The 216,465-nt window shown below is 42.8% G+C and overlaps 10 protein-coding genes across 17 annotated transcripts; 4 read left to right on the top strand and 6 right to left on the bottom strand.

The window, feature by feature from the left end:
- Positions 1–20,621: 20,621 nt before the first annotated feature.
- Positions 20,622–36,182, bottom strand: ppm1aa (protein phosphatase, Mg2+/Mn2+ dependent, 1Aa). 5 transcript variants are annotated; one of them, XM_080480122.1, is made up of 6 exons: positions 35,813–36,182; positions 33,681–34,534; positions 33,466–33,583; positions 33,005–33,116; positions 32,852–32,909; positions 20,622–21,459 (listed from the first exon to the last, which is right to left on the bottom strand). In XM_080480122.1, the coding sequence occupies exons 2-6, from the start codon at positions 34,515–34,517 to the stop codon at positions 21,112–21,114; spliced, it is 1,473 nt and encodes a 490-aa protein (XP_080336248.1). In that variant the 5' UTR covers positions 34,518–34,534; positions 35,813–36,182; the 3' UTR covers positions 20,622–21,111. The 5 variants fall into 5 exon arrangements, with proteins under 5 accessions (XP_080336248.1, XP_080336247.1, XP_080336250.1 ...); XM_080480121.1 differs by having other exon boundaries at positions 20,626–21,459; positions 33,681–34,558; XM_080480124.1 differs by lacking the exon at positions 20,622–21,459 and adding an exon at positions 27,264–29,384 and having other exon boundaries at positions 33,681–34,558.
- Positions 36,183–41,085: 4,903 nt separating this feature from the next.
- dhrs7 (dehydrogenase/reductase (SDR family) member 7) lies at positions 41,086–54,242 on the top strand. The gene is made up of 7 exons (XM_080480127.1): positions 41,086–41,333; positions 43,999–44,151; positions 46,905–47,011; positions 47,158–47,397; positions 48,979–49,101; positions 49,184–49,399; positions 53,872–54,242. The coding sequence occupies exons 1-7, from the start codon at positions 41,204–41,206 to the stop codon at positions 53,911–53,913; spliced, it is 1,011 nt and encodes a 336-aa protein (XP_080336253.1). The 5' UTR covers positions 41,086–41,203; the 3' UTR covers positions 53,914–54,242.
- Positions 54,187–63,458, bottom strand: pcnx4 (pecanex 4). Its single transcript, XM_080480114.1, has 11 exons — positions 63,294–63,458; positions 61,054–61,833; positions 60,792–60,971; positions 59,725–60,263; positions 59,529–59,629; positions 59,119–59,241; positions 58,633–58,993; positions 57,254–57,357; positions 56,073–57,178; positions 55,107–55,293; positions 54,187–55,030 (listed from the first exon to the last, which is right to left on the bottom strand). The coding sequence occupies exons 2-11, from the start codon at positions 61,749–61,751 to the stop codon at positions 54,779–54,781; spliced, it is 3,651 nt and encodes a 1,216-aa protein (XP_080336240.1). The 5' UTR covers positions 61,752–61,833; positions 63,294–63,458; the 3' UTR covers positions 54,187–54,778.
- Positions 63,459–67,248: 3,790 nt separating this feature from the next.
- On the bottom strand, positions 67,249–86,974 carry lrrc9 (leucine rich repeat containing 9; the record flags this gene model as incomplete). Its single annotated transcript, XM_080479878.1, has 33 exons — positions 67,249–67,500; positions 68,166–68,319; positions 68,455–68,635; positions 69,815–69,940; positions 70,819–70,887; positions 72,011–72,228; positions 72,703–72,839; positions 74,061–74,200; positions 74,730–74,838; positions 74,929–75,059; positions 75,147–75,266; positions 75,358–75,578; positions 75,659–75,836; positions 75,935–76,075; positions 77,026–77,151; positions 77,253–77,444; positions 77,582–77,701; positions 77,792–77,971; positions 79,420–79,535; positions 79,611–79,742; positions 79,850–79,985; positions 80,832–80,946; positions 81,029–81,217; positions 81,292–81,423; positions 82,002–82,219; positions 82,341–82,496; positions 82,662–82,844; positions 84,063–84,133; positions 84,239–84,302; positions 84,530–84,670; positions 85,338–85,556; positions 86,452–86,512; positions 86,955–86,974. 33 exons carry the CDS (start codon positions 86,972–86,974, stop codon positions 67,467–67,469), a joined length of 4,530 nt encoding a protein of 1,509 aa, XP_080336004.1. The 3' UTR covers positions 67,249–67,466.
- A 12,382-nt stretch (positions 86,975–99,356) lies between these two features.
- On the top strand, positions 99,357–123,578 carry rtn1a (reticulon 1a). 4 transcript variants are annotated; one of them, XM_080480116.1, is made up of 9 exons: positions 99,357–100,093; positions 109,942–110,655; positions 111,248–111,934; positions 120,565–120,772; positions 120,850–120,988; positions 121,061–121,130; positions 121,415–121,461; positions 121,538–121,596; positions 122,282–123,578. In XM_080480116.1, exons 1-9 carry the CDS (start codon positions 99,871–99,873, stop codon positions 122,322–122,324), a joined length of 2,190 nt encoding a protein of 729 aa, XP_080336242.1. In that variant the 5' UTR covers positions 99,357–99,870; the 3' UTR covers positions 122,325–123,578. The 4 variants fall into 4 exon arrangements, with proteins under 4 accessions (XP_080336242.1, XP_080336243.1, XP_080336244.1 ...); XM_080480117.1 differs by lacking the exon at positions 99,357–100,093 and adding an exon at positions 107,166–107,328; XM_080480118.1 differs by lacking the exons at positions 99,357–100,093; positions 109,942–110,655; positions 111,248–111,934 and adding an exon at positions 114,785–115,231.
- A 124-nt stretch (positions 123,579–123,702) lies between these two features.
- On the bottom strand, positions 123,703–149,232 carry tdrd9 (tudor domain containing 9; the record flags this gene model as incomplete). The annotated part of the gene is made up of 37 exons (XM_080479877.1): positions 123,703–123,801; positions 123,900–123,972; positions 124,058–124,176; positions 124,861–124,999; positions 127,538–127,634; positions 127,776–127,885; positions 127,960–128,111; positions 128,730–128,897; positions 129,333–129,584; positions 129,694–129,783; positions 129,962–130,174; positions 130,276–130,387; positions 133,586–133,756; positions 133,843–133,943; positions 134,150–134,257; positions 134,337–134,453; positions 135,622–135,675; positions 135,972–136,016; positions 136,113–136,176; positions 136,752–136,815; positions 137,037–137,199; positions 137,496–137,627; positions 137,744–137,841; positions 137,919–138,023; positions 140,031–140,088; positions 140,163–140,247; positions 140,376–140,501; positions 140,565–140,668; positions 140,746–140,910; positions 141,005–141,085; positions 141,266–141,388; positions 142,303–142,524; positions 143,132–143,202; positions 143,355–143,437; positions 145,703–145,855; positions 146,783–146,994; positions 149,095–149,232. 37 exons carry the CDS (start codon positions 149,230–149,232, stop codon positions 123,703–123,705), a joined length of 4,467 nt encoding a protein of 1,488 aa, XP_080336003.1.
- Positions 144,294–147,800, top strand: rd3l (RD3 like). The gene is made up of 3 exons (XM_080480128.1): positions 144,294–144,823; positions 145,449–145,790; positions 146,791–147,800. Exons 2-3 carry the CDS (start codon positions 145,477–145,479, stop codon positions 147,152–147,154), a joined length of 678 nt encoding a protein of 225 aa, XP_080336254.1. The 5' UTR covers positions 144,294–144,823; positions 145,449–145,476; the 3' UTR covers positions 147,155–147,800.
- Positions 149,233–150,295: 1,063 nt separating the features above from the next.
- kif15 (kinesin family member 15) lies at positions 150,296–162,654 on the bottom strand. The gene is made up of 35 exons (XM_080480111.1): positions 162,523–162,654; positions 162,285–162,315; positions 161,540–161,726; positions 160,787–160,863; positions 160,627–160,664; positions 160,448–160,545; positions 160,183–160,362; positions 159,869–160,078; positions 159,652–159,777; positions 159,433–159,555; positions 159,168–159,315; positions 158,992–159,080; positions 158,694–158,903; positions 157,884–158,061; positions 157,678–157,813; positions 157,402–157,543; positions 157,129–157,296; positions 156,917–157,045; positions 156,725–156,830; positions 156,476–156,641; positions 156,048–156,198; positions 155,862–155,947; positions 155,711–155,789; positions 155,533–155,619; positions 155,347–155,451; positions 155,104–155,226; positions 154,848–154,994; positions 154,650–154,745; positions 152,886–153,047; positions 152,623–152,726; positions 152,434–152,500; positions 151,362–151,399; positions 151,135–151,267; positions 150,862–150,993; positions 150,296–150,763 (listed from the first exon to the last, which is right to left on the bottom strand). Exons 1-35 carry the CDS (start codon positions 162,539–162,541, stop codon positions 150,692–150,694), a joined length of 4,143 nt encoding a protein of 1,380 aa, XP_080336237.1. The 5' UTR covers positions 162,542–162,654; the 3' UTR covers positions 150,296–150,691.
- Positions 162,655–163,156: 502 nt separating this feature from the next.
- tacc3 (transforming, acidic coiled-coil containing protein 3) lies at positions 163,157–170,257 on the top strand. Its single transcript, XM_080480115.1, has 17 exons — positions 163,157–163,281; positions 164,714–164,885; positions 165,766–165,893; positions 165,988–166,025; positions 166,114–167,203; positions 167,297–167,348; positions 167,431–167,587; positions 167,739–167,797; positions 167,877–168,007; positions 168,107–168,170; positions 168,266–168,391; positions 169,096–169,163; positions 169,262–169,305; positions 169,394–169,554; positions 169,639–169,745; positions 169,830–169,950; positions 170,026–170,257. Exons 2-17 carry the CDS (start codon positions 164,715–164,717, stop codon positions 170,089–170,091), a joined length of 2,583 nt encoding a protein of 860 aa, XP_080336241.1. The 5' UTR covers positions 163,157–163,281; position 164,714; the 3' UTR covers positions 170,092–170,257.
- Positions 170,258–171,293: 1,036 nt separating this feature from the next.
- On the bottom strand, positions 171,294–210,133 carry LOC308119864 (fibroblast growth factor receptor-like 1). The gene is made up of 7 exons (XM_080480120.1): positions 209,866–210,133; positions 208,725–208,820; positions 185,326–185,598; positions 177,890–177,964; positions 176,737–177,021; positions 175,763–176,116; positions 171,294–173,334 (listed from the first exon to the last, which is right to left on the bottom strand). The coding sequence occupies exons 2-7, from the start codon at positions 208,807–208,809 to the stop codon at positions 172,898–172,900; spliced, it is 1,509 nt and encodes a 502-aa protein (XP_080336246.1). The 5' UTR covers positions 208,810–208,820; positions 209,866–210,133; the 3' UTR covers positions 171,294–172,897.
- Between the last annotated feature and the right edge of the window lie 6,332 nt (positions 210,134–216,465).

Below are 216,465 nucleotides of genomic sequence, written 5' to 3'. Positions count from 1 at the left end.
TGCTCGCCCTGAGTTGTGAAGCGCTGAGAAGGTTAGCATTCTTGCTCCTACTTCAGTAAAACAGACCATTAGCGGGAGCATCGGGCTCGCACCCAAAAGAGTGCTTCAATGGACACATTCACATCCAGTGATTATTTGCACTTTTTAGCCCCCAATTTCCTGTTTTATTAAATGTGTGTTTTTTCACATTCATCTGGCTTCCCCCTTTTCTCTGCTCGCGGCTCTCCCGTGGCAAAGGTGAAGCGTATTCAGGTGAATGTCTGGGCCTGAAGTAGAGAACATTTAAAACATTCTTTCTGCTTTAATTGTTGCGTTATGAGTCTGCCCTGTGTGATACTCCCTGTCCTGTGAAAGAGAAAAAGCTTTCTATTGCCTTTCTTGGATCATATTTATGTTTCATCATGTTATATATGATTTATGTCAGCCGCTGATGCGTCTTTGAATTCCTCAAGGTTTCCATTCAGCCCTCATATGGACATCTATTCACTGGTTTAATTGGTTTAAGTTGAGGTCCTATTTTCAGTTGTCCCCAGGAAATCCCGTCATAAAGCATGACTCTACTCAGAGGTCACAGGTACGCGGAAACACAGCTGACCTCTGCTCACTGATATTCAGGCGGAAGCTGTGGGTTTCTATTCGCGAGGCCTCGCTGGATGAAGGTTGACTTGTGTGTCCCTGATGGTAACGGTGAACACGAGGCATTCATGGTCCTGACTCGTGTTATTAAATCTCTCAGCATTTATAGAATTTATAGGATTACATATTTATCTTTCAGCATCATTTTCACCTTCCTTTCACTGCCGGTTGGAGGATCTTTGTATATTTGAACTATGATATGGTTCAAACCTTCAGCCACTGTATTGTACAATTTCTCATCCAACACTTGGTCGCCCGTTTAGTTTAAAACCAAAGTAATCTCATTTAGCAACACTGAAATTGGTTCTTGGGTGAAAATCTTTTTTTTTTTTTTTTTTACAGCCACTTTATGGTTAATTTACAGTCTGTTGAGCATTTTTCATTTGTCTATATTAGACCTGAATCTGTGTTCACTAATAGTCAAAAGATTACATTTAATTTCCACAAAAAAAAATCTAAATGTTTTCAGACATTTCAAATTGATTTACAAGAAAAAACATTTATCTTTGTTGTTTCAGCATTAAAATGTTACATAAAAATCAGTAAGAGTTGTGTGGGGTATCTGGTGTATATGAGACATGACGTATGCCTGCTGTCATGAACTTGGGAGAGAGAGCATGAGGGGGAAAAAAGAAGAATTCACATGTTAATCATCTTACATATTTATGGAAAGGGCTAAAACGCTAGTGAGGTGGCTGAGGAGCATCTATATGTGCCATCGCTCATATTTACATTGTAAATCTGACAGAGAATTAAAACAGCGTGTAGAATTTTTAGAAGCTTTTCAAAATGACCATAAAGGAAATGATGGACTTCATCCAGGCGGCTTATTGTGTTACGGTTCAGTATTGTGATCAACATTCACATGAAATATCAGCAAAGGAGAAAGTCCCTTTTCACCTAATGCAGTGAATTAAATAGTTGACAAGTACTTCATGTGAAAATCCTGTAAGTGTACTATTGCTATGAAGCAGTGCTTCTCAGTGACGTGCAGCGTTACCTGGAATGACTTCATGTCACCAAAGATTACTGCAGAAATCTGTTTAACATCGCAGCTTCAGTCACTGACTCACCCAACAAGTGCAAACATACTCTGATCACTTTGATTATTGGAATACTTCAGGTCAGTGTCAATAATTCTGTCCCGATTGTGAAGACTGGCTCTGTTGTGAATCATTTGGCTGAACAACCTTGAGCTGCTGGCGGCCGTTCAGGTTAAAACAATCTGTTGAGATGTGTTGAGATGTGTTGGTGCTGTCCGCCACTCTTGGAAGCAAACTGGTAAATAAATGAATGGAACATCAAGTGATGATAAAAAATAAATTACACATATCACCATGGTGTGATGGATGAGACCCTGTGGTCTTCATATCCCCACCTTCTGCTGAATACACGAGGGTTTAAATTCATCTCAGCTCACAGTGATTAAAGCTACTTCACCTGTAGACCAAACGAGCATATGAAATAAACGTAGTTTAACCATTTAACATATTGATTAAACATCCCACAGAGCTAAATTAGTTTTTAATTCAGGGCTATGCTTAAAAAGTACGTTCAAAGCAGGAGTGTTAAACATCTGGCCCGAGGGCCAGAAAATGGACAACAGGGATGATGATGCAAAATTATAAACGCGATTAATATTTTATTGGTAGGAAGCAGCATGAGCACACCGTGAGGGTGAATTGTTAAACTTGCTGAAGGCTGCAGAAATCCAGTCTCCTCTCAATGTTAACTTTAATATAAATAATGTTTCAAAGAGGATTTCTCAGCTTTGTGCGGCTTAGGATGGCAAATAAAACACAAAGTCCGGACAGTCGTGCAATAAAATTGCAAGAGGACACGACAAATTGATCCTATTTCTTTTGTTGAAATAACATTCGTTTTTCTTTGTAAATTCAAATATTTTCAGGTTTTGTAAAAATAGACTGAATTAAATGTTCATAAACACACTGATGTATTTTACTGGTTGAGCTCCATTTGAGATTAAACTGTGGTGTTTGTGGCTCCTGAAGTGAAACGAGTTTGGGTCCAAATGTCTCGGCTTTTTAAAGAACCAGGATCTGCTTTGAAGAGTCCCCGTCGGGTAGAAGAAGAATCAAGGTCTGCTTTTAAAAACTTTATCAGTCTGTATCCTTATTAAAACGTTTGAGGGGTTTAAAGGATCCAGGATGATTTCAAAACTTCATGTGAGTTAAATTCCTGATTTTTTTTTGTATTTTTGAAATATAATATATTGTTGTAAAAGGCAGCTCTATGAGGAATAAATGAATATTCCTTGATAATTGCTATAAAGCTCTGCATCTGATGCATCTGACGTATTTATTTTATTTTGTCTGCATTATGATATTGGTTGTAATTACGTTGGATGGATTAAAATCTCTATTCCTCCTCCGTTTTATCATCCAGCTGCAGTCCAGAGTAACAGAAGAGGAACTGCCAGCCTGTGATGAGATACATTTCCTCCTCAAAAGTTTGAGGATAATGTGGAGCTCCTGTGTGGAGGGGCCGGCAGGTGAATGGTGTGAGGGGGTCAGATGGGCCTGGGTTGAGTGGAGGGTCGGCTCTCCTGATGAACACCAACAACTTCCAGCACCGCGCTTCATTTCTGATTGTTTTCCGCAATGTCAACAAGTGAGCGCGTCTATGAGCAAGTCCCGGATGATAAGGACTCACACTTTGACCCCAATTAAAGAGATTATGTCTCAGGTTGAGGGGAGAAACTCTGGTGGTGCTTCACCGCAGTGATCGCCTGTGACAGGGGTCACGGCCACCCTGACCTCCACACGGTGATCTGCTTTTAGGGGCCGTGAAGACGTGACGAGTTGGTAGACAGGAGCAGTCAGGGCTCAGTCTGATGAACGTTTAGCCTCAGAAACAATCAAATCCGTGAAAAAAGGATCAAATTAGCCAACAATGATTTAGAAAGAAAAGCTTCTGAGACTTAAAACAGTTCAAATGAGATGATCAGTTCAGTTTAGAATAGAAACAATTTGTTTACACCTCTTTATATCAGTCTGCCTTTATTATTTATCATGAAGTTTATTATCAATGTTAATGTATGTGTAATTTTGGATGCATGTTATTTCAGTGAAATATTTGTATTACTCAGATTATGTTATTTATTCAAAAAAATTTGAATAAACTTCCATTCCAGTGAAATTAAACAAATTTAAAAAAAAGTTTTTTTATTTAAATTAATCAAGTTAAGCTATATTGTTTAATTTACTTTTTTTATTTTCTGTGATTTTACTTTGTCGCATTTAATAGTTATTATTATTATTATTATTATTATTATTATTATTATTATTATTATTATTATTATTATTATTATTATTATCCTTTATATTGCGTGAAACTTACACACTGCAACTTTTTAACAGATTCATTTAAACGAAATATGAACGCAAATGCAAGGAAACTTTTTAATACTAACAAAATATTTTAATAAATAATAAATCGACCACTATTGTATTTTCTACAGATAATTGTACTTTACAGCATTTTGTTAAATCCATAAATAAGTGTAAAGTTATGTCAGTTTTGCTATTCTGTTTATTCTTCAGTGCGTCACGAAAACTCCCATAGTTATCGAATTTAATAAAACTTGTCATTAGGCTGAGAGAAGCTGGTTTCATGTTAATAGTTTGATGCGTTCCTACCTGGATGTGGAGGACAGGTTCATCTCAGTTTTGTGCCAACAGGAGGAAAGTGCGGCCTCCTCCTCTTCCTCCTCCTCTTCCTCCTCCTCCTCCTGTTTTCCTTATTCATCCCTCTGTTGTTGTGTGTTTTCATGTTAATTGGCAGCAGTTGAACTGTGAGCCGTAAATCAAGAAGTGCAGAGTGTATTAATGAGTCGGACCACCCAGGAAAACTAATTTCTCCGCACTTTCTTAGCGCACAATGTGAGGATACTCGAGTGCGCCATGCTCTGAAAAGCCTGAATGGACCTTCACAAGAGCAGTGCTCCCCTGCTGCCACGTTTCCAGCAGGCTAATGGCTGCCAGAAGTACTGATTAGAGCATCGCACAAAAAGGTGAAGTATTCCGGACAAAAACAGATCAGTTTGTGTGGATGAAGTTGGGCTGAGGCGCGGGGGGAAACTTCCAAATGCGTAAAAATGAAAACACAATTAACCCATTAATAGCCACTGACCTTGAGATTAATAGGAATCCATCACGCTTGAAAAACAATGTCTGAATTTATGCTTTTAAAGACAATCAAGGGATTTACTACATTTACTGATCATCTGAGCAACATTCCCCTTTTATTCATAAAAATGAAGACTTCTCTGGGTTTTTGCAAAAAACAAACAAACGGAAAAGGCCTTATGTTTTTTTTTTTAAGAAAAGCAAACAACAATGAATAAATAAATAACTGTATCTTTGCAGGTCCTTTTTATCCACTCCCCAAAAAATCTAGCTATAAATAAATGTTGTTTTTTCTCTCTCCATAAGAGCAGATCCTCAGCACTGAAAGTAGAGCTATAATTGTCTTCCATTATGAAACCGCACAAAGCTAGACCATTGGCTACTAAAATACCAAGGTTAATCTTGATTAAATGTCTTTCCAGGGCACAAAAAGCATGTTTTACATAAAACATCCTTCAAGGGGATTAAAGCATGATGTTGGCAAAATATATAAAGTATTTCTGATGGCAAGGCCAAGCATCCCAACTCCCAAATGAAAGGTATCAAAGAGATTAAAGAAAAACCATTACAAATCAACATACCGCTAATATGCCTGCTTCTGCCTTATTATCTTCCTCCCCAATTCAAGTCACACCAGCAAGCAGGAGCCGCGACTTTAATCTTTCCTTAAAGTACATTTTAAGATTTTGCATGAATGCTTATCAGTGCTTACGCAGTACTTTAACATTTTCTGCTTTTGTAATACGCTGTATATTGTAAAAACCAAGTTTTGCCATCACTTAGAAGCAGCTTACAAGAGGTTAAGTGCTGTTTGGAAAAAGTCAGAGCAGAATTACATTATCCTGCAGCTTACATTAAAAAAAAAAATGCCTGTAGATGTGAATATAAGTTCATTTAAATTCATCCCGCTCCGACAATGTAAGCCTCTGGCGACTGATCACTGTCAGATGTTAATATTTATTAAAGCAAAGATGTGCAGTTGAATTCAGACTTGTGAATGTTTGTGCACTGTCAGCTGTACCAAGGCTGAATGCCCCTCACTGGACACTTTTGTTCTCCCACACACTCCAAAAGTAGCATCCCTCTGCCCAGAGTGGAAGAAATGTTTCCTCCCACACCTGTTGATGAATTGTGTGTGTGTTTGAGGCTCGGCCTGGGTGATAACACACTCTTTATACAGCCACACAGGCCCAAAATAGTAGTTTCCTCACACGGATGCTTGTGAATAGGGAAACCCTTTTCACAAAAACAGCAAAGAGGTTTGAGGCCAAATTAGAGTAATGGTCATTGACAAACAGAAAACAATTCCCAGTAAGGGCAGGAAAGTCATAAGATGGCTTAATGACTGCTGAGGGGGGAAAAAGAGGCTGTTTGTGCTTTGTGGCTGGTGGCTGAATGGTGCCCAATCCCCTGCCAGCACAGGCTGAACCCTCAACCATGAACCCATGCAGTTTTATTAGAGTCACAATGTAGAGGAGCCGCACAGAAAAGCAGGTTCTGCCCAGTTAACTCTGCTATTTTATACCTGCGTCCAAATTTTATAGTATTAGAGGAGGCGGAGCCAACGTGAGGACACACACACACACACACACACACACACACACACACACACACACACACACACACACACACACACACACACACACACACACACACACACACACACACACACACACACACACACACACACACACACCACTTAGGTTATAGAAATATGTGCAACATTAACTTTTCCCCTGAACAAAAGTCAAGGAAATCTTAGAAGATGGAGAAAAAAAATGATTTAATGTTTTTTTTAAACTGCCCTTTTTTCCTACACTATCAAACGCTGCCTTTGTGTACAAAGGACATAACATCTAAGGATGATACGTGGACGGAAGAAAGGAGAGCAGAAACGAGGAGGTAGGTTTTGTGGTGAATGAATATCGGCTATGAAATCCGTCTCTTCGTGATGCTGTCTGCACTTCCAATTACATATAATTGTCATCGTAAGGCTGAAAAGCACTACGGCATGAAACTACAAGTACACTGTGACCTTACTCTTCACAATGAAACCATACTGATACGCACACAGTCATCTGATAAAGAAAATTATGTAAACTGAGGCCCCATTTACACGATAACGTTTCACTTGACAACACCTAATTTGTTTACACTCCAGCAGCAGACAAATGGTGTAGTTAGCATGCCAGGCCACGGGAGGGCGCAGTTTCTTGTTTTTGTAATGAAACCACACGTTTGTGCAGAGAACAATACGCTATAAACGTGAAGGAAATGGAGAGAACCCGACGGAGATATGTGCATGCGCAGTAAGAGCGCTCCATAGCCTCCGGCAGTCGCTGCAGGAGGGAATAGCGACCGTGAAAGAATCTTTCCACCTTTGGGAGCCGGGATAAAAACTTTGCAGATACCGTGCATCCGCACACTAGTGTCGTGTAAACGGACCCACCAAAAGTGAAGAAAGTTTTGCGGATACACTCGTATTCCTTGTCATATAAACGGGGCCTAAGAACATGCTGAACAATCCAGAACTATTTCAGTTTATAGAATTTTCTTTTCTCAAAACAAGCAACAGCCCCCTCCTGTGGCCCGGCATACTAACTACATCATCATTGTGTCCGCTGCTGGAGTGTAAATGCCCCACTTTTTTTTTTTTAAAGGATTAGGTGTTGTCACGTGAAACGTTGTCGTGTAAACCGGGCCTTAGCTCTTGTTCTAACACTATCAACTGAGCAATAATGGTCCAAATCACATCTTTAGGAAATCATTTCCATTCCTCCAGAAGACGTCTTCAGGGAAGCCAGAATGAAGGTTTTTTGTACATCTTTCTTGGACATTACATGGAGGTCCTGTCTGGACCTCATATGAACGTCCAGACAGGACCTCTGGATGACTTGACGCAATGAAAAAATAAATAAAATCCTCTTTCATGACAGTTAGGACTTCTAGCCACTAGACCAACAGCACACTCCTAATCATAATAATTATTATTAATCATAATAATTCTCACAATAGCATGTCACTTATATATAACAAGCTTAAAAAAGTATTGTGACTAGACCAGCAGTGTTCCCTAGATAATGTTGATTCAAACCGAGCAGGGTTGCTATTTCAACAACACATCATCAGGAGGGTAAAACTAACCTGTCTCACGACGGTCTAAACCCAACTCACGTTCCATATTAGTGGGTGAACAATCCAACGCTTGGGGAGTTCTGCTTCACAATGATAGGAAGAGCCGACAACAAAGCTCAGCAAATAAACAGGATCTTTGTTTTTGTTTTTTTATTTCTTTGTGTAACAAATCTCAACTGGAGCTTGATGAGAGAATTAAGGACTTTTCTTAAGAATCAAATAGAAAGGGAAGGTGTCAAAAGATGTATTAGAGAGTGAGAGTGATGTACAGAGAGTGAGAGTGATGTACAGAGAGTGAGGTCTCTGTAAAGGGGGAGAGGGGACTGCTGCCCTGTCTCCAAAGTCTCTACCCCGAATCGGTGTGGCACTTCCTACCATATTGGTGCCTTGAAATTGAGTGAAGGATCCACGTGGTTCCCAAGAAGACCGTGTGGTCAGTGGTTGTGGGAAACGCAAAGATCTGGAGATTAAGATTAGGATTCTTCATTACTTCATTTAATGTGTTTCTTTCATTTCTTTTAAAGCTTTAATGTATTTCTTTTATTAATGTGTTACTTTTATTACTTTGTAAAGCTTTTCTGTATTTCTTTAATTTCTTTAATTTCTTTGTAAAGCACTTTGAATTGCCCTGTGTTTGAATGGTGCTCTATAAATAAATTTGCCTTGCCTTGCCTAGAAAATGCAATAAACCAGAGCGATCTTGAGAGGACATTGTGGGTTTGAGTCAGGAGCGTCTAGGTGGAGTTTGCATGACCTTCCTGTGTTTGCGTGCAGGTTTAATCTGCCTTCACCTCAACTGGGTGAGCCAGTGTGAAAGAAGCAGAGATGGAATAAAGCAGGGTGTTTTCCAACATGAGTTTCCAATCCAAAATACTGTCATCCAGATTTGTGAAAGCTTGAGAAAGGCACAGTTTTGGTCTTCTTAGTGATTATCACAGGAGAAAGGCTGGAGGAGCATGGGGAGGATGGGTGGATTATTACTACAGCCTTGATGCAATATTCAGTTGTGGCACATTCAGATCACTGAGCACACCAAAGCACCAGAAACTCTGAAAATGCTGTAGTTTGCATGTCAGGCCACTAGTTGATGCTGTCTTTTTTTTGTGTGATCCATCCACCATACAGAGAAGAGTATGATGTAAATATTCAGGCTCCGTTAAACTGTTTTTCTCATTCATTTCATCCTGGGCCGCTCAGTATCTCCACATATGTAGATGACGATGATGTAAATGTTGGAGGACCGCTGTTAGATATTGTTAAAAATATTCTGAATAAACAGAACAGAAAAGACAGAAGATCTATTTTCTGGTTGCAGCTCACAGAGTTTCAGAAACGTTGCATTTCCCGTGTTTACACAGAGACGCAGAGCAGAACTTTTTGAAAACGTTGCACTCTGGAAGCCGTTTTCAAAAAGTTAAAATTTCAGCGACTCCAAACACGGTTGTCATGGAAACAAACAGACAACAACATGATTCCACCTTCATTTGAAACCGTTCCGTGTCCAAGCTGCAGAGTGTGAAGTGGTTCACGCGCTAGACTCACGTCGAAGGGCTTCCTGGTTGGAGAACAGGCTTGTTGGAACTTCTGCGACGGGTTTGCATGTTGATTGTTGACTTGAAATTGCCTGTGTGTAAATGCGTGTGAGTGTCTCTCTGTTTGTCCTGTGATAGGACTGCTCACCTGACCAGGTGGAACCGGCCTTTCGCTCCTCGTTCTCTGGGTTCAGCGCCAGACGAGAAACAATTGGATATGAAATGTCAAAACTCTCAATGAAAAGAAAAATGATAAGCAGGATGAGTTTCTTCAGGCTGACATTTCAGGTCACAGTCTAACGAACTGTTCCTATTGAAAGCTTGTGACTGAAGATGATGAGACGTGTTGTAGCCACAGAGCACAGCTCCCGACCTTTTCCTTTTGCCCACTTTAGTCTCGGCAACATGAGAATAGTTGCACTTTTGCGAGGTCAGTGGAGATAAAAACAGAGACAAAGGGACTTAAGGCACTTCACCACTTTCATGTCACATAATATAACCGACTATAATTCCATGCTGACCTACAACGTGCAGCGACGAGTGCTTTTATTGACCTTCACAAGATAGAACACGGACTGGAGTGACAGCTTGGGCTTTTATTCATGGACACAAATTTACACACAGACGCAGATACTACAGTTGTTCCTCCTTCGGGGCGAGAACGTGGCCTGAAGGTGTACAGTACAGTTCAGTGTTAACTTTTTCTTTTTTTTTTTTTTACATCAGCGCTCCTCCGTGGGGCTGTGCTGGTTAAACAATCTGTGGTCGTGCGAGAACGGCGAGGCCGCAACATGCGAGCCGTCCTCATTTGGTGGAAGATTCAGCATTTAAACCAGCGACTCAGCTCAGCACTGTCGTTCTCCACAGACAAGTCATGTAGTGAAGTTTGGACATCGGGAAACAACAGAAATGTGTTACTGACCAGAAAAACAGAGGAAGACTTACAGAGGCGGGCACTCAGGTTTCAGTGGTTTCGTCATATAATTATTGTCTTCACATTATAATGAATTACAGGGAGTAAATCTCATTAAGCTCAAAGATTTTTATGTCAATGTGGGATGAAGAGAAGAAGTGAACAGTTTCCTCATTCGTTAATCAAGAGTTTGTGTCTCTATTATAGAATCCAGGTTTGGTTTTAAGATACGAGGTGTGATTTATAGAATTAATTCTATGTATTTTGAAGCAGTGAACCTCCAGCCATGGTTCTGGAGGCTGAGGGCACCTTATTATCTCCCTGCTGTAACACACATTATTGGACATTCTCATGAGTTTGCCATCGGGCTGAGAAATTCCTGAAACGTGCAGCACACCGAGCCTCCAAGACCAGGGCAGGAATCGACTACGTCCAAGAGTCCAGAATGAAGTAACTTTTACTGTTTTTTAAGCAGTATGGGTGTGTAAAGTCAAGTTTGCATAATCCTGGGTGAGTTTAAACTCTCTAAGTCAAGTTCAAAGTCTATTTTAATCTGTTTTAAAGATGATAAATGTCCAGGTCTTGCTTTAAGAATTAATTTCTTATTTGAAAAGATTCTCGCTCTGATTTATTGTGGATTAGTGTTCGACTGTGGTTTAGGAATAAATACTTTCTCTGAGAGGATGTAAACTGGTTTGCTGCTATTTAACAATGAAATTAACAGTGATCAGAGGTATTATTACACCGTGCTTAAAGGTCATGTTGTACTGAAGCTGTGATAAGTAATAGAGGATAATTACAGTAGTGATGATATCCAGTTCAATATCACAACACTCACACACAATGCCATTGATTATGGTGTTTATCAGCAATAAAAGTAAAAACTATGATTTACTTCTTTAGATGTGTCTTTCTCCCTCTAAACCACATTTTCTGCACATCTTTTCATTAGTGTATTTCTACATCACTGCAGGTTGAATAAATAAATCACATACTTTTATTTGTTCGTCTATATTCCCTTATGCCTTAGAATAAAAAATGTGTCTCAGTGCTGTTTTGCTGAATATCAGCTCTCATGAAAAGTCTATTCAGTTAGATTCTTCTGTTTATATCGACTGTTGTATAAATGAATATGCAGTATATGCTGTGTAAAATAACGTAATTCAGTTTCAAACAACGGCACAAAGACTTGAAGTCCTTGGAGACTTGTTGCAGTTGGTCCTTTTCTTGTTTTCCTGGTTCTCTCAGGTCCGAGTACCTGATGGCTGAGTTAACTTGTTAACCTTTTAAAAAGCTCTATACTCATTAAAACACATTACATTGAAACGGGAACATTAAACAACAAAAAAAAACTTTATGGCCTTTAACCCTTTTGCCTAAATACTATTATATGAATACTATGAAATACTATATTTCATGATGTAGCGTTTAAAAATTAGGACACACTACAACATCATGTGTTATTTTTGACAACGATTACAAACAGGCCCCCAATGTGTGTGTTTTATAGCTGCTATGATTGAATATGGCGTCTCACTTTTAATACTTAAAAGCATCAATCACGTGACTTTGTGCAAAAAGAAATAGACTAAACACATCAGTGTTTATGTGAAAATGTGAGAATTTCATAGCAGAACAAATGCAGTCACTTGCCCTGTAACTAGTTAAAGTCAAGGGGAAAAAATAAATGTAACTTCATCAAATTCACATATATTTCATGTCTTTTTTCATGAAAATGTGTCGTTGAAGATCTGTGAAAGATTATATTTTCCTATTTAACATGTGACCTATTAATGAGAGCAGCTGTGGTTCAATAATATGGATCGACTGCAGTAAATACAAACACGTAAATGGTTTGTTGACTTTGTCATTTTTCATTGATTGTCGTGCTTCTCACCTATGCCACGAGGCCAGCAGGTAGGAAATAATTAGGGCTGTTTAATGGACTAAAATGCTTTAATTAATTAATCCCACATTTTTTTGTGTGAATTTATCACAATTTTATAAAAAAAAATTGTCGTACATATTTAATATGAAATCAAAAATGTTTAATTTGCAGAGCATGAATGCATATTGCATGGAAATATGATTCATTGCAGTTTGGTCAGTCTATTGCTAAATTTATATTGTACATGTTTATCGTGCAATAACAATACATTTGTGATTTATTGTGCACCATCGTTTGCAATAGTTTTAAGTGCACATGGCATCCAGTAAGAGATCACATCACTCCAATATCAGCTTCTCTTTATTGGCTTCCTGTTAAATCTAAAATACAATTTAAAAACCTTCTTTTAACCTATAGAGCTCTTAACAAACAGGCTCCATCCTATCTTAAAGAGTGTTAGTCCCATATCTCCCCAGAAGAACACTTGGTTCTCAGAGTACTGCTCACTGGAGGTTCCTCAGTTTTCTAAAAGCAGAATGGAGGCGGAGCTTTCAGCTCTCAGGCTCCTCTCATGTGGAACCAGATCCCAGTTTCAGTTCGGGAGACTGACACAGTCTCTACTTTAAAGTTAGGATGAAGACTTTTCTATTTAATAAAGCTCACAGTTCGAGCTGGACCGGGCCACCATGGACCTTGTTCTAGTGAAGCTGCTGTAGGTTTAGACTGCTGGGAGACCTACACTGAGATTCTTTCCTGAATCTGGTTCTGCAGGTTTCTTCCTGTTAAAAAAGAGTTTTTCCTTTCCAACGCTTTCTCTCACTTCTCATGTGGAATTTTTAGGGGTTTTTTTCTGTTAAAGTGCTTTGAAATGACTACTGTATTTGGCGCTATTGAAATTAAATTGGATTAAATTAAATCCAAATGAGAGGGGCAAAAAAAACTAAGTTGTTTGTGTCATTATGAGAAATGTGAAGCTGAATGTTAACTAATTTTGGAAATCCTGCCCAAGATATACGCATCTTAATAGCACAATTTTAATGAGCTTAGCATATGAAGCTACCAGATGTGGCAACATGTCCAGTAAAGGGTTAACCTCCCATGAAGTCATGTACTGTTGTTCAGTTCTTCTCTCCACACTGGAGCCAAACACACTGCTCAGTGATGATGATACTTTCATTAAAACCACTAAAACATGCAGAAGAGTTCCCCCGGAGGAGTGTCCACCTCTGCTTCACAAACTAAACACAAAGCCTGTTAACATTTCACATCAATCATACGGTTCCTTTCATTCTGATATCTAATACACAGTTTCTGTTTTTTTCAGCAGTGGTCCAGAGAAAGAAATGTAGCTGCAATAGTTAGGAGGAGTGAAATAAAACCATTACATCCACATCTACCCGCTTGATTCTTTAGGTGCAATTTACTGCTTCTAGAGAATGGTGTAAAGAGAAAAGCAGAGGGGGATGGGGGGGGGGGGGGGGGGGGGGTGTTCTTCCTGACTATATCCTGCAAAAACATCATTTGTAAAATGGCTTTTGGCTGCAGGCAGATCCACAGCTGCAGGTAGAGACACTGTGGAGCTCTGGTGATGGATGGAGTGAGAGGTGGTTTTTGAGTCATGATAGAGTCAAATGTGAGCCTGCAAATTATTTATTACTGTGAAAATCCCACCTGTGCTTCCCCATAAACTGAAAATGCATTTACACAAATATGATGAATCCTCTCAGGATTATTTTACGTGTGTTTAATGGCAGAAATGGCACTTCACTTAACTGCTGCACAGATAGAAAACGAAAGAAGATACAATTAAGCCACCGTGGGTGTTGTTCCCCTTGTTCGAGCTGATGCTGTCTTCTGTAATTTCCTCCAAACCCGTGAAATTGATTTCACAAGTTCCTACTGCTGGACTGTGCCTGTGTGAGCCTGAGGCCTCTGCACTGTCCTCACTTCTCTCTGCACAGGCATCTAACGACGCAACCTGTCACGGCTCTAATTTCAGCTCCGGAGGAAACGTCCCTAATGTTTCTGCATCGGGACGAAGAGGAGAAGTCAGTGAGTTAAAGCAGGAGATGGAATCAAGATAGAAACTCAAAATAATATAAATTCTCTCCATGTATATTATATAGTGGCCTGCTGAAGCAACAGTTTGTCTCTAGGTATTTTCTTTTTATTGTGATCGCTGTCGTTTAAAAGGAAATAAAAAGCACCACTCTTCTTGGGCAAAGTGGTGCTTTTTAAATGGAAATATCTGATATGTCTTTATAGATATCCTGCTGATGTGTTGTACTGAAGCTTTTGTCAGATTCCATTACACTTACATAATTTCTGTTCTACAAAATGCATATTTTCATTCAGAATCTGAGAGAAATAATCATGTTGGGAAAAGTAACGCCCTATAACCCTCCCCAGTGAAGGCCTTTGATTGAAAACCGCTGCTCGAGACCAGAGGTGTCAAGTAAAAATGTAGCTTAGTAATCTTTAAATACACAATTTTGAAAAATTCAAATGTTTTCTTTGTTTCAGATCAAGGTGCAAATTTTAACCCAAAAATATGTGCAATTTATATTTTACAGTGCAAATCGAATTGTTCTTTATTGTTTAGAATTTTGTGGCACTCAGCATGCACATTTATAAAATTAATCCCCACAATGCAGCTTTAGCTTTATTCTAAAAAATCTGTTACATTATTTTTGTTTTGCAATTTGTTTTGTTTTTGTTTTGATTTTTACTTTACAAAGTTATTTATCCTGTGGGCAGGACTGGACCCTGTGACTGGCCGGTTTTTGCCCGCAGTCCTTATGTTTGACACCTTTGCTCTCAACACTTTGACAACACAGTGTTTTTAATTGCTTTAATTAGTTATTACATATTATTCATTTCAGTGTTTGGAATGATGAGATGTCTGAGACACGTGTGGGTGAGTTGAGTGTGTGAGTCGTGTCTGTGGATGGAAACCACGTTCAGGTCCAAAAAGGTTGGGACGATGAGACTACAAAAACATTTACTAAGTTGCTAAATCTCACTAGACATGTTTAATTCATAATCAAACATGGCAGATGTAGAAAGTGAGAGATTCTATTCCTGTATTTTCTTTTAAAATATTGTATTTGCTAATTTTAGATTTGATGGCATCAACCAATGAAAAAGTCTCATTTTCGGGTTTGATGTTTATGTTCTATGAGGAATAGAAAGTGGAATTGATAGAATTCAGAATCATCTTTGTCTGTATTTCACACATCGTTCCAACCTTTGATAATGTCATTCATTTCATAAATGATGGAGTGAGAGTGATTCCTTGGTTACGGTGGCAGAAATGCTCGGGTGACCCTCCTGATTAATTCTTGTTTTAGCTGAAACCACGGAAGAAGAGGAATGCTGGATCCTGAGAGGAGGAGGAGGAGGAGGAGGAGGAGGAGGAGGAGGAGGAGGAGGAGAAGAGCAGGATGAAGATGAGCTTAAGTTTGAGGTGAAGTGACGGCATGCATGATGAGTGATTCAATCACAGTCTGACTGCATGCTCCCAGAGGTCAGGCGCCATGCAGACAGGATGAAAAGGATCGGTTAGGGGGTGAAAAAAGAAAACCTTGCCACATTATGATTTTTTTTTTTTTTTTTTTTTTCAAGCCATTATTGTTGAAGGCCCACTGAGGCGGCACGGTGACCAGACCCCTACGGTCAGCCAATTCAATCCCGGCGCGGCCCAGTGTCTGACAAGAAAGCATGTTGCAAAGGAGAAAGAGCTGCACAGGTACAAAAAGAAAACAATTTGCTACGAGTCACAGCGATATATTTTCGCAGTAAAGACCATTAGTTGGTCGTAGATGAGTGGAGTAATGAAGAAAATTACTAGGGTGGATCGACTGAAAACAGCAATGAATGTATAGAAGAAAAGAAATACTGTACGCCTTTGGCTGTGTCTAAGCATTCACAAATAATACCTAAGAAATCTTTATAATTGGGTATTTAACCTGTGTCATAATGGAACTCCCTCTGTTTTTTATGTCTACAGACGAGCATCGAATTCTGCGACGGCTTCTCAAGACATCAATAATCATTTTTAAGACTTTGTGGTAAATACAGCATAAAGAGTTCCAGTCATGTGTTGAGATCTGCTTCTGCCCATTTTTCTTCCGTTCCACCACACTTACCTTTTCTTTTCAGATGCGACCGTGCATTTTAAGACCTCCACTTTGCCACGGAACATAATTTCACCGCATTTATATCCAACGAAGCTGCAATTTAGGCATAATTCACAATCAAGTAAGCAGCAACGCATGGAAATGGAGATTTGGCGGCTCTGAGGGAAACGTGGCTCACAATGATTTTCTTGTTTCACTAGTTGGATTTAAAGTGGAAACAGACGATGACCTGTGTGCTCATGCACCGTCTTACTGGTGGTATTAATGCTGGTTAAGAAGGATTTAAAACTGAATGTGACCCGATATGAAAATATAATTAACTGGAATGTCCAATAAAAAATTTGCGATTTCAATATAACATTTTTGGGAAGTTTTGTCTTTAGGTGACATGAATGACAGTGTTGGGAATTGCATGTTCTAACTAACTAAAAGCACTGCTCCAGTCACTGATGAACTTGTTTCCTCTGTTACATGGAATCCGCTGTGGAGCTGCCGTCTGTCTGTCCTGCTACCTGTTAGCATTAGCCGAAGCGTTTAAAACCTCCCGTTCATTGATTTCATGAACGATGAAGTAACTCGTCGACGGTATCATTTCCACTGCTCACAGAAAGTTTGGGATGTTTGGGCTTTCAGGTAGAATTTGAATGAACCTAAAATCCACTGCGACCTTCACAGATAAACTTAATGTGACCTTCTCTAATCCTTTGAATGGTTTTGCCCAACTGTTCAATGTTTCAGTACTTTTTATAAGACTTGCTGTTCTGTAACAAGGAGCTTAATGGAAACACTCACAACAGGTGTTTGATCCACAAATGGACAAATAAATGTCCTGGTTCAATTAGAACTTGTATTTAAACACTTGTCATCATGCTCTTCACATTTTGACAAGATGAGAAAGATCACATCCAATCAACAATTGTTCAACAGTGGCTCGACATTAGAGGAAGTTCTCAGATGAAGTGTCCACAGAGCTCAGAGTGTCTCAGAGCGTCGTCAGCAGGTTGGACAGAGATACAGACATACTGAAGTGGACTTTGTCCTTTGTCCACATACCACAACGAGGACGCTTCATAGTGGAACCGGTTAATGAATCAACTCTGACACATTGAAGGAAGGTGAGAGGCTCCAAGCATCACGTCAGACCATTGGAAACCATTTCCATCATCGTGACCTGCGTGTCAGTCCACCTGCCAGGTACCTGAACACACCAGCAGACACAGGCCTCATGGTCTTCATGGACCAAGGAGCATTGACGCTGAACGAGGGCCCACTGGGCCTCAGTGCTGTTCTCTGATGAAACTCCATTCACGTTGAGCAGAAATGATGTTGGAGACGTCAAGGAGACGCTCTGCATCAGCCACTGTCGAACTGTCCTACACTTTATGAATAGTACAGTGAGAAGCCCAGACTACCTGGAGAACATTATGAATCCATTCATTGAGGCCCTGCATGAACAACACAGGCCTCATTTCATCTTCATAGACGACAACGCTCCGGCAGCAAGGAGGTGGTATCATCAGTGAAAGGCTGCTGGAGATTGTTGGACCTCAGACAGAGTGTCCGGCACTTCCTCCAGATCTGAGTCCATAGGAAACCTCTGGGTTCACATGATCACGTGACAAGTTATTGAGACATTAACATTCTGTTGTGGATTAAACTCCACTGCTGTTGGCTTTGGTTTCAATAAATTGATTGAAATTTATTGATTTTTACGTTTTTCATAAAATACTCCCAAAAGCCAAATATTCTGAACTTTTTGTGTTTGATAGAGAGAATCCACAGCAGCTGTGATCGATTTGTCGCCCTCAGTAAAGTTAACTTACCTCTCTACGTCCTGCCTGCTGTCGACCTGTCGGTCGTCTCTTTGATTCGTTGCTGCTTCTTCTCGTTGTCATCCCTTCATAAACTGTTGCCAACAAGAACATCCTCCTCATTGTGTTACCTTCAGTTGAAGTTTATCTCTTTAATAATGACATACTGATTCAAACAGACCGAAAATGAAGTTTGTGTGCCACCGTTTAATTTTAATGTGTCACAACAACTTCCCATTAATCAACACGTGGGCATGTGTTGAAAAGGTTGTAGTTTGCGTGCCACGCCACTTGTTGGTGCTTCTTTTAATGCGACCACTCAAACAGACATAAGCATTCAAGCTCCTTTTATCTGTCCTTCATCAATAGACCCACTCAGTATCGTCTGTATGTAAGAACTGTGCCTCCATGTATGCGGAGGATGGTGTGGTAAATGGTAGTAAATGTACACTTTGTTATAGAGGCGATTTTAAAGTCAGAAGAGTGAGCAGAACAAGCGTTACTCTGGAATTTGTTGTTAAATCCAGTGGATATTAAAACAAGAGAGATAAGAAGATAAAACTGAAATAAACAGTCTCCCTTTAGTCATCTGTGGTGAGCTAACCACGAGTGACTCTGCATCAGTCAACACAAAAAAGAGCAGTTACCACTGGTCACATATCATAAATCTGCTGGTTCGGAGTGTGAGCGTCAGCATGTGTGTTATCTTCAGAGGTTTCTGGAGCCTGTAGGAGCTCTGAAGTTGAGCGCTGGCTGTCAGTTAGCAGGATTGTAGCTCATGCCGTTAGTTCTGTTGAACACTCTGGACTGTTAAATCCACTTTGAGCAAAGTAAAGAGCCACTGTAGCGTCAAAAGCAATTAAGTCGTATATAAACATTAAAAGGTGGATACACGAACCCACTACCCTGAGATTGTGAGTCTCATGCTCTACCAGCTGAGCTAGCTGGGGGACTGACTCTTTGACTTGTAGATCAGATTTTAAAGCTTGACCAGTCCCAACATGGTTTACACGATCACTTTCATCCGTTCACACATTAATGGCGACAGCTGCCGTGCACAGCACCAACTTGTGGTTCAGCGTTTTATTTACTCTGCCATGAAGCTTCAGTCCCATTTGATCTGAATAGAGAAACACCACAAACATAGAGGCTAAAACATAAATAACTAAATTCTTCCCAGTTTTATGAATAAATCAGAGTAAATTTACTGAACTTTTTGAAAAAGTACAATCTGAAATCGTCTTTTCCAAAGAGTTTCAAAGTGTATGCAATGGACAGTTCAGTCACAACTCAGTTTTGTGTTACTTCTGATGATCTCACTAAGACGGTGTGACCAGGACTGATAAAATTACTGTGTTTGTTTTTGTATATTATATAAACGACGGTTCATGTCAGCTGTGTAAGTTTTAGATTTGCACGATCAGCCAGCACAGTGACTCCCAGCCTGGGGGGGTGCCAAAGATTCATGGGCGAGTCGTGAAGCCTTCTGGATTTTAAGGGGTATAATATATTTTATGTTTTAAAAATAGGTGAGTCTGAATTTAATTCATTTACAAACAAAAAGCCACAACACAACAACAAAGAGTGGCAACACAACAACAAAAGCCACAACACAACAACAAAATGCCACAACGGAAGGACGCAGCAGTCGGAGAGCTTTTAAGAACTTATGTTGTTCTGTTGCGGCTCTTTGTTGTTGTGTTGCGAGTGTAAAAAAAAGAAGAGTGTATCAAGAGAGTTGCAAAGAATATGGTGTTATTGAAGCAATGGACAACAAAAGCCACAACACAACAACAAAGAGTCGCAACACAACAACATAAGTTCTTAAAAGCTCTCCGACTGCTGCGTCCTTCCGTTGTGTTGCGGCTTTTGTTGTTGTGTTGTGGCTTTTGTTGTTGTGTTGCGAGTATAAAAAAAAAAAGAGTGTATCAAGAGAGTTACAAAGAATATGGTGTTATTGAAGCAATGGACAAAATTAGACCTGAATGGATCTTTTATGATGAAAAACTGGTGAATGAAAGTTTGAAACTTCAAGCTGAAGAGGCTCCATTCTACCAAACACCCCGAGACGGAGCGTAAACCTAAAGAGTTTATCCTCTGAGAAAAGGAAGATCATTACAGAATAAAACAGAGAAACTGTATTTCACGTACAGCGTGTTATGACTTTGCTTCATCTTTGTTTGTGGTACACACGGTGTGGTGGAGGGGGTCATTGAGGTTTACGAGGGTAGAGGTTAGGTTCCATCACTGATCTAGCCACTTGGATTTGATCGTGTGGTGGGTGACCTCTGAACAAAGAAACAAAACTCTGTTTTCTGTCATTCTTGTTCATCAATACACACTTTCTTGTTGAAGTGCTCTCTCAAGGGAGAGCAGGAACTCATCCATGAAGCAAAACATCACTCCAGAGCCTAAACGGTGGTCGTAGTAGTTCAGTGTCTCTTTATTACAGGTCTGTCTACAATCACTCTACAAGTCCCTCCATAACAACATCATCTTAAAAATGAAGACAAACTGTAGGGACCTGAAACAACAGAGGTGCAAATTAAATTTTTAACAAAATTCTCAGAAATAATCCCAGAAGAAGCCCGAAGCATTATGAAAGTGGATTTAAGGGAGATACAATTCAAGATACAATAAAAAAAAATAAAAAAGTGCCAATAAATCAAGTTAAAAAGTTGTAAAGTTAATAAAAACAGCTCTCAGCGGACTATGATGTTGTATTGAAAGGCGTCGCACTTGTTTTGTCAGTCCCCTGTAGCTGTGACAAACAGCTCGTCAGCCACTTGCCAGACTGGAGTTATTCTGAGACGGCGGCCTCCTTTCCACACAATGAAATATGGATAAGAGTGGCGGGGATAGTGGGCAGCTGTCAACAAACTCCGCAGCTTCCCGCCACCACTGATCAATCAGTCCCATATCTGAACCACAACGGCGCCGGCCCGCCGGCGGGGAGTGACATTAATCCTAAAGCTTGCAGTCAGTGCGGAGGAATGACAGCAAACACTGATACAGGCTCTAACAAGGAAAGGTGCTGATGCTAATGAGAGTATCTGTGGCTCCTTAACGAGCCTGCATCGCTTCATGTCCTCGTGTGAGATGAGCTGTGTCTCAGGGGTGCAGGATAATGAGCTGGACCGGGATTCCCAGGGCAGAGGCTTGTGTAACCGCACACTCTCTGGGTGAGAGACGGAGAGAGGGAGACAGGGACGGACGGGGAAGAACAGGGAGGAACAGGGACAGACAGGGAGCGCATACTGCCAGTGTGCAGGAGAGGGGAGGAGGATGGAGGACACGGGAGGGAGGGAGGGAGGGAGGGGAGGTGGGGACATGTCATCCCTGCTTGATATGATTGTTTGTACACACCAATCATTGAATCGCTGCGTCCAAGTGAGAAAAGCTTGTGTTCTCTGTGACAAACTGACCTCGGGCAACAAGAGCACTCATAGAAAGAGGAAATGGAGAAGGAAAGCAATGCGGGTGGGGGGAGGAAGACCAGAGGACAAACGCTTAATGTTGGATTCAATCCTCTTTTCATTTTTTTTTAAAGAAGCTGCATCCATGCAAAACTCATCTAACCCAATATTGCGAATGCTTTTTATTTGTGTGTGTTTGACTCAAGATCAAAAATCCCCTCTTTATTTTTTTCACAATTCCAAAGCGAGCAACCCTGAAAAAGCAGATCCTGCTGAAACAAATTAATAACTGTGGAGCTCGGTGTGACCTCAGCGTGGGGAGCACCCCCACCTCTCACGGCTGCGTCTGCATGGCCGCATTAGTGAAGCTCAAATGGGTTTTTTTCCGCCATGAGAAGCAGAGCATGACATGCGCCCAACAATGGCAGGCAGATGACGAGCCAGCTCCATTTGATGATGGCCTCTGCCGACGCGGCCTCTTTTTTCATGCGGAGAAATAGGAGGGCAAGCATGATTCATTATGGGTGCACAGGTGGCCCGAGATCTAATGAGTCACATTTAGTGCAGCTCTAATGTGCAAATGGCTCTGAGAGAGATGCACATGCCTGGAAACAGGGTTGTTTTTTGTTTTTTTTTCTTCTTTAATATGACTTGTGATTCTCTCTTCCGCTCTTTGTACCTGGAATCAAATGGTCGCTCGGAAAAATGTTCCTAAACCACTACAACATGAGCACCACGCTGGGTTACACTCCACCGTGAACCGTGGGTCGTAACTGCACCACAGTTCTGCTGCAGAATTTCATCTGTGCAAAACACTTTGTGATATCTACGACTTTGAATGTGGGACATAAAAAGCACCCGAATCAACAGATTCTGGTTGTTTTCACTGGTGAACTTCAAGCAAAGTGTCAGTGAGAAAGCTTCTGTTGGTGTTTTAACCACTGTCAGCTATTAACAGTGCCCCCCTCTGGCTGCCCGCCTGCCTGATTAGAAATGTGTTTTCGGCATTGATCAGCTAGAAATTGAGTGCAGAGACAAATCCATAAAATTTGGTCTGACCAATAACAGGTTCTCCATTTTGGGGAAAAAAAAAAAAAAAAGTAATTATAGCAACAAAACATCATTCCTCAGTGTCTTTACATCGCACTGAAAGTCCAAGATTGCATTTATTATGTGTGATTATTCCTCCAATGTGTGTCACAGTGGCTTGTTTCAGTTTGCTCATCAATTCATCGCAGACACCACAACAATCCAAATCATACCTGATCTATTAACTGCTGGCCACTGAGCACCATTTGAACGTTTGACCTTCCAGCACAACTCATGACATTATGTTGACATTTAAAGTAATCCCTCCCACGGTTCTTAATCCCTGTAGCCGTAGACTGCCCTGACCCATCCTCTGAGACACACACACACACACACACACACACACACACACACACACACACACACACACACACACACACACACACACACACACACACACACACACACACACACACACACACACACACACACACACACTACTCAGATCAGTCAACAGCACACTTGTGTTTTTAAAGAGCCAGTTTGGCTCCAAACATGCAGCGATGAAAGGACTTGTTAATTATCATCCACAAACTGAAGCATTAATTTATCCACTGAGACTAAATATGCAAAATAAGGCTGAATAATCACCAGAGCTCCGAATCGACTTTGACTGAAGGATGAAAATCAGCCTGTACAGGAGCGCAGTACACCGACAGCAGGATGGAAATGTTCATGAATTCACTATATTTTAAGATTCATGACACATAAACAACAATATTTCAAGCCCTCTCTTGTTTTATTAATAATTTCAGTTTATATTAGGAACATTTAAAGTATAGTATCTCAAAATATAAGAATATTCCAGAAGATAGTTGTATTTTTGTTAACCCAATGACAATAAAAAAGTAAAAACTTTGACTTTTGTTATTCATGGAAAAGAAGATGAGTCCCTTTCCTCAGGTCGCCTACATTTTAAACAAATTTAATTCAAAGCTGAATTAGTACTATTTCAAATACAAAACATTCAGCTCCTTACTATAGATATTTTTAGATATTTATAAAATAAAAAGTGAAGAGAAATGAGAATATGTCTGTAAACACATTTATATATAATTGTTTGGCTGTTTGTTTTTTTTAAACAGACCTTTACAGCTTTTCTATAATCCTTTAGATATATTTTAATCAGGGTTTAATATGTGGCCGCTTCCTTCTTACCAGGTGACATCAGCATGTCATTACAACTCGCACTGTAGTTTCTTTCACTTGCATTTAAAGTTTTTAAATTTTTTTAAAGTTATATTTACTTGAAAATGGAAAAAAAGTCAAGAATTGGAAGGAAAAAAAAAAAAAGCTAATGCAGGTATATAATGTTTCTGTGTCTGGATCATTCTACTTCACATAAATGGACAAATCTATTACTTTCTCCAGTCTCTTTCATTCTTAAACCTTTTAAATCTAGTTTTTGCATCCCCCCCCGTATCATTTATCAATGCCTTTACGGTTTCTGATATTAACTGTTGTTTCAGTCAGGAGACATCCTCCATGATAATATAGCTTTCTCTGTGCAGCTGTCTTTTACCCGTCACAGAGTGTTACACTTGGACAAACGGCAGATTAAAAGTGATGAAATGAGAGGTACAAGATGACAACCCATTTATTTAGTAATACATTCTGCAAACTAGAAATTTTATTCAAACTTCAAAGGCTAAAAAATGAAAGAAAGGAGGTAAAGAAGGGGAGAAAATTTAAGGAGCAGGGAGAAAAATGCATCTATTCACAAGCAAGGAATGCAATTTGTTCAATCGACAACACAAATAGTACAATTTAGTTCAGGGAACAAAGCTTTTTTTTTTAAACATTTCTCTTTTTTTTCTCTGCCATTCCTTTGGAGCTCAAACATAATACAAAATATACAGTTATTGAACTTTGTAAAATCACTCACAGAGGCCTCTGAGAAGCATTTGAATCAACATTGACAATACTTAACTACAGCACTCTAAAGCTATTGTTGAATGTAATCATAAATAGAGCAGACATTAATGTATGTATGCACATTTTGAATGCTTACGAGGTTACCATGTTAGAAACACTTGCATTTGTTAAAAGTATGACATCTTCTGCAGCGGAAATCAAATAAGCTTTCAAGACCCAGATTTGATACGGTAACATGGAGGAAAAAGACACAAACGAACCAGCGATGGCTGAAAAGTTGTACCTTGTGACAACAACCTGGACAAAGTCGCTTAGTTGATAGCTTAAGTACCTTTAGAATCGAGGTTATTTTTTACTGGTGAAGTGTGTAAAATTGGCAGCATTGCTCCTCCTCATAGTGTTTAGTTGGACAAGTGTTTTAGGGGGCAACAAGAGATCGGGTAAGGCAAATCGGTGAGCTTATTTATGAGCTGAAAAAGGGTCAGCGTAGTGAGGCTCCGGTCGCCCTGTAAGGGGGACAAACAAACCGCCACTGCTCAGGGTCACACAGAAAACGCCACAGCTGAGGTACATGGATACGTACAAGAGGGCGCGAGCGTTTCAGACCTCCTGCCAGGTAGACCTCCGTACAACAACAAACAGGATGCATTCCAGGCAACCAAAGGTAACTATGTAAATAGCTTTATAATCTGTTTTTTTTTTCCCCCTCGACTATAACAATTTTCTGAAAAAGGAAAAAAAAAAAAAATTATACAGATGATCAGTGCATATGACTATTGTCCATTAGTCACACTTGTTTTTTTTGTTTGTTTTTTTTTTCACACATCTCACATTTCTAAAACCCTGAACTCTCAATACAATTATAGATTCAAGCTAAGTGTGCATCACACAGGTGGACACGTGGGTGAAATCACACAGGTGAGTGTTGGAGGTGAGGCTGGGTGGTGGTGGTGGTTGGGTTGGGGGGGGGGGGGGGGGCAGCTTACGGGACAAGGCCAATAGTGTTCCTAGTTACAATAGCTTCTCGGAGCGTTACTATCAGCACAACACTGTACATGTCACACAGGTCAGTGTTGAAATAACTGGTTTGAGGGGAAAAGACCCAAAGAAAAGAACTCCTGCAGGTACACTGCTAAACACAAACACTTCCTATGAAGGTTATGAGGTATTTCAGGTGGTAAAACAATGAAAACATGATTCATACTAGCTTGTTTTGGGGGGGAACTTGACATGATTTCAACAAAATATGAACATGTGAACAAATTATAATCAAGCCACTGTCAGTATCTTCTAACATTCCAGCTACAGTGATTATAAACATTAAAAAATAAAAAAAAATTATAATTTCTACATCTGAAAGCCTCCTTTAAAGGGTCACACAACGCCAAATGTAAATGTGTACAAAGAAAATAATGTTTGGGGCGTGAGGCCGTCACCCACCTCAACGTACAAGCAGACATGTTAGTTGCTCATTAAGCTTGAAGAGTCACATGAAATGAAGCTTTCAGAGAGATTAATACCTACCCAGGGTGCAACAAGCAGCTCGAACTGGCAGACGTTAGACAAGAGAGACATTAGTGCACTTACTCAACAGATACAAGCAGAGCCGAGAAAAATGAATAGCTTACAGATCAAATATGGACTAATTAACTCCGTATGAAATTAATTGACTTGACAGGATGCGAGTACAGTACTTATACAAATATTCAGGTAAAGAGCACAATATCAATGTCAAAGCAAGAACGATGTGATTTAAAAGGTAGTTTAAGTCCTCAGCTGTTTGGTTTTTGTGAGGAAATATTCCGTAAAAAGCATATTTTCTACTGCAACGTGTTTAGAGTTCGCCACCGTGCGGCTGGTTTCCATGTTTGTGTGATTACTTAAAGGTACTCGACGGAGCCGGCGCTCTGAATCCACGGTGAGGTTACATTCAACATTTCTTTAAGGCCTGTCAAACTTCCCCGTAACACATGAAACGTTTATCGGCTCATTGGAAGCCAAGATGTTGCACCTCTGCCGCTCCCTCAGTAGTTCAATGGTTCTTTGGCACTCTTATTAGCAGGACGCCACCTGTTGATATTCACATCACTGCCCCCTGCGCTCTGTGCCGCCCCCCCCCTCCCTCCATGCATTTGTCCTGCAGGCTCGTCTTTGTGAGCGTGTGCTGGCAGAGCAAGGACTCGCTCATCAAAAACTATTTGTCCACACCACTGCCGCCGCTCAAAAACTCCACAGAGTACCTTTAAAAGCCAACTACAAACATCTAAAAGGAAGTTACTCTCTAATAGCTCCACATTTTTTCCATCTTTCGCTGGGTTACAGCTGGTTAACTGGCTTCTTGTGATACAGACTTTGCAAAATCCCAAGCGTCTTTGGCATTTCTCGCCTCGAAAGCATGTTAGAAAGCAGCTAATTTAGGATAAAAGTCAGTGTGTGTTGTTAGAGATTTAATAATTACCTACCCACCACAACCCAGGAGTGAAATACTTAGGATTGTCACTTTGATCAGTTAAAAAATTAGATTTTTAGTACACGATTACAGTTTAAATACCAACGCGATTAGAGGAAAATATCTCTCTGTGCCTAAACACCAATGTTCATCTATTCATCTCAAAGCAGAATCACATGTAGTTTGTGGCAAAAAGGAGGAAAAAAAAAAAAAAAAAAAACTAGCTCAAGCCATATGATTTATTCCTTGAAAATTTGATGTCGAAAATATATACATACATTAATTTCCAACAATGCAAGACAAAAATGGCAGAAAATAAATCTGAAATAAAACCATTTCTCTTCAAGAAATAAATCTACTGCGTGTTAAATACAGATTTAGTAAGTGACTGTTGGGTTTTTTTTTTGGGGGGGGGGGGGGGGGGTTTGACAAAAAAAAAAAAAAAAAAACTTTACCCACAGTTCAGACACTAGAGCAGCAAACTGGATTGTGCTGTGGCTTGTAGTGCCGTGGGGAAGTCCACAAACTCTGATGGGAATGGAAAGGTGCAATTCAACCATGAAAACTAACTGCAGTTAGCGCATTTGTTCTTAGTTCAAACATCCAAAGAATAAAATAAAAATTTAAAAAAATTTAAAAAAGCTTGGCAAATTTTTCGAGCCGCCACTTTCTAACATTTTCTGTCTGTTAATGTGATGTTGTCTAAAATATTCAGTGCTTTAACTGTTCACATCAAAATTATCAGATGCTCAATGCAGAAGCTGAAAATATTTGTACCACAAATATGAAAACTGAATCTCATGAAAAGAAGAAGAAAAAAAAAAAAAACTTGGCATAGGCTGTCATAAAGCTGAAGAGAGTGATCATAAATTATATGGCACCTGCAGTGATCACCAATATCCATGTTTGATTACAAACTGATATTTCAGTACGACACCATCGCCGTGTCAACCCGACGAGCTGCTGCAGACCACGTGTCAAACAAAAAACTCGTGTATGGAGCTCCAAGTTGTTCAGATGAAACGCAGCATGTAAACTCTGCCATTCAATTACAAGTAGTGAAAGCCAGTGAGCGTGTGTGTGTGTGTGTGTGTGTGTGGAAACACTGGTTGCAAAAAAATAAACAAAAAGAGAGCAAAAGACGGGCAATTCCCTTAAACCCACGCTGGTTTATCGTCCCAACCACCCGAGAAAACTTGCACATGACTGATTTCCACACACACACACACACACACACACACACACACACACACACACACACACACACACACACACACACACACACACACACACACACACACACACACACACACACACACACACACACACACACACACACACACACACACACACACACACACACACACACACACACACACACACACACACACACACACACACACACACACACACACACACACACACACACACACACACACACACACACACACACACACACACACACACACACACACACACACCTCGCAGAAATGAAAAAAATATACATAATTTTTCCCACTTCATACGTTGAAAATGATTGAGAAACACCTTGCCAATATTATTTGTACAGAAAACCACTTACAAAAAAAAAAAATACAATAAAAAAAAAGCACAGGGGAAAAAATTAGGATTTAAATGGTTTGATATAGAGAGCTTACTGTGCTGTCAACTATACATTTTACCCGTTTCTTAAGGAGCATAGACTAACTGAAAGAAAAAAAACAAAAGCGCAGAGACATTGTGCCTGGAGGACAAGCGGTAATATTCACTGAATAGACATTTGTTAGAATTCCAGAAGAGCAGGAAAAGGCAGATAGTGCATAAAAGATTCTCTTTTTCCATTTCTTTCATTTTTTAACTTAAAATCAAGCTGCATTAAATACAGGCTGTTTGTACAGGACAATTGCACTTCACAAAAACAGAAATATACAAACACACACAAGGAAATGTGAATCAAATTAATTACAGCAAAAAATCTTTACTACTTAAGCTGATTATTTAACAAAAGAAAAGAAAGAAAACCTTGTGGACTCACTTTTTATGAATTACTTTAGAGGAGAATATTAAGGTGGGTGAACATAAAGGGGAGACAAGACGGTGGGGATCCTGAACTCCAGAGTGGACTGGTGCTGCACTACTCCAGGTTTGTGTGCATGCAACTCCTCCTCCTCCTCCTCCTCCTCTTCCTCCTCCCATGAAATTCCCTTCTTAGAAACCAAAAGCTCAGAGTGACGGAGAGACAGACTGCTGAGCTGAGCTGCTGTGGGTCTTGAGAGGATGGTGGTTTGTAAACTCTATGCTGTGTTAGTGGTAGGAGGTTGTGTTACCACATGTCGTCTGTGGACGCAGAGTCCTTGACAAGAGAGGGAAGGAAGGAAGGAGAAACCCTTCAGAGTCTGGCTCTACACCCACATGATCTCCATTAGAAGCTGCACAGGTTCAAACATGTATCACACAGACGGTTAAATCAGAGTCACAATACATTTATACAGTAAGCCTGTTCATATGAAACACCGTTGGAACAAAATACAGTGAGAACCTAATAAATCCACTCAAATGTCACGGTGGCCTTCAGGTTTTTGTAGCGTCATGCTGGTTGGTTGCCAGTTTTTTCTGTTTATTTTGTGCCTCACATCAATAGCTTCAAGTTTATCTAACACATTTTTAAAACTATCAAGCTTTCATCTAGTTTATGAGTGGAAATATAGCAAGACAAGAGCAGAATTGTTTTACGGGTTGTAGTTTCCACTCTGAGGCTGAATCTTTTAAATAAACATACATGTTCCACAGAGAGAGTTTTGCAGCATTTGGATCAAGTAGAATGGAATCAAAACTACCTTTAAAATGTAGTCATTCGCTTTGTTTAGATGTCTTGTTAAGCAGAAGAAAACATTCTCATTGTTTAAGTTCTTCCTTAGTGAGATATTTTATGGTCAGTCACCAGAGTGAATTTTCTATTACTAACACTTGAACTTTGTGTTTATCCTCAGTATGACAAAGAAAAATGTTTCGTCTGAATGAAAGCACATGGCCAAGTTTCAGATTATTTGACAAGACGTCCAAAGAGCTTTGTTAGAAGAGAATTCAGGATGGAAATATGATAAGACAAGGTTATGTTTCCATTTGAAAAACTTAATAGGTTGACCGCACAAATGCTAAAGTCTGACTGTGTCGCTGCTCGACCATTATTGTCCACAAGAAAACAAACAAAACAGCCCAGCCGAATACAAGGAAATATAATTGACAACTGATGCTGAATGTGATCATTCCTGGTTCCGAGGAAGTCATTAAGCTCACAAAGGGAAAATAAAATGCATACCACCGAGTCACCAAGGTTAGTCACTGATTATACACAAAGCAGGCGCAGAAGCATTCAGCTGCGTTGGCCCGTTGCCACGTAAAACTGGATGCCGACGACGTGATAATACCTGCCGTCCTTTCTTATGGACTTTAGACGCCCAGTGTGTATTTACACAAGGCTACCACAGAGCTGCAGTAAACAAGCCCCTCTGATTGAACTAAATAATGCGATCAATTACTTTACCTTAACATCATCTAGAACCTCCTTGAAAGGAGGAAAAGAAAAGGAAAAAGAAACCTCCACAGAAACAGGGCCGTCTATCCAAACGGAGAAACCAGGCAAGACGAACAGGTTGGACCGAGTCCACAAGGACGACTCAGACAAAACAAAGCAGCAGAGCTGGAACCACATATGTGACTAGAGCACCAGAGGAACCGGAGAAAAGAAGAAGGGTGGCATTTCAGAGGAAGAAAAGTGAAAAGTAGCAGCACCAGGCTAAAACACACATCTGTTGCCTGATGAGACAGCTCCTCAGAGGTTCTACATGAGCAGCACCAGAAACACTGGGGGCCAAATAAAGGCTATTTCTCAAACATGTTTTTTTGTTTTGTTTTGTCGTTTTCAACAGAAAAGCCACACTGGAAACTATTCTGAAGACTGCAGATCAACTGTGAGAGGGGGTCACCCCAATATTAGAGCTTAACGGGGTATTTCTTGATGAACTTCATCTGAAAAGCAGATTTCCTGTAGCTGGTTCCTCTTGGGATCAGACCTCTTTTGGTGAGCAGCGGCTGCTTCCTACACTGTTTCAATGTGCCTCTGTCTTATAATGAAGAATTGTGACGCCGTCTCACCTGAATGATGGAGAAGTCTGAGGGAAAGGTGGTTGCGGATTAGAAAAATAAATTGTGGTAAAAGATTGGAGAAGGGCCACATGCAGGCAAATGAGTCTGATTTGAGCCACTTGTTCCTGCAGTGTGAATGCAGTCACACACTCTTAGATAGTCAGACGTCTTTACTCAGTGTCGGCTTAAGGACGTGCGCCTTACAGACTTTAACTGTCATTTGTCAGGTGAATATGAGAAAGAGAGGGATCTGAAGTTATATGAATTTACATAACATCGTACAACCCTCGTTTAAATGTTGTGGCTGATAAAACTAATGTGAATAAACTAACACCAAGCATAAGGGCAACACACCCATCAGACTCTGGATTCAATGGGACACAAATTTACAGCGAAGCAGTTAAAATTACACCAGACGTAGAGCCAGTTATACTTGATATAGGAGATTTCATTTTTTTTGGCTCCATCTTTAAGACACTGACGTTTAAAAAAGCAACACTGTGTACGAGCGTGGATGACAGGAACGGGCCTACTATGTCAACAAAGACTGCAGAACGTCTCAATGAATCCCTTTCAATACATTTGAAAAATATTCAAAGAAGCTAAGTTGATTTCCGACAGAGGATTTGTGCGAACTCTGTTCAGCCCAGGCTCCATTCAAACTGATCAAAGTCAAAGGTCCTGCTGAGTTTCTGAGCGTACAACTCAACCTGTGAAGGTGATTTTAAAAACATCACTTCTAATACTAATGTGAAATACTGAAACAAAATGACAAGTTTTTACTGTCAAGGACAAAATGAGAGAAACAAGTAAAGCGTAGCTGACCCGGTGAGCTTATCTGATTAAATTTTCAAAGAGCACTGACTCAGTGGACTTTATTGTCTGTAAGTGTTTAAAGGACTAATGAGGAGCGTCTTTTAAATCAATTTGTAGGACAATGCAGTATTTATTCCACACACGGTTTTGTGCATTAATCTTCTCCAGTTTTTATTTGAAGAGCCACCAATCAGTGTCATTAGCTCACGCGATACATAACTGAGGCTTTTTGGAACAAAACCTGCCAGGGAGTTGTGGTTGACTGTGAAAAAAAATTCTATTTAGGTGTGAAATTTTAAAAGGACAGGTTACGTCAAACAAATCGAGCAATTTTCTGCTTTCACACGTAAAGAGACCACAAGGACAGATCATGATTTTATTACCTATGGTGACCTTTTGACACAAATCTGAACGAAACAGAAGGTGGATTCTCGTGTGAGGGGCAGCACCCGGGTTACTAACAACCAGGAGTGAACGAATTAATGGCTGGAAACCTTTTAAACAGTTCTTAGACGGTCATTACAAGAAAATGAAATTGATTATAATCCCTAAATATGGAGCTTAATGAGATCAAATCGCATATCTTAAAGAGGCCCTTTTCCTGAACTTTTAACTGGTTTTGACTGAATGAACTTCTCTCCAATATGACAAGTTGAGAGGAAAATGCAACAACAACCCAACCTATACTTTTTGGATTATTTTTACTAATAGTATTTTTCAATCACAAGGCCACGAACCCATGTCTTCCTGAATTATTCTAACTGACATGCAGAACATTAGTAAAACCTTGCTGATCACATTCCAGAACCACGCATGCTCCAAATAACACAACGAAGTAAAGATCATGTGGATACTTACTGTGTCATCACTCCGGTAGGGGTTGAGTTTGTTGTACACCGCTTCAATTACACTTCGTCTAAAAGGAAAACAAAAACATGTCAACGGTCAAAAAGCTCCTTAAAGTCAACAATCAGAGGCAGTCGCTGTCACACTGAGGTTCGGTCGTCTTACTTGCTTGCCAGCTCGCCGCCAGGAGGGAGATTCGGGATGCTCTCCGATGCTAACGTCCGCATGACGTGGACCAAATCAGGGACGCCTTCATCCCCCTGCTTCTTGATGATCTCTGGTGGAAAACAAAAGGAGTCAGCTGCATTAATAACTTGTGAGAAACACTTCTTCACCCACTGCTTTTTTCGACTCTTCTCTGTTGATGTAAAAAAGAGAAATGACGAGAACTCATTCGGTTACTATGAACAATTTACGAATATGTTACAAATAGCTTTATTTTCTTTTTTTGGACCAGCAATGAGATAAATACTTGTACTATTACAGCCGCACCTGGCTCATGTTGCATCATCTATTCAGGTCTCACGGACCAAGTCAGTCATAATTAAATGCTTAAACCATTTTTCCTACTGAAACAGCGCAATTTCTAAGCCACGGAGTTCTTTGATTGTGTTCTCCTTTCATACCTTCTACTCTTGCCTCCAGATATTTGTCCAGCTCAGCCTCCTGTTTTACTGCCTCTGGAGAAACCTTTGGTGCCCCAGGAAAGCAAATTAACACCACACTCATATTATCCCGGCTTCCCTGTTGCAAGAAAAACAAAAGACAAGCAGAGAATTACATAAATCAACCAAGACACTTCATACCATCAATAGTGTGTAGGTTTGGTAGGCTGACGTACCTTGTACAAGCAGGTGTCGACAATTTCATTGCTGACTTTTTCCAGATCCTCTGTGACCTCTAGCCTTGACCTCACAAAGTCACACAATTCCTCGTTGGCCATGACATCCCAGATGCCATCACAAGCTAATATAATGAACTCATCTTCCCCTTCACATCTCTCGATTGCATAAACTTCCGGCTCTGGAGAAACCAGCTGCTCTGTCGGGCCTTTTCCATGTACACACTTGTAGTCGAAGTCTCCCAGAGCCCGAGACACAGCCAGGGACCCATTAACCCGCTGGATCATGACTGAGCCACCGGCATTCTGAATTCTTTCCTTCTCTAGTGGATTGCTGGGTTTGTGATCCTGTGTGAAGAAGTGAACTGCCCCGCCTCTGCTCAGGAGGCCCCGTGAGTCGCCACAGTTGATAAAATAGATATGGCTTGGAGAAATCATGACCCCGACTGCGGTGGAGCCGCTGCGGTCCACGCCGTGCTTCTTCTCTGAGATGGTCCGCATGTGTTCATCAATCTGCAAGAATCCCGTACGGATCCCAATCTTCACGCTGTCCACGGAGGGATCCTCCTGCAGAGCACTCTGGAAGTCTGGGTTGCTGGTGATGTGCTCCAGCAGGTGCTCACAGCAGTACTTGGCCACCTGAGAGCCGGCATGCCCGTCGTAAACGGCGAAGAACGACCAGAGGTCGAGACCATGGGACAGACCAATTACTGCCGTGTGTGCATCCTCCATTTCAACCCGCCAACCCTGCATGCTGCTCAGCCCATACCTCAGGTTATTACCTGCACCATTGGAATTGTACTTTTCCATCTTTGGTTTGTCAAGAAATGCACCCATTGTGTCCCTCAAACAGCCTGTAACGCAAATGAGAGACAGACCTGTTGAAAAACATACAGAAATGTATTACTTCTATAAAAACTAGCAACAAAAACTACATCAGTCATCCAAAAAAGGCTTTTGTTCTGTAGGTAGCACTCCTCTCTGTTACTTAAGAGCATCATGTGTATTTTTTTGTTTGTATGTTGCTGTCACTGCTCAAGGAGCTCAGATTTGCAAACAATCTTCCACTAAATAGTTTAAACATGTCCCTACACCTTATTTAGACATCGTATTAACATAAAAACATGTGTTTAGGTGGATTATATCACAAGAGTTTAACTACAGCAGACTCAGAAAGATAATGCTGGTAATGACTGACATGAACAGGCTCTAAACATCAGGACTGCACGAGGAAAACCTAGATGGCCTCAATTTAAAAGATATTTTGTACATGAGCATTTATTTGGTGGGCAAAGGCCTGAGACAGAACTCTACTTTTAACATTTTCCCCTATTCTGCTTTATTTATGTGATGTATACATCTATTATGTTTCGAAATTGACATTCTTTGACCTAAAGAAGTACAACAATTTATAAATATATTTCAAAATTGTGCAAACAAACTCATTTTCTCTCAAATTATTAGGACTTGCATGGACATGTCTGATAAATAGTTTCACATAAAATGTTTCAAATGATAGACGGTCGATATTATTATAACAAATAGATCGTCCTCCATCCATTTGTGGCCAAAGATTATAATCTCTGAGCTGAGCACAAGCCCTGCTCTAATCTATAAATAGTAGACATGGGAACACATTTTGGCTACATATTAGGAACGCTGCTGGTGTGGATCAAATGAAACGCCCTCGAATCACTCGCTGCTGCTATTCTATGTAACTGAGAGACGCGGGGCTGTAAATCGCGTTGGAGAAACACAATTTAAAGAGTCTGACCTTCGCAGCGCAGCTACTCGGGGTAACGCGAGTAGCTGCCTTCGTTACATGCCTATAAGCTAACGTTAGCTCAGCCACTGACCAGTTAACACGATAACCAGCACGGACCGTCAAAACTATCAGAGCCAGCGGAGTAAAATCACGAAACACCATGAATCCGGTGAGTGAGTGTCCCTGGCGTTGCTGCTCTCTGTGCAGGAGATTCTCGGCAGAAGTGAAATAAACACACCGCCGAGCCTCGCTGGGCCTTGACCCTTGTCCCTCACTTTGACAGGCCTCCTTCCACCAGGCTACATATGCTAAGGTGGCTAACTTCCCAACCGTCCTGTAGCAACACAGCTGAAATGTTGAGACTTACCAAATCACCAAGATACCAGTTGACGGCGGGCGAAGCTGCGACGGAGACAAGAACCGGGTGGCCGAGGTTCTTACCGGAGCGGCGACACCGACGGAACGCGGAGGTTTGAGGCGGTTCAGCTAGGCTAGGCTAGCCAGCGAGCTAGCGACGAGCGATCGTCACTCAAGACTCAAAAAGTGCCGCGGTCCCTCTTTTCCTACACCCGTGGCGCATTACATTCTCTCAGCCGGCGAGCTAAAGGATACTCTCGCAGGTGTTGTGATGATTTCGAAGAGGCCGGAGCTGAGTGCGGCCAAGCTGAAACGTCTTCCCAGCCGCTCCACTTGACAGCTTGACAGCTTGCTAGCTAGCGTTAGCCTCCGAGCAGCACGGAGCCACACGGACAGGACCCGGATGTTACAGGTTGCGTATTTGAAAACATGACATCATCGCCGAGGAGCTGAGGTCTGCACATAGAGGAGCTGCGCACAGAAAGCATGCACACAGAGGGACGTGCATACAGAGGGGTTGAGGCTGCACACAGAGCAGAGGCGCTATGGCTGCACGCAAATGAGCGCAGAAAGCATTGCACATAGTGGAGCACCCACACTGAGGAGCACAGAAAACATACACACAACATATCCCCAACCGAGACACACTCCACGCATCAGGCCGGGATTGTAAGCAGCCTCTCGCAAAAGTGCATCTTTTTTTGTATGGATACAGCAATACATGCCTCTGCCTTATCAATTAATGACTGTAGTGTGGTTGTGCAGTTTGCAGGATGGACAGGTCTCTGTGTTCTCCCACTGGTGCCTCCTGGGCTGGAGGTGTGGCCCTCCCTGTGGTGGTTTGCTGGGGCCTTCTCAGGTCTAGATGGGGTTAGATCTCTGGCCTGGTCTGGAAGTGGCTCTCGGTCTCCCCAGAAGAGCTAGTGGAAGTTGCAGGGGACAGAAACAGAGATGTCTGGCTTTCTTTGCTATCTGTATTGCCACTGCAACTCCATACGGATTAAGCGGTTAACAAAATGGATAGATGGATCGATGTTCAAGCACCCCAGCCCCCTCAAAGCGCTCCCACCCAGATCGTGTCCCGCAACCATGGCAGTCTCTAATAAAGGCAGGAACAGGAGGAGATTCCATATCTCTTCCTGTTGCAGGAGCAAAAACTGTTCTTACATTGAAAAGCTCTTAATCACATAATATTGTTGGCCGTATATGTGTATTTTATATTTATATATATAAATATATATATATCCTGACATGTTGTCTCACGTCTTCTTTCTCTCTCTTGCTTTATTTGACCTTTTTCCATCACTTTTGGATTCCTTCTTCCAGGTGTGTCAGTGAGCTTTTCTCTGCTCTGTCCAACATGCCTTTCTTTATCTCAACGGTTGCTGGACCCTTTATTTCAAAAAAAACAATTCCATCTGGGATTAATAAAGTATTTCTATTCTATCTTTTTGTAACTGCACTGGCTCAGATATTAACATGAAAATAAACACTGGTCCGTGAATAATTATGTTTTCTTTTTCTTGTTGAAATGCTTGAATTGAAGTGCATGAAACCCGTTTGTACTGAAGCAGCTTGTGGGTGGAATTTAACCTGCCACCTGGTTAATATTCACTTTTCAGTCTGAGAGGAAAAATAACATTATCCTCAGTCAAACACACGTCTTTTCTGCTTGAGGCACTTTTATGGCCTTTGTCACTAATCAGCATGTGAATTGTGAATGGCTGCAGACCTCTTTCAACAACAAACACCACCCTCAGCAAACCTGTGTGTCCTTGATGTAACAAATCACCCATCAACCGAGGGCAACTGTGATGCAGCCTTTGTTTTACAAATTTATTGTTTAAATTCATATGAATAAACAATGTTCTGACTGCTGGGTTTTTCCCTCCGGCTTTTCCGTTGGTTTGACAGTGTTGGTGCTCACTTTGAACTGCTGCACAGTTTTCCATGGCGAAAGAGATTAAATCTCACATTTTACAACCTCTGTTTATCTTTGAGGAGGTTAAAGGTTATAATCTTTTTTTTTGTTTTTTAGATATCTGTTGATGATTGAAAAACTTCCAGAGAGTAGAAGGTAAAGAGGAAGAACCAGCATCTATTATTGGCAAAAAAAAAAGTGAATTCAGATGTGATACCCCAATGTGATTAATATCATCTAAAATGAATGGAGTGAGAAGTGAGACACCTTTTCCCAAAGCCTATGACTTTAATGGGGTTGTTTACAAATTATATGTTAATTTTACATACAATTTTCTCTATTATATAGACAGAAAAACACATTATGAAAATCTGTAAACATACAAAGACGCCCAAAACTATGAAGTGCTTTAATAAATTGTGTGAAAATCCAGTTTTAGTTTGACACAGACTGTAAGAATCTGCACATGCACTTCATGAACCTCACAAGTGCACACTTATTCTGCTTCTTGTTCTTTTTTTTTTTTATCAGTTCAGAGTCTGCATTACTTCTTTTTATTTCTATCCATTCATCCTTTATACCACTTTATCCTGACCAGGGTCGCCGGAGGAGATCCCAGCTTACTATGGTTGAGTTCAGGATGCACCTGGACGCGTCATCAGTCCATCACATGACAAACATAGAGACAGACAACCACATGCACACAGGGAGGAAACTGGAGTACCTGGAACAAACTCTCTGACACACAGGGGGAGAACATGCAAACACCACACAAAAAGACCTGGCTGGTATTTGATCCTGTCACTGTGAGGCGAGAACACTAACCACTGCTCCACCGTGCAGCCCCTCTGTAAATCATGTGACACTGCTAATATGTGTTGAAAGTCATCGAACAGACCCAGGGAACACATATTTTACTAAAACTAGCTCAGACAAACTATTTAAATCAGTTAAATTAGCCACTTTATTGCTATAAAAATGTGTGTACACACTAATGAGCGCATTGATATCTGTTCTAAATTTAACATAGATAATAAAAGACAATACAATAATGTTATAAAAGAAACCCCTCAGTCTATTAATATGTTGTCTTATCTTTAGAAATGATGTAAACCCATCTCTTCCCCCACTCTTGATCAATGATCAAATATCAACTCTAATTAAAACTGCTGAAATGCACAATAAGACAAATTTTCATGAAAGAACTAAATCCATTTTCATTTAACAGTCTCAATTTTGCAATACTTCAGTAAAAAAGAAAATAAATTATTCAAATGTTTCAAGTTTACTGTGGCTCCAACAGCAAAAGAGGTTCACTTTGAAATGCTTAATGATATAAATCCTTCTGATGAAAGTTTGAATACAACAGTTGTTCTTTCTGTGACAAAGACATTGAAACGACTGAGCATCTATCTTTTTTTTTTTTTACTGTAAATTTAGTAATGCATTTTCGGTAGATTTGACAAAACATGTCTTTTTTTTTTTGTTCTGATCTTAAAAGAGAGCATGTTTTATTTGGTATATCAGTTAAAAACTCCACCCATGATTTGACCTTTAACACAACTTTAACAAGAGCAGTCAGAGGTTTCTGACTTCTGCCAAAGGTTGATGACCTGGAGTCAGAAAAAAAAAAAGTTTCCTGACCAACTTCAAAATTTAATAGATGATTTTATTATGCCCTTGGAGACAGAAATACTGGAAAATTCTATATACATAAAAATGGATATAGAAAAACTCAACTTTTCATAAAGAACGTAGCCGTTTGATTCATCACTGAAACGTCTGAAGAAAAAGAAAGCTGTATAACTTTGCATGCAGCAGAGGATTTTACACTTTACAGAGAAAGTTTTTTTCACTTAATCATGTATCTGTTGATTCTAGCCTTTTAGTTGTTCTATATATATTATCTTGTTTTTTGTGACACCTGTATATTGTCTTGCAGAATAAATTTTGTAAACCACTATTTCACTCAATTAAAATAAATAAACAAAATTACAAACACATTAATAATAATAATAATAATAATAATAATAATAATAATAATAATAATAATAATAATAATAATAATAATAGGCACACTGTGGTACCATATACACAAGTTTATATATGAACATATTAGAAAATGGTCTTGTTCACGTCAGGCCCGCAGAGCAGCACTGAAGGATGGCCACTCTTGTCTGTTCCTGATCCGGCTTCTGAATGGTTCTCCAGGTGTGTTTGAGGTGTTTTGAGTTCTCCTTCCACAGCCTGACACCAGGTGTTCTTGGATCGTACCCGTTTTCATTTCCCTTCTGTTTTCCAATGTAGAGCTGTGCTGGTGATGCTGCTCTGCTCTTTATTTTTTATGACATGTCCAATCCATTTCCCCGCGCCTTCGCATGATGATGGGATTCATGTTCTCTTGGTTACGTCAGGTGAGAAGTTGTTGGTTGGAGATGATCTTGGGCCAGAAAATGTGCAGGATCCTTCTGAGGATTTTTTCTATAGAAGGTGGACAATGTGTTTAGGCCATATTGGGTCATCCTCCAACATTCTGAGCCATGCGGCAGGGTGGAGAGCACACAGCTCTAGAATAGTTTTAGCTTGATCTCAGTGCTGCACTGGGGGGGACTTCCAAACATTGCTCATCATTCTGATGGTATTTCTGGCCTTGCTGAGGTGATTCTTGATGTCACTGAATGCTCCATCATCATGTCTCACTGTGCTGCCAAGGGGAGTGAACTCCTCAGTTGCTCGGTGATGCACAGGTACAGGGGTCTGCAACCTGAATGATCAAATCAAATGTAACTGGTGCCACAAAAATGTTTAACCTTTGAAATGTGGCTGATACAGCTTATAAAGTTTCATATATAGTTTTAACATATAAAAATAGGATGTGTCTTATATTTATGAAGTTTCAATTACAATTTAGGATGGTACATATTTCATTAAATGGTAAAGCATTTTTTTTACTTTTGACAATATAGAAATGTTAGCTGGTTTAAACATTTTTGGTTCTTTCGTAAATGCGTCTTATGGGGTTTTCCCACAATTCATTTTTAAGCCTTTTCTTTTCTTTTAGAAATCCTAGTCATTTTCGGGTTTAAAAAACAAAACAAAACTTTTTTCACCCCATTTCTTGTGGTTTTAGCCCTTTTCCCCCATTTTAGTCATGCTATTTTTAAAGTCCTTTTGAAAATTACTTTGCGTGCCAACAGTTGCAGACCCCAACACACACACACACACACACACACACACACACACACACACACACACACACACACACACACACACACACACACACACACACACACACACACACACACACACACACACACACACAGAAAGCATCAGGAAGAAAGGGGGCTTTATTTTTGAAAATCTTGCAGGAAGTGACGTTTTGAAGGCGACGCTCTAATCGGTGCAGCTTTGTTTGGATCTGAGTTGTTTCTTGTTGTCCTCGGGTTTGTGTGTGTTTTGGAGGTCGGCGCGGATCCTCAGATGGACTGCTGGGTTTATTCCGTTCTGTTCTGGTCTCTTCCGGTCTGTTTCCTGCTTCACTGCCTCTACTTTATCTTCGCGGACGCAGACTTCACGTTACTGTGGTCGAGTGTGCTGGGAGGGCGACCAGGTGAGTTAAAGGGGAAGATACCTGGAGAACAAACCCTTCTTCTTTATCCGTTTCATGGTAAAGAGGGTCTTGTTTAAAACACACATGTTGTCTACGGTGGCCCCGAAGGTCACCGCAACGCAAATACAACAGCCAAACATTCAATCCAAAAATCCGCGTTCACACTTTTGGAAATACGACCTTCGGGGCCACCGTAGTTACAAACAATATTTTCGTGAAATAATGATTTGGGAACAGATCGCTTATTCAGTGACCAAGGAGTTTTACATAATATCATGTATCTCGACCAGGATGGTCAAACATAAGGGCCGAGGACCCAAATGTTGTGATTGTAGTACTTTTTTTTTCAGTTGTAATTGTTTTGTTTTGGGGGAAAATAGACATTTTCCTCACGTACAGGGGAGACCGGATATGGTTGCAACACTTTTTGCTTCAGCACTTGTAACTCACTGAATTTTTTAGCTGGACTTCTCAAACTTTCATACAAAGTACCCACATTTGTTTACTACAAATGGCATCAATTCAAACCTTTGCAAGAATGTCATAGACAGCGTGAGTTGATGTCAAATACATGGTGTTCCTGTGTTACAACTTCCCCCACTACCGGGGTAGGTTGTAACACATGCTGGGGTAAGTTGTAACACATGCTGGGGTAAGTTGTAACAATTAGACATAATAAGCAAAAACAGAAGACAGGCCATGTAATATGCTTAAGGAGTTTTTTTGAAATACAAGAACAATCTAGAACAGTACTGAACCAGTCAGGCCCTGCCATCTGCTTCTCATCTCATGTTGGTGGGTGTTTTATGTTATATATTAAAATGCAAACTTTCTGACCTAAAAGAAAGTGCAACAGAAAACCTGAGTACAAAGACACAAACACTTTTTCAATTTATCTTGCACCTACGATAGTATTCAATTCTTCTGTGGTCTAACCTGTCATATTACAGACTAGCCTGGCATATGCTTAGTCCATAATCCATAAATCCATATTAAAGGTCTGCTGCCTGAGTCAAATAGTCAGCCAACATTTCCTCCTGCTCCTCAGAGAAAACTTTGTTGCTTCTCCAGTAACCTACACTGTGAAGATCACTGGAGCCCTGGTCTCTCAGCTTCTGCAGGGTTTTGCAGTACCTGCTCAGTGTTCCATGGCAGATCCCATGTGCCTTCGCCACTGATCTGCCTGACTTGCTCTTCTCTGTGACCTCATCAGATGCTTTTTTAAAAACATTTGCAGGCACACCTTGGTCAGTCTTTCTTTTCCACTGCCTAGGCATTCTGTAAAAGTATTAAAATCAAGAAAGTGGTATTAATTCTATGTAAGAGGACGGTTGTAACACTTTATAAAGATGTGTTTCACCCCACCCCACCCCTGTCTGCCATTGTTTAGCTCGCTGTATTAGCATAGTGGTTTGAAATCTGCAGGGGAAACATGCATCACATTTTGCCTGAGAAACTACAATTTAATCTAATGTAAGACATATAGTTTTATGTACAATAATATAAGTACTAAACAAAATATAGTCTTGGTCAAAAAAAATTACTTTCATACCTCAAAATTCATTTTTTTCTCTGCAGAATCTACATACGCCTGTGCCCAGCCTTGATAATCAGTATGTGGGATCAGGGAGGAAGTGGGTAAACACTGATATCATCATATGAGTCCTATCTTATCCCTAATTGGTGGAAGTGGTGGTGTTATAACTCTCCCCCACGTTACAACCATACTCCGGTCTCCCCTACTCTGTGCCACAGCAAAGAAAGTTTAAATTTAAATGTTTTTATGGAACTATTTACCCATTCAAGATGAAATTGTGCTGTATGTGGTCCCTGAACTAAAATCTTTTACAACCCTGAACTTTCTGCATCCCTTCTAGTGTACGGATGCTTTTTAAATGCCAAAACAGACTTGATGTTCACAAAGTAACCTGTGTCGTCCCCACAGAAACACTTACAGGGGAATTCCGTCCATCAATCCATCTCCAAATAAAAATAAATCTGTTAGAGCCATGGTCCAAAAAGAGCTTTCCACTTCCTTCGTGTTGATTCAAATTGGAATAAAGATGTAGATGATTTACATGGAAAAAGGGTTGGCTCCTCCCTATTTGATAAAAGTTAAGGAAACCTCTTTTGAACTTCTCCGTAGATTCTATCTTGCTGAAAGCTAAATAAAAGACAGATCTAAGAAATAATTGATGTAAATGTAGGTTTTGTAATGAATGCCCCGAAACAATTCTTCATTTGAATTATTATTCAAATTATTCATTTGAAAAAAAAATGTCATTCATATGAATATTGAAAATCATTTGAGCGTTTATTGAGTGTCTTCTTTGGACTATCTGGTGACTGTATGTTAAAAAACAATTCTACTGACCTGATAAATCTTCTATTCCTGATGTCATGGTAGTGCAGTCACTGTTAAAAATACTCTGCAACAAGTTGTTATTGCTTTACATCATGTTCTCATTTGAACAGTCAGAGAAATATTATACTCATAGAAAGACCTGGCAGTAAATGATAATAGTTTCCAATGTTATGATTGTGATCTGTATTTTAAATCCGTTCAAAGATTAATTTCACTGCAGTGTTAAAGTGGGATTAATAAAAATCTTATTTAGATTTAGAGCGCTCATTTTAAGGAACATCACATATCTGTGTTAACCAGAGAAGAAGCTGAGAGGCCTGGTGGTCTGGGTCACCGGAGCGTCCAGCGGGATTGGAGAGGAGTTGGCCTACCAGCTGGCGGCGTGCGGCTCCCGTCTCATCTTGTCGGCTCGCCGCGAGGACGAGCTGAAGAGAGTCAAACACAGCTGCTTGGGTAAAAAAGCCTTTGTTGTGGTTGTAGCTTTTTTTCACAACAGGTTGGTTCGCTGAAACGGGAGGGTTGGGTTCAACCCAAACCTGCACAAACAGTACAACTCACGATCGCACTTGGCAACAGAAATATACTTAAAACACACTCAAAATTTACTTCAAAATGATTTCCTAACAGTAATACGTGTCCCCATAGTCTGTGTATGAAGAAAGTCTGTCGTCTCCCTCACTTCTTTGCTCCAATCTTTAGTGAATGTGTTGTCATACAATCGATTCAGAGTATTTCTCTTCATGATGTCATATGGGGAAATAACCACTCCCTCTGATGGTGGATATTCACTTTGACTGTCCCACAATAGATGAGGTCTGCCCTTGAAAATTATGAGCAGTTGTCATTTCTTCCTCCTCATGAACGCTTCCTGAAAAAAGACAAAGTAGGCGTGGACAGACACAGCTCATTAGCATTTAAAGGTACAGACACAGAAACAGCCTGTTCTTACTTGAGCACATTAGAGGGACTTTTAGACTGGTTGGAATTCAAGACAAAGGCAAGTTGGGGAAATATTCTTTGAAGACAATGTTATTGGACCTCTGACACCGACAGATTGTGAAATTCTTGGAAAACGTGTATAATATGGGTCCTTTAAACAAGATGCCTCGCTGGGCGCTTGTTGTGGACTGAGGTTAACTTCATACAGTTCATGCAGTTGTTAAGACGATCTGTTTAGCAACAATAACTTTGATTACATGATGATCACAAACTGCTCTCTTACTGTCAGTGAATGAATGAACTAGCTTAGCGGTGTCTGTCCCGTGCAATGAAATCACGTTCTCACGAGATATACAAGTTCAATTACATGTCAAATACATATTTGTTTTCCATCAATCAACTGAATTGTCATTTCTTCTACTTAAACAAACAAATGATTACATTGATTTATTAAAATTGAACATTTGAACACTTGGATATGTAACAGTGGTTTTAAAGCAGTGCTTCTCTGGTTTGGTCTGGCTTCAGGATCAACAATCACGTCTTAATGACAAAACTACGACCCAAATCAGAACAAAATTATAATTTTAATAGAGTTCAGTTCAAAACCTGAAAAAGTCGAATACAATATTACATTATGATAGCAAGTTTTAACAACCACATGAACAGCAAGTCAGGATGTAGAGAGGAAAATATTCTGGAATATTTCAGTTAAATCAAAACTCCTCACCTCAGTAAGTTCGGCTTTTTTAACAGACTCAGATCTGTTTAATGGGAAACAAAGTAGATCAGTGGTGAAATGTGCTTTCAACGTGTCGGCGCACATAACACGTTGGTTTTGAAGGTTTATGTATTCTTCCTTGTACCCGTGTTTGATCAGGAAGCATGTGGAGAGAAACTATTATGAGTTTGAAAAAACCCTTACTTATTGATTAAATTTTATCTCATATCTTCTTCTCATTGCCGCCCCTCAACTGTCACAATATGGTTCAATGCCAAGTCATAGTTTTACTTCAGTGGCAGAATTATTGATTTATTTCACATTGTAAGATGATATTAAGTGTAACTCTTCTAGTGCTAGCTTGATGCTTCAAATACAGAGAGAAATGGCAGGTTTTTATAAATAGTCTGAAACTGGCATCTTTTGCACTTGTTTTTACATTTTCAGTTCTAAAACTGTAGTTAAAAAACAAAAAAAAGGGTTTTTGTTTTTTTCAATTGGCTTTAACATGGTTACATGTCAGAAACCAAAAAATAGAAGCCTGCTAAGCCTGTTTTTTCTTTTTTCTTTTTTTTTTGTCTTTTTGGCATTTTGCCCTCCTGAAGCTGTTAAAGGCCTCATGTTGAGCCCCTCCCACACTTTGAACTACTGAGTAAATAAGCCGAACCTACAATTAATCAACACTTTTACCCACTGAGATAACAAACTGACTTAAAACAGAATAATAACTAGATACTCGGTAGAGCGCATACGTTCGCCAACAAAACCTTGCAATGTTAAATGATGATCTTCTGTTGGTTCCCATTATTGTGTGTTACTTGAACACATGGTTGGAGCGAGTTGGCCTGTGATTGGCTGAGAGTGGAAAAGTGGGGCGGGGAGTGTAGTGAGCAGTGTAGTGAGCAGACGGCTAACGGCAGACGCAGTCCTCCAGTGCATCTCCATGGCAACAGACGCTGATCTCCTTCGTTCTCCTCCATGAGGTGCCTCTCATAGGACAGTGTTTGGGACATTGTTTTTTTTTTGCAGTGTTTAGAGATTTATTTGTAAATGGTTGGCCTTTAATGTTACAAAGTGTAATGGATTGGTCTTTTAGATAATGACAAATCATCTCTGAAGATTCCATGCAATTCAGGTTCATAGTTTTGAGGAAAATATGGTTAAATACATACATACGTACATACAAACCAATAAGATGATACACGAAGATAAAAACATAACCTTCCCCCCAACTTTTGTTGGCAAAGGTAATAAATGATGGTTCAATCAAAAATGATCCACAGGCGGGTAAATTCTCCTTTTAGTTTTTGTGCTGATGGCACAGTTATAGTGTAGCAGAAGCATTAGCAGGCTAAATTTGTGAAAAGAAAAAAGTATATATATATATAGAAAGGGAATATGTGCCATAAGTAGAGAACATGACTTAAACATTAGAGTTGTGATTATATTAAAATTGATGACTGTGCTTTCATTTTACTGTACAAGTTTGAGACTCGAGACCTCAGTTCGAGAGGACTTAGTGTTTTTTCCTCTGTCCTTCCTGAAGAGCGCTCTGACCTCCAGGATGAGGATGTTCTTGTTCTTCCACTCGATCTGCTGGAGAGGACGTCTCATGAGGGAAAAACCAAGACTGCACTTCAGCACTTTGGACGTGTGAGTCCACCACAGTCCGTTAGTCTCACTAACTCAGTTCCCCCTTCCCCAGTCGTACAGATAAAACACAAGGTCCCCTCTTTGAGTTGTCTTTGAGTTGAAGGTGAAACAGTGTTAATACGACTCGTCTCCCTGTGCCCGATCAGATCGACGTCCTGATAAACAATGGGGGCAGGAGTCAGCGCTCTCTGTGCCTGGAGACCCGAGTGGACGTGTTCCAGGCGCTGATGGAGCTGAACTTCCTGGGCACGGTCTCCATGACCAAGTGTGTGCTGCCACACATGACGCAGCGAGGCTCCGGGAGCGTCGTGACCGTCAGCAGCGTGGTCGGCCTCGCCGGAGCGCCGCTGGCGACAGGATACGCCGCCAGCAAACACGCTCTGCAGGTGAGGAGCTCTTATACTCCTGCTGGCGACTTCCTGCTTTTCACTCATCTCCTTTTAGTTTGTTTTATTCAGCAGTTTTAGACATACATTAACCCAAATGTACATGTACATGGTTATCTTCATGTGGTAGATGTGTCCAATCAGCCATAACATTATGACCATTGTTCAATTTTGCAGAAAAGATTCAACCAGGCAGGAAGTTCCCACCAAAAGAAAGCAGACTGAATCCGTTATTGTCAAAGTAAAACCCAATTGAGCGCTTGAATTTCACTTCATTGATTCAGAATTACGCCATTCTTAGTAGTCAGAGGCCGAGAAGTCAGAATTATGACAACATAGCAAATAAACGGATGGTGTGATCGATTAGGCAGTAAGTGAACATTTTGTCCCCCAAGTTTAGTTAGAAGCTTAAAAATTGGGCGAGCGGAGGGGTTTTGTTGAGTTTGACACAGGAGATCTTGTCAGTGTCTCTGACTGCAGCTCTTCCGGGTTTCTGGTCTTCAGTTGTCAGAATCTATTGAAAGCCGTCCAAAGAAGCAAAAGCTGGAGACATGTGACAAGGTCTTTGTGCCGAGGCTGACTGATGTGAGGCTGATGTGACTATGTTCACACTGTAGGTCTTGATGCTCAATTTAAATTTTTTGCTGCTGTCCAATTATTTTTGCCTGATCATTCATGTTGTATTCTAAACACAACCTCTATCAGACTGCCTTGTGAACGTGATCGGACTCAGCGTTTTCCGGCACCAGAGTGCATACGCAGAAGACGCTGTTGGCGGAAGTAAATATTGATAGCACATCAGTCAGCAGAAGGGTTGCCAGATGTGACTCACTGTTTCCAGCCCAAACAACATAAAACCCACACACCGCAGTAAACCAGCTCAAATCTCAGCCTGTGCAGAAATCCAGCTAAAACCGTAAAACTATTAAATGTGTATTAAATGACACGTCATAAACACACAAATGACCAAAATAAACAAAGTTAAAAGGTACGAGAATTTGGCTCCCCAACTGGGGGATACACACCATATCTGGCAACACAGGTCAGTGCGTATAAATCCATTTTCAAGTGGTTGTTAAATACTAACCGACAAAATGAGGAGGGAAAAGAGAGCACAGCTTTTAACATTTTGGTGGAGCCGCTTCCTCCAGCGCTTATCTGTGACGTCAGTCACACGTCAGAGAAGAGGCAGTTACATGTTGAAATGTATCTGAATTGGTACCTCGTGTGATCTAGGTCTGGGTCTGGTGTGAAAAAATCGGAATTGGAGCTTTCACAGGGTCACTAAACCGCTCTGATAGGGGTCAATTATGAGCAGAAAAATCTGAATTGGGTCGCATTTTCCCTGCAGTGTGAACGTGCCCATAAAGGCTCTACTTTACAAGTTCCAGAAGATAAAAGATCTGCTGCTAAAATCCTGACGGATACCAAAGCAGGGATCTCCTGTCGTCCACGCCTCAGTGGACCAGCACAGTGTTAGGTAGGTGGTCATAATGGTATGGCTGATCCGTGATCCCACTAAGAAGCCCATCAGATGACTTCGGCTGCAATACAAATGAAGCTCGATTGTGTTGTGCACAGGGTTTCTTTAACTCCCTCCGACCTGAGCTGGCCGACTACCCAAACATCCTCGTCAGCACGGTGTGTCCCGGCCCGGTGCAGTCGCACATCGTCAACAACGCCTTCACAGAGGAGCTGAACAAGGTGGGACGTGCTGCTCAATCATCTCCTACCAGTCATCGGGCATCATGGAGTATTTTTAGTAAGTGTTCTTTTACTACTACAGAGTGTGGACACGGTCGGCAACCAGGAGCACAAGATGCCAACGAGCCGCTGTGTGCGATTGATGCTGGTGGGAATGGCAAACGGCGTGAAGGAAATGTGGATCGCGCAGCAACCCTTCCTCCTCTTCTACTACGTGTGGCAGTACGCGCCCACGTTCGCCTGGTTCTTCACCAACCTGCTGGGAAGAAAGAGGGTGCAGAACTTCAAAGCTGGTCTTGTGAGTGCAAAACCTGTATCCACGCCACTTTGAAACCTGGGGAGAACATGCAAACTCCACGCCGATAGGCCTGGACTCAAACCCCCAACCTTTGCAATGTGAGAGTGTTAATCACTACACAACTGTGGGTGATTCTTAAACAGAAATAAAATGCGTGAGTTGTAGCTTGTTTACTTTCAGCTTTAACTCGAGACGTAAAAAACTGATTTACCACTGTTGTCTTCAAGTACATTCTGGGTAGAATACCTGCTGCACCTCAAGAAAGTGGAAAAGTTTCTTTTTGATGACTCTGGAAAGTTGCATTTTGATTTAACTAGGGATAAATTCAAATATATCAAGCCTTTTTGTCAATTTAATTTGAATAATTTTCCACAGAAATCATGAAAAGTCTCAGAATGTTATAAAGATCAGAGGCCATATTTATCACAATCATTTTATCTTTTTGCTCAACCTTTGGTAGTTTATATGCATCAGTTTAAAAAGTTATGTAAATTGGTAATCACTGATTAGTGTTGAAATGATATATAGGTAAATCCACAACATGCGGACACAGACTCTTATTCTGTCATCGGGTTTGTTTATCTAGATATGTGGACTGGAATTAACAGAACCAAATGTAACATTTTTATTTTCTTTTTAATGTCAAAACGCAACAAACTACAGTTTTGATGCACAGTTAATAGCAGTGTTTCTCATGTTTGGGAGTCGGACAAAAAAGTTATTTGATTATCAAGGTTGCAGATTTACGAGGCTCACGTCGGTTGGAGATGGTGTCACTTCTTTTATTTCTATTTGTTTGTCCCCAGTTTATTCAGACGAGAGTTGATCACCACTCTGCTCCAAGCAATCATCACCTTTTAATCTATTCAAAGGTTGAATATTCTAAAGAGGTAAAGAAGTGTAACGGTAGTTTTATTTGAATGCGGTTTCCACCTCTGGTCAAAGTGGCCCCGATTCAAACCTGGTTCTTCTAGATGTGTGCCGACAGGCTGAACCCTCTGACCCTGTTTGGTCCAAACGTCTGGGATTTACCTCCAAACTAAAGACGAGCCTTTTCGCAGCCTTACTCCAGTCTTTAGGACTAAATGTATGTAATGTTAATGTAGAAGCTTTACTCTTTCCCCTGCGACATCGCTCTCTGGATCCTTTGTGAGGTTGACCTTGCTGGATACACCCCAGGACGGGGGGATTCTCTCTGTGATGGGACTTAAAGTGCTTGAATAAAGAGGAGCGTGGCAGACAGTGAGCAGAGCTCGGGGGGGGGTCGGCTGTTACTGACCTTGCTTGAGTCTAAGAAGAGGAGTATGGCGGTGGTGAGGGGATGACCGTGGGTAGAAGTGTTTCCCCGCAGTGCTGGCCGGCTGACCAGTGGGTCTGCTGGCCTCTGCTGGACAGTCACAGCTGAGGGCCATGCAGAAAGGTCACAGTCCCACCACACAGCCATTGTTTTGTCACATCTGTGTGCATCACAACCGTCTGTGACAACATTTATTTATTTTTTTTAAATGGAAGCAGTGGACCGCAACAGTGAAATCTCTAGTTTGCTTCTTCGCAACGTTGCACTCATAAATAAACTTGCAGGAAATGAATCAAGCTGTCATCAGAGAAACAAGAAAACTCCACAAAAAGGCTCGACGAAGGCCCCGTTTCCACGACAACGACTCAGGTGAAATATCGTTTTGTGTTTACGTTTCAAAAAATGTAGACGGCAACGATCTGAAAACAATGTCCGTTTACATGGAAACGGCAGAAACGCTGAAAACAATGTTGTTTTCATGTTGGGCCACCAGAGGCCTGGACTACAAAACTGGATTTTCTCTTATCCAGATAACTTCAAGGATTAACCCTGGGTTTTCTGTATTACGACGCTCGCTCACTTCTCACCAGGAGAAATCGCCTGGCGCTGAAAGTCTAACCTGCTCCGGAGTAGGTTATGTTCTCGATAAGCGGCCAGAGCTCCGCCTCCTGACCAATCAGATTTCTTGGAAAATGACCCACCCATTATTAATTGATGGTGATTGGTTCAGCGCTGAGCTGCAGCAGAGAGGAGAAATAAGATGTAAAATTAAAGCGATCTTTCTGACATAATAAAATAAATCCTGGTCACTGAGGCTTTGAAGGATGTTTTTGTTCTTGACTTGTTCCAAGTCTGTTTCGCTCCACGAGGGTTGATCTGGAATAATGAGGTTGATGATCACACCTGACAGAACGGCAGAAACATGAATTTATGGAGCGCAGAACTACTGGTGCTGTCACGGTGATGAATTAATGTTCCAACACAAATCACTCACACAAGAGAAACTGAGTGATCAGCGAGCTGTCCGTTACAATTGCCGATGAATTAATATGGTATAATCCAGTGGCAGTCCGTGCATTTCAGACCTCGGCCTTTACTAGTGCTGGTCTGACTCAATCCACCCCTCAATAACTTTTTATGGCTACAAAAACCATGTCATCATGCAGAAATGCAGTATAAAGAGCCATTGCATTACAGATAGATACTCGTGTTGCCAGAATAAATACCTTTATGACCAGTGGCAGACCTGGCTGGTTTTCCGTCCCGGGGCGAAGACTGTTTATGACGATGAAGAAAATCCCAGTTCAAGTCTCTCCATCTACTGCAGCTGCATAAAGAAGCGGCTGCTCGTCTCAAATCTTTTGGGGGTTGAGGACGGTGACAAACGTCAGCTTTTCACAGTCTTGGGAATAATATAATGGCAAATAACAGAATCCTGAATCCTGCCAAGGAAGTTGTAGTGAGCACAAGTAAATTGTGCCTGTCCTCCTTGAGCTTGGAGTGCTGCGGTGCGTTCAATGACTTCTTGGAAAAGTCCCTCTTGAAAATGGTTTTGACATTAAATCTGCAGCCAAATCTCTTTATCTTCTCCTTTCGCCATTGTAGGTTGATAAAACCACTATTAAACAAACACAACTATATTTTGGTTCATGCAGCTCGCTAGTGATGCAGTCAGCTGGTGCTGGAGAGTGAACTCTCTGACGATCCAATCAGAGGGCTTGAATACACTGAGGTCACCCGAGGCCTTAGAAGGCCCTGAGTCGCCAATATCAAAATCTGATTGGTTGAAGCAGCAGCGTCACCGACACTTATTTTACACTGCAGACGCCTGCAGAATTGAATCTGAAGGCCTCAGGCAGATTTCTTTACCCTGGCAACAGATGATGGCTGAAATGTGATTGGTTAAAACCTTTAATATGGAAGTACGGGTCTGGAAGCAGCACAGATGGGGGGGAAGCTATGAGAGGAAGTGGACAGACAGTTTGGAATTATTCAAGCAGTATTCATAGACAAAATATAATCAGCATCAGACTGTGATTCTGATATTTTTCTTAGGCCTGCAGAGAAGGCCTTGCAGGGCCTGATATCCTGCCACTGGTATAATCTCACCAAGTCACGCAGTATTGCCTTTAGCCTGTTGGATGTGTTTTCAATTCTATATATTATCAGAGAATAATTTCTCCTTCAGTAATCTGCTCTGCAGGGTTTCTCCGTGTCTGTGATTGGTCAGACGCTGCAAACTCCGCCCCTTTCATGTGACCGTGCACATGGAGGTCTGGGTTGAACTATAGTGAGTTGATAACCTGCTTCGTAGTAACGGTTATCAGGATCACGCGTGTCTGGTTAAGTCAACCCAGGAAACGGAGAGAGATCCTGGCTATGTTGATCACGGGTTGTAGTTCAGGCCTCAGTTGGTTTGTTTTTGTAATGAAACAACCCACACACACACACACACGTGCACATGCATGCATGCAGAGAACAATACGCTATCAACAGTACAGACATTCTAGTGGACAGACGAGCAAGTTAGATTGTGATTACAGTGACTGTCAACTATAAAACTACCAAGTCCCAGGAGAAGATGGACTGGGAGTCATGACATGCTGGAGGAAACATTGTTCTTATTGTCCAGCTACTGAGCATGTGCAGAACTACTACCGTATTTTCCGAACTATATGTGGCACTTTTTTTCATTGTTTGGCTGGTCCTGCGACTTAAAACACAGCTGGTATCATGGTGAGCACCTGTCCTGTTCTGTCAGGGATGCACAGCGCCTTAATGTCTTTTTCCACCAAGACGATTAAGTATGAAACCAACTTCATCAGTCAGCCATTAGCATAGCAATCGACATCATTCGTGACGCGTTTTTTGACTGGAGCGAGTTATAGTCTGGAAAATAAGGGAGTTACTCCGGCCGTGATGTCAGTGTGCAGTAGCAGCATTTCAGAAAAGTTGTGTTTTCTGTTTCCATGGAGACAGTCGGAGCCACAGAAAAAAGCACCTTTTTGAAAAAAACCCTCCAAGCACTGTTGTCTTGTAAACGGATTCTCAAAACACAACAAATGTTTAGCGTTTTCCATCGAAGACACTGTCGTGTAAACCGGAGCTCAGACTTAAAGCTGCTGTGATGTTTGGATGCAACAATCTGTGCTGATTCTGACCTTTTGCTTCACAGGATGCAGACTCTGCGTATTTCACCAAACAGAAGACGTCCTGAATGTCCCGGAGAGGAAACGCTTCACTTGCACGTCCATTGTCTGTGCTGCTAATTTCTATTTTAATCCTAGAGATTTAAGGACGTGATGCCTTTGAAAACTCACTGCACTCCATCACTGATGTAAATAATTAAAACGGTAATAAATGATCAACTCTTGGTACATTGTGTTCATTACTGGATAACACAAGGATTAATCTGCATGTAACAAAGATTGCACATTCGTGCTGAGCTTTGAAAAGCATGTTTCAATCAAACAGTACAAAAAGTGCTTTTGCCAGCCAGTTTTATTAGAAGTATATACAGTAACACATATAAAAATGAATATGTACAAGAAACAATTTCATTTTACGTCTTCAATCTAAAATTGTAAACAAGTGAATTGTAAACAAAACGGCACAAAACACCATACACATACAGCAAGACATACCCAAGGCACATCCTCAATATCTTTTACAAAACATTAAAATTATTTTCCCTTATCTGTGGACACGGAGGGGTGATTGCATGAAAATGTAGAAGATAAGATGAAGCAGAGGTATTGAGCCAGTGTGATCCACTTCCTGCTCAACCACAAAGAAAGGCCAGATTCTTGTGCGTTGGTGGAAACTGTCAGTGAATCAGGATCCAGTCATGTTTTTAATGTGCTGTTGTCTGCGATCCACCACATCGTCCAGATTGTAAATTCCAAATGGTCTTTACCTCAACCTCTGACTTTCAGCATGAAAATGATCTGATATGAAAACCAATGTAGAAGTTGATCTACACAACATGTGAGTCTGGAGTTTAGTTTCCATCCTCTCTCCTCAAGAATAATTGTCCTCTGCAGCAGATGTAAAAAAAAAAAAAAGGCAGGAAGGAGCACATGTCAGAGGCAGGGGAAGTGGAGGGGGGCAGAGGAGTATATGGGGTATCCCAGAGGAGGGTCTGCTGCCTGGACCGTTAAGTTTCTGAGCATGAAGGGGTGCGCCTGGATGCTGTACCGCTCCTCGTCGTCATTGGTGGCGTACAGGAGCTCCCAGGAGAGGTTGGCCCACTGGCCTCGCACCCCTTCTCCGTTCAGACGGCCCACCTGCACCAGCTGCTCCTGCAGGGACAGGACCCGGCCCGTGTAGGTACCCTGAGAACAGAGACGGCAGCGTGTTACTCTCAACCGAGGACGATTGGGTCCAGACACGGCGTGTGCGGATCATTACCATGGTCAGGTCATGTCCCAGCGAGAAGAGGAACGGTTTCTCTTGCAGGACGCTGTCGTGCCAGCCTTTCTCAGACACCAGGCCGATGTACCAGTCCCGGTCATACTCCTCCAAAGTGCTGAACAGCTCCTCGGGGGACTCCATTGGCCCCAGGCTCGCCTGATCAAACAGCAGCTTGAAACTGAACCTGCAGGCAGACGACAGCGTTAGCAACCGTCAGGGAAGTTCTGGGAATTACCAACTTGAAATGACGTGAGGTTGTAACGTTCCAGTTTATGAGAAGATTGCAGAATAGAAATATTGGCACACATCATTTACGGGGACAGATAGAGCTGCATGTGCACATAACTAAAGCTTTATAGGGCAATCGATAAAATGTCTAATATCTTTTAATATAATTCTACAGTCGGTATAAAGATGGACCATTACATTCCAACATTACCATGAAAAGATTTACCCTTGTGGTGTAAAACTAGGCAAAAATCACACATTTCACCATTGTTAGTAAAAAAAAAAAAGATTCTCCACCTTTAAAGATTGACAGTAAATTATCGGGTACGACTGTCCCACAATATAAATATTATTTAGAGGAGTGAGACTCACTCGGCTCATCATGTATGAACAGATACTATTACTTTCAAGTGAGCAGTAAATATTCAACACATCAGTTGTTATGAATGAAATGGGAAATAAGGGTGTACGATAATAGTTAGAAGTGCATTAACATTGCATATTGTGATACAACTTACTGTAAATACTTATAAACTATTTTCTTCATTTTGTTGCTTTTCATACATTTTTGTGCTGTTGCAGTTTTGATGTAATTAGAGAAGCTATAACACAATATAGAGCAGTGGGGCTCCATCTGATTGGACAAATACTTTCACATCCAAACTCTGAATGCATAACGAAAGGCTGATTTAAAATCAGCAGGTCTTCACTGCTTTTTTAGTGAGTTTATTTTACCTGAATGCCTGAAGAGTGAGCTGGTAAAGCTCTTTACTGGAGGACAGCCAGTCGAGTCCTTCTGTCCACGGAACGTCTCCACAGTAGAGCCTGTAGACATAACTGGGACTGGTGAAGGCGGACTCCGCCCCCAGGGAGACGAGACATGAGAGAGCAACTTGCACGTGTAGCTCTTTCAAGACGTCGTCCTCCTTCAGGGCTTTGGTCATGTCCTCCGAGGTCTCGCTCTGCACAGCGGGCCCAAACCGGCCCAGGCTGAAGCGAAACCACTCCTCTGGAAACAGAGGCCTGAGCCCCAGCAGGCGGGACGGGAGTAACGGAGCTGTCCTCCAAACGGTCGGCAGGTTGAAAGCCTCCGACTGCGGGCAGCTGAAGTTCAGAGGGGGGAGGGAGCCGGGGCTCTCTCTAAACACGTCTGAGTTCCGGCCTTTGTCCACGGCCGGCATGCCGATGCCCAATCCCAGAGGCTGCAGCGGCTGCAGCGCCGAGAGAGCCATGTTTTCAAACAGGCTGTCCATCTCCACAGAGCCGGGCAGCGAGGCCCCCGTCTGCAGCGCTGTGTGTCCGGACTGGGCCTCCACGGTCACTAAAGCTACCGTCCGTCTGGCCGGCTGAGGCCCGAATAGGTCGTCCTCATCTGACCAATCCCCGAAGGACGTCAGGCTGGAGCTGTCCTGCCTGAACCTGAGGGAGGACACGTTGGATTCCACCACCACGGCCTCTGGCGGCAGGTTGCAGGTAGTCTGGGGTAACTGTGAAGACTGAGACTTCATGCCGCCGATCCCCGAGCCTTCGTCGCCGCTCCACAGAAACCCTTTGTGCTTCTGCACACAGTACCGCATCAGCAACCAAATCAGGGCCTTCATGAAGTCGTCCTGAAGCTTCCTCAGGTTGTCATGAGAGTCTATAATACCAGAGAGCACGTTCCGGGCGTCGGAGTAGACTCGCACAGCGAGCGCGGCGCAGGGAGTGAGGGCGTTGCCCCAGTGCAGGTTGAAGCCCTGCGTGAAGCCGAGCCGCTCGGGGCGTTCGAACGCAGCCTCAAAGACCTCGTCCACCCGGCGCGCCTCCACCGTGTGGCACGACGTCTCCTGCAGCTCCAGGCCCTGTAAAGAACCACGCCGCAGCCGGTCATCACGCCGTCTATTCAGACTCTTCACCGACATGAAAAAATTAAATACCTTAATGTTGACTGTACAGTAGCCGTATCCTCTCTCCAGGATCATAATCCAAACCATGCGGTCCTGAAAGCGGCCCAGAAAATGCGAGCCTGGGGCTAAAGATCCTACAAAGGAAGAGAAACCCACGTGAGGAGGTGCAATGTCTATATTAATGTAAAGAAAGAGAAGTACACTATACTCCATGTGACATAGATTAGGGACTCTTGCTACACACCTCTTTCATTTTGCATCAGCTGTGCATCCTGTTGCCGACTGTGGATAACGTGGCTGTTGTGTGAGTCGCTTTAGAGATGCACACTATGACAATACTACAGGAAGGTCACAGCACTGTTTTAACTGGCTGACTGCACAGAGATCTAAATATTGAATCCCTCCTCTTCCTCCATTAGTCCTCCAAACTTAACTGCTTTTATACAATGAGGGCCTTTTTTCATTTTGAAGACAGAAGATGAACAGCGGCAGCAAAGTGGAGGGGGGGGGGGGGGGGGGGGGGGGGGGGGGGGGCTCATGTTTTAAGTTGACTCGTGCTTGCACGGCTCAAGGATAATGTCATGTCCCATAACGACATCTTAGAATGGCCCCAGCCGCTACCTCGTGATGTGAAGTGACACGATGGGCAGATTCCTTTGCTGCTCGCCGCTCCACGCACCCCCATCGTGAGCAAGGCAGTAGAACACATGACCAAGTGCCATCGTTTGACTGTGAGTGTCAACCTAACAAGCCACTGGTCTGAATTATACATTGTTTGATTACGTCACTTCATTTTTATTCAGCTTTGAATCATCAATCCATAAATAACAAGTCTCCACGAGCATGTTGTTTATTTCTCCCATGGAGCGGAGAATTAAATCCAAGCAGCAGCTCGGATTAGCATCGAAGTATTACAGTTAATGTTGTGGAAACATTTGAATGTAATGAATACAGAAGTGAGCTTTTTTTGTTTTACTGGGGTCACTTCACAGGAAGCTGAACTGGAATCACGTAACCTGCAAGTATTCAAGAAAGTGCAGCTCACAACTGAATCTACATCTCTTTGTATTTAACCACAGGAGGCGACGCTTCAGTGCTCTTTGACCTGCAGACAGTTTCTACTTGACCCATGAAAAAAGTTCAGTGGTTGTAATTAGAGCTCGAGTCAAAACAGTGTTGTGCATAAATTAAATCTTCTTTGGATGTTGGGTGAGCTTTGCTCACTGGTGTTTGGGCTGGTAGCTAATCCGAGGAAAACTTGATATGTTTTTATTGTAGCTGAATGCAAAAACTTGAAGCCATATAGAATTTCAAATAAGGTGCCTGATGAGTGAGTTTCCATACTTCAGACATAGAGATGCACCAGAATGACAATATGATTGAAAAGATGTCAAGGATGAAAAACTAACCCAGTGATCCTCTTGCGAAGGCCGTCCTCAGAGCCGAGGCCAGACTGCCGCTCATTTGCTGGTAGAAGATTGAGTCTGGGCAGGGGCAGGCGGTGCCGACGGGCCCGGGCCAGCTCCGCTGAGGCCGGGGGAACCCCACCAGGAAGATGGGTAGAGTGAAGAGGGGCAGCAGAGGGGCAGAGAGCAGAGCGGAGAGCGTGACCACAGCCAGCAGCAGCGGGCACAGCGAGGCGTTCAGAGCCAGCAGAGTTCCAGCAGACTGACGCCGCTGCTTCTTCTCCGTCCACGATGTGACCAACACCGTGAGAGTGAACTTCAGCTTGGCCATGAACTGGGTGAGTCGGTCGATCAGGAGGCCGACCTGGACCACAAACCAAGAGCAGTGATGTCATGGAATTTTAATTGGGCCAGGAATTGTGTAGTTCCATCAAGTTGTTGAGAAAGGTAAGACATGAACTGGATTATACTAATATTTTCTGTCCTCACCAGAAGAAGCTGGACTCCAGTCCCCAGGCCATCCCAGCCAGGCAGCGTGTAGCTTCCAGCAGCAAGCCGCACCAGGATCACCAGCACCATCTGGAGCAGAGCGTCCTCCGAGCTCTGCCACACCTGCACAGCAAACACAAAGCAGCCACTCTGCTGAGCATGACAGCCACAAAAATGAGCGGAGAGCACTCAGAGACTGATTTGAATACATTTTGAAGAAGATATGTCAAGAGGATTTGTTTTTCAATGTCAAACTTTTAAGGGTTGTTTTTTTTTTTTAAACAAACATCTGTGGCTTGCGAAGGTAATACTGAGAATTCATCTGAACTTAACGAGTGGTGTTACTTGAATAAACATGTTCAACAGTGTATGTTAATGCTGCGGTGGAGACTGAGAGAAAGCAAATGTACCACTCTGAAAGCTCGAGTGAATCCCACACTGAGGGAAACCGTGTGGAGCAGCTCCAGAGATTTGTCCATAGACAGGAAAGCGATCATTGCAAATGGAGACACTGCAAAGTAAAACACACAGAGCACGTGCAGGCCAGATTAGATCATATACAGCATGCCTACTAGAAGAATTTATGCAGAATTGCATATTGCTCACCGAGATAAAGAAGAACTCTTCTGATTGCAGCAGAAATGTACAATCCTTTGTTTCTTTGCTGGAAAGTCTGAACACTGGACATGCCTTTGGGGTACAGGGGATTGAGGAACACACCTCCAAAAACATAGGCCCCCTGGATCTCTCTAAGAGCCCAGCAGAGGCCGAAGATTACGAGGAGGAGGTAGCTGACAGGAGCCTGAGGTCCTAACACCAAACTCTGGTACTGAGCTGAACCCAGGAAGTGATGCAACAGCCCCGCCTCCACTATCGCCACCAGTAACAGGCTCAAATATAGCAGCAGCTCCCTGCAGCCCAGACTCCAGCCAAAGGAACTGAGAAGAGGAGGTGGTGACCCCCCCCTGCGCAGCCCTCGCTCCCTGAAGGCGGCCCCGGATCCTCCGCAGAGCGTGCCAACCTGGCTAAGGTCCAGGCTGAGCAGAAATCCCGTCGAGATGGAAAAGAGGACCACACCCAGTGTCGATGGGATGAAGTAATTACACACGGCGATGCTGGCAGACACACCAAACATCAACAGCAGCCTGTGGGACGGCACACAAACAGGAAAAAAAAAATCAGGACTGATGATACACAGGCTGATGTCACACTTGTCAGTTTAGTGCAACTAATAAAATCTGATGAAAACAGCCTTCTTACTGAAGATATGCTGCATGTGAGCAGACTAAAATGTGTTCTGTTTACATTTTTTACATAAAAACTATGAAGCTAAGGACTCAACATGAGTGGATTATTAAGACAGGGCATCTAGTAAAGTTGAATTTGAAGGTGAAATGAGCTGACCATTATATGTTAATCGTGTAAAGTATAAGAAAGTGATTCTCGACAATCAGCCTGCCAATCATTTTCCTGAAACAGGACTCTCATAGAAATTGGAAGCAGCACAGACACATAGAAAACTGGATATACTAAAAGCCAAATTCAACATCATCTTCATTATCAACAGAAATATATGATGGCATCCTCGGCAAATATAGATGCAACTTAGAATTTAAAACATATTGTTCATCAGTGAAGAGTTGCTGATAACAGCTTTATGCTTGACTGTGTACCTGAGGTTGCTAGACATGGGTGAACCTCCTAAGCCGAACACAAGAGCCTGCTCCATGCCCCAGAGGAGCAGAGCGTCCAGGGGGGGCAGGATCCCGAAGGCCCACAGCAGAGGTAGGAACAGGAACAGCACATGCAGAACTTGGCTGGCTAAATGGAGCTCAGGGACCGGATCGGAGAACCTGCACCACAGCAAGAGTGGAACGTTATTTACCGTAAAATCATTTGATCATTCACACAGACAAATGCTGCAAGACAGCTCACCGTTCACCCAAGTCCACCGCGATGAAAATGAAGATGTAGAGAGGCCGAGTGAGCGGGGTGATCTCATAAGTGTCCTGTGCCTGAAAAGTGGCCGTCTCTGTGGCGGTATTAACAATGAGGGAGTACTCAGCGATACACAGAGTCACCCAGCTCAGAACAAAGACGACCAGGGACACTCCGATGCTGCCATAGAGAGCAGTCAGCCTGCCAAGGAACACGTACCACGTCCCGAAGCCACAGAGCACTCCGGCCAGCACCGTGTGCAGCAGCACGTTCAGCCCAAACCGCTTCCCGGGAGCGATGAACCGGACTGTCTCCGGACTGACGCAGTGGGTGAATTCCACCTCCTCTTCATCAACCAGGATGTTGGGTGCGCCAAGCCTCTCCACGACGCCATTCCTGCGAGCGGCATACAGCGCCAGAGCCTGCACGCTGGCCGCGGCCCCGAACATCAGCATCCCGGAGAGCACGGCGGCGTGGAGCTCCTGAAGAAGCTGCAGCTGGCAGAGCAGAGTGCCAACGCCCCCAAAAAGCCATGGTGTCAAGAACAGGACGGCCTGGTTGACGTACACATACGGCGGAGCACAGTAGCCCAACTTGAAGCGTGGGCCCCCCAACACGGTTTGAGGGAAACGCTTCCAGAAGAACTCCTGCTTGTATTCATTAAGAAGGGGCACATCTGGCCCCATTCTGACCATTCCCGACGGGGTGGCAGGTCATCTCCACGCAGCCGAAGGAGGGTTTCCATTCATCGTCCCAGACACAGTGAGGCGCTCTGCACTGAAGCACACGTACAGAAATAATTCATATGAAAAAGTAAAAAGGCACTTTAAAAATTATTTTCATGTAACAGCAGCTCCAGTCAATGCATCTCATGTATGGTGCAGATGAGAATAACTGGTGGGTTTTAACTATTTCAGAATATCTTCACGAAAATCTTACTTGTGCTTTTAGAATCCACAAGACTTGAATTAATCCAAAAGGGAAAAGCTTTACATTCTAAAATGGAGCTGACGTTTTAAGCTTCTTCTGTTTGACTTCATCTGGAATGCTAGTATCTAAAAATGCAACTCTTCTAACCTCAAATGTGTTTCTGAAATGCCCAAATATTCCATTTAAAAATAAGTTCCACAGTCATAAAACTGTCAAGATCCACCCTAAACATGAGTCTGTGAAGGTTTGTGTAGATTGAGTGTAATGCAGCACGCAGAAGATTTACAGAGGAGTCGTAATAATCTGGATAGTAGTTTTAATTCTGCACTAAACACTAAACCAAATCGAGTTCAATGGGCTACAGCCATAAATCAGTCTCTCTGGGAAAATGGTTTACAAACACGTTAAACTAGTAAAACTTGTATATCTCAGGTGACCAAAATGCTTCACATAAAGGTTATGAATCTCCTTTTACGGTAAATGTGATGGTGGTTTAGTCACACTGTGGGGATCAAAAACAATGATATAACCTGAATATTAATTTGAAGGTATTGGACCATTGTACACAACATCAACCTGACAAACACATTGAGCAGGCTGATGGCTGAAAAAGATAAACTGAACTTATTTAAACCATAAAATACAATAAATTATGACCTAAATCCAACTGAAACCGTTTAAAGGGACCTGGAATCAACAACTTTGCAATAGCATGGACAAAAAACAAGTGGAAGAAACTACTTGTAACAAATATGCCGTCATTGCTGCCAAATGCGCTGCAATTCAATAGGAAAGAGTATCACCAATTATGTTCAGGCCATGCAATTTTACTCATCAGGAACATAGAAATGACTACTTTTATTCTTCTGTCATTCAGTATTGCATATTTTGTTAGTTGCACAGCGCTGGGAGACCTACAGGTGGCTCAGAAAACCAAAATAAATATGCTTACATGTATTTATTTACACGGGCACAGGATTGGATTGTTCTTCTTGACACGTTATGGGTTTAATTCAAGTTATATGAACAGAACCAGCCTGGTTTGTAATAGGTGGCACATCTTAATGTGGATGCGCTAACCTGTGTGAGACAGACATCTTTTAAGTCTCGATTCCGTGAATGTAACCGGGAAATTAGTAAGAAGTGAACTGTTTCGAGCTCAACATTTTCAGCCTTTTTTTTTTTTTTTTAAACCCTCCGTTAGCTTTATTATTGTTAGCTACCATTCTGCAGCCTGACAACCCGTTAGCCTGCTATTACTCATAGGTAAACAACAGCGTGTTGACACCCGTGCGTGGAAAACTCACCGTCCGCGGCAGAGTAGCCAGATGGAGACGCTCTTTATGTGGTGCTGGGTGGTGTAGTTTGTCAACTATTATTCATAGATGGACGGAAATCAGCGGCTTTAACGTTAGCTGCTAGCTAACGGCAAGAAAACCAGGCAACATCGGCATGAGACTCAGTTAGCGTGTAACCAATCAGCCTGGAGAGACGACAGAAGCGAGCCCTCTGATTGGTTCATTAACCATATTCCCCGCCTATCATACAACTTAACCCCGCCCACTCTGAAACCAAACACTGGATGAAAAATGTTGATAAAATCCTCTTTATGGAGTTCTTTGAGTAATAACTGTAATATTTATCAAATAAATAATAAGAGAAGGAGGTCCTGTCACCTTCAAACACATCAAATGTTCTTTCTTTAAAACACAAAAGCCATTTACTTGTTTTCCACTGAAAAATACTATTACACCAAATATACATCTCATGGCTTGATCTTTTTTATTTTGACTTTTCTTTTTTTTTTACTTTACACTCATCACCATCTTTAAATTCGAAAACTAATGTGCTTAGTTGAACCTCAAAACTGACGTAGGATTAGGAGTATTAATATTACTCTGTAAGTCCTTGTCATCCTTGTCATCCTGTTGTTACTACAAAAAGAGCAGGTTTTTCTTTTTTTTATAATTTTGATATAATGAAATAGGTTGTGTTCAAGTGTTTTCCTCTCTCAAATGCTGATTTACCTCAAAAAATGGCGGACAGAAAGAAGGATCATGAAGTGATGACTGAAATGGCTACAGTATCAACACAAAGAGAGATGAAAATCTGGGGCAAAGCAGATTAAATTGTTGTTGTTATTTATTGGGGCTGAGGGGATCAGAGAGGGCACGAGGTTATGCTTCCTTGGCATCTTGAAAAAGCAATTTCTGCTCTGTGTAGGACACTACTAAACCATAACAGATAGGCAACATGTATTTCACCCTGTAATCCTCCTATAGCGGCACTTTTTAAAAACATTGTTCTTGTCACAGCCTCAATTAACACTTAAGTCATCCACGAAGATGCACAATGCAAATCTCATGAAACAGAAAAGGGTGATACTACAGTAAATTGCCCCTGAAGCGGGCCATCTGACACAGCTCTGAAAATTGAGTTCAGTTAAATTTACAATAAAATTGGGTATTTGTCTGTTGTGTGCTTGTTCTGTTAACTTGTTTTTGCCATTTCAACCAAGCAATCTGCTTTGTGTGATTGAAATAATGTGATGAATGGCGCACAAGTTCAATAATGCGATAAATGACACACAAGTTGAGAAATGAAAAGCAGTTAAGATTTAATGCGTCTGTGAGACGTGCTGCCACCCAAAATGTCGACACAAAATAAAAGCATTTTCCTTTCCAGTCTAATTGTCACTCTCACTTCATTCGCTCTTTATTCTGCAGGAAACAAATTACAGGAAAATGACAAATGACAGCAATAACTCAATGACAGATTTCAAGAGAGGCAATATGGCAAGATAGAGGATCTATTTGTGGGGGAAAATGAACTTGGGACATAATATGCACCTTCTGAAAACAAAGTAATTTATATTTTGCTGATTACTTGCAGTAGGCTTTCATCAGCAGCTAAACAGTTCATTTCTCAAACAGCAATTTCAACTCAAGTGATGATGTTGATAAAATTGTGGCCTCTATCAAAGCACTTCTCGAGTTAAAACAAGCTGGTGAATGTGTGATGCATGCACAGTGTGATGTTGTTCATCCATTACACACACAGCACATGATGCTTCGACGAGCATTGCACAATATGCAATGTTAACTTCTGCATCAAACATCAATCAATGTCGTCACCCCTGTAACTCCCCCTCCTGACACTGGAACCTGAGTAGATAGCAGTGAAAACATGGTCCGTTCAGCAATTATTCACAGAGTCTTGGACTAATGGTGCTCTGAATGCACAGACACAGCAAATGTAGGGGGTAAGTGGACCAGCAGTAATAGCCCCATACAGAGCATGTGTTTTTCTATGAGTGTGTGTGTGTGGTGGGGGAGAGGGGCATCATCTATAACTGATTCACGAGAAGCACAAACATGTCTAATTATGAATCCAAATTACAACAGCAGAGGCCAACTCTCCATCCCCTCTGCTTCTCTCTGTGCCTCTCCTCCTCCCACCCGAGTCGGGCTCCATATCAGGCAGATGAAAACATAACCTGTCACATTCCATCCCATTAAACCAGCAACAAACCATGTGGTCCACTCACATGGAGGGGCAAGGAGAGGAGGAGAGATAGACAGAGCCAGCAGTGCATCTGGGTTCACTCAGAAGTGATAAATTATTCACCATTTTTATGCTAATGTCATTTTAATGTTAAAAATACGGACAGATATGCAGATATGAGACATACTGTGTGAAGTGCTGTGTTGGCTGTGGGCTCAGTCCACACAGGGCAGAATTGAAAATAGTCATATTTATAACATACATACTGCACATACTGTACACAAATGTGAAATGTGTAATTATCCCCAGCAATACCTAATGCATTAGAGTACTCATACTGAGCCCTCAAATCTCTGCTTTTATTTTTTTCCCCTCAATGTGAATCCATCAGCTGCCATTTGATGTCAGGCAGAGGAAGGTAATGACAGTGCACTCACTTGCGCAGTCATTAGCCCCGCTTAATGCTGGGAATTAACACAAATTAAGTCAAGTTAAGTACATGCATTAGAGGAGCTTGTTTGGGGAGAGCTTTTCACTTTTACTGTGCAGAGTTGGCTTGTGCCTCAGATGTTCACCAAAAGCAGGAGGAGAAAAAACAAAAACAACAAGCTGAGGCACACATAACCCCCTTCAACTGATAGATGACTACCAGCAGGCCTGAAGGGAAACTCTGTCAGGACTGATTGGCAGTGGTAATGGAGCTCTAAGGACACCTAGTGGTCATGTCAACACCACCGGTGTACGAATTGAATTTGTTGGTGAAAAATTGATGCCTTTGCTGTTTGCTTGGCATATTTTTCCTGAAACCGGCTTTTTGTTCAGTTGTGTCGCATGTGAGTATTAACTGCTGTTTTAAATTCACAATGATTTGCACAGACAGATATAAATCTTTGCTGCTGCTGCATGGTTGTGTAGTGGTTATAGTACTTGTGTCTCAAAGACACTCTGTGGGGAGTTTGTAATGTTCTACCTGAGCATGTGTGGGTTTCCTTCCATGTGAAGTTTGAATCTCTGAATTGCCTGTAGATGTGAATGTGTGTGAGTGTGGTTGAGATCAACTCGGAGACCCCGTAACTCTAAATTGGATAAAGTAGCATAAACATGGATATATATTTAAAATTAAAGTTAACTATCGGGTCAGATGTGTCACAAAGGTTTTGCACCAAGTGATATGAGCCTCATCCTCCATATTCAGCCTGTTGATTTTGTTTACTTCGTCACAACAAGAAGCCAAAACAACAGGAAGTCTGGCAGGATTACACTCAGCAGAACCAACATCATAAATATCAACTGGAGTAGGTTCATTACAACACACGAGATTTGCCTGTTTAGAGAGCAAACTGCGGTGGGCTTTTCGAAAAGAGGCTAACATGATGAAACCGACAATCTCTGAAATCCATTTGGACCTTATTCAAGATTACATCTTTATCTGAGCGACTGCAGATTATTGTCCGCAGAGAGGTGTGCTAAAGCTGGATTATCCACTTGTTGGGGATGCGTTTGACCCAATGGACTGGGCATGCCAGACTCACACGCCCTTACATCTGTGGGTGTTTTTTTTCCCACTTGTTTGGGGCAAAGGATAGCATCGCAGATGAAATGACACCAAAACCTCTCATCCTCAGATTACCACGGATAGTGATCCACATATGTGAAGAGAAAATGAAGTCAGTCATTTTGAATGCGTTTGAAAGCAGCTTGGGTGAATGACATACTGCATTCAAGCGCCCTCATTCAATTCATCAAAGACAGTTTTTTCAAATATTTTATTGAAGCTGAGGATGAAGTGTACTGTGTTGTTGAAGAGAATATCTGGCATGCAGATACTTGCAAACCCATCAAACTTCTAAAATACTTGATAGTGGCCTACGTGCCATTTACTGTAAGCGGGTGAAAATACTGTGAACGTGACCGACATTCACAGCCGACGTGTGGGTTCAGCTCTGGATTGTCAACTTGTGAACATCGTGGAGCTGCTACCTGCGTGGAGGTGTACCGCCACTGAAGAATCTGGAAAAAAAAATAGCATTGTTTTTCCAGTGAATCCTTTATGTTTTAAATGAAAGTAAAAATTCTTAATTCAAGGAATCACTACAAAATAGGTTATAGTGATTGTGTCAATTACTGGGATACGTGTAATTTTTGTAGTATTTCTTCTTACAGCTTATGCTTTTACAAGTTGGTTCATTCAATTGATATAAAAAATGTGAAAACACAGAAATCTCCTGCAAGTGACATTTAAAAGATACACTCAGAAGTTCTAATTAGTCATATTTAGTCCAATGTATGTGTAAATAGCACATTGCATTGATGGGCTGTAGTGTAAAGTCAACTCCATTGGTGTGTGAATGAGTGAATGGGATTAACAATGTGAAGTGCTTTAGGGACTGATTACACAGTGGAAAAGCGCTATATAGGTGAAATCCAAGTACTATTTATAAGAAGAATCTCATCACTAGAAACAGTAAAATGTTGTCTGATTTTGATCTGTTTTGCACCACTTTCTAAGAGATTTGCCTGGATTGGCTGTAATGATTTATCTTTATGATGATTTAAAAGTTTAAAAATATAGACATTAAAAAAAAACCGTTGAAGTTAAAAATCCTCACTTCACCCTCACGGTACCTTATTAAGGGTTAAAGGAAACAATCCAAGTCATCACGATGAATCTTTACCTGCTGCCTGACTCCTGTTTGTAAGTGCGTGTGACTCTGTTTCCACCAGACAGGAGACTCGTGGTTGGCAGATTGCTTCCTGCTCTCCGGCCGTGTCGCAAGTCCATGTCTTTTTCGCCGCTTTGATCAACAGTGCTGTACTTGTCGTTCTTGTCTGCTTTGGGAATGAAATGGTCAGTCATAGCAGAAATTTGACTTTGTACTGAAACACGAAGAACGTGACTTTCCCCCTCAAGGCTATGCACGCTGATCTGAAGCGCTGCAACAAAACAAGGGCTACTACACTCACGTTTGTTCATGTAATGGTCCTCATACACATTGCCTGGCAGGACGTTGCTGCTGTGCATGAAGCTCTGCAGTCCTCTTACACTCATCCCGCTCACTGTGGTGTTATGAGGCATGAGGGGGAGCAGTCCAGGGAGGTTTATCTCAGCGATCGACAAAGATGCTCCCGGGGGCTGAGGACACGGCTTCAAGACAGAACATAGAGCATTACAAAGTTAAGATGTAAATCTCCACAACAGTATAAGTTCACATGATATGCAAAGATGATGTCTTAAGTGCCTCCAGGGTCAAGTGACTCTCTTTGACCTCAATGGCGCATGCATCGCGACTCTGTTTATTTCTGTCTATATTTTCTGTAGTCTGTGAGATGTGCTCACTCCACCCACACACTCGGCATGGGATTGGTGATTAGATTGCCTGTTTTTCCACATATATAAGCATCTTAGAGGAGCAGCAGCAATTACTACTCATCAATAACAATGCTCAAATTTAAGCAAAAAGCAGATACAGGCCTAGATTGAGAGTGACAAGTGAGAGTCAATTGGGGGTTCTGTGTTTGTGTTTTTAATGAGAAAACCCTGCGCCTCAGCTCTGTCATTTCCATATCCATGATTAACAAGCAGAGGGGGTCATGTTGACCTGGCTAATAGGGGGTAAATCCACTGGTGCATTATCGGCCGGGCACATTTCAACTAATCAGCAGGATGATGGTAGTAGGCTTAGACTGCTTTTAATTCAGAGCTGCAGGAGAATTACTGCCCCTCTCTTCCATTACATGAACATTATATCAGTTGGAGTGAAAGAGATTGACTGAAGCTGGCCTCTTTTTGGTGGCTGGACATTTTGCTCCTTTTAGGTGGTCTTCTTCTCAGATGATAAGGTCTTATGTTGAGTATGCAAAATAGGAGATTTACATTTATTTCTAATTTCGTTATAAGTGACGAGTGAGAGAAGGTCAGAGTGAGAGAGTACCAACTCTACAACAGTAGTCCTCAGCCTCTCTGAAGCTTTCACAAATCCATATGTAAATAAAAAACTGTTTGTTTTATTTAGCGAAAATGCGCCACATTAGTTTATAGAATTTAATCCAATGTAAAATCTCCCTTATTTTTCATGTTTGCAACTGTTCTGCAGCCACAAAACAACTTCTTTCATTACTTTAACACAAGCTTTAGAAGAATGCTAAAGGGAAATCTACTTAAATCTTTATTTTTTGGTATTATTGTGAAACGTGCCTTGTCCTGAATACAGGAATAATCTTTACAAGGGTTTACTTTTTTTAAGCTGAAAATAGGTCGACATACGTAGCAGTGACATTGTGTGTGTTTCTTATGAAGTGTGCATGCGCTGTGTACAGTTCTCACAGATTGGTCGATGCAGGGGAGCTCTGCTCTGGTCCTCTCCTCCAGAGTGATGGTCACGCCATCCAGGACCTGCAGCTGGGTCAGTCGGAGCGCCACCACTGGTCTGTGCAAAGACTTTCGGGCCACCTGAGAAAGAAAATAATATATATATTTGCTTGTTTGTAAAAGACACTTCCTTAAGCTAAACTCCAGAAATGAGAGTGTGAGTGAAGTTGGGCCTGAGACATCTGGGATAAATATGATGATATGTGGATCCCAGCGTAGTTATCCAGTTCCCAGCAGCTATTCCAGTGACCCAGCTGACAGCAGCACATAGGCCCCTCCACAGCTGAGGGCAGGCTGTAAAGCCAGGCTGTCCGGTCACAGAGCCACATATTCCTGCAGGACACTGCTGCTGTGGTTCAGTCGTGGGTGCATGCCAATAGATGTTCTACCAATGAAGAGGAGGGGACAGACTCCGGCCAGGGAACACGGGTGAAGGAGCTATCTCATGTGGTCAACAGCAGGAGGTATTGTCTCCAGGGTGGCTGTTGGCCTCTACCCCCTGGCAGGATTAAACCCCCCTTATGGGAAGGTATGGGGGATGGGATTGAGCAGTAAAGAGGCTACCACAGCTGAGCATTACCCTATGGACGGGAGAGAGGTCCTGGGCTGCAGGCTCTTCTCAGGCCTGATCCATCAGCTCCAGATGGGTGAGGTAACAGAGCCAATAGCAATCTGCCATTTGGTCAACGAACTTGCCTTTGATGCCAGCCAGTTTGTGTGCGGCAGACGGCTCATCATGTAATCACTTAATTTGGAAAGAGTCGGACTGGGTCTGTTTTCTGGATTGTGTAAGCGAGAAAGTGAGCGTGGAAGGATGCTTGTTGTCATCTGTCCGTAATAAAATGAGTTCAAAATGTGCTGAAACTCAGTTTGGACTGACATTAACATTGCAACTTAGAATACGACCTGAGCGGGTTCAGCCACTGAACAGACTGTCCAGAAAACCCTGTGATACTCACCGGATTGCCAACCACAGACAGCTCCGTCAGTGAAGGAAGAACCTCTAATTTATCCAACTCCGCAATGTCCTGCAAAGATTCGAGAAACACATCAACTTATTTTCCAATAATTACAGCCTCATTCAATTCGCTCGTTCCCAGCCTGGGATCAAGAATCCACTTGTGGGGTTTGTCGAGGTCACGGGTGGAGAAAAACATAAGACACTTTCTAGAATCTAGATCAGACCTGGTAAACTGCCCATTGCCTTAATTTCAAAGGCTTCTTCTTTGTTTGTGAGCGTAAATGTCAATTAATTGTTTATGTGAATTGGGGTGAGAGAGGGAGTCGCCTGCCTTTAAAAAAAAAAAAAAAAGGTTTTCTGGGGGCTTCATAAAGAAAAAGGGAACCGCTGACTGAACTGGCCTTTCGCGCTGGTCGTAGCCTGCTTTGTGTGAATAATGGAAACATATGCATCGGGGCTGAAGGTTTCATAGTTTTGGTGTATGGAGGATGGAAGCAGCTGATGGGAAGGATTACATGTATGAGCTCTCATTAATCTCATGAGAGAGTTTGGGCACGCAACAGAGCATGGGGGTGTTTTCGACCACTCGTAGCTTTGCGCCCGGCCTTGGCGACGATTCAAAGACGCCCCCACCATGAGAACTGATGCTCCGGGATGATTGCTGTATTTCATGTCTTAATTGAAAGCGTGGCAATATTAAGGAAGTGGACTGAAGGAGGAACAGCCAACTAAAGTGCAAATCACTCGCCTTGGGCGAGGAGATGCAGACTGAGAAGCTGATTACACGTTGTCCTGATTGCTCTCCTCTTTCTTCACACGCACGACCCTGACCTTCAATCAAACTTGATTCTCCCTAATGCTACCCCTTGCATGCCACAGTGGGTGGTAATGACTCATGATTACTATACTTCATGTCTTACTTTGCAAATGCAGAGAAAAGTAATACTGCTGCACGCTGAATGAAATGCATTCTCAAACATCTAACACATGTGAACCAATCAGTAAAAGTTGGTGGTAAATCAAAAACTGCTCAAAAGATGGCTGTGACCTCGGCAATGACCTCAGAAAATCACTGTGCTGTGAGTCTTTCAGGCAGTTTAATTGAAACTGCAGTTTCATAAATAAATCTGAATATAAGCATTAAATAAAATCCAGCATACGAGGAGACGACTGCGGCCGGGGGAGAATACCTGCAGCTTGTTCGCGTCGAGGAAGAGCTTGCGGAGCTCAGTCAGAGAATCCAGGTGGTTCAGTTCACGGATCCGGTTCTCGGTCAGATGCAGCTCTACGAGGACGCTCTGGGCTGTGAAGGAGCTCTTGGACAGGACCTTGACGCGGTTTTTGTCTAACACCAACTCTCTGAGCTGGTGAAGCCCCTCCAAGCCCTCCACCTGGCTGATGTCATTCCCTACGGAGAAAACACACATCATAAAAACAAGGAAAAGACATTTCAAACAAAAGCTTGATATTATTACAAAAGAAAACACAAGGGTAGGCTGCACCACCAAAATAATATAACAAGCAACATTTTAGGGTTATTTTAACAGTTGTGGGGTGTTTATTGTTTGCCCCTGGTGTAAAAAGCACCAAAAATTATAGACACAGTTTCCAAAGGGTTTTTTTTGATTGAGAAGGAAGATAAAGGAAAAGGGAAGTAAGATGGGCTTTGTTGGGCAAACCACCCCAACAAAGCAAAACTCAATCAAAAGCCATCAAAAGCAGTTGAAAAGGAAATCTGCGGTTCTTTTCTTCGAGTCTCATCACAGACCTGGCCTGAGGTCTATGGGAGACTCTGGTGTTGCTGCTTGTCTTTTTACAGGCTCCACACACTGCACTTTTAAGTGTCTGGGAGAGGGAGGGGTGGGACGTGAACTATACATACCTTGAAGGAAGAGTGCTTTAAGATTGGTGAGCCTGCTGAGCTGCAGATTGGCCATATTGGAGATGCCATTGTGACTCAAATGAAGAACCTCCAGGCTTCCCATCAGTGGCTCCATGCTGCCACTGGGCCCAGTTTCCCTTAAACACAGAGACAAAATAGCAGTTTGCAACCTGTGCAGTTAAACGTACGTCCGATTCTCCCCCCTGCTGCCTCATTTACTAGGTCAAGTCTTACTGGTGCAGGCTTCCTGAAGCTCCACAAACAGCACTGTGCCTGTCGCAGCATTATATAAAAAGTATTGGTTTCTATACAGTAAACATGTGACTGAAGGTCAATGCACTGACTCAATAAATTGCTTGAATATATTTTTCTTTCAAGTGTCTGAAAAAATGATAAATGTGTGTCTTAAATAACAACATTATTTGTGTTAATAAATGATAGTTAATAAAGGTTTATAACAGTGTTAATCTGCAGCTCAGTCATTAGCTGGGCAGTGCTGCCCCCTAATGGTTATAGCTCACAATGCATCAGGGCAAAATATAAACCTAAGAGTTTAGAACTTTTCTTACGCAATGAAATGAAAGTGTTTCACCGATGCACCTGAAGGTATGTATTCCTGATAATTTAGTTCATTTATTTAAGATTTTATTTATATTTCACACAACATAAATGTATTTATTTCAAGCATTTTGTTTTTCTTTACTCTTCATTTTAGCCTATAAATCATTAAAGTGAAACACATATGTTCTCTCAAGATAAGTAGTTTTTTCCCACAGGTTTGTAATCTGAGGGCATAATTTACACAAAAGTTCTTTAATTTGTCTCAAACATAATCAAACATACACTTCCATAATCTACATTTAAGTAGATTAGGAAAGAAAACAAAAACATAACAGTCTATTGTGGGATTTCTTTCACACATTATTTGTTCGAGAAGAGACAGGATTAAGCAAGGCAGCTTATTTTGTCCTGTCTAGGTCTTTCAACAAGGATATTTTTTTTAGACAACAAGGAACAAAAAGTGTTGTTGACTTTTCTTATCTGAATTCAAAAAACCATATCTCAATAGAGCTCCGACTGACAATAAGAACACTTTTTTGTATTAAAACTATTAGTATGTATTCATTAATGTCTGTCTAGTGTGCTTTATATATGTTTATATTGCTGCCCTCGATCAGAGTATCATCAATCCTACTCCACAAAATCTAAATGTTTTTCCTGTATGTTTTCAATCATTTTTGTTTAATGCTTTATAAAGAGTATGAGTTGTTTTTTCATATGTATTTGCTCGGACGTCAACACAATAAGAAAGATATGAAAGGTGTGGAATGTTATTTGTGGAATATTAACTTGGTTACCTGCTGGTTTTGAAGGAGCTATGTTGGCCATAGCCACTGGAGTGAACTCTGTTGTGCAGGATCTGTCTCTTGGTGAGCTGAGATTGTGTCTTCTGTCTGGGCAGAATGGACTCGATGTGGTTGTAGTTCAAACATAAAGCCTGTAAAAAAGACAAGTGCAAAAACATGTATGTGTCAATGGCTCAAGTTGATCAAATTTCAGGGTGTCAAACATTTGATCTGAACCATAGGAAGACATGATAGTGTTGAACTGCTAGTGTTTTATCCATTACTCTTACTAAAACAGTCTGAGACCCAAGCCAAGAATAGAAATGTAGGTTTGACAATTTATTGCTAGTGAAGTACCATCAGTATATCAGTAAATGCAAAAAAAGAAAAAGAGAGAGCCATAAATAAAGGACAAGATTTTTGCAGCAGAGTGTATCAATAAAATCAAACTATTGTTAAAAATGCAATTCATGTTCAGGTTTTTGTAGAAATCAATTGAATAAATGTAGATTGTTTTTCAGGATGTATCACACCTCCAACTAAGCTAATTGAGTTTGTATTGTTGGTATTTCTATGTTACTGTGCTACTTTGTGGCTGGTCCAGCAGACTATCTGCCCCGGAACTGAAATGAGTTCTACACATCTGATATAAAGCAAACCGAGTCTGAGATCAATGTTTACCTTTATGTTGGGCAGGTAGATTAGGCCGGAGAAGGAAGTGAGGTTGTTGTGGTCCAAGTTGACACTGTACAGCTTGCGGAAGAGGTCTGCTGGAGACAGATCGACCGTCCTTTTAAGAGGAAAACAGATCAGAGTAAATACAAAGAATTGTCATGCTTCTCTGTAAAAGTGTTGCACATGTCTGTTTCCAGGAGCAGACCTGATGGAGCTGGATTGCAGGGATAAGTCTGTGATTCCTGAGTAGTTTGAGTGGCCCAGTTTCTCTGTTATTGTGTCGGTTGTTAGTCTTCCTTTGAACATATACTGTGCACTCTCACTCTCACTCGTTTCCTTGAGAAAACAACAGGGAAAATAAAGAATCAGTATATTACAATAATATACTATGTGTCCAGTTGCTTTCAGTTTTCTGGCACATACCACTGCAGCTCCATCCAGAGCTTTGAGGGAGGAGAGATGAAACAAGACATATATTCGATAATGCTCTACTTTCTCCAAAGGATTCCCACTGAGATCTAAAATGATGAGCCTTGTCAAACCCTGAGAAGACATAACCATAAAAACACCATAAATGTGCTGAGTTGATATTTCATTGTGTTGTTTGTCATTTTTACTGACGGAGGCCTCTCACCTTCAGGTAGAAGATTTCTCTTGATACGGAAATCTGGTTCCTGCCAATGTAGAGTTCAAGGAGAGACCGAAGTCTATGGAGGCCACGCAGGGAAGTGATGCAGTTGTTGTCCACTGAAAGAAAGGACAGACTGGACAGCTGGTCTAAAGCTGAGGTTTCCAGACTGGACAACTGATTGCCATCCATGGTCAGCTTATTGAGACGGTGGAGCCTCGAGAGCCCTGAGGAGAAATCAGGTGAAAACAGTCAGCCACACCAAGGCCTCACGCTGTGGTTCCTCACTGTTTAGTGAATGACTGACCACTGAGGGTGCTGATACTGTTGTTGTTCAGGGAAAGCTCTTCCAGCTTCACACAGCTGTCCAGACCCTCCACTTTAGAGATCTCGTTGTCATTAAAGGAGGCCCAGCGCAGGTTGACCAGGTCACTCAGACCTGCCATCTTAATAATCCTCTGATTGTCGAGGTTCAGGGTGGTAATCTGACCAACATTTAAAAAAAAAAAAACAACAACAGAAAGAGCTTGTAATAACTGATATTGTTTGCATACATTTTTAAATCGTCTCTGTCGTATCTCACCTTTGCCATCCAGCCTGCGTCCAGCTGTGGCCTCAGACTGCAGGCTGCTGGACTCAGACGACACAGAAGCTGTGCGGTGGACAGCAGACTGAGGCTACGAGGACGCTCGTGGTCAGTGTGACAGTGCGCCGCCAAAGAGGCCTGTGAACAGAAAACACCCCACCCATTTACAATAAAGCACACAGCTGCCATCCCAGTAAATCAGCCTTACATTTAATTATTTCAAAACTACTTTTACACAGATGAGCCACAGGAAATAAACTATAAACCGTCTGTGTGTTGAATAGATTTTACAACTTACATCAAAAGTTTGAATAACATTCAGTCTGCAAGCCAACCATCTCAGGCGCTTTTTAGAGATTATCTGATTTTATTTATACGCGATTCATATACGTATTAAACACAAAGACAAGACTTTTCTCAGTTACTCTTTTTAAAGTTCATTAATTCCATCAAACCAACATAAACTATAGTTTTGGCACAATGCCTATAAAAATGGTTTGTATTCATGTTGATGGTCGAATAGGTTTTGCAGCACCAGAGAAGTTACATTTGATTGGTTGAGGGCAAAAATGTCTTTCTTGGTTGTAAATGTTGTGGACTCTGGGTATAAAGTGAATCCAATATTTTACCTCTAATAACACGTGTTGTGCTTTCAGAGGTCATTCTGTTTTCAATTGGTAAAAAATTGTTTTTTGCAGATTTAGTAGCAGAGATAAAGTAAGTGAGCTTTTTACAGTTTTAAACTCATTGACTTTCATTAATAGAAAACCATTTTATTCCTTACAGTTTAGTAAAAGTTGTGTTCTTTCTCTACGATATTTATTTGTCCATTTCAATCATTCATATGCATGAAACACACAGAGACAAAGACATTCACACACACTCAGATTCACATGGTTAATTGCAATCGACCCATTTTGGTGATTTTGGACTGTGGACAAAGTACACAAACAAAACTCACACATCCTCAGGGAAAACATGCAAACTACACCCAAAAAAAAAAAAAACAAAGCGCATGAGTAGTTGGCACTGTGAGGCTACAGTGCCAACCACTACACCAGTAAAAGAAATCTTTGTACAATGTTGACCTGGTTAATTTTGAAGCCTGCAGCCATCTGGAGAGCTTCAGCAGCCTCCTCCTCGGACACCAGCTCTCCATCCATGTGTGTGAGGGTCGTGAGTCGGCCTAGTACGGTCATTCTGACTGCCTCTGGCTGGAAACAGGAAAACATGGTCACTCCTGCAGCATCGACTCTAAATTTAAAACTAAACTTAAATTAGGACAGTGGAGGTTCAATTTGGTAACAGCACCCACCCTGGTCCAGGGATTGTATCGTGTGTCCAGTCTGAGCAGAGCTGGGGTGTGCTTCTTCAGCACGGCTGTGTCCTCTCTGGCCCTGGTCAACTTGTTCCAGCTCACATCCAGATGTTTGAGCTGAGCCAATCCTTGCAGTCCTTCAAGAGTCTCCAGCTTGTTAAAACTAGCATCTAAAACCTCCAGGTGGGGCTGCAGTTTGAGGACCGAGACAGTGGATGTTAAACATTATCACATAGTAAAGAGGCAAGTTTGTCATAACTCGTTTCTTTTTCTAACTTGAAAATGAGCTGTTAAATGAAAGTGTAGTGTTTCATCGTCACTTTTACCATGTGAGAAATGCCATCCAGCCGCGCCAACCTATTGAAGCTGACTGTAAGATGCCGCAGAGCTGTAAGCCTGGAAATTTCCTTTATCTTGCTCAGACTGTTGTTGTGAAGGTTAAGTACCTGCAGATTCAACGAGTCAATGATGAACCACAGAAAGGATGTTGAATGGTTTCAAAACCAGAATAGCATTTAAAAAGGCAGTGCACATACAGTGATCTGACTGAGAACGTTGGCTCTGGCCACGGTGAGGAGGATTTTGTCGTCCAGGCTCAACAGTTTGGGCTGCGGCTTCAGCACCTCCACCACGTTGATGGTTTCTATGTTCTGGATGGCGCCCGTGGAAGTTTGTCCGCCTGTAGCACTGCTCAACAAGGACGGTTGAGCTTTATCCTGCCAGAAGCAGAACAAAACATCACACTGTGTCAGCAATGTTGTGCAAGCTACTGAAATGTCGCACTGGATTAAAGTTACGTCTTCATTCTTAACTTGTCGACTTTCAGTCACTCTGCCTCCTAAGAGAACTTTTTATCATCTAAAGAAGGTTTCCAGAGAGCAACTGTTTTTTCTAAAGCCGACACAGAGACACTTTTACTACATGTAGGGTCGATTATTGTGATACTGCACTCACTAGTCAGCTGATTGTGTGCTGTCAAGCAGTTTCAGCAATGGCTACCTGCCAGTTTCAAGACTGATTATAAAGTCTTTAATAATATATAAATCCCTCATTAATTTTGGTCCTACATATTGCTCATGCTGTTTTTATCATATGGGGCCCTCAGTTCTTCAGGTAGAATTTTCCCCAAAGTAAGAACCAAGCCCAACAAAGTGAGGCATATTTTTTTATTACTACAAAGCAAAATATTATTATAGTTAAAGGCAAACTTAAGATTCAACTTTTAAACAATTCTTGATTTTTCAATTATTAATTTATTACCCACTCATCGAATTCAATGTTCATACCTTTTACCAAGTTTATAGATATTAATATTATTATGTTTGTAATATTTATTCTTTCATTCCTTTTAATATTTATTTATAATAAAATAATACTGTCATGTTTGACTATCTTATTTATTATTTTATATTGTCATTTTTATTTTATTTTTTTAATTCCTTACTCTGGCTCTTGTTCATTCTGTCTTTCTCCATTTCATTATTTTTAGTCTTTTCTGCTCGTGCCTTTGCTCACTGGATTGTTTCTTTAGTGGACTCTTGAGCCTTAGTTTGTCATGCATGTGGGTAACTTAGCTGTCACAAGTGTTCACACTGTACAATGCATTATGACAGGCGCGTCAAACATGAAACCTATGGGCCAAAACCAGCTTGCAAGAGGCTTGAATCCGGCCCAGGAAACAATCAAAGTAAATAATTAAGAATTGCAAAGAAGCTATTTACTTTTTCCACATAGATTTCTTAATAGTAGTGGACACAACACAACACTGAGAACAGAGCTGAGATGTTGATGCTGCTGCTATGAAAGACCTTGTTGCTATCAAATTATCATTAACATCAAAATTAAAATTCAATGGCTGTTGGAGATTTCAGGACATTTCACTGTATTTTGCACCAGAAGGCGTCATTAAAATGGTCTTCACGTTGAAATTGGAGAAATTGTATATTGCTTTCCGAGACGTTATTTTTTAACTTATACTCTGCGCCACAAAAAAGAAAAAGGCTTCGGTTTAAGTTTAAAGGTTATTATGGCACTATTTTACTGGTCCAGCCCCCTGAAAATGAAACTGTGCTACATATGGCCCCTGAACTAAAAATTTGTTTGGCAGCCCTGATGAATCAAGTTTTTTTGTCAAAGAATGTCAGTAAAATGTGGAGTGAATTACCTCAGTGATGTATTCAAAATCGATGATGTACTCAGGCAGGACAAGCTTGTGGTCGAACATGAACCACTGCCTCCAGCGGGGGGCGGACTCATGGGTTTTGGTGGAGTGGGGTTTCTCTGATGGATAATACATAGAGAGAGGTAAAACGACTGAACAGCTCAAACAGGGAATGATTGTCGCCTTGCAGGTACCTTCGCTCATCCTGTGCTTAGTGTCCACATTCCTATAGACGGAGAAGACTTTGGAGTTGCTGCTCCTGTCCAGCGGCTCTCCTTTAAGCGGAGTACTGTTACCCACAAACACTTTGGAAACAATTACCCGACCTTCAGGCAGAAAAAATGGATTTTGGCATTAATAAAAAACAAACAAAAAAAAACAAAACACACAATACAGCCTTGTTTGATTAAAATAACAACACAAATAAACCCACCATGCCTGAAGGGGAGAGTTTCTATGCTTTCCTTAGAGTCTTCTTGGCTGGCCTGACAAAGTGAATATTCAATTCTCTGCTGCTCAGCCACACTTAAGCTGTTTGATAAGGGAATAGCGCCGTCTTTCCCCAAGGCCTAATACACAGGGTCGGAATGGTAAACGTCTACATTAATGAACACGTACATGGAAATAGAACGAGGACCTTCGGTATGGAGGTAAAAGTCGCAACACGACGTGTGTATGCGTGTTCGCAGTTGTTCACAGTACATGCATGCTGAATACGATTGTTGTGCGCCGAGATGTGTGTGTGCCTACGAAGACCTGTAAATGTTCTCGAAGTCACCTCGGGTGTGTCTTTTAGTCAGGTGCATTTCGACAAGTGGATCTTATCTGTCTGGCATCACAGAGATGTTTCCAAAATGCTTTGCTTTCTATTCCCTCACTTTAGACTTGCCGGCTCATCCTTGTCCAGATGAGTCCTTCATGTAATGTCATGTTTTGATCGCTGAGCACTACAATTCTACTTTGAGGTATAAATGCTTCATTCAGAACAGAGGCTAAACAAACAAATCCAACTGACTTGGAGATGAAGAACACGACATTTACAGGTCCTTGAATGTACACACACGTCTCAGAATACACACACACACATTTCGTTACGCACCTACACGTTTAGACAAACACACTTTTTTGATCAAACTTAAGTCGACACTCACAAATGTCATTACAGAAACACGCACACACACACACATGCACACACAGCAGTTGTGTTGAGATCTCAGTGCACACACACAAATCACATCACACCAGATGGGTTTTTGCTCTTTGAATTACTTTCTCAGTGATAAATAGTGACGGTTTGTTGGAATTCGTTTCTGCGCATATTCATCGCATTGTGTGCGAGTACACAGGTATGCAGAGATGAATTAGCTGGAATAACAGTTTGAATTATTCTCCCAGAGTCTGAGTGGTACACGCACCTTTAGTTGCTCTGCTGTTTTGAAGCCTTCTTCTACAATACATAAAATTTCTTCCTTTTCACATTTTTCAGGGTCAGGTGTGTGGAATAAGTAATCCAGGTGACGTCTGTAATTTCTGCATTAAAAAATATTTTTTTTATTGTGACAGCACTACTTTCAACCTATCTAAGGAAAGCACACTGTATGTTGAAACTTACAGTGAATAGATGGAGTCTTCATTGGCTATCAGGCTGTGCAGCTTATCCTGAAAGCGAAGCCGCAGAGCACTGTTGTGGATGCGGATCACTGTATTGATCTTAATGTCAACAATGCCATGGCTCTTGTAGTCTGAAGCAACAAACCGGGAACGCAGGAGGTCGTAACAGTTGCTAAAGGAGAAATCACAGCTATTGTTTGTGTCCCCACTGAAATGGGAGTCACATGATGGTTGTAGGCATGATGAATAGTATGATATCAATACCGAAGGTCTTTGGGGTTGCCCTCCTTCAAACGAATGTTTCCAACACTCTCCAGCTCCATCAGCAGAAACTGCACCATGTATTCCATCCTGTTCGTGGCTCGGGCCAAATCCTGCTCGTAGCAGGCTTCAATCCTGGAAAGAATTAGAGGAACATTATTATTTGCTCCAACCCCCCCTTTTGACCCTGAACAGGATAAAGCGGTATAGAAGATGGATGGATGGCTATTGTTTTTGCACAGTGGAGCTCGCATGCAGCATTGCAGAGTATGAGCTTGTGAATAAACAAGAATAAAAATTTGATCTGTATGGAAACATCTTGTATACCCACAAAAATATGCATTAAGAAAAAATCGGAAATGAACAGCTCCAGACAGTGTGTGCTTCTACAGAAACAAACATGTTTGATCGCTGAGTTTAATCCAGTTTTATCTTGTTAGAGTGAAAATCAGAGAATTCCTTGTGTGGTTAACTAATACTAATGACTAACTAGCACAGGGACCTCCAGACTGTACAGTTATTCAGACTATAGACTACACTACATGCTCCCTGATGATAAACCTGAAAGGCGTTAATGTGTCCACACGAGAGAAAATAACACAATTATCAGAAAATACTGAATCCTGCTACATTCGCATGACAAAAATCTATTTTCTAAAGTTTTGAAAACTGAAGTCGTCAAGAGAAAATGTTATCCAAACATGCACACTAACTCATGCAGCCTTGTGGTCCACACTCGGAGTCGTTCCTCCAAGGCCTCGATTTTCCGGAGTATTTTGTTCTCTCTGTCTGGATCATGACTGATATCCAAAGTGGAGTCGCTGGTTTCGATTGAACCTCCCTCCCGGTGGGGCGGATCGCCTGGATCATCCTCCAGCATGTGGGTGGACTTCTTACAGCTGACCGGCACCATGGAAAGCTCACGTTTAAGCTATGAATGCAACCAAACAGAAACAGTTGTCTTATACAGTTCAGGCACATAGAACAAATCTTGCACAGTTCCTAAGAACGCGCTGAGTTATTCCCCCAGCGTTGGAACAGACTGCACATACACTTTTGAGGGCCTTGGTGAGGGTCTTGATGCAATCTCTCGGTACTTGCTGGAGACTTTCCTTCTGCTTCATCAGGCTGGATTGGGTCTCTGCCAGGTTCCTCTCTGCAATACGCACACGCATGTTGTAGTACATCGTTTTCTTCAAGACCGCAGCCTACAAAGAAAAGACTTCAGTATATTAAAACAGTAAATGTAAAGATTAAAGTACTATACAAGATTAAAGACAGGTAGTCCTCCCGCTGAGCCCAATCATGAGGATGTCGCTCCCTAATAAGAGCTGGAAAGACATTAAGATCAAGCCTGCATGTCTTCTCAATACCTCAGCTGCTTCCTTGACCACCTCGTTGGAGACGTCATAGACGTCGAGTCTCTGCAGGTCCGGCAAATGGTAAAGCACGTGTATGCTGTAGTTACACAGCAGACACACTGGGTTTGGGGTCGATGTGCGTTCCTGCAGTGCCAATATTCTCAGATTGGGGAGATGGGCGAGGAAAGTCAGCTCCTGTAACAGAAAAGGAAGTTAAGCAGGCGTGTCCTTAAAGTACAGTCCTCAAGAGAAAATAGAGCTTTTGATTTTAGTCTCCTGTAACCAGAGAGTCTTATAAAACACTAGAAACACTGGATTATTTCGAGTAACCACATAAACGATCCAACGATCCAACTCTCATGAGCAGTTAATGAGAGCATCCTCTGCATTGTTTATTCTCATTGGTTTATGAAGTGTAGGACAAAGAGCAACTCCCAGAGCTTGAACTGTTTGTTTCACACTAAATCCGAGATTTTTCATTTGAATGTTGGACTTTCAGAGAAAATTCACATTAATAGATATATTTTTATACCGCTGTTGGGACTTCACGCTATTTTGATTCCATTACCTTAAAATACTTAAGTCTGTATCTATATAGTCCTATAGCAGCTCTGCTTCATGTGTTTAAGTCTAAAGCTCCTGAATCCTCTGTGATGAAGTTCAGGGTTTGTGACCCTCCTTCACAGTCAGCTCAGATCAGAAGATGGACGGTTTACAAAGTACACAATGAACAATGAACTGTTTGTAACCCCCGCCTTGCTGGCTGCACAGAATAAAGTGTGGATATGTTCAACCAACAGCGTAATAAGAAAACAATCCTTTGAAACTTCTTTTTATTTGTACAGTGGCTAAAAAGAAATGTCACACTGTGAATGCCAAGGAAGGAAGAGACTTTTTTTTTTTATCCTGTTGGTACTACAATCTACAGTGATATGTGCCGTGAATGACAATATTTGAATTCTTTGAGCTGCTTTCAGAGAAGGAGGACTGCAGGAAGCAGATCCAAGATGACATTTTAATCAAAGCCAAAGCCTCTCCGCGTTTCCTCAAAATGTCCCTGAACCAAACAATAAAACACTCTGAATGACTTCACCCAATCATATACAGTATACGTCTAAAATCTGCCACCAGCAAAACCTGCTTATAAAACACTTAAACCAAATGAACGCAATGGATGCATATCATTGAATCTGGAATTACAAATGTCTAATATGCTGGCCAATACATTGATGAAGGTCCTGTTCTACAAGCATGTTGTTGAAATCACTGAAAATCTGAAAGGGCCTGACTTTTTCTAAAACAAATTTAGAATCCGTCTTTTGTCAAACCAAGGATTTCAATAAGATTTTTCTTGTAAAAATCCAACAACTTTTTGGAAGAATGTCTTCAGCATACTTCTGTTTTTAATCTTACCTTAAAGGAGCTGATGTTGTTGCCGGACAGATTGAGATGGTGAAGGCTCACGTTGGGATCAAGGCTGTGCCCTGAGGAGTTGCCGAGAAAATATTTAGTCATCAGCGTTACTAAACAGCTCATCGAATCGTCATCTGCCTCACAAAGGAAAACATGCAGGACTGTTAAAAACCTACCAATTCTTTCAATGTTGTTGTCAGACAAGTCTAGTTCCTGGAGCTTTCCAAGTGTGCGCAAACCCTGCAGGGAAAGAAAAACACCACAGGAGGCATCAACAGATCAGAAAGCAAGCGTTTGACGAATCATAGATAGATAGATAGATAGATAGATAGATAGATAGATAGATAGATAGATAGATAGATAGATAGATAGATAGATAGATAGATAGATAGATAGATAGATAGATAGATAGATCGATAGATAGATAGATAGATAGATAGATAGATCGATAGATATTCAGTTCAAACCTGTATCTGTGATATGCAGTTATTATTGAGCCACAGAACTTCTAAGTTGACCAGCAATTCAACATTCCGTATGTCCTTGATCTCATTATCATAAAGATAAAGTTTCTCAAGTTGCAGACAGTCCTGTAGTCCAGATATCTCCTGCGATGAAGACAAGAGAGCACACGATGTTACTCACAATATGTGAGGAGAGAAACAGCTTTAATTCAACATTAGCTTGAAATCACAAATGCTGGTTCATGTGTTTCACATTTGATTCGATTAGTTGTAACGGTGAGGAAGAACAGGGGCTTCTGAGGCAGACTGTCGAACATATGGCCCACAGGCCGAAACCGGCACACCAGAGGGCTCTTTAAGGCTTTTGAGCAACATTTGAAAAGCGTAAAACTGAAAAAAGCTAACATTAAAATGAACTTTTCCATAGAGGTAACTGCTGTTACTTTAGCAATGGCGTCAACGACACACTGCTTGTGTGAATTTGTGAATAGATGCTGAAGGCTGCAGGAACCTTGTACCCTGACAAACAGCAGGTTTCTAACCAACACTGTGGCACACAGGATTTCAGGTCTTTCAGCAGATTTCTTAAATGGGTTCAACAACATTTGATTAAAAAAAATATTAGCTGCAATTGTGGAAGTGGTGTAATGTTGAAAATATATAGTTCTCCCAGTCTAGGTTTAATAATTATTATATCAGCAAGCTCTTAAAATAAAAAGCCAAAAGGCGAGTTACCATCATTGCACAAATGATCTTGTCTGTAAAAATACAAATGTTCACGTCTATCTTTAGAGACCGAAATCAAACTTACTGTGAGGTGACACTGAATGATCCAGAGCTCCTGGAGCAGGGGACAACACTCCAGGCCTTCGATGTGCTTTATGTTCTGGTCCACGATGGTGAGCTGGCAGAGCCTCGTGAAGAACGAGAGCCCAACCATGCAAGGGAAACCCGAGAAGAAGATTTCCAAAGACGTCATGTTGCTCCCTTCTTGTGCAAGTTTGTCGTAGGACACTCCATTGACCGCGCACTGTCGAGAAGAATAATGACTGCATTACTAAACATCCCTAAGTGCTTTTACTACTATGACCAACACGTGGCTCATTTGGAGTTTGCATGTTCTCTCTGTGGGCGCACTGCCACTCCAGTGTCCTCCCGCAGTCAACAAATATGTATTTAAGGTTCATTGTTGACTCTAAACTGTGAGGAGGTGTTAATGCGTTGCCTTCCCTCACAGCCAGCTGGGCTCGGTTCCTGCGCCGCACAACAATAAGCTGGATGAAATGTTATAGAAGAAGGGTGGGTGCTTTTTAACAATCACGCTGAGAACCACTGGCTGCAATCCCTTTTGATTTGGTTCTCTTTAGTCAGTCTGCCTGGAGTTGAATGACCTGCAGATGAAACAGACCTGGCCTGCAGCCTAATTTTTTTCCATTCTTACACATACTGATTGTCTAATGAAACTTTATGAGCAAAATCTACAAGCACATGCAAGTATAAGTGGCTCAAGTTAGAGAAGTGACATTGGGAATGGAAGTTTGCTGGTTTGAACCCCACTGCTGACATGTCACCACTGTGGGTCCCTGAGTAAGACCCTTGACCCCACCGGCTCGTCATGTGGCAGCTCAGCTCTCCTATGTACAGTTGAGCTTAATGATTAGGACGGGATAAACGCCTGTCTATTAAATAGGCATTGATCTATTTCATTTGAGTAGACCTATGACTTACCTCTTTGTCTGACGTACTTATAAGTACTTGTTCCATTAAGATGAAAAGTATCTTATATTTATCATTTATATTTTGCTTCCATTACAATACTAACAAGAACACAATACAATATAATTCAGTTGTTGAATAAATGTTCTTAAAGAGGCCGAAGGACCATTTTCCCAGTACTTGACTAAATGTCCAAGTTTCATTCTTACCAGCTTTTTAATCACTTGTTCGTCACTGTGGATCTTTTGTTTCTCACTGTTCATCTTGGCTCTGCAACAGACAGGGAAATACTGGTTTTAATCTTCTCAGAATCTACTGTATACAGAAACAGAGCCAGACAGAGGCTGGCTAAACGGAACTGTAACTTAGTAAAACCTACCTACCTGGTTAAAGTAAAACTTATCGACCTGGATAAACTTAACTGTAATTAGTTTAAACCAACCTTTAACTTAGTTGAATTTAACAGTAATTAGTTTAAACCTACCTGTAACCTAGTTAAAATTAGCAGTAATTAGTATAAACCTAACTGGTAACCTGGTGAAACTTAACTGTAATTTAGCTTAATACACCTGTAACTTAGTAAAACCTGCATGAAGCTGTGAGGCTATAAATAGAACCGGGAACAAGTCAAGAACAAGAACAGACTTACTTCAAAGCCTCACTGACGAGGATTTATTTAAATACGTGAGAAAGATCGCTCGAATCACCTTACCGTTTAAATTCCTCACGCATGCGCACACGGTAACATCCGGGGCCTGTGGAGGTACCAGATCTGTCCGTGCCATAGACATAAACACTAGACGCCGCGCAGCCTGTGTCCGCCCACCGCTCCGAAACGTCAGAGCGGCCGCCATCTTGTGAGTGGCAAGTCTGACCCGTCAGCCTAAACAAGTCCATGTGACAGCGACGTGTTTTCTGAAGAAAACCACGCAAATATACATTTACATGACTGTGAAGAATCATTGCTTTCATTTTTAATTTATTAAATTAAAAATTATTTCATTTATATATTTATTTATTTAATGTAGCATACTTATAGAAAGTATTGAAAGGAAATGGAAGAAGTTTGCAAATGGGACATTGGGACTGCTGTACTGTCCTTTTAGAGCAGCAACATGACGGAGCCCATGACAAAAATATGCAAAAGCGTTTATTTACACACAATGTGACATTTATGTACATTGAACATGTACATTAGGGCACAAGTTACAACTTTTTTGTGTAACAAATTTAGATTCTTTTTTAACATATTTACACACAATAACATATTTACCTATTATACTTTCATTCATTTTTACATAGTTATCTTTAATATTACATAGAAAATAATTGTTACATATTTACCTATTACATATTTGTTTATTGTTACACATTTATCTGTTATTACATATTATATGACATATTCTCTTTCAGCGCTTCATTTATTAGATTTTTAACTCTCAGTTCCTCCAGAAGACCACAAACTGTGCTCTTTGCCCTCCGTTCTCCATCTTTGGCATTCCTCTTCTCTCTTCTCAGACTCTCCACCTCGGCCATGGCTTCACTGAGTCTGGCTTTCAAAGCATCAGGACATGTGGGCAGTGCATAGGAGTGGTCCTAGTGAAAAAAAAAAAAAGATTTACATGTTCAGAGTCCCGTGTTATCACATTAATTCATTGCTTGTGCAACATGCAATCAATTGATCTGCTATCCTAATCAATACATATAATGATAATGTTTATGTACATGTCAGTATGTCTAAAAGGAGTGACGTGTGACATGTTGCTCACAGCTGTTTGAGCACAGCCAGACAGTACTTCCTACTGGGATCAGGCTGAGGTTCTCCTGCTGTAACAGGCGGGGAACAGTACACTGACTGGTTCTGAGCAACTCATTTCTTTTGAAATGTAATATTCTACACACTGCAACTAAAATAGCCTCCATTAGATGAACCGAATAGATGTTGATATTGTTGTTGTTGTTGTTTGGGGGTGGTGAAGAAGGAGCTAAGCCAAAAGGCGAGGCTCTCGATTTACCAGTCGATCTTCGTTCCTACCCTCACCTATGGTCATGAGCTTTGGGTCATGACCGAAAGAACGAGATCCTGGATACAAGCGGCTGAAATGAGTTTCCCCCGTAGGGTGGCTGGGTGCTCACCCTTAGAGATAGGGTGAGGAGCTCAGTCACCAGGGAGGAGCTCGGAGTAGAGCCGCTGCTCCTCCGCATCGAGAGGAGCCAGCTGAGGTGGCTCGGGCATCTGTTTCGGATGCCCCCCGGACGCCTCCCTCGGGAGGTGTTCCGGGCATGTCCCTCCGGTAGGAGGCCTCGGGGCAGACCTAGGACACACTGGAGAGACTATGTCTTTCGGCTGGCCTGGGAACGCCTTGGGGTCCCACCGGAAGAGCTGGAGGAAGTGTCTGGGGCGAGGGAAGTCTGGGCTTCCTTGCTTAGACTGCTGCCCCCGCGACCCGGCCCCGGATAAGCGGAAGAAAATGGATGGATGGATGGATGGATGGATGGATGGATGGATGTTTGAGGGCGAGCTTAAGCTAGGGAATAGAGAGCATTTCCCACGGCTCCAGCTCATCTATGTCCCAAGTTAATGTTATATTGGCTAAACACAACGACAACGACAACAACAAAAAATATGTTTTTCCTGCCTGTGGAAGGTAATCCCACGCAGTCGATTGTCCTTATTTTGTCTGTTTGTACAACCAAAAGCAGAACAGTGATGCGGTATCGTTGCTGAAGTCCTGACAAATGCCCCTCACAAGATGGCAGACGCACTGATGTATGTTCCTGCCAGTCCGTAAGGGGTCTAGTGTATATGTCTATGGATCTGGTAGCCTGACTGCATGCGCAAGCCCCGCCCCGGACAGATCTGGTCGCCTGGTCGCCCGGACAGATCTGGTACCTACAACGGGACAAGGATGACCGCTCATGATGAGAAACCCGACTCCTTCAACTGACTCTGGGGTTTTTAGCCCCGTTTCCACAGTGCCCCTTGGTACCGGTGCGGGTTGACTATTCGTAACCAGACCCGTATCAGTGCCGCGTTTCCAATACACGGGGAACGATTTGAAATGTAGGCGGGGTTATGAACGGCTGCGTAATCACGCAGGATGTGACGCCATCACGCAGCGGTCAACGCGGGAGAACTCGAGGAACAAACATGGCGGACTATGAGATCGTCGTGTTCTTTCTTCTGGCCTACTGCTTCCTTGCAAAACAGAGACAGGCTGTTTTGCAGAGAAGGCTCCAGGCATTAGACGAGGAGAGCGCCGAGGAGGACAGCCGTGAGCAGGAGAGACGGGAAGAGGAGAGCTGGGAAGGGGAGAGACGACTGCAGGAGAAACGCGAGGAGGAGGAGGAGAGACGCGAGGAGGAGAGATGGGAAGGGGAGAGACGACTGCAGGAGAGAAGAAGAAAGAGGCGACGCAACCGGGTAACTGTACTTTACTTCAGTGAAAATATAGAGCATACTTTTACTTTCACCTCGTTACATTTGGCCGCGATTATCTGAACTTTTTACTCCATTACATGTTTTAAAATGCACCTCATGATTAATCAGCCATTAAAATGTCACCTTTATAAAAATGTTATGTTTTTTCAATAGTTACTACTAGTAGTTGTTTTACCGCTGCAGAAGCTATTTGTACTTTAGTTTATTGTGAAGAGATAAATTTCACCTGTAATTCATAATTCTTCAGAATAAGTGTTTCCCATTTTCTTAGTGTAATTTCCCACTGGCTTTTAATTAAGATAGGATAAGATGTCCTTTATTTATCTCACATGTGGAGAAATTTGCAGTGGTACAACAGGATAGTAAAAAAGAAAGAAGCACACATAGCAGAAACTAAAAAAAAAAAAACAGATAAAAATACAATATAATAACATAGAAATAGATTGATGTTTAAATCAATCTGTTTAAATGTTCTGTTATATCTCCCAGGTCATCCAGGCAGCGCTGCGACAACACCGCCGCAGGCTGACAAGTTGGGCTTTCACCTGAAGCAACGACTGGTGGGAGAAGATAGTGCCTTGCTTCACAAGCACACAGTGGGTGCAGAACGTCCGGATGTCTGAACAGACCTTTCACTACCGGTGTGGGAGAGTGTGTCCGGCTGTGGAGAGGCGGGACACAAGCTTCCGTGTGTGTCCCTCTAACCAAAAGAGTTGCCATAGCTGTGTGGGAACTTGCAACTAATGCTGACTATCGCAGCATCGGCCATCTATTTGGTGTCAGCAAGACCACTGTGTGTCGGTGTGTGCAGAAACAAACATGTTTGATCGCTGAGTTTAATCCAGTTTTATCTTGTTAGAGTGAAAATCAGAGAATTACTTGTGTGGTTAACTAATACTAATGACTAACTAGCACAGGGACCTCCAGACTGTACAGTTATTCAGACTATAGACTACACTACATGCTCCCTGATGATAAACCTGAAAGGCGTTAATGTGTCCACACGAGAGAAAATAACACAATTATCAGAAAATACTGAATCCTGCTACATTCGCATGACAAAAATCTATTTTCTAAAGTTTTGAAAACTGAAGTCGTCAAGAGAAAATGTTATCCAAACATGCACACTAACTCATGCAGCCTTGTGGTCCACACTCGGAGTCGTTCCTCCAAGGCCTCGATTTTCCGGAGTATTTTGTTCTCTCTGTCTGGATCATGACTGATATCCAAAGTGGAGTCGCTGGTTTCGATTGAACCTCCCTCCCGGTGGGGCGGATCGCCTGGATCATCCTCCAGCATGTGGGTGGACTTCTTACAGCTGACCGGCACCATGGAAAGCTCACGTTTAAGCTATGAATGCAACCAAACAGAAACAGTTGTCTTATACAGTTCAGGCACATAGAACAAATCTTGCACAGTTCCTAAGAACGCGCTGAGTTATTCCCCCAGCGTTGGAACAGACTGCACATACACTTTTGAGGGCCTTGGTGAGGGTCTTGATGCAATCTCTCGGTACTTGCTGGAGACTTTCCTTCTGCTTCATCAGGCTGGATTGGGTCTCTGCCAGGTTCCTCTCTGCAATACGCACACGCATGTTGTAGTACATCGTTTTCTTCAAGACCGCAGCCTACAAAGAAAAGACTTCTGTATATTAAAACAGTAAATGTAAAGATTAAAGTACTATACAAGATTAAAGACAGGTAGTCCTCCCGCTGAGCCCAATCATGAGGATGTCGCTCCCTAATAAGAGCTGGAAAGACATTAAGATCAAGCCTGCATGTCTTCTCAATACCTCAGCTGCTTCCTTGACCACCTCGTTGGAGACGTCATAGACGTCGAGTCTCTGCAGGTCCGGCAAATGGTAAAGCACGTGTATGCTGTAGTTACACAGCAGACACACTGGGTTTGGGGTCGATGTGCGTTCCTGCAGTGCCAATATTCTCAGATTGGGGAGATGGGCGAGGAAAGTCAGCTCCTGTAACAGAAAAGAAGTTAAGCAGGCGTGTCCTTAAAGTACAGTCCTCAAGAGAAAATAGAGCTTTTGATTTTAGTCTCCTGTAACCAGAGAGTCTTATAAAACACTAGAAACACTGGATTATTTCGAGTAACCACATAAACGATCCAACGATCCAACTCTCATGAGCAGTTAATGAGAGCATCCTCTGCATTGTTTATTCTCATTGGTTTATGAAGTGTAGGACAAAGAGCAACTCCCAGAGCTTGAACTGTTTGTTTCACACTAAATCCGAGATTTTTCCTTTGAATGTTGGACTTTCAGAGAAAATTCACATTAATAGATATATATTTTCTATTACACACGCCCCGTGCCAATCACATACAAATATGACAATCAATAAAGAAAACAAAAAAAAGGAAAACAATAACATTATTGCATTTTGCAACCTTAAGACAAAAACAAATACATTGAGAGCACACGGTTAACACCCCCACTTGCTCTCACATTGTTGACATACAGTATGTCATATTATTTTCCAAAAATAAATTCATCAAACTTCATTAACTTACACTTGGTTGCAGGCTTTGTTAACACATCTGCTACCATCTCATTAGTGGGACAATACACTAATATAACTGTGCCATTATTTACAGAAGACCTAATAAAATGGTATTTGATGTCTACATGTTTGCATCTTTGCCTGCTCACAGGATTTTTTGATAAAGCTATTGTACCTTGGTTGTCTTCATATACCTTAGGTGGTGTGTCCTGACATTTATCAAGGTTTTCCAGTAGCTGTTTAAGATAGAGACACTCCTGTATGGTTGTGGCGAGGGCTATATACTCTGCCTCACAGGTGGACAGTGCCACAGTTGGCCGTTTCTTGGTCTTCCATGAAATCAAAGCACCACAGTCGGTTAGACCTACACAATACCCAGAGGTACTACGTCTGTCATTACTAGCCGCCCAGTCTGCATCACTGTATGCTCTTATTCCCAATGTGTCATATTTTCTGTAACACAGCTCTTTGTCAATTGTTCCTTTAAGATACCTCAGTACATGTTTAACTGTGGCCCATTGCTCAACAGTTGGCTCTGTGAAATATTGTGACAGTTTGCTTACAACAAAACTTATATCTGGTCTAGTACAAATTGTCAAATATAGGAGGCTTCCCACCGCCTCTCTATATTTTTTCACATCAATCATCTTTTCGGCATCATTAGTATAGTCCAGTTTTTGTTCACATGGCGTCAATCTAGGTTTGCAATCCTGCATGTTAAACCTTTGTAATATTTTTGACACATATTCTGTTTGGGACATTTTCACACAGTTGTCACTCTGGTTAAAATCAATACCTAAGAAATGCCTTAGTTTGCCCAAGTCCTTCATTTTGAATCTTTCGGCAAGCATGTCCTTCACATGTTTGAGAACATTTGCATCACTTGCCGCAATTAACAAATCATCAACCCATATTACAATGATCACTTTCTCATTGGGTGTTTCCCATGTATAAACACAGTGGTCAGCTTGATTCTGCTCAAAATGGTTTTTGGTCAAGTACTCATGCAGTACTTTGTTCCAGTTTCTGCCAGATTGTTTTAAACCATACAATGACCTTTCCAATTTACAAACTACATTTTCATTTGTGTCAGATTTTACTTCATAGCCCTCTGGCTGTTCCATGTAAATTTCGTGATCTATTGGTGCATTTAGGTAGGCAGTTTTTACATCCATTTGATGCAGAATCAAATTTTCTTGTGCTGCTTTTTGTATTATCACTCGGATACTTGTTAAATTAGCTGTAGGGGAAAACGTCTCTTCATAATCTACCCCTCTCTTCTGCCTGTATCCTTTGGCTACATAACGTGCTTTGCACTTTTCAGATCCATCTATATTGTTTTTAATCGCATAAACCCATCTACCCCCCCACTGCTTTCTTACCCTCAGGCAAGCTACTTAGGGTAAATGTGTGGTTTTCTCTAAGTGACTGCATTTCCTCATCCATTGCAGTGACCCACTCTTTTGATCTGTCTGAGGTTACAGCTTCTTTGAAAGTTACAGGTATATTACATGTCACTCTATAACAGTAATCTATGTTAATCTGCACCTGATCGGTTTCCTCATCAGATGCTTGTTGAGAAACATAGTCATGCAGATAGTCTGGCCTCTTCCTCACTCTAGAAGGATACCTTGTAGCTTCAACTGTTTGGGTCTGAGGACTACTACTCAGTTCATCCTCTTTTACTTGAACCTGCTCACTTGCTGGACTTACATTTACATCCTGCCCAGTTATTTTGACCCTCTGCTCCAGAACATCATCATCCTCAACAATGCCAGTCTGAGTCTGTCGCTCAACACTGGTTTTAGACATAAACTTGACTAATCTGTGTTTTTGTATTTTCCTGCTGTCAGGGAAATAGACAATGTATGCCGGACTGCTTTTATCATAACCAATAAAAACACCCTCTTCACATCTTGGATCTAGCTTTGTTTTCTTTTGTTTATAAGCAAAACACTGAACCAAACTTTTGCATCCTGGATAAATTGGGCCGTCTCCCTGTTAACATCTGAACTGGTGTCTGTTTGGTGCGTGTGTTAACACACCTGTTCCTAACTATGGCTGCTGTCTGCACTGCATAAGGCCACAAACATTTAGGTAACTTACTCTCTATTAACATGCACCGTGCCATGTCAAAAAGAGTACGCCAATTTCGCTCTGCGGTGCCATTTTGGCGGGGAGAATACGGCGCAGAGGTCTCATGTCTAATACCATTCTTAACCAACAGAGTTTTGTAATTATTTGCAGTAAACTCGGTGCCATTGTCAGATCTAAGACGCTGAATTTTACCATATGGGGCCGTATCGGCAAGAAACCTCTCTGTTGCTTGTAATGTGTCACTTTTACATTTAAGGCTATACACAAACACGGCGCTGGAAACATCATCAGTGAATGACAAAACATATTTGTATCCCTCTCTGGACTCTGGGTGGATTGGACCGGCCAAATCTGTGTGCACTAACTCTAGAGGCCTTTTAGCTCTCACATCAGGCTTTCGGTTTCGACTTTGCGTAAACTTGCCCTTGGTGCACACTTCACACGTTTGAGGTTTGTTTATTGGACTTTGAATTTTCATGCCATCAACAACACCTTCTAACCTTTGCACATCATCAAAATTACAGTGCCCCAGTATCTCATGCCATGTCTTTAAATCATAACATCCCTTCAATTGGTCATCACACCCATTAGGTACTGTATGCAAATAATATAGTCTATCATGTACATAAATTGGAAATTTTGTACCGTTTCTATGCACCAGAATGTCCTCGCCTTTCTTGAATGTCACGCTTGCTCCGCTGGAAGCCGCTGCTTGCACAGAGAAGATGTCCTGTGGGAAGGAGGGAATGTACAGCGCACGTCTCAGCGTTGTTTTGAGGTGACGTCCGTGACTGTCCATCAAACGGACCTCAGCATCACCTCTGCGCTCTGCTACTCCCTTGCATCTTGTGCCGTCAGCCAGCTCCATGCAATGATCCCCGGCCTGGAACTCGTCATCGAACCTCTTGAACTTAGCGATGTCGGTGACTATATGCGAGGTTGCCCCGCAGTCAACCATCAGGCCCCTCACGTCGACACCCGGGCCGCTTGGTTGGCATCCTGCCTCTCCATCTGTCACCCGGAACACGTACTCGTCGGTCCCGTCCTCGGTGCCGCTCGCCCTCCACGTTGCGTCCTGGCGCCGTCGTCTCCTGCAGTTTGCGGCGCAATGAGTGTTGCTCTTGCATTTGCTGCACCATAGTTTGCGCTGGCAAGTGCGGGCCATGTGTCCCTTCAGGCCGCATCTGTAGCACACCACGTCCGCTGCAGTTCTGTCAACTCCACGTTCAGATGAGCCTGAGCTGGCGGGTCTCAGCCTCGGTCTTGTGCGCACAGCCATTATATTATCTTCTGCGGCTGGAGCACGCATCTTTTCAATGTCCTCGTAGCTTCGAAGCTTGGTTTTGAATTCTGCAAACCTTATCCTGTCTTCGGCTTGCGTTATATGGATGGCAAACTGTTTAAAAGTCTCAGGAAGTCCTTTTAGAACCATAGCCACCAACATCCCGTCACTCAAAACCTCTCCAGCATTTCGTCATGCAGTGATGGCAGTTTCTGCACGAATGACATATTCACTCACACTCTCACTGCTTGATTTTTGTAACGAAGTCAGCTCAGTATACAGACTTATTATTCGAGGCTTTCCTTTGCCTGCATAATAGTCTCTCAAAATCTTTAAAGCTGCGCGTCCATCGTCAGCTGCGTCTCGCATCACAAGCGACAAACTCTTGTCGTCCAAGAATTGGATTAATTCAGCATATGCCTCAGCATTTGATGCTGCTTCTCCTGGTGTCTCCACACCCTCGGGCTCCGTGGTAATAATCACTTTCAAGCCTTGCAGCCGGAGGTGTCCCAAAAACTTAACCTCCCAAAGTTCGTAATTCTTCTCATCTCCATCAAACAAAAGGTGCGACCAGCGACCGCCAGGTTCTGTTCTTCTCAGCCCACTCATTGTGCTATAAATCAAAGAAACACTGAGCCCATAACCTGTTCACAGAGTAGACGCAACGACGTGACTCACTTGCTACACACAGCCATAGAGCCAGCTGTGCTCACTCAACGTGATTTTATTGAACACACCCACAATACACGCCCCACAATACACGCCCCGTGCCAATCACATACAAATATGACAATCAATAAAGAAAACAAAAAAAAGGAAAACAATAACATTATTGCATTTTGCAACCTTAAGACAAAAACGAATACATTGAGAGCACACGGTTAACAATACTTAAGTCTGTATCTATATAGTCCTATAACAGCTCTGCTTCATGTGTTTAAGTCTAAAGCTCCTGAATCCTCTGTGATGAAGTTCAGGGTTTGTGACCCTTCATCCACAGTCAGCTCAGATCAGAAGATGGACGGTTTACAAAGTACACAATGAACAATGAACTGTTTGTAACCCCCGCCTTGCTGGCTGCACAGAATAAAGTGTGGATATGTTCAACCAACAGCGTAATAAGAAAACCATCCTTTGAAACTTCTTTTTATTTGTACAGTGGCTAAAAAGAAATGTCACACTGTGAATGCCAAGGAAGGAAAAGACTTTTTTTTTTATCCTGTTGGTACTACAATCTACAGTGATATGTGCTGTGAATGACAATATTTGAATTCTTTGAGCTGCTTTCAGAGAAGGAGGACTGCAGGAAGCAGATCCGAGATGACATTTTAATCAAAGCCAAAGCCTCTCCGCGTTTCCTCAAAATGTCCCTGAACCAAACAATAAAACACTCTGAATGACTTCACCCAATCATATACAGTATACGTCTAAAATCTGCCACCAGCAAAACCTGCTTATAAAACACTTAAACCAAATGAACGCAATGGATGCATATCATTGAATCTGGAATTACAAATGTCTAATATGCTGGCCAATACATCGATGAAGGTCCTGTTCTACAAGCATGTTGTTGAAATCACTGAAAATCTGAAAGGGCCCGACTTTTTCTAAAACAAATTTAGAATCCGTCTTTTGTCAAACCAAGGATTTTAATAAGATTTTTCTTGTAAAAATCCAACAACTTTTTGGAAGAATGTCTTCAGCATACTTCTGTTTTTAATCTTACCTTAAAGGAGCTGATGTTGTTGCCGGACAGATTGAGATGGTGAAGGCTCACGTTGGGATCAAGGCTGTGCCCTGAGGAGATGCCGAGAAAATATTTAGTCATCAGCGTTACTAAACAGCTCATCGAATCGTCATCTGCCTCACAAAGGAAAACATGCAGGACTGTTAAAAACCTACCAATTCTTTCAATGTTGTTGTCAGACAAGTCTAGTTCCTGGAGCTTTCCAAGTGTGTGCAAACCCTGCAGGGAAAGAAAAACACCACAGGAGGCATCAACAGATCAGAAAGCAAGCGTTTGACGAATCATAGATAGATAGATAGATAGATAGATAGATAGATAGATAGATAGATAGATAGATAGATAGATAGATAGATATTCAGTTCAAACCTGTATCTATGAGGCTGACTCCGGGGTTTTTGAGTCGTTCATCCAAGTGATCCGGGTGTCTGAATCATGAGTCATTTGCGCATGCGCACCATTTCCACCCTCTCCCGGACCTGGACATATGAAGCACGGGGAGCAATCATGTGCCAATAGGAAGATGTTGAAACACTTGTGAGAAATAAACAATAAGAAAACAAAAGTTTTTAGTGGCATTGGTCTATTTATTCTACATTATTTGTGTTGTTTTTGAAGTTTAGTTGAACCAGGAACTAAGTAAAATAAATAATTGAACATAAAGTAAATACCCCCCCCCCCCCATATTGGGTTCTCATGGCTAAATAGAAAATAAACTAATGTATATATAAAAATTGTTTGTCTTTTCTGTGAAGGCTTGCATCAGTAATCTGCATGATAATTTCATAATTTGTTAAACTTATATTTTTACAATATAATGTTGCATTTCAAAATTAAATTAATTTGACACTAACAATTTGACGAGTTGTCTTAATGACTTAGTCGACCATCCCAGGATACCATCGAGTTAATATTAGAAAATTCTGATGAGTCATTTCAAGATAAAATCCCTTTGAAAATTAGAATATAAACAAATACTCTCCCTGGTTTCATGTTGATTCTAATCCAAAATTCCTAGTTGTTATGGGGTAATTCTACATAACAGTGATAGTAGACCATCCAAGGATACCACTCAGTTAATAGGAAATTCTCGTGTCATTTCAAAATAAAATGCATTTGAAAATTAGAATGTGACCAAATAAGACACAAAGGGACCTGTATTAAAGCTGGATTAATTCCAAAACTCCTAGTTGTTATGATGTCTTTCCACATCACAGTGATAGTAGACCATCCCAGGATACCACTAAATTGATATTAAGACATTCTGATGTGTCATTTCAAAATAAAACAACTTCAAAGATTAAAGAGTTCAACATTTTGGAAATTCTTTTAATTTGAAATGGCACATCAGAATTCCCCACTATAAAACTGAGTGATATCCTGGGATGGTCTACTATCACTGTGATGTGGAATTACTTTATGATGACAAGGACTTTTAGAGTAAAATCAACATGAAATCTGCAGAGTTCATGTTGTGTTTGGTCAATTTTCAACTTTTAAAGTGACCTCATAACAACTAGGAATTATGGAGTTATTCCAACTTGAAATCAAGGGAAATCATGTAGTGTTTGGTTGTATTCGTTTTCAAATGCGTATTATTTTTGAAATGACACATCCGAATTCCTTCATATTAACCGAGTGGCATCCTAGGATGGTTGACTAAAAATCAATCAGACAACTCATCAAATTCTTAGCTTCAAATGGATTATATTTTGAATTACAACATTATATTGTAAAAATATAGGTTTGACTTAATATCATATTGAAAATAATATTCCATATACTCCATCCATAAATTATTTGAATTAACTTTTAATAAGTAGGTTTTAGCTTGAATTACTAATTCTTTATAAGAGTTCTAATAGATTCAAGGCGACGTGAACGGAGACTTTATTTTGAAATCAGTTAGCGGACATAGTACATTGCACATTTGATTTTTGACAGCACCCGTGCTGGCTCACTTAACTTAGTGCGCCACTGCTGGTCAATACCTTGAGCTGCCACACGAGGGCGTCACGCAGCAAGATATCTTCTCCCACAATAACCCTGAAATATCAAAACAATATACCCATTTTATGCAAGAGTTAACATGGACTTTCTATTACTTCTCGAACATCTTATACTAACATTTTTCTTTTTAAGTTGAGAAAATTGCGCATCTTTTTTGCGCACTTGCGCGAGGCCGCTGGGGCCATTTTCACCACGTTATAGCGCCGCTTGACGCCGATGTGCTTGTTTGGGAGGAATAAACAAAGTGGAAACACCTCGCGACGTGTCCCGAATAACAGCCTGACGTCACCGTAGGAGCAAGTCCAACCATCACACCTCCTCCTGCTCCTCATCCGTGCACCGAGCCCCGGCTCAGCCCAGCTCACACACAGGGAACCGCACTGTTGAGTGTGTGTGTGCGCGTGAGAGCGAGAGTGTGTGTCTCAGTCACGGTGCTCATTTCCAGCGCTGCACCGGCACAGAAGAGGAGGAGGAGGCAGACGAAGAAGAGCCCGGGCAGCGTTTTGGTCCATCTCCTGTCCGACATCAGCCAACAGCATGTCCGCACAGCCCGGCGAGGAGCTCGAGGAGCACGGCTCGGAGGCGGGGAAGTGGTTCGGGGATGACTACGAGAGGAACGGCCTGTTCGGAAGTACTCCGACCCGCTTCGACGAGCTGAAGCCGAGAGGCGGCGACGCGCCGGGCGACCTGGATCAACACATCCATCCTTTCCAGGACGACGGGAAAAGGCCTCCGGTTGCTATGGAAACTGCTTCCACAGGTAAAAGTCACACTCATCTAATCCCCGATGTGCACTTTGCAACAACATCTGGTTCAATTCTCATTATTATGAGCATATGAACACAGCGTGTCTGTTTATCAGATTTACGGTTACGACAGACAGTCTGTCTGTCTGTCTCTCTGTCTGCCTGCCTGTCTGTCTCTCTATCTGTCTGCCTGTCTCTGTTTGTCTCTCTCTCTGTCTGCCTGTCTCTCTGTCTGTGTTGTGTAAACTTGTCTGCTTCAAAAGACAAAGCTGTAAGCGAGAAACTTCCTCAGGAGGATGATGCTTCATCACAAACTGCTCTGTGCAATAACAGATTCATTCTGCTCACATGGCTGGAAATCACAACGGAGGGGGGCGGGGGCCTGGAAAATCACAACATTCAATATCTAATCGGATTAAACTAGTCATAATTAAGTAATAAATCGTCATTTTAAGAAGAACTGGCTCAGAAACCGCTTCCCAAAGTCTGGATACGAGTGCGAAATATGAAGGAAATAGTGAGAAAATGGAATATTGCAAATGTATCATCATGACATCAGTTGTCTGTCTGCCGATGCACTGTGCATTAATGTCAACATAAGGGGTCAATCAGATGGAGGACTAATGCTGTAGGCTGTGCTGACCGTGGATCCTCTTACACTTTATTATTTCAACATTACATCACAACGGGTGGCAACAGGCCGGAACTCAGAGGAGAAAGCACGGCGGCACAAAACACATGGAGAAATGACTAAAAGTGAACAATGTGCTCCACTTCTGAAACACTAGGATCCAAAAAACAAAACAAAAGACAAGGTCCAATTCAGAAAGAGAAAAAGAGCTGTTATTAGGAATAAAAATCACAACAGGAAAAATATCGTGTCTATTTATTGCAAAAGAAATTACGGCTTATCACATGCTTAAGAAAGAGCACTTCATTCTTTTATACTCACAATGACAATAGAATGGAAAATCATGACTATTTACAATAATGCACAACAGACAGCAGCAACACCAACCCCTAAACGCAGCAGCAGTACGTCACAGGTGGAGCCGTCCGTGACTGGGTGTTGTGCTTCCAGGCACAATGTTAACATTCAGTGTTTAGTGTTTGGATGGTGGAGCAGCTCAGGACACTGAAAACTATAAAAGTAGATAGATCGAGCTGTACAAACTCATCAATCGCGTCTTTGAGAGCTTTAATAGTCGTCTATTAATGGACTCTGCAGACGTGGCAGTTGATAAATGTTTGTGTTTATCGTGCGTTGTAACAATGACTTGGAATTTCCCGGTAAACATTCACTTGTGAGACGTCGTATCGGACCAGCTGCTTCCCTCGTTCAGTTGTTGGCTGACCCAGAATTTCATTTACAGGAAGGGTTGAGATATGATGGAGAGGGCATCAACGAATAGCCTGTTGAACTTTAAACGACCCGAAACATCCACCGATTTAGAGGCTTTACTGGCTCCCACACATACCACCATATCTGGAATTAAAAAAGCTGCTTCATGACACAATGGGAGTGAAAGGATGATAAAACAGATTAAGGGCATAAAGCTCTCCCGGCCATTATTTCCAGTGGTTTAATATCTTTTCTTGTTGTTGTGGTAAGATAATGCAGACCTTATAGTTCTGAGCCCGTCACTTTCTTACAGCACAGCTCTGCTCATGCTGCTATTTTTAATCCACCAGAAACAGGACTCACTATTCGCTTGGTGAGCAAAACTAGAGCCCTGCACTTTATTCACCAATTCACTGAAAAATTCATGAGATTAAGCTTTAAAAAAAAAAAAAAAAAAAAAAGAAGAAGCAGCAGCAGCAGCAGCAGCAGCTGCCCGGTTCCCTCACTGTGCTGCTCGGGCCTGTGGTTGCTGGTTCCCTGATATCACAACGCCAGATTTTAAACTTTTAAAACCTCCACGGCTCACTCACACACTCAAGACGCTCGTCACCGTCGTCAGACTGAAGCCACAAACACACAACCTGCAACTGTGAACAGGAAGTCAGAGTTGAGCGTCACGTTGTGGAGAAAGTAAACAAAAGCACACGCTCTACGTTCCACAGCGCCAGACACGCTCGGGGGTGTGTGTGGGTGCACGCGCACAAACAGACTTTGTTTTGCTTCTCTGAAAAAGGGAAAAAACAAAACAAAAATAGCTTTCTGTTCGCGCCGCGCCTCCCACAGCGCTGAGCCCACGCCAGTGAAATAATCCACTGTGTCACTTGTGTTCTTGGTGGGAACAGAGCCGATCTCGTCACTTGGAGCAGGGCAGGGTGGACGTTTCCCTCTTCACCAGACTTGAGCCAGTCTGTTCTGATCGGTGTCAAACGCGTTGGGCGCCGTCACGCTTGGCTCGCGCTTTCCCTCTCTGTTCGGCCTGCGCCGTGTTTCATCGTCACAATATCAACATTTGCAATTTATTTATGGCAGAAGATGAGCTGCAATAACTGATCTCTATGTTTCCATGAACCGGGTCCAGGACCAGGAAGAGAAAAAGTTCTGTTTTATAGGGATGGGAATCGACGAGACATTTACGATTCCATTCTTGATTCTGCTTCATGATTCGGTTCTTTATCGATTCTCATTTCAAATGGAACCGGCAGCATTAACAGCAGAGGACCTGCTAACGTCGCTGCTGCTGGGCTGAGATTCGCTCCGGAGAGGATCAAGAATGCGACATTCATTCAACGTTATCGCCGCCGTGTGAGCAAATGTTTCTTGATATTGGTCGTATTTCCTCCACATTCAATTTTCAAGTATTACAAGTTGCAAATGTTGTCATCCTTTCTCGTGGAATGGAACCAAACTTTCCAGCGTTTGTGCCGCTTGGGCGCCATGTTTCCATCTATCGTTTGCAAATTCGGCAAATGATCCCAGGGAACTGAAACACCGGCGAACCGCATCTCAACAAGAACCGCTTTTTAATTCTCATCCCTTAGAAAAACAGTACTAAAGTACTAAAACTCAAAGACAACAACAACATTACTGCCAGTTTCTTGAAGGTTGTATCATGATTACACACCAATGCACACGATGAAAGCTTTCTGGGTATCTGGATGGAAGTCTATTTTTTTCTAACCCAGGCTTGAGAAATGTTTGGTGTTCGTCCGAGTGAAGCGTGAAACTGTATCTCTTCAAGATGTCTAGAATTGCCTCTGTAGGTAATCGATCCGTGCCGGTTCTAAATCTTGTTCACGACACTGATCTGCCCTCGGGGCCCCAATAATGCTGATATCAGCCGTATTGAATTACCACAGGACTGAACTTTATCTTGAGATCTCAGGACAGGATCGCTTCTCTCGTCCTCAGAAGTTTCCCATCCTGTGAAAGTTTAAAGTGGCTGGAGAGAGAGAGAGAGAGAGAGAGAGAGAGAGAGAGAGAGAGAGAGAGAGAGAGAGAGAGAGAGAGAGAGAGAGAGAGAGAGAGAGAGAGAGAGAGAGAGAGAGAGAGAGAGAGAGAGAGAGAGAGAGGAGCGGTGGAGATCCACCGAGGAGTCTGTCTTCAGCAGATGGTGTGTAATCGCTCTCCTCCTGCTCCCTGGTAAAGAGGAAAACAACTTAGTGTGTATTGCACACAATCAGGATCCTTCTTAAAGCTCTGGTTGCTGCGTTACGCTGGTTCCTCCATCGTGTCCTGACAACTTGAATCATCATGAGGAACCTTCCCGCACAATCTACTGGCTAATGGCGGGATTAGAGTCGACTCCTTCTCGCTCTCAGTTCATCATCAGTGACAGGGATGAGGCAGCATATGTCTGGCTGGGCCGGTTCCATAACCTTCAGATAGAGAGAGCACTTAGAGGACTCCACCGGAGTACGTACGCCAGCGCAGTGCATTTGTGCCTTTAGCTGGCGAGAGCCGTGTTCCTGCCCCCCCACCCCCCACACCCCCGGGGGGGGGGGGCCAAACAGAGCGAGGTCCTTTCAGACTGGATGATAAAGATGTGAGATAATTCAGGGGGAGGAAGAAGGGGAAGAGGAGGAGGAGGGGGGAGCTTAATGGAGAGCGAGTCGAGGCTGTGATGAGAAGGCCGATAGTTCAAATGGCCAAACTGTCAGAGAAAAAACCTGGAGCGGCAACCAACTGCACTTTGTCAGAGATGTAATTTAGTATTTTCCTCTGACGAAAGCAGCCGGCGGTCAGCGGCTTCCTGCCGTGTGCCAACGTCCGCATGTCAAACAAGCTTATGTATTAGGTACGGTGCTTTGTGACAGGTTTATAATCTCCTTCATCTTCATCACCAATTATCTAATGCTCCGGCGTACCGCTCAGAAAAACATGACGGACAGAGACCGGGCTGCGTGGGACAATACCGAAAACATCTCTGCTGCCCTCACAGCCATAAATCCTCCTTCCTAATGTGTTTGGATCTCGTGTCTGCTCGCCCAGGAAACAATTAGAAGCCAGCAGGTGAAACATGATGCCATGTTTGCCGTCCCGCCGCCTCATTCCAGCTCTGCACTTTGCATGCACACAATCATCTCTGAGCCGAACACGACGGACTCCCCGAGGGAACCGAGCAGCAGCATCAAACACGTAACCGGAACATGAGGAGGCCCGGTAAGGCCGGAGAACTGCAAAGCCGACCAATCACACACATTAAACATTACGTTTAGTTTGTTTTTAATAAAGTAACTTTGGTTGCACAGTAATCTGGATACATGCGATGGGGATGCAGATCTATTGCGACGAGGATATGACAAATGAAAATAGAAACTGATACTTGAATTTATCTTGTTCAGATCTTTCTTCCTTGGATTGATACTCAGAAATAACTGTCTCTTTCCATGAGCCACGAGTTTCTCTTCTTCTACATTATGATTGATCGTTTCTTCCCAAGATGTTCACTTTACTCCCCCCCTACACACTCTGTGACCTCAGACTCTTACATCGCAATAAGATGTGACTAATTGTTCTGAAGACATCGGGGCTGCATGAAATACTGCAATTTTCACATACAAAGACTTTCTGAAGTTTTCCTGCCGTGTAAATCGAATATAATAGACGATTAATTAAAAAATATGATTAATCAGAATAACTGTACACAATTTTGTGTGATTGTAGCTGTAATGATTGAATACCTGCTGCAGAAGCATAATAATCCATGAAAAATGTCAATAGCGTGCTCCACTTCTGCAAAGACAAGCAGGTTCCTCAGCGGCTGTACGCAGACTTCTTTGAATTGAAACAATGGAGAGTGTACAGTTAGAGCCGATGAGACGTGGGTTCTGACGCCTCTGGATCAGAGGAGAGCCACGCGTACGCTGGTGAGCTTTTCATTCTGCAGCGTGGGTGTGTGAGTCACCTGCCCGCCTCATACACACTGTCTGATGCCACATTTGGTCGTCACAGTATCGGTGAACTGCCCGTTCAAAGTCACATCAAAGTGACAGCTTGGGCCCGAAGCGGTCAGCTTGCAGACACTCAGTCTGGATCCTCCTACATCCTGTCCATTCATCCATAAAGCTTCCCGGGGCAGGAGAAGATACGATCAATACAGTGGCAGTCAGGTACTGTACGTAGCAGCGCTTCTGTCTCTGAATGGGGACAGATCGGCTTTTATTCAAACTGTCTGGATGGGTTTGTATTTCCAGCACTCCTGGAACAATAACATTTGTCCCATGTGGCCTTCAGTGAGTTTTTTTTTTTTTTTAAAGAATGGGAGATTCTCCAACATTTCTTTTGATAGTGTGTCGTCGTTGTCGTCGTAGTCGTCGTCTCGGATCAATGCAGCAAAGCACTTGAATCCTCCAGCTGTTCTGCTATCCACCCACTCTCCGTGTTCTGATGTACCCCATCATGCTTTAGTACCCGTCTTTGTGCTTTCCATTGTCTCCGCCTCTACTTACATTCAATAGAAAGCGACTTGCATTGATGCATTTGTTCTCTGTACTCAATATGTTAGGAGCATAAGGGTCGTAACCCGAGCTTTGAAGGCCAGAAGCCGAAGCATCAGATAAATTCTGACCCGTCATCCACATCAATCATAAACACAGATATTCCTTCATGAAATCTAATTAGTCTGTTACTTTGTCTCAGTTTGAGTCTTTGCTCTTCACAATGAAAGAAGTACCCCATTGGTTTCTGGTAAACAGGCCAATTTTATATCTGAAGTAGCCACTGAAGCATTTCTTGACTTTAAATGTGCAGATGGCTTTGAAAGAAGAGCTCCACAAAGTCCTGCAGTGTAAGAGCGCTCCTGAAAGGTAACACCGCCGGTGAGGGGTCACGGACAGAGTAATGGATTCATTTCAGAGCAGCAGACTCACAGATGCTCCGAGGGAAAAAGCCTAATGACGGTGTGCGATGGACAGACTGTTCCTGGTGATGTTCCCGAGACTCAAAACGCGCGGTTTGCGAGGGAAATGTAGAATTTCTCTCTGCATCTCCTCAACCAGTTTGAGTCTCTTTGTATTATTCACGGTAGTTTCCAGACTTTATTCCATATCGAGTAACAGCAGCGGGACAGTTTCTTCAAGGAGAAAAGCCCTGCTGTGCCAGTTGCTCAGAAAACCTTTTCTCCAATAGTAATATATTCATTTTGCTACTCTGGCCATTTTGATGTGATCTGTGCTCACATGTTTTTGTCCGTTGCCTGATAATTAGGAGCCTTGGCCTTGGCATGGCACAGATTGTCAGGCTGCATTAGTCTCAGAGCTGCACTGGCTGCAGAGGACAGCAAAAGGACTGCCCCTTCACAACACATCCACCAGGACCTATTTATTTAACTGCGCCGTCCTTTCACTGACATCATTATGTTATGTGGCTGCAGTGTGAGCTGAGAATTCGTCTGTTGTCATATCCAATCCCATCGGACTGCAGCGCCGCATTCGTTTCGGCCTCGTGGGTTTTTCCAGCGTCTGGGCGCTGCGCTTAAATCGGCAGATTCACAAATTGCCCTCAATCTCCCCCAAGTTAGCCCAGCAGCTGCCCGGGGAGCTCTTGCCCCCCCCCCCACCCCCCCCGTGCCAGAGGAAGACGAGCATCCAACCTTCTTGACTGTTGCAGATGCCTTATGCAACCGCTGGTGCGTTCCTGCGTGCCGTTACGTAGGGAGGAGCGGCGAGGGGAGGAGCAAAGTCAACAGGATTACGAGCGGTTCGCAGCTCCACAGATCACCTCTCTTCACAGTTTGTGGTGGCTGTGAGTGCTTCCCACGGCACAGTATTTATGTGTACAGTGAATCAGTGAGTGTCAGATTACGATGGCGTTGCCAGGGTGATGGCGGCTGATGGGACCTATACCATGGTAACGCACTAAGAGGATTATACATTCACTTTAGCAGCACATCAGGGGCATTTGTGTCACCGAGCGGAGGCCCGGCAGCCGTCTCTCACACATATTCAGGTCAGTTCAGATATCGATCAACGGTGGAGGGGCCACACTGTGACTCTCAAAAACAACATGTAACCCTTGGCTCGGCCTTTACACACTACAAGTTTATTCAAAGTCCTCCTCTTTATGGACCATAAAATCAGTTACATAACAAAATATCATCTCTTCATCACCAAAAATACATTCAGCTTCTCAGAAGTGACTGAACATGCTTTATTATGCAGAAAATAATCTCGCTCACAAAAATCACTTTTAAAACTCTGGAATTAAATATTAATAGAACTATTGAAATGCTAAATAATCACTCTCCTCACTGTTTCAGCAGACCCATAGTGCTTCATGTGCTCCCATGGAAGGAGCTCCATCCATCCATATAAGCTGTTTAGGGTTCGGTGTCTTGCTCAAGGACACTTTCACATATGGACAGATGGGGGATTGAACCTACAACTTTGTAAGGCAACCGGTCTCACTGATTGAACCAAAGCTGCTCCAATTCATTAATCTGCCAACTCAGTAAGAAATATGAAGTCATGTTCAGAGCTTTTTTTTAGGGGGGGGGGGGGGGGTACGTAAAACTGGTGGTTCACTATGAAAAAATATCTACACTTTAATCATCAGAAGATTATAAAACAGCTCTTACACTTCAGGATGTTGTGGGCAGATTAGACAGAATGTGGCTCTGATGTTTCTAGATAGTGTATATTATATCATAACACAATATGTACCTTTGACAATGAAAGTTGGGGTGAAGGTGATGTTTTTGTGTCCGTGTATTTATTTGTATTTTACCAGCTTTTCACAAAAACTGTAAACCTGAATTGCATGGGATCTTCAAGGATGATTTGTCATCATCCACGGACCAATTGATTATATTTTGGAATGTTAACAGTTAACCGTTTCCTAATTAATCCCCAAAAACTGCAAAAAAAAAAAATGTCCCATACAAAGTGGATGGAGAAGATCGAAGATCAGCCTCTGTTGCCATGGAGACGCTCCCTGCTCAGTGTTTCACACAGTGACGTCACTACCTCACAGGCTAGTTCGCATCGATATGAGCTAACGGCTAACATGGCAGCGATGCTAACTTGGTTGCGCAAACAAATGCGTTGTTGGCGAAGGTCTGCGCTCTGCTGAGTGACCTTTCCAGTAGTGAGTGTAATAAAGTTGCCCATAAAGATGGATGGATGGATTTCCATTTACCAAATTTGAAATAATATTGTAAACAAGTCTTGTTGTTTAAGATCCAGCCTCAACAAAATATTTCTTAAACTTACTTTCTAAGAACAATAATAATAAAACAGCAGCCTCACAAAGACATTAATTTGACAGGGGGAAGACTTTAAGCTGAGCGTATTACAGCCTGTCACAAAGCAGCGATCACGTCGTACATAACAGTAACATAGTATTCTGTACAAAGCACCAGCCAGTTTAAATACGGGTCTTCAGAAAAACAATGAAAACGGGACTTTCCATGACTTTATAAAACCCGTCTTGATATCCTGTCTCTCTAATCCACAGGACATTCCAGGTTATTTATTAAAAAATAAACATTATCTCCTGAATGTCTTGGTCTGCTTTGCTTTTGTTCTATGTCACGTCACCACGCCCTTTCTCGGCATGGGTGTGGAGCATTCTTGTCACCGTACTGCGGTATGATGTATTGTTAATGACCGGCTGAAGGGAAGGGTGGCAAGGCTTTTCAGAGGAAGTGATGGGTGGGACGGGACGTCCTGACCTGTCGGGTCTTCTGTCTGTCAGTCAGTCTGCATCGTCCAGAGCGAACCCTCAGGCTGCTGTTTGAAATCTTCCCCCTTCATCCAGCCCAGCAGCTGGACCCTATTTATAGCAGCACCGCTGCCCGGAGAACAGCAGGGCTGGAGAGCAGCAGGGCTGGAGAGCAGCAGGAGGAGGAGCTCATGTCGTACACATACAAACTCAGACTCGTACACAGCACAACAGGAAATAGCACTATTCTCATGTAGTGTGATGATCTCCCTTTATTTATGTTTATTTATGAACATAAGGCATGTTCATGGTGAAGCAACCTAACTATAACATCAACAACCATAAATACTTCACTTGACCTTGACTACTTTGGGGTTCTGTATCCAGCTGTCAGCACGCACGCACCCTCTGATAACCACAATTGCAAGGTTGCACGTATCAACCCTGCCTGGTGTGAGAGTTGTGTAGGTTTTATTTGGGAAGATACAGGATTAGTGATGCATGATGGAAGTGCAGGCGGCTCCCTGCTTGCATGATTGAGAACAGAGTTTGGTTGTAGCTCTGCGATGTTTTGTGGGTCTGAACAATCCCCCTTTGTCTCCCTTTGGATACAAGTACCCTCTGTTACTGCATCCCCGCTGATTCACACAGCCGGGCGCCCAGTCTCACAGAGCCTCGGCCCCTCACTGGCAGTACCGGCTGACTGGAAGCCTTTAACTGGATGTTTTCACTTCTCATGTGACTGACAAGAGTGCTGCCATGATTTATTTTCCACCATCTGACGTGTTTCTTTTCTTGTAGATGATCCCGTATCGGGCATGTTCAGGAAGCCTCTGAATGACGACGGTGATGTCTACACCTCCCTGCTGTCCAACCAGAGCTTCACCTCCGGCCGGGAATCCTCGTACCTGTCAGAAGACCTGAAGCCCTCACACTACTCCTCCGGCTCCTCCGGCCTGGATCACTTCTCCAGCGACACGTACAGCTTCAGCTCCAATACCAAGATGACTTCTAGCTTCGCTGACGACATGCCAAAGTCTCTGCTGGGCTCAGACAAGACAGAATCCTACAACTACATGGATATCAGCCACGGGGATGAGAAGCAGGGGCCTCTACACAGCCTGCTGGACCAAAGCTCAGCCGGCCACGATGCACTGGGCAGCTACATGGATAAGACCCGAGGTAGAGATGACGATGAGGCGGAGGAAGAGGATGAAGAAAACCTTGGGCCCGCACTTGGTTCCCACTCATTCCCGTACGTGGAAGAGCCGTCTGACGAAGAGCTGACAGACTACCGCTCCTACCGAAACCTGGGCGGCACCCCGCAGACAGCCAGCCCGGTGAAGATCACTCTGACCGAGTCGAAGCCGCCGCTGCCGGTTCAGACCGAGCCCCCAGTCGCCGTTTCAGAGCGCGAAAACGTCCTGAGCGTGGGCCTGCAGGGCGTCCCCACTGTGACGCTATCGGAGCCGGAGGACGACAGCCCAGCGTCCACGCCCAACGCTTCACCGACACGTACGAAACACATTTTTTCTGCTGATGTCCCTCATTCATCCATCAAGCCATCATCTGTATGTCCATCTATCCATCCATCCATCCATCAATCCATCTATCCACCCACCTGTCCGTCATCCATCTGTCAATAATAATAATAATATTTTTCTTTATAAAGCACTTTAAAGAACAATTGATTCACAAGTTGCTTCACAGTAAAAACACACAAACATAAAAAAAAGTCAATCCATCCTTCCATCAATCCACCATCTATCCATCCCCCCTCCATTCATCGATAAACAGTATAACATAATTATTGTGATTTGGGAAATTTCAGAACATTTTCCAGAAAAGAATTACGTTTTCATTCTTCAAATTGTTTGTTTTTTTTTTCCTCTAAAAATGAATGTTCAGTAAGAAATAACTTGAGTGTTCTCACTCACTATGAGCATGTGTTACAATGAGGATTGTAGGTGAAATGCTAAATGTTACTTGAAGCTTCAGCTGTTCATTTGTAATATATCTGAGTGGGACTTCTTTGTCCTTCTAATATAATCTGTGAGTTATTTGAGTTATCAGCCACTCATGCCCGTTTTTCCTTTTCTTTGTGCAGGAAAAGATTTCCCTTCTCACGACATGTTCAGGGCTGAGCCGGTGCAGACTGCAGCTTCCAAAAGCAGCTCGGGCACAAAGGCCGGCAGCAGGGAGCAGGACGGCAGCAGCGCGGAGTCCGGAGACTCGGAGATCGAGCTGCTGTCTGAGGAGCCTTCGAAGGCCAGCAGCAACCCATTTGCCCCGCCGCCTAAAAACAAGGGCACTATCAGCCAGCCCAGCAACCCCTTTGACAACCCCCCAGTGGCAAAGGGTGCTTTGGGCCTTGCTGGCAGCCATGCTCCGCCCACAGCCTACAGCATACTGAGAGAGGAGAGAGAGGCCGAGCTCGACAGTGACCTCTTCATTGAGTCTGCGTCTGAAGAAAGCCCCAAGAGAGAGCAGGGCTTCGGCGGCCCCAAACAGGGAGTCAGCTCTCCATCCCCTCTGGTTCCCAGCGCCGTTCCTCCCCGAAACATCCCTGAGATGGCGCCAGTCCAGCCCCTGATCACAGAGAAGGCCAAGGACCCGGTGAAAACAGAGGAGGATCGCCCCAGCAAGCCCAAGCCCCCGACCGCTGCCGTCCCTCCTGAAGTGCGATCAGAAAAAAACCCACAGGACGACGTGCACAAGTTCACCAATGATGGCAAGCAAGACCTGGGAAAAGCCCCCGTGTCGAAGTTTCTGGAGGGATTTGATAAGCAAAAAGGTTGGTCTGAAAATTATTTCTTGGATTTGTTTTCTTGATTGCTGGTCATACAAGACATAATTTAACATTGACAAGCAAAAGGATTGCCAGAAAAGATTTATTGTTTGTGTTGTTTCTTATAGTTTAAATATTTTTTTGTACAAGCAGTGTTCAAGTTTTGCATTTGATTGATTGATTATTATCTCTTTGAAAAGCAGTGAGATCACCGACTAGTTATTGTAAATACAAAGTAACTGACACAACACTTTTGATTGTTTTCCTTAATCAGGATGTTTTATCAATGGTCACCTCGCTGTGTGGGTCAGTCTATTGTCTGATTCAATAACTTCCGCTGAGGTTCCATCAGTTTGTTTGAAGAGTCGTGTAAGTGTTACTCCGATCTGTTTGAGTCAATCAGACATCATTACAATACTCCATATAATGACAGGATCCACTTTTTGATAACGGAACTTGGCATAACACAAATCCACCACAGCTACTGTAGATACAAGCTGAAGCCAATGTTATGTTCAGTGAGACTTAAATGTGGGGTAAAAAAGGTAACGTTGAAAATAAGGCTTTGGCTCATGCCGACAGTCTGCACATGGAGCAGGGTGGAGAGACAGCAGCACTGCAACAGCTTTCACTATGACAGAAGGAATGGGGAAGCTGAAACTTATAAATATTCAATATTCTAATAATTATAACCACATAAGTGCCTTTTCAAAACACTCAAATCATCTCACAAAAGTTCATAAATTTTAAGTTTATATTAAAGTAATTGCTGAAAATAACCCAAAGTAGTGACTTTACAGTACTCTAGAGTAATGGTTTGAAACTATCATACATGTACCGTCAATGGTACGTGAGCTTCCTTTAAGTGGTACTCATAATTGAATGTCTACAATTATGAAAAAATTTACCAAATTTAGAGTGAAATGAAATTCACATTTGAAACAAGTATCATCTTTCCCCTTTTTTTCTCTTGTGTCGATGGATGAACTGGTAAACCGCCATCAATGTACTTTCACTTTGGTCATTGCATCTTCTCAGGTGGTGCACACTGTAGAAAGTCTACGAAACACAGCTTTGTCAAGTCAAGTCTGATGGCGCTCTTTCAAATCCAAGTGAAAAGACAAACAGTGGTGAATCTGCACAAGGCTAATTGATTATCAACAGTCTGGAAATAATGTGCAGCTTGTTTGGGATGCGAGTGTTTACCTCCTGTCAGCCGCCTTGCATGCTGTGTTCCGCACGGCTTTGTTGACAAGGCCAGGAACCAAAAAAAGCATTGCTGAGGAAGAAGGGATGTTCCTGTGCTGGAGGAGTGGGTGGGAAGAGTTTGTGTTGTGCTCGGCTCAGATCTACTTCCCCCTGGTGGCGTGTTTGAGGACAAAAACAGCAGAGATGTTCTGATTCACATTTACAGCATGTCTGCCTGCTCTGTAAGGTCTGACCTGCTGACGCGAGTATCTGGACACAAATGATTGAAAATACTGAGGATCTTCACAGCATCCTGCTTCTTGTCTCCACATTTTGCCATTAGATCGGTCATAAATAACCACCACAGTGTGGAGTTAATACCGTTTAAGCTGCACATTTGATGCCGCCATACATATTTTGACTGTTCTCTCTCTTGCTCTGTTTACATAATCCTATGCTGCCAGAAGTGGGGCACACTGCTACTTCAGAGCTTTTAAGGCTTTGTCATGAAGGACAATCTCTCCTAAATATATATTTTTATATGCTCCTTTGTGGTTCTCACACATTTCTCAAAGCTAGTTGTATAACACTGACACTCAGGCTGAGCCGGGCGTGTAGGTACACACTGAAATGTAAACTGACATCACTGTAGGCCTTGTTTTGTTTACACAGACTGGGAGAAGGTTCTCGAAATGCTAGGGAAGAAAAAAAAACAAAAAAAAAAACAGGTCACATGCAGTTTTCTCTCCACCACTAGAGGGCGCAGTGCACCTGCTCTGCTGAAGAGGAGCTCATATTGTTTTCATCACTCAGTGCACTTCTACACCAGTTACCATAGCAACAGTGATGGGGGAGCGTGTTCAGCCTGGTTCAGAGGGAGTGTTTTCCTCCCCGTTTTATCTGGCGTTGGCGGGGGAGGCAGAAGATGTGAGGTGTGGCTGGTGTCTGGGGGGTGGGGGGGGACAAGAGGACAGGAGGGGGCTCAGCTCTGAAAAATGTCCCGAGCTCAGACTGTTGCGGGTGCTGACATGATGGTGACTGTGCTTTTTCCTCAGTGCTCATAGGCCCGCTCTGCTTCCCTGTAGCGCCGTCTGCACCACAAATGTGTTGAGAGGAGGAAATCATAACGCACAAATACGGAGCGTGTGTGCCGTCTCTCCCCATGAATTATTGACAAGCACTTTGCCTGTTCAATCACCAGCGAGTCGCAGCGGAAGCGGCCGCTTCAGTCTCGGGCCACAACGCTAAACGGTTTTACCTGCAAGTCCGGAAGCAGAGAGCCGAGAGCCGTCTTCTGCCGACATTAAACTGAGCAGCATGACATCAGACTATAAATCGAACTGCTTGTGGTTACGCTCATATTTATAGCACATCACAATACTATAAAAAAAAAAAACAGACAACAGCCAATAAGAGAGGTGAGTGTGACTTGCTGGAAACCACATGACGGTGCATCCATCTTCAGATGAGGGATAAACCCTCCTAACACTCGGACCCCGACTATTCCTGTTTGGGCTCTCACTGTGAAAACAAGCAAACCTTCTTTCAGGATTGTAGATTGCCAACTACCCTCTGAACCCCCCCAGGGCTCTTAATTACTGCATGGTTGGTTTGCTGCAGCAGAAACTGTGATGTGTTTTCAAATGCCCCCCCCCCCCCCCCCCAACACACACACACACACACACACACACACACACACACACACACACACACACACACACACACACACACACACACATTCCCCCCTCCCCCAGCACGCAGACATACACATACGCACTTTCCCCGGTGTTCCAGCCAGTGTCGCTCCACAGCATCAGTCTTTGTGCTCCGCGCACCGGCAGCACCTTGGAAACCTTTTCCTCCCTCCCTCCCTCCCTCTCCTCCCCCTCCGTCATCGCAGTCTCTCTCCCGCATCTTTTTCTTCGACCATTCATGCCGTTCTGGGATGAGTGAGTGAGTCTGTGCTACAGAAGAGGCAGACAAAAGAAGCGAACGGAGCGAGCACAGAGGGAGAAAGAGAGAGAGAAAGAACAGGGACATAACTGATCACCAGCATGCAGGCCACTGCAGACGTGACCAAGAAGGAGAGCTCCTGGACCAGCTGGAAGGGCCAGGGTACCGATGCCTTTACTGTCATCTCCTCGTCCATCCTGTGTGTGTGTGTGTGTGCGTGCGTGGTGGGTGTGAGCGATGTTCTTGCTGCATGCGGCTGAAATATTCATGACAGTGTCGGCGTTCGGTCCGGAGTGTGTAGATGTGTGCTTTGCATGTGCATATTTTGTTTTCTGATAGTATTTCTGCTCGTGTGTGTCCTTTCACATGGACACACCCTTACCACCGGGGCTCGCTGCTTCGTGTGTGTGTGTGTGTGTGTGTGTGTGTGTGTGTGTGTGTGTGTGTGTATATATAAGAGGAGAAAAAAAAACCCGGGGAGGAGGAATGAGAGACGCTGGTGGGTGTTTTGGAAAATGAGCGTGTCCACACCAGCATGCTGGGCGCCATCTGTTTGGGTGCATGATAATATGGACGGCGGTGTTATGGACTAAGGCGTGTCATTGTTATCGCATCCCCACCCTCCCTTCCTACACACACACATTTTGGATATGTGCAGGGGAGCTGCTTTTAAATGGCGTATGCTGTTTTTTGTGTGTAAAGAGGCGGTTGGTCATCATCCGGATGGCACTGACAGACCGTCTCCATGGTAACCAGGGCACACCCATCCCCATTACATCAGCTCCATCTCTTCGGCTGCCATGGCACCTTGCAGAGGCTGGGCCGGAGATAAGCACCTTCCGGCTCTCCGTTTCCATAGCACGGTGGGCTCGGGGACGGGGCCGGCGGAGAAAATGGCGCCCCTTCCTCAAGTCGGGTCTACCATCATGTTAGGATCAGGCCATGCAGGAAGACAGACAGAATCGTCTATTCTCTGCATCACAACAGACACCAGAGCAGCAGCGGATGCTGTGCACATTGATGACCAAATGTCCTGTTCGTCAGGATTCTGCTGAGTCACGATTGATTTAATTCGACCTGTGAGGACGTTTGAGACCAAATGATGGATCAGTTCTTAGTGACGGGAGCAAACAAAATAAAGCCGATGCAGTCAGAAACTCAGCTGCTGAATTTTCTACTGCCGAGTTCCTGAAACTGGAGGCAGTTTTGTTTAGTCATTGTCTTTGCATTTCTGACTCACTGTCACTAAACTAACTACACTGGAAATATGATGCACACTTGAGTCACAATTGCATAACTCATTTAAAATGAACTCACAGGATGACACACTAGTGACTTTGTTTTTCTTCCTTAAACTGCAAGGAGAAAACTTTTTCTACTGAGGTCACAGCAAAATCAATTAATCAGGCCATTATTGGCGCCGATGGGAGTGAGGCTCCACTTAAAAAAGAAACCAGACGACAAAAAGCAGAGACAGAAATTTTTGGCCTCGCCATCATCAGAACAGTAGCTGCGTATCCAGACACCCTGTGTGCAAACTAAACTCCAGATGAGCAGCACATCTGTGTGCAATGCCCTGTGGTGATGGTGCTCGGCCTCGGGGGAGCTCGCGGTTCATTCGGGAATCCAGCAGGAAGCCGCAAACACAACCGTATCTGATGACTGCGGTCGAGCAGCCCTTCATAGTCCCAATAATCCACTTTGTTGCTCAGTGAGCGTACAACATGAGGGAGGACACAGGCCGTCCATGATGGAATCAACAAACCACGTTTGTCTCAATATAGCGTTTATCACAACATATTTATGTTTAATTGCTTGATAAACTTGTCACATTTAACGCTGTGACGTGTACGATCCAAACATTTCCTATACACTCCAATAAACCGAAGTCTGACTGAGACCAGCTCTGCAGCTCCGGTCACTGTAACCTGCACTGAAAACACTTGTGTCAACATGGATGGGCGCTTCTCCAGTGTACACAAAACACACCGTCCACACAGATAGTCCAACATATATCAAACGGAACAACATGAACATAAATACATTATAGTAAAGATTTCAGGGCTTGAACCTGGAAATCTTGGAGTCTTTATAGAGAATCCGTGAATGTCGTGACTGTTCAGGTTGTCTGTTACACGAGCAACACATCTGGTTCATCTGCTCATAACATCATTATTTTACTACCTACATTTGTTTTCTTCCAAATCAGAAGAAAAAAACACTGGAAACATCTCCAAACCCAGAGATCTCCAACACACACCAGTCTTTGAAGTTAAGCCAACATCACGTAAAAAAAACATGTTTCAGATTAACGAGTGTTTGACTAAAATCAAGATTTAAGGATGTCAAAGAGTTGATATCCTCACTGATAACTGTCCATGATTCCCTCAGGCCATTTTAGTTAAGATATATTTGCTGTAGTGGTTAGCACTCCATTTCTGGGTTCCGGGGTCTCTCAGTGCAGAGATTGCATGTTTATCCTTAGGATACGTTTTCCTACTGTCCGTCTGGGTTTAGTTTAGTCCTACTGAAGATCACCACTCAACACATAGCAGCTACTATTGAAGATTAAAACCTCTTACCTCTCCTTCCGATGGCACATTGTTTTAACGTCAGACCCAGATATGAAGTTTACGTCCTAAACTTTGAGAGTTGGACTCTGCCAGCTGAATGTGTCCAGACTGTTGGCAGCACGAGGCTCTTTGCATGTTTCCTCAGTCTGGCTCTTGCCTGGTTTCAGGCCACAAGGATGTCTTCAGTGATTTAATGAGGTCAGGCTAAACTAGTTCCACTACTGAAAAGGGGGATGGGGAATCATATTATTGTCGCTCGTGTTAATCGTTTGCTCTTTTTCTCTCTCGAACTGTTGGTGTGCTGAATAGCGGAGAAGAGAGTTGCTCTTTCACGTCTTCTGCACTGATTCATCGTTCAGCCTTCAGATTTGACTCCTGCAGGCTGAAAAAAGACCTCGTCTGTGTTCTTGACTTTTTGTGTTGTCAACACTTGCTGTGTGTACAGTCTTGAATATGAATACTTGGCTGGATGGAGGATTACGTAATGAGGAGAATTGAAATGCCCCTCAACCAATCAGAAACAAGCTGTGAAATCAGTTTTATTTTCTCCAGATACATTTCAGACTTTGCTTCTAACGTGAATGCTAACTGACTGTAAGGGCATTTCTTTCTTTTGGGTACAGATTTGAGGTCTTGCAGGCCTCGTGTTAAACCCTCTGTTGTCCCTTTGTGCTCCACAATAAAGGGAGTGGCCGTCTCCATGTGTCGGGGTCCAGACACACATTATGTGCTGCCGATTCCCCAGATTGAAATGAATCTCTGTGTTCCCAGAGGAGCAGTCTGTCGCCTCCCTCCCGGCAACTCCCATCCTCTCTACCATCTCTCAGTGAGCGGCGGGGAGAAAATGGAGCACAGTAACTATGGTAACTGCATCAGGCAGGTGCTCAGCAGATCTCTGCCACCAAAGCGTTTTAATCGAGCCGTCCACACGGTTTGGTAGCTGCTGATAGTGGGCAGTGTTTGTGAGGTATTCTCGAAGTCAGAGCACGTAATCTTTAGATGTTAAATGCAGTCCCCCCCCTTGATGCATTGACTTATGTTTTTTGGCTCACGTGGCTGTTTCTTAAAGCTGGAGGATAACAGAGCTGAGACAGAGGGAGAGTGTTCATGTGTGTTACAGTGTGTGTGCACTGGATTGCAATGTGGCTCTTTGGCAACCGCACCCGTACACGTCCCCCCCCCCTCCCCTCATCCAGTGCTGATTTGTTGGTTGAGGCTGAAGTCCCTCCCCTCCCGTACAAAGGAGGGGGGGGGGGGCTCCCCCTTCAGTGCTCTCCTTTTGTCCGTGGATAAAGCAGCTGCCTCTTTCCCTGTTCAGCCATGGGAGCCGCAGGTCAGTACACGCTTCTACTGCAGCTAAAGCTTTTCAGTCTGCGTGCCGTCTGCGCAGCACATCACGAGGCACGCTCGCTGTCGCCCGTCAACACCTGTGTCCCAACCAGGGCTGTCTGCTGTTCATGCGTCTGTGTGCTCTTCCAGCTGCTGTCTGTCTGTGCTACCTGTACCTCTCTATGCGTGTGTGTGTGTGTGTGTGTGTGTGTGTCTGTCATTCAAATGTGCAGCCACATGCAGAGTTTGTCAGTGTTTCCAGCAACAATGGCTTCTATGGGGAGTGGTGCATGCACAGCAGCTGTTTCACATGGATCCTGCTCACACACTGAGGCTTTGATTTGACACTGGCAGGAAGATGGTTGCTGTCAGTCACTATCAATGGCTGAGAAACGCAAACAGATGACACACGTGGTGATTTACAGTGTGAGGTCACTCAGAGTCTAGGACAGTCACTTTGTCACAATGACCGTTCAGTTGCCATCCAGGTTCAACCTGCTCTTATGGCATCTATGAATGCCTTTTAGTGGAGAGTAAAGATGGCCGTCATCACTATGCTGCTCACAACTCCCCGGCTAAAATTAGAGCGGGCGGGCGGACAAATCAGAGAAAGACACCCGGGAGACCTCAGCAGCAGTCCTTCACTGGAACAAAACTTTACATTACCACGCCATGCAGCTCGCCTCTCTACGCGACTCCCTGGCATTGGCGCAAACAGACGCACAGCGGACTCTTGCTGTGGCGGCTGGTTCAGCCGAGGTGAAGCAGAGCTGCCAGAACACTTGCGGTGGAAACAGGCCACGAGTTTCCAGCCGAGGAGGCCCGTGTCGGCCACGGCAGCTGCAATGGTACACTGATCTAATCCTCAGTTATCACGTCTTCTTAGTCAGTGGCTTTAAATTACAGGCTCTACCACCCAAAGAAGTCTCAAGAATGTGAGGAAGCTGGGATAACAGAGCAGCAGGATGTATGGCGGCCCCGCCGTGTTACTGAGAATGTGGTGCATCGTCATCCTTCCTCACTGACCGGGGTGGTCTTTCTGGCGGGGTCACATTGAACCACTATCTGAAAAGTGCTGATAGTGCTTCTCTTTCTGCTGCTGCTTCTTTCACACAGCTTTAAGTCAATCATTAATCCTGCACTGGGAGCCAGCGGTGCAGGTGTACATCCGAAGTCATGTACCTGTTTGTATGTATGTTTGTATACGTGTGAGAACAGACCAGGTGGGCCCCGATAAGGAAACGCGCAGCCCTCCGTCCTGGAGTTAAAGTCGGCCATTATCTTCCGCAAAGGTCACACTACATAGGAGGGAAAGAAAGTGAGTCTTCCAGGTCATCAGCTCCCTCTAACCTAATGAAAAGCTGGGTTAGGAAGCTGGGTTAAAACAGGATCACGTGACAGCAGGAGCTCTCCGAGGACGCCCAGTTGTGAACAGCTTCCAGTAATTTGACCCAAATGTGTGGTGTGTGGAGCACAGCAGCATGATCTAGTTTGAATAGGATACGGCCACGGATGACCAGGCCAGCTCGATACGGAGCGACCCCTGGTTGTGGCGGTCGCAGGTCCTAACCCACTCTGTTCTCTCCCCCGCAGCAATTGACCTGCTCTACTGGAGGAATGTGAAGCAGTCGGGAGCTGTGTTCAGCAGCGTGCTCCTGCTCCTCTTCTCTCTGACCCAGTTCAGCGTGGTCAGCGTCGGAGCCTACTTGGCCCTGGCAGCCCTCTCCGCCACCATCAGCTTCAGGATCTATAAGTCTGTGCTGCAGGCTGTGCAGAAGACCGATGAAGGCCATCCCTTCAAGTGAGGGAGACGATACCTGGCAGATTTCATTAAAATGTCTACCACTGTCACTCAACGGTGTGCACTTCTGTTCCCAGGTCCTACTTGGAGGTGGAAATCGCGCTATCGCAGGACCAGATTAGTAAATATGCCGACAAAATCCTGCTCTACTCCAATACCTGTATGAAGGAGCTCCGCAGGCTGTTCCTCGTACAAGATCTGGTCGACTCTTTGAAGGTTTGTCTCTTTGTATAAGCCCTATGTTTTCCTTTGAGCGCTGCCTTCACACTTCAGCCTTCTGTGTTGCAGTTTGCTGTTCTGATGTGGCTACTGACCTACGTGGGCGCCCTCTTCAATGGCCTGACACTGCTCATCCTAGGTGAGGTCACTCTGACTCCCCACACCTCTGACCGGACAAACACGATGCTGAATCACACTCTCGTCCACTGTTTACCTCCTTCCAGTCAATAACCTGCAAGAAGAAGCATTGCACACGTGCCAGAGCTTCATTAAATCACATGTGGGCTTAACCACACGAACTGCACGTCCTAAAAAGATTTCACTGTTCACTATGCCACTGTACAGTAACGGTTTACTTTTCCAGTTTACCCAAGATAAGAGCAGTGCTCCTGTTTGAACTGGCTTTTCATCTTTCCTCTCCAGCTGTGGTCTCCATGTTCACCATGCCCGTGGTCTACGAGAAACATCAGGTAGGGCTGAGCTTGATAACTCGGCGCTCGCAAATGGTCTCCAGCTTCTAAAGTGTCTCCTATCTTGTGTTTTCAGGCACAGATTGATCAGTATGTGGGACTAATACGGACCCAGGTCAACTCGGTGGTGGGGAAGTGAGTGATTCAATCTTTTAGTTGACACTTATACATGGAGGCGTCGTTATTCCGCAGGTTTTTCATGTTTGTTCAGTAAAAGCATCTGAAAATGGTGAGAGGCACACAGGCACCTTTTATGGAGCTGTTCACTGATCTGTAGATAAGAGTGCACCTGTACGGGGGCTGCTTTCAGGTACTTGAGTGCAGTGGTGAGCATTAACAGGAAGGAAATTCAACGATAATTTGAAAGCAGATCTAAAGAAGAAAAGTCTCCAGATGTTAGCCCGTACAAGGAAAAGTCAAAATGAAAAAGACATGGAGACAGGCCAATCTAGACGTACTTAAGCAACAGATCTTTGCTTTGACTTGTAACCATGACAACTGCAGCATGCCCGCCTCTCTTGCTCTCCAATTATGGAAAAATGGTCAAAAATACTCTCATATGAAAGGAGTTTAATTGACTGATGCTAACTCTACATTCATTACTCAGTCGTAACCCAGAAAACTCAGGAGCAGTTTGCTCATGTTGCGTTTTTATCCAGCCGATACTACGAGACGCCTTAAATCCCTGCGAGTTTGCCAATTTTAGAAAAAGCGTCTGAGGAGAGCCATAAAAAGACACGATCGCTGAATGTCGTCAAGCAAAACTAAATGCAGAGTGAATCTCTTGACGGTGGTATTACCGTGTGTTGTCTCTGTCCAGGATCCAGGCGAAGATCCCCGGGGCCAAGAGGAAGGAGGAGTAGAGCCGCACGTCTCCCTGCGAAGCGGACAGTCCAGTCCAGCTGGAGTCGGGCTCGCTGTGCGGGAGCCTGGCGGTCATCTGTGGGCCGTAGTGCTACGTCATCTTGGTGTTCTCTAAAAGCATCCACTGGAGAAACCTTCACCTTGTCTATAGCAGTCTAAACACTAACACACACAGTCACACGTGCGTACATAATCCCGTTTCTAGGTAGACAAGTTCACAACTCCAAGACAAAAAAAGAAAGACTTTTTTTGTGTTGCTTATTAAAAAGTGCATGAAGTCGAGCCTTGGGTAAATGATATTTGATCTTTTTGTGCAGTTTTGAAAAATCATGCTATGTTTTTTGCTTTGCAGTGCTTACCAACACAAACTGTACGGTTTGGCACAAAAAGGCGAAATGCCCACAGACTTGCTCTGCTGCCAATGTTAAATACCGCTTCATGTTTCTGAGTTAGCAGATGGGGCGTCTCTCGGTATATGTCAATATATATAAATATCCAAAATGATTTCTTTTGGTGTTTTCAAGCACAAAATAATTTAACAATATGCGTCTTAGATGTGGTAATCGTACGGTTTTTGCTTTTGTATAACCATAAGGAACAATACACACGCTCTTGTTTTAGGTACTGTTGTACAACTACTATGACGACAAGGAGTATCTGGTGATATTTAGCTTGTTTGAATAACTGTCCAACTTTGTACTATGTTCAACTATACTCTGTAGTTCTCTAGACCCTGGACTCTTTAACTATTTGCACTTACAGTATGTATTTAATTACAAGGATAAGAAAAATAAATGTACCTTGATGTAAAACACTTTCTTCATGAGTTCACTTTGATAAGACGAGCTTCTGGACGCCGCCGCGGCTAAGTCCGAGGTGATAACACCTTGGATGGGACACTTGGAATGGGGAGCTATAAATATGAGCCAATGTGTTTTAACACACACACACACACACACACACACACACACACACACACACACACACACACACACACACACACACACACACACACACACACACACACACACACACACACACACACACACACACACACACACACACACACACACACACACACACACACACACACACACGGTAACAAATTTAACTTGACTCCTGGGTCACAATGAGACGGTGAAGAAGACAGATGAGCCTCATCTGTTGCACACTATTTTTAATGAACGACTCACCCACACAATAAACTTCCATGAACTTTAACCTGTTTTCCAAACTGCTCCTGAATAAAATATTAAGCAACTTCTGTGTAACTTAATGTGCTGGAAGTTTACCTTCCTATTCAAAGAAGAACCAAACTAAACACTCCCCTGCACACAAACGGGCGAGTTCAAAGAAGCAGCTCATCGTTGAGTCTGTTCAGCTGTTGAGCAGTGTGACGGCGTGGAGCTGGAAGGGAGCTCCTTTGCTGCGTCTGTCTCCAGCCTCTGCGACGTCCACCCTCAGAGAGGGATCCACCTGCAGGTTCAGGCCACACATCAACACCAACAGCCTAAATGTGCTTCAACAAAGTCAAGGATCAGACGAAAAGGCCCAGAAATGTCTGTGCACCAGACCTGATTCCACTGCTCCATGTTCTCATAGTACAGCGGAGCGACCGCTTCCCTGGGAGGAGACTTGGTGAACAATCTGCACGATGAAGCCCATGAGAACGGTTGTTTAGCTCTAGGTTTGAAAGAACGATCTTCAATGTGGATTAGTGTGTGCGTGTGACCTGAGGAGGCGGTCCTGGCAGTCGTTCTGCAGGACTCTGGTCCTGTCGCGGTGCAGATGAAGACTGCCTCTGGGCCCTTCACACATCAGGCCGTTCATAGCCATCCGCAGGGTGTTTATCTGGAAGGAGGGAACACGCGCAGGAGGCAGAGCTCTGTCGGTATTTCACATCATTTCTATAGACTTCATTACTGGCTGGTGTAATTACACTGCAGTTTCGTCTTCTCAGCCACTTCATTAATTCACTTGTACAATCCGATACCGGCTGTGCCTTTACAAAACTTTTAATAATGTTTACAATTGCAGTGCTTGAGCCGACTCGGTTATACTGACAGATATTTTTAAGATTCTGCCATTCTCGTGTAGGTCAATGCAGAGAGCAAATTATGGGAAACTACAGTTGCAGAACACCGACTGAACGACAACAAATGCGTCCATGCAGTCTGTGGCCAATCTGTCGGAGCCCTACTGACCTAGACTATGTCCAAAACGAATCACGCAAATGAACAGAAATCTTGGAAAAACGACCAAAAACAAGTCAAATCGTGACGGAGGTTTAACTATTATCGTGCAGCTCTATTAGAAATACTCTTAAGATCCGTCCTGCGTTTTCTAACCTTTCTACCAGACCGGATCTATCAAGTGTAAACACAAGCGTTTGTGAGATGTTGAGATACTTTTTGAAAAAACAAGATGAAGAAACTATCAGCTTATTAAAAAATATATCTGCGTTTCAGGGACTGTGGCTCAGTAAAGGAAAAAGAAGGAGTTGCCATTTGTTTCTACGTCCCTAAAATGTATTACCTCTGTGATGTCCTCCACATCGATGTTGACATCAAAGGTCAGCTCGATGTCGCGCTCCGGGAGAACCGCCTCCTGGGTGTCACTCCTCCAGCCGAGGCCACAGAGCGCGCCGGTGTAGCTCGTCCTCTCGTAATTGGTGCTACATAATGGAAAATAGACGCGATGATCAGTCCGAAGCATCGAGGCTGGGAAGATGTGACAAAGACAACCTGCTGAAGCGGAGCCTCAGTGTGAGGAAGAAAAGAAAACACACAACCAGACACAACACACCGACACTGCGCTCAGGAAGCAGGGTGTTATTAGCAGGAAGGTCTCCCCTTTCTCTCTCTGTGAGCAGTAGATCAATTATTTGTTATCACAGGGAGATAAAAATCCATCTCCCTCCCAGCCAGTCTGGGCTTTAATACCAGTTGGTACAGATCAGATTTTTTTTATATTGCTTCACATTCCATAAACTGAAACAAGACCGGTGTGAAAGCTGCTCCACCAGCAGGCAAAACACAACATCCAAATAAACCATTTTAACATAATGAATTAAAGTCACATTAATAACTCTTAAGATCTTTTTAAAGATTTCATTTTTTAATGGATATCCTGAAGAAGCAGTTTGGATTAATAGGCAACAAATCAAGAGACTTTCCCTCTGAAAGGAGTGAGGTTGGCAGGTCCTGACACACACAGGAACTTCTCAGATCTTATATTTTAGGTTGATTATAGCTCAATATTACTTACTTCATAATTCAATTTTGTCTTCATCTAATTTCAAATCCACCAAAAAGTGTACAGTTGAGGTCAAAATCTTTATTCCCCCTAGGAAATAATAAAAAAAAATTCTTCAAAAAATTCCCTAGTGCTGTTAAACAGATCAATGAATTTTTAACACAGCTGTTCCAAACATTCTACCTTTATTTTGGATTCTTACAATAGTTTATTGCACACAGAAACAATATTATTTCTCAAAAACTACCAGGGTCAAAATTATTAGTCCCCTTAAGAACTGACCTTTCTATTGAGACAAAGCACAAACCACTGTTGAGCAACCATGTGCTTTACGTTTGTGATGCTCACAACTTGTAACCAATCAAGTTAAATCTGAGGGTTGTCCTACACTTTACACACAGTACATGAACCTTATGGAGGCTTTGAGATGTCACCTGAGAAAGCATCATGCCAAAAACAAAAGAAGTCACTTTAGACTTGAGAAGAACAATTGTTGACGCTTCCTATGGTGTGTGAATGTGTGTGTGAATGTGATGAACGTGTAGAGCGCTTTGGGGAGGCTCACGCAGCTGAAAGGCGCAATACAAGTGAAGTCCATTTACCATTCACAAAGCAAAAGGATATACAAAGTTATCGGAGCGTTTCCAAGTGTCAACAAGTGGAGCCAGAAGTGTCATAAAGATATTCAAAGAGAGTCTGGCAGAGGCAGGGAGACGAAGATTTGAAAGACTGTGGAAAGAAGACAGATGAGAGACGTGTCTAAAGACCCTAGAACAAGTGGCAAAACACTAGTTAATTTAACCAAGTCAGGAATTGGAATTGTAGTGTCAAATAAGACAGTCACTGAAGCCCTGCACAAAAATGAGCTGTTAAGATGCAGGTTAAGAAAAACTCAACTTCTACAGTCGAAGCACCTTGAAGCTCAGCCTGTGGGCTGAACTGGAGACCAGGGACCATGCCAGAAGAACATCAAATCTGGAGGAGCTTGAATGTAATAGGGAGGTAATAATTTGACCTCAACTGTACATTAATACAACTATTTGTGTGAAACTCAATTTATTTCTTTTTAATGAAGATTACCTGTAAAAACAAACCAACATGGAAATAGAACCCAGGACAGTATTTTAATGAAACCTGAGATTTTAAGCAGAGAATCTACAAAAGGAAGTTCAACTGAACTGTGAGTCAGTTGAACTGTTGCTTCTTTGCAGATTATTGCTGCTGACTAAGGACGTACCGATATTACTTTTTTAAAGGACAAGTACAAGTACGACGTTTAGCTACTTGTCGACACTGAATACCAATGTAATAAGGCAGAATTCATACTCCTCACACAAACGATATGTGAAGGCGATGCGTTGCTGTGACCCACCTCCAACAGCCTTTGTGTCGACGCTATGCACACTTCCAACAGTCTTCCAGCTTGCAGTACGCATGGCTGAGTGTGGCGCGTCTGTGCATACTGGAGACTGTAGACGAGCTTGCTGTTAATGAGTATCAGTCACACTTTCATCGTGTGCAGCATCTCTTATGTGTGACCCTCAGAACTCTTTAGCAAAAGTTACGTGCTGAGCAGTTCCAAATGTCTCTGGTGAAAAAGTTGCTGATGTTGTACAAACTATCTTTAACCTCTGGATATTTTAGCAGAACATAATCTACAGTCCGTCTTACGTTAATATTAAAGAATATCAAAACCGGATGTTGCCGACGCATGACGCAAGTTGTATCGGGGATCTTTTATGTGCAGTATCGGACCCGATGCCGGTATCGGTGCATCCCTACTACTGAGCATGTTTATCCCTTTACAAGCAGTTTGATCACTACTTCCGGCAGGTTAACACACCAAGTCACAAAGCTCCAACCCTGTCATGCTGGACAGTTTCATCACTGTTGAATGCGGGTGACATATTCCTGAAGGGGAACCTGATGGTGAATCGGTACATTATCTCTCTCTTACCGCAGCTCCATGGCGGGAGTGAAGAGCATGGAAACGAGTGCAGGCAGTCCGGGGACGTGTGGCATGATGGTGGTATCTCGCAGCAGAATGCTTGAACCTGAAACACAAGCACACAGTGTGAGGGGGTGAAGTGGAAAAACACAAATGTCTGCGATATAAACTGCTGCCATAAAACTTAAAGACCTCATTTATGTCAGTACACTTTGCAGAAGTTTGACAATGTTTGTGTATTCTCTACCTGAACCACTGACTGACACACGTCCAGCCACCAGCATCCTCTGGTGTTTGTAATGAGGGTTTTCATTCAGGGCCAACGAGTTGACGCTGGCATTTTCCACAAGCACATTCCTGCAGGAGGAGAGCTCTGCATAGGTAAAGGGCGGCTGAGAGTTCAACGTACTCTTGATAAGTGTCGGGCTTACTTGTAATGTGTCTTGTGGCTCAAGCTGTAGAAAGCTGTCTTGTAAGGACTGGATGGTCCGTGCAGACGAACCTGTAGTGTTGGAGAGAAGCCGGTGATCAGACATGAGCTTTTACTGATTGTTGTGGCTCTTGAACTGAAAGGGGCGGGCCTCTGGATGAAGACCAACATATGGAGGGAGCAGCACAGAAGGCTCCATCTAGTGGGCAGATTCACCACAAGACACTTAAATAGAATACCAAAGAAAAGTTAACTGCTGAGTCAGTTATTTCTATTCTCACAAAGCACAAAAAAACAAACTCATCCCAGGAAATATTCCAATGATCTTAGATACTCCATTTTAGTGGCCTTTAAGTTTTTATCAGGCACACAATATACACAAATCTTTTTAACCTAAAAATGTTTTGAAATGAAAGAACTGTCTCATTGGAAATGTGTTAGTGGATAAACTACTGAGTGCAGGAATCCTCAAATAAAAAAGGCCTGAAAAAAAACAAAAACTAATATTTTTTCACCTGTTTGTTTCTGTATTATAAATAGATATTATTTTTCATCAGATCATAATATTTTAAGAACTACAACCCATAATATTGATGAAAAAGGAAAATCTTCAGAATATTTTAGTTCGCTAGTACTGAATTTAAATCCTATTTTAAATATTTAATCCCAGGCATTCAGACAGTACAACAATGCTATTTTGTTAAATCTCTGCTTACATTATGATTGTTTATTATCCTATACTCCATTTAATTCTTTCTCGGTGAGTGTGACCTTTGTCCGGGGCAAGCTGCTGCTGCTCTTTGAGAATTGGGCGAGCAGACTGTCAATGGCTTCCTTGTCGTCGTCAATGCGGTCCATCACGGAGCTGCTGGCTGAGTTGGGAACATATGTACCAGACTCCAAGTCCTTGTAGAGAGTCATCAGCGTCTCATGGTTATTCTGTCAGAACACACAAGATGCGGTATATAAACTGAGAGGAACTCACCCAGGCAGTGCATCTCTTTGACTCAACATATCAGGAGTTTCCTGCAACACAAGCTGGAGCCTTCAACTTCCGTCTTCATAGAGACCAAAGTGTTCAACAACATCAAAGAAATCATGGAATCTTCAAGAGGAAAAACATCATAGTACTGCAAGGACCATAAAACCTACTTGCTTATAAAGACTTTTCACTGCAGAGAAAGCGAATCAGTGCAGTTTGAAAAGCTTCTGTATAAGTTTGAGTTCTGAAATTCAGTTTTAACAGAAAAGGTTTATACCTCTGGATAGTTGTCTCAGAACTAAGCAGGGGCCGTAAGTGGTGCTGACAGGATATATTTAATAATTGAAGCCATGTCATGTGGGACAGCTTCAGCTCCCTGTCGTCTCTCTCACCATGGAGTCGAAGCTCTCGTCCGTCTTCACAGCATGTCCCTCCTCGATCAGTATGTCCACCACGTTGATGTGTTTTGTGTTGATGAACACCTCCACACGCATGACCCCGAAGAGGATGGAGTACAGAGACACGAGGACCGACTTGCCCTTCACCAGGATGATGAAGCGGTGTCGGGCGTGGCTGCTCCAAGGGTTCCCCTGGACGATGGACTGGACGGAAGGACACATTCCCATAATCTGGAACTCCTGAGCCTGAAACCACGAGCAGCACCTCCGTTAGTGTCTGACAACAGGCTCACAGGTGGGACAGCGAAGCAGGCAGGGGTGCGTACACACTACTGACCACTAAAATGGTTGTTACCTGGAAAGGGTGTGACAGCAGGTCATCCGGGAGCTCTCTGAGGCTGCTGCAGGAAACCACCACTGTGTTTCCAAAGTCCAAAAAGAAGACCTGGAGGGGGACGGGGGGGAAAGCTTTTCTGAAGAAATGATTTCTAAAAAAGTCCATCAAAGCTCAAAGAAACTTGTGTTTCTTGGTCAGCAATCAAATCAAACTTTATAGGCAGTACTAAAACTTTCTTAAAAAATACTAAAGAACTGTTACTGTGCAGAGTGTGAGCAATATTCACCTCCACTGTGTTGCCACGCACATGCAGGATCTTGGCACGGTTATACACGATCTGCTCATTTTCGGAGTAGGGAGCCAGGCACAGCAGGTTGGGGTAGAGCGCCACGGCCACAGGACGCAGTGTGCACCCGTTAATCTGTGTTGTCAGATGGCGCTGCTTTTTCAAGCTGGCGTCATCGGCTTGATAACCCCAGAAATGACCCACCTCAATCACCTGAAGCGACGATAGATACACACTTTAAATACTTGAATACGTTCTGTGCTGTTCCTTTAAAGTGTCCATCTGTCAGACAAGGTTTAACATGAAGGACTGACCTCCATGACATTCACCACAAAGAAGCGCTTAGACGGGATCTTGTTGGGGCAAACAGATCCGCCCACAATTCCCACCGGGCTGACAGACTGGCGCTCAAAGTCCACGTTCACCCTGTACAGAAACATCACATAGAAAAGTGCTTCAGGTGTCCTATCTAAACCAGTCATTTTACTGTGAAAAAGCTTCCATGGTTCACTAGCCATCCTAAATGAAATATTAAAACTCGCTGTGGCCTTTGAAAGTCATTTCTACATTATTAAGTTGAGGAGCCGTCACAGCTTGAGTAAAATGATAAATGGACTTCGCTTGTATGCACATCTTTACTACTTCAGCAGGTTCAAAGCGCTTCCTGCACATGAAATCAGCCTAAAAAGCCCAAAACTACTGCAAATCAGTGTAGGCCCAGTGTAAACTTAAAGAAAGCACTGTCGAACCACAGTCTAAACTACAAAAAAAAACTGTCTACAGCAGGGTTTTCACATAGGCACAATGCGTTATGAATAAATAATACCATCATTAGTGGTGCATTTTGTAACATTTGTAATCTGACCACGCATCTGAATAGGGTCTGTAACAGGGCGTGTCGGTTCTTGACATTATTGATATTCGTGGAGCATGTTTTCGACTGCCAGAAAATCCTCCACGAATATCAAGAATTGCCTCGATTCGTGAAATTCGCAAGTGAGCGTGTCGATTAGTTGTGATGCGTGGTGATGTGTGATAGAGTGGGACAGCATTCATTGTGTATTCTTGATGGTTCTTGGAGCACATACCGTCAAGCATCGACATGAAAACTGTCAAGAATTGACAGGAATAGCCATGCGCTTTCATGTGGTGAGGCTTGTCATGATAACAAATTTTGCTGGATGATAAATTGTCCCAGAAATTATTGTGATAAATGATAATATTGCCGTTTTGATACCATTTTTCCACTAATATATAAATAATAATGCAAGTATACCCTTTTAAAGATAAACTTTTATTTCCTAAGAATATTTAAAATTAGAATTGTATTATGAAAAAAGACATTGTAAATATCCAAAATAAATAATCAAAACAACCTCTCTCTCTCTCCCCTCATCTCTCCCTCTACTCCTCATGGGCCCTCATGCTGCACTCAGGTGTGCCAGGTGCCCCGCCTCCCCAGAGTGATTGACAGGCAGTGTTGGGAAAGTTCAGTTTCTACATGAACTAGTTCAGTTCATAGTTCTAAATTCACAATTCCAAAAATGAACAAGTTCATAATTATTTGTTTTCAATATGTTGCTGCGAGCTTTGGAGTTACGTGATGCACCTGAACGCATCACCCACGTATCAGCAGCATGAAGCTCGTTAACCCTTAAAAAGCAGAGTCGTCCGCCGCAGGGTTCAAAGCATGTAAAAAAAAAAAAAAAAGTAGCGGCTTGTCGTCCGGAAAGTACGGTAACCATACGAAGATGAAGTATTAATGGTGGAGACGGCGTCTGAGGTAGCGCTGCTGTCTTCTACTTGTTTTTGTCGTGATGCTTCGCATTTTGATGACGTATGCGGCGGTGCGACGCTGATGGCTGCTGTTGCCAGATTGGCTGATTTTCCCCCTACATGATAAGTTCCGTTTACAGTGTGCCATACCCGGGTTTTCCACTGGAAGGCTCAGAAATCTGGCAACTCCCTAAAACAGCAAACTGTGAGAGCGCAGTTCACTAACACCAGAATGAGCGCCGCTCACAGTGACGTCTTTGGTAAATGAAAAATTATCGAGCCGGGCAAACTTATCGAGCTCGTTTTTAATTATCGTGCAATTATTTGATGTACTGATTATCGAGACAGGCCTACATGCGGCATCACATTTCACTGCATGCCACTGCGAATCACTGTCTTCTCCCACACACACAATGATTATGATGTTCCTCAGAATTCTCCTGCAGTGGTTCTTCCTCCTGCTGTTGTTCTGCATGGCGAGGCTGAGCCAGAGGACAGTAGTGACGAGCGGCCAGCCATCTCTCCTCCTCCTGCTGTCCAAATTCTCCCGATTTGAAACATTAGTGACAGAAAATCGCAAAGCGCAATGGCACCAATATTGGTGCCCATGCGTAATGATTCACCACCGTTTCATGCAATTAAATGTAACGCATGGTAACATGTCGCGACAGTTCGTGGCGGAGTGTAACGGCTCTGCCCTGGATCCTAATTTACCATATTTTCCAGACTATAAGTCGCTATTGAGTATACTTAACACCAGTCAAAAAATGCATCATGAAGAAGACAAAAACATGAGTCGCACTGGACTATAAGTCGCATTTATTTGGAAATTGAGTTCACAAAATATTAGACCAGAAACAGACTTAATCTGGAAAGTTATTCAGTGTTTAGTCATGGTTTTCTGTGTGAAAATGACCATCGGTGGCAAGTTTGGCCGATCTCCACAACATGCCGGCACCACTGTGAAGTGTGACTTCTCATGACCAGTTGTCACTATATTCACACTTTTCTGCCCTTTCTCTGCAACACTTTGACCCGTTTGGATGTCGAACGTGAGGTTGCTAAGCTAATCAACTGATCGATATCTATGCCTGGCTTGAGCGGCGTGGGTTTATTGAAATGTCGGCGTGCGGCATTGCAGTCTTTTATTGAGGTGCAGACACTCCCCTCAGTAACAGGAGAGGAAGAGATTCAGCAGGAGCTGGACGCTGCTGTTTACAATGAGAAAGTTTGTGCTGTGTCACGGAGAACGACTTGGACAGCCGCGGAGTTGTGGCTGGGTGAAGCCGGCCGCCGCTCGCTGCTTCCACGTTCTTTGCTCGACGGGTCCCTGTGTCGTGCGCAACCCCGCCTACATTGTAACCGTACTTTCTGTCGTGGGACTGCGCCACAGAGTTGGGCCTACGTGCGCTACGTACTATACCCTCCCGCTCCGCCCCGGCACGTCGGTGGAACTGCGGCTTTATAGTCCGGAAAATACAGAAGGTCAAATTTGTGATACTCGCTCACAAAGTGACATTTGTGATTTGTCGTAGTTATGTGTAATCGCAGTGGAAAATACAAATCAAATTAAAAATGGAACTCCAGTCCAAGACTACAGCAAATCAGTCCAGTACACTCTAGTCCAGAAAAACAGACAAACAAGGTGTAAACTGCAGCAAACCTTCAGGAAGGGCAGGATTGAAAAATGACGATAAAACATTCCACTCAACTAACTGAATTGTGAGCTATACCGACGATGACCTCTTGTCGGGATCAAATTAAATCTGAAGAGTCTTGCAGATTGCATGATGTTGGAAAGCCCTGAAGTTGCTGAAGCTGCAGCTCGGAAGCGTTGCTGAGTGTTACCGTGAGTATTTCAGGTGAGTTATTCGTTTGTTCCCAGCGCAGATTTCAATCTGTTCAGTGGGGAAGACAGAAAGCTCCAGTGGGACCCTCTGACGGAGCTGAAGGAGGGAAAGAGACACTTCGGGCAGCACCGTAGAGTCCTGGGTTGTCCTGAAGAACTCCACATACGCTCTGAGGACACAGACAGAACTGAAATGAGAAACTCTTAAGAGCAAAGGAAGCATGTCGGCATGTTGTTCTGCTGTACGTTCTGGTACCTTGAACTCTCAAAGGAAATGGATTTGACTTGTCCATACAGGCGAAACAGTGACTGCAGCTGCTTGTAGTACAGGAAGCTGTATGGAGGGAGGTTCCTTAGCTGGAAAATAACACAACACTCTTAGGAAATCTAAGCATAAAACACAAACTTATCACATTAAAAAGCTGTAACACTGAAACATCCTTATGCGTGAACATCAACTTTACCATCCAGGAGACGATAAAACATCCACGTGCCTGAATAAGATTACCGTCTTATTCCTACATTACTATTCTTCTAATAATCAATTGACACTGTGGGGATACCATCACTGTTGTTCGGGGGTCGAAGCCACTCAACTCCTTGGAAGCAAAACTGTCATTAATGTCGCTCTGGAGAAAGTAGTTTGGGTAGTAGGCACCAGCCATGACCACCTAGAACATGGAAGGACAAGGCGATGAGACGAAGTACACTTCACCGACAGTTTAAGGGAATGACGTCCTCCAGTGTCACCTGAAGGATGAACTTCTGCCTGTGAGTAGTGGTGTAGCTGGAGGACTCCCTGCCGTCCTGGACCTTCATGTTAAATAGCGACACGCGCTTCTTCAGGTCCTCGTACAGCTCTGCGACCTGGACAGATTCACACTCAAGACCGTGGGACAGGCACAGACACCAGGCTTCTTTGTGACACTACGCAGTATTTGTGTCGCTCGGTTTACATTTGAAACTCACAATTTAACATATGCTTCAGTTGACATAACTGTGCAGAGGCATCAAGAATTGTACTCAATGTTTTCACCCTCCAAGCTGTTTAGACAGTAATATACAATACAAACAACTATTGGACGTGTCATTTTAGATTACTATGAGTAATTAATTTTCATAACTTGGGAAGGAATAGAACTCACAATTAATACGTCTAACTGGCAGTAAATCACAATGACACAATTAGAAATATCTTGTGAAAAGATAGTTGGATGTTATTAAAATATTTAAACATGTTTAGGTGATTTGAGTATCATAATGAACAAAAATAATATATTTTTGTTTTTGCTCCCATTTGTCAGGAGCTAAACTTAAAATATCTAAGACTATTTATGCACACAAAAGGCCTATTTCTCTCAGATATTGTTTGTAAATGTGTCTATATCTAAGATAGTGAGCACTTCTCCTTTGCTGAGATAATCCCTCCACATCACAGGTGGCAGATTAAGATGTTGATTAAACAGCAAGATTATTGTACGTGTGTGTGTTAGGCTGGCCACAATACAAGGAAGGACACTCTAAAATGTATTTTTGTTTACTGTATGGTTACAGTGAGAGCTAAAACTTTAAATGTGTATAAAAAGAGAAGGGCATGGATTTAATAAGTTGGACTTTTTTTTTCAATTCTTATTTTGTTCATTTTTGAAATATATCTTTTGTTTGATGAGTAATTAGTTACTTAATTGTTTGAATGTTTGGAATAAAATATAACAATCAAACTGTGAACTGAGGAGAAAAATATTAATAATTAATAATTATTAATAATAATAATTAATAATATATAAAAGTCTAGTTTACGTGAACTATTCAGGTAAATCACTAAAGGAAGCAGCAGAAAGATCGATCATAAAAGTATAATGTTCAATTTAAGAGAGAAGTTAAACAAAAAAAACTACGGTCATAAACATAACACTTCAGGTTGAAATAAAAGTGGATTTTGTTTTTATTACAGTAGTTGGACTTAAATTATACTCCAGTCCTGTGAAATGTGTTCAAGGGAGTGTTGACGAAGCTCCCAGTAGCATCTTTGTACCTCCTTGATCCTTTTGATTTGAATGAAGTTCTCTTTCCCCCAGATATTCTCATCCTGAAGTGGAAAACAAACAAGAAACTCTGCATTTTCTGGGAAAACGAACAATTATGAGATAATTCTTGTTTTTATTGTCTATCATGATCACACAGGAAACAATTTTGAGGTGACAATTTCAGGTTTAAACACCACAAAATGTGGTATGAAATCATTCTTTAGGTAGGTAAAGGAATCATTTGATTCAACAGCACAGGGTTTATCTCAGTATGGGCTATAGTGAGCCTTTCAAACCGTTAATGCAAAACTGACTGAGGGAAGATTTTGAGTGGGCTGACGCCCCCTTGTGGTTTTACCTTGGGATGTCTCAGCTGTCCTTTCTGCTTGGCTGATTGCCATGACTAACGATGGAGAAACAACAATATGAAGGCTTTAATCAAACAACCAGGCATGTAAAAACCAAAAGGTGCCACAGATTGTTATTGATGATGCTCTACCTGGAAGGCATTGATGACGGCGATTGAATCACTCGGTGTGCCTTGAGCATAGGACAGCTTGCTCCTGGAAAGACAAAGAGCCGTTCAAAACACAGGACATCACACAGGAGCCAGCAAGTGATCCAATCTGAGAAGTGGCTCACAGAGGGATCTAAACCTGCAGAATAAAAGATATGAAAAGATTAAAAGTTCACAAATTTAAAAAAGATTTGAGAAGAATACAGCACATGACGTACAAGTCTTTTGACTTGCCGTTCATTGATGTATCCACAACTCAATGAATAGAATGTATGCCAAAGAAACAAAATCATGGTGTCCAGACAAAAAGCATTAATCAGAGGTGTCAAAACATATGGCATGTGGGACAAAACCAGCCCACCAGAGGGGCTGATCGGGTCCTCGGATCGCTCAGTGGCTACAAAATTTAAAGAGGAAATATTCATTGCAAATGAAACACATGGTCGATTGATAAAATTAGGATTAGGATTTTTTTTTTCCCAGGTGTTCTGAAAATATATTTCACTACATTTTCAACGTCTTTAGAATAAATTAATTGAGAAACTTTTAGAGTTGTGGTTGGTTATTGATTCTTATGCAGCTCCTGAAATAAAGATTGTGCGACCGCTTGCTGAGACTCACCTGTGGCCAGCAAGCTGCTGCATGAATGGTATGGCAAAGAAACACTTGAGAGAGCGTGCAGCAGCTGAGACAGAAACGGAGACAGAGACAGAGACAGAGACAGAGACAGAGACAGAGACAGAGACAGAGACAGAGAGAGAGAGAGAGAGAGAGAGAGAGAGAGAGAGAGAGAGAGAGAGAGAGAGAGAGAGAGAGAGAGAGAGAGATGCTGTTGTCAAGCACTCAGAATAACAGGATTTGTTGTGTCCCACACTATGTTTCCATTCAGGTAGTGTGCAAACAGACCTATGATGAGACACTCATGCAGGCATCCAAAGACGTGACCCAGGACTATCAACTTTCCCAGGTACAGGTCCAGAGGTAGGTGGGCCAGCACGCGGCCCAGGAAGGTGAGCTGGCCATCTGTGTTTCCATCTCGTCCACCACTCTTCACAGCCAATGCTCCCATCTGCAGAGTGAAGAGCGAATGCGAGCCTTTATTATCAAGAAAACATTAAAATACATTGGTTTTGGAGGCTGACACAATCACACGCATGGTTTCTTTTTCCTTCCCACTCGAAAACTCACACGACAACACCACCACCCTCACTTACAAGCCTGACAACACAAACACGAGCTGATACAGAGAGATTAAGGTCTAATGCTGAGTGACAGAGCTGAGTGGTCAGCTGTCCGCCTAAAAACATCATCATCATCATCATGACAGGCACACTGGACTCCACATTAAAAATTCTTCTTCCTGACCTCTTTGAGCTGGAGCACACTTTTCACGATGTCACAGTAGTTGGGTGGAGAGAGTGCTGCGGAGAGAAGGGACTGGGGGTCGCCCATGTCCAGCAGCTTCACCTTCAACACGATGCTCGCCAAGGGAGCGAGCTGATGGAGGGAGGAAATCAGACCACAGAAACAAACTGTTACAGGTCAAATCTAAATGTCAACTAAGAAAAAAGCACCCAAAGAGAAATGCCGCCACGCGTGTTTGATGTCCTCACCAATATCTCAGGAATCATGTAGTCTGGAACCTCATTCTGCCAGAAGTCTCTGGTGACAAGACGATAACAGTAGCCCTTGGACACTCGTCCTGCCCTCCCTGACAGGGAAGAGATGTGAAGTGTGAGGCGCATGCTCACACTTTACAGTGACACTTCAGGACTGTAGTCACCGTACCTCTGCGCTGGTTGCAGCTGGTTTTGGAAGCCCAGGTGAGACACAGCGATTGGTAGTTTGTCTCCTGGTCCCACACCAAGTGACGCATGAGGCAGAAGTCGATCACTATGAGGGGATAATTTGTCAACAATAACACAAAGTAACAGCTGTGTGGCACACGCAAATCTTTAACTCAAACATCATATATCTTGTATTTTTATTCTAAAAGGTAGAATGTGCAATAATTCCACATATTAGCAACGACAACACCAACAAACGTGTTGGTACACACAACAGCAGTATTTCCAACTTAACTCAAAGAACTTATTTTTGGTAGCAAATGTCCAGAATATTAATCGGCCTCCAGTTTGTTGTTGGCTTGTCATGCTCCTCCCTGCACTGATCATGTTAGCATCAACTAGGATGCCTGACCAACGGAGACCTCAAACAAAGAGAAACTATGAGGCCAACTTTGAAACCAACGCAGCAAATACAATTTTTATATAACAAAAAGTAACTGGATACTTACTTCAGAATTAATTATGGTCGTATACTTGCATTATAGTACCTCAGCTGTCGGTCTAAAGTCTGATTTACTCATTAAGTTCAGCGGAAGTTACATCAGTTATGTCAAATGTTGATGGTAGCATGTTAATTTGGTGTGTTTGAGTGAGTCAAACATTCAAATCTGAATTTATTTTTAGCTGTAGGTGGTTTCTGTGAGGACGATGTGATTTTCAGCAGTCATAGGCAGGACATTTACCAAAATAACTGAGCTTCAGGAGCATGGAGAGCAAGTAGAGATGCCCCGATTCACATTTTTCCACTTCTGATTGGATTCTGATACCTGAATTTGGATCTCTGCCGATACCGATATAATTCCAATACCAGAGCTCAGTTTGCTTTAATATTGTCATTATTGTAGATTTTATATGAGGCTGTAATAAGCTCCTCTCTACAGGCAAGTATGAAATGTACAAATGTATCCATGTATTCTCTCAAACTACAACTTGAGGTTAGTATTAGAAGAGAAAAGGAAGCAGTACAAACTATTTTTGTTAAATTTGGACAATGTGGGGGTCTGCTGGACGTCATCATCTCATAATAAACTAGTTATATCTTTAAAACACTTTATTAATTCCTGGGAAGATTCTTTAGCAACGCAGCACAAACAGTAATTGTTACATGTACTAACACAGCACAAGCAATTGGGACTATTTTCAGAGTTTTGCGTGGAGTAGGATGCAGCTTCACGGAGGTGTGAATCACCTGTTCACAGCATGGAGGAGCTGCTTTTCATTGTTTTGCTGCCGCGGTCAGTGTTGTTCTCCTCGGCGAGCTGGCGTTTTAAAACAGTGACGCTTGGCTGCAGAGAGGCCGCCTTTCTGTACAACGGCTTTGCAAACATTGCTCATTGCCGTGTTGCTTTGTGGTGTTTTGAGGATAAAATACGTCCAAACAGCGACATGTTGTCATGAAAGGTTGGACAGCCACAGCGCTACTTCCCTAGCCTGCTCGCTGGCTGCAAACTGTGGAATGGATTTCCTGACTCATTACTCTGCGTCTCATTGAGACCCGCCTCCCTTCAGGAAATTCATTCCACATTTTTCAGCCAGCGAGCAGAGCGACGGCAGGGAAACGTCCCTGGTGGAGTCATTTCAGCAACAGTAAAGCGCAGACGAGGCTCGTAGATCGTAAATTACCCGAACACGTGTCACTCGTTGACTCTCCCGTGCGAGCTTTGCAATCAACCGTAGTCAGAACGCAACTGGACACTATATGGCGGCGTAGAACTGCTTTGTATTAGTAGTTAAAATGAGGCTCGACACTCGGTGTGTGTTCTGTATGAGGAAAGCTGGTTCAGGAGTCCACAGTCTGTGTTGTATTTCTACCTTCTATCTAAGACTCACAGTACTAGTTATAACTTCACATCACAATGGTTATAATTAACCTTTTAAGAGGATTAAAATAAAAATGCAACAGTTCTTCAATTTGTAGTTCAACTGCTCTGCAGCAATTTTAGGCCCAATGCTCTCATTTGTTGTAACGTGGCTTCCCGAGCCCCCTTGTGTTCATTGGTTGTGTCTGTATGTATAGTCACAGCCAATGAGCCTGAACAAAAATAAAACTCACCATATTTGACGTCTGGGACGGTCACTGAACTTTCTGCAATGTTGGTGGAAAGTATAACCTGTGAAAGCAAGAAAATCATCAGTCCAACATGTAGAGTCGACACATGGCGGCGTCAGATCGGTGGCTTCGTACCTTCCTGTATCCAGGGACAGACGGCTGGAACACAAAGTTCTGTTCCTCCAGAGTCACCGTGGAGTGCAGAGGATAAACCTGTAGCCTGCAAGGCAGCAACACATCGGTGTGAATTCAACTTCAAACATGAGGCAAGATTCATTTAACATCTGTAGTGTAACCGCTGGCTTTCAGGATTTGCTCTCACAATGAAGAAACATTCAACAGACCCACCTTTTGTGGACCAGCTTGGCCAAAGCATCCTGCATGTAGAATATTTCAAGTAAACCAGGAAGGAAAACCAGAACACTGCCTCTCTCTGATGAAGTATTGCCACCCTCTTTGGCTCCAGAACTACTTCTGGAAAAAACAACAAGTAAATGACAAACCTGTGTTTACACCTATGAGTCATGACATCCTCACCTGGTGTCTTTGCCCTCCATCTCATCAAAGCTCTGGATCAGACTGATGGCTAGGTTGTACATCTCGTCTGAGATGCATGGTTCATCTAGTCGAGTACCCTCAATCTGCCAAAGACAAACAACTTGGCTTCAGCAAAGAAAACGTGAGCAACACCGACCCATTTTCACCGTTCTCATTTTACCCTGTGAGGGAACACTTTGAGGAGGTCGTCCAGGTAAAACTGCTCAATGGTGAAGGGCGCCCCCTCCAGTTCAAACACGTGCGCTGGTTTCATTCCGCCTGGAAACGGTGCGGCAAAGTACTCGGCAAACTGTTTGCAGTTAATGGTGGCTGACATGAGGATTATCTGAGTAAAAAACAAAACAGGGTCTTGGGTATAAGTGAACATGGGATACATGAGGACTGAAAATGGAAACCATTTCCTTCAACTCAACACTTACTTTGACGTTATGAGAGTTGAAATGAAGGAGCTTTCTCAAAACCAGCAGGAGGAAGTCCATCTCCTCTGTTCGCTCATGAACCTTGATAGTCATTCATTAAACCACAGAATCACGTGAAAATGCAATTTTACGGCAGCAAACAAATCTAGAACGACCAACTACTACAACGCAGACGACAACTGCAAGAGTATCTACAAGTAATTTACAATCACATAAAACTTGATTTTTGTGTAACCACCACCATAAAAACAGTTTTTTCACCTCATCTAAGAAAATGTGAGAGTACTCTGTCAGGCATTTGGCTGAAACCACTTTTTGGAGCAGCACCCCAGTCGTCATGTAGATCAGCCGTGTGTGCTCAGTCGCCGTCTTTTCCAGGCCAACCTAAAATACATGAAGGTTTGAGTTAAATTTAGTTGTTCTTGAGGTATTGTCCTGTTATCTTCATTTTGAAGGTTCAATTTTTTTAGTGGCTCCACCAGAGCTTCATTTGGTGGAAAATGAGGAAGAACAGTTGTAAAGGTTGCAAACCTCTGTACACCTGTTTGTTTGTTTTTACCACAAAACAGCTTAATTCTTTGTCAGTTCCGTTCATTTCTTTCCTGACAGCACTTGCAGTGTATGAAAATGTCATGCAGGATGACATTCTTGTGTACGGATAGAAGTCGTAGCGGCTGTCATGTCTGATTGGATGGCAGTTGACATCACGCAGTCAAACTGTCATTTCCAAGTTGCAGTGTTGCGTAGAAGTCTTCAGAAACTGCTGTCTACAATGCAAACGTGACCATATGTGGCTGACACGGGTATGAGCGAAGACCTTGTAAATCACCGACTGCGCAGCTTTCACAGGAAACAACAAACATGTTCAAAATGTCTGCAGAAAGGCCTCCTATCAAGTGGTGGAAACCAGAACATAAAGCTTGTGTTACATAACCCAAGAATTATTACTTCTACCAATATTTACTGTTTATTATTGCTCCCACGGTCAGTGACATCATGCTTAACTGCAAAGGTCTGCACCGAGCGGAGGAGACAACGGTTATTATTAGACACACAGTTACAGAGCTCTACATAACACAGGCAGTTATCCTAGCAACAAAGCACACCGGAGCTTTTTAACACATCAACACAAACACTTGTTTCAAGTTGTGAAAGAAATGCAGTCATTGTTATTTGATGGAATGAGGGCAGTTGCTAATTACTTCCTTGTGACCTTTGCACAGTCTTTTGATGCGAGTATACGCTCACATGTGCTAATCCAGGTGTCTGCACTGCAAAGACTGAAGTGTTGCACCCACCTGATAGCCCACCAGACTACCCAGCGTACACTTCCGCTGCGTCGCAACCCAGCGAGCAATACTGCTGGCTCCAATCTTGCGTGGTTGGGTGACTGCAATCTTGCATGGAGCATTGTTCTCATTGTAATGGTCCAGAATGTACTGTGGCAGCTGAGTGGTCTTGCCACTGCCTGTGGCTCCTCGAACGATCACTACAGAGTTGTCCTCGATCAGGGAAATCAGCTGGAAGCACACGTACGAACGCACAGTTAAAAGAGAGGCAGTTAACAGAAGAAGCATTCATGTGCTGCATCGTATCACTGAAATAATAAAGTCAGACGGACGTGCTAAGGTGATGTAGTCCAGGTAACTGTGACTTTATAATCTGCATTTTGAATCTACAGCTTGCGCGCGCGCGTTCACCCACACCCACACCCTAACACACCCTAACACACACACACACACACACACACACACACACACACACACACACACACACACACACACACACACACACACACACACACACACACACACACACACACACACACACACACACACACACACACACACACACACACACACACACACACACGTCCTGCTTTAGCATTTCCTGTTGACAAATACAGATTGGTTTATTTCAAGTTAGACACTGTCCTGCAGCATCAAATAACTTTGTACTCATCTTGAAGAAACAGTAAAAGCTTAAGTGCTCTCGTCTCCTGAGGACATAATGACAATTTCAGTAAAAAAAAACAAAAGGGCCCAAAGAAACAAAAACACAGGAGAATGAGGGAGGATTATCAGACCACCAGACATCGTGGCTGATTGAACGGACTCTGTGTCGTACCTTCTGTCTGTTTTTAGTTATGGGCAAGGTTGGGTACGTGTAGCTGCCCAGTGGAGGAGGAGGAGGAGGACCTAGAAATGCAAAATTGGAAAGGACAAGAAACTGTTTTTCCAACCCCAAAAAAAGCTAAAAACTATTTTGTATATCCGAGTAGGCAACCGTGGTTGACATAAATGTAAAAAAGAAAAGGAAAAAAAAAAGCAGCTCATACGCCAACGCTCACGTTCTGCTGGCTTTGGTTTCCGGGCTCTTCCTCCATCTGGGGTCACAGTTTCCAGGTTGTCCTCGTCGAAGACCTTCACCAAACTGAAACAGAAGTATTACAGATTTTTTAGATATACAAAAGCACTGCCAACTGCAATCTTACAATGGATCGTACACTGGTTAACAAAAAATAATACATTTCTTCTTTGCAATGCATGTAGAAAAACGTGGATGCTTGTGAGACGTCTGAAAAAGGCCATCTAACAACATTGCATTGCAAACAAAACGTATGCGACATGGAATCAAAAGCTTTCACCGGTGCAGAGGTAAAAACAAGTCCATGTGAACGCGAGTCGACTGGGGTTATGTAGGTCTGTTATGTAACTTTTTGACCCGCGGTCAAAGCTGGACTGGAGGATTCAGAAGAAATGCTGCTCTCAGACGTCCTGATCAGACTGACTTTGTTTAACTTTCTAAATAAATACAACAAGCTAATAAATAATTCTAAACACTATTATTAAGGGATTGATCCACTGACTGAATGGATTGTTACTGGTGCCTTAATATGATCACTTTATTCAGCTTTTATGTAAATGAGTGAATTTGAGCTTTCAACAGTAAAGAATTCCCATTTAATATATCAACACATCCAATGAGAATGAAGAAGTCATAGAGGACTAGTTCATTATTGTATCCGTCAAGGTCGCTGCTGGATGCTGCAGGATTTCCTCCATATGCATACCAGACGGTCTAAAAGCACGGCGATGTCGGTCCATTGTGGTCTTATAATTACATGAAAATGCCTTCAAATCCCAGCATCTCTGTCCAATTCATTGCTCAATGCCAAGTTGTAACTGGACTCAGTCAGTGGCTCCTCTTGACTTTAGCCCCGGTCGGCTGGAGCGGGCCCACAGCTCTGTCGCCTCAGGAGCCTTCCCAGCTGTGTGTGTGCACTCTTGGTGAAGGCAGGATTTCATCACAACAACAGACACAAACCCTGACAGTGGGAAGAGGAGCTCCAACACAACACACCCACGGCTTGAGCGCACACATGCACTCTCGTCCTCTCTCTTTCTCTCCAATGCACACATTTCGCGCGAGCCACGAAGCAGCTGACCTTACAACAAAGCTGCACGCTGCGCAGGGGAGAGTGGGGGGTGAAGGGAGAAGAGAGGTGACAGCTCTTAGTTAGCACTCTGTGATTAACTCTCCTGGAAGAACTAAAGTCTGCGTGACAGGAGCAGTGGGAAGACGAAGACAGTCAGCACAAGACCGAAAGAGAAAGGCTTCCTACAACCGGGAAAAGGAGGACTGCAGCCGACATCTGGCATTTGACACAGAAGGACGTGGTCAAACAGAAATCGCTGGAGTCAAGTTTACACAGACTCATCCATGGAGACGAGAGGCTGGGGGCTGCGCTCTGTGAAAAGCTCATCACCCCTTTTCTAAACTGCTAAGAAAACAGTCAGCGGTGCAGTTTTCACAGCTGTAAGTACTGATCTCTTCTCTTACCGAGCCCGACGCCAGTGTAATAACTCATTTTAAGTTTAGTCATTAAGCTGAAAAGCAGTTTTACAACATTTCGATATGTGAAGACACTTGTACAGTTTGTTTGTTGAGGCTGACCTCGGAACCTGCATTGTGTTTAATTGTGGAAACTGTGCTGGATCCATCAGCAAGAAAGCTTCAGCTAGTTTCACTGAAGTCATTACAATGAGGAAGGGACCAGCGTATTGAACTTATCTCTTATTGTCAAAGGTTGAAATGCATTGAGGAGCCACAACAATGCAGATAATCAAATCTGCATTTCCCTTCATTCAGAAAGTTTATCACAATAAACAGTTAATCAGTAAAAACATGTGATTCTTCCCACATATATGTTGGAATGATGATGTAATCAGCAACAACAATTTATGTGATATTCTTTGCATTATTACACTGAAGATGTATAGTTTTTGTATTTTTGATCAGCCTAGATTCTGCAGTGGCCGTAACTACTGAAGCAGTCAGTCAGTCCAGTGAATCCAAATGCATTGAAGCAAAGCTGCTGTGGTTGTGGACGTAATATGTGTACGCAACGACGTAGACAAACATGCAGTTGCTGTTCCTTCAGTCTTTAGGGAGCGCGTGCTGCGAGGACCATGCCTCTGTTCAGCTGGATGAAATGGCCCCATGAGACACGGAGACAAGCTCAGGATGAGGCGCCGTCTCTGAAGAGCTCGGGGGTTGTTCCCAGCCGCATGTTGATCGCAGAGCTTCTCTGGCATGTGGAGGAACGAGAACGGCTGGCTAGAGAAGTGGAGCGGGAGCACCGGCTGGCCCACACTGCCCCGAGCCTCCACTGGTTCCAGAAGTACCCCCGGTTACGGACACTCATCCCCTCGTCCGAGCTGCACCAGCTGGAGTTCCTGTGCGCCCAGATCCCCCCGATCCACGCAGCCGCCGTCCTCTCCAGGTGTGTGGTGGCTGCGATATGTGGCTCGGGCCTCACATGAGTACACTGTCAACAGTAGCGAGCTGCTACAGCGTCAACACGAGGCCTGACAGGAGGCACTGTGGAGAAGACGAAAGGCAAAAGGAGGCAGGGGCGAGCTGCCGAGAAAGCCATCATGTGTTACCATCACAGACACGGACTATGTAGGGTGCTAACATGTGAAGGGCACGCTGGAAGGCTGAGCGAGGCCCGTTTAGACTCAACATCTGTTAGTCAGGACGGAAGAAAGGTGAATACGTTGTTAGACATGGTTGAGCACCGTGACCTACTTAATCATTTCCCATAAAAATCACTCCCCCGTGTGTTTATATAACCAGACAACTGAAGAACATACATGATATTCATGACACTTTGTTTGCCATTTATGAAAGATCTCCATTCAGGATCAAATATTCATGATCGGGGTACGTTTTGAGAGGGCTGTGAGGGATAAATCCCACTCTCGGACCAGGTCTCCCTGAACAGAATTCTCCTCCGCTCCACAGTGATCAACGTTATGCAACTAGAGAGTCAGACCAAACACCTAAAATAACTATTTTTAAATCTAAGTGAAGCAGAGCAGAAGTAAAAGCCACACTGGTGACAGTGGCGTTATGTTTCTGTTGCAGGTGGCACATCAATAGGACCTCAGGCAGAAACAAACTAAGTCTAAACCAAACTTGCGTCCCTAATCATTATAGTAAGAATCATTTATTAAACCAAGAAGTTGCTTTATGTTTGAATTATTTTTCTATAAGTCACATTATTTATCGCTCTTTCATCTGATGTCATCTGACCCACCACCAGGTCACTTTAATAATACTACTTTTATCACAAACTGCACCTTATTCATAACACACAATTTAAAACCGTCAGTGTCAGAATTTTGAGTCCATCTAATATTGAAACATGACGACTGCAGTCTACAAACGTGGCGATCCGACATTATGCTGATAGAAATCTTTGGTGCACACCTCCACAGGTTCCGTGAGGTGCTCGCCTCCAACAACATTCGGCCCTGGGAGCTGTCGTCCGTCTTCAAGCAGGTGCTGAGAGACTTCCTGAGCCAGAAGGAGCATCTGGACCAGGACGAGCTGCCGGTGCAGCCCGCGAGCTTTGCACCCATGCAGACCTGGACGAGTCGGTACAAAATGAAGCAGGGCTTCGTCACCCCCACCGTCCCACACTGTGGAGACCACCCGAGGGAAGAGATCCCAACGGTCTCTGGATACGTGGACCGGGCCATGAGGAACTCCAGTTCATTCGCAGCGCACAAAGACTGGGACCTTCCATACTATTACCCAATGCCTCTCCGGGCCAAAGAGACATACAGCACCACGCTGTGACCCACTCGCTCCCGATCACGTTTGTTTCCACATTCACAGTATTCACACAGAAATCACTGACAGTATTCATTTGTGTGTTTTATAGATGTGGCAGTACTTATGCTCGTATTTTCTTCAGATTAAATTAAATATACAGTATGCTTTAGTTTTGAACTATTAGTGTAACCAATTATGTATTTTTACTGCTGCTTCTATTAATGTAATTGCTTTTCATTGTTTAAATGCAACATGAAAAGGTTTGTTTATGTGTGTGAGTGTGTGTGGTGTTAATTGGAAAAAGAAACCTAAAGGCAATATATTTTGGACATAAAATTGCATAAGCCTATACTAGCCAGAAAATAGGGGCTGAGTTAGATTTCATTTTTGTTTTGTAATCATCCTGTTATCCTTATAGTCTTGTATGTTGTTGTATGTTTACAATACTTCAACTGTGTGACCACTTAAGTCAATTCTATTCTAATTTTACGGGAGCAAACCGCAAAAATAAAAATCCATAATTGACCAGTTATGCAGCATTTGTTCCATGTTTCTATTGAGTTAATACAGATTTCAAAAATGTCAAAAAAAAACAAACAGCCATGTCTCAAACGCAGGATTCTGGTGTAAAAATATATGACTTCCTAATATATTTCACTGTTCTTCCATCGATCTGTTTGTCATGATTTCTTTTAAGAATTTAAAAAGGCATATGCCCTATCTACAGATTTTTCTTGATGAAAGGGAAACCCCCTGAAGCACTACAGCAGTGGTTCCAAGGGAGGTATAATCCTTTTTTATGTTTTAAATGTAGAGGACTCTGGATTTAATTAATCTATGTAAAAAATAAATAAATAAATTCAAGTGTAAAATGACAAAAAAAACAAACCCAAAAAATTACAATTTAAAAGTTTTACAATCCTGCAAGGACATTTAGAGCAAGAACATCCTGTCTGCAGTGTACAGGGAGAATAAATGACAAAGCTTCAGGCTAAAAAGAGATGATTCTACCAAAAAGACAAAGACATGTACTGAGAGAGAGGCATAGAATATGGCTTCATAGGAGCAATGGATAAAAATAGATCGGATTTCATCTTTAGGGGTGAGAAACTGGTGGATGAAACTACAAGCTGAAGCAGCATCAGTCAACCAGACACCCAGGGACCATGTATAAACCCAAAGAGTTTATCCTCAGAGAAAAGGAAGTTATCATTACAGAATACAATAAACTGTATTTCACATGCAGTGAGGTTCCTACAAACTTTGTTTTATAATTGTAAATTATGGGGAAGGGGGAGCATAAATTTGGGTCCCGTCAAGAATAATGTTGGAACCACTGCACAACACAATAATGGAACATGAAAACATACAGAGGGAAGAACAGAAAGATCAACATGTATTATTTCACTATAAAAGAAAAAAACACTTACCCTCGAGGAGTCAATTATTCTAATGAAAATATAAAGGTCAGGCACTACAGCAAAAATCCGTAGTCATAAATAATTTAAAAAAATATCAAACTTTTTTTGTCTTATTGTGTTTTAGTAGTGTTGAAAAGGATTTTTATACGTTTTAAAATAGTCGATTGCAGATCCTCCACCATCCAGCAGGGGGTGCTGCGGCACCATTTCTTCTCATGACCTCATGCTACAGATATTGTAAATTCTTAATTAATTTTATATCTACATAAAGCACATTGAATACATTAAAATTGCAAATCATATTTAAGTAAATATACTGAATTATTCAAGTATTTTACGACCCAGACAAGGGCCTTTTTTCTAAAATTGAAAATATTACTTTATAAACACTTCTTTAATAGAAAAAAAGTTCTAACATCTAAATACACGTCATAAAGTAATAAATGGCATAAAAAGACACATTTAGACGTGAATTATTAATCTAGTTCGCACAGCAAGCCACGTGACGCCCTCACGCCTTAGCATGCTAACTGGCTAACTAACGTTTTCATACCTGGTCTCTTTCGACGACGTCCCATCTAATTTTGTTTCAGGAACTTCTTGCGAGAGTTTAACGTTTGCAAACGTGGTTCCCGTGGTGAACCAGTCCGAAATCTGCTCTGCAGTGAAGACTTTCTTCATTTTTCAAGTGTTCGTATTCAGCACGCTTTCTCAACGCGCTCAGGTGGTGCTGAGCTGTGTCCGAGTGAGCCGCGGGGGGGCGCTGCAGCCTCGGGTAAAGCAGACAAAGTGTTCAAAAACCACATATAAACCCTATTATTATACCAACTACCGTCCAAATTTATATGATTTGTTTGAATATATTAACCATATGACATGGGGGTCAAACATAAGGCTCCAATCCAGCCCGCCAAACAATCTAAAAAAAATATATATATATATATATATATATTTTTTTTTTTACAGTAGCAAACACAATACTGAGACCTGAGCTGAGATATCTGTGATGCGGTCATGAAAACTAGCCTTAAATCCATGTCATCAGCATGAGTTTATAAAAACATGCAATAGCTGGAGAAGATTTGGGGATATTTCACTGTATTTTGCACCTGAAGGGTTTCAATAAAATTGGTTTCATGTGGAGATTGTAGTCATTTTCAATAGTATTTTGTTTGATTTTGCAAAAATATACACATTTCCATCACATATACTCTGCGTCTCAAAAAAACCCTCTTAAAGGTTAACAAGAGCAATCAGATTTCTGACATCAGCCAAAGGTTGATCCGGACTCAGAATTCTGGTGAGAATCTGTCATGTCGTTTTGACATAATCTTTAAAAGCCTAGAAAATAAAATCCGGATGACCTCACAAATTTAAAAGGAATCTTCCATCCCCCAAAAATCTATCTCTTGTAAAAAAACAAAAAACAAAAAAAAAAAACATGCAGTAGTTTTGACGTAATCTTGCTGCCATACAGATAGATAATACTACGATGATTTTCTTATGTACTTGCTGTACGTTTCGGCACCGTTTTACAAGTCCAGCGCACTCGAGGTGAAAGTAGGCTGTTAGACACCCCTGATCTGGGTCCTCCAGTTTCTCCTCAGTACAAAAACATGAATGTAATTGGTGACCCTAAATTGCCTCTGGGGACAGGATGAACAGACGGAATATCTCAGGAACATAAATGAGCTTTTCTCTCAAAAAACATATCATGAAGATATAATCTCACAGTCAGACTTCCTGGGAATGAAATATTTTTTATTACAATATTGAGGATTTAATATCTGCCTACTATGACCCCCCCCCAAAAAAAGAAATCCTATAAAAATCAGACTCATTAACAACAGATATAAGCATGAAAAAATTACAGACACAAACATGCAGTATGAGACCACTGCGAAAAAATAGGTACTGACATATAGATTAAACGAAGGTGGAGTTGCACCAATGGAGGTTTTTGTCACAGCTTGAACTCCATCAAAACATAATAAGAGGTAAAATTACATAACTTGTATCACAGGTGACAGAAAAAAACCCAAATAACAAATGAGAATGTTTTAGCTGTTACACTACCGTTACTTTTCAAGAGCAAAATAAACCTGGGAAGACGTTCACTGTTCAGTTCCAGATGAGAGCTTCACATAATCTCCTGAGGGCATCCACCGCTCTCTTTCAATGAGCAAATCTCTGCCCGGAGCTTTTCATTTTCCTGAAAAAAAACAAACAAGGAAATGTATATTATATTATGAGCAGGTCAAGTGATCAGATATTACATCATCTATTGGTTTAGAGGGTAATGTAATGTACCTCCTGAAGTTGGGTGTTGTCCTTTTTGAGTTTGACCAAATATTCGATCTTCTGTTTGTGGTTCTTGTGTCCCACCAATTTTCCGTTTTCTTCCGACAGCTTGATGTTTTGATTCCGGAGAACCTCGTTCTCCTGCAGGAAAGAAAATATTTGACAGAAATCAGCCAGCCGCTCCCCGTCAGTTTGCGCTGCATTTGTTTCCATCAGAACTGAAACGCAGTAAAATCATTGAATATTTTCACTTAGAAAGTGAAATTCGAGAGAGAAACTCACATGGAGCAGCTTCTGCTCCTCCTGCACCCGCAGATTGCTGTCTCTCAGCTCCAGGCAGCGGTTCCTCAGCTCTGTGGTCAGCTCCTGAACGCAGGTCTGAGACTGAGCCAACATGGACTCCTGTGTCTGCATTCTGATGCAAAGAAGAAAGGAAAAATGCAGCTGCTCACCAAACATCAGTGACAACGTCAGGATAGTCAACAAAGCGGCCTCCTGCACAAACTCACCTTATGTGAGCATCGGACAGCTTCTGCATCATTTTGCTCTGTCGAGGAATTCATTCAAACAGAAGTCACAATGAAAACAAACATTCATATCTGTATGGTATTTACACCCAAATCAGGTAAACGATGTATTAGATACATCTATGACATGTGGCCTCCACTTTTTTGAGGAACAATTGTCAGCTTGGATGTTTCATGGTCCGATAAGAGTAACTCCCTCTTTATCTAATTGGATAATGGAGGATATAAAATTTCTGGACTTCAGGTAATAGTTGTGTCACTCAGTGAAGCAAGAGAACATCAGGCTGATAAACTAAACAAACTCGTGAGGGAGAATTAAAAGGTGTGGAAAGAAAGAAATGTCCTGGTGTGCTCAGCAACACTAAGAAACCCAGAAAAAAAAAAAAAAAAAAAAGGTGGTAAATGACTGAAGAAGGTTTTTTCTTCAGGTCAAACTTGGTAAGTTTAAGAAGAATCTCCTGGAGGTCGGCTTGTCTGTGTCAAAGGAAATAAAAAAGACCTCTGCAAAGTGAATGTAGAAGGTTCACAACAGGGTGGAGACATTGACGAGCCTTTAAAAGCAGGAATTAAAGTGTTAAAGTAAATTAAAGTCTGAAGTTCTGGAGCCGCATCAAATGGACCAATGGAACAAAGATCGACCTTTATCAGTTTGATGACAAGACAGCAGCCTGGAGAAGAACATCCAAGCATCAGTGGAGTGTGGTGGTGGTGGTGGTGGTGGGAGGAGCTGCTTCTCTTGTATTTATTGATCTCATGCCTACATATTATGAGCCGATGATATTCAGAGAAATGCTTCAGGACACGTAGCGCCCTGCTTCATGGTGCAGATGTACGTACGATGACCTGAATGACCAATGGTCGGATCAATCATCTGAACTCAAGCTGAGCTTCACTTCTGGTCATAATAGTTTGAACAACTGATACTTTTAACAAGGTGGAACCCACGCGTGTTGTAGATTTTACACCATTGACATGTTTTGAGTGTAAAAATCTTTCTATTGAAGCAGATTTTTTACTCTTTCATTTAAATCTACTGAAAACTGCGCGAATGTACCTTCTCTGCTCTCTCCTCCCGCAGCTCTTTAAGCATGGACCGTTTGATGGCATCATTCAACGCCTCACTGAAACACAACAAGATATTCATTTGGATTATTCCAGGAACCCTGGAGAGGGGATGACAGTGGACAGAACAACCTCATTAAAAAGAAGGAAAAAAAAAAAAAAAATGAAATAAAAACTCAACCCATTTTGATTTCCATTCTGTGTGGAGTTGGTCTGCTTGACGTAAAACGCATCAAGCAAACCCTGAATCTCCATTCGGACCATCTCCTTTTCAGACAACTGCACCTAGAGTAGAGATACACAACGACAACAGATGGAATTCAAAGTATGTCGACATACTGAAATATCAATAATAGAACAATGAGGGCACCAAAAGATTAGCGGTCAAAATGAGCATAATCACAAACTAATACAGGTTTGGTTGACTTTCGTGTAAAAATCTACCTTAAGCCGTTCGATTTCCTCGTTCTTGGCGGTTCTTTCAGCATTCAGCTCCATTAAGAGGACCTCCATGGTCATCATGGAGGAGCGCCTGTTCTCCAGCTCTCGCTCTTGGCTCTGCAGGATCTCAGACACGTGCCTCCTGCTTCCTGGGGTACAAGGTGTCTGAAAAATGGAAAAAAAGGAATAACATTTAACAGCGAACATGTCCCCACTTAGAGTCTGGGCTTTTCTGTGTTGCATATTCTCCCTGGGCACTTTGTAGGTTGACTGTTGTCTTTAAAGACTGAAGGTGTGGATGTGAGTGTATGTGACGGACTGTCCCTCTGTGTTTAGCTCCAGGCCCCGCAAACCTAAGTTTGATTAAACGGTATTGAGGTTTGTCATGTGACATCAGAGGTCTAGCGCTACTACAGGGTCGTCCCCCGACCGCAAACAACTGGCTAAACAGTCACACTTCAGGCATAATTTGATCAGATATCAGATATACGCTGCACCAACAGGCAGGAAACCTATTCATCCCTCTCATTTTATCATTTCCCTGCTGACCCTGAGAGAAAAGAGGGATGGATGTGAAGAGGCAAGGCTGGGAGACAACTAAAGACTCCTGCCTCTGCAGAGCCCATTTCATATCAGGTTGGTATTTTGTTTCTGAGTGGACAGTTTTTATGGTTCAATTACCGGAGTTAGTCCCTCCTGTCCGAGTGTCCAGACCGTGGTCCTGAGACACAGGGAGACTAACTTTGCTCAGTAAACATACCAGGAGGGAACCGATAAGAGTTGTCTGTCACCAACTGTGTCAGTTTATCAACATGTCTCCGCTTATATTCTCAATCCATACAACTCACAGCTGTGGACAGCTTTACTGTGTGGTTTGCCGACCTATCTAACGCATTTAAAAACTCATGTATCACTTCTAACTGCTGTTTTGTGACATTGTTTACTTGCGATTGTGTTTACCAATACTTCGACGTCCAAAATGGCGGCTCAAGTATCTCGGGGTCTTGTTCACGAGTGGGGGCGAAGATCGACAGGCGGATCGGTGCAGCGTCTGCAGTTATGCGGTCGCTGTATCGGTCCGTGGTGGTGAAGAAGGAGCTAAGCCAAAAGGCGAGGCTCTCGATTTAGCGGTCAATCTTTGTTCCTACCCTCACCTATGGTTATGAGCTTTGGGTCCTGACCGAAAGAAGGAGAGCCCAGATACAAGCGGCTGAAATGAGTTTCCTCAGTAGGGTGGCTGGGCGCTCACCCTTAGAGATAGGGTGAGGAGCTCAGTCACCAGGGAGGAGCTCGGAGTAGAGCCGCTGCTCCTCCACATCCAGAGGAGCCAGCTGAAGTGGCTCGAGGATCTGTTTCGGATGCCCCCAGACGCCTCCTTAGGGAGGTGTTTCGGGCATGTCCCTCCAGTAGGAGGCCACGGGGCAGACCTATGACACGCTGGAGGGACTATGTCTCTCGGCTGGCCTGGGAACACCTCGGGGTCCAACTGGAGAAGCTGGAGGAAGTGTGGGGCGAGGAAAGTCTGGGCATCCCTGCTAGATTGCTGCCTCCGCGACCCGGCACCGGATAAGCGGAGGACAATGGATGGATGGATGGATGGATGAACTCCTAATTGCTGTTTTATATTGTTTACTTGTGATTAATTGTGTTTACCAATACCTCCACGTCCAAAATGGCGGCACAACGGTTTGTGATGTCACTTAGTCACGTGGGTGCAAAACCTCAATAAAAGATGTTTATTGGATGAATAAATAGGCAAGTTTTTACCAGAAGTAATGATTTCGGAGTGACTGTCGGCTCAGTGAGAGGTTTGAAAATCTCACTTGTGACCGTTTTCTCCACTGCATCCTGCTGTTGTTGGACCTGAATTGAAAGGAGGGATTTCATTAAGATGCTCTTTGATTTTTCCCACAGTAACGATTGTCTGTTCACTCTTTGTGCAGATATTTGACAGAGGAGCGTCACCTTCTCCTTCAGATCCCGTATGATGGCTTCCTTCTGGGCTGTTTGCTCCTGAGCTGCTTGGAGGAGACCATTCTGCTCATCCAAGACCTTTGTGAGTCTTTCAACCTCCTCAGTGGCATAAACAACCTCCTCCTCCAATACCTCGACCTGAAGACGAGACGGCTGTTTAAGCATTTTCTATGTCATCACGCAATTAAGATGTGAAACTAGATTATTTAACATGAATTTAGGACACAGTCTTCAGAAAATAAATCACCTCTATTCTGTTTGATGCCGTGTTCTTTTCTAAAGATAACTTCAGGTCGCTCATTTCGGTCTGCATCTTGCAGTTTTGTTCTCTGATGTCTTCCCTTTCAAGGCAGGCAGCATTATATTTTGCCTGGCAGAGAAAAGACAGTGTTGCTGTTATCATCTGATCCAAACATCAAACCAATATGACCGGAAATAAAATGGGAGAGAACTTATGTAAGATGGACAAAGGGTTCACTAGAAGGAATACCATGGTGTCTTTGAAATCTTCAGTGAGGTGGCTAATGGTCTGATCCTTCTGACTCAGTTCACTGCGCAGGTCCCTGGTTTGGTGGATCAGATCCAAAACAACATCCTGTCAAACAACACAAATGTTTGTATCAGGCGAGCAGCAGACACACTGAAACTTTAACGAATGAAGATGAGGAAGGCTTACGCTGTCCTGCTCAGTCTTCTGCGCCAAACTTTTGATTCTTTCGTGGGCAGAGGTGAGGTTTTGCTCAAGATCTACAAGTTTGGAATTCTTTAAAATAAAAAAACAAGACAACCAGGTTAACCCACTGAGCTGGGATTACTGTAACACTACCTTTGTGAGAAAATGCAGGAAAACTGACCTGCTGTTCATTTTGTGCCGTCAAATCAGAGGTTCGTTTTTTGAGTTGTGCATTCTGCTCCACAGTTTCAATCAGTTCTCTAAAGAAACAGAGAGCCAAGTTAATACAAGAGTAATCTTAAATACAAATGAATAAAAAAGCAATAACTCACTTTGATGTGCTTTCTTTGTTTTCTTTTAGCTGAGCAATCAGAGTGTTTGCTCGCTCTTCCTCAGTTTGTAAAGAACTATTTAATTCCTACAGAAGAAGAAAAATAAGAGAGAAGATTGTACATTTTCTGTGGTCCATTACAGCAAACACACACACAAAACAGTAAGTATTTGAAGAGTTTGCTCACCATGACCCGTGTCTTCAATTCTTGAATTTCCTGCTGGCTGGCGCTCATCTGCACTTTGGCCTGATCAGCATCGAATTTGGCCTCGGCTTGCAGCTGGTCGAACAAATCCTGCAGAACCCGATGCTGCTCAAGAAGCTGCTCCCACTCCAGGCTGGAATAACCAGGGTGTGAGCACATCAACAAACTCAACCGAGAAGAGAACAACAGAGTAGACCGAAGCCGGAACACCACTGGGTCCAAACAGGCTACAGGATTACAGGTTGAAAAAACTTATAGTTACAATTCACAGTTGGAGTTCATAAATGTAACTGCTGTTTCTAATTCATGTACGAGGGATTGATTGGGGATGGCCTCAAAAAGATGACATTTAACGTATGTTGTCCCCGACTAAAATTAGTCTGACACCTCTGGTTAAGACTCGGGCTTACTGGACTTTGTCGAGTTGGAGCTGTGTGGTGATCAGACTGCTGGAGAGCTGGTTCATCTCTCTCTGCTGCTCACTCTGCCCTTCTTTTAACTCGTTCTTCACAGACTCCAGCTCCTTATCGGACGACTCCAGCACCAAGCGGAGATCACGGATCTCAGTCCTCAGAACTGACAGGAGAGGAAAGGCAGATACATCAATCTGTGGGGAAGCTACAGGTTTGAAAAGCTCAGGACAAACATCGAGGCCTTACCTTCTGCGGCTTGCTGTTCAGATTGAAGGCTCTGTTGCAGGTTGTTAATAGTTTCTTGAACGGTGAGATGATCGTGGTTCCTATTCGTTCTCTCGGTTGCGAGTAGCTACATGAAAGCCAGATCAGAAAAATAAAGAGCATGTTGACTTTCTTAAAGCCCTTCCTTTTTAATGACTGATTGAGATTTCAGACCTGATCTTTGCTCTCCAACTCTTGAGACATCACAACAATCTGCTCCTCAAGTTTGGCAATTTGCTGCATCAATCTGCTGTTCTTCAGCTCCTCCTCATTCAGCTGCGTCTGCACATTACTCGCATTTTCCTGGGAACACGTGAGAATTGATATTAGACAGCAGGAAGACTCCTCTGGCATGTCTATATTGAGAATAGCTGTCAATGCTTTACCTGGACGTGTCTCAGTTCCTCTGTCAAGGCCATTTCAGCCATGTCTGACGGAGGCTCCTCAGCCCAGATGTCATCTGGATGACACTCTGTCCCATTCAGGTGCTCCGGGCTGGACAGAGGCACGAGTCGCGATCGCAGGTTGTATGCTTTGGTGGGTGTGCTAAGAATCTGGTTTGATGGAAGCGGTTTTATATTAGTGGGTGAGAAAGATCATGGATATGTCAAAATAGGTTTAAAGTGATGGAACAACAGCTTCTTTCGACCTGGACTCACCTTTAAAGTCTCAACGTGAATTCTGTTCAGTTCAGAAACCTCATGGTTTTTATGATCGTGTGTGGCCTTCAAAATGTTCTCCAAATGCTTGTTGGACTTGTCAAGATATCTTTTATCAGCCTCCAACTGAGATATCTGTTTGCTGCAGCACAAAGCACCAAATGGAATTATACAACAATTCAGTATCGAATTGAGGTTTGTTGAATACGTAATGAACATTTCAGGACAGTCGATGTGCTGTGTAGAGTGATTTTCCTCATTAAATTAAGTCCTTACTTGGTGACTTCTTTGTACTCATCGAAGGCTTGAAGAGCAGCTGTGAAGTCCGTCTGTTTCTGAAGCAGTTTAGCATTCAGTTTCTCGATTGTAGCCGCGTTATCTGTAGCCACGGAAGCTGAGGGAACAACTGTACCTGGAGGAAAACGATAACTGAAATCCGTTTCCTCCTATTTTATAGTACCGTCACTTCTGTAATGACTTACCATCTGTAAGACCCTCTGACTCCAGAACCTTCTGGAAAGCTTCTTCCAACTCAGCAGCAACTTGAGCTGCAACCTCTTCAGCTTTGATCACCCATTCAAGAGAACGTAGCTGACGGTTCTCCTGTCTCAGGCTGTAATTTTCTGCAGCATAGCGAGTCATCTTTGGATGATGTTCAACCTGAAATGGCAGATGTGTTCAAAAAAAGTGAAGACTAAGACATCAAGATTATTTATAAAGATAATTAGCTTTTACTAGATAAATATGGCCAGGAGCCAGTGTTGGACAAGTTATGGTACATTAATCCGACATATTTATAGCTGTATTATCGTAGTGTCAATGTGATAAGTTAGCCGATCTTTCAGGCCGGCCTTGATCCATATAATGACTGAAGTACTCATTAGGTGATTCTATGATTTTGGTTTGAGATAATCAGTCATGACGAATGTTTGCCATTTTCAACTGCATGTGTCCTCCTGAACCAGCTCACATGAGATGGATGCAATGGTCAGCTGTCATGCAGAATTTGGCATAACACCTACTTTTGAAACAGTTTTGGCACAAGAAGCAGGAAGAGTAGAGATAAACTAAAACAGCAGTAGTAATCATCATTTGTTAGTGAATCTCTACCAAAAATACTGGTGTTGCAGTACAAAGCAAAGTCATTTGATTATTTTTTTGGATGAACATGTAAAAGTGTTGGAGCATCTCATGAGAACCCTGGAAGAATAAAGAATGTTTTGGCATCCAAACTGATAATGTTTTCAATTTTCTGCAAATCAGGCATAGGCACTGTGTCAGATAGCTTTTACCTGATCTCTCAGGATCTTAATCTCTTTCTTCAGCCGGTCTATGAAAGCCTGAGACTCCTCCTCTGACAGTGTGCTTTGTCCGGCCTTCACTTTTTTCTCAAGGCGTGAGATGTGGTCCTCACGAAATTTGATGATCATTCTGCTGGAGTGAATGAATTTGTCCTTTTGCGTCCAGGCCTCCTCCAGCTGAGCCACCTTCCTGAGAAGGATCTGAGTAGATTCCAACAAAACATGACTTTTCCTTACAATAACAATATTTCTTCCCTTAAAAAAAAGTCCTAGAATATATGTTCCATACCCTTTTCTCCTCATCCTGCTTTCTCCACAGACGAACTGCAGCCATGAACTTTGCTTTATACAACAAATCACGTTGAACATCTTCACCTCCTTTGAAAAACCCATGAAATTAAATTCCAAATATGCGTCAATTAGCTGAAAGTAAGGTTCACGTTTGGTTGATCTGCATATAGTTACCTGCAGTGACTTCAGCTCCTTCTGGTGATACAACTCTGCCACAGTCTACTCCCTGAGACGTCAGCACCAGCGCAAGCTGCTCCTTCAGCTTCTTCACCTCGGCCTGTAACTGCCTCACATTTCCCTGTGTGTCCTCGTTGATGACGGCCTGACAGAAAAATATCACGTTGATGAAGTAACAGACCGCTCTGAATATTAATTCATAAGCGCCTTAACAACCTGCTCAGTTTTAAAGTGATCTATGGGTTTGTTTGATAATCGATACCTTATTTTTGATCAACTTTGCTCTCTGGGCAAACTGTAAGGTGGACAGTGTCTCTCCAAAACACTTCGAACCAGGGTGCACATTGGCTATGATGAAAGTCTTTGCATTTCCACCAAGTGAATCCTGGAATAACCAAACACAATATTAATGGACACTGTGCTGATGGGGTGATTGTTTCCAAAAAGCAACTTAACAAAGTCCCCATCCCCAGGGCCTTACTCTGAGCAAGAAGGTGAGTTTTGAGTCCCGGTAGCAGATGTGGCGGTTTTTCCCATTAGAGACATCCACCAGTGCCATGATCACCTGGCCAAGGCACATGAGGGAGCGATTGATGCTGCTAGCTTCCTGGAAGGGAAGCAGTGTAGACAACAGCTGTGACAAACAACAAATAAAAACGTACCCCTGTGGTGTTAGGAGTATTCTGGTAGAGTTTTACCTTGAGTCTGGAGCCCTCCGTGTGTGTGTCCCTCTGTCTCTCAGACCCTGCCAGATCAACCAGGTTCAGCTGAGACATGCGGATGTTCACCACTTCATTGATGGACTCTTTGGACTCCAAAGTCATAGTAAACACTGCGTGTGATCGTGAGGACTCTCGGTTCATTGATGTGGACGCCACACGTCGATTGCGCCAGCCCATCGACAGCACCTGTGTTTTCAAAGACATGTTCCATATGCTCAAACTGAGTCAGCTACCAAACATTAAGTCCGCCAGACTTCCACATGTGAAAGTAAAGACTAAAAAACATATACCTGATAGGCTTCAGCAGCTGAGTTCACAAACTTCTCCACAGCTCCCTCAACAAACATGCCCTTCTTGATGTTCTCCCTGAGGAAAAGGCTGGCGGACGCCGTGTCCAGGAGGTCATAGATTTGTTCATTGTAGATCTCAATAAATGAACATTTGCAAAGGAAACTCTTTGACTGGGAAGACTTTTTTTGGGGGGGAGAAAGCAGAAATTAGAAAACAGGTTTTTTATTCAGATTGGAAATGAATTTGTGAAGATGAAGTATTAACCTTTTCAACTTCTCTGTTAATGAGAAAGAACAGGTACTCAAAACTTCGAGGAATTACGCCCCTTAGTTCATGTGTGAAGTTATCCAGATCAGACGGTCCTAACGAGAGAAAAGGCGTAACTTAAGTTATATTATTTGTTCATCAGTCACAATTTGAGGAGGAACACGCAATAAACTCACCAAGCATAGTGAAGGTCTTTCCTGAGCCTGTTTGTCCACTGCAAAAGTAAAACAGAATTTCATTAAAGACATGAAAGGGAAAGCACTTCACAACACAATACAGAGAGTCTGACATTTGTTTTTGTTCATATAGGTATTTAAAAAAAAAAAAAGTACTTACTAGGCAAATATTGTACCATTATATCCATTCATACAAGACTCAACAATATTCTTAGCCACACAGGAAAATACAGAGTCCTGTTGAGGATTGACAAGAAAAGATTACACAAGCACTGTGTCATTAGTCATTTGGGCTATAAATTCTCACCTAAGTCAGGGGTGTCAAACCCGTTTTTATCGAGGGGCTACAAACATCGCAACAATCTCAAGTAAGCCGGACGTGTAAAATCATGGCATAATAAACTTTAAGTACAAAGCTAAGGACCACTCCATATGTTTTCCCTTTGTTAGTGCAAAGAAGTATGAATACAATAACAATGAGTTTTCATTGGACTTTTTGGGGGGGGGGGGGGGGGGGGGTTGTTGTTTTTTGTTTTTTTTACAAAACCTGACCAAGTTTATGGTGCCCCGTGGTGGATAATACACTGAAAGGTCCTTAATTTGCAGCATTCAGCATACACGTTTTTTAGCCTTCACATCACTGTGTGGCTTTGGTGTTGTTGCTTATCTGATGCAGCTGGATCGCTGATCTGTCGGCTCAGGTCTCAGCATTGCATTCTGTTTACCATCTGTAACACAACACTACAATCCTCAGTATGTAAATACTAGCAACGCTATAGAAATCTAATGTAATATATGGCAAGGTTATCCCAGCATGCCACATTGGACCCTATGGTGGGCTGATTTTGTCCCAGAACCCTTTTCTTTTTTTTAGACACCCCTGACATAATCCAGTGGTACATTCATGTTCAACCTGAGATGTGTCCATGTCTGCAACATGATCGTAGATGAAAGTCCGTGGTTCTGGTTTGGAGAGTAGGCGGATGGTGTTTGGGGAGGTGACCGTGAGGCACAGATTCTGATCTCCATCTGTGGTCAGCCCCATGCTCTGGGTCAGAGGTCGCACTCGAACGAAAACTTTGATGGAATCAGTTTCGCTGCTGTAACCCAATGAAACATCCACAGTCATGACATATGTTAACTGTGTTACAGAGGATGAAACAGTTTATCACAGCTGCTTTACCTCAAAACAAGTGTTTAGTTTACTGAAAACTACAAATGAGTCAATTACAGCTGTTTATTTTTTTCATATCTGAAGAACTATTTTTGGGTTACAAGGAATTCCATTCAGCCTAAAACCTTTACATATTTCAAAACCAGATTGTTGTGTCGATTAGATGGAAGCAACCCAATTATCCACCACTGGTTCTCAGTCATACGAACATGAAAATACATACATGTATTAACTGAGCAGGGCGCTGACTGGACTATCGTGTAGTTTCTCAGCAGTCGAGGCCGCAGCTATCAAACAGTTAATAGTGTATTTAACTTTGATAGTACAATGGAGTCTGCTATGTGTCCTTGTGAAACGTTCACTGGCATTTGTATTACGGAACACTGAAACTAGCTGACATCTTGGAAGAAAAAAAGGTATTTGTTGTATTCTGCGCAGACAGCCGTGCAGCAGCCTGCGTATTGTGTGAAATGGCACTGATTACCTGGCAGCAAGCTGCGATGAATCGCACGATCCTGTCAACAAAGCAGCAACATTGTTAAACATTTGCCATCTGGTTAATCGACCACCGTCAACTTAGAATAACGTCTGTTATGAAGCAGCGGAGTTTAGGTCAACAATGATCGTGTTAGCTTAACTGCACTGACATTACAAACTAACGTAAGACGGCGGCAGAGTTTTCCTGATGCATACAGCTTCCTTGTTAGCGTTTTAGTGTTTACCTTTTCTACTGGAAGTCATTGCTGACAGAGATATTCGGCGTTGGGAGGTGGAATAAAGTCAGTTTATCGCATGTCGAGGCAGAAGAGGAAACTGTTTACATCCTTTGAAATTGGCGGGCAGCTCAGCTCTGCAGGGGTGGAGCTTCTTCTTCTTCTTCTTCTTATGCGGATCACAGCAGCTGTTAGAGAGCACAGCGCCTCCTGCCGCATGACATAAACAAACACCAGCGGCTAAATTCTTTATTTAATTTAATTCCATCCATCTATCCATCAATCCATCCATCCATCTATGTACGGCTTTATCCAGTTCATGTTAGATGTTTATTTTACTTATCCATTTACTTTTTTCAAATTAATTGTATTTGTTTAATCTTACTTTAAGTCTGGTTTAGACGTCTGTCTTTAATTACAAAACGGTCGATTTTGTACTTTTTCCCCCCAATTTTTTCTCAAATTGTTTTCAGATAGCAGCTTCTTCCACTCCCAATGTAGTTTTTGTTTTGTTCCCTTTCTGTCTTACTAATAAAGTTCCTACAACAAATTGTCAATGCGCAGCCGCAGAATGACGCATATTCATGCTTAAACCTGATTGGCTGTTTGCGTCGTTTTCTGGCGATCTGATTGGCTGGTCTGTGGAGTTTTAAAATCCAAACGGCTGCGGCTCATAGAGGATTCACCCGAAACGTTGCATCTCAACTTCTTCATTTGACGGAAATACCTGATAACTTCGCCCATCAACGGCTTTTTTTTTTTTAACAGGTGGGTGTTTGTAGACAGTATGGAGAAGAAGCAGAGGTTTTCAGGTTTTAAAATATGACATAAAAAAAACCAACTTGACGTTAAGTTCACCTCGAGTTGGAACGCTCATTGTTGACTGACGAGGCTGTCGCTAACTTCAAACTCTAGTTAAATAAATACGAATCTGTTCGTGTTAATAAGCAGCTAAACCTCAGTGGGTGTCTTTTTAGAAAGTGTGTTTAATGTTATAAAGATTAAGACATTTCCTAATAATCTTAAGATTATGGAAGTTTAAAGTAAACTCAAATCATCTAATCATTTGCGAGCATAGCATGGAAGAGACACTGTCTTCACCACTGCGTGGTTGATTGTTTTCATTATGTACATCCTGGTATGTAATTATAACTTTTAATACTTCAACTTCTCTTGATGGCGTTAACTGAAGTGAAAACGTGAGCTAGTTGTGTAAACTATAATGTCAGTCCACCATGTTATTTGAAATTATTCAAATGTTAAAGCTGCCATCTGTGCCATAACTGCTCAATCAATGTCCGTCTTCCTGATTCACACATATTTATTACAATGGACTCGTTCAGACTATATGGCTCCTGAAAAAGGTGTCAAAGTGATTTGAAAATAACTCCGAAGTCAATCTTCCTGCAGTCAAATCAGGGCACACTCAAGCAAATGGTGACTAAACTAATACACACCAGGGAAATATAGTTCCAACCAACAAGTTGGCATACAGAGCATGAAACCTGCATGGAGACTTTATCCAGTTCAGTATCTTGGAAATTTGTATTTCATGTGACATATTTTGCGCCCCCACTTAGAATACATAATATTATAGAAATATAGCATTATTGCAATCTGATGCCTATTGAAAACGACGAGAAACAACTATACACCGATCAGTTTATTACACTTCCGTGGTAGGTTAGTTCTAGTTTCGTGGCTTTCAGACTTCGTGAACAATAGATGCATTCAGTATAGTTTTTCCAAGTTCAGAGACGTTTGGACTGCAGGCTGTTTCCGCAAAAACAAAACCCTTTTAAAATTGAACTAAATTGGGCGGTGTTTGAAAAAACAAAACAGCTTGTCAGTGCCATCTGGTGATCAAACTGTGTAACTGCTCCACTGAGTGTCCTACGTTTCTTGACAACTTGTACACTGATGCCCAGTATATTTAGCTTCAAACGCTGCTTTGTCATCATTGTTCACTTTTGAATAAAATACGACTTTCCAAAATTTTACCCACAAACCTTCAAAGTCTATCAGTACTTAAACAAACATTGCTAAACTGACTGATTTACTCAGGCCTTGATTCTTGCGTTAACTCTATCATATTTATCTCTTCACACTCCTCAGACACCAACAGTGTCTTATCAGCTGAGTGCAGCTTTCAGAGTGACGCCTCTTTCACACTCAACATTTCGTTTCTCCACGTTTACAGGATGAGTTCAGTCGACGTGAACGATGAAAATTGGGGTGTCTGTCCCCGAGTAAAGCGCATCAGCAGCAGCTCAAGTGACGATATATTTGCTCTGGATCAGCCAACTGGGAGACCGTCCATCCTGCGCCAGTCTGAGAACCTGTCCATCAACACAGTGCCCAAAGGGATGAAGGTATATGAACAGCAAGAGCAGGGCTCTTTATAGTCGCTTCCCGTTGCTTTTACAAAATTGCACGTAATGTACATGTTGAGATGCAGTCACATGAACATAAGAATGTTTCATTATGTCATAGAGTAAAATGTTCACCTCTCCTGGATTTCTCACACTTGAACTTAACATAAATATAGTTTGTTTCCTCCTCAAGATTTATATTTATATTTTATAAGAGGATTGAGTTGTTTTTGTTTTTTGTTTTTGTTTTTTTACTTTTCAATAGGTCGGGGGGGGGCAAATGTGGCTCTTTTTGTGGTAAAGGTTGCAGGTTTATAGAATTAGAAACTTGCGTTTGTCGTCGCATCTAATTTCCTTTTTTGTCCTTGAGAACAAAACACATGTTCCACTACACTGAGTTAGCCATTTCTCTAAATGCAGCCCACCTCTGACTATCTTTCAATGGAATGATTGTACACTTAGGAAACGAACTCTACATCACATGTTCACATCATCCACCGCAGGAGTGTCAAACTCCGTAAAATTTGTTTATATACTACAAACATGCCATTATACTGTCAGTCAGATTATAAAAATATAATGGCATATAAACAGACAATTGTACATTTTTGTTTGAGTGCAAAAAAGTAAGGGCACTTTCTGACATGTTCAGTATTTCCTTTAAAGCCTGTTGCTTTTCAGTCTGAATGATTTCTGTGTCATATCACAAACTTGCTCTCGCAGATTTCATACCATTGTAATTTAACCAGCCGGCTGTGTGTTTGACATCCCTACTATACTGACTTGTATTGTAAATTATGTTTCTAAGTGTGACGAAATGGAAAATGTTTTATACTGGTAATATTTATGCGCAAACTGATTTTTTAAATGTTTTGTGCAGGTCTGTTTTCAGACCCCTAGAAGAGATCCTGTGACGAAAAGAATTCTGTCTCCCAGCAAGTCCGTCAGGATGTTGAGCGTGGACGAGTGTTTAAATGCAATGCAGTCCTTAAGTCTGGATAATTCGACGTAAGTACCAAATCTTGTGCACTGATCTGCTTTCAAATGAATAATTGTACTATTTAAAATGTGCAGGACTCTCATTTTGTGTATTTGTTTGCAGTACGTTGCCACAGGAAGCCACCCAGCAGCCCAGTCAAGGTGTGTTATCTAAACGTAACTATTCCTCTCATTTGTCACTGCTTGGAAAGCAAGACTATTGTGACCTTCTTCTTGACCTTTTTCACAGAGCCTTCGTCTTATCCTGATGACAACATGCCCATTCAAAGCAAGGGTGGCTACCATCTGGATTTTGACAACCTGGATTCTCTTGATCCTTTTCAGGGGTCTAACAAGATGACCTTTTCTCCCACGAAGCCTGCTACTGAAAGCCCTCCTACAGGTCACCCTGAGCCTCTACCAACACGAGAAAATGTCTTGGAAGAGCCAACAAAAATGGAATCGGCCCTTGATGAGACGCTACCGTTCATGCCGTCTTTAGAAAACTCCCTGGCTGAAGTCACACAGGACATCAGCTCCACAGAGAGCAGTGTGGTCACTGTGGTCAAGGTCCTGATGGCCGAGGATCAAGATTCATCCACAGCCACGCCACAGTCTGCTGACACATCCTCTGACACCGCTCAAGACAAACCGTCGGGGAGTTTTCTGGAGGACGCTCCGCTCCCAACAAAAGGCTCCTATGCGTTGGATTTTGATAACCTTGACGCAATCGACCCTTTCCAGACCGGTGGCTCTAAAATACAGAATTCACCGGTTCTTGAGAGAAAGTTGTCAAATGAGCATCCTCCTTCAGAAGAGCGGAAACCTGAGATTATTACCAAAACGCCGGAGTTAGCCCAAGAGGTGATTGTTAAGCCCGTAGAAGATCCCCCTGCTGATGTGGCTCCAGTATCTGCCAGTACTGCCCTGCTTCCGGCCGAAGACCCCCAGCCTACTGAGGCACCGCTCAAACTTGAGTTTAATTTCAGTGAGGACGGTGAGGTCAAGAAAAAACCACCACCCAAGAGATTAGGCAAGCGGCCTCCTGGTCTGAAAGCCAAAGAGGCCAAACCGGTGTCTGACATCAAACCTGCAGCAGAGGCTCCACAGAAACCTGCAGCTGCAGATGCTGCAGATGCTGCAGATACTCCCGTTCTCAAAAGTGCCTACTCATTTGACTTGGAAAAGTTTGACGACCCGCATCTCAATCCTTTTGGCACAAAAACCAAGATCAGCAATTCTCCGATGTGTAGTGAGAAATCCAGACCTTCTCTCACCGAGGCTGATATTCCAGATCAAACCAACATTTCTGTGGAGAAGGAAGCTGCATCACCACCATGGTACAGCAATACATCCCATCAACGTCCAGAAATGATCTTTTTTCTTTGCCTGTCTGTCAGTTTGTGTATAACTTCACTTTGTTTCCTCTGCAGCACTGAAGAGAGCGCACCAGCCTCCAGCCCTCCTGACGAAGTGGAAAAAATAGTAATGCTGTTCATCTCCATTTATGAAACGGTTTCTGTTTGGGTTGTTTGCATTGTCACTAACTTATTTGATCAATTATCAGGCTGATGATCACAAGCTTGCTGCTGATGAGGAGCCACTGAGTGCATGTGAAGCTCCAGCACAGAGTCTCCCTGTGACCTCTGGACCATCTCCACCGGAGCTGAAGTCCCAGTGCAACATGTTCGACTTCGATAATGAGTTTGTTCCTGGAACCACTTGTGAGTCTTCCTTACTGCCATTTTCAACAAACGTACAGTTGTTTATTTTCCTTCGACTTAAGAATTGTTTCACACCACAAAGGCTTTCCTCTGTTGAGCTGGACTGTATTTGTGAAATGAAACAGTCCGAACTTGTGATCTTTATTTGTAGTCATGGCAAATGACTTTGATGGACAGATCGACTACCTGGAGCAGTTCGGGTGCAGCAGCGTAAGTATGCCAACTAAATGTTCAACTTGCAAGTGCACAACCTGAAAGTGTTTCGTCATGTGATGGTTTTTGCCAACAGTTCAAAGAGTCGGCTCTGAGGAAACAATCCTTGTACCTAAAGTTCGATCCCCTCCTGATGGAGAGCCCGAAGCAGGCGGAAGGCCTACCCGCTCAGATCAACGTGCCTCCCCCTGTGAAGTTACTTCCACGGTATGGCGTCGCCATCATGTTCAACGTCCGGTGAAACAAAATGAGATGAATGTGAAGTGCAACCAGGTCACAATCAGTCTTTGTTTCTGCACAATCCAGGCTTGAAACTCCACAGATGGCAGAAAAAGATGGATTCACGCTGCTCGTTGATGCTGAGACACCAGTGAGTCCCTCTTCCTCCACCACAGCTGACTGTTCCTTCATTTTAGGCACAATTTTTCATTCATCCTGTTTGATGCCATGCCTGCCTCTCGTCAGACTCCAGTTCTCCAGGGCCTCCCGCTCGCCTTCCCTCAGCCGGCAAACACGGAGGACGCCATCATCGAAGTGCTGAAGTACAGCCAGAAGGATATGGACGCCGCCATTGCCAAAGTGCAGGAAGAAGTATGTCCAACTGAACTTTTAATGATGTTTGTGACACCGACGAGCAGATGATCTAAACCTCAGAAGTTTTTCTCTGTGTTTCGTACCTGACTGAGTTTTCAAGCGCTGGAGAAGAGCACTCGCATGCAGCAGGTTGAACACTTTCACGGCATAAATTGCCTGTTTTGTATTTCTTCTCATCAAATTATTTTTAAAAAGCCTAGCGACAAAACATTTCATGTCGGTCTTTGAAGTAACGGCGTGGCCTCCTGTGGAGTGCAGTTGTCAGCATCATGAAGTCGGAGACGGAAGATCGAGAGGCGACCGACACTCATCGTCTGTGTTTAGTTGTGAAACCTGCAAGTTTACCGAGGATTGATGCTGCTTTACCAAGACTGGCCATACTAAATAAAAACATCTTGTTCCTAAAGCTTTTGAACAAAGTTGTACTAAATTTATCAAGTTAAAGAACTACAGATGAGCTTTGTTGATATTTTAGAAAATGTTTTCAGTTGTTTTGGCTTCCAGAGATGTAATTCTAATATTTCTAACTGCTTTGCCGTCACACTTTGAGCAATTGTTGTTGATAGATTCATTTGCTTAACGAGTCCACGAGGCTTCAAACTCTTAAGTTTACTCTTTTAAAATTATTTCACATATATCCGATGGCTGAATCACAAGAAGTTTTAAATTTGTAGAAATAAATAAAAAAATGTCTCAAACAGGGGAAAGAAAAAGAGGAGCAGTGGAGCGCCAAGTATAACAAGCTGCTTGACGATGGTCTTGAAATGAGGTGAGTGAGGCGTCATAAACTGTGGAGCTTCATTTCATAGAGTAGTTTCTTTCTTTTAAGGTTTTTGACACGTTTGTTTTATTTTTCCAACCTCACAGGAAGATAATTGCAGAATTTGAGCTCGTGATTGCAAAAATGTTGGGTAAGGTGATATTTATGTAAATGTGACATCAGGACGTTTGTTGTGTGGCTCTGTTTTAATGTTGTTGTTTTTGTCTGTCGTGGCTCAGCTAAACAGGAGAAGGAGAGGGAGGCGGCCCAGGCCAAACTCGACGACGCCCTGCTGGAGAAGGAGCAAGCGTCCAGTGACCTGAACACCTTGGAGAGGTCATTCTCCGACCTCTTCAAGAGGCTGGAGAAGTACAAGGACGTTATCGAGGGTTACAAAAAGGTCGGAGAACAGGGAGAAGCAGCCCGGCTGTTTACCACGAGACTGGAGTTCCCGAGGAATCATTTTCTTTGTCCTTTCCCACAGAATGAAGCGACCCTGAAGGCCTGTGCCCAGGACTACCTGGAAAGGATCAAAAAGGAGGAGAAGCGCTATCAGACCCTCAAAACTCACGCCGAGGAGAAAATCGGCCAGTAAGCAGCACCAGCATGTTGCAAGTGGTGTGGAGTCTCGGCCGAGGTGCAGCGACTGACCGGATTCTGATTCTTCCTCCTCAGAGCGAATGCAGAGATCGCTGAGGTGCGAGGGTCGTTCAAAGCTGAAGTCTCTGCGCTTCAGGCTCAGCTGCGCCGCGAGCAGCTGAAGGTTCAGTCACTGGAGAAGAACCTCGACCAGAAGGTGAGTGAACGACTCCACGACGTGCTGCGTCTCACCTGTGAAGTTTTCCTCCTAACGCCGCTCTGCTTCTCACAGGGGAAAGAAGCTGAAGAGCTCACCAAGCTCTGTGACGAACTCATCTCCAAAGTTCAGAAGGGCTGAACTCCTCTGTAAATACTGAACATAGTTTGAACGTCTACTTGTCTTGTTTTTATTTGTGTTTGTGGTCCTGATCAGCTTCATGTCTAGTTTATTGCTCGTCTTTATCGGTGTTCTTTTACTGTAAAAAAAAACTACTACTAAATGATAATAAAGATGGTTTACAACTATTTTGGGGTTTTGTTTTGTTCTAATTGTCAGATTATTTATCTTTTTACAGTTCAACACGTTTCACACTGAAACTAAAATATTAACATTTTTGTTTGGTTTTATTATATTTCTAGCTTAAGTCACAAAAACATTATTTGAAATTTATTTCAAAGTTAACTGAATAATTAAAATCATCAAACTCCAGAACAAATAATTTAGCTGTAATAAAACATATTTTTTAGCTGTTTTCCCCCTAAATACATGTGACAAGTACAAGCTTAGTTACAGTAGTAAATGTACCTGTACCTCAACTACTGATCATAAAAGAACATATTATCCACGATGGCCTTGATTTAGAAGTTTTACTGAAATTTGAAGTGTTCTGACTTGAAGGGGTTTTAAGAAACTTTATTTAAATCCTTTTAGCTGAAAAATAAATTTTTAAAAGCTGGTTTTCGAGCAAAAAAATCACTTTAACTTACCAATTTTTACAATGACAAAAAACCCAGCTTACATTATTCCAATAAATGTAGATCACATCTCCACACATTTCTTTTTCCTGATAATTCATTCCTTGTGTGCCTCACTGCTTAGCCCAGTAAATATTAATATTAAATTTCTATTGTCTTATTGATAGTTTGACTCTGTTCTACATATTCTGTGTTGAGCAATGCAACAAATGTCGTTCTGGGATCAACACAAAAAGTGTTTCTGTTTCATGTCCTTCAGAATGAATTTGTTGAAATAACTGTCAAAACAACCTTTCTATGGTATTTAAATGTTCCGATTCATTAGGGATTGGCTGCACAGTGGCTTAGTGGTTAGCACTCTTGGTAGTAAGATGGTTTTAGATGGATCCATTGGGGCAGTGTTTGGCACTGTCGCTCCAAATAACGGTAACCGGGTTCAATTCTATTCTGTGAGCTTTCTGGAGATTGTAGAGGAGGACTTGTAGCCACTAGAGGGCAGTGTCGCCCTTTGTGATTTGCCTATTTCTTTCAGGGTTCACGTTGAAAAGCCTTTGTGTAGGAATATGGAGGTAGAACATTTGTTTTGAGCTTTAGTGCCTTTAGTGTGCAGTCTGAACGACCAGGCGGTCCAAAGTGACTCCCCTGTCATCTGTCTGGAGCCAAAGCTCATCTCCATCCTGCGACGCTCACAACAAAACCAGAGCTCACCTGACACAATGCTCCCCTTCTTCCCCGAGCAATCACAGGGTCCTGTCACATCACTCCCACAGCAGCACAATGCACTTCCTAAATAGTGAAAGGAAATCCTACCTAGATCGGAGTTGAATGAGGTGGCGGTTCAGACCGGGGGGGCCAAGAGGAGGACGGGGGGGGGGGGACTCACTTAAATGGGGGAAAGATGCTGGTCACTGGGTGTAGTCTTGCAGGGGCCATCACTCATCTAAAACGCGACACTGAGACTGCTCTTGTGTCTGTCCGGTGTCTATTGAGCGGCTCTTCCCAGCAGCTTGTGTCCCATCGCTGGCTGCCCTCTGCATCACCCTCATCAGACACTTCAGCCCGCTCAAAGGAGGAAAGCTGACCTCAGGACGGCTCGCCGCCACTGGTACTACCTCATTCCCAAGGGTTTTACACCTGCAGCCACAGCCGCTGAAGAATCCTCTTCACATGACAGTTTCTTTCAGCTCATTTAATCAAACTATCAAACCTTCAAACTTAAGATGTTTTTTTCTTGTTTTGTTTTTGAGCTTTGAACAGAGTACATCATACAGGATTGTCAAATATAAACAATTACATACTAAATATTGGCATGAAGTACATATGATTAAACTGGGTGGCAAAGTACTCAAAATGTACTATACACAACAACAACAGTATACTTTAATAACATTACATAGATATGTAAAATGCCTTACTCTGAAAAATAAACCTTTGATACATTTTTTTTTTAGCAAAATAAATTAAATATTCATGACTCAGTTTGATTATAAACGACTACAGCTTCATAAACTGTGCTTGGATAAGGTTGTGGTCAAAAGACTGCTGGTTTATCTCGACATGCTACTGACTAGTGACGGGAACCATCTAAAACAACGAGGTTAAAAAGATATGAAAGGGCAATACAGTCAACACGGAAACGCAACTTCATCCATCCCTTGCAGTCTCTGGCAAGGTTTGCACGCCATGAAAAGTCTAATAAAATCTTAGCATTATGCTGAACGGAGAGGAGAGGTGAGGGACTGAGGAAGGTCAGTTAGTGGTCAGCGTTCTCAGCATAATGCATCTTCAACAAACAAAAGGGCGACCTGAGAAGGAGCATAAACACCAGCCCTTTTGTAAAACTTGAGTACCGTCTTCCACATGAAACAGCCGATTATGTGAAGGATTAAACAAACAAACTTCTGTTTAGAGAAATCCAAAATCCATTTCCGACGAGCAGCTTTGAGCCTGAACAGCTGCAGGTAAACTCACACTTGGCAAAAATGTCCTTTTTGAAATAAGTGCACAGGAAAGTCGAATGGATTTTAGTGGTGACACGTAAAAAAACAAAAAAACAAAGCACCACTTGATGGAAGTTGTTCTGTCTAATATCACAAGATGTGTGTTACTGGCCACTGTTTTCCACACACGTGGATGTGAGTCAGTCCGGAGCTGCCGTCAGTCCGCGGCTCAGTTAGCGGGCAGTGAGGCTAACACTGGAAGTGAATGTGCTGGTGCTGATGTACTTTCCCGTCCACGTGGGAGTGAGTGTGTGTGTGAATGTCAGTGTAGATTTTGGGGTAGATCTTCGGGGGGATTGTGGGTCCTCCCTGGCTGAGGAGGAGCTGCTGCTGGGCCAGGTACTCCTCGTAGTTCATGGAGGCCATGCAGTCTTTCTCCGGGCTGGAGGAGCTGGACGACGGCGCCGCGCAGCTCCGTTCCCGCTCTCGATATGGCAGCCGGTGGGGGCTCGGCAGGGCCTGCGTGGTCTGGGCGCTGGGAGGGGGGCAGTGTTTCCTGCTCTGGCAGAACCACAGCAGCACCGTGCCGAAGATGAAGACTATCCCGGCGGGGATGCCGATGATGACGGGCCAGGGGAGCGAGCTGGAGGCGGGTGAGAACACCGGCGTGATAGGAGGCTTGGTGTCTGCAAAAAGAAGAGGAAAATAAACATCAAGTCATTGTACAGGCGTTGAGTCCCTTTAGTCTCGTCACAGCTTTCTGACGTTATGGGTGCTGTCGTTGAGATTGATTTCATCAGATAAACTACTAAACGGTCATCGTCAAAGACCTTGTCGAGTTAAACAGCTCCTTGCTGCTGCTGCTTCTCACTCAACATACCAGCTTGAGGTCAAAGAATGGAAAACCTGCTGACTTTAGATAAAATGAAAGCACATCATAAATTGATTGTTTTGTCTCATTTAGTTCATTATTTGAAGTCATATTTACATAGAAAATACACATTGTACCTTTCAACGTTTAGTTTATATTGATGTAAGACCAGTATTCTTTAAGAGGGTATTTCTGTTCCAAAGCAGGACTTTCTGTGCATTTCTATAGCAGAACAATCCTAGCATTAGGCCTACAAACTGCTTTGATTACTTATCTATTAAAAGGGCATCCAAACGTTGATTTCAATGTGTGCTGGTTTCGGCTGAATTCTTACTTGTGCAGAAAGATATCGCTGTATTCAAGTTAGCCTCAGAGATGTAAACCAGCTCCTTCTAGTCCAGGAACCAGTAACATTAGAGCATGATAACCTTTGAATAACAATTGTGAATCTGTCTTTGTTTTAGTGTAAATTAAGAGTACATCTCATTTATGCCTACTGCTACAAAACGGTGTGAAAACGATACGGTCCTGTGGCTCGCATCTTGAATTTTCTTGCATCTAAAAATTGCAACGAATGATTGACTCCTGTCTGCTGCAGTATTTCTTTGCAGTCTCCAGTCTTTACACAAATTCATTCGTTCACAGTTTGGCTTTGGAGCTCATGCCAAACTGACCAAGCTTTCACTGCTGCATCCCTGATCTTCAGTCTGAGTCTCAGTGTTATTTTCCCTCAAGTGCAATCCCCAGTGAAAACGAGGAACGGCAGTAACTTTTATTGAAAAAAAACAAAGGTTCATGTTTTCTTTGAGTCACTTTATGAAATCTGACCCGAGTCTGGATAGTCGAGTTTGGTTTGCAGGCTGTATCTTTGACACCCCCGATGGCATAATCGAGTCTTTTTTTAAATACATCTTGCAGCAGAACTTTAAAGTCTTCTGTAAAAGTGTTGCATGCTGGATCAAATGGACTTGAAAGATGATTGGATGAAACATTTAAACCCACCACGAGTTTCCAAAACAAATCAGTCAAACTGTTTTGTTGTACGAAAAAGCTCCTTAATTCAGCATGTATGTGATTGATTAATAAGCTTTTGGTTTGTGCTGCTTTTGGATTCCTCCTGTAAATGGACTGACACGTGAGAAAGAGATAATCACCTGTCAGGGTCAGATTGTTCTGACTTAACAGAGACGTCTCACCACAGTTTGTGTGTCAATGAACCAAATCTGACACGCATGAACACATCCTCACAGTGATAGCAGGAGGAGAAGACTGGAGGAGAAAGCACAGATGTTCCACATTTATCTTTAATACCTGACCTGAAAAACTGATTTTTTGAGAAATGTTCCCTCTTCATCAATAAATAAATCAGAGCTGAGAGCTTCGTACGTTTTGCTCGGTGCACGAGTGGAAAAACTCCCACAGGTTGGAAAATAGCTGGGAGACCGTTTGACTGTACATTATTCACTCAGCGGAGAATAAAACAAGTTCAGATCATATCGAAACTGAATGTAAAACAGATGACGAGTGCAATTATTGCTGGTTTCCTGTCATCTGTCCTCAAAAGTACTTTTTAACAAAAAAGTACAGAAAACCACTGCCACGTTGCTTAAATTGCACCCAATCCAGGAAAAATTATTTTTGACTGTTTTTAATGGCAGCGTCAACAGCAGACATTAGATTTCACAAATATCCCAGTTTAAAGTGAATTTCAATAATTTTTTTAATATCTTGTTCTCTTTTATACTATTTGTTACGACTGTGGATGAAGACAAATAACCAGTTCATCACACAGAGAGTAAAATAAAAGTCCCCAAGCCCGGACTCAAACCGGGGGTTTCTCTCTGTGAGGCAGCAGCACTAACCACTACAGCACCGGATCAAATAAATACACAGTATAGGTTTTATGTTATCTTAAAAATTTACTCAAATTTTGCTGATCAAAAGGTTTCAACCTGTAGGTGTACTCATCCGTACAAGTACTAAAACTACCGCTTAATCACAGTAATGTGAGTATTTGTAGTCTGTTACTTCCACTCTGCTTTTTACTGTTGCACGTCTCCATGTTGACTCACTTTATCCTCACGCTACCCTCCCTTTGATGTAAACAAACAGATCTCAGGTCAAGCTGTGTGTCAGTGTGTGTGTGTGTGTGTGTGTGTGTGTGTGTGTGTGTGTGTGTGTGTGTGTGTGTGTGTGTGTGTGTGTGTGTGTGTGAGAGACAGGATGTAAACAGATGGGCTCACCTGGCAGCACGGTGAGGAAGGCGCTGCGGAAGCTGTAGCCCATGGTGTTGGCGCCTAAGCAGATGTACATGCCGGCGTCCTCCTCCTTGGCGCGGGTAATGAGCAGCTTGTTGAGGTACGAGCCGTCGGGCCGCGACCACACCTCCCCCGTGGGAAGCACCACGAACCTGTGGTCCCCCACCTCGATGGTGGAGTTGTAGCGGCTCTCCTCGCTGGACTCCACCCGCTTGAGCCACTGGATGACCGGCTTCACGTCGCTCCGCACTTTGCACTGGAAAGACGTGGTGCCGCCGTAGTCCACCGTGGTGTTGACGGGGTGCGTGCCCGTCAGGATCGGCTTGGAGTTCGTCCTCTCTGCGCAGACGCACAATTAAAAGGAAAACATCAAGATCACCCTCTGCTGTCCGCAGCGTTATTAGACTTGGTCTATAATTGACAGAGAGGCAGGAATACCACATGTAACACAAGAAGTATGTGTGATTAGTTTCCTCTCTTTCTTTGCTCCTGGTTGTACACCACACATTTCTCATGGGGACGGGGGGAGGGGGTGGGGGGGTCTGGCAGACAGCTGGGTTTTAATCAGCTCCAGATTGGGTGGATGGTCGCGAGCTCAACAGTCTCTCTCTGCCCTCACTCTCAAACCTGCTTCCTCAATATGCTTCTCATATTCATGATTACACAAGCACGTTCATCCATGCAGCACGGATATGACTGAGACCAGCTGATCACAATCAGACATCAGTCCGAGGAGAAAGATCAGAGAGAAGATTTTTCAAAACTTACAGTTTCTTCTTCTCCAAAATCAGACTCACTATTACAGTGATTAGACTTTTTCAATTTCCTCCAGTAATAACATTATTACAATGATCCGTGCAAAACAGCAGTAAGCACTTAAGTTAATCAGCTTGACCTCATCCGCTGGCAGTGATACGTCCAGGTATGCGTGCAGCTCAGCCTCTCAGCGGGATACTCACGTATGACCTCAACCTTGTACGTGGCGTTGATCTCGCCCGCCCGGTTGGAGACCCTGCAGGTGTATCTGCCGTTGTGCTCCGGCATCAGGTTCCTCAGACTCAGGGTCCACTTCTTCTGACGGCCCTCTCCAACCTCCTGCTCCGTCAGCGGCCGGTCGTCCTTCAGCCACATGATGTCCGGGCGAGGGTTTCCGCTGGCCGCGCATTTAAGGCGCACTGAGCTGCCCACCGGGCGAGCGATCACCCTCTTCCTCATCTTGGCAGGCTGGGTGAACCGAGGACGCACTTCATGAAAAAAAGCAGAGCAGAAATATATTGTCTTGTCTCAGTGTCTGTGTAGTTTTGAAAAGTTGCCACTTCAGCCAACCAATTAACTTTGTCAGGTGCATTTCCATTATTGTCATCTTGTACAGCACATCTACATTTACAAAATGAATATAAATATGTTATAACTTCCTCCTGCCAAGTGAGGCAGTAGTTAGCAGTTTGACTCTGGTTTCTTCATGCAGTCTAAAAAACTGTGTGTTCGGTGAACTGGAATCCCTAAATAGTTGTGAATCAGTGTGATTTACTGGTGACCTGTCCAGGGGGCTGCCCTGCCTTTCACCTAACGTCACACACACACACACACACACACACACACACACACACACACACACACACACACACACACACACACACACACACACACTCCCCCACCCTGACATTGAAAAATCAGTTATTAACTCATATCGGATTTGCTTGAGAACCTCAGCTGAACATCTTTTAATCCTGATGTTGACTAATCAAGCTTTAAAATGCCCTTTAATGAAATGTTTACCATCATAATACAATATAAAAAGATGTATAATGTTTTTGCCGATAGATTAACATACAAAGGAAAGGTGTATAAGTCATTCTTTTCTCATGTTAATGGTAATGTCCAAGTACAAATAAAGTAAAATGATAACAATGAGGTGGACATGAGTGTTAATTTCCATGATTTCATGATTTCCTACTAACAATTATTCAACTTAAAAAAATAAAAGTAATTGTAAGGTTCATAAATCATGTCAGTGATCAAAAGAACATTTGTAAAACACACAATAAATCATTCAAAAACCATAAGGCTGCTCCTTTAATTCAGCATTGCATCACTGCAGAGACTTCTTACCAAATCTTTCACTTCCGGTCCCAGACACTGCTGCTTCGGCCGGTCCGGATCCACTTTTATCAGCGCCTGAGTCGTCTGGACACACAGCAGGACAAACGTTAGTCCATGGAGGCGTAAACCCACGTACAAAGGCGCAGGGTGAAAAACAAGTGTTGGACTCGTATGATGGCTGTCAAACTTATTTGGTGTGAAACAGTTATTGCTTATTAGCAGTGGGTATAAATCGAAGTCCAGAAAAATGACATTTACATCACTTCATGGAAAATAAAAGCCTGTAACATGATTGTTCATAAAAGGCAAACCTCTAAGAAAATAAGAAAATAAGTTCATTAATATGTGACAAATTGTTTCAAACTTCAGAAAAAAACTATTCTGAAATTATAAATTTTCTGAGACTTTGAAGATGAAACCATCTGCATCGTAGAATATCATCAAAACATTCTGAGAATCTGGATAAATGATTAAGCTTTTGATTTTTGGGCCAAACAGACGGAGCTGATTTAAAACATCATGATCCTCTGGGCTTCAGGATCAGGTAAATATGTTATATAGTCATTGAAAATATGAATGAGCAGAGGAGCAACTTGTTGACTTTGTTGGTTTTTGTGTCATTTTCCTTAATTTTTGTGCCTCTGAGTTTGTCCCCGTCACCAACAGGTACGAAACAATTAGAAGTGTCAACTTAATGAAATGTTTGTATTAGTTAATTAGACTTCTTGTGAATTAATTGCACTTTCCCCCCCATATCTTTTCATTTTGAATGTGCAGATCATTAGTGCACAGTGCATGGAAACATAATTTGTTCAGCCAGTCTATTGCGATATAAATATTGCACGCATTGACATTGTAATAATGTTGTACAGCCCTATTTTCTACTGCATATCACTGCGTGAGCTCAGTGATATGCAGTAGAAAACAGTTACAAAAACCACCTTCTGTGAACACGGTTCACTATAGAATCCACAAATGTGAGTTACAGCTGTATCATGCAAAGAAGCTGCCATTAGTGAACGCAGCAGAAACGCAGACATCCTCTCTGAGTCGAAGGTCAATAAAAATGGTCTGAAGCAACATGGCAAAGTCTTCTGTGGTCAGAGGAAACCATGGACACTGTGTCCTGCAGTCTAAAGAGGATTGTGACCTGCAGACAGTTAAATAGTCTGTATCTCAGAGGTTGCGTTAGTGCCCATGCTGTCTGAAGCTTACACACATCAGCTTAACTTCACAATGGAAGGGTCCAGGTGCTGAAGCAACCTGGCTACGGGATGACATACAGTCGTAAACTACCCTGTCCCAACTTTTCGAACTGTGCAGCTGCCATCAGTTTGACAATGAGCGAGGTGGTGCAGACCCGTCGTCGATCCAGCACTGAAGAAGGAGGCATCCACTGAGTGAATTGAAAGTTTATGGACGGGGCTCCTCTGAGAGCGCTGCATGCTCCGGTCACATTCTGCAGCATTTGGAGGTAATATGATCAGTTTTCATAAGCGCGGGTCCGGGAGACAGCTGCGTGGTTTATGTCACTGACTGACCTCATGCAGCGCGGCTAAGACCGGGCTTAGAGAAAATATAATGAGTGAAACCTAATCGACGCTTTGTGATGCGTATCAACGTTTCCAGTTAGGCAGTGATGAATTAACGGTGCAGATCGGGTTGCGCGCCAATATCTGCCAATCTTTGCGGACAAAGACATTAAGCGGAAGCTTATTGGACACGTGCTCCTCTTAAATGATTTTCTATCACGCTACTGAAATGCATTAGATTTGAGAGCAACTCACAGCTTCTCTAACATCAAAAAAGTTCAAGCAAATGTTGGATTTGAAACTTTTACCTAACTATCAAGACTTTTAGAGTTCTCACATCATTGCAACTGTAATTACCGAACTAACAGTAAAAGCGAGCAGCCAGTTCTTTGCCCCCCGAGGCCTGTTTTGATTTCTGCCTGAGAGCAGGATTGTTCTTGATGCAGTTTGGCACACTTGATTCCCACTCTGGGTTTGATTGGGTCAGGTAAAGAGACCAGATGTGACTTCTAACCTCCTCGTTCTGCCTCCCTCCGAGTCCCCCCGAAACCCTCGCAGCTCTCCGGGGTTCTCTGGGTACAGACCCTCCTTTGTTTGTCCCCTGCAGCACCGAGCCCAGCCATGATGTCATGGCTATTTGAAGGGGGTTTAACTGGCCAACTATAATAACCCATTCCTTTAAAAAACAGCCTCCACTGGAAGAAATATTTCTCTGTTGCTCACTTGGGCTCTCCACATTCCTCCCGGTTCCTGAACCTCCCAATCCAAACAGAACACGGTCCCACACTGCCGGGGTTTTCTTTCTGACTGCTTTTTTCTTGAATCTATTTCCTCTGCACTTTTTGGCGATTCTGGGGAACAATGGCGCCCTTTGTGCTTCTATGCTGTTAAAGCTATCCCTCGCCACTATTGTCTTAGCACAATGCTGGCTCACTAAACTGCAGACAGCCTGAGGTAGGAAATCTGATGGCTGCCATATGATTGTTAATTTTTGAAAGGCTTAAAACTTAAAGAATCTTTAATTGGGGAGCACTTGAGGAGGTCTTTCACTGAATATATGAACACTATGTTTCTAATAAGTGAGTAGAAGGTGCAAACTATTATAAGTTAGTGATTAAATACAAAATGCAATGTAAGAAATCAAAGGTTGGTTATGCAAACGGAAATTCAGTAACAAGCATAATGATTCAAGACCGTGCTTGTTGGAGTCAGCCTGAATCAATCAAGCTGCTTAAAAAGCAGTGCACCTTTTTCCATACAACTTGAATCCATTCATGGTCTCGCTACAGTGTTTGGGGTCTGACGCCATCCCCTCCCACTTCATTCACAAATCCAGCCACAGGAAACAGGCCACTACACACTCTCTCTGAGGCCTCTTGTGCCAGCTGAATCGCAGGAAAAGGCCTGATGATTTGGGGTCGCAATGAACTCCAGATGTTGGAGGGGACACTGTAATGTCCAGGGAAAGTTATGCATCGTCGCCTTGCATCACACTCTGGCAATCTCCAAACATTTCCCACGTGTGATCAGGGCAGATTATCCTAGAGTCGGCCAGTCGACGACTCCAAAGAGGAGCGAAATGAAAAATATGCAATGGGAGCCAACGTCGTCACGTCGGGGTATCGACCGCTGCCAGCGCCGCGTCGACTCCGTAATATATTATCTGTGTAGACATAAACATTAAACACCGATCATGTAAAGGTTAATATGACAATCCCATGATAATGCAGAAATGTAGCCCGTTGCAGCCTGAGCAGCTGACGATAGAGATTACTGTATGTATGGGTCTATCCTGTCGGACGGGGGGGGGGGGCTGGGAGGTGACGGGGCCAGTTGTCAGGAGACCACCCCAAACATGGCCCAAACAGCCAGCTGGAGGGATTGAGGCGGCGCCGTGCTGCACTGGCTGACCAGATTCTTCAGATAGCTCTTGGGAGGACAGGCTGTCCGCTGGCAGATGGGAAGAGGAATATCTCTCCGGCCACGGAGGAACCCCCCGCCATCCGTTCCCTCCCTCCCGTCTTACATCAGCTCTCTCACTTCCAGTCTCAACCCAGACTGCCTCTATCTTACTGTCTCTCATCGGGCTCGGCTTCTCCGTAGAGTCCCACGCGATGTTTGAAAACTTATGCTTTCCAAGTCAAGACTCGAACTTGAGCAGCTGCCAGGGTTCAGTTGACACCCCACCCCCACCCTACCCCCCGCCTCCATAACTGACTGCAGTTGCTTCTTTTTCAATAACATGATGAATCCTGAGCTACTCCTCATCTATAGAATTTGAAGTGAGCACCTCTTTTCCCAGATCCCACAACAACATACCAGCTCCTCTTTATAATCAGTTAATGACATGCAACTTTCACAATTAGCTGATGTTAATGGAAAGTGTTGCTCATAATAATTGCAGACTTTTTGGCTGCGTTAAACCTGACTTCAATCCTTGGAATTATTTTGACAATGAGGCCCCCTAATCTCTGTGGAAAAAAAAGGCACCTCGAATAAAATGGACCCCTGATGGAACAATTACCCATAAAAACAAACGCTGTGGCGAAAGCCTGCCAGCTCCTAATGGGATGACGGACATGGGAGCAGAAAGAGGAGGGGTGGGGGCTCTTATGAGACACAAAGTGATCGCCAAATGTCTCCATTCGGGTCATCATGCGCTCAACACCACCAGAGGACAAGAGGAAATGGAACAAAGCAGATCAGGATTAAGAGTCAGGCCAGAGAGTCTCCTGCTGACTCCATAACGGGCAAAAACACACCCGATAAAAATCTCACAGAAATCCACTTCCTGGAAGGACTTATGATTAAACTTCCAAACATTTTTCTTGCTAATGGAATCACTGAGTTGGAGAGGGGAGCAGTCAGGTTGAAGTGATATCTGCCAGCTTCATTAGAGAAGAAATTACTTGACACACAAACACCACGCAGGCACAAAGTCCTATATCACTATCACTGAGATTAGTTATCTAATTAGGTGTGCAAGTGTGTGTGTCCTTCAATAATGGTGGGAACCTAAAACCTGATTGTTCACTGATCCATGGGGATTAATGTCACTGTTAGAAAATGGAGTTCACCAGATAATTCAATAGATGTTCAGGTGAAACTGTGTTGGGGTCCGGATATGGCTGAGGTTTGTGTAAGAGCTCGTGTTAGACAGGCAGTCGTTATGAAGGAGTTCTTTGAGCCTGGGACTCTGTTGTGGTCATGGTACAGTGGGCCAGCTTTTTACCCCCTCACAGATTATTGAGGGGGCATGGCAGTTTAAGCCAGTGTACATGTGTTTTGTGGACTTTGAGAAGGCTTACGACCATGACTCAGAGACACCCTGTGGGAGGGGTTCTGGGCGTATGGTGGTAGTGGGAAAACCTCTGTAGGCTACCTGGCATCTGTAGTCTCTGATAAGATGCTGAGGCACAACCGAGGTCAGGAAGATGTTATTTTGGAAAAGGGAACTGGGACCTTTAGTTCTCAGGGTCCGTTTACAACCTTTCAAGTGAAAACAGGAAAGTTTTGCATTTTCCACGGCAACATTCTGAAAACGATGTAGTTATCATGTTGGGCCACTAGTGGGTGCTTTTGTTGGGTTTTGTAACAAAATCACACACATGGACGCAGAGAACTATGGCAAGTACACAGACATTGAGAGCAGCTCACAAGGTGGAACTTTTGCTCTGTCTCCTTGTTGACAGCAGCAGCACTGCTACTGCTCATGCTTACCACGGCCGTAGTAAATAGTTCTTCACATGCACCGGTTGACAATAAGAACAATGTTTGCCAATGAGTGTCATGACTCCCAGTGCAGATTCTCCTGGGTCTTGGTAGTTTTATGGTTGACAGTCACCATAATAACCATAATAACAACACAACTAAACTCAAAAAAATAAACTATGCAGTTTTTCAGTTTACATATCAGAAACATGAGCATATTGAGTTTCTTGTTGTTAAATGCTTCATTCTAATACATGTTGTTCAGATAATATGAATAAATGGGATTCAATCTGCTTAATATGATTAAATTACATTAACTCAACAAATTATTTTTGTGTTTGTGGAAATGACTGAGAATAATTTCATCGTTAATGTTTACAGTGTATTGTTCTCTGCATGTTTGTGTAGTTTCAACAAACAGCACCCACTCATGGCCCGACATGAAATGTTTACAGCGTTTCTGCCATTTCCGTGTGAATGGACATCATTTCCAAAACATTGCAGCGTCAATGTGAAATGTAACGGGCATATCGCTTGTTTGGTCAGGGTGCAGCTTGCGGACACCCCAGGTGATCGGGATGTTTGGCCATCATTGCATTACTTATTGCCACTTGAAGACATGTAGATTAAACAGGGAAGACGACACTGGTCCAAAAAGTGTTACCAGAGCTGCTGCAAAGTTTTACTGAATTTTAATTCATGCCACCTGAATTTGTGACCTTCAATCTCACTAAATGTTGCCCTCTTAACAACAGTTTCCTTTCCCATTAATTAAATTTGAAATGTCAAAATATTTCAGGCTGACATATTCCAAACATAAGACGTGAGGGATCCTGACAGGATCTAATCAGGATTTTCAAATGAACGAGTGCGACTCATTCATTACATGATTGATTTTGAAAACACACAACTATAAAACGTTCAGAAACCTTGACTGCCCTTTAAGTGCAATGCAGACACAGACATAGCTTCGGCTGACTTTGATACTATATAGCACCACTGTAGTATGAACCTTGACATTACAGCTGGCTGTGCTCTTCAATCTCCAACCTTTCATTTCAGCACAATCAGCAGACACCCTCTCTTTGAACGCACTCGCAACTTCGCCCGAAAATAAACTTTGGTCGCGTCCATTCACTCGACACGAGCGTGCTTTATTGCAACAAGCGCTGTTTTTCGGAAGTGATCTGTGTTTTCCGCTCCAGCCTGATTATGGCTCTTCTTCTGAAGCGAGACTGTCATGAGACCGGGCTGCAACTCCTCCTGCGAGAGACGAGAGCAAAGACTCGGCCCCAAATTAGGCATCTTAGAATAATTAGACTAAACACAGCCTTCACGCTCCACTCCGCTCATTCATCACGCTCTGCTCCAGCACAGAGGAAATGCGCTGTATGCACACGCACAAGCCAGCAACACACTGTCCAACTCTGCTTAATCCTGAAGGCTTCTTGCAAGAGCTGTGTGAGTCAAACCAGCACTTTAACAGTGAATGCGTTTCGAATCGCAGAGCTGAAGTCTTGGACTATTCTCATTTCCATGTCTGGCCCCTGTTCACTTCCTAAATGCAGGTCTCCACTCACACAGTGACAGTGTGTTGTTATGTTTGTTTGTCTGTCTTGTATTTGGTGGTAATGTCCATCTATGTTATAGTTTCACAGATAGTTTTGCATTAAGAAAAGGGCATCGTCAATGTTCACTTGTTGTGCTGACGTATGACTTGGAGGAAACTTTCTATGTGAACAAAAACAACAACAACTGTGTGAGCGTCTGCAGCAGAACCTGCACTTTGACAGTGAATGTGTTTCTTATTGCAGAGCTTCACAGCCTCCACAGACTGCAGCCTGAGGAGAAGGAAGAGCTGGAGAGCCAATTGAGTCACAGAGGATGAAGTAGTATGAAACAATATCCCATGCCGCTGTTGACTTTGGGCAGAGAGAAGTAGGGGCTCTAACACATACAATAGAGGAGAGGATCAGCCACTAAACCCTTCATAAATCTTCTCGTTTTAGACCTCGACCTCTGAGAATGATGCAGTGCTTTAAGATCTGGACTGGGAGCGAGATTTTTCACTGCAGCCAAGTGTTGCAAAAACACAGCGTGGAGGATGAACTGTTGTGATGGTACATATCAGGGCCCCATTCTTCTCTCTGCTCTCATTCTCTTTTTCACAATGATAATAAAAGCTTCTCCTTCGTCACTCACCGATGACGATGAGGGTGTAGTTGATGTTGACGCTCCCAAAGCCGTTGGTGGCTTTGCAGATGTAGGTCCCCGTGTCGTCAGCCTCCACCTCTTTGATCTTCAGGCCCATTCGCAGGATGCGGAAGCGAATCCAGCCGCTGTGGATGTTGCGTCCATCTTTGGTCCACATTATGAGCGGCGGGGGGTCTCCGTCCACTGGACACGGCAGCTTGATGGCGCTGCCCAGCCGGGCTGTTTGCCTATGGGCGACTTTCTCAGACACCCGCGGAGGTCCTGAAGACACAGAGACAGATTTTGTAAAACGTTTGTATAAACTTGAACCATTGATTCAGTACAATATCTATTTGAAATGTGTTTGAAAAAATGTCTTGATAATTGTCTAATGTGAGTCTGGTGAAGTCAGTTCTTAGTCTTAATGTTAGCTCATTTTATCCAAAATAATAAAATGTGATTGAATTTACAGTTCTCATAGTATAGCTTTCTATAATCACACTTCGCTATTCATTAAAATGCTTTATTTGCCTCCGCCTCTCCTCCATTTCCTTTGCATGTAGTTTGACACCGGCCTTATTTTCTTATAGCAGGTTATTACAATACATTGTTAGAAGGCTCATGCATAAAGTACATCTTACATTACACCTAAAACACATTTAAATTTCCAACATATGACTGTAATATATCATGTAAAAAGTTTAATTTGTCTGTTTTTAAGTTAAATACAACAGACTTAGTCACAATAAATACATTCTGTACAGCTACAACTAACCAATACTTTAATTAGATATGAATTGTTTTACCAGTGCAATAACAAATGTGGACGACTGTTTCCTCAAACCACCTTAAATGTGGCGTTTTATACCAGCAGCAATTCCCAATCAAGAGACCTTCAGTTTATTAAACTGCTGGACTCAGACACATTCACATATTTCACTTACATAGCACCCAAAAAGTCCCAGCACTTCACATTGGTACATGCTCACACACTAAAGGTGAAAGCTGCCGTCTAAGATGATGAACCTCCATTAAGAGCAATCGATGGCTCACTGATTACTATTCTGTCAAAATCATTCATGTTCAATTAAATTTTATTTCTACAGCGTCAAATAAAACACAATGATCTCAAGGCACTGCAACAGAGAAAAACCCAACAATTCCAAATGAACCTGCAGAACCAGAGTCAGAGTTGGAGGCTTTATGCTCATCAGCACATCATCAAAATAAGAAAATATTATTCATCCATCTATCATCTACACCACTAGAGTCACATTCACACCTACAGGAAATGTAAGGTCACTAATTAACCTCAAATACCTTTTGCACTGAGAGAAGGCGATAAAATATCTGGAAAAAAACCTCACACACTCAGAAATGCCAAGCCCAGAATCCAACCAACAGCCTTCCCACAATGAGGCAAGAGTACAAACCCGTGAATCACAGGTCCCACAGATATATTGGAAAATAATAGCAAAGTGAAATCAAGGACACAATGAGCTTCTCATCAATTTAACTTCAGATTTAAGTTTCAGAGCAAGAAGGCTTTTTTAAGTGTTAAAACATATTTATATAAAGTAATATATCAATAGCTAGAATTTGAAGGGAAATTGTAACTTGGGGCTCAGTTGGTAGAGTGGTCGTCTCTCAATCAGAAGGTTGAAGGTTTGAGTCCCATCTCTGCTTGTCAAAATGTCCTTGAGCAAGACACCAAATCCCAAATCACTCCCAAGAATGCCTTTTTAAGTGTCTTCTTGGTCCAATGGATGGGTTAGGCACCTTGCATGGCCTCTATTGGTGTGTGAATGTGACTAACGATTTGGGACTGCTCAACCAGTTAAAAATCGCTATATATGAAATATATGTGAAATCCATTAACCATTTAAAATTCACAGGTTGCACCAACAATGAAACGTTTTTGTATTTCAGTCTGTGGTGTTTCCATAATGGATTATAGTGAAAATAGAATTAAAGCTCAAATAAAAAAATTTTAAAAAAATGTACAAAGATGTGATATTTTGTATAAATAATTTAGGAATAAGTTGTCAACATTGTCTCCCATCGAGGGCCCAGATAGTCTCATATTGTCTTAAAAACATGTTTATTCTACTTCCTCCTTTTCCAAAATGCAAACCTCTCAGAGGAACAATAGTTGACCTTCAAGCCTGCTTCAAACCCGTGGTGTTTGAAGTCTGAGGTGGGAGTGCTGAACACAGATAGCAGCTTCCTGCTCAAACAGTTGATATAATTAGAGTTGAAAGTTCTACAACTCTTCACACCGAACAATGACATAAAATATTAGTGATTGGATGTGGTTCATATGAAAAGTGACATGTTGTTTGAACAGCAGAGCACTCACAATCACAGTTTTGCCAACTCTTCCCCACAAAAACTGCAGATCTGATTTTCCAGGCGGAGCGGTGCAGTTGTGGGCAGATGAAATGAGATAGAGGTAATTTGTAAATTTTTTTCACTGATTGCCCAGAAATCTTGAAACCAGATTGTAATAATTGGACGAGCTCTGTCGCTGGCTGCCTGCACAGAGAAGGTAAAGTGTTCTGGCTCTGGTTCTTCGTAGCGTGCGAGAGATCAAAGCAATGAGGGGGGGCGGGCCGCGGTGAGACGGACAGCAGCCTGTTTCTCCCGGCTCTTAATTGGCTCAGGTCTGGTCCCTCAGATCTCGTGAAGTGGAGCGGGCTGAAACACCCTGTGATGGTGTTAGGGGGGCTGCTCGGCTCGCTCAGCACCAGGCCTTCAGCTTAATGCCCCCTCCCCACCAAAACCTAAACACCACCGCGAGTCAGTGAGCAGACTGGACCCTGAAGAGAAACAGGAGCTGGAGGGAGGGAGAGAGGGCGAGAGAGAGAGAGAGAGAGAGAGAGAGAGAGAGAGAGAGAGAGAGAGAGAGAGAGAGAGAGAGAGAGAGAGAGAGAGAGAAAGAGAGAAAGAGAGAAAGAGAGGGGAGGTGCAACCGAAGCCTATAGCTGCTGCTGCTGCGGCCCTCCCAAAGTACACAGAGTACAGTCTGTGCCCCCGAACAAATGGCTGGTCTGGGTAGCAGTAAAAACAATGGGGAGGGTAAGTACACACGGCCTCTCCCAACACACACACCCACACGCACGCACGCACGCACGCACGCACGCGCACGCACACACACACACACAAGGTAAACAAGGAGTTCATTACACTGATGAGGTTTGATGAGGGAAGTTGACACAGGTAACTCCATCACGCTGCTCACAGATGGAGCTCATCTGCAGGTAAAACATCTGGAACATTACAGCCAGGGGGCAGTTTGTGTGTTTGTGTGGGGGGGGGTCAATACACACTCTTGTGGACATATCCCAACTTGTGCAAGATATTTGTTTATCATAAGGGGGCGATATAGGAATATCATCCATTCAGTCAGTGGATCAATCACACAATGGAAACAGGAAGTATTGAAGATGGTTTGTTAGGCGGACTAATGGAGCTTGTTGAGCTTCTCTACAAAATAGAACAGTAAAGAAATGTTCTCCTTGTTCAGAGTCTGACCCGGAAAAGACCATTCTATGTTCTGAATCCTCCAGTTTATCGGGATTTTCCCTCAATGACAGTGCACCGTCACATTTGGAAATGCATCACATAGAAGTAAACAGACGTGAAGTCAGCACAATTTGACTTTTTTTTTTCAGGATATGGATGGACTATAAATCTCTGAATTTGTTGAGGAAAATTTACACGGGACATTTTCCTTCAGATCATGATTTTCCTCCCACTGTTTGTGTCAATGATGCTGTAACCAAATTGAGGGGAAAAGATATCGAGTTGAAATATTTTTCTGTTGAGATTCGTAAATAAAACATAAGAATTAAAGGAGCAATGCAAATGTCAGGTCTTTATAGAATATAGAATAGACCTGATCTCATCATTCCATCTTCATTACATTTACATTCATTCAGCTCTACAATTGTGTCTCAATGAGAGAAATATTACTCCTGAACTTCACCCATTCCGATTATATTATAGTAAATATGCTGAGAAAGGAAACACATTAACGTTCCCCCTGTGGTTTCTTTACAAATGGCCGCCTGGTGGTACGACTGACCTCTGGTGCTAAAACAAAACTTGGAGCAACTCACATTTAGAAAACAAAACTCATAATGGTTGACCAGGGCAATAAAACGGTGTGGAAAAAGGTGAAATCTGTGAGCTCAGAATCGATGAAACTTTCTGGTTTGTACGTGTTGCACGGACACACAAACAGAGTTTTCCTTCCTCTGTGGACGGCCGCTCCCGGTCCGCAGCATGCACAGGAAATTGGAAGTGTCATTGTTTATGTCTGTGGAGAAAATGTAACCACAGTCTTTCTGGCTGTTGTCAGCTGGCCCATATCTCACTCCACTGCTACCAGGAACTCAGAACAGAGGCGCTCAGTGTTTCGCCTCCGTCGACTCCGCTTTTGGACCACAAACAGGTCACAGGCTCATATGGACCGAGTCCATCGGAAAGGACTGTGCCGCTTTGTAAAAACATAAATATGTTTCTGCAGAATTGTGAACAAAAAGGCTTCAGTTATCTTTTCTGACTTTTGCTGCTGCAAGCCCCTCAACCATGTGCTTCTGCTGGACGGATTCAGCGGAGTGACGCACAAAAAACAGGCCTGACTCATGTCAAAGGTTCAGTGGAAGTAAAGTGTGAAACCACGCAGGCCCTACAAAGGCTCTGCTTCTGTCAAACAAAGATTTCTGAAGGCTTTCCGTGATACGTGAGTTTACATCTGGACAAAATAAAAAGAGACAAGGGAACATCTGCATGTGCTTTCCTATTCATAAAAACATACACGGGTGCACTGGAAATGTTTTCATAGTGTTATTTGCAGAGCATTCACACTTACTGGAAGCTCATACCAACCTTTCAGTGGCAGGTCTTTCCTTTTATTTCTATCCAAGTAACACCTTTCTGCCCTCTAATAAATGTTTTCATCTAATGGCCCCATGTTGATGGAGGCTTCAGTTAAACTGAGCCTTCACTGCCTTTTACCTGCTCGTGTTTTTAGTCCCTCGCTAAGCGAATACATTCCAATTTGAGGGATTACTCTGACGTTGTGGAGCTGAAGTCAAGCTTTGTGGCTTCATTGCCTGAAGTTAGATAAGCAATTCAGTCTGGTCTGCTCTCTTGTGCATCCACTAAATATGTGATATGCAAGGTTAGTTGAGCTTCACAAAAACATTCTAAACAAATAATCCTACTGGGATTGAGTTTGCGGGCTACAAAGAAGGCACAAGAACACAAGAACAAAGCTGTTTCATTATTGGAGTTTTATGTATTAAATGCTTAACACGTACCTAGAATTAGTAGAGGTGTTGAAGCTGCTCTTACGTATACTCAATTCAAATAAATGGGTCAATATCGTACAGAACTTTGCAGAAAACTATTTAATTCTTTGAATAAAGTGTTTTGGCAGTAGAGATGATTTGAGAAGCTTTCAAGGTGCATTATGTCAAATTGAATTAATGTTTTAGGGGGCAGTAGTGAGTCATTGTAGGAGCACCAAGGCCATAGTAACTAGTTACAATAGGACAATAAGAACAGTGTTTCCTTGAGAGTGCCATGACTCCCAGCCCATATTCTTCTGGACTTGTTTTATAGTTGACAATCACCGTAATAACATCCAACTTGATCGTCTGTCCATACGACTGTCCGTGTACTCACATTGTTAATGTTTATAGCTTATTGTTCTCTGGGCATGTGTGTGTAGTTTCATTACAAAAACAAACAGCACCAACTAGTGGCCCAATAGGAAAACTACATTGTTCACAGAGAGTCTGCTGTTGCCGGTGATCGTTTTCAGAATGTTGCCGTGTAAATGTGTAACGTTTATGAAATGAAGACGCAAAAACAAAGCATTAAGGCTCGCTAGTTAGCATACTATCTTTAGTAGTTTTACCTACACACAACAGCTGAATGATATCAGAACCATTGCTTTCTTTCCTAAATAAAGAAAATACTTAAATTAAATGACAAGCTGCCCACATGGGAAATAGCGACCCTGCCTGTGTGGAAGAATGTTTCAAAAATACTACGCACAAGCACATAAAAAGGTCTCAATTTCACATGTTGTTGGGTTTATTTATGATCCATAAACCCTCATTACAACAAATAGTTCCCTAATTCCAACATTTATGATACAAAAGTTCTGAAACTGTGGAATCAAAGTTCTCATCCAGCAGTTTCTCAAAGAAATAGAAAGAAAGAAGCGCACCTAAGAAAAAACATCTAAATACTTCCTTAATTGTATGACGTGACGGTGTGTTTTTCACAGCTCCTCGGCTATTTGGCTTGGTGATAAAAAAAAAAATTGGCCGGTGCTCTAAAAGTCAGGAATGTGCAACAAACGATTTCCTCCCTGCATCGATGCTTTTAAGAAGTCCTTTTGAAGTGCTTTTGAAAAACAGGGCATGAAGAAGTGCTGAAATCAAGGACATTGTCTGGATCACTTAATAACTATTTGTGCTCCATGCATGACCGGCATCCTTTCTTCACCGGGCTCTCCTCCTCCTCCTCCTCCTCCTCCTCCTCCTCCTCCTCGCTCTCAAGGACAGGTTCTCCTAACCTTGGAGCTGAAAGCTTTGAAACCACACAGAGGGTCTCTACGGAGAAAATAATCCAGCTGAGCTGAGAAGAGAAGAATTATTCTATCATCTACTTAAACTGTGAGATTCACATGTTCGGAGGTCTGATCTCTAACTTGTCGTCAGGTGAGACGCAGCAGAGCAGCTCGGCTGAGCGTTCCAGAGCGTTTGCTACATTTTTTTTAGAATTGTGAGCTGCTCAGTGAATGGAAAGTGATACATGTGACCATATGGGCTTTCCCGTATTGCAGCAGCGTTAGTGAAGCACTCCTTATTATACCCGAGCTGCATGTGTGAAAGGAATCTTTCATAGTGCAGGAAGAGGAGGAGGAGGAGGAGGAGGAGGAGGAGGAGGAGGAGGAGGACGACGACGAAGAGAAGGGCCTGGCGACTCACAGAATTAGCTCTGTTTTGCTTTGCTCAATTTGGTGATGGATTATTTTAAGAGAAAGAGGTGCATTCAATAAGACATTCTTGCAACTCAGACTAAATATAGCTGTCCCCCCCCCAAAAAAAAAACCCTTGTGAGTTGGTTCGGGGGCAGTTGATCTGGTGTGGAGGAATCTGTGGAGGAAAGTATGTTTGGAAATGTTTAGAAGAAAAAAGAAAAAGACTACAAAGACTTCCGGACTTGAGCAACGTTCAGATGTGCCTGCACTTTTTCTCCTTATTTATTTTTTCTTTTACAAAACACCTGTGGATTTGTAATGATGTGCTCTTACTGGTTCCTGCAAACATGTCAATAAAAAGGCCTCATGTGGCTGCTGACAGCCGCTTCAATAGAGAACACCTGGAACTCAACCAACCACAATGGGGACAAGTCCATAACGCACGCAACACCGTCCGTCCAATGCACGATGAAGTTATTCAAACAACCCTGTAAACATCTCCTGGCAGAAAGGATTTGGGTGCTTAATCTCCAGCCAACTGCAAGAATGTCTAACGCATCAAAAGGCTTTTGCACAGTGCCAGACTGTAGTGATTCATTACTAAGATAAACACTGATCTAAGAGCAAGAGTGTCTTCAATATGCAGTATTTACATAAAGGATAAGAGGAGAAGAGGCAGATAGAAGCTGGAGAAGGCTTCCTCCTACTCAGCAGCACTGTGTTAACTCAGCAGACCGTACAGGAGCAGACAGACCTCAAACATAAAGGAGGAAGGAGTTTAATGGAGTCGCTGCTTGCAGGGAAATGTTCTATCAAGCAATTCTTAAAATCTGAGAGCACTTGGGGCAATAGAAATCAAAGAAAAATGAATGGAAAAAGGTAAGTAGAATGAGTTCAAAGGAGGAAAATGCACCTAAACAACATGAAAGCTGGAAACCAAACCCAGAGCCGGAGGCTTCACATGAGACCGGAGGGGTCCGGGTGAAGGCGAAAGGTGAGGCAGACACTGCAGCTCGGGGAGTGTGTGAAAGGCCCGAGCTTCTGTTCAGAGGCTGCTGCTGCTGCACTCGGCTATACATTTCACAAGCACAGATAAAAATCTGCATAAAACGGTGAGAGAGGGGAGGAGAGCCACCTTGGCAATTCAAGAAAGGAGATGAGGTGAGGCAGGAAGGGGGGGGGGGGGGGGTGAAAGGGAAGGGATACGAGGAGTGGCAGGAGAGGCTGTTCTGACAGCAGCGGGGCAGCCGAGGGTGAAGAAAGCCGTCTTTTCTTACCCCTCCAGACGTCCTGCCCAGTAGCTTCACCCGCCGTGGTAATCAATACCTGTTATTTTCCCATCTCGGCTTTCCAATCAATAGATAAGAGTGGGCTAAGACCAGTGGGGACAATGGCTCTTTCTTCAGTACCATCAGATGTGGGCTGAATAGCAACTGCTTCAGTGGTGGGAATGGTGCGGCAGCAGCTATTGGGTGACATGAGGGACGAGACAAACCGCAGGAGGGGAGAGGGAATGAAAAGCAGCGAGATGCTTCGCTTGATCTGTCCCGTTAAAGAGGAATCACCGGAATAACACAGCGGATACCTGCATCGTACGCGTCCTTCACTAAAGACTCCAGAACAACGAGAAAAGCAGAGAAACTGCTCCGGCGTCACAAAGCCTCTGGAAACATCTCCATCACGTGGCCTGCTCTTAACAGGCCCTACTGTGGAGCCTTTGAACTCTGAGCTGCTATATTTCATTAAACCTGACTGCCTTCTCCCGGCCACAGCTGGAGAAAGGAGCGTGTGTGTGTGTGTGTGTGTGTGTGTGTGTGTGTGTGTGTGTGTGTGTGTGTGTGTGTGTGTGTGTGTGTGTGTGTGTGTGTGTGTGTGTGTGCGTGTGTGTGCGTGTGTGTGCACATGCATACTTTGGCAGACTGATTATGGCTGTCATCTGCAGCTACATTGCAACTAAATCAGACAATGTTTTATAATAAAGCATCTCAATATTGTTATTCTTTCATAAAGATCACAGTTTCTCTGAAGGGAGACGAGCTCTGCTTACTTAACAGAAAAATAATTTACCTTAATCAAACAGGCTCATTTCACTAAATCTCCCTTGTATTGAGGCCGTTTTCTGAGCTGAAGTGAAGCAGCTTCTTGGAAACAATATCCTGTTTTCTTTTTAATTCACTGCAGCTTTGATACTTTAATCATGTGAAAGGTCTCTTTCACCTCAGGTTGAGGAGTTTCCATAAGGACGTGGTACTTTTCCAGGCCAGTGGAAGTATGGAAAAGTATGGAGTCTTTATGGAAAGTCCAGAACCTGAATCAAGAGAAGCCTTTCATATAGCGTTTTAAGCAGGGGTGTCAAACATACGGCCTGCGGGCCAAAACCGGCCCACAAGAAAGTCTAATGTGGCCCAGGAGATGAGCTTTTGAAGAGTTCAAGCAACGTACATTGATTTAATTTTCACAATGACTAACTCTCAATTCTGAATGAGGTAAATGTTTCAGGGTCTTACTCTCATGGTGCTTTTCACTAGCGTCTACTCGACTTGCCTCGACTTTTAGGCTTTTCGAGTACTCATTAGTAGCTGATACCAGGTACTTTCGTAGTACCTCCTCGACCACGGTTCCAATCGAGCCATGAAAAGCTACCTGGTTGTTATCAAACTAGCCTTAAAGCCATGCTGCCAGTGTGAATTTGTAAAAACATCCATAATGCAACAGCTATAGGAGAACTGTTTTGACATTTCACTGTATTTTGCAACAGACGGTTTCATTAAAATTGGTTTTATGTTGCGATTGTAGCCATTTTCTGTAGTAATTGTTTGGTATTATTATATTTTTCATCACGCATCCTCTATGCCAAAACAAAGACAAACTTAATTTAAAGGTTATTATGGCAGTATTTTACCGGTCCGGCCCACTCAAGATTAATTTGGGCTGTTTGTGGCCCCTGAACTAAAATGAGTTTGACACCCCTGGTCTGAAAGATGGATGTTAAGCCATCACACTGTTTTAGACCGAATCAGAAGTTAATCTTTTCCTGAATATTCCTCAGAAAATTCCCTCCTGTGTAATCACTGGAGCCACAATTACATGCCGGGAGGTGATGATGCCGCGGTCTCGGCCTGTCACGCAGCACGCACCGCGAGTGGCACTCCATTCGCTTTATCTCACTCCATTAGGCGAAGGCCCGGTGCACACACAGAGGCTGAGTGTGTGCTTAGGACCACTTATCAGGGAAGAGGCAGCGAGAGAGCGGCTGTGAAGAAAGAGAAAGGCCAAAACTGGATGGCAAGAGACCGAAAGCGAGGACGGAGGCGGCGGGGTGAGGGACGAAGTGAAGCCAGCAAGGGAGACGCGAGGCGAGGGTTAAGCAGACGAAGGTTGATTTAGAGAGCGGTCAGGACCAGAGGCTAAGATGGCAGAGAGGCCTCCTCTAACACGCAGCTCACAAGGAGAGGAGGGCAGCGTGGGGGAGTGAAGGGATTAGGTGGGCCCAGGCGGCAGTAACCAGGAATCCCAACAATCTCACACCCCACTCCCTGGCCCGAGCTCAGCCGGGGCCACATGACACACTCAAACAGACCTCCTCCTGCTCCTCCTGCTCCTCCTGCTCCTTCTGCTCCTCCTCCTCCTCCTCCTCCTCCTCCTCCTCCTCACAAAGCAGGGCACCAGTCACCACCTGTTTGTCCTTTACGTTTGTTAGTGGGCCGGCCACATGGCACTGAGTGGGACATTGTGTTGACGCTCACACATTCGGCTGTGCTGCCGCTGCATTGTTTCTGTTTCACACACAATTTTTTTTTTTTTTTTTTGAGGTTTAGTGTTAAAAAGTATACATTAATGTGAGTGTCATTGCAGCTCATGTTTAACAGAAAACAAGCTGTCAAAGATTAAACAATGTGAGAGTAGATGAGTGTTTAACCCCGTTATTCTTCCCCAGGCACTCAGTTTCCCGTATACACACACACACACACAAACACACACATTTTCTTTCCAAAATGTTGAGGAATTATATCTGCAGAATGGTGGGACTAAACCTATAAACCTATGATTGACCTAATTTTTCATTTCCAAAATGTTGACACACGTTTGGATAACTGCACATCATTGATGCTTTTCATTGAAGAATTGAATATTCTTTGCTGTGAAAATGCTGATTTTGATATAAGTATTGACAATCATGCTTGTTCCATCACCAATTTATGTGACTGTGACATTCTAAGGTCTTGGGACCTCGCTATAGGAGGCCTGCAGAGAACAAATAAGCATCTAATAATCAATAAAAATTCAAGAGGAGAATAGAAACTATTTCAGAGTTCAGACTCTACAGGTGCTCAGTTTAGGGGTGCAGATAGAAGCAATGTGTCAACTACAGGGGGAATCAACAAGTACATGTACTGAAGTTTGGAGTGAGGTGAGTCAGGTACAGGTACAGGTAAAGGTACAGGTACAGGTACAGGTTCAAGTGAAAACCATCACCAATGAAAAGAAGCTATTACCTTAAAAAAAAAATACATTATTTTAACAAAGCAAGAAAGTATATTAGATTATTAGATGCATCATCAAAAATGTCAAGAAGAAAGGGAAATATATTAGTGTTAAGAAGCAAAATCTACACGTCACAATGTAGTATTTAGTAGTCCAGAATACATTAGAAAGCACCGTTTATGGTTTTTCTCTATCAATTTTGCAAAACCTTTCTGAAATGAAAACCCCAAAACTATGAGTTTTCAGTGTTGTCATGTAAACAAGGCCTAAATTGGCCACTGTGTGTCGGCCCTCTGTATTTGCCCTGTCAAGAATACTAATACTAAGACTAATACTAATACTAATACTAATGCTAAACTTTACATACAATTATAACCTCAAAGTACTTTGCTAGGGAAAAAAAAAGAAAACTATCGAGAAATGATTAAAAAACATAATAAAAAAAAAAAATTGTAAAAGACATGAAGAAAATAATGAAAACTTGAGAGAGTGATGATCAAACAAACCTCTTACGTTACCTTTAAAATGACAAACAGATGTTGCAAGTTAATAATGACGGATGCATTTTTTACGGTTCATCACAGGGACAAGCAGTAGAGAAGCATTTGCTGATCTTCCACTGTAATTTGTGTTTCCTGTTTTTTTATTGAAGTGTATACAAGAACAAGGCACACTGATGTTAGCATTAAACATGTTTGTATACATCATCACATTTCGATTAGTATATTTTCAAGAAGAGAACCCACTGTAATTTGAAACCTATTCAGTCAGTCTTGGTACTATAACCTGAATAATTTCAACTTTCAACAGAAGTGTGGACTTTTCACCACAAAAAGTGCACAAAAGCATTTCTTCATTTTAGAAAGCCAAAAAACTCTGGATCCACTTGTTCATACACTGTTGGAAAATGAGCCCGCTGCAGCCTCTCCACATATGTTTGTGTTGTTTCACAGCTTCTATCAGTCAACAGCGAGGAGCATCCTGCCCCTCCTCCCTCCTCCCTCCTCCTTCCTCCTCGAACCTCGCTGCATTCCTCAGAGGGAGAGCAGTGAGGGTCCGACCTGCGCGCAGCTCATTGTGTGCCGCACGGAGCGCCTGCCAGAGGAGCACAGAGGCCATAAACAAGAGCCAGACATGCTGTCACCACCAGGCCCAACTGTGTGTCCTTGTGTGTGTCCTGGTCACATCTGCGCGATGATGATAATGATGATGGTGATGGCTGGGCTTGGCGCTGAGTTCCCCTCGGACCCCCATCTCCAGGAACCCAACACCAGAGTACAGTCTGAGGATCAGCCAATCTCCATGACACTAGGAAGCGCTTTACACCAGCGCCTTTGTCAACAAGGTCTTTTCAGCAGAGGGCCAATGACAGACTGTGATGTAGCAGGAGTGTTTAGGCAGAATGGATCAATTCAGGCCGGGGCTGGTGAGACAGAGACGAGACACAGAGGGGAGGAAGAGGAGAGAGGCGAGGCGAGGCGAGACAGACGGAGGGGGTGGAGGAACTGGCAAAGCTCTCACTGACAGCAATGGGGCCTCTTGACAATCCAGGAATATTGTCTGAAATCAATCTGTCACCATGGAGCTGTTGAGCCTGTCATTACGACGTGGTACTCGCCCTTTCACAGTGACAATTTGTTCAGTGCTTTCCCAGTTCACCTTACTACTTGGTTGTACAAAGGTCACTGCCCTCGATCCATCTCCGTCTGCCAGTCTGGCTGTCTCTCTCTTTGTTAATCACGGCTATTCGCTCGCCTTTATCCAGCAGACCTGCATGATGACCGGAGCAGACGTCCGGCTCACATCACCAGCAGGAGGAGGCTTTAAAAAAATAACGACCAGCACTCAGAGTGTACAGCTGGACTTCAGCTCTGTGAGGTGAAGTCACACACATTCACAATGACAACCAACAAAACACTCATTCACATTATTGGCTGTATAGTCCCGGTTCCCAACCTGAGGTCTGGGAATCCTTTGGGAGAGCGCCAGAGATCACGAGTCGGCCTGAGGCTTTTAATGCAATTTAACAAACAGTTTGCTAACAACATAATAAGACACTTTGTAAAGAGCAGAAACACAGCCATTAATTTTATTTTAAAGGTTCCAACTCCTTTAAGTTTAAATTAAACTGCTTTAGAGAATCAGATGTCAAAATGTTAACATGCAGGAAAACTAGACGGGCAACAAGAAAAACTAGACTGGAAATCACAGGTGTAAAATGTGAAATTAGAAAGTGGTCAAATCTGAAATCAAATGTTTTGAAAAAAGTTTCGTATTATATTCACAAAAATATTGTGAATTCACTATGAACTAGGACTGGCCATTAAAAACACATTGAGATTAGATTAGATTAGAATAATTGCTCCGATAACAATGACCTTGACTTCGACTAATCAGAAATTTTTTTATTTGCATAAGTATTTGTATTAATAATGACGGCATGTCCATGTATCCTTTATGCATCCTTTATTTCATCAAAACATTATTACATCACAAACACAGACAGCCACACAAACTCACACTCAGAATATGATGTTGTTGTCTTTGTGATCTGTACTTTTAAGTAACAGTGCTCTTTCTCTTTTTGGACCAAATGGACACACCTTCTCTGTGTTGTTCACGTTAGTCTGCAGTTTCCACCTTAATCGCTTCAGGAGCACTTTATTGTTTTTAGTCATTGTGCGTTGATTTTTCTGCATGAGGACGCCATCTGATTAACCAAATATGACAGGCAGAGCATGAATTTACGCGGACTTAAGAAGTCTCTTGCAAATATTCATATTGGACTATATTGCCAGGCTGACCATGCAAACTCCACATATAAAGGCATGTCTTGACCTTGAACCCATTACCTCTTAGTTTAGAGGCGAGAGTGCTAATCAGAACAACATAGTACAGCACCATGGACAGACTGGGTAAGTGTTGGGAACAAAGTGATTGTCCAGGAAACGTGTGGAGGTTTTTGAAAGCAATTTCTCCAACAGTTGTTGGGATAAAGAGAATCACAAGAGAATAAAACCCTTCAACTGAAGACATCAGCTCTGGACCCCAGGCTTCGTTTGTAACATGGCTGTATGCACTGAGACGTTGGCATAAACACACTTTTAAAGCTGTTTATACAACACCCAGATGATTTCTGACTGTTTCAATGACTCGCAACTTCTCATCTGCAGAGCTTACTGCCTGTATAATGGAATAATAATTCAAGTCGTAATCAAAAAGAGCAAGCACATTTTTTCAGATTCATTCTCGTGCTATTTGTGAAAGAAAACTCTGAACAATTCATCCTCTGGGGAGTCATAAAGATTTTATGGCAGCATAAACAATAAAAAAATAACATCAGATATTTTAGTCTGGACCAACTGAAAGTGTTTTTTAGTGAAGGTCAGCAGTATAACTAGGAACTGAAAGTGACAGTCAGTTCAGTTAATAGTCAATCAAGACACGTAATAACTGGATGAATAGTTCAGCACGCACGTCTGCCAAGCCTTCAAGTCCAAGTACATCCAGGCTGAGGGCTGATCCAAGGCCTGAACTCACATCCCCGTGCATGAGGAAATCAAATCAGTTTCACTGCATGGTGCAGTCTGGGATAGCAGTAGCTCGGCTATAAAACATGACAGATTATACTCTTTGCCCCTGAAATGATTTTTCCTCCCGTTCCTCCCCGCGTGTCACAGAAGGGACACATTTTTCCATTCATCACAAAGGCAATGAGTCTCCCTGAATAAAAAAACCAGGCCTCTCTGCTGAGAAAGACCGCCGCTGCCAATGGAAGCGAGTGCAAACAAATTCAATCATGACAGCCTGTACACTCCCAGCGAAAACTCTTATTTTGATGTTCTGTGACAAGCAGTCAGGCGGACTAGAGCCTTTATAACCCCAATCAATGGGCATGATGCACAACGGGGCGGCTCAAAAGAATTTTTAATGAAAAACAAAGTGGAAGTGAAAAAGCCACAGAGCCATGTGGGGTCTCACTGAAGCCCATCGGAGGTGGAGTGAAAGACGAGGGGGGGTCTGAGGGATGAAAACTACAGGGGAGGGTCCGGGGGTGTGTGTGTCAAGAACAGCAGAGGCCTCATTCAGAGCTCGTTATCCCGGCTCGCCTTTCTTTGGGTCCAGCCAGCCATCACTGCTGCCACCGCCATAACTTTCAATCAAGCTTTTAACTGCAAAAGGCAAGGCTGGAGTGTGTGTGTGTGTGTGTGTGTGTGTGTGTGTGTGTGTGTGTGTGTGTGTGTGTGTGTGTGTGTGTGTGTGTGTGTGTGTCAAGTGATTTCAAATGCAATCCCAGAGAGAGGAGGAAGTACAGCAAAACAAAGAGGACAAACTCCGCAAAGGCGCCATTGTCCGGGATCAGATTGTAAGGACGACTAAAGCTTAACTGCTTCCCAAAATCACAAACAGAAAACAAAGAGAAGCTTGATCAAAAAAATAAATAAATAAAAAATCAGCTGCAAAGTTCATCCTGGAATGACATGGAACAGGTTCACTGCAGCAGCCTGATTAGGTATTCTGATAAGTCAGCGTGAGACTGCGGCAGCACAGATTTCAGCAGGCTGCGGCAAGTACGGCAAACAAACACACACAGTCAGATGGGCCGGATAATATTTCCGCAGTTTACATCAGTCTTTTACTCACTAACATCACAATGACAACTCTTATACTTGTCCAAACCTGCACAGTCCAAGCATCCTGAGGGCCACAGCGGCAGGAAAAGACAGTAATCGGTGAGAAATGTCTTAAATTCTACTCAGTTACAAGTCTGCATACAATTATCAACAATATTCATTTAAAAGTATCAGCTATGGATGCTTGCTGCATTGGCAGGAATTCAATAAAAAAATGTATTAAAAGCACGACAAATATAATATGAATAATTTTATAATACACAAAAATAACACAAAAATATACAATGGTGAACAAATTTAGTCATAAAAGATGAATTTTCACTGTTACAAGATTAAATTTATTGGCAGATCAAAAGGTTTGAATACGAAATTATCATTTGTCCATACGCAGCAGTGACTTCAAAAGTGGATTACATGGTGTAAACTCTACTTAAGGTTACCGTAACAAAATTAACAATATTGCATGTATTTGTGATTTCTTTCTTCGTCTCACAGGAAGAGGTGACAAAACTCCAGGACAGATCATTGTGTAACAAATATAGTACTTAAGATGTAGAATCAATTTATCTTATTCAAGTTTTACATTTCTACTTGACATAGTTTACGTGTAAACGGTTCCTGAGTCCTTCACGTAGTGTTGACTGGCCTTTTCTCTTCTATTATGCAAAACAACTCTTCACTTAAATCAGGCTGCAAACACCTTACATCTCTCAATATATGCCATCGTAGGTTTACTTTCAGCTTTAAGTTTAGTGGTTCTCCATAATGACAATAACCGAGCGTCCGCTCTTTCCTGTATATCACATATCTTTTCTGTCTTGCCTGAAATCCACAAAGAGGAGGGCTTTTACAATGAATTACAGTCTGCTTCATGTCTGGACTGGAAACAGCGTGTATGTTGGGCAGGCGTGCGATGAAACAAAAGAAAATTGTAAATGGACTTTACTCATACAGCGTGTTCACTGCTTCAGCACTGTTGCATTCATTCACACACACCAGTAGACACGGCTGACGTCCAAGGTGCTCGACCTCTCGTGGGAATAAATTGGGGTTAAAGGGCGACATGCGGAATTGAACCACCAACCTTGGCCCTGAGCCACAATCGCCCCAATAAACAATACACTATACGGAGAAAAGGATCAAGACACTTGAGCTTTACACCAACAAGGACTGTATTGATATTATATTAAACTATATTTACTTTATTATGGAGAAGCCTGGTTTTTGCAGCTCTTCTAGCTTCCACTCTTCTTGGAACGCTTTCCACAAGAGTTTGGAGTGTTTCTGTGGAAATTTGTGCCCAATCATTCTCTAAAGCATTTATGAGCTCAGGCACTGATGTTGGATGAAAAATAAAAGCCTGGCTTGTGATCTCTGTTCCAGTTCATCTCGGAGATGGTGAAGTTCTTCCAAAACAAACTCCTCAAACCTTTATGACTGTGTTTTATATGCCGGTTCCACAGTCATGTTGGAACAGAAGAGGGCCTTCGCCTAACTGTTGTCACAACGGGCCTGATTTACTAAGATCCTGCATAAAGCATGCTACAGTGCACGCTCATGCAAATACAGTAAATAACATCATGACTGACATTATGTGCAAACAGGAGTGTTCACATGAGGGTCTTGTGTTCATGAGATCCTGTTTATATGAGAACGATCTGCTGGAAACAGTTTCACTGATGTAGTCATTTTCTGTTGTTCACCATGGAGTGATTGAATGGAGCACATGACACAATAAATATCTTATAATAAAGTCTGCAAACAGAATTTTTTGGCAAGCCAGCTGAGAAAATGACTCTCATTATGATAACAGCAGCATCTCTGCTGATTTAAACCTTTTCAAACACGATAGAAACAGCCACGGTCAAATCGTCTTCAGACATAGTAAAGCCCCGTTTACACGACGTCAAATGGAAATGCATCATTTTTGTTTCAGGGACGTTTTAAGCTTACACCGAAAAACTGAATATAAAGCAATCAATCAACTTTATTGTCATTGTAACAAGTACAATGACATTTCTTGCAGTTTTAATGTTGGGCCACTAGTAGGTGCTGTTGGTTGTTTTCGTAATAAAACCACACACATGCATGTACAGAACAATACGTTATAAATGGTATCAAAGGGAGTACAAACATTCGTATGGACAGACGAGTTTGACTGTTATTTCGGGAAACTGTCAACTATAAAACTACCAAGTCCCAGAAGAATATGGACTGGGAGTCATGACACTTTAGAGGAAATATAGTTCTTATTGTTTAGCCACTGAGCACGTGCAGTAACAGTGTGTCTGCCGTTTCCCGTTTCCTGTGTGTGTGTGTGTGTGTGTGTGTGTGTGTGCGTGCGCGCGCGCGTGCGTGTGTGCAATATATCCCATTGGAACCTGTTTTTATACATGTAAAACTTTAGCAGATTAGAATAGCATTGTCAAAAGTGTCTTGGTTTTAAACACCTGAGGAGTCTAATTCAAATACTTGAATTCAGTTTTAAAAAAAGAAAAGTGCACATCTAAAAAGTCAAGATTCATAGAGCAAATTGAAAGCTGAAATAAAGTAAAAACCAGTTTTGAATATAAAGGATGTACTGTGCTTAGTTAAAACGAAGAAGATTCTTTGTGCAGTCATGAGTTATTGCTTCCACTCCTTCCCGCTTCTGCTTGAAGCAGATCCAGCAGGAGTAAAGGCAGAGGAGGAGGAAGAGGGAGCTTTCTATTGTATTCCCACAGTCCCTGCTCAGGTACGCAGCCTCACGGCCTCAATCATAAATCCACAAGTTAAATTTTATAGGAAAACAAAGCTGGCTACTCCGGCCGGGCGGACGAAAGAGGAGAGCAATTGGAATCTCATCATCTTACTTACTACAGTGACTGAGTGAACAGCTGCGGAGCACAGAACGGAGAGGAAGGGGGAGGCGGGGGTGAGTGTGAGGGTGAGGGTGAGGGTGGTGGTGGTGGTGGTGGTGGGGGGCTCCACAACTTGGCTCCTCCAAAGAAAAGAGAAAACAGAGCGGGACTGGAGGGGTGAAGGGGGCTGAGAAAGAGGGGTTGTGCAAGACAAACACTTCCCACTGTGGGGCTGAAATGTTATTCTAAGGTCACTTGTAAGGTTCCAGTGAGCACCCCCCCCACCCCAGCCCCCCCCAGTCCACTATCAGGCTCCGGCCAAAGGTGTAACGCAGCAGCGTCATCAGACACTGGTTCGACAGCGAGCAGCTGTCAATTTAACAAAACTCTGGTATTCATATGTCTGGTAAAGTCAGAGCGGATGGGGGGGGGGGGGGGGGGGGCTTCAAGGCCATTATCATGTGAATGGTGACAGTGTGACGCCTCTGTGTGCACACTGTGAGCAGCTCAGTGGGTTTCATGAAGGTTAACAGGAGCAAAAGGAATTCTATTTAACTCAACCCAAATCCATTCAGCCTGCAGGAAGAGTGTGTGTGGTCTGAAAACACTCCCCGAGCCAACTGCCCAAACAAACTAATGAGCATTATACACACGCAGAGACGGATTTTCTTACAAAACAAAAAGAAGGGAGGAAAACAAACTGTCCTCATGTGTGTCTGAACATTATTAGCATACAGCTGAGAGTGACAAACACTGCCGTCCGACAATGGCCTGTTGAAATTCCACATGAATGCTAATTGAAGTGGCCATTAAAGTCAGTCAATGAGCGAAGTGTTGCTCACAGGGATTATATGACCCGGCTAAAGTAAACACCGACTGACCTCCATTATGACTACTTATCACAGCTCCGGCCCTTCCCTTTCTATCCCCTCGGAGGAGTGAAGTCCAACACATTCCTCCGGCTAAATGTTTCCTCCTGAACCGACGGGGTCGGCAGTGTGTGGTAACAGTATAGAACCAGAGCAGGAATATTATTTCCACCTGGTTTTAGCCGAGAGCGAGGCGGAGTGGGAACAGTTGCTGGTGTACCTCTGAGGTTTTCCAAATTGCCCTGCGCTCCTTGGACGTCTCATTATCATGACTTTTTTTTTTTTTTTTTTTCTTTTCTCAGGATAATTTCAGCCTGCTTAATAAAACACACGCATGGACTCGGGCGCACGAAGGCAGCACTGCTCCACTCTCGTTACTTCTTCTCACGCACATCTGAATGGGAGCACCTCAGCGAGGCAGGAAGGCACATAGGTCCAGTCCACCGGGGTGAGGAGTGTTTAAAATTAATTACTGCTGCCCTGTCCAACCATGGGGGGGAGACACCACATATAATAATCCAACCATTGTTCTCCGCAAATGGACCCAGACTCAGTAAATATGGGGCTACGGAGAGCTGCGGAAGGCTGGGTGGGGTCAAAGGTCAGCTCATGCCTTGTTTTAACGACAGCACATTAACTTAACTCACTTCCTTCAACTTTACACTGGTAATAAAGAGGGAGGAAATGTACAGAGAGGCAGGGAGAAGGACGAGGACGTGTGTGAGAGACGTGTGTGTGTGTGTGTGTGGCTGTATGGACGTAAGACGGCTTATTGGTACGTGACATTGTGCTTTATTTCTAATACAGAAATGAAGGATTAGGTTTGTTAAAAAAAAAAAAGAAAAAAAAAAAGACAAAGCTGAGTCACGGCTGCTTTTCAACCTTTCCCCCCTTTTCTTTCCCTCTGCTCTCACCAGCTTGCCCCGCAAACCAAAACTCAAATTTTACACCTTAATATCCAGGAGCTCTTCAGAATTTAAGAGGACTTTGGGGCATTTTGTTGCTGCAGAACTCGTCTCATTACAGTTAAAGGAAATGGAAAACTGTCTGGAAGCCAAAAAAACCTTCTGTATTTAAAAGTTCTTGGCAAACAGTTTATCTCATTGTACCTTCTCGTTATGGAACCATGACGTAACTTTGCTATAAAATGTATATTTTCCGACAACGCGGAAGAAAAAGGGGTCGCTCGAAACTTCAGAAAGCTCCGCAGGTGAAGCGTTAACGTATTGCACGAGAAGTTAACGCACATTATCTGAACGGACAACGGACGCCTGTTTCAAATTAAAGTGCACCAAAACAGAGCTGTTCACTGCGCTCATTGTTACTCAGTTCTGGTGCATTACACAGACACCTGGTGCCTGTATGTTTCTCCCAGGGTGCACTTCTGCAGATGCATGTGTCCAGGCTGCTGCATTCCTCAGTTGGTGGAGCCCAGTGGTCCCTGGGCCTGTCACCACATTAGAGGCTCCACTGGGACACATCACTGAGCACCTCCTCCAGCTCCTGGGGGTGGCGCAAAACCGGAGGGGGTGGAAACGAGGCACTGGAGGAAGTGTGGAGGCTCCAAGAGGGTCTCAGGAAAAAAGAAAAAGAATATGTACTTGTTTGGGCCAGTCGTAAACATCGAGCTGATTGAAGAGGAACGGGGGGGGGGGGGGCTTCGTATGTGTGTAAAATCAATAAATGTTCACATGGTTAGGTTATATTTAGTGTTCGTGTGGCACTGTGTGGAGCTCCCTGTCTGAGTAATCCGTCAAGACGGACGATGGTTATTGTGCAAGTGTGTGTGTGTGTGTGTGTGTGTGTTGGGGGCTCTCTGTGGCACGGGGGCCGGGGTCCGGGGGTCAGATGTCACCTGGTGACTGACAGCAACAGGCTTGGAGTGGCGCTTGGCCGGCTCTTACTGTCTCCTCTCCTCACCGGCTGAAGCGTTTACATAACAGCTGTAAAGTAACACTTCCAATGTGTTTTTACTGTCTCACACGTGAGGAAAACGGAGGCCTGTCCTTTATAATTCCAGTTACATTTGTCATAGATGTCATCATACGTCGTTAAACTTTAAAGGGACAGCTTTACGGCTTCGCCGGTTTTCTCGTCTCTATAAAAGCCCAGGTTTGGAGTCGAGACACACGACTGTATTCCGCGGCGTGTCGGAGGGAAGCTGCAGCGTTTGGACGGTGACACAGAGTCCTCTGTGACGCTGCTTCGGCTCGGATATTTACACTTCGCAGATTGTAGAGCAGCGTCATTTCAGATCATCTCGCTCTGATTGTCGGCCGGCTCCGGCTCTAGGAGGTGTACATCTGTTTGCACATCTGCAACCGCTTTTGGAGAAATTATAAAAAAGCAGGCAGTAAATTTCTTCCCTCTGACTGACGTTGAATCAGCTCAGGCCCACCGGACCCCCACTCTCCTCCGGCCCCACTGGCTCACCCATTTAGGATTTCTCCCTCACTGACATATGTTAATCTGTAAACATAGAAAATTGGCAGTCTAATCAGATTTAGCCCCCACGTCTTGTTTACTTTTGGTTTAGTCGCGCCGTGAAGGCATGGCTGCCACTCTGTGAATGAGGCATTGTCTGCTGACCCACTGATCTAATCTCCCCCTCTAAACTGCCGCCAGCCCCCCCCCACCCCCCCACCCCCCCACCCCCAACCTTGAGCCTTGATGGCCACATGCAGGTATTGTACCTATCAGACGCCTCTTGAATTAGCAGGAGATTAAAGAGAGCACTTTGGAGCCGCCTAGTTGTGCCAGTGCATAATCTTCTGGGGAAACGTGTCTGGCTTTCTCGTTTCTCTCATTAAGGCTGAAGTTTTTGCCTCTGCCTTTGACTCATGCCACTGGATTGTATCAGACATGGTTCAGTAGTCGGTGATGGTGGATGAAATCATAGGAATTGCCCCGACAGATTTTCACGAGCTGTTGACAAGCTGGCTGTAAATTGTCTTTATGAAGCAAAGTATTGATACTGGCACAATAAACAGAGCAGCGAATTGTGGTCAGACTGAGGTCTCCCACTCTCTCCACTCAGTGTTTCGGCCAAACACACACACACACACACACACACACACACACACACACACACACACACACACACACACACACACACACACACACACACACACACACACACACACACACACACACACACACACAGATGTGAGACAGTCCTTTGGCCAGCCACGGCAGTGCTGGACTCTCACACTGACTTGTGTTCTTTCGCTCTGGGAAGCTGATGGATGATGTTTGTTTGGTTTCGTTGGAGCAAATGTGCACACACACATTCAAACACACACACAGGCTCAGGGTGAGGGTTGGCTTGCCCTCCCTCGTTCCCCCGCCCCGTGTTGATTTTGGTCTCTCTTTAGAGATGTTTTTGGAAGTTTGAAGTTTTCCGTCTCCTTCTTCTTGGGGCGACAAAACCGAACTGAGACTTTCTTCATGCTCGCAGGAAAGCGGCCAGTCAGCCCGGTTAATAATGAGCTGTGGATGTGGCTTCGCTTGCCATGTTTAATACCTGCGCTATTAGCAGAGAAAACAACCCAAAGAGAAGCTACGAAGCAGCTCTCACCTCTGACGCAGTCCGTCAGCAAAACGGCCTCAAAGACGAGCAGCATGATCTTCAGGACGTCCATACCGTCCCGGGACAAATTCATCGTTCTGCAACCTGAAACACAGACACATCGAGCAGAAACGTTTATTACAGGTTTCAGAGCAGAGGTCAAAAAACTCTTTTTAATTCAGCGGGCCACACACAGCCTAATAATAAGCAACAGCTTAAACAAAAATCTGACAAATACATGCAAGATGATATGCCTTGTAATGACAACATGCAGGGAAATGCCCAAGAAACGCCGTCGATTCCTGTCAGATTCTCTCTGTTAGTTTTGTTGAAAAAATAAAAATAAAAAAAAAATACAACAAATGTTGTGCTTCTGCAAAAACATCTGGACTCTTTCCTGACTTGTGTTTCTCTGTAGAATAATGCTGGTGAAACTGTCGCTTCTCGCATTATTTCACAAAGTCAGACTTTCACAAAGTTTTGATGCTGTTTCTCTGCTGCATCGCTGACCTGCACTGTTATGTCCATCACCATACACTAAAACAATGAAAGGTCCAATTAATAGATTGAAAGTTATTGATTTCCCTTATAGTTTTTTTTTTCCACATTTGAGGTATAATGTTGATGGCAGTGTTGGACCTTTTGGATTATTAACCTTATGTTTACCTTTCCTGATTTAGAGGAATAAATAAACAATTTATGATAATGTAATAAACTATCTCCAATCTATCACACACACACACACACACACACACACACACACACACACACACACTAAGGGTTGTTCTAGTTTCATCATTTCTTGCAGGAAAAGGTTTTTCTATTACCTCAACTGGACCCCTGGGATCATTCGTGGTCCATAAAGAAGGAACAGGGTGTAAAATACTGATCCAGCAGGTTTAATGATTATATTACTGTTATAAAGTCCATGTTGATGCATAAACAATTAGTTTCCACTGTCTCGAGTTTTGGGGTCAATCTGCAACTTAACATCAGGCTGCTGGAGATATTTAAGATCCTGGATTATTTGCTTAAAGGTAAAAGTTCCATACGTAAAGACTTTTCTTGGTTTTGTTGCGCTTCCAGTAAAACATCTGCAGTTATTCACAAATAACTAGAGGATAGATGAGGGGGAAACAAGCAGCCATACCTTGGTCTTCAATGAATTAAGTCAACCTTGTGTCAGCCTCTTGCAGATAAACTCTGAGTTGAGTCCATGAATCAGAGGTGACAGCAGGCGACTTTCCAGCGACTTTCCAGCGACCTCTAGCAGCCCCGCACATGTCCTCCTCCCGCACGGAGCGCTGCGGCGCGTCCCGACGCCTCCATAAATCACTTTTAAAGTCCACAAAGTTGCAGATCGAGAGGAAGTGAGCGCAGTCCGGATCGTGTCTACTACACCGAGTCCTTCAGCCGTCAGAGCGGGGAGCCCTGAGGGTCTGAGGTCTGAGGTCCGGCCCAGCTGCTGCTGCAGCGGCCAATCACAGGCCGGGGAGGCCGGCCACGTTAACTCTTCACCCGCCCCGGACCTCTTCATCACACCGCTGACTGGCACACCCGCACACCACTGCACAGGGCACTGCACACACACACACACACACACACACACACACACACACACACACACACACACACACACACACACACACACACACACACACACACACACACACACACACACACAAACACCACTGCACGGAGCTTATATTGAACATTCAGGTGGATCCAGGCCATTTTCAGCAGCAGGCTGTCACTGGTGCCCTTGTTCAATATTTAAAAAAAAGGAAAAGAAAATGGAACTAAAATGTTTAGTCAGTGTATTTATGCCTTCGTATTACTGTGGTTGGCAAAAAATTACAATAATATAGACTCAAAAGAGCTTTATTTGTCATCTTCACTTAATTGTTTTGTCTCAGCAGCACCCATTACAGTAGGAAAATGATATGATATACAAAATTATATCCAAATTAGAAAATACTATAAATTAATTCGGTTTGTAGAGAGCATACATCGGACTTCCTACATTAATACTAGGTTGGCCGTGTCTTGATTTCATTGTTCATTTGTGTGGAGTTTGCATGTTGTCGCTCTGTCTCGAGTGGTTCGATCGCTGGACTTTTTCCTCAATAAAAGATTTGATACAGATCTGGTAATCTGCAACTACTGTAACTCACGAGTTCAAAGATTTTTACAGCGCATTCTATAAAATTATGTATTTCCCAAGACAATGAATACATGATAATAATTAAACAATTCAGTCCACATTTCCTTTTGTTATGATTTCTTCTTGAAAAGTTAAAAGAGAAGAATCATGATGGGAGAGATCTTTCCAGCTGGATGTGTGATTGAAGGTAGAGGTGAGTGAACTTATGAATGTGACCACATATCTATGCGTGCGCAACATAAATCTTCTGACACCTGATGCTTGGAACAGTTAGAAGGCTTGTGAGACTTTTACAGTCCCTGCATGATCACACACCGCCACCTACTGGCTGAACAAACACACAAGTAAAGTAGAAAATGTATTTCTCTCTCAGTAACTATTAGTTACTGTTTAATTACATTGTCAGTAGGTTGGTCAGCTTCATCTGTTTAATATATCAATGTCTAACCCGCAAGTATAAAAATGCCCCTGGAGTAAACAAATGTGGATACAAATGAAAAAGTATTGGCTTAATAATGCAGATCAAAGGCTTTTTTATATAATCAATTCAAATTGTAATTGAACTCAGTTTTGAAAATAGTTGAGTGGATTACAAAGTGTAAATTGGTGGTGTAGTGGTCAGCACACACCAAAGGGGCCTTTCTGTGCTAAATACACTGATAATTGTAATCTGTCTGAGTCTGATTAAACTGTTCAAACTCTGGACTTGATATGAGTTTCTTTTTTTTTTTTTATAAAAAAAATAATTGCAGTTTTCCTCCAAATATGCTCATGATTTGAGAATATCCCCAATTTTAATCAGCATCCAAAAAACGAAACAAAACCATGACCCTCGGTACAGGGCATCACAATCCGAAGGTCGACGAGTGTTATAAACTGTGTTTAGTGAAGCCTGGATACCGGTCCAGAATAGATAATCCATGAAGATCTGGTAATGGTTAGCCACAGTCGAACCACATTGTGTCCAGCATGGCGTGTTTACACCTTTATACTGCTCCTGTTGTCTTGAAATGTCTCATATTCTTCCAGCAATGCTCTCTCCACTCCAGTCCATGGATCAAGATGTTGTCCACTGGAAGGACCAGATATTGACCCTGCCTCCTTCATAATCTCAATCCCAGCTTTACTTTCCCTTTTACCTTGAACAAATGAAGTGTTCAGTTTCATATCCTACATTTGTACTGAGTTTTCTCATTTTCCTGGTTTACCGTAAAAGTTCTCACGTAAAGTCACAGGAACTGTGTAATTTACTGTCGTCGCCTGAGGTTTTGAAACGTTTGTAGACTTTGTAGCCAGATGACTTATCAAAACCAGTCAGAGGAGATATAAGTTCATTGACTGATCTCTGGCTGCACGAGGAAGACCAACTTTGCCACCTTGTGTTCAACTCCTGACGTTGCAATAGCCTGAATCAGCGTTTCACGTGGCCTGGCCTGCTAACTATGTCGTTTTTAGTGTTTTTGCTGTTTTCATGTTACGGAAGAGTTTTAGGGCCACTGAAGAAAAAAAATAATAATTCGGAGACTAAAAAAAAAAAAAAACTTTGTGGCCTCACAAAAAGTCGAAAATCAAAGTCGAGATTTTTTTTATTTTTTCACAGAGAGACGTCTATCCGTCCCTCATCATTTGCCCGTAGATGTGAATTCACATTAAATCACTTAATTGTGACTATATCGGGTTGCTCACTGCTTATGGATGTGTGATTTTACACAGGATTTCCTTGATTAATAAGAAGACATTTAAATAAGCAGCCCGGGATCCGTGCAGGCTGCTCTGTCTCTTCTCGTCCTGATACTGATGATAACTGCACCGTGTTTATGAGCTGGATTCTTGCGTTCACTCAATGTATTCTCCAACTCGCCCACGTCACACTCTCACGCGCAGAGAAAAAGGTTCGCACTTTGATGGTAGAGATTGATACGGGTCCTCTCCTACATAGTCAGGTACAAGACCCCTTTTAGACAGCACAGAGCGACATTTCCCCTGGAATTTTCTAGTTTCATTTTCAGTGTTGGCGTCACCATAACATCACAAAGAAAGAGACAGCTAAGATCATATATGTCTATGGGTGTCATATCGACTGCGAAGGTCTTCCTCTGTTAAAAAGCAGATGTTGGCTCACATACAAACTTTCTAAAGCCCAGGAGCTTATATTTTAACTATGTCATCAGGGGGAAAAAATTACAAAAAGGAGAATTATTGAAAAATTAATTGTGACAAATGTAGATATTACTAACGGCTCTGAAAATCTAAATTTCAAAAAAATCGAAATGACTTCTTTCATGCATCAATTTAACATTTCAAACCTTTGGACGTTATATAAGCAATCATATGTTTGATCCATCGAATTGAAATGTTAAAATGTTGGCAGTTTAGCATATGCTTATTGTTTTTAATTCTTCTTTGTTTTTTTTTACGTTTTCACGTGCTGTACTCAGTGGGTTGCTTGTACTGACGTGACGGGAAAACGTGAGACTCGAGGGAAGCGAGAGAGCACAGCCTGATGAAAATCTAGGCAACTTGTAGTACGGTGGTGTTCCACAAGTTTTCTTTTCTATTTTACCTCCATGGGTTTTGATATAAAGTGAAAGTACGAATGCAGATAATTGCCTGCTGCCTCTACACATTTGGTGCCAAACGAAAATGCTGCACACAGTACTACCCTGTTGTGGAATTCTCAAAATTAAAATCACAACAGCGTTCTCTCTTCCTCCAGAAATTATGCACGCATACCATTTATGTTGCGACCTGGAAATATAGGAAATGTTATTATTTATTTTGTATTAACAGACAAATTGGTTTCATTTGTAAATAGCTTATGTTCTAATCTTTCTTTAATAACCTAAGTTAGGAAACATATTTCTTTTGATTGCAACCGCGCGACAGTAAATCTGTTTTACCGCAGTGGAAAGTTGTGGTGTGTGGAACTACTTAATGATCCCTGGTGAAAAAACACCATCTTCATACACACTGCAGTTACTATATATAAACTGAATTGTCACTGAGCTGACAATGCACATGGCCACTTGAACAAAAGGACTTTCGAACAAACGGACTTTCAATAATAAGTTTGAAAAGTCACTAAATGAGTCGACAATCAAGCACAGATTGATGTGTTGCATGATAGATAGATCACATATTTTAACACAGCAGACTCAATTTTAACTCATAATATTACCTACAAATAGATTGGTAGTAATTCATTTCAGGGGAAGTAAACGACGAGTAAAGTAACTTAAATATATTTTTTAAAAACTCACCATTAATAAGGATTCCTCCTACAGTAAATCAAGCCGCTAACTCAGCACAGTTCTTCGCTAGATACTCCAAACATCACATGAGCCCAACTTCTGCTCAGCATTAGGAAAGCTTTACACAATATTAAAGTATGCACATTATTTCAAAAGTGCGGGAATGGACTGGTATGGTCCGGTACGGGTCAGGTTTCCACCGCAAGAGGTTGGGATTTTCCGGAAATAACCCTTCCAAAGGTGGACCGTCACCCTTCTGTCGGGATACTCGGGACAACAGAAAGGGTCCGGTTTTGAGGAGCCGTCTGCTGATTGGTCAGTGATTTACTTCACGCCCTCAATATTTTAGTGTGTCGGCTGTATGAATCCTCTGTTGTAAACATATTCAGCTTTGCACTGGTTGTTTTTGTTTTTTTGTTGTGCAACTTTCATGTTGGTCCCGAAAGAGCAGACGCGAGGCAGGGACGGAGACCGAGACTCGGGAGCAGACGCTACGGCCGTAACCGGTGCTCTACCGAGTCCGCTCGTCTCGTCATATGGCGTCGCTGGCCGGTGCTCCAGTGCGGAGCTCCGGTTCCCCGACGCTGGAGTTCCGGAACCTGCCAGGACGCCGGAGCTGCTCAGAGCCCCGAGGCCCGGTGTCTGTCCTGGCATCGCGTCCGCGACCTCTGCCCCAACGCGGAAGTTGCGACCGTCACATCAAGCGGCGCGACACCGGAGTCACTTCACTGGGGCGACGTTCGCTCTCTTGGAACCAAAATGGAAGTTGCAGCTGCAGCTCTGTAGCTGTAAAAAACAACTAGTGCAAAGCCGAGTATGTAAACAACAACAACAGAGGGTTCATAATGCCCAGATCAACCGCCCCAGCTGAGATTACTGTTGCAACGTCACTTATCTGTGGAGCTCTAAACCCCACCTACATTTTAATCGTACTTTCTGTGGGGGAAACATGACCCAGGTTTGGCTCTGGGTACGCTTTGCCATACTGCTCCGTTCCATCCCTGCACTTTGTGTGCAGTGGAAACGGGGCTTAACAGTCTGTCACCATTCTGCTTTGTCTGCTCGTCTGTTGTCTTCCGGTATCTCGTTCTCCAGCAACTGTACCTCAACCAATGAGATGAGCGGGATTCTGTATTGTCATACTCATGTGTGAATATGCGGTAAGCTCACTGGTCACAGAGCAGGAGAGGTGGGCGGAATAAGGTTATCGTAAATCTTGATATAAAGCGCCCTATTTGTCATAAATTCCATTGACATTTTACAGACTATTTTTGATTCTCACGGTAATACGGGACAAAGCGCGTCCCTTTCCGCTCAATTCGGGACGCCTACTTTTGTTTGCGAATATGGCACGATTCTGTCTTTCAAGGGACGGTTGGCAACCCTAACACAGCGCTACGTTTTGGGAGTCCGAAAACGACTTTCTTTTGAAGCTGGTTCCAGAGTAGGGATATTGGAAAACGTTGTTTCGGCCTTTAGGCGTGGAGAACAGCAAGACACACATTAGCTGACGACGATGTCATCGCCCCACCTCTCCACCGATGACCCCTCGGCCCTCTCCACAACAATGGCGGACTACATGGTCCAGGTCATTTCTTTCATGCTCCGTGTCTTCTTCTCTGGTTTCAGTGTATTTCTGTGGCAGTTACAGCGCCACCTATTGCTTACAATAGCTTACCAATAGCCATGCAGAAAATGTTACTGTGCCAAATATGTTTTGAAAATTTTTATTTCGTTCAATTAAAAAAAAGGAAAAAAAAAAAGTACCTTTACTTTACAAGTCAGAACTTGGTTACAATTGTTATAAATTATAGCCTTTAACTTCATATTGCTTATGTAAATGATGGACAGTAATATTGTGATGATTTGTGTAACTTTTGTAAAAGTTGAGTTTGTTTAGGAGGTATGTATGACAGGTTAGGAACGTAAAGCACGCTGCTGTCGTAAAAATGACTTCCTCCCCTCGGGGATGGACGGGTTTTGCCTGACGTCCAGGTCCCAAAGCGTGAGCTGAATTGAAAATTTGAATCTGAATGAAGAGGAATACAGTTTCGATTTTATCGTGATAGATTCCATTTCAAATGAGCCCATTCTGATTCAGATTTAAAGAATTCAAATTCACTTCCTGCTGGCACACGACTCATCCCATAGAAGACTTTCAGTTTGCATGTTCTCCGTGTGTGTGTGTGTGTGTGTGAGACGTCTCTCTCAATATTCTTTCGTAATTTGTTATCCTGTTGGACAGGAGTTGACTAAACTATCTTGTCTGAATCTGAATTCTCTGTAGCAGATGAATTTTTTTTCCTTCTATTTTGGCGTCAAACCAACGGCAAGA

The sequence above is a fragment of the Lipophrys pholis genome, assembly GCF_963383615.2.
Source record: "Lipophrys pholis genome assembly, chromosome: 14".
NCBI classification, from domain to species: domain Eukaryota; kingdom Metazoa; phylum Chordata; class Actinopteri; order Blenniiformes; family Blenniidae; genus Lipophrys; species Lipophrys pholis.
This window is presented reverse-complemented; position numbering and strand designations above follow the sequence as displayed.

Bases quoted from the DNA above. Each gene is read 5' to 3' on its own strand.
- ppm1aa (XM_080480122.1), bottom strand. From the start codon at position 34,517: ATGGGTGCATTTCTTGACAAACCAAAGATGGAAAAGTACAATTCCAAT. The intron at 33,584-33,680 runs GTACGTCAGCCT...TTCTTGCAACAG, and splicing joins TCGACACCTGCTTGTACAAG to GGAAGCCGGGATAATATGAG. The intron at 33,117-33,465 runs GTATGAAAGGAG...GTTTTCCACCAG, and splicing joins TCTGGAGGCAAGAGTAGAAG to AGATCATCAAGAAGCAGGGG.
- rtn1a (XM_080480116.1), top strand. From the start codon at position 99,871: ATGTCCGCACAGCCCGGCGAGGAGCTCGAGGAGCACGGCTCGGAGGCG. The intron at 111,935-120,564 runs GTTGGTCTGAAA...TCTCCCCCGCAG, and splicing joins GGGATTTGATAAGCAAAAAG to CAATTGACCTGCTCTACTGG. The intron at 120,773-120,849 runs GTGAGGGAGACG...TTCTGTTCCCAG, and splicing joins GATGAAGGCCATCCCTTCAA to GTCCTACTTGGAGGTGGAAA.
- pcnx4 (XM_080480114.1), bottom strand. From the start codon at position 61,751: ATGGTCAGAATGGGGCCAGATGTGCCCCTTCTTAATGAATACAAGCAG. The intron at 58,994-59,118 runs GTGAGGACAGAA...TTTGTGGTCCAG, and splicing joins CTGGAGTCCAGCTTCTTCTG to GTCGGCCTCCTGATCGACCG. The intron at 57,358-58,632 runs GTTAGTTTTTCA...CTTCCTTTGTAG, and splicing joins CTTCGCAAGAGGATCACTGG to GATCTTTAGCCCCAGGCTCG.
- tacc3 (XM_080480115.1), top strand. From the start codon at position 164,715: ATGAGTTCAGTCGACGTGAACGATGAAAATTGGGGTGTCTGTCCCCGA. The intron at 164,886-165,765 runs GTATATGAACAG...TGTTTTGTGCAG, and splicing joins CAGTGCCCAAAGGGATGAAG to GTCTGTTTTCAGACCCCTAG. The intron at 167,204-167,296 runs GTACAGCAATAC...TTTCCTCTGCAG, and splicing joins GAAGCTGCATCACCACCATG to CACTGAAGAGAGCGCACCAG.
- dhrs7 (XM_080480127.1), top strand. From the start codon at position 41,204: ATGGACTGCTGGGTTTATTCCGTTCTGTTCTGGTCTCTTCCGGTCTGT. The intron at 41,334-43,998 runs GTGAGTTAAAGG...TGTGTTAACCAG, and splicing joins TGTGCTGGGAGGGCGACCAG to AGAAGAAGCTGAGAGGCCTG. The intron at 47,398-48,978 runs GTGAGGAGCTCT...TGTTGTGCACAG, and splicing joins CCAGCAAACACGCTCTGCAG to GGTTTCTTTAACTCCCTCCG.
- rd3l (XM_080480128.1), top strand. From the start codon at position 145,477: ATGCCTCTGTTCAGCTGGATGAAATGGCCCCATGAGACACGGAGACAA. The intron at 145,791-146,790 runs GTGTGTGGTGGC...ACACCTCCACAG, and splicing joins GCAGCCGCCGTCCTCTCCAG to GTTCCGTGAGGTGCTCGCCT.
- kif15 (XM_080480111.1), bottom strand. The intron at 151,400-152,433 runs GTACATTCGCGC...ATTCCTCGACAG, and splicing joins GGGAGGAGAGAGCAGAGAAG to AGCAAAATGATGCAGAAGCT. The intron at 151,268-151,361 runs GTGAGTTTGTGC...TCTTTGCATCAG, and splicing joins CTGTCCGATGCTCACATAAG to AATGCAGACACAGGAGTCCA.
- LOC308119864 (XM_080480120.1), bottom strand. From the start codon at position 208,809: ATGAATTTGTCCCGGGACGGTATGGACGTCCTGAAGATCATGCTGCTC. The intron at 176,117-176,736 runs GTGAGTATCCCG...GCGTCTGCGCAG, and splicing joins GTACAAGGTTGAGGTCATAC to AGAGGACGAACTCCAAGCCG. The intron at 173,335-175,762 runs GTGAGCCCATCT...TTCTTTTTGCAG, and splicing joins CTTCCTCACCGTGCTGCCAG to ACACCAAGCCTCCTATCACG.